This window comes from Chroicocephalus ridibundus, chromosome Z (genome assembly GCF_963924245.1).
Source record: "Chroicocephalus ridibundus chromosome Z, bChrRid1.1, whole genome shotgun sequence".
Lineage (NCBI taxonomy): Eukaryota > Metazoa > Chordata > Aves > Charadriiformes > Laridae > Chroicocephalus > Chroicocephalus ridibundus.
This window is the reverse complement of record NC_086316.1, coordinates 19,268,024-19,556,381: the sequence shown is the minus strand read 5'-3', so window position 1 is coordinate 19,556,381 and position 288,358 is coordinate 19,268,024. Positions and strand designations below refer to the sequence as shown.

Here is a 288,358-nt window from a genome sequence, read left to right as displayed (position 1 = left end):
GAAAATTAGAAGGTCTCCTTAGATAGTCTTGGTTTCAAGACAAATCAGAAAAGAAAAGGGTATACCTTACTGTTATAACTTTCCTTAGACGTTTGCTGTTGGCCAGTCTCTGAAACAGTTTACTGACTAGATGGACCCTGTCCGTCTTCTCTCAAGTCATGGTTTGGTTGGCTGACATGTGCATTTCTCTCTGCTGTATGCACCAGGGCATTTTTAGAAACTGAGAATCAGAATAACCATTTTTTTATAGAAATGAGAGAATGTAAACCAGCGGTAATGGTAGGGAAGGTCTTTGAGTCAATTTAATTGAATTTCAATGAGATTTGTATTTATTCTTTCACTGTAGCAGTGGAACCTGACATGCTTCAATTGGAGCCTAATTTATATCTGATTTCTGTTCTGAAGACTTGTCCACTTCATTTTCCTTACTACATTTTTTAATATGTTTTCCCTTTTCCTCCCGCAGGAAGCGTTCTGCAAAGCCTTCAGTCAACAAATTGAACATTGGACTCACAAGAAAGCTGAGAAGGGACTAGAGGAAATGAATAGGGAAGGGTATATACTACAGCAACAGGAATGCCATGGCATGATTTGGAGTCAACTGATGTCACTAGTGCTCTCCTTCTGTCAGTCAGTGCCAGCTGCCTGACTTCCTAATTATATATTTGGGGAAAATTTGTTTGGAAATCTTGTTTTAGATCTTAATTCTTATCTTGTCTTTTGTGATGCTGCTTAGCCAGTTGGTATGTTTCTCTGCCAAAGAGGAATGCATTTTCAAAACATTTAGGAAATTCAGCAACTGACAATAGTCAGTTCACAAAAAGGAAGCTGAAACAGAAAATGAAGTTATAAAACATGCACAAGGGCAGAGCTATTCATGGTCAACGACAACAATGATCATTTATCGGAAAACTAGGTCTGGTATTAGTCAGAGGAAGTTAGACAGTAAGATTCAGAGGTGTGTCATGTGTATGTGACTGGACTGTAAACGCCCTACCTAATGGCTATGGACCATCAGCCCACTAGCCAAAACAGATTTTTAAATGGGGAGAAAATGGTAATAGACTGCTGCTCCAAAAACTGTGACCAAAACCTGACATGCAGTGTTAACACTGGGAAGTGAACTAGGAGACTTTTGCTTTTAAGAAAGTAGGCAGATACCTCCTTTACACAGATGCAGCTTTCACCCTGGTTTTTAGTCATACTTAACCCTGTGTGAAAAGAACTGGAGAAAGGGACTACATTTACAGTAGCATGACGCTTTTCTCCTAGAAGTAAAATGTGTTGAAAGGGCATATACCTACTTGTCTGCAATTAAAAATGGTAGTCTGTCATCCTATTGCACATCAGTGCCCTTCTCATTCATCCGTTGTGCTTATAGTCAAGACTCTCGATATATAATATGTATGAACATAATAATTAGTCAGTTTTCATTCTTGCAGGAAGTAAAATGTTTAAATAGGCTAGAAGCAGGATTCTTGAAATAAATTGTATTTATGAAGACAGTAGTATTTCGGTCTCTCTGAAGATCTCCAATCTAACTACTAGAGTGCTTGTCTCATTATCAAGGTTTAACTGATACACTTTTTCTTGTGTAATAAATGCTGTCTTCCTATAGTGTTGATGTAGTTTGGGTGGTTTATGGCTAGTTTCATTTATCTGCTCTCTCTCATCTCTAGAAAACTCACCGAGCAACCAGCCACTCTAATGTACTCATTCCTTGGGGTTGTGATGTGATAATCCTCTCTGGGTGTCAAAATACTTCAGAGGATGTTGGGGTAGATGCTCAGCAGTTCATTTCTTATCATATTTTATTCACAATTAATTGTGAAGAGTGTCTTTCTTGCTGAATATTGAAAGTTAAATGTGCATGGTATTGCTGATCATCTATTTTCTTGTCTTAAAATCATGTCAGTTATAGGACATTAACTGGACTTCTGATGATATTTGGGAATGCTGAATCAGCTTTCAGTTTTATCTTCAGGCATTGAGATGTGTATCTAAAAAAAACCTCCTTGGGATAAATGACTTTTCAGATGATATTGTTTCCATCAAGTAACTTCAAGATAATTTTATAGGCATCTGTACTTCAGAACTTTATCTGGCTAACTAAAGTTATTTTTCTTTATTTTTCCAACAAAATTAATTCATTTTTCTAACTTCAACCAAAAGCTCAAAAACCTCTAAAATAAGTCCTTTCTTTCTGAGGTCTCCTGCATAAAGGAAATGTCACAACCCCAGGTCAGAAGTGAGGGCAAAAGGCAAAGGCAAGTTGAATGTCCCTGTAAATTCCCCTCTGGCACACTGAACTACCCTGTTTATATACTAAAAGAGACACTGGGAAGTTGTCATTTATTCAATTTAGCTTGGTCCGTTTTGATGGTGCAGGGTGCTGTTCTGTTGTTCTGCAGCCAGAAGAAAATGAAGAAGTCAACACATAAACTCAATGTAGTTTTCACTTATTTTACAGAAATTTTTAGCAGACTGACTTCATTTCTTCTGTTTCTGATGGATCAAAATACATCAATACACCATTTAGGTGAGATTTCTGAGTAATAGGGTACGACTTTTATTTTGAATGATGTTTTGTGTGCAAATTAACTCAACCTTTAAAATATATTTTTCATAAAGTATATCAAGCTGTACATAATCCTCTCAGGAAATCTAATGTACTAGATCCTTTTTAATGCTTCACTGCATCATGAAACAATCATGCAAGAACTTCTCTTGTGGATTGCAAAGTTTATATAGAGATATGTTACACAAACCTTCAATCTTCATAAATACGAGAAAGAATAACCACTCTTCGTCTGAATAATTTAGAATTTATTCTTTCTAGGTTGTATTTCTGTAATATTTAGAAGACCCAGAAACCCTAGTATTGGCTTTACATATGACTGAAGTGGGCAGCTGTGTGTAACAATATCCCTCAGACAATCCTGAGCCTCTCAATCCTGTCTCAAAAGCCCCCCACTCTCCAGAGCATAGTCTCCCCTTCCTCTGCACATGTACTGCCCTTTTCCTTCCTATTTTCACCGTATGTTGAAAAAAAATCCCTATTAGCTCTTCCTAGCCTTTTCATTTTTTTTGTTAGGGGTCTGGAACAGTACCCTTAATTTCAGGTATTCTTCTGTATTTCTAAAATATACAGTGCAAACACTTTATATATTAAAATCAAAAAGTACTTTGCCACTTTTCCTAGTTTTTGTAGTGTAATGAGATTACGGAAAAAAATCTGCATGAAAATCCTATTCCTTTCCACAATCTGATCTCATTGGTTCAGTCAGCCTTTGCTTTTTTGGAATCATAGAATCATAGAACCATTTAGGTTGGGAAAGACCCTTAAGATCATCAAGTCCAACAGTAAGCCTAGCACTGCCCAGTCCACCACTAAACCATGTCCCTAAGCACCACATCTACATGTCTTTTAAATACCTCCAGGATGGTGACTCAACCACTTCCCTGGGCAGTCTCTTTCGGTGCTTGATATCCCTTCCAGTGAAGAAATTTTTCCTAATGTCCAATCTAAACCTCCCCTGGCCCAACTTGAGGCCATTTCCTCTTGTCCTATCACCTGTTACTTGTGAGAAGAGAGCAACTGCCTCCTCACTACAGCCTCCTTTCAGGTAGTTGTAGTAGGTAGTTGTAGTTTACTCAATTATGATTATGACTGTTTGCAACATAATGTATATTGTGGAAATAAACTCCTACTAAGCTGATCCCATTAGTCCATCTTATAATTTTGAAAAAGGTATTTCTTCATTTGTAGTACTGTTGTCTCAAAATCTGTCTGTCAGGTCTTTAAAGGGATAGAAAGAAAGCAGCAAGTGTACTTTGTCACTGTGTAATTGTAAAGTACCAGCCTCCTGTCTTTCAAGGAGCTCGGATGGTTTCTTATTTTCTGGGGCTAAGAATGCTGCTTTTAGTAAATCTGTTCTCCAGGTCACCTTACATGCTGCAGATAGAATAAAGTAGATCTTGCTGATTTTTCTGATAGTCAGAAGCCACTCAGGTGTATCTGTCTCACAGTGAATAAAACAGCCTCTGTGATATTTCTTTTTAAAAATTGGTAGTTTTCACATGAAACAAGAACAAGATACATTCTAATTCTCTTAATTAGGAAATAGACAGTTTTCATCATAGCCAGACCAAAGGATAATCTTTACAGCAGGGATGAGGTGGAGTTTATATACTGATCCTCATTCATAGCTGCAGGCAAACTGCCCATTGGCTGTTTGATATACCTATGGTAGGAATAATGAACTAGTAGTATTTAAACTAAGTATCTGAAAATAGCAGCTTCTGCCAGGACAAAGGTAATTTTGCTGTACTGTTAAATGTTTCAGAAGATGAGAAGAAATAAGAGATGTGAGCAGATCCTTCAATCTTTCCTCTTTCTCTTTCTTTTTAAATTTAGAGGAGTAGCTGCAGAAATCATGTTCTTAAAAAAGTTTATCAGTGTTTTTTACACAGACGAGGATGGTAGCTACTGCATATTCAGTACAATGACATCAACTTTACTCTTTATGTTTTTTACATATCCTGATATAATTTTTAAGTTGCCCAAGATTTCCCCTTTTCCTCCTAGAAAGTCATAGTATGGAAATTTGGGTACCAATAAATTCTTCCTGAGAGCTTCCCACAACAATGGGTGAAGTAACTATTTGAGAGTTCTGAATTTTGGGGGTCAGAATTTCTTTTCCTTGAATGTTTTTCTTTAATGAATATTCTGGCATATATATGAAATAATTTTGAAATTAGAAGCTATGAAGACCATGAGACACACCATTTTCTGCCTTCTTACCACATGCATTTCTAGTACTTCCACCCTCCAAAGACTTTTTTCTTCAGGTTGTATAAAAGGGAATTTGTATATGCAGTTTCATAAAGAAGAGAGAGGAGCTGTAAAACTTCTCAAAACAACTTCCAAGTGTTTTTCTGCTTATATGTATGTACATTTTCAAATTATAAAGTAATGTGTCACAAAAAATATCAACATGATTCCGTAGTAGGTTGTTTAGTTGATATTTCTGCTTTCCTCATTTATTCAGTGAATAGGTATCTTCAGGGTAAATCTTCTGTTTATCCTCCAGGGGCTTGATCTGCTCATTTATATTTTATTATTACTACTTTTATGCTGAAATCTTACCAGTTCTGTAGTGGAGACAGAATTTATGCAAGTTTCCCTAATTGTTGCCTGAAGTACTTCCAAAGGGATGTAGAAAGGTCTATGGAGCCCTTACTAAAAGACAGAAATTAAATGATCATTTTTGAAGTGTACTATCTTTCCAATTTTCAATCTTAATCTCAAATATTTTTCAAAGAACAAAGTTCATTATATTATGCTCGTGAGGTTAAACATAAAAAAGTCTGGTGGTAGGTCACAATAACAAAGACTTAATTCTACTCTTTTCATGCTTAAGCGTCCACTCTCCCTTTCTACTGTGAGGATCTGCAAGATAATGAGCCATAGACTTATACCACGGGCAACAAATGGAGTACTCATTTGGGTAGCAAATATGGTTAAGCACACTTTAAGGAAAATGTGATGAATCACGTATCTTGTATTTACTGACAATATAAATGTTTCCTTGAGAGACAAAAGATTTTTTTTGTGCTGTCATTGTGTGAACCTGGCATGTAAATGACTTAAATGTTTGTTTGATTTTTTAGGCACTTATAGTACCAGCTCCAATGCAATGGTTTTAACAGTTTTCTGTGTCTCATAGTGAAATAGATAGAGCTGAATTATTTGCTGTTACTTATTGTTGTTTTGCAGTAAACAATTTTATTCTCAAAACTACTTCTCATACTTAATTTATTTATTTTTTATTTATTTTTTCAACAATTAATACTTGATAAAAAGCTTGACATGCATTCTTCTGTTACTTGATTGGGTAATATCAATTTAATCCATTTAATACATATTTTGGATTTTTATATTCAGCTGAGTAGTCTTACTTGCAGCTTCATTTTAAACAGCTTTTGTAAGAAGCAGGGGCATATGTGCACTATGTGTATCTGCAGGTGTCTAACTCCATGTCTCTTTGATTCCTACAAATTCTTTTCAAATCCATTATTCAATTTCAGCCCTGTTTTATAGAGCTGTAAAAATCAAAGACATTGTCTTCCAACAATTTCCATGAAAACTAACAACTGGGTAGAAGAATAAAATCTAAATTAGAGACTCAAACATCTTATTAAATATCAGAAAATCTAGAGAACTATGCAAAAATAATTTTAAGTAGTCTTAACTATAAATTAGTATTCGTTATATAAAATAGCTGATCCAAAAAGAGAGCAAAGTTAGTAGTTTCTTGAATTTTGCAACCTCTGCAAGTTCTGCTATGGAAATTGCATAACATACTGTTTCTTTATATTACCTCAGAGAACTCTCTAGAATATGGAATTTCAAGACTGAAAATTTCAGATGCAGAAAGCAAGCTGACAAAAAAAAAAGAAAAAAAAATTACTTTACATAAAAACACTATACAACCTTTAACTACATAATTCTTTCATTTTAAGAGAGGAACACCATTTGCAATCATCTACCATGCATGATACAAAACTAGAGGCAAGTGACTCCAAGTGACTCAGATTAATGTTTTCCTATTTGTAATATAATCATAAGATGAGACACAGAAAGGGACCATAAGCTTCATAACTTCAGTAACAGAAAAAATAATGTGGACTTCTGTGCTGAATGGACAAAGCGATGAATGCCTGTGATCCTTTACACATGCAATACATTTATCATAGATACTGATGTAACAGATATGAAAATTATTTTTCCATCTCTATCAGATATGTGATGCGACATATTTACAAAATGACAAGAAAGAGTCTGGGATGCAAAAAGTTCATAGTAGAAAGACATGAGAACAACAAGTAAAAGAAGATTATTGTGGGTGATTTCAGCAATCAGTTTTACTCTAAGGTGCAAATCTGGTAAAAGACATTAAATGTTAAAAATAGACTTTAGTATATTATTAGAATGCCTAATTATAAGAAATGACAGACAAATGAAGTCCTTGAACTAATACTCATTAGCCAGAAGGAAGCGTATTTGATACAACTTGAAGGTAAACAATCAGCATTTTTATCAACCTTGGGAACAACATGAAAGCAAAGCTGAAAATACCATTAAAAATGTAGAATCTGTAGCCCCATCTATTGGCAGACCTGAGAACGTTTCTTACTAATATGCAATAATCGCATACAGCTAAGATAAAAGAAAATAAGAGAGAAATCTGATATTTGGGCCCTGGTGAACGAGTAACCACACTGGTCCTATTCACCCCTTACTGTCTCATCAGAGGGTTCATTGGGAGTTGAGACTGCAAGTGGAGAGAAGAAACAAACGATGCTGGTATTGAATGCAGACTAAACATTCTTGCACAGAGCAGAAGAAAGCTAAACCACACACACCTTTTCCATATCTATCCTTCTAGCAGGGAGACAGAAGAAATAAGGAGAATCAGGAGCCAACAGAGAAGTTCTAGTGATTTGGAAAGCACGTGAAGTTAATATTAAGCATAGGGCTTAGTGTCAGTAACCACATATTGCAGCCTTCTCTGTTGCACCTAGGTAGAAGAAGTTTCTCTGTCCTGGCAGAATAAGATATTGATTTAAAATAAATTAGAATTTAAAACTGGTCCCTATAATTTGTAAAACACTGGAAAAAAAGGTGGCCATGGAGTAAGATTATGTTTATGTGGCATTCTGTCTTTATTCTGTGTGCTACTTTTGACAGTATGCATGATCCTGGGCCTTTTAAGCACCTCTCAACTCATGTGACCTTTTGAAGTCTGTTCAGTACCTCATAGAATCAACACCGGTACATCAAGACAGGCTGGACAGGCTGGATCGATGGGCCAAGGCCAGTTGTATGAGGTTTAATAAGGCCAAGTGCCAGGTCCTGCATTTCGGTCACAACCCCAAGCAACGCTACAGGCTTGGGGAAGAGTGGCTGGAAAGCTGCCCAGCAGAAAGGGACCTGGGGGTGCTGGTGGATGGCCAGCTTAACATGGCCCAGCAGTGTGCCCAGGTGGCCAAGAAGGCCAACAGCATTCTGGCTTGTCTCAGGAATAGCGTGTCCAGCAGGAGCAGGGAAGTGATCGTGCCTCTGTACTCGGCACTGGTGAGGCCTCACCTCGAGTCCTGCGTTCAGTTCTGGGCCCCTCTGTACAAGAGGGACATTGAAGTGCTGGAGCGTGTCCAGAGGAGAGCTACCAGGCTGGTGAGGGGTCTGGAGACCAGGTCATATGAGGAGAGGCTGAGGGAGCCGGGCATGTTTAGCTTGGAGAAGAGGAGGCTGAGGGGAGACCTCATTGCCCTCTACAACTACCTGAAAGGAGGTTGGAGAGAGGTAGGTGGTGGCCTCTTCTCCCAGGCAAATAATGACAGGACCAGAGGAAATGGTCTGAAGTTGCGGCAGGGGAGGTTTAGATTAGATATTAGGAGGAATTACTTTACTGAAAGAGTGGTCAGGCACTGGAACAGCCTGCCCAGGGAGGTGGTTGAGTCACCATCCCTAGAGGTTTTTAATAAACGTCTAGATGTGGCACTTCAGGGCATGCTCTAGTGGCAGAGATTGTAGGTTGTTTGGTTGGACTCGATGATCTCAAAGGTCCTTTCCAACCCTGAAGATTCTATGATTCTATCATCAAAATTTCTTGGGAGGTGTCAGCATTCCAACACAGATTGTTCACTGAGATTAGCATGCTTTAGTGGCATTGAGAAAGAAGTAGCCTACAGCTTGTGACCTGCTGTCCCTTCTGCTTCTTCATTTTTGAGACATTGAAAAAAAAAAAAAGCCAAAAAAAAACCCAAGCCCCAAAAAACCCAACAAAAACAACAATAAAACCCTCCCAAAACCCCAAACAAGAAAGGCTTTGCCTGTTCAGGGAATGTCAGCTGAGAGGTGAGACACTTGTGTGCAAGTCTCTCGTACAATTAATATATACAAATATACAATATATAGAAAGTGGAATAGTGTCCAGAATAAAACAACATTAACAAAATAGACTGAGTAATTCATCCCAAAATACCACCCAGTCTGATGATTACAGCCTTTTTTTTTGAGTCGACATAGAAGTGGGGTAAAGACAGGTTTCCTGTAGGTTGAGCAGCTGTCTTAATCCATAGGCAAAGTATCGTTTCCTTCCCCTGAACGTTTTTCTGACTAATGCCTAAATATGGCCTCTCATTCCCCTTTCCTTTTTACTTTGTTTTCCTGATTTTGTGTTTGTTAAAAAGTTCTAACTAGAAAGAAAGCATTTTATTCAGAATAACTGAAAATTTCACTTGCATCAAGGAGGAGTTCTTAAAACACTTTTTTTTCTGCAAGGGAAATGGAGACTGATTCATAGGATTTTGGACCAAAAGAAACTACCCCCTACCCCCACGTTTTCAGTTCATCCCTGATTATTCTCACAGGTCATTCAAAGCAGCTGTCTCAAAATCACCTGAGTTATCAAACACCATCTACATGGGATGATCTGGATGAAAAAGGATTCAGGATGGGGAAATTAACCTGACTGCGGAGAAAAAACTACGCAGCAATTGAGTCCACAGAACTGGTGAGTCCTCCAGTCAGAAAAGCCATTTGTAGAATAGGTTGTGAACAGCAGCTACTTTCAATTCTCTTACCTGTCTATTACATTACCATAACAAATGATAATGCCAGCCTACATCCTTTCACCTTGTTGCTGCTAAAAAGTACTGCACCCAAATATTCTTTTTGACCTTTATTCTCCTCCTTACTTGAAGCAGGGCTGCATAAAAATGAAAAGAAACAGGCTTGATTAGGTTCCCAACTTTTTCATGTATTGTAATGACATTTACGATTACCATAATATACTTTCTTCTTTTGAGAAAATCTAACATTTTAAAATAGGAAAATCAAACTAACTAGGGCAATGAGGAGGAAAAAAAATAAGAAATAGAGCTAAAAAGAAAGTGTACGGTAAAATGTCATGGCCTGCAGGCAAAATCTATTCAGAATCATAATTTCATTATAAAAAATGAGAAGGAGACATTCTAATGGCAATAATAGTAGACTTACTTAATGTGTGAACTTGTTCACTCACAATCAAGAAAAAAATGTCAGAAATTGCATAAAGTTAGTAACGAAACAAGCATATACACAATTCCTAATTCCAAGATTTATCACATGGAATTTGATTATTACAGAAGTTCTACAGAGAATAACAAGTGAAGATACATACAAAGAATAATTATGTGCACACAGTGATTCCACATCATGATTAGAAGCACTAACTTAAAGAAAAATACCTTGAACATAGTATACTGCACAGACATATTTTATGCACTGACAAAAACTGACATAATAAGCCTTACTCCTTAAAGAAATATTCCTTAAAGCCTAGTTCCTTAAAGAAATATTATTTAAATATGATTTGTAATGATAATAGTTTGCCGAACAATCAATTCTTTTTTTCACTTATGTTTTATTAAAGAAAACAGCAAGTCTTTAGTCATTTTCTGGAGATAAACTAAAGACCAAGTATAAAATGATAAATGGATGAATATGTAGCAAGTCAGATATCAGTAATTCTAATCACTGTCATAATACCATACCATTTTGCACTTTGTTAGAATTAGAAGTCTTCTTGTACTTAATTTTCCTGTATTGAAAAAATAGAGTGGGTGTTGGTTAGAAGAGCGGAGTTTGTAGGAGTTTGTATGGCTCTGGCCCTAGCACAACTTTCCTCAGTAAGAGCTATTAATTATATCTGAATATTTTTCAACCTCAGAATAGATATTCCCATTTCTGAGCCTTTTTTTTTTTTTTTCAGATTTCCTTTAGAATTACATCTAACTGACAGAATTGGAGTTCATTATTGTCCAGCAGAATGCTATGTTTTCTGTCTGGGTGTATTTAAGAGGATTAGATTTTTCTCTGCAAGTACTGCATTGTGTTTTCCAATATCTCGTTCAGCTTTGCACCAGAATCTCGTTTATGGGTAGTAACAGAGGTATTATATTCAATGTCATATTTCAGTCACCAGCTGTTAGATTCATTTGTCTATCTGAATATTTGTCTATCTGATTCGTTTGTCTATCTGTAAACCTCGCTTATAGTACAGATGTCTACAGCTGAGCTGGTTCCTCCAGGCTAGCTATAATCTCCCCCTGTCATTAATGTAAAGTGAAGAGAGTTTGTAAAGCCGTATGCATCTCACCATAAGGCAGACATCTAAAATCACAGGAATTATTGCTTAAAATGGCTATTTCTCTGTATTTACTGTAGATAACTTTTAAGGTGAATAGCATAGAATTACTTTAGGTATTGAAAGTCAGGCATTTTTTTGTTTCACAGACTTTAATTTGGATTTTTGCAAAATAGAGGATCTGTCCAAACATTGGACTTGTTTTTTGGTTTGTGTTTTCTTCTATGACAGTGAAGTATTTTATAACATATGGTTAAAACAATTAATTCAGCAGATTTCTCTATGGAGTCTCAACTTCTACTTATTTAATTTTCTTACTTGGCAGATTAGTGTGGATTTGTGGATGGCTAAATCAGCTTACCTTATTATTTTCTTGATTTTCTTCTACCATTTTCAGTATGGTCAGTTTCTGTTCCAGAGCCACATACATTGCCCTTGTGGTGTCTTAACCCAGAATTTTCAAAATATTCCTTTTTCAGCATTAAGATTCAACTTTGCTGCCACATTAAAGATTCACAAGCACTGTACAACTACATTTCTGAATCACACATTTCAAAGCTGTTACAAAACCTTCAGTTATTTCTTCTTTTTGTCTTTGTTTTTTGTTTTGTTTGTTTGTTTGTTTTGTGTGTGTGTGTGTGTTTGGGTTTTTTTAAGTGATAAAACTAACACCTCCTGAAAGCCATAAAGTTCTTGTACCAGGATAGAAGAGTCTTTCTTCCTGCATTATAAAATTTTTCAAATTTCTTTATTTTGTCTACTAGGCAGCCTGGTCTTCTTCCATCACCTAGAAGACATGAATAGTATCTTCAGATGCTGACCTAGAGGTCTTCAGAACAATGAAGTTCCTCTTTTCAGGAAGCATGAGAAAGACTGAAGAGGAGACATCTTTTGCCTGGGCAGTCTGGTCAGCCCAGTCATTTTAACGTCTTTTTATTTTAAAGGTAGATATATTTCACTGCTCAAGACAGAATAAAAATGTATGTGTAATCTAATGTAATGTGTAATGTAAATTGTAATCCTTAAATATTAAGTACTCTTTCAGTAATTCTGAATCTCTAGATTTCATATATCCATGTCTTCCAAAGTCCTTTCTGCTTCATTTTCCATTTAGATCATCTTTATTTGTTAATATCATTAAATGTATCCACTTAGGGCTTTTTAGCATTTTTCCCCATATTTTTAGACAGAGAACTATTTACAGATTAGTGCTTATTCATGTTTCAAGCACTGTGAAACAATACAAGTTTCCTCTAGAAAAGCTGCACACTATATAAAAATTTTCTCTTTAGGTAGAGTTAGAGTCATTTACCATGCCCTGCACTTAAATTTGGAAACCAGCCTTAGAAGGCAATACATCAAAAAACTAATACTTCTGACATTTCTAACTCTTTTCAGAAACAGTAAAAAAAAAAATCCAGTTTAAGTGTTCTCCACTGTATATAAAACTCCAGTCAATTTATTTGTACTTGGGAAAAATAAAACCATTGTGTTAGTTCCAATGAGAAACAAGCCGAGATTCTAAATGTGAGAGCAAACACAGGTATCCAAAACTTGATAATTTTGGTATGTCTTAATTAGCTGGGAAATCCTCTAGAACAATATTTAATATCACTAGCAGTTGAACTAAGATGTATGACCTCAGTAAATTGCAATGTGAGATGAAACTTTCTCAGTAAGTGAAGCTTCTGTTTAGGAATCTGTTTCTCAAAGATTCTAATTACCAAATAATTAATTTCTGGTCAGATAAATTTTGTTGTAGATATACATCACTTTACCACTTGAGACATCTGAATTTTTTAATTGACATTTTGGAAGATGTAGTTACATTAAAACAGGATATTTCATTTTCTTTTTTCTTTTTCATTACTCATTCCTTCTTCAGTTTGAAGTTCCCCTCTCTCATTGATTAAAACTATATGAAAGCCTGGTGAAAAAGAATAATTTGGATACCTTTATGTCCACGCTAAAAAGTTACAGCCAATGAGTAACAGTTCACATTGACACATAAAAAAAAGAGTGCATAGAAGAGGCAGGCATCCTACCAACTCTTTGACATGTGAGTTTCCGATCTCCTGGAACATGGAAACAATGCACATATAAGATAAAATTAATTTCAAATTTGTATGCTGTTTTGTGGTCCAGATCTTAAGAATATATCTTGATAAGATTTCAGACTGTATGCCCTGCTCCCCTGAAATGTGCATTTTTATAAACCATCCGAATGTAGCAAAATATAAGCCTAAGTAATAATTGTACTATGAAACAAAGTTCTTTTTGAGCACTGTGAATTATTTTTTGCTGCTTTTTCATATGGCATTATTTTTGTTTATTAGAGCATAAATTAAATAATTACTCCTCAGAAATTCTGATTAAGGCTTTTACTATAATCATGCTGGGCTATGACCACGAATAAAATGTTTATGCATGTCTGGAGAGATCATCCAGTGTTTCATGGCATGGTGTTCATTTATTTTGTCCTATAAAACTTTTAAAACCATTTTATCCAGTAATTTCCGGATGTATTAATTCATGATACTCTCAAATCACATTATTTTATGGCTGGTAAGTGCTGTTTATTAGTTATTGCTTACATGTGTCTAAATTGCACACTTATTTCCTGTCATGGACATAGCAGTTTGTAGCAATAGAATGCTGAAGTAAAGGGAGAATTCCCAAAGGAAAAGCATAGTCATTGAATTAAATCAGTTCACAGTAAGAATGCCTTCACCTTCTTGTTTCAGGAAGTTAAGACTGATATTATTATATCTCTACGTCATCATTTCAAAAGATGTAGTTGCAAAGCTAATGAGCTAGAACCCCAGAGACAAATTAGATGGAGGCAGGCTTTCTTTACTTCTTTCAAAGTTTATGAACGTGACATAAATGACCTATTTTAGTATAATAAGAAAAATATATCATGCAAATGTGGCGTTACAGCAGCGACAACTTGTGAATGGAATTCTAGTTACAACTTTGGGCTGGGTCCCAAACCCCTTCTTTGTTCCATCAGTTATCCATTATATTAATCCTCTCCAAGCAAACCCACTAAATTTAATTCTGAGTCTCACCAAACCCTACCTAACATGCTGAGCTGGCTTCTCAGCTCTCAGCCTCAGTAATACATTAATTACTTCTCCAGGAAGCAGTTACCTTGAAAATCCACCACCTCCTGTGCACCAAAGTTGCTAGGACTGCAGAGAAATCTACTTGCAAATACACGAAAAAGAAATTCCAAAAACAAATTCTTATCAAAGAAGTCCTAAAGCATTATTTCAAAAGAAATAATGCATACATCACAATTTCATCTTTTCCAAAGCTTTAACATGCCAAACTTTATTATTTTAGTCATACGATAGTCATAGATTCCAAATAATATTTACATTTGTAGGTATATGAGTCAATTCTAAATTTGGAGTGAGTGTCAAAAAAATAAATAAAAAACACCAGTGTTGAATAAAAAAATCCAAGGCAACATCTCTTCCACTTCAGCTTAAAGCGGCCCCTACAACCACGATAAACAGTTGGTCGGCAGACACATTGAATAGTTACAATTTTCGGGGTGGATTTTCTCACTACAAAAGTAGGTACTTGACTAGGTGACTGACACCAAGAAAACAGAACATGGTCTTTTGTCATTTGTCCTCATTTGTTCCACAAATATCTCTGGAATAGTTTCATGTTTCAAGAACACCCCTCCTTAGCAGCTGTCTTTCCCCTCAGTTTGTGTACATGGGCTTCCATCTTAAAGGTGGGCTTACCATCCCACTTCCTCATGTCCTCTCCTTGGTCATGCAGGAAGAACCAGAAAGTGACATGCAGCGTGTGCCTGGGCTCCCTTTTCCTCTCATAGGGGCACTGGGGCTCCATGGGGATCCCCTGGCAACCAAAGTGCTGCCCTAGGGAACAAGGAGGGAGAAAAGTTTTCTTCAAAATTTCAGATCCAGAAAGAAGCCAGAACTCTTCACACAGCTGGTGTATGTGAATCTAGGAAACACATTGTTGTCAAGTTCTTTGGAAGTTGATGCTGGTTTATTTGGACAACCTTCCTCCACGTGGCCCATATACACAGGCTGTCATCTGGATCTTTGGAGACCTTGTTGTCATCTAGGTCACTACAGATGACTTTCAGCACCTCTAATTCTCCCAGATACTGGATGCCTTTCTCAGCAGTAGTACACTTCCCTTGGTAATTCAAAAGGTCTTTCTTGCTTGACAGGAGCTGCCTCCAGAGGCAGGTAAATTGTTGCCTCTTTTCTAATTTCTCTGTCAATTCCCTGGTCCCTAGGAAAGGTTCCCAGCTGTTTGGCCTCCTTACATTCTAATTTCTGACTGGTGACCCCACTGTCCCAGCATTGGAGCAGCCAGGCAGCAATCTGCTCATCTGGCTGGCAGGTGTAATCTTTATGCGTGTCTTGAAGTTCTTTCAAAGTCAGGGACTGGGTAGTTTCATCCTCTTGGGTTCTCACTTCTTTCTCCCATTTCTTTGCTGAAGGACTGGCTTCCTGATTAGACTCTTCCTTCTCCCTTACTAATTGATGATATAGACCCATCAGCCTCGATGTCCACTGCTGCGTTTTCACTATTGAGGTTATTACTGTAGTTGGGGTTTGGATCCCTATCTCAGCTGTCATGTTCTCAGTTGTAGTTTGGCTCCTTGTGTCAGTCATGGCATCTTCAGAGGTGGTCTGGGTCCCTGTCTTAACTACAGTGATCTGATAGTACTGAACTGTGGCTTGATACACACAGGCCAAGCTTCAAAACTGTGGTAGAAACTGCTGTTTTTAATTGGAGTAGGCACATTACTGGTCTATCAATTGGTGCATAAATTCACAATGGTTACTTGCCTATTCAGGTGTAAAATCCCAGGCTATCGGAGGTGATAACTGCCCAGAGCACCTACACAGATACCTCTACACACCCTGCCACCCAGGGACCACCCCTCTCAGGGCGCCTTTCAGTATCACCTCTCCCCAAAGTTGTCTCCTCTTACACCACAATGACAACAGGCTCCACAAACCTGACAATAAGCTGACAGCGTTAGGAGTATTAGATGGTTGATATAAGAGTGAACAAGGACATCAGGAGCCTGCACAACAAAACCACCCACATCAATCCTGGATGAGAAGAGGAAGGTGTATTCTCTCATCTTCTCGACAACATAGCTACCACAGCACAGTAGGGGCATCAATGCGAGGGCAAAACCCATAGCCATTGTTTGTATTAACATGTTTCCAATTTTAGCAAAATAAAGACAAATGTACTCTGTGACCCGCACAGAAACCTGCCAATTCAAACTGAAAGAGGGTAGATTTAGATTGGATATTAGGAAGAAATTCTTTACTGTGAGGGTGATGAGACACTGGAACAGGTTGCCTAGGGAGGTTGTGGATGCCCCATCCCTGGAGGTGTTCAAGGCCAGGCTGGATGGGGCTTTGAGCAGCCTGGTCTAGTGGGAGGTGTCCCTGCCCATGGCAGGGGGTTGGAACTAGGTGATCTTTAAGGACCTTCCAACCTGAACCATTCTATGATTCTATGACTCTGTAATTAATAACTACTATAGCTATAGCACACCCAATTCAAAATTGCCATTGTCTCAGGCCTTACCTTGGGTGCCAAAAAAAGACTGTGGTGGGTTGACCTTGGCAGGCCACCAGGTGCCCACCAAGCTGTTTTGTTTTTCCCCCTCCTCAGCAGGACAGCGGGGAGAAAATAAGATGAAAAACACTTGTGTCAAGAAAAGGGCAATTTAACAAAGAAAAGAAAAGGTTGTGCATGGAAGGAAAGCAAAGCAGCAAGACTTATTCTCTACTTACCATCAGCAGGTGATGTCCAGCCACTTCCTGAGAAGCATGACGCCAATACAAGTAGCTGTTGCTTCAGAAGACAATTGCCTTAATAACAAATGCTCCCCCTCCCCCCTTTTCTCTTAACTTTTGTTTCTGAGATCGACACCATATGGCACAGAACACCCCTTTGGTCAGCTTGGGTCAGTTGTCCTGGCTACATCCCCTCCCAATCTCTTGCCCACCCCAAGCCTACCAGCCTTTGGGGTGCTGTGGAGACAGAATTGATGCTATGCAAGCACTGCTCAGCAATTGCCAAAACACCGGTGTGTTATCAACACTGTTTTCACTACAAATACCAAGCACAGCACTCTAAGGGCTGCTATGAGGAAACTTCATACCAGCCACTCCCAATACACTTAAAAAGTAGGGCTCCTATGAGTTGACAATTTTTCAGATCAGTTCTACAAGCTGACCTGCTTGTAGAGCCTCTTCTCAAATAACAAGTGCTCTGGCCCTGACCACATCAGAGCCTATCGCTTCAGTTATTAATGTCTTTCCTGTATTGGAGGCACAAAACTGGACGCAGTATCTAGAATTGATTAATTTCTTCCCATTTGATTGTTTCACTGGCTTTTCTAAATCCAGTGTCTTGTTCAACAGCTATTATATTTTCAAAAGTCATTACACTAAACAGTTAGAAAAGCAGGTCCTTTCAACTCTATTCCCATGCACCTAGTCATGGATCGGAACATTTTTGGCTTTATTTTTTTTTTACCCACATGGGACGACTGTTTAACCTTGTCAAATATATAAATGATTCACCAGCCTTTAGGATAAAAGTTAGCTAGCAGTTATCCTGGTCAGCTTACACCTTTTTAATGGAAATACAGCATTAATTTTCACCTAGACTTCATGGTTGTCCTCAGTGTTGCAGGATTAGAGAAAGTTAATCGTAGACATTGTCAGCCACCTCTTTCAGAGGCCATTTATTCAGATTTTCTGTTTATAGACTATGCTTAACATCCTTCTTATTTAATAAAAATCTCCAAACTACTTTTTAATCCTGACAGGTATATGTTTAATTCCAAATATAAGACACAAATACTTACTGAATAATTTTAAATTTTTTCTTTTCAATTTTGTCATTGTATTTGGTTTGGGTAGTCACATTGTGATAGTGGGGAGGATTACAGGGGTGGCTTCTGTCTGATAGAGCCAATGCCAGTTTCAAGACAGACCTGCTGCTGTCCAAGACTGAGCCCATCAGTGATGGTGGTAGCACCTCTGTGTGAACATATTTAAGAAGAGGAAAAAAACCTGTGCAGTAGCAGCCAGAGAGAGGAGTGAGAATATATGATAGGAAAAACTTTGCAGACACCAAGGTCAGTGAAGAAGGAGGGGAGGAGCTGCTCTGCCAAAGCAGAGATTCCCCTGCAGTCCCTGGAGAAGACCATGATGAGTGATCTTCCTGTCCTTGTCTTGACCCACAAGCCTTTCGTTATATTTTCTCTTCCCCTGTCCAGTTGAGGAGGGGATTGATAGAGTGGCTTTGGTGGGCAGCTGGCCTCCAGCCATGGTCAATCCACCACAGTCATCTTTATCAAAAGCATGTGTATGCCAGTGGTGTGATTAATTTTTTACCACAATATAACTTAAAATAGCCTTAATAGCAACATAGCAGCAACTACAGTCTTAGTGAACCAGAATGAGGTTTTAGACGTATTTCTTCCTTTTTATTCTTGTTGAATCATGGATGTTTGTCCACACAAAGAATTTAAGATTTCCCAGTTGTCATCTGTGATTTTCTGATTTTCTTTCCCTACTGACAAATCCTGATAATGTTTTAATGTAATTTTATTAATTCTTTATTTGAATTAGTTCTTGTGTAATATCAAACATGTGTTTTCCTTTGTGTATATGTGCAGTTTCCCTTATTCTTTGCCCATCTGGAATATAAGGAACCATGATTCCTGATCTCTAAGCAACAAGCAACTTTCAGATCAGTGAATAAATACTCATTCTGCATTGTTATAATTGTTAAATACTATTGCATACAGCAAGTTCTTGTTAGATATAATCTAGAAATTTTTAGCATTTAATAATTATTTCCTATCACCTACCTGAAACCTACAACATATTTCTCTCTAAGCTGAAGTTTCTTTTAACCATAAAGTTCTCTTAAAATTTTAAAGAGCAGGTCTGGAGTGAAATATTCAATCAATATTGTAATTGGCACAATGCTTTAAATGAATCACTTGGCATTGCTGCCACTCACTTGAACACACAAATATTCAAGATATTCAAGATGGTAAACTCATCAACACAGTTCAAAAATACGAGTTTTTAACATGACTGCATTCCTACCACTTGCAATCACCTCATTTTGTCCAAACAGACATACAAGTAGACATTCTAATATACAAGTGAGATTCAATCAACTTTTTAACTTGTCAATTATACCACATTTATTCTCAATGATGAGAGTATCCAATGCCTCTTGCTAACGTATTGAGACTCCAAGTATTGGACAGAAACAAGAAAATAACTTCTCTAAAACTTTCTTACCACATTAGCTTGATGAGCTTGCAACACCCTAAACATGTACAGCATTTAATGCTTACTCTTATATGTGTGTATACATTCACTTCTATGTACACATACATACACACATCTGCATGAAATATATACTGTCGATTGAACTCCCTCTTCAATGTTAGTGTTAAGTCCCCTCTTTCCTCCACTTGTGAATTTCAATGTTCTATAAAACCAAATTCTCAGTGTGACTCAAGCTGTGCCATCAATTTTTTTCCCGTATTCACTGCTTTCTTCTTTTTGCTGACAAAAATAGCCGTGACAAAATCACCTAGACTCTTGACTTCTTTTATGCCCTTCTAAATAAATTTTTTGAAATGTCCCATAATGTGTATATTTAATGGTATATACTGTGACCAAGCAGATTTCTCATATAGCTCAAGAAAGTTTTATGTTCTTACTGTAAGGAGACAAACACACCATTATTTTTGTGACTGTACTTTGCCTAATTCTCTAGATGTTTTTTTCTGACTACATAGTGACTACTGACATGTAATTATCTTCTTAGCATGGCTAAAGAAAAGAAATAATCCACAAAACAGTTTACAATAAATATTACCCATATTTACTTGTTGGTATTATTACCTACACTTAATTAAAAGTAATGAAAGTACTGAAACTATAATTTCTGCAAAGCATATGCTTTGTATATATTTTAATAATGGAGGAAAAGGAAAGATTTTGGGTGGATCCTGGTCTGTCAGTTCAAAGTCTTGTCAATTCAAAATAATATTAGAGAGAAAGAGATAGGAACTACTATTCACTTCTTAGTGACTTTTAATACTAGCAAGTCAGTAGTAGCAGTAGTAATAATTGTAGTTATAACAGTAGAACCAAGTCATAAGTACGTTATAATACAGACTGGAAGAGAGTGTCACTCTTATTCTTACCGTAGTCCATTATGGCAAGAACGGCACTGAGCAAAATCACACTTGCTCTGCTTTTTCCTGCCTTTCGAAATTCAGATCATTCCACATAGACATAAAAAAACCCCACCCTAAAAAACCTCAAACCCAAACAAAAAGCACAAAAGAAACCAAACCTTCCCCCTCCCCAACCAAATAACCCCAAAAAACACAACTAAGCAAAAAACCCCAACGTCAATCTGTATTATTTTAAAGTATGAAATAGTTCAGTATTATGGATTTTTCTAGATACACACAACAAGTAAGTGCTGAAGTCGTCTGTAGCTGTGAATTTTCACAGGAAGTAGTATGTAGGAGATCAGCTGAGGAGGATTTGGGGTAGGTGCTAGCAGTGTTATAAGATTTTTGAGAAAGATATTGCTGAAAGTCATTAGTGTTACAGGGCTGAAACGAATACTTCCACTCTATCACTTCTTACTTTATTACTTACTCACTGGTTTTAAATCTAAAGCCTGACAAAATCAACTGTTAATCAAATGGTTAAGACAAATGCTATTTCCATTTATTTCTGATCTAGACTTAGCAGATCCTTCATCTTAATATATCGCTTCAAAATTTCATTGCCTACTGTTATCATTCTTGTAACAAAGACCATGCACCACAAAATCCTGATTTCCATTATGATTTGTCTTTCACAATCCAATCACTGCCCAAGTTAAATAATAATAATAACAACAACAATAATAATAACAACAACAGCAACAGAAACAATAACATGGAACTGAAAGGTTAAAAATGAGAAGGTTTCTTGACAAGATAAATTTGACAGTTATAGACAACTTCTCTCCATTTCAACCATTAGGTTGAAATATAACCTAATGCTCAGTTAATCTATTCTAGACAGCACACTTGTCCTGTTTAGGTAAATTGATTTCTTTTAATATAAAGGCAGTAATGCAAACAGAAAATAATAGACAACCATAAAATACAGTGGTGACCTTCTTCTGTCAAAAATTAATGAAACAATAAATGAATATGATAAAGTATTACATTTGCTTCCAAACATAATTATGGAATAATTGTGAAATTCATGATGCCTATGTCAAAACCTGCACCTGTTTATTCTGATAAACACTAACTAGCTGTAGAAGAAGTCTCCTCTTTATTAAGCAGCATTACATACATTTGTGAAAGCACTGTTATCTTTTTCCATTTATTTTTTCTTTTATAAGTACATGAGATATGAATAATAGTTAGATTACCCACTGTTGAACCAGGTATTATTTCCACGAGGACAGAGAATGTCCTATGTTTAATGCATATTAATTTCCTTCCTGCAATATGCTTAACTTGATTGGTAACTTGAACAGAAAATCTCAGTTTAATCTTCAAGCTGTTGAAGGTTTTCTTTTTAGACTTTGCTTTGCTCTTCTCCATAAATGTAAATGCCTAAGGGACAATGCAAAGCATCATTTTTAGCTGCAGCAAAGAATAGATCCTTCTGCTATTTATTCAGTAGCATGGCTGAACTGAAAAATGAGACAGTGGTTTTAAGCCCACTAGTAAGCATTGTTTTACTTCAAATAAAATAGTAGTTTAACAAGCCATATACATAATGTTTTCATTGCTTGAGACTTTCAGTCAATCACACTCTTGAAAATTACTCTCTGAAAAAACTCTGCATTATTATTTTCAGCTAGGTAAAAAAATCGAAATCTTCAGAAAGTTAAGAAGAGGGGTTAGTGAAAAATTAGCCTTTGTATATGCACCATGGATTCTAGACAACGTAGTCTGATGCTTCTTATAAACACTTTTCTTTCTGAAAAAAACCACCACCAAAATCAAACACTAAACCAATGGAAACTCTCTGCAAACTCTAGATCAGATCTTACCATTGTTACCAACAATAAGCAGTACTTCATCTTCTATGATTCGCATTTGAACCGAATTTCAGAGGTAAGTTACTACTCATTGCAACTAACAAACCTTCTAGTGATTTAACCCTCATTACTCCCTCACCACATTCTTCGCCTTATCAGACAGGCTGTTGCTCTTTATAGTGAGTAAGGCAGTGGGGGTCTTCAGCTTGACTAATAGATTTTTATGTCTTTTCTTTTTTAAAACTAGTTAATAGATGAAGTGACCAACAATAAACTTTACAATAAAATAACAGTATATGGTAGATCTGGGGGGTTAGGACAAATGAAGTTGATTTATGGCATGATTTTTTTTTTTCAATTACTTCATAGTATCAAGTGACAAAATTGTATCCTCATTTTTCTGGTCCTTCCTTTCACCAATTTTCACAAAGAAGAAATAAATGGTGTATTGCGATCTTTCACAAGCAGCACACTCCTGTATAGGTGGTGATTTTGAGACTGTACTTTATATTGATTATAATAACGCTGTTTTCCTTGAAAAAGAATCGCAACAGAGTGTATGCTGTGATCCTCTTGTGGTCTGGCTGACAAGCTCACAGCCTCCAGACTGATTCCTGCTTTGGTCGTCTGTCACTGTCTTAATTAAGCGCGTTCAAAGTTATTTTTCTAAATAGAAGTCTGATGACAATGGCATTTTTTAAAGCAGATTACTGTGAGATTAACAGAAGATATTGAATCAGACAGTGTACAAGGGAAAAGAAGATTTGCAGGAAGCATTTCAGATTTGCCTACAAGAGAAAAAGCAACAGGCACAAAGATCGCGGTTTCTTAACACAATGGCATGTTACCAAAGACTAATGCGCTTGCCACTGGCTGCAGTCTGTATTTATTGCCTATTTTAGTAGTTATCATTTCTCATTATACCCTTGCAAGATTGTCAAATAGAATGTTTCTTTTTGTAAAAGTCTTCCTCTTTTGGAAGAATCCTATGAAAATTCTTTATCTTAAATGTTAGTTTCAGACATTTTGCATTATTTAGGCAGTGAACTTACTGAAAATCATCCTGAGAGGGTTGTGAATCATACAACAATTTCATAGAAGGCAGTTATGAAAAAGAATCTATCTCAGGCTAGAAAACTAGCAGAACTGGGGAAAAAAAACCACCCCAAACCAACCAACCAAACAAAAAAACCCAAACTCCAAAACCCCCCCAAAAACAGAATGCTCTCTCACTAGCAAAACTGCAAACTTTTATGAAGTTTTCAAAAAGGAGGACAGTCCCTTCGTAGTTAAAAATTGTTTAGCAAACACTTGGCTGCTTAAAAATGATCAAAGGAAAGCATCTTTAAGCATTTCTCACTTCAAATTCATGCCTGTCTAGAATTTATTCATAATAAAAAGAATTTCTAGGCCACAGAGATTGATTTCTCCTGATCACCCATATTATAAAAAAATCTTTAAGGATTTTTGCTATTTAAATTAAAAACACTGAAATCATGCCAACTGAGAAAAAAAGCTTGTGAGTGCAAATACTGACTCCTACTTTCATTTTAATATTTAGAGACCACACAACGGGTAACAAGATTTTTAAAAGAAATCTTTGATCAACTTACAGCAATTTATTCTGAAGTTCTGCTGTAAAAACTAGCTAAGTCATTGCTTTCTAGTATGTCACTCCACAGACTAGAAAAAAATCAATAGTCTTCTTAACACCACTTAAAAATGCAGGTTACCATGTGGAAAGCTGTCATGTAATTAAGTCTTGGTACTCAGAAAGAGAAGAGAATACTAAGTAAAATTATTAAAGATAGGTTTAATGTCAAAAAAACCCCCAAAATTTCAAGCATCTCTAATTAGCAAATGAAGACAAAAGGAAGATGGCAAAGAACACAAAACTTTTCATATAGTATTATTGATCCTTGAAGATTTTTTTATTAGTGCATATGTAAAGATGAATTATGTCATTTTTAGGCTATTTATTCACTGTCCATAGTCAGATCTAGCAACAGACCACTTCGGGTAGAGGAGAAGATTTTACCTGACAATGTAATTCTGTCTCATCATATTAAGAAAAAAGTGAGAAACAACAGAATTAAAAAAAAAAAGTAAACCAACCTCTCTATCATCTAGGTCTCCCCTAAATTTTTATTTGCAGATTAAGAAAAAAATTACTTGGAATGATCAGCAAAATAGGAACCCATTTTTTTACTTTTTGAACATATTAATACATGTTTGTCTACAGTGTTTTGCAGACAAATAAAATTTTTTCTAAAAAACTACTTACGATTTCCTCCAGAACACAACTGCTGAAGATCCTGAAAATTAACTGAACTTCAAGGCATTTCTAAATCAAAAGTAGAGTCATGCTCTGCTTAAAGTGGTTTCTAGAGGCCTTTAAATGTTTAACTAAAAATGATACAAACTCAAGATTAAAGTGTGTCATTTTGGAAAGCAACTTGTGAAAATGTGTTTTTTGGAGCTAGGAGAACACATTGCTGTAATTCAAGGGAAGTAAACAGAACACCAGGATGTGGTGTCCATCACTAAAGAGAACACCCACAACTAAAGCAGGTATAACAGAAACTAAGTTATGGGATTAATTACACAGGCTATACAAATATTTCAGAAAAATGTCCAAAATATCAGATGAAGACTTACAAAGTTAAACTGGAAAAAATACTAAAACCCAAAAACATTTCAAAAAATGAAATGAATGAGGAAAAGCATGGAACAGAGATTTTGAAAATGGCAAGATATTTATATAAACTGTCCTTTAGCCCGAAGTGTCCGCCACTTGTCTTTATTGCGCCAATTAAGGTAAAATGCAAGTACATCTCGCACTGTCCCAAAGGCTTTCCCCTATCTCTGAATTAAAATCAGCATACCTGGAATACCCCAAAGTTCTCCAGGATTGGAGAGCTGAGAGGATGAGTTTACACTGCAGAGGAATTTAAGACTTGTCTGAGGACACAAGGCAATCAGCTCAACACCATACGTTTCTGTAAAAGCAAAAGAACTTTTACTCATGAAGTTATGCCAGAAATGCCACAGAAGGCAATGGAAGAATACTCAATGGGATACAGCCTAAGTATAACCAGAAACAACTGTTGTTTTTCTCTGCATGTAGCAGTGAAGATGCAGCTTGGAATTGCTCAATCAACTGAAAGACACATCTTTTAATCTTAAGATTTTCTCATGAACAGTCATAAAGGAAAAGAGAACATTAGGATTGTTTCTGCAAAGAAACACAATGGAAAAAATTATGCTACTACATAGACATATCTTGAGTATCATTCTCCTCACTTCATAAAATATATAGAAGAACAAGAAAAGGTTCAGAGGACAACAAGAGTGATTAAATTAGTTGAGTAACTTCTATATGAAAAGCTTTAAACAACCTAAGTCACACCAGCCCAAAAAAAGGGCAACTGAGGGGAATATGTCTGACACAAAGATAATAGGGTATGATTGTTCTCTGATTTTTCTGATACAAGATCGAAAAGCACTAAATTAAGCTAACAGATAAAAGGTTCAAAACAGATAAGGTCATACAATACATAATTCAGATGCAGAAGTATTTGCTACAGGAGACCATGGGGTTTGAAATCTTACATGAGTTAAAAAATCCCTCTAGGTTCTAGTAAAATGAAGTCAAAATGTTCAAGGACTTCAAAAAGCTCTTGAGTCAAAAATCACTAGAGACTGAGAGTGGTAGTTAGCACTGGCCTCCATTGCAACCCTCTCTGTGACCCATGAAGTTTGGCTGCATTACTTCCCTTTCTTTCTTATAATTCCAGAATCTGACATCTTTTAAAAAATTTTTGTTCTGTTTCAAAATATTTTGTGAAAAACCTGTATGCATAACATAACTGACTTCAGTGGACCTGTAATATTTGATTCTAGCTGCCGTTTAAGTCACGAATGTTGTATGCTGTAAGAAAACTTAACTTACATTACCTATCACTTTTGATAAATCCTAAGAAAATGTTATTATTGAGTCAAAATTAGTTTTCAAACTCTTACATGCTACTTTGTTAATGATATCACTATTGTATTTTGGTTTATATTGCTCAGGTAGATTCCAGCAGTCACAGGACCAATCTCCTACCTGGAAAATCTAAGCTGCTAAGTTTCCAAGTTCACTAGTTTGTATTTTGTAATGAGGAAAGTGCCAGATGTCTACCAGCTTCTATAGTCACATGATTCTTCCACGTTCCTATATCAGTGCTGAAGAAAAAAATCAAACCAGCATTATGTTCTTACTTTCATTTTGCCAAAGAAGCCCTTAATAATTCACAGATTCCACCACAAATCAATTTTTTTCATCATTCATTACAATCACTGCGGCTGGGGAGCCGTCTTTCTTTAAGGGGTCCTGGTGGATGACAAGCTGAACATGAGTCATCAGCATGTCGCTGCAACAGCAAAAGCAAATCAGATCCCAGGCTGCATCTGCAGGGGCATTACTAGCAGAGGTAGAGACATGATCATCCTACTTTACTCAGTGCCAGACATGGAGTACTGTGTCCAGTTCTGGTCCTCACAGTTGAAAAAAGACGCAGACAGACTAGAGAGGGTCCAAAGGAAGGCCACAAAGACGATCAAAGGGCTGCAGAACCTGGCATATGAGGAAAGGCTGAAGCAGTTACATCTCTTTTCCCTGGAGAAGAGATGGCTCAAGGGGACCTCATCACAGTGTTCCAGTACTTAAAGAGCAGCTACAAAAAGATGGCAGCTCTCTCACCACAAGTAGCCACAGGGAGAGGACAACGGGCAATGGTTACAAGTTGCACTGGGAGAGGTTTCATCTTGTCAGAAGAAAGGATTTTTTTACAGTGAGAAAAATTTTTCTTCAGTGGAACAACCTCCCCAGAGACCTGGTGAAGTCCCTGTTGCTGGAGATTTTCAAGACTTGATTAGACAGGGTGGTAGATAATGTCATGTAGGCTCCCTTTCCCACAAAGGGTGGACTGGAAGATCTTTTGAGGTCCTTTCCAACCTAGGATCTTCTGTGATTCTATGAACCAATATTATAAAATACTTTATTAGACTTCCAGACCTGAAGTAATTGTAATTTTCTTTATTTTTTCTGCTTTTGAATTGCAAAGGAGTTGAAAACATGTGTTCCACAGCAAAAACAATGGGTAATTGTTCTGTGCTTCATGACACAAATTTCTATGTAAACTCTCACAGATTATTGCTAACATTAGACTGAGTTTGGGAATAATAACAGAGTATAAAAATTAATAAGAATTCAAAAGTAAAAGCAACCTCAAAGGGACCTAATGTACTTATCAAGCAATTAGTATAATAAGAATTAATCCTGCAATGCGTCAAGCAACCAAAGAAACAAGACTGATGAAAGAAAACAAATTTCTAACCTTGTAAATATTATTTTCAAAATAAATGATTATGTATTCTGTAAATCACATTTTGCTTATTACCTAACATAAATCCTTTACTGTCTGATGATGCATGCAAATGAAGGCAAAAAATTCTATCAAAATATTCCATCGCTGCCACTTTTTAACATGTTAATTAGAAGCTAATTGCAACCAGTCTAAGCCAAAATGTCTCCATTGTTTTGAGAAATTAAAAATGAGGTTCCAGGCTTGACTGAACTCCAGTTTCCTAAAAAGTAGGCCTGCTTCAGGGTTGTGTCTAATTTTAAACATGACAGTGTGCACTTTGAGCTTGACATGGACATAACAAGTTTCCCTGTTTTCTGTGGACGTTAGGCATAAGGTCAGTGCAAACAGATTAATTCTAAAGCGCAAGCCAAGTTCCAAGGAATACATCACTATCCATATTATTTTTCTTTTTTTTTTCTATGTGTAATTCTGGTCTTCAAATTTGTATTAGAAGAAAGAAACATTTAATAAGAATAGGGTCTGTAGTAAGATAATTAGCCCAGTCTCTTGGAACTCAGGGACAGTATATGAAATCTTGACGGAACTCCATATTTATTTGTCACGTATAAAACTAAATAAAAAATTGTTGAGTGCTCATGTCTAAAAGACAAATGTTATTTATCTTCATAATCTCTGTCGCCTACCACAGAAAAATAAGTAAATACAACTAAAAAGACAGTGAATTGCTCTATAAACTATAGATTTTGTTCTTATTTAGCATAACTGATGTATGACCTCTTTTGTGATCCACTCTTTGTCCCTTAACAACTAAAGATGTTTCTGAAAAGAGAAAGAACTCAGGAACTGATCGTAAGCATATTGTTTTAATAAAATGTAATAAAATTTAGAGAGGTTGCAGTATTCCTACTAATAACATGGCCAGTGTTTAAGTTTTATAAAATTTCTTTTGCTGCATTGCTGACCTTCTCCTTATTATCCCATCACCTGACCCCATGTCAAACTTGAAAATGAAAAGGAGTAATTTTATTTGAACTTTATGTTGTTTTTCTTTTGGTATGCTATCACTTTCATAATTTTCCTTTCATTTTATCACAAGCTCCCATTTTCTCTGTCTCAACATTCTATGACTGTTTTTGTTCATGTCATACCAAAATGCTTTCTGGGTTTCTGCTAGATGATTGCAGGAACCAAGAACTTCCCGCCTCCCAGAGAAAACTTATCCAGTTCATGAATGGGTAAAAGGATTTTCCTCTATAGTAAGAATAGCAGAAATGGATCATTTTTATTCCTTGCCATTCGCCAACTCCATATATGCAAATATATAATACAGAGAACTGCTTCCTGATGTAAAAAATACAGTGTTTCTCAGAGTGGTAGTGATGTGGGTGTGTATAAGGACAATGATTACTGGGAAGCATACAACTTTTAAAATAGAATAGGTTAAAATTCTCAAATATCTGCTGCATGAAACCACTTGACAGAAATTACAAACAAATTCACCTTCAAAAAGATTGAAAAGCAAATATTGTTAAACTGTGCTACTCCAGCATAAAACTTTGTGGGGCTTAATAACAGGCAACATCACTAAATAATAATAGTTTTTACTTTCCATAGATTTTTTTTTTAATAAGACAGAAATAAGACAAAATTTCCATCTCAGTCTACCTCGGATTTTAATTTTTTTTTTGTTTTAGTTATATCATTGATTTAAAATATTATTTTATATGTAATATGCCATTACATATTTATGCTATATAATAATATTTGTACCACAAACTAGAATTCCTTTACTTGAATTAATAGCTTTTTCACATTGTTTAGTTTCAGAATTAGTTTCAGATCTTTATGAAGATATTATATTCTAACACAGAAAAATACATGAAATTTGTTGCAGGCAAATTTCACAGTGCATTCATTACCACTGAGGCAGCGGTTTTGGAGTTATGGATACTCTTGTCTCCTTTTTTCCTGCACTTGTGCGTTTGCAGGATTCGCCCTCAGAAAAGGTAGGTCAAAAGCTCTTCTTTACCAGTTTTTTTCATTGATACTCAGAATCCACACAAAGGTTACTCCAAAGTTGTAATGCATCAGGCCAAGTTCACTACATTCTGTGCAAATGTTTCAATCAACTTCATTGGGGTTTGGATCAAGTTTTATTTACTTGTCATTGTGATTTGGATGCATCTACCTCATTGCAAAAGAACTCTGACAATTAATTTTGTCCAGTAATAACTAGCCTTTGATTAGCGTGACACAGTACACTAGCAGCTAGACAGTGAAAGACGTATTTGTTTCACAAAAAACTAGTGAACTACAAGTTAGTCGTGTCAAATTTAAGCAAGTAAAACATTTCACTTCTGCAGGCAAATTGTTAACTTTGTAAAGCATGATGCTACCGGGAAATACATAAGTAAATAAATAAATAAAGGCAGAAAATCAAAGATAGCATTTTTTTATTGTTTTGATGAGATACAGAATTATGGTTCTAAGAATTTTTTGAGAAAACTAATGAAATAAAAATTGGCAGCCAGTGTTGCCCCTTGCTGCTTTGCATCAGTCATGTCAAAATGCAATGATACTTTTTCTAATATGGATTTTGTCACCTTTTCTAAAATGCCAGCACCATTTGTTGTGCGTTGTGGTAATTTGCCTGGGAGCTGTTGTCCTACCATCAGCCATTTCTGTATTTGCCAATGTACATTTATGTTTTCACTTTTTTATGGAAAAAGATGCTTGCCATTGATGCAAGCTGACCAAAGATGTCAGATTGCATGGGGCAGCTGCATTTTCACACAAGAGCTGTGTGAGCTTTTAAACAGCAAAATTGCTCTTCATGATTCCTTTTTATGTAATACAAACTTAAAGCAGAGTAAGCTGATGGAAACAATGTCTCTAGGCAGACAAGATATTATAGTATTTATTAGTGCAAATCTCCTGAGAGATCATACTACATTCTAACGGTGGTGTAAATTAAGCTAGTCTCATCATCAGTTCTTACAGAGGAGATAAAATAAGTTAACAGCTACATCCATGTTCTAACTGCCCTCCTTGCTTCCTTTTCATTTTCCTTGAACCCCAAATACACATTGATACGTGAGTATTTGTGTCTCACACTTTCGTTTGGTATATCTTTGACAAAAATAAAAATAATAAAAAAGCTTAGCTTCTCTCTACAAAACAAATGTTCTGAACAGGAAGATCTATGTCAGTGCAAATTGCCAGTCAACAGATTTAACATTTCAGTGTCGTCTCGTGTGTGCCCAGAGCATAACAAAATTATTTAACTTCTATTTCTTAGATATCTCCTCTCAAAAAGCTGCACTCACAAGCTTTCTAGCGCATAATCAGTACTTCAGTACTTTACACCCAGCTGTGAAAGTTGTTCGTTTACCTGTCACCACTGCAAGTACACTGCCAGGCCCTTACTAGGCATCTTGAACACCCATTACGGTTTGATAATAGAAGTTCCGCTACCCCATGTTCAGAATCCACAGATTCTGAAGCATTTTTGTGAGTTCAATGCCCTAAACCAATCTGTGCATTATTTTTGCTCTGTGTGAACTCCCTAGGGATGTTGAGAGTCTAGGGACTGTTGATAAGCCTATTGAGCATAGTGCTCTACACAAAAGGCAGAGAATGCAAATAAAATTAAAAAAACAAATAAGATATCTATCCAAAAAATATCTTGAAATGTTGCATTAATTTCCTCTTGACATATATTCAGGTTCGCACTTGCTTTGCTTCTTGGTGAGAAGAAACAGAAAAGAGTTGCTACCTTTCAGTCTTTTTGTTCAGTCATGTCAATGAAATATAGGAGGAGCTGGCTAGAGTATTTTCTTGGCATATATTTCACTAGTAAAATTTTTAATTAGTTCCAGCCACACAATCCTTACCAAGGAAGGCAGGAAAGACAGCATCTCAAATAACCGGCTATAGGAAGATATTTTGAATACTTAGACACAGCTGATATTTAACATACAGTATGCTTTGAAATAATAAACATGAAGACCTTTTACTCTGTGCTCTTCTTATGCAATGACTTTCAGAGCAGAACTTGCACTTTAAATAATAAGGTTTGTGTGCATAAATCCTGAATTTCTTTGAAATGTGCCTCTAAGGAACCATTGGCCTTTTCCATGTAGCTCTGCGTCTGTAAAAGACTAGAGTCAGCCTCAGGGCCTCTCTGAATAAACAGCTTTTATTCAGCCTCCGGGACTGTGGAATGGAATAGGTGTTTTACTAAAATGCAAACAGCAGTGGCCCACTTCTCTTTACTTCAGTTTGCAAACACTAATTTATTTGAATCGATTGGCGTTGGGAGTCTTGATTTCCCCTATGCGGTTCACTTAATATGTTTTTCTGTTAAGCTTCTTATGATGGGAGCATTCGACCTGTTTCCTCCAAGAGGATAAACATGGACAGATTAATCAGAACAGCGATATCATCAGGGCTCTTTACTCACTCAGCAGCTGAGACTTCTGTACAGCTCCGTGACTTAACTCTCAGACCCATGCCTTCTCTGCTCAAGCCTTCCCAGACCTATGTGTACTGAACTGCTTTACAGTTCCACCCTTACCCAGTGAGGTACCTCAGCCCCAGTGAAACCACACAGTAATAAGAGGACAGTTAATAAGATTTTTCCATTGTACTTATTTACTAAAGTTTTCCTATTCACCCTCTTTACTATGATCACTGGCATTAAGCTACAAAAACTGCACTCTATGAAGCTATTTTTACCTTTTATATTTTTCCTTTTCTTACGTTAAGATTGGAGTTTTCATGTCTGCTAGGAACCTAATGAAACTCGGTCCTCTGTATTTTACTGTCCCTGGTCTGGAGAGTGATCTGTACTGTGTTAAGTTTTATTTTTCTAGATAAATAATACTGTGGTGAACTGATCAGTTAACAACCTTTTTTATTATTATTATTATTATTATTATTATTATTATTATTATTATTATTATTATTATTATTATTATTATTATTATTATTATTATTATTATAATGTACATGACAGTCTTACAGTCTTACACTGAAACAAGGGGGATTTCTCCCGTCTGTTCTGCAGTCTGAGGAACAGCCCTTTTTTCCTTACCGAAAAGATGAATGTCCAGAAAAGGCTGAGCCACATTTCAGGAGATTAAGCAAAGATTCTGAATTAACGTGTTTAATTTATTGAAAATATTATGTTCTCTTCCCTTATACAAAAAGCTAAATCACAATAAATGGACTGGAATAGACTAGATTTTCTCTTACGAAGTTCTACTTTTTAACTGACCCTGAAAATACAAGCAGTTCCTTTCCTGCCTATCTGCCTAAAACAGAATGTGTAAAAATACATACAGCTGTGTTATATTTTGAGTCAAGTCTTTTATTTATATGAGTTTCTGGCTTTTATGAATGGACAAGAAGACTAAAGGGCAGAATGCAGGCTATTTAGCTCTTCAGTAGACTCAGTTTATGTCTCATACTGATGACAAACATAAAATTCTCCAATTGCTTAAGTTATTTTTGGAAAGGAGAAACTCACACCCAAAGCAGTTTTGCCACAATAAGGGATGACATATATGCATTAGAAATTTCTGCACAGCTACTGAAGTTTCATCAGAGTTTCCTTTCCTTCTCTCTAAAGCACAATCTTCCAAGTAACCTTCCAGAATAAACTACTCAGGGCTAACAAATTAGTTTCCCAACTCACTATAAACAGGAAAGCTGATCCATTTAAAGCTTTCACATAATTCTAACCATTTGCACACGAACAAATGATCGGGAAAGCTTTACAGGAAAACAAAAAGGCCAAGGTCTGAGTTTTCACTTCTACTACTGATACAATTGAAGCTTTTTTAGAGCCATGAATGCGTGTTCTCAAGACTCTTGCTTGTGTTATGCATCTTCTTTGACACGAGAATTTCAGCCTCTGCAGGTTGAAGGTATAGTGCAGGTATAAAATATATTGGAAAAAATCAAAAGACATATATGCAGAGGCAGACTGAGCTTTAGATACTACCTTTACAATTAAACTAGCCTCAGTTTGTCATCCAGAGAAGATAAGCCATGTGGACTTTAGGTACCTTTTCTTGAAGAGGGCAGCACTTAATTTTACCCATATGGGGGTTACCCATACAGGAAAAAAAAAAAAGAAAAAAAAAAGAGAAGAAGAAGATACAAGCAAACTGTAATTCTGGAATTACAAGTGTCTGGCATAAAGCAAAAACTATGTACAATATGTACACTGTGCTATGGCTCTGTGTTAGAAGAACCTACACACACAAATTGTCAAGCTAATCTACTTGAAAACATTTCTGTATACCAGTCTGTGAAGTAGTTCATAAAAAAAGAATAAAAAAAAAAAAAATAAAGGACGACATCATTGGTAATTTTTAGCCCATCATTTCCTAGCCACTGTTGAGTCAGTGTGTAATCTTCAGAGCAAGTATACATTACAGCATAAGGAAACTGGAAGATTACAGTGCAATGCTTTTGCAGACTTGTTTAGATCCAGATTTTTTTAAGTCTTATGATACACTTTAATTTAAATATTTCAGTGAAAATTAGACACAACTGAAGATTTAAGAATCTGGGCCTTAATACCTCAAATACTTCCCCCCCCCGTTTTTTTTCCTTTTTCTTTTGGGGACATAGGCCTAAAATTAAATCTTCTTCTGCCATACAGGGTCATAAAGGGGGCATCAAATTGTGAATTTAATACTGTTCAGCTGTTCACAGATAATAAGATAATGGACTAGGCAAAGTGAGCATATGCCCTTGCCAGTAGTGCAAACCAAATGTGCAGATGATTCCTCATATGCCATGCCCAAGACATATGTACATGTGTGAGAGAGAAAGAGGATGGGAAATAGGTCAAAGAAGAGAGCTAGGCTAATCTTTCCCTTCATAACATGAATCATTACTACCAGGTAATTCAGTGACTCAGTTCCTGCCCTGTATTCTGTAGAACTTTAACAGCACTTCATTCACTTCTTTTTCAAAATTACCACTTTTACATGCCAATTTCCTTAGGATAAATGCTTGGGAGATGATTTACCCTGCAGAGCAAATAGTATGGAAAAATACCAAGGTTAGCTTTTCTGCTTAGTTTAAGTGCACTCCAGGATTTGAATTTGATGATGCTGCTGAGCAGATCTGGAGGGAAAGAAAAGGAGTTCGTTGCACTCTTCGGTGGGTACTGCTTCAAAAGGCATATTAAACCTAGATTCGTCTACCTCTACCTGCTGCTCAGACAGAATTTGAAGAGGTTCAGATAATTTGAAGAGAATTTGCGTCTCTTCTTAACAAACTCAGAAAACAATCCTAGTGGTCTGATTTCTTTCAGATTTCTGCTGCTTAATGTGAAAAAAGTCTTCTTGCAACTGACTTCATTTAAAGCATACACACTTTAATCCATTGTTCTCAGGGTATTTTAGTATATCTAAAGAATACGAGATATGAACACAAGCCACTAATATTCTTCAGATACACCAGAATAGCTCTTCTGTGTCAGGCCCATCATGAGAAATATTATTTTATTTACGTGTCATCATTGAAAACCTTTGAATGAATATCTTGTGACTTGTTCACTTACCTTACACAACGCAACCTCCTTTCCCATGTCATTCAGTTCAGTGTGAGCAAAGATTAAATTAGTATGGGCATTATCCTTCTTATTTACTTGGATAAAACTGTCCCATGTAGTTACACAAACATGAGTATGTGAAAATTAAGATGTTTTTCTCAGGTTCAATTTATGAAAATTTTACTTAGCCTAGTAATACCTTTCTAGAAGTTAGGAGGCAATATCGTATTCTTAATCTCTATGTCGCAGCATGGTAGACTAGATAAACTGTTTAAATGGGTTTGCTGATTTTGGGAGGACCTTTTTGCATAGATTGGCTGACATTGCAATTATGTTGCAATAGATTTTGTAAATGACTCCATTAAAAAAGATTAGACCCTGTCCCAGTAGCCTGTCATGATAATATGATTCACAGAGCTTGTAGCGTTACAGAAATATATGACAGTGCTGAGATTAACATTATGTTTGCTTAGATACCATGATGATTTACAGTGATATTCACCCTAAAAGGACTTAAAAAAGAAGTTTCAGGGCTTACAGTGATGGCATATGAGGGGGAAAAGATATTTTTTTAGCATTAACTCTGCTAACCAGGCTTCTTTTTTTTTCTTTTTTTTTTTTTTCAATTTGTACCATGATGTGCTCTTGGCCCTTTTGATTTCCCTTCTGGAAGCTGATCCTTTGAACAAGTAATTTAAAAAAAAAAAAAAAAATATTCTTTAATTCTCATATAATTGATTTAACCATGAGAGAAATAGGCTGTGCTCTTTATTCAATTGTTCTGACTGTACAAAATGTTTACTTCCTTATAACATTTGTTGTGGGCAGAAAAAATTATAAACAATGGTAAAGACTAAAGCCAGAATACTGAGTGTCTCAGATTTGATTGAAACAGTTTAATCCCCTTACAGAGCATTAGTGAAGACATTAAATAAACCTTGATGTAGAAAGCTGTTTCAATCAAATCTGTAGACGATTCTAAACGGAGCAGACTTGTAAATATCAAGGAGAAGAAAACCAAAACAAAACAAAACCAAAAACCCCCACAAACAAACAAACAAACAAACAAACAAAAACACCCAAAAAGCCTCCCACAACAAATTAGCAGAAATGAGAACCACATGCAGAAGGTCAGAAAAGTTTTAGGATATAAAAGGGAAGACAGATTTCTGGGCTATAGGAATCAGTCCCCTGATATGGAATTGATACATATAATCTGCTTAAAAAGTGTTATTCATTATTGTTATACCAGCACACTGTCCCAGGTTGTTCCAGCTTTTTATGTATCACATTCTTTTATTCTGAATTCTTATAGCTGGCAGTCAATAAGAGGGACACAGAAAATGATTCTCCGAAGGTAGTGTGGAGACAGAAAATTAGATACATTTTTATAGAAACATGAAGCCAAAGGGGCTCAATGTAACCTAAACCCCAAATTAATATTCCATACAGATCTCTTTTAATAAGTTGTTGCCACTGTTTAACCTGACGTATTAATGGGAGAATCTGAATGGTTTGGTGCATAGAAATTTATTGCCAAATCAAAAGGAGAGAAGAGCTATAGGTATGAGAAAAGCTCATTTTAAAAATAGTTAAGATACTAATCTCAGCACGAAAGCAAGAAAGTGCCAACACGAATACAAACGAATAACTTGGGAATGAACTGAATTATAGTTCAAGGATGAACAGTGAGAGCCAGAAGTCTGCACACAAAACCCAACCATGATAAATAATACTACTAAGGTAACATTCAGGAGTTAAAATAAACTTAAATTTAACTAAATAAATTAAACTTAATAAACAAAAACTTAAATTTCAAATTCAGTTTTGACTTAAAGTTTTTTGACTAAATATACTTGAGTATATTTTTATAACCTATAACACACACTGTAATAATATTTGTAGTTGAGCTTTTTTTTAATTCTGATTCTCTGTAAATGTTTTGCTTGATCTTAAGCAAATATATTGAATGAATTTAAATCAGTTAGAAATACATTTTAGAATTATTGTTGGGCTTGTTTGGCCAATGAGGTGAAAACTTAGATATTCCCAAAGCTCAAAGAAACATGTTCAGTCAATCCACCTCCCCAAGAGCTACAGTGTAGTAGCTCTTCATTCCCTATGTGTGATAAGAACTTAGATTTCCTCTGGGAAAATGGAATACGGATCTTCCTTCAGTATTTTTAATCCCAATAAGAATTTTTTTCTACTCCTGCTTTTTCACCCACAAGCACAACACATCTGTGCAACTCTGTTAAAAGATGTGTTCCCCAAAGCATAAAAATTGGAGGTATTTTTGCAAGAATAATTTCAGCTTGTAGTCTAAGTAGTGTTTTTTCAGGTTGCAAAACCCACCAGTTTGGCCATTCCGCATTTCTTGAAGATATGAATCTCAAGATATAAAGTCCTTCTTAAAACAAATAGAAACATTGTTCCTGAAGATAATATGTGAAATTTTCTTTCACATGTGGCATTTTAAACAAATGAAGCCTGGTAGATTTCACAGCTTTGGTTACTCTGTATACTCGGTAGTATCACATATTGATGACTAAGAGCATAAAAATTATGTAGGCATGTGGTTTCCTGGTTTTTACCTATCTTATTTTTTGTTCAGTTACAGTGTGCTTCCCCTCTCACCACAAAAATTAAGAAAGAGGTGCTCTTCTGAGAAAGATTGTTTACCAAAAATCACAGCAGCTAGGAGATCTGCCAGTATCATGCCCTTGAAGTCAACTCTCCAAAATATAGTGGCAGCTTTTTGTTGGAATAGCATGAACAGAAGCAGGAAAAGGTTTCAGCACAAAGTCAAAGTGTTTCCCAGACCATGGAAAGTGAGACATGCAGAAAGAAAAATCAGGTTGTGGCTGCAACCCAGGCAACACGAGGGGACTCAAAACAGCTGGCTGACAGCCAGTTGTAGATTATGGGGCCCCAAAAGTATGCCCGCCCACTCTCAGTCCTAAGAAAATCTTTTTCTCCCCATCATGATAGGGCCTGGCTGTGTGCCACTCCCCCAGCTCCAGCAGGGCCCTGTGGGGATGGGGATGGGATGGTGGACTGCAGACTGTGGTACTCAGGATGACCCATGCCCTGGCAAAGAGAAAACTGAGGTTACGCTGGGGCCCAGATGGTGTTAACTAGTGCTTCTTGCTGGACTGCACCAGTCACAGTTTCACACACCGTGCGGTTGGCAATCCCTGTTCACCTCTGTCTGGCACAAACAATTGAAGCCTGGCTTTCAAAGAGGCTCTACTCTGTCGCCCTACTGTGTCAAAAGCAAAAAAGTATGCTCAGAGTTTTAAAAGAGATTAGACATTATTTGCTGGATACTATTGGGAGAATGTCTGTAAATTCAACGATGAAACCAAAGCTGGAGTCTTTGAAAAGTTTAGTAATCCATTACTGAGCTGTTACCGCTTTTTTTTTTTGAAAGTCTATTTTGTATTATAGCAGCAAGTTGTATTATATTTTGCTCTTTTTTTTTTTTCAAAACGCTTTGCTTTTCTGTCACAAACTCTTCTGTGAGTTCAGCAGTTATCTTTTTTGAAAATGAATCAGCCTTTGATTTATTTAATGTTAATCTAAACCTGTGTCGCAGACAGAAATTGTGTAAATCTTCAGTGGATTTATTCATAATATATGCTCAGACGCGTTTTACCATCTCTTCAGACTAAATATTAATGTTTTAAATAATACCAAGCTATAAAACTATTGGAAACCAAACATAAGGAAAGTGCTGACAAGGATTTGCTGAGACAGGAGTATGTTAAATAAATAACGAGCAAAGTGTGTGAGAGAAGAATTATGTGTCACAATACCAGCTGGGAAAGAAAACTAATTCAGTACTGATGTAAGTAAAGGACAAGAACTGATGATATGTGCAATGATAAATATGAGAGCATAGCTAGTCTTCATCAGAAGGAAGCTGGTAGGGTCTCAAGTGAGCTGGGCGGCCATGGGAGGAGAAGGCCTCTGCTACTCTTGTGATCACACAGTGAGCTGGAATAACCAGCCCGACAAAGAATGTTTCCTTTTCTTTCTTGCTTGCCAAGTTATCTTTCTGCTCTTTTGGGGAGCTGAATCAAATTGTTATGTGATCAGACAAGTACCACAGAGAGGGTAAAACAAAGTGGGCAGGTAGGAGAGAAGGAAACACGTCATATGTCTTTCAGTGGAGAAGAGCTGTTGATTTAGCACAAGTCACCTTATGAAACTATACTCCTTCTCTAGGTGAGACAGAAGATGCTTGCTCTAGCATGCTCTAGGTGAATCTGCTTTAGCAGAGGGGGTGGACAAGATGATCTCTGAAGGTCCCTTCCAACCCTTACCATTCTGTGATTCTGTGATACCCTCAGAGATTTGCTCGCAAAACCTCTTCACAGAAGAGGCAGTCTACTTCTGACATGCCTAGACCAAGGAAGGGCAGGATTTGCGCAAACATTTGTGTGCTTGAATTTTAAAAATTGCAGAATTTTATTCTCTGCAGCTTTTCTCTTTTGATAGTGGAAAACAGTCATCTGGAGACAACCTGTGTCAGAAAAATACAGAACAAGCTACTACACAGTTTTCTATGAGCTTTTTTATCCCTAAGTGGAACACAGCCTTTTGTATGTATTACCAAAGATTGCTGCAAATAAAAATACAACACTGTAAATTTTAAAGACCTTGTAAATATCACCACTTCTTTTCACATTAATACAGTACTTACCAGAAGCTGGTCAAACTGGTTCGGAATATTTCAATAACAGGTTCACTCATGAAACCAGAAGCTATATGATAGCTGGATGTGTGCACTGGTCTCTGAAGAGGCTTCTATCAGCCTTTACAAACTCCAGAGCTCTTCCTGGACTAGCTTTATGTGAGGCATCCTCAGACAAGTCTTAGCTAGTAAGTCACATGGCTTGTGTTTACTTTGACTAAAAACCCAAACAAATCCAACAGTGTCCTTGACTGGCTGGAGCACAGATCTGGATCAGAGAGGTCAGAGACGTTCTACTGACCGCTATGAGCAGAGGTCAAGCTGATGAATAAGGCCTGATTGTTGCAGGGACAGAGACAAAACCCTCATTGCTGGAAAAGTAGAAAGGGCGGGTATAAAAAATGTGGAGCAAGATGAAAGGGAGAGACGAAAAATAGATTATTTTAGCTACTTTTTCAGGACTTATTCAAAATATTTTGTCATTTGCTCAATTTGATGAATGATTTGAAGCACTGTTTTGGTGTTCCCAGTTAACCTGGGATCGTAAACGTATCATAGAACAAGGATAAACAAGTATTTTTTGCTAATTGTAAACCTTCAGTGTTACTTTGCAGTAATAGTTGTCGTGTGAAAGCAGTTCTTCTATTTGATGGAGAGAGTTCTTCATGTATATCTTAGTTTCCGTCTTGTAAATTTGTAAGTATTGAAAGAGAATTTAAAAGAACTCTATTCCCAACTTGATTAGTTAAAATTATGAAACAACCTATACTGAAATGATAAATATTTCTTATAATCTTTTGTAGAAGGTAGCCATTTTTAAACAGTTTATAAAAAGTAAAAGCTTGTAAATTCTGAAGCTAAACTTATTTTCTAAGCTTTCTAAGGAGTCAAAGTTTTGTCTCTCTCTGCTAAGTTCTGTCACAATTTGTAAGTTTGGTAATTTTTTAAGAGCTGCAGGGTTGCATCAAGACCTGTAAATACTCCACAAAATGAGAATTCTACTCAGAACTAAGAAATGCATGTCTTTATAATAAAAAAACGAACATCAAAATTTCAAACGTAGCTATTGAAAAATATAGCTGTATATTTTGGAATGTTGTGCTTCCTTGGTTCAATTTTTTCCCCAAGTACCTCGTTCTGCTTGTAACCATGTCAGTAAACACAGTGCCATGTGTTACTGAATATCATCTTCTAATAATCCAAGTAAACAACCTGATGCCGGGTATCTGTCTGCCTAAAAGGTAGGATGACCCTTCTGACGCTGTTCCTTCCATACTCCCGAGTACACAACTTTGAAATGACAGATCTGCTTTTCAGTTTCTCCTTGAGAAAGCAATACATGAGCCTCCTCTAGGACTGTCTTCATTGTAGTCTCTGGATTATTTTTACCTGATTTTTAGCTGTAATATGTTGGAGTCCCCAGGGATGTGGCATTTCCAAAAGTTTTCCCTGAAAATAGTGTGAATGGCAGTGGAATATGGAGGCACAGTAATGACTTTTCAAAATAAAAAGTGTCAGTATTGGCCAAAAGGTGCCACTCCTCTGAGAAAAGATTTTAAACGAGTTTTATATGTAAACTATTTTACCTATGGTTTCTGTTTTATTCCATTCTTTATGCAAACATGCATTGGTATTTATGCCCTTGACTATTTTGCAAACTAAGTGGTGGACCTCTTGCTGCAGATTCAGTGCTTGATCTTGCAGAATCCACACAGATCAAAGAAATGCCATGTCAGATCAGATCTAGATGCTGGAAATGCACATTAACTCAAGAATTACATCTGAACTAATAATCCCCAAGTCTCAACAGGGCTCCAGAACTGTAACATCTCTGCACCATGTCTGGACATAACCTAGATTACACCTGACAGCTCAGTGCTTCTGCTTTATGTTGCCGTGTACTTTCCAGGCTAGGGTTAGGACAGATCAAGTCCATACGCCACACAAGCCCTCACTGACATTGTGTTGTTGGTTTCTCTAGGCTTCATAAATCTTTCTGACATACTCTAGGCTACAGGTCTTGTAAGGTTCTAACATAGATCCTACATTTCAAACTAGAAAAAAAAAAATCCGAATTTACCTGTCCTGTAGCCAAATTGGAATTTACTCATTTTTGCTCAGTTAAGCTTAATCTCTTTTGTTTCTATCTCTTGCTTGTGCATCTCCTTTAATGACTATCTAAATAGCACATAACCCACTAAAATGGATAGGCCTACAGAAGCAGGCATCATGTTCATTAAAATAAAACTGATACTCCCCTGTCTGTCATCACACACATTTGCAATTTTCATCAAGATTTTCATCCCATTGATGAAATTAATTCACACTTATGGTGAAGACCCCTCATCTTTTAAGGAGACAGAGGGATTTTTCCATTTTTCTACCTTTCTCACTGAGGGAAGCTGATGCAGATGTCAGTTATGACAGAAAGACATAAACTACCCATGTAACAGAATGTGTCGCTCATTTGGAAAACAGGATAACGTTGGCCTCCTAAGGCAACTGCATTCCTCACGGGTACTGGTACATAGAGACTTCCCAGTTGTGGGTGTACAGGACAGGCAATTCTTAGTAAGCTGAAGCTCAGCTGCATTTTGAGAGCCCAAATTCTCTGTTTAACACAGTGAAGAAACACACTTCTGTATTCATATTGTACTACTTCTACTGCTGGAAGCGACACTTTACAATGTATAGTTTTCTTCTGGCACTTCTATTTCATGCTGCACAATTTTATTTTCTCACAGACCACTGAAAGAAACAAAGCGTTCATTTCAGATGCTGAGTTGGTTCAATAACAATGATCAAAGAATTTTCAGTTAAACTTAGTTTTGGCAGCAAATTAACTCAGGCACAGGTTTCCTCTAGAATATTGTTGGCATCTAATTTGATACAAACCAGTGACACTCTGACTTCAACATCTGGGAAACATTTCTGATATCTGACACAGATTTCTAGAGCTGCAAAGACTGAGATGGCAAAGGGTTCCTCAATACTGGTATTCCAACATTGTGATTAAATGCCTTCAAATGTGTAATACAGCATAAAGATGTGACAAGACAGCATTCATCATCTTCCTTTTTCTCTCCCCCCTTGAAGATAACTGTGTTATCTGTAACCCTGAATCTTGCATCAGTTGCTACTTGAAGTCTCTGTAACTCTGTGTGTTTGGTCAGAATGCTTTTCTTATGCCTCATACATTACTGTCACTTATCATGTGAAAAGCTCTTGCAGAATGTGGTATATTTTATTTTGCTGCACCACTGCAGCTCAGTTGTAATTCAGAGAATATAGCCCATTTTCTTCAGGATTATGTATCTATCTATCAGATAAATGTAGCCTGCAAGTCCAACGTGATTTATGGAAAATTGTGTTTATAATGAATAGTCCTGCTAGAGAAAAATAGATTAAATTGTGCCCTAAGTTACACAAAAACCTATCAGTTTATCTCTATGGTCCTCAGTTCTACTCCAAGTATAATTTAAGATAATTTGGGGCATGATCCTTTGTATGACTCAATATCTCTGTACTGATCTCAAGTCACTGTTTACAAATGCTCATTACTTTAAAATATACTTCAGATAAAGGAAAATTACCATATAAATAACTTCCAGTCCTCATTCCTCTTCCCATTTCCTACCCACCTAGGCTTTTTCTTGTGATATTTTCATGCAAGAAATCATAGGAAGTTAAATACATTTTATTGTTATTTTTATGTGAACTGATTTTATGCAACTTGTCTAAAAGAATAGAAATAAATAATGAAATAGGCTGGTAAGGACATTCTCACTGAAGAGTCAAGTCTGCCTTCATTCCCGTCTGAGCATTGCAGTGTTTTCATATGGCAGTTTAAAAAGCGTACAATAGTATCACACCTTTTTGGCAATTTTTTCAATTTTTTTATTTACGGGACAAAAGAATTTAACATGCATGCCAGGATTTTCTCTACTTACTATTAATGTTGAAACCGTACTGACTCCAGTGAATGAAAAGAGGCTAGATAGTGTAATTAATTAAAAAATGTGGCATAGTTTAATTTGTATTGACAAAAACATACTGGTATTCTGCCAGATCAATTTCCTTTGGGATGCACCTTTTGAACCATAGTCACATTGCAACTTTCCAAATTTGGGATGTTAGGAAACAGGTGGATTCCTAGGTAGAGAATCCAGTAATGAGTAGTTTCCAAAGGATGCCTTTACTTTTTCTCCTTCCTCCCACCTCCTTCCCCACCTGCCTGGCATGGTGGCTGCAGCACACACTGTGTCTCAGCTGCGCCCCAGGACCAAGCTGAGCTATACCTTTGGGCAGTGACACAAATGTCGCATTTCCCTCTCTATCGGCCTTAGAAGCTTCACATCATTAAGCCCCTTGCCTTATGTCGGATTTGGCTAGTGGTGGCCAAGAGATCAAAAAGTGGGACATACAGGCAGACAACACAATTTCGTAGGCCTGTTTCCTCAGAGAACTAGGCAGGAAACCAAGCGAAGAGCATAAATTTCAAGTAAAATAAAATAACCTGTGGAATCATAGAACCTGTGTGCAAAAGCTCATTCAATGGAGATAAACTTTAAAGATTAGACCATGAATATGAGCAATATGTGTGTTTTTCTCTCAAGGTTTCAATAAAAAAAATAAAAATTATACTCACTTAAACCTACACAGATTAGCATGTCATTTAGAGGGCCAGACCTGTATTTTTCTGATTTACTGATAGTTGCTTTTTAATCTATGGTGTTTTAGGCAGAGATTTAACAGATGGTTTGGATTTTATCTAAGCTGTCATGGCTGGCTGCTACATTGAAAACAACCCAAAACCTGAAATAAAAACATCTGGATTAAAAAGATCAAACATTAAGTAAAATAATCTGAACTAATGCCTGTTCTGCCTAGTTTGCTGAAAAGCATAAAAATAATGGGAATGAAGGGCCTTCGATTACAGAGTCAGGACCACTGTGATAACATCTGGAAGCCAAGCTCCTCTTTCCTATGCCCTCTCCCTCCCCGTGCCACATGCCCTCCCCTCCTGGCATATAGCATATCATCTAGTACAATAAGGGAGCTATTCAGAGCTCTCAATACAATGACTAGCTTCGTTTTATTAATTTACACACATTCTGCTTGGTCCTAAAGCAAGACAGATACAACAGCATTGCTTTTACTTCATTCCTGCTAAAAATTAAATTCCAGAATTATAAGTTTTGGGTTGTATTAAGATGTAGAATAGTCTCAAAAGCAACATTCTTCACTGAAATACAGTTATTGATAGATAAGAAAGGAAAACAGATTCTCTTTCTGGCCCTTAACGTTATTTTAAAACCCATGGTATCATGATGAGGTTCATTGTCTACTTCAACAGAAAGAACTGAAACAGATACCAACATTTAGAGGAGATGAAGTGGTACTTTTCCCTGGCCTGAGAGCACCAGAACACTGGCGGAAAATGAATTTAGGTGCAGTGTTACAACTTCTTGCTATAAGGAATAATTGCATTCTACAGATACTCTAACTTTGGGATGAACATTACTCCAGGAAACATAGTGGCCACATGGAATACAAACAAAAAAAGCTTTGAGCTGAAAATATACTGTGATCAGTGCTCATTAGCCAAACAGCTGAAAAGCTGCCGTCATATTATATATTGCCAGCTAAACTGCTGCACGTTGACATCCAAAATAAATAACATAACCACTAGCAGAGCTAAAATTGAGGTGCAGAAGTTCCTTGCTCCCAAGAATAATAGTTGATGTTATATCTGTGTAAACCTCTACTTTGATAACTGCAGAATTAAAAGTCAATAAGAACACTTTCCAAAGCGTACTTATAACCTGACAGAAATGGTGTGTATTAGGATGAATCATTCATCCTTTTAACAAGTCTGATAGCTATAATATAGTGGACCAGGTGATTTATTTCTTTAAGCATTTTGCTAATAACCTCTTTTGAAGTTTTTGTGCTCTAGGAGAAAAGAAGCATTTTAAATACATGCATTTTGGTGGAATAGACCATTTCATAAAGAACACACCAAAAGGATGTGCTGAAGATTTTTTTTAAATAAGAAAGAAAAAATTCAGGTACTATAAATACGGTAGTGGTGAACTGCAATAGCTTTTTTTGACAGTTCAGATCCCAAAAGGGAGACTACGCGATGGACACTCCTTTTCCTATTTGCATCTTCATAATGGTTAAGAAATTTTTAACATGGAAAGGAATATTAAGCAAGTATTCTACGTTGCTTAATCCATCTTAAAATACAGTTCAGGAGCTGAAATCCAGGAAGCATGCCAGCACCTTATAATGAGATAACGTTCAACAAACCACTAGAAAATACTCTATGGATCACTTCTTTGAGATGATATTTCAAAAACAGTACACTGTCTGAAAACACAGGCTAATTTTCATGCGCTCACACCACAGCAACTGTATCTGCCTCTTACTACAGTGTTAATACAAAGTATCTTGGCTGCAGACTGAGCTGACAGATTTTATTATAGCTCCCTTGTACGCTTACTGCAAAGTCACCAATACATTATGCTTTCGATTTTTTTCTCTGTAGAGGGATATGATTTTACAATTCTGTTAATAATCTGTTAGAGAAATTAAGGGCTCAGAGCCAAAGAAAAAATAACCATTGTTATTACACCAAAAGATTTACGAAAGAACATAATGGGCTCTTAACATGAAATATACACTTTTTAACAGAAAGATGATGATGTTCTAGGTTAGTGAAGTAGTGCATTTAAGAAATACCTTGCAACTACACACAATATAATTTCAATATTAATGGCATTGTCAGACTGCTTAAAAACACTTCATTTAAAAAAAAAAAAGAAAAAAACACTCTTTAAACAATCTGTAAGGTATGCATTTGACTGAGCATGAGCCTTTTCGAGGTCTTTGTTAATAGCTGCCTGTGGCTTACAGGTAGTCAATACAGATTCTTGTCTGAAGTAGTCTTTTCTTACCTACTTTATTCAGGTAGGTGCAAGATGTTTTCGAATCCACTGTCATCAAAATATGACTTTCAGGTCAATGAAGTCATCTTGATTAGTCTTTTTTCTTCCTATAGCCATCAAGAAAAACGCCTATCTGAGATTTATACTGTTGAGAATTGTTGAAGGCACTTGTAACAATTTGGCAAAACAGAACACGCATGTCCTCGACCATCAAGATGGTGTATTATTTGGAGCTCTAGTCGAGTGACTCCTGCTTCCAAATCTCCCAACGACCATGGAAATGTCACTGATCCAAAATAGCAAATGTTCTTTTCTCTCACATTCAATCAAGATATGGTTTTCTAGCTGTGCTTCACTGCCAGGATATGCTAGTTTTAAAAATGGCAAAATCAGGGAGTGACTTTGAAAGTCTTCCTGAGTCAAAAACAGATTCACAAGATAGCCAGCAATCATTCAAGTGAACAGACAGACAAGAACGTATTTCTACATAGGTTTTAAATTTAAATTCTCAACCTGACTCATATGCCCAAATGTGTAGTAGGTATGCTACACTACTTACATGCTGTAATTCTGCAGCTAGTATGTAGCTATCTTGATGAAGCTGAGTAAAATGCACTCTTGATTAAAAGCTTTTCACTTGATAAAGTTCAGCAATAACCCAGGGCTCAAATTTTATTACTTTGGAGACTTTTTTTACTCAACAGGACCTGGAAAAATAAATGGCTTTTCCTTACATGGAATTGATTAGATAGAATCAAAGGGAATGGAAGAAAATAATTATTTTCTTGGTGGGTGATTTGTAAATATGCAAAAATTCCAAATTTGCATAATAAAGTAAATTTGGAAATTGACTGACAGCAACAATTATCTACTTTATGCTTGTCAAGACCTACACCAGAGAAAGATCTTGGTATTTTAATCCACATTCTAATATGACTTAATAAAATTAGTCTTGATAAAATTAGTCTCCAGATATATTCACGTAACATGAGTTATTTTGACAGTAGACTGACAAGAAGATCTGGACCAGTGAGATATTGTTCTTATTTACATTAAGGGCCTGATGTTCAACAAATCAGGGTACAGGGTTCTGTCAAATTTAAACTGTTAGCCAGAAACTCAAATGTGTATGGTTTCTTGAAGATGACACATATAGAGGGACTTGCTACTTAGGGGTGCTGTATTGCTGGAAGGCTGTTTGGAACAGCTGAAGTCAAATGACTTTTCCTCCTGTGCTAAAACACTGAGCCCTTTTAAAGGAATAAAGCAAAGAAACATTCAATGCTATAAACACAACAGAACTAAAGCCAGAAGGGTTTTACTTCGACCCCCTATTTCCTTATCCTCTTTTTATAGCTGGGTACCTGAGATTCAGAGTTTATCTTATTTAAGCTTCTATAATCAAGACAGCTGGAGTCAGTACTTCCTGAATAGCCATCTCCTGTATTGCAGGATGGTTTAAAATGCTGTTGGGGTTTTTTTTGCAGGTTAAGAAAGTAGTAGTGATCAGTGCAAGTGTCTTACAAAATCAGTGATACTGATTGCTGTTCCTCTGATACCCATCTCTCTCATTTGGCATGTAAAAATACAGCTTTAGAGTTATATACAAGAGCAATAAAACACAAGAATAATAAAATCTGGTATCTAGTTGTCTTTGTAGGAAAGCTGAATATGAGAAAGCAATTAGTACTGATTTATTTCTGAACAATAATGGCACAGCCACCTTCATAAATAAAATTCAATATATTTTGCCTTCAGTATATATGTAGCCCTACTGAGTCGAAACCAGCAGCCTACTTCTTATATGGTACATGCACTGTGAAATCAGATGTGTATCTTTAGGCCCAATATCAAACTAAACTGAGCAATATTTATTAAATTAGAAGAAGAACCAAGCCTGTAAACAAACACTGGAGTCCCACAGAGCTTTTCAATAAGAAATAAATGTGATGGTATCATCAGGTTTTTTTCTGGTGGAACTGAGATTCAAGGAAAGTTCTGTTTAGGCAAACAGGGTTGCCTTTCCCTCCTGCCTCTTTGTTAGTATTCTAAATGAAATTTATTAATTTAATTACTTTTCCCACTTGGCCATCCATCAGTGTTGCTGAAAGCAGTCTTCCAATTCTGTTTCTGGATGCTGTTACCGCTCTTCTGTTGACTTTCTTCTACGTACACACCTATGTGCATGGAGTCAAAGCCATTATAACCAGAGTATTTGAAGCCATGAACGTTTTCTTATTTGGCTTCATTTTAAACTTTTTTTTTCTTTCAAATCAACCCTAAATGAAGGCTGTTAGCAAACAGACCCACTCAACAGGGTTACCCCAAACTAAATAAAACTCACACTTTATTCAGTGAATGCTTAGTGACAGCACTGAGCCTTCATAACTATCACTTAGAGTACTTCTTTCAAGGAGGAAATTTGGACCAAGGGAAGCAAAGATGTAACAGTTATTCACATGTATTCTTTGAGACTGCCATATTCTGGACAGTCAGCCCATTCTACTGCCAGGTGCTTATAACACCCAGCGCATTTCAGGTATGTACGGTACATATGCTTTATGAGTAGACCTGTCTTCATTAGGAGGGTGGACCGCTGTGATGTAAATAAGGACCATGTGTCAAAAATGTCGCTAAAATTTAGTGCACTAGACACACCCAAAGGACTGTTTTGTATAAAAGTCTGCCTCCTAAGACCAGGCATTACTGGGCGGGAAATGCTGTGCAATCTCTTTTTCTTTCAAAAAGATTTGTTTTGTACAAAGTGAAGCTGTCTGAAAGATATTCCATCTCCTGAGAAATAAACATCTCCCTGCTGCCTGGTCACTCTTCTCAGAAAGCAAGGAAAAAAGTTGAAACCAAGTTTTCTACATCGTCTACACAGCCATAGAGGTTGTGTATTTTCTTTGCAAGAAATATTCTCTCTTATACGAAAGGAGTCTTCAAGAAAGTGAATCTATTTTCATGAAAATGTTGGGCATTGGCAAGACACTCCTTCCACCAGTATATTGTAGGGGTACCTGCAGGATCCATCCTTGGCAAATAATCTGGATAACACCACTTCATCTGTTAAGAAATGAATGTGAGCATAAAGAGTGTGTACGTGGACTGAGTATACAAAACTGAGAACGTTAAGTGACAGAATGATCATCAGCTGAATTAAACAGTAAGGAAGGAATTAGACACTTTAGACAGGAAGAAGGAATCAGCCTGAAAAGAAAAGAAGCAAGAAGATACCTAACCACAGGGAGAGATCTTGAAGTGGAAAGAGCAGCAATCAAAACTCCATGCATATATGTACCTGGATATGTCACCTCTATGCAAGGCATGCCCCCGAGTGAAGTATTTCTGTTAGAGTGCACCTCATTGTGTATTCTGGCTTATGTGGTCCCATTCTGAAAAAGCCACCTTCTATATCCTTCATTCATCCATTAAGACATACATTATTTCTCAGACTCAACCAGAGAGGTTTCTTTCTATGTCTATGGAGGACCCTAGTTACTGTATATGTCATTTTCAATAATGCCCTCATATTTATCCTTCTGAAATACTGTTAAATAATTTGCCTTTGCCTAGAGCTTTGTTTCTCCCAAATGATATATGGGTTACCCCGAGGTTCTTGGATTCCAGTATGTGAGACATAGGAAAACGCGCTCTGGACAAACTGGATGTGGATTTAGACTCACAGGAATCTTTTTTTCTTGCTTTCTTCTTTTATACTTTCAATAGCATTGGAATATTCTGTGAATATCTGGTCAGAATCACCCACATTTTCTCTGCAGGAGATTAAATGAGTAGCAGTGACATGCCTGTAGTGATACCAATATTGTATGAGGCAGATACTCCAAAGGATCATTTCTTACAAAGAATAAGATGAAAACTAGTGCACATGCAGTGGACTTAAACCAGATGTTTTGCAGTTACTTCTCAGAAGCTCCAAAGGAACTTTTCTTTAGGGAAGACACAAATCAATGATATCTTTAATGAAGGATCTAAGAAACAGTGCTGGTACTTTGAGACTCAGCTGCCAATATTCTCCTGGGGTTTTTGAAGGCTTGGGGGAGACCATTGGACACAGTTTAGAAACTAAGGCTGTGAGAGTACGTGGGGAAAAAAGAAAGGGAGACCTTCTAAGGAACTCTAGTCTAATTCAGCAGACACCACTCTTTCTGTTGGATCCTAAGGCACTCAGTAAAATAGGAGCCTGTTATCAAAGCTATTCACTAGTATATAATAGCACAGACTTCCAAGAAGCAGAATATTGATCTGGGATGGTGGTTATGGGGGAATTTGAGTAAAGACCAGTCAAGCAAATAAGTTTTCAGTCCCTGTGCTTGCTTTAAAGGATGTTACAGTACTTACATGAGACCAGCATTTTGCCATTTACAGTGAAAGTAAAATTTTCTTTATGTGTTAAAAAAATAAATTTTCATGTTAATTTCATTTGCTATTTACACTATTTTAGCAGTGTTTTAGCAATGGTAAAAATATGCCTCTTTCTGAGTGGTTTGCACATGTCATTAGCTCACAAATCACATTCCTCCAAAAAGCGTCCTTATCAAATCAATAACTATCATGGATTCCAAGGAGTAAACGTCCAGGGATTCTGTGCTTCACAGTTACACTGGGACCTCAGTTCTAACTGATATTGAGCATATTCTGTCTTCAGATGATCATGACTTATATACGAGCACTCTCTGAGAAGTACTTATTTCTGGAACTGCAGTCTCATGAAGGCTCAGTAAACACCCTTAGCATCATTTCTAGATTCGATATTGGAAATGGACAAAAACCCCTCTTTATACAGTCTAAAGGAAAATCATCCTAAATTTTGTACTCTACAAAATTATTGATTCATGAATGTTGCCTGAGGAGTACTCCTTACTGCAGTACGTATCATGCCTAATACTTGATTCCAATACTTGTTGTCATTCCATTCTTCAGTAAGATGTTAAACAAAATGAATCGCCCTTGGCGGAAAGACAATGAAGATAAATGTCAAAACTGCTTCATCCAAAACTAAAAAAAAAGTATCTAGACATGCAAGCTCTGTGCCTGAAATCTTTGTGGCTCTAAATAAAATATGATCTAAAAATTTCAAACATAGGAATTGTATTTTTGTGAAACTTCTACTCCAGCACAAAATATGTTCATATAAACATACTTCTATATAAAAAGATTAAACAACAGTGTAACAAAAACTGGCATGATGCTATCTTGGTGGCCAGCTCTTAATGGGGAAGTAGATGATTCAAAATGGTTAAGCAAATTATGCTTATTTTGGTTTAAAAAGAAAATTAAATTAAAAAAAAGGATAAATGTAAAAAAGAACCTGAGATCTGATTAATACCAAAACAAAAAACAGTAGACAGGAATTTATGTGGATAAATCTGGCCACTCGCATTAGCTGGTCCAAGTGTTCTTTGTACCTGACAACTTAAGATTTCAGCAAAATAAAATACTTTCAATGTATTTGTACTAGGGAATTAAAGATTTCAGATATCAGAATAAATGGTAGTTTAAAAAATCATAATATTTAAATCCCTAAGAGGTAAAATTTCAAAACCGATAATAATAATAAAAAAGACATCCCTCCGGTAAACTGATTGTTCCTACGAAGACAAAGTAGTACATGAACACACAGCAGGAGAACAGCAGGTGATGTCTACAGTCTTTATCCTTCTACATCTGTGTAATAAGTACATTTTTATCAAAGACATGAGTCCAGAGGGTAGAATAACAGAATGTATTACCTCTGCAGTTCATGTGTTTGAAACTTCCTATGTTCTTTATATTTCTGCCCGGAGCCCCAGTCTTTCAGTCCTTAGAGGCATCATTAAACTGCATTTCCTGTTTCAATCAAAATTAAAATATCATCCCTCAAGGATTATACCAATGCCCATTTCATACTAATGGGACTCTGAAAAGATTTTATGACACCTTTTTGCTTAGAAACGTTAACATTTAAATTACATATCCTGAATAAATGCATCTGTCCGTGTCTCTGCTTTGTCAATATGATCCCTCCAAAAGAAAAATACACCAGTTGTTAGGGTAGGTTCTAGAAAAAAGACCTATTAAATATTAATGTAAGCAAGCAGAGATGGTAAGATAGTAATATTTGTTGGAATCTAATGAATATGAGAAGCTATGAAGTTGTTACCTTCTATTTATTTGGGTAAAGTAAACTTTGTCTTTTTGGCATAACTGTGGTTTCTCATTGTAGTAAATATGACAAGGTCATAATAATAATTTTTTTTTTTTCAGTGTGTCTTGCAAAAGTCCTGGTAAAAGCCAGACTATCTTCTACCTTTACTATTTATCCTCAGTGAATCTAGCTGTAAATTACTAAATTATTTTTGAACATGACTATGAATCATTGGTCAAAACTTATTTCAGTGATCTTCTTGAATAAAGAAGGATTTATCTTATGTAGATTCAGTTAACTTAAAGTTAAGTGTCTAATTAAATCAGCTTCCCATCTGCTCATGCTTTGTGCTAGTGGAAGGATGTATGTCCAGAAGATAATTCTAATTCTTATATAATACATCTCAAATAATAAGAAAGGAGCATTATTTGTTCCCAGCCCTTTTCCCACTCACATCTCACCGAGATCCTCCCAGGAACCAATGATACTGGTTCTTCTTAATTCAGGAGCTAACCTACAAGTAGCCAAACAGACATTAATTACTTAATCTGCTGCTGACTAGGATAAAACAATACTGTCGAGGAGACAAGGTCTTATTTTTATTTAAGTAAAACCTTTTGCCTGTCTGTGGGATTTACTCATCCTGTAGGAGGGAAAAAAAAAAAAAGTGCTCTCTGGAGTTCCTTACACAGGACGCGTTCCTGTGCAACCTGCTCTAGGTGAGCCTGCTCTGTCAGGGGTGTTGGACTAGATGATCTCCAGAGGTCCCTTCCAGCCCTATGATTCTGTGATTCTGTGATTATGCTGTCCACAGAAATTAGAATTAAAGTGAGAACAAATTTTCTTTATACCTGTGGCAGGATGTGCATATTTTCACCCTGCTAGGTATCCAGATTAAGTGGAAGTGATAATCAAGTCGCAAGCAATTTAATTCTTTTCTGCCTTTCACGATGATTTTGTCCACACAGATAATCATCTACTTTCATATGCATACGGGCTGAGCGCAAATGAATTAAAAGCAAAGGCAGATAACATGTTCAAAGGGATTCTGTGCTTGCCTGCATGACAGACTATTTTGGTCTCAAATCTTCAATTAGCAGAACAGGCAATACTCAATGCTTGCAAATTTCACATTCTTTTAAACTTTCCTACAGTGTTTTGATTATAACTTTTATATATTTTATAAAATCTGACAACCAAATTTTATCTGCTTGAGTCATGCTGCTGTGTCAGGTAGCCGTTTCAGTAATATTCATGTGCTCCATAATGAGCACCACACAGCTCTCTGAAATCCTCACAAGTATGTTGAAAGCGTAACTTTCATACTTATTCTTGGGCTCCTACCCACCTGCTTTTACCATGTTACTTGTTCCCAGTTGATTACTAAGTTAGTGATATTCAAATTCCCAGCCACATGTCCCATTTGATATCCCAGCTTCTCTCCCATTAATATAAAGGTCATCTAGGGCCCTCTCCTGTGTCTGTGTTTGGACATACATCTTTCCTGTCAGATTAATGTGTGCTTCAAGACCTCCAAAGATGAAAAGCATGAAACATATTCCAATGCTTTTCTGTCCTAAGCTTTCTCCTTATATCCAGCTTGAATAGGTCTTCATGCCATTTGGCAAGTACTTCTCGTCCTCTTCAGCTCCACAGGGATGCTGCTTCCAGAAGACTGAACTGGTTGTCTTCACAAAATACATAGTTAAAGAATGCTGAGGGCAGGTAGGCAGTAAAGTAGAAGCAGAGGAGACGTGTGTTATGCAAAGGAGATCTTTGACTAAGCAGTGGCCTGGAGTGAAACAAAGGAGGTGTCTGTGGAGACTCTCCAGGTCTAGGTCAAGGAGGATGCAACACTGATGATGTTGTGATGAAAGTCTGCTACAGCCCACCTGACTAAGATGATGTCTCTGAGTCTGTCTACAGACAATAGCAGGAATCCCCTGATCACAGGCATTGGTCCATATGGAGGATTTTGACCATCTGGACATCTGCTGAAGAGGAAATACAATTCTTAAACTTACTGTAAAAGTGTCTAGAGCACACTTCTTATGATTTCCTAATTCAAATGCTAGAGGGGCCAACCAGGGAAATAGTATATTTGACTTTATTCTCGATGAGGAAGAAATGGTTATGAATGTAATCATAGATGGCAGTTTGAGTTGCAGTGACCAAGAGAAGACTGAGATTGAGATTTGGAGAAAGACTGAGAAGATAAGCCATAGACTTAGGCTCTAGACTTCAGAACAGCAGATTTTGGCTTATTTAGAAAATTGCAGGGGAAATTCCCTTGGAATTTTCTACAAGGGGCACCCAGAATGACTTTTAAAGAAAACTTAGTTGGAGCTGACTTGAAAAGAAAACTTAGTTGGAGCTCAGGAGCAAACCACACCTTCATGAAAGGAGACTAGGAATTTAAACTAAAGGCCAGAATGGCTAGGCAAAGAAACGCTAGAAGAAATCATACAGGAAATGAAAACAAGGACAGGAAACAAAGTAGGAGACTATAAAAGCATTGCTCCTGCTGTTAAAGATAAAAATCATGATGATCAAACCCTGATTAGAGCTAAGACTAGTTGGGGATATAAAAGGTAAGAAGAAGAGTTCTTACAAGTGTGATAGTATCAGAAGAGAGTTCACAGAAAAAAAGTGCTGATGAATGGCAGAGATGATTAACACATGATTTGGAAAAAGCTGAATTATTTAATGCCTTTTTCACCTCAGCCTTTGCAGGCAAAGCTTACTTTTCAACTTCTGCATGCATCAGCCTGGTTTTGGAAGGGGGTAGATAGGAGACCAACAAGTTAGGGACAACTTAAAGAAGATGGACTCACTCAAGTACACAATATCAGATCAAAATCACCTGAGGCTGAAGTGAGCACAATGCTACTATTATCTATTAAAATCACAGTAATCAAGAAAGGTCCCCAACAACTAAAAAAAAAGGCAAACATTACGTCCATCTTAAGATGAACTCCAAGGGGAACTCTAAATCAGACAGCCTTACCTTAGACACTGGAAAGATTACAGCTGGCATTCATTTGGGATTCATTCATGGAAGCCAAGGCAGCCATCAGGAACCATACACGCAGATTTACCAATGGCAAACCATGCTTCACCAACCTTAATGACTTCCATGATCACACATGGGATCAGTACTGGTGTCCCTTCATCAGGGACCTGGATGATGACACAGAATGCGAACTCAACAAATTTCTGGATGATGTTTCATTAAGAGGAGTGACTGACATAATGAATGGCAAAAATTCAAGCCAGCAGGATTTGGGAAATTTATGGATTGCACAGAGAGAAGCCTCATGAAGCTTAACAGGCAGAAGGGTCAAGCTCTGCACCTGTAGTGGAATAGCTGTCATTGATGGGGACCAACTAGGTGACCAGCAGCTAGGCTAAAAGAACTTGAGGGTGATGGTTGACAACAAGGCAAACAACATGTGCTTGCCCTTAGCTAGATGATCTTTGCAGAATACTCAGCAGACGACTACAATGATGGTAAGAGGCCTAAAGCACATGACCGACAAGGAAAGACAGAGTGAGCCGAGTTTTTAGTCTGGCAAAGTTAAAGCGAAGGGCCACAGTTGAAGTACAGTTGCAAAAATAGCAGAGCTAAACCCTTTGCAGCAGTAGCAGACAATATATAAGGGACTACATAAGGGATACTGGCCTCAAAGTAGGAGCTGGGCAGATCAGGTTGCATATATGGAAAAATTTCTTCACAGTGCAGCACTACATTAGGATATCCATAGAAAGTGTGGACACACCATCAGAGGTTACGGAGACAAAGCTTTGGTTGATCACCTCCAAAGGAAAACTGGAACAGATTATATGCAGAAATCCCTTCTAACCAGCATTTTTCTCATTCCTTAGATTCTCTGCAGACACAGCTACCCTAACTGCAAAAGTCTGAAAGTTTGAAGACAGCATTTATATATATGTTTTATATTTTACCATTTATTAATTCACATTTTGCAGGCCTCAGTTCCAGGAACCTAATATTCAGTTTGACCTTTACTGTTACTTTTCTCCATGTCAGAATTTAGTACTCTTAGCTATGGGTCTTATAATGGATTTTCAGTTCATTTGTGACTGCATCTTTCCAAAACAAATGGAATTTTCCTACTCTTTTACTAATATCTCACTTTTGCCACTCTACATTTTATCATTCTTTGTTTACTCTCTTCTCTGCGTACAATGAAAAAAAACATGAAGAAATTTTAAATCTTAATTAGAACCTTGTTTTAATGTGAGCTAAGGTCCTCTATACTGACAGAAGTAAAAATTCTTCAAACTAGAAACATATTAGTTATATAGTGGTGACTTCATTCAGTTCAATTCATTCCATTCAAAACATCACATTGTTAGTTCAAAGGGAACAAAACCATAACCAGGTATATGGAAACACTTCTGATCCATTCCCAAGATATTCTAAATTATCTTTTTCTTAGAAAAGTCAGTCTAAACAACCTACATTAAAGACAGTCCCTTTAGTTAGGTTTTGCACACAAATACCAAGTATTGACTTTTCCATAAGATAAAATGGCATAGTTGGCCCACAAAAACAGCTGACAGTGATCAAAAGCATGCATGTAAAAATGCATCTTCACAATACCCTGTCTGACATGAATGGGTCATGGTTGAGCCAAAAATGAGATTGTTTCATTTAGTAGCTCTCAAGGACTATTTTCACTTGGTTTCTCACAGGCTCTTCTGAGTCCCATAAACTTTCAGGATATGCAATGTGTTGAGTGAGAGAGTTCCACAGTTTTCCTCCACATTGCTTAAATACCCACCTTTTTGTTGTTTTTGAGCTTGCAAAGGGCTAGATTTGTTTGACCTCCCCTACCACTCCAGGCTTGATCTCTATTGTACTTCCTTTTCACACCTCTGTTTCACACCTCTTTCACACCTCTTCACACCAGAAGAATCATTCACAGCAGTGTCACTCAGACAGAATCTAATCCTACCATTTGTCTACCTTTGTCACCCATTCTCTGAAGCTCTTCCAGTTTGATTACATCCTTTTTTTTTTTTTCCAGATGAGGATCAGAACTGCACATAGTATGAAAAGAGTTAAATATAACAGCCTACCACACATCTATTGACCGATACAATGACATTCACTTCTTTTCTCTGCTCCTTTCCTAATAATTCTTAACTGCATACTTGCATTTTTGTGACCTGCTAACCACAGGACTGACATTTTCATAGAAACATTTAACTGCTAAATATCAAGCTAAGTGGAATATGTGAAATAAAAAATGGTTTTCATACTGATCAGTTTGCATTTATCTTCACTGAATTTCATCTGCCATTTTAATAACCAGTCATTCGGGCCACTCATATTTAATATCTTTAATAACTTAGTGTAATCAGCAAATTTACCAAACAACTGTTCACTACTGTTCCAGCATATTAACATATATTTTGGGAAGCATGGATCCTAGTACACGTCCCATGAAATCTCTTTCGTGGCCTCTTTCCACTGACCATAAAAAATCACCCTTTTCTCCCATATTTTAACTTTTTTTTTTTTTTTAATGAATGCAGGCACTTTCTCTTAGGCAGCTGCACTGGCTAAGCTGGAGGAAACTCCTCCGTTTCCCCTTAGCCAGTTGCAGTTCCCTGCAGTGTTTGATGACATTGACACTGTTAAATACCTTCTAGTTCTTTAAAAAAAAAGTACTACTATAGTTTCAACTGATTTGCCCAGTGCTTACTCAATGGTCTATACTCTCAAACTCCCTCAAATGCACTCTAAAATTGACAACATATTTGCAACCTCACATCTCAAAATCTATGAAAGTATTTTTAAACAACGAATTGCACACCAGAGTTACCATTTTGAGTATTTCACACCTGAGTGCCTTCAAAAATCTCAGATGTATGCCATCTGGTCTTGGTATTTTCTTCATTTTGTTTTGTACCACCTCATACTGACAAAGTATGATTTCAGATGATTTCCCCCACAGACAAAAATTCATGAACGAAAATCTACCAAAACCCTTCTATGGCAAAAGCAGAATTAAAATGTTAAGACAATTTTGTTCATAAAATTTCTTCTAAGTGCTTTTGTTTTCCTTGATTATCTTTTGGCGCTACAGATTCTCTGCCAGAATTCCTGCTGCTGTTACTGTAGAAATAGAATTTCTTAACTTCTATGCGTCTTGCAGCTATTTTTTGTTAACAAATCTCTTATGTATCTCACAATTGTTTTGATTTGCCTTGCTGTGTTTTTTCTTTTTAATTTATATTTAGTCTTCAGAAGTTTACAGTTGTTACATTTTCTTTAAAAGTCTTCAGCTATCTGAAGGATATTTTCTTGCTTTCAGCAGTCTGACACCCTGCTGCTTAACCATGCGGGCTCTCTTTTGCCCTTTCTCAAGCCTTTCTTGCCAAGCAGGATGTATTTGCTCTCTGCCTTCAATACAGTATTTTAAATGGTCTCTGTGCCATCTGCCATGATTTAACTCACGTAGTGATTCCTTTCAGATTCTTCATTACCGGAGTCCTTGTTTATAATTGCTCTTTCAGAAGTTGAGCACAACTCCGGGGAGATTTGGCTTCTGCAGCCTTGCAAGGATATTGCATCTAGAGCGAGATTCAGCTGAAGTATTTTGAACCACATCCACCTGGCTTTTGCTTCTTCTTTCATGGGATCTTCAACTATCTGGTCCATGAAAATCAGTAATTTAGTGTCAGAAGCCCTCTAAGGAAACTTACTGTAATATATGTAAATGTCACTCTTTTCAATCTAATTTTCTCTGTAAGACTCAGTCTTGTCCTTCCAACTCATTCCTACAGATTTCACCCAGTACGTGTATCATCTCAAACCACATGCTCTACTCCACCTTTTCCCCACTCTTCTGATAGACTCACATGTGATCTCAGTTTAAGTGTCAACCCTTCTTTACAATCTCCTATATTCAAAAGGTCTCCTTGGTTTCTCTTAAGGATGAACCTTCTCCTTACACTGTTTTTGCAGTTATACATGAAAATATTCCCTTTTAGCTGCTTTATAACTCGGGGAAGGTCACTGCAGAGACCCTGGTTGCTGCACCAATGCTGTTGAACCCTCACTGTGGACACTTGTTAAATAAATTATTCTTAAACCCACAAAAGGATAATGGTACTTAAAATCAGTCAGCATAAACTGACCTTTCCCTCCCAGCCACTCCATAAGTTAGATAATGTTAAGCCTACCGCTTCTTTCCCAAAATCCTTTAAATTTTACCCTAGATGCTCCGGTCTCCTTTTCTTCTGCCACAGAAGCTCAGAAGGTCCATGTTCCCTGGCTCCTTCTCACTGTTGGCTAGCAGATGGCTCTGATACCAGACAATATGTGCCACCTCATAGTTGGCAGGCATGTTCCTCTTGTACAGCTGTCCTCTGATGGGCGCTGGGTCTGCCAGATGCCTGAGTAACAGCCTCCTACCTTCAGCAGGAGCTGTGGGGCAGGGCCATGGCTGCCCTCCTCCCATCCCTCCCCAGGCAATTGACAATGTCATTGGACAGCCTTGCTCTGGACCGAGCATGTATCCCACCAGAGAAAAAAAATCTGTCCCTCAAGGATATTCATGCCGTATGACACTTGAGGCAACTGTATCAGGAGAGGGACACTTTTATAACATCATGATGAGCACGAGATTTTTGTGATCTTTTACTTCCACTTTACAAAATAGATATTTTAACATATCCCTGTTTTCTTCATGCACGATGGTGGCCCAAACCATGACATTTGTCTTTAAAAATATTCAAGTGCTGAAAGTATGTCTCATAGACACATCCAGAACTGTCAGCTTTTCATTTTACACACGTCATCATTTTAAGCACGTTGGTTGCTTCAGATTGCTCTTCAATGCCAGATAATGAAACACTGCAGTATTCTAGAACCACTTCTGCAGGCACTTCTTGTATATACAGCGCCCATAAACCTACAAAAGGACCCATCAGTCACCATAATAATGCCTTAGTTGAAAAAGTTCTGCTGGTCTTGGTCAAAATGTTTAGCCTAAAGGACTAGGCTAAACCTAGTCACAAACCACTAGTCACAAAAACCCACAAAATTTTGGTTGTTTAATGAGATAATGTAATTGTCTCCTCTGGTTTTAAACTTTATGAAAAAAATATTTCAGTGCTAATTATTTGACAACAGTTTCTGAAATCCGAGTTGAGTTTTGTTATCCTGAGTTGAAGTATTATCTCAGGGGAGCATCTGCATAGTATACTGACATTTATATCACAATATTGAATACTTACCTAAAGATTTAATTTATTTAAATCTACAAAAATCAAGAAATATGGATTTATGCCAGTGACACTGGCAGTAAAATGAGACATGTTGCATGCGAGTGCACGTGTGTGCACATGCACTGAAACTTACTTTCCAGCATGAAACCCCGGTTAATGCAGAGCTGTGAACACCAGCATGTGACTGATGAGAACCATGATTTGCAATGTCCTCTTCCAACTACTTTTGTCACTTAAATTAGGCCTACACGTTGGTATATGTGTTGGATTTTTTTTGCATTACACACATTGTGTAAAACCACTCCTGGGAGACCAGGTCATTTCTTTTCATCTTTGCTGTATTTTTTTGAAGAAAATTGTGCATTGCTTCAGGTGCTTTTTGTACAATAAAAATTAAACACACAAGCTGATCTAGAACTCAGCATAGTAGAAAAGTATTTGCAAGTAGTAACAAATTATTTCACTAGATTTTATTGGGCTATTTTCAAATATAGATGAATGCATTCTGTTCACAAAAATAAGAGCTTTTCCAAATATTATTGTTAGATAATAATGGAAGTGCTCAAATTATCATTCTGAAATTTTCTTATTGTTTCGATAATGTTGCCCCTTCTTTAAACAACTCTGAATATTAGTCTCAAAGAGTAAGCTCTCGAATTTTAAAACACAGGTTATCCAAAGAGGGAGCAAAACCAAGCCCATGCAAGTTGTATGTCCAAATATGTGATTCTAATGACACAGAAACAAAATCACAGTTAAAAGACTGTAAGCCAACCATAAGCTAAAATGTGTGGGAATAAAACACAGCCATCGTTCTTTAACAGATACAAAGGTTCCATTTATCCATTGCACCAATGGAAATTGACCACTAACTTTCTTTAAAAAAAGAGTAAAACTGTGAGATGATCCCAAGTTTTGTCAAATGAGGGAGGCTAACATTCACTTAATTAGTTCATTTTGTGATTTCCTGACAAACTGTAAAAGCTATTTATGGCTTCAGAGTCACAAACAAAGACAGAGTTCAGGTCTTTCTCCAGAAAATACAATAACATGAGCATCTTTTGCAGTAGCAGGACATGTGGCACCTACTTCAGCAGGGCTGGCATTTCATTCATCAGCAGGTAAGGGTGCGCATGCGTGCACACACACACAAACACACACGCATACACTAGTTAGTACATTAGAGCAGAGCAACACATCTTTAAAATATCTGCCCTTTACAAAGTTAACTCACAGATTAAAAAAAGGCTTGAATTTTCCATTTTTTGTTGTTGAAAGATCATTTTTCTGTTAGTGAGCACTTAATAGGTCCATAAAGCAATGAATATGAAGAAAAACCTACTCAGATACATATGACTGGATTTAAGATGAATGAATAAGTGAACTGGGAATCACATGCTTTACTTTTCTCTTAAAATTACACACAGGCTAATGGACTAAGAAAAAGGGAAAAATATATTTTTATTCAAAACAGCTCTAGCATTGAAATGTTCAATAATTTGATAACAAAACACTGCAGTAGATGGATAACAACAACTGTTCTTAACTGTAAACTGCAGATTGTTCTAAGGAACAACCTCTTATTCTGTAGCTTCTCCAATTGTTTGTGATCAAATAGTATCAACTTCATGGCCTTGTCAGTATGCTAAAACAAACAAAAAACAAACAAAAAGCCCTAACACACACACACACAAAAAAAAAAGAAACCCAAAAAACGTATAACAGTTTGAAGAAAATGAGACAGCCGTCAAAAGGTCTCTGTATAATTTTGGGAAACCACCATTATTAGAGTACATTCCTTTCATTCTTAAACATTCAAATCTTCACTTGCCAAAACTCACTGATAATAAAAAATCTATCCCATTATAATTTTAGATTTCTTTGTGTGGATATTAAAATAAACTATGTTCTGAAATTAAGAGTTAAAATACCTCCTCTTGTTTTCCATACATATTTGCCTGTATAAATATACTTAATCATTTTACAAATTACAGTATTTATATTAAAGCTTTCGGTCAGCAAATCATTACAGCTTAACATGAACAAACAATTCCTGTGTTTTGGTTCTGTCTTTAAATCATTTTTGGAGATAACGAAAACCAGCCAAAATGAGTGACTGCAAATAATATAAACAACATATTTATTTAGAAAAATAAACTGAAAATACTGCTTGTCTGTTAGATTTCTCATGAAGTATAGACAAATGGCTAGAAAAAATTTATGTCAAATACATATTACAAATGACATCTTTAACAGTAACTGGGACTATAATGTCAATGTTCAATAGGAACATTTTGGATGCGTAATTCAATAGACTAAATTTCTTGGCTGCTAGTATGATAAAAAATGGATGCTATTAAAAAAGATTATATCCCCTTTTTAAATACACCTTATCATGTTGATGCTTTTTCATATATATACATATATATATATGTATGTATATGCATGTATTTATTTAAACAGAAGAAAGGACCGTATTCCTTTCTGTGAAGAGATCCCCATAGTGAAAAAGAGCGTAAATGTTTTTCTTCAGTTCTAATTTTTTAATTCCTTTTGGAGCCCCGGCAAAATACAGCTTGTTGTGGTCAAAAATCTCCTGGGGCCATCTGTGCAAATGGTGGCGCACATCATTACCCTGAATGGACGTGACAGTGCAAATACTAGAAGTGCATTGAGATGCAATCTCTAACAGCTGAACTTCTTCAAAGTTGGGTGGAGGACAGAAGACAGCATCCTTTTAAGCAATTTAACATCACCGATGCCTTGTTCCTGTATGGCTTTGAATATGTACAAGGGATGACAGAGGTCTTCTTTCCCCACAGACAGCAACATTGCTCTGTTACAGTAAATGCATTCTTTTTCTGCTATCATGTAAGTGCTTCATTTCTCCTTTTGGCTACATATAGAAATATTTTTGGACGCTGGCTGGACCCATGAAAAACTCATTGTTTGTTACTCTGGTTGCTCAGCACAGAAGTCAAGTGTCAGGCTTGGAGTGAGCAGTTTCTGCAACGGGGCAAGACATGTACTCCTCTTTATTCTTCTTTCCCTCTAAATGGAATTTAAGGCTGTGGCTTTTGCCAGGACTCAGCATGTAGCTGTCAGATCTGAGAAAAATGAATCAATGCAGATTACACTCATGATCAGTTGTGCTCTCACTTGAAGGGCTTTTCCATTCTCCACGGAGGATTAGGTTCCTGGTTACTTCTCAGATCTGGCCTGCAAGAAGTCACAATGATGAATCCGATATGCAAGAAATTAACTGACGTGCCTCCAGATATACATATTCCTTCAAGCCTGAAGGTGCTGTTAGAAAGAAAAGAAGACAAGAATGAAGTTACACAAATGTTACTTTAAATAGACAAAGTTCATAGAAAACAAAACAGCATTTTGAATGATCATTCCATTTGTCATTTAAGCAACAGTTCAAAGAATTACAATACTTTGAAACTTGACCTTTATAGTTGTACATTATTGTTGCTACAAGCCTTGTTACTCTGCTGGGTAAATGGGTTTAACTTCAATGGTGTCTTTGGAATCACATTATGTTACACCACCTGAAAAACTGATCGTTACTATCCTAGGTCTTGGAGTATATGGGGATAATGAAATTATGATTTTTTTATCATGTTTTTTATTATTCTTTTTAAGAAGATTATCCTTCTTAACCTACATAACATAATAATTCAGCTTAACAATATGCCTTAGGGCACAAAATGAAATAAGAACTCCTGAGATCTTAAAAATAAAGAACTATACATTAAGCATTTGAAAAATCCTCTAAGAATTCAAGTCTAATTTAACCTGAGAATCTGGATTCTAATGCCTGTTCTCAAATTAAACAGAAAGTGAATTCAGCAGAAGTTTCTCATCTGACAGGTAAGTTTCCTAATCACTAAAATACTACATAAAATTTTTATTTGAGTCTTTCACCTTCCCTTTTGTGAAACTGCTTTAATTTGTATAAAACACTATGATAGTCCTACAGTCAGTGAAAGAGAATAATGCTCTAATCTAGTGTTGAGGTTCACTGACTCACTGAATTGCCTTACTTTATTTATTAGACAAGATAAAACAGCATCAAAAAGAGAGACCTTGGGATACTTACATGTTGGTAGCTAGGGCATTAGCTTGGTTAAATGATTAAAAAAAAACACCTCCTCAGAAAAAGAATGAGAACTTCCTCTTCCAGTGTTGGTAATTTACACCCAGAGCTACATACTGCAAGGTGGAAGAAAATTACTTCTTTGCCAGTAGTTTTATGAATCTAGCCCTTGTTATGCTGTTTATCATCCCTGTGAAGTCTCTCAAGATTATAATTTTGCTGTGCCTTGTAGTGCAGGCTTATGTTATGATGAAATTTGGTGTGTTGTGGCTGTACTTGTTAATTATTAAGAACGATGAACAAGGCGAACTAGCAGCACCTTTGTACTTTGGGAATCTAGTGGAAACTTTTATCAATTACCCCTCTTATCTTTTCCCCTTGGAGATCTAATCTGCGGGGGGGACCTCCCGCTTCTCCTCCAGGCTAATTACAACAGCGTTCAAGAATTTTGAATACCCTTGGGATGCTGGAACCAGCACGCTCCTACTGCTAGGTCTTTTGAATGTGTTTCAGGTCTCGATTTTGCTCAGGGTTAACCATCGGTGCGTATGCGGACACGCTATTCCAATCCCCACGACCAGCACTGCGGCTACTCCAACCCCTATGACAAGCACCATGGCTTCTTCAACCCCCATGACGAATGCTGCGGCTACTCCAAATCTACGACAAGTGCCACGGCTACTACAACTCCCGTGACAAGCGCTGTAGCTACTCCAACCCCTACGATGAGTGCTGTGGATACTCCAACCCCCACGATGGGCACTGCAGCTACTGGACCAGAGAACCAGCTTGTGCTGGTATGAGTCACGCCTATACAGAAGACAGAAGAAGCGATACACAAAAAAACCAGTTCACTTTGGGAAGGATGAGGTTGAACCAGGGTCATCATGAGAACAGAAGGAAGAACCAGAGGTAACTACCCGATCCTTATCCCTGGGTGAGATGCAAGATTTACAAAAAGATCCAGGCAAGTAAAATGTCACTTGGTTGCTCTGATGCTGAGATAATGGGGCCAGTAGCTTGGAATTAGAGGGTAGGGACGCAAAGCAGCTGGCGTCTCCTAATCAACTATTTAGGGTTTGGCTCATATTATTAATGAAAAAGATGAGTATCCTAATTATCTGTTAGCACCTTACTTTTTAGCTGACGACAGTCTTCATATCACTAGAAACACACAACCCATTTTCAGTTGTCACAGTTTCGGGCTTCAATTACATTCAATTACATTCAGGCTAATGATTTGTGTATGTTAATTCCTCACAAAAATCACACAAAAAAAGATGGTATTGCCCTTGAACTCAGATTAATGCTCATGAAACTGGATGAATATGGTACACCAAACATATATGTAAAACTAATAATAACAATAAAAAAAGAAATAATACAAATAGTATTTGTTCTCTGTCAGAAAACAGTTATTCCTCAAACTTATTTTGAATACAGCACAATACAATGCTGAGGACCTGTAGGCATAAAAATCAATACAATTTTTTTCTTTTCCTCTGGGTTGCGATTCATAACCACATTCAGTATCATGCCCACGAAACCAGTAAAAGGTGTATCAGGTATACCTAGATTCCTCTAGCATCTCTTGAATTCAGTCGTCAACCCACACAATTTAATTCATTCCCAGCCATACAACCACACAACCACACGACATCCACCTTCATTTCAACGTTCTACCAAAGAAGAAAAGCCCATCTTTTGTTTCTTTATGTCTGTGATAAAAAGCACAAATTGCACCACATCAGTAAAAAATCTGATGCACCTCTCCACATTAATAAAGAATTTGTTCAGATTAGAAGATTATGGTTAAACTTGCCCAGTGAAAAATTCGGAAGGTGGCAATGCCTGCATTAAAAACAGAGAAGCAATTGCTTTTGGCACCTCCAACAAAACCCTGTAATTACAAATCATTATTGTACACATGAAGAGGAGAGACACAGAGAATAAACAGGCCAGTCACTGAAAAAAAAGAAAGTGTCTACTAATTACAAATTCCTATCCTGAACTGTCTATTTCTTAATTCTACAGTTTTTACTATTTTGACAGCAAGGCTTTACATTCAAATCACTACATTTAATTCATCATTACAAAATCCCTTCATTGCACCACACCTTGTCAACATCCTCATAGTGAAAAATCCTGACCTTAATAGGGAGCTAGAGTTCAGACAATTTATGAGAGAATGTTTTGTTCACTCACTTCCCCTCCCTTTCTTTACTTTGTCAGCATCACTGGGTCATTCTCTTCCTTCTACAGCATCAGGATTTAGTTAAAAAAAACTGAGACTGAGAGAAACCAGTGTCATTGTTTTCCTCATTCAAAACCAGGTAACTGCTCTTCTATAATAAAAAAATAATATTTTACTTCTGTGCCAGTATTACCCAAAAAAGATTTACTCCCTTCTGTTTCCTTCTGTTTGTCACAGTTTTCTTAAAAACTGAAAGTGTATCCAGCCCAATCTACTGTGACATCCTCCTCCTCATCATTGCCACGGCCATAGTGTTGCTGAAGAGTGCTACGCAGAAAGCTGCAAATGGAAAATATTAAGGGAAAAGGCTACTGAAGGGAATCACCCTTTCACCACAGACCTATGGGATGGCTATGCATATACTGGTTAGCATAAATAGAACAGTGATTTACACATTGGGGTTGTTCAGCCTGGAGAAGAGAAGGCTCAGGGGAGACCTTATAGTGGCCTTCCAGTACCTAAGGGCTACAGGAAGGATGGGGAGGGGCTCTTTATCAGGGAGTGTAATGATAGGACACCAGGCAACGGCCTCAAACTGAAAGAGGGGAGATTCAGATGGGATATTAGGAAGAAATTCTTCATTCTGAGGGAGTTGAGGCACTGGAACAGGTTGCCCAGGGAAGCTGTGGATGCCCCATCCCCGGAAGTGTTCAAGGCCAGGCTGGATGGGGCTTTAAGCAGCCTGGTCTAGTGGGAGGTGTCCCTGCCCAGGGCAGGGGGGTTGGAACTAGATGATCTTTAAGGTCCCTTCCAACCCAAACCATTCTATGATTCTATGATTCTATGAACATAAGAAAATTATAGGAGGGGACATTTATCCAGGCTTAGCTAAATAAACAATAACATATATTTTTTAAAGATACTGAGATATGGAGATACTCAGGTTCAACTTAGAGTATTTAAAGAATAATAAATGCAGTTTGATTCTATACTGGGATGATAGGAAGACATCAAGCAAATTATATAGAAGACATTTATAAACTTTGAACTGATGAGTGCAGGGGTGACTCCCAATGGTCACAGAAAAGGATATTTTAAATGCAACTTTCTATGCTGGGTCTAGTGCCTTTTATCGGGAAAAGAGAGAAAACAACTAGGAAATGCACTTCACATTGAATTGAGAACGAGAGGTTTACTTGGTTAATACTAAGCTATATAATTTCCACATCATTTTAAGAGTCTGATAAAAGCACCTGAAAGACTAGCCTAATTAAAATCTCCATTATTTGTGCTATTTTAATACAGACTGCATAATTTGGACATATGTTGCTGCCTGTCATAAGTACAATGGCAGCCAGTGCACACACCAAGCTATTAGTTGTATTCAAGTATTTAAGAGTATAACAAATTTGCTAAGGAAAAAATAAAAATAAAAAATTCCCATAGTAATAAATCCTCCTAAATACAGTGCACATATTTCCTAGATATTGTTTAAATATTAATCACATCTGTTTCAGTTACTCAGCTTAACCTGAAAGATACGGAAATATTTAGATTCAGATATAGACTATTTTATCTATATTCTTTAGGGTTTTTACTCCTTTCAGATAATATGTATTACTATGCTAATTCCTTCAAGAGAAGAAAGAAGTACTGAAAGCGAAGGGAATGCTTTTCTATTGGATTTTTTTTTTTTTTTGGCTTGTTGCTATTGTTAAGAAATCCCCATCATGACCGCTCATGTATAGGTTTTTTTAGGTATAAATTTAAATGATGGGTTTTAGAAGACAAACAGCTTCAGTCAGAAGCCATAATATTTCAGATAAAATTTTGTATGTTTTATCATTAAAGGAATTCTGCTGAATGCAAACCCAATACTTTTACCAAGCATTTCTTTTCTCCATCAATATTTTAACTATATAAGCCAATGTTAGCATTTTTGTGTTCTGTGGTATAGCACTGTTGAGACATCTTTCTCTGTAAAAACTGAAACAACTAAATGTAAACAACACAGAATGCTAACAAATTCACCACCACACTTCTTTGTAATTCTTCCTATTTTTTTTCTCAGAAGCTTCAGACTACTTATGTGTGATTATCTCATCCTACCGTTTCAGTCTGTAAATAATTTATTTGCCAATGAGCAAACAGGAATTCCCAATTCCAATTGCTTATTGAAAATTTTTCTTTCAAAGCTTTGAAATAGATTGAAAATTGCATGAAAAATCTAAATATCTAAACTTACATATTTTCAATTTTTTCCTTTACACATTATTATGTATTTTATGTTGACAGCATCTATTAGCTTCTAGAGTAGTATTATTCTTATCACCTTGCTAACCTCTCCTAACAACACTTCCCTAATGTGATTATCAAGTCCTCTGTTGTTCCAGGTTTGATAGCTCTAGAACTGTCTCTAAGACTGGTTCTATATTATAGTTCTATAAAGATAATGGTAAATAGAAATCTGTAAATGATGTCAGAGAGTATATGAGGAAAGCATTTATTTAATGCACTTTTCCAGCTGAACTCACATTGCTTAAATAATGTAAATAAGTTCACTGCCTTTGTGTGATTGCACAACAAAACGAAGACCATCAGAATATTGGCTCTGAGAGCTACTCTAGAGTAATTTTTTTTGTAATGAAAAATTAATGACATCAGAAGCATGCAATTAATGTCAGAAGCATCATGCTTGTCAATATAACAAACTCATAAAATTTCCTATGTTTGTTACTTATGAACTGCTAGCCAAATTACTGTTGTGCCTTTCTCAATAATGTCCCAAACAGTTCAGATTTGAGAGAAGCAATTTGTGGGACTGACAACGTGAAAGTGGCCTTTTTTGTTGATAACACTAGTTTCCAACACAGCTGAAATCTAGGCAACCGAAGTTACCAGGTGATGTCTTGACACCATGGAAGTCAAGAGCCTACATTAGGGGTTGCCATGATGAAAGCCAAAAATGTCAAAACTGACTAAAAAATGCTAAAAGGGGAAAGAAGGGAATTGGAAAAAATCCTGATGATGTGTCCTGTGAAACTCTGTCAGCCTTGTTCACTGGTCAGAGGCACCTTGTCTGCTAAGAGAAGTATACATAAATATACTAGAGAAGTAAGATCTTACCTCCTCTGCATGTGCAGAAAGGATTTATAAATAAGCATTTTTAAAATTCCTCAGACATATTTTCGGCTGAGAAAATACCTACTTGTTCACCATTTTCAACCTTTAGAAACGCTTTTATCAGGTCATTTTTCTTGACATGATGTTCTTCTTTTTCATTTACCTTTTTGGTCACCCATCCACTTAGATGCTTGAAAACTGTTCTAGCAGTATCTTAAAACATATCTTAAGACAGAATTGGTTATGCAAAGTGTGTATACATTCCTAGGGAGCCTGTTTCTTTTTTCATTAGTTTTGGATATGTTATGATACATGATTCTATGATCTTTCATGAGACAACTACTCACAAAGTATTTCTGGGAGGGTGTTTTTTCTTCATTTTGACTCTGGGATACACGTTCACTAGCTTTCAGAAAAGCTATTTTCTCCAAAAATTTGCTTTGGACTACATTTTATCTTGTATTTGACTAACATGCACAGAAAAGAAATTATCGAGAAGAGGAAATCAGCTATTTTGTGCTAGAGTATGACATAAAATTCGAGCTACGTTTCATTTCAAAGGAACAAGGCATGGATCTTCCCAATGTTCATTTACAGTTAGGCTTTTGATGTAGACCTGCTTAAAAAGCAAGGCCAAGTACACTTAAATGCTTGCTTGTCAATGGCTGTAATAGAATATATATACATATATGTAAATATAAACATATATATATTTATGCATTATTTATATACGGATCGTAGACAGTATCGACAAGGCTGCAGACAGTGAGACTGCAGTCTTGTAAGGTTACATCCAAAGCTACAGTTCAAGTGGCCACTGCAGTTGTATCAACAGCAGTAGCTGAGCTACCAACGTGAAAAGAAAGTAATATGGTCCAGGGAATCCACCTATTCATTCTTACTGCACATTTTTGGTTTAAAAATATGCTTTTAAACATAAGAGCTAGATAACATGTTATACTATTTTAATCTTTCTGCCCTTATTTTTGCCCTCCTTTTCATGCTGAGTCAAAGCAAATTTCCTTAATTAGCTTGAATGCACATTTGTGTCAAATGGAGGTAGAACAAAGATTAGGAAAAGAAAGAGATGCAAAAGACAGCTAAATCACTAACAGGAGTAACTTTCTATTTCAATGATTAGTGAAAAATTAGCTAGTAACACACTTGGTCAGTTGGTTACAAAGTTCATCTATCTAGTTTCACACAGGCAATGCCATAGCAAGCAAATAATTAAACAAAAATACTAAATATGAAGTAGCTTTGCATCTGCAAACAGTTGCCAAAGAATATCACATCCAGTATCTAGTGCTGGGAAGTTTTCTGCCCATTTCTGCTGTACCTACTAACTCTTTGGTTAATCTAAGGACCTTGCCATCACTGCCTTCTTACATTCTAGTTGTTGTCAGAAACTAAAAGAGACGGAAGATCTAACAGATTAGAAAAGACACCACCACCTCATATCTCATATGTGTCAGTGTTTTTTCTGTAAAAATTCAGAATGACCGCGGTTTACTTTTAAATCAGCAATTCCTAGAGCTGACTATGTAACAGAAAACAGGATGATAATACAAATACCTGTGAAGCTATACTCACTGAAAAAAAATAATTCCTTTGAGTATATGGCATAATTACACGCCAATGGAAGAAACCTTTTATTAGTCAGTGAAAGGGACATTAGTCTCACTCAGGAAAAATGAAAGATCACACAGAATAGTTAAATGCTTTATAGGACATGCATTTGCTTTTATTTAAAAGATTTGAGTATTATGTTTCAATTTTTAGAGTTTAGAGGTTTTTGTATGATTACATGTCTTGAAGTGACGTGAACGGTTTGAAAATCATTCTCCCCAGAGTACATCTTCCAGTTGACAGGTGTAACCTTTTCTCATTCAGCCTGGAGCTAGGAAGGATGGATAAGTGACTTGGCAGAATTCCACCTGCTTATTTAAAAAAATAATAAATGTATATGGGTGAAAGGAGCCATGTAGGAGACAATGTAACTATCAATATTTCTGCTTTTTTTGACATTTACTGATCTTTCATCTATTTCAAATTACTCAAGTAATCCAGCAGCCTTGTAGCATTATGCCTACTTTGCAAGCCAAAAGGATTCAAAAGACATCATAAAATATCTGTAAATACTTTGGCGCAGCCTTTCTGCAGGTTTGCCTATTGAGGGATGAAATAATTTATGATTCTGACAACATGCTGTTCGTTAACAAGTGCTTTACAGGATTTACTTTTTCCTTCAATTGGCACAAGTATTTTGCCACAAAAGAAAAAAAATGTTTCACTGCCAGTAGAGGTATGGAAATTACTGAAACTACATTATCTTGTTCTCCCTAACCATGCCAATGTGACTAAAAGCTCTCAATGATTCATTACAATTCTGGTTAGTCAACATACCCTAATTCAAATTCTTTCTTTACAAAAGAAAAGGGTTTTCTGCGGTGGTTATGGACACTGGCAGGTTCTGTCTTTGTAGCTAGGAATTTCTGGCTGCTAGAAGTTACTGAGTAGTTCACAGCTGAATCTTGGGCAGAAGCCTACACGTGCAAGAGAGACCCTGAGGCCATGCATCAATAGGACAGCGTTTATTATAAGTCTCGGCACTTCAGCAGCCTACTGAAGACTTCCTGACCACCAGCTGCAGCCCTTTTTCATCACAAGGCACAAGAGAAAGGGTCGCATCTACTGCTTGAGACTTCATGCATTGTGAAAGAAAAATACTGAAACTTCTACACATTCATTTAGCAAGACTTAACCAGCTACTTTCTTGAGCTCTAGAGGAAATCATGGTATCAGGAATAAATTGAATGGAAACAGCACAATATATTTTAAAAATGTAATAGGACAAATTCTTAGATTGGAAGGTCAAAAAAAAACCCCAGCCATGGCTAAGCATAATTAAATTAGCTAGTGTCTTCACATGCCTTGTACTTTCAGCAACAATATGCATGAGATCAACCTGACGAGACATTTACATTGAAGATGTATGAAAGAATCTCCTATGTGTTTTCTGGGAATGTTCAAACGCAATAAATGTAAACCTTGGTAAAGAGCTCTGATTTGTGAAGTGGTACATACTCTACTAGAAGGTGCTTGCTTTCCAGACTATAAAAACAGGCATACAGGAAGCTAAAACTTTTGCAAATATACAACGGTTCAAGGCAAACTTTCATTGTAAGTGATGACAGCTTCTGTTTCAACAGCTTCTTCAAATATCTGTATATAAAACAAGAGATGCTCTTGCACATCCTCTCTTAAAACCTACTTAACAACTGTCTTATTCCCACTTACCCACCACTCCAAACATAACAAACCATATGCAACTGATGTTTAAAAGACAGAAATATCAGTTTATCAGAAATATCAGTATTATTCTTTTTCTTATGCATTCAGAATGCTGCCTTTTAATTTATTTTGAGTAAACCCAAAAATGAGCTTCCCGAATTCTTTTATATTGGTGTGACGTAACACTATATTTGAAACAAATGCATAATTTTGTGGTATCTCTGGAAAAAGGCAAAGAATACAAAGATCAGCATGTCACCTTCTCATTTTGTAGATCTACTGTGGGTCGCTTTACTTCTGTAGCCTGTTTAGCCATTTTAAGATGAATGCCCAGAAGCCTAGACTTGAATGAAACAATATTTTTTGCAAATTTAGCAATCACTGTTTTTCTCCATCCAGCTCTAATGATGTATAATGTTATATACAACTGGATGGGACAGTCAAACACAAGCTCAGCAACAAAACTTACCTCCACTTAACCTTTAAGGAACTTAATTTATCTCAGTTATTAGCACAGACATCCATACGAAAATCTACATGTGAAAAATGTAGTAAAGAACTTCTTAAAGCGCATAGCAGCATGTGGTGAGATCCAGCAGGAATAGGGGATGATTACAGAGGCAACAATCTATCCCAGTTTCAGATCTCTTTCCTTATTATAGGAAAACGTTAAAACCATAAAGCATCTCTGCTTTGACCTTTCATAATGTCCACCAAATATGCTTAAAGACTTGGCTTACAATGAACATAAAATCCCTTGGTTTTTTGGTTTTTTTTTTTCGTTGTTTGGTGGTTTTGGGTTGTTTTCAATATCAGCATTTGCAAACCTCAAGACCTTTGCCAGTGCAGACCAGCTTGCTGACTGAAAATCGCTGGCCATCTCTGCTTCAACACAAGTATCCATGCTCAGCTGGCTTCAGAGTGATTTGCTTAACAAAAAAAAAGATACTCAGGCCAACAAAAGCAGGTCAGAATTAAAATACAGCCCATTAAACTCTCCTGCAATCCAGTGCTTTGCACATTAAGCAGAAGCCTCAAATACAGTGTTCTTCTGGCTAATAAAATACCGCAAACTATTGGGCCAGCAATTCTGTGAGCTGTTCACCAAAAAGGTTAGTCATTTTGATGGATTTACTTGACGTTGAAAACAAGAATAAAGCCTCTGGAGCTATTTATCTAAATCAGTTAGTTAGATATATACAGAAACCTGCTGCAAAATCCTGATTCCAATCAGAGCCGTGATACATGCTCTGGGCTACGTGCATAATTCATGTTTGAAGCGCTGAATCTACTGTGTGTCCGCTGAGTTGTCCAAGATCCTCTTCAACGTTGTTTTCCAGGCCACATTTCAAACTAAGAGAGTTTGCAGCTCTTTAGGTAAGTCAGAGATGGTCCTCTGCATATTTGAAACATATCTTGAAGCATTTCCTCCTCTGCACAGGATGGAGGCCAAAATCACTGCTAATTCTTTTTCAAGTGGGGTGGACTTACTGTCTGTCATGAATACGCAGCACAGACACTTGGCTTTGTTTTCTGTAATCAGTGCATCCAGAAATGGTTCTCTCTTGGTGAACTAGTCAAAATTATTAGATGAAAGTACTTAATCTTGAACAAAGATTCCAAATCTTATAAAGTCTATGGTTACAGTTATATGCACAAATTTCAGATTTTCTGAATTTACTCTATTTTGTACACCATTGTTCTTTAAATCCTACGCTATAGTCTCTTAACTTCCAGTTTCTGGTGTTTGAAACCAAGTAAATTCTCACTTATGCATAATCTCAATGCCTAATACAAACCTACGTTTGCTGCTGTGACCTTACATGGGAAGGTGATCTCCTGAAAGTCATGGGAAATGACAGATGACACTGCTGTATCAAATATGACAATGGGACAAATAAAATGTATTTGGTGAAAAGCAGGCATTTGGTCACTACAACAAAACTAGGTAAAGGAATTTACACAGGGGGTTCTCAGTTGTCCTGATGGTGCAATACCTAAAATATAAGTAAATTAAGTCATCAAAACATAAATTCATTTTTTGATGAACTTTCTTGAAATTTTTTGTAGACATGAGACATAACTTTAGACATCAGTGAGCAGAGCCTGGTAAAGACAGCATGCACCTTGTGTAAAGCACTGGGTGAAGAGGCAACGTACCTGGAAGCAAAAGAGGAAGGAAAATCTGCTGAATCCATAATTTGGATAATTCCCTTGCAAATAGTTGAAAATCATCTCTGGTCCAGTCACATTGCACTTTGTTTTGATTTGGTGGGTTTGGGGTTTGTTGGGTTTTTTTGTGCAAACAATTGTGCTTTGGACAGCACAATGGAAAGGTGAAGTACTTATTGGAAATACTTAGTTAATTAAAATAACAATGAAAAATAAAATGGCTTTGTATTTCCCTTGCAAACCCAACATGAGAAGCTGGAACTTTGGCCTAATGAAACTTTCTTCTGCAGTTAATATTGAAAAATGTATTAATCCTTAATATCACTTCTTTTTAAAGTTACCTAAAAGCCTTTTGACTCTTAATGCATAAAAGAGCCTTTAATCAAGAGAGTACAAAAACTTTTAAGTGAAGAAAACTGGAACAGTTTGCTTTTATTTCCAATACTTACATTTCATAGCCACAAATGTGTCCTGGGACAATAAACTGGGATAATAAACTGAATCGTCCATATGAATAATTAGAAGTACATGCTTATTGCTTACAAAGAAATACTTAACTTCCAAAATACACTCCCTAGATAAAAAGAAGGCATCAATGTGTAAGCATCACTAAAAGCAGAGATGCTAAATTTACCTTTGTGAACTGTTTTACCTATGTCACAGTGATTTTCCTATAAGAAAAAAAAGGAAACAAAAGCCAGCAAAAAATATAACAGGCTCTTCGCATGTGGGTACATAAATCACTGCACTAATCACAACTGTAAGCCAGCGATCAGCTGAAAGCTCATTGCTGATGTAACAAAATGTTCAGGTACCAAGTCAAACCTGCAAAGTATATAATGGACAAATGACAAGATGACAGCTGACTTCTGAAAAGCCTTTTTCCACAACATCAGCCTCCATTTTGAGTGAAGTATTACCACTCCTCCCACCAACACAGAGTATGCGCTGAACGGTAAATTCCTAGCTGCACCCTCCTGCAATCTTCTATTAAAAGTCTCAGTATACCTGTGAACTTACTTTACCTCGAGAACCAAATTCTATGCTCTTTTAGGGAATGTCTAAACATATTCCAGCAGAAAGAAGGTGAAAAGGCACTCAGCTGCCTTTGTTGCTGCAATGAGCATCAGGTAACTGAGTCATCAAGAAAATATGGCTTTCCTTAAAGGGATGGGGAGGTGAGAGGGGGCAAGTTAAAGAGTCAGAAGACTTCACCCCCTCTTTATGGCTTGGGAAAAGTCAGCTTCTGGTGTGGGACCCAAGAAGGAAGGACAGGAGGTCAGAATTCGCTGAAGTTTTTGCTTCCTGTTTTTGGTATTCATGGCTGCTGAGAAAGGGGGAAAGCTGGCACAAAAAGCGACCTGGCTGGTGGTGATGTTTGCAGAAGCCGCAGCTCAGAGCCTGGAGGAGCCCTGATGTGGAACTGTGGGCAATGGGGAGGCTTTATTTGTGATGCCCCAAAACAGGGAGTGCGTCGGCAATGCAGTCATAACTGTCAGATGAACTGAAGAGGGTATGTGTTTGTGTACTCTGTCCTCTCAGTGTGCTGCTTATTGCTTTCTAAAAAATAACCACCATCCTAGCACTCACTCTCCTCTCTCGTGGCACCTTCCTCTGAAGGAGCTCTGAGGCAGCTGAAGCCATACTGCTCCGTACGGAAACACAGAACGTGCTTCAGACACAGGGGAAGCCGCGTGTTCAAAATGCCTCAGGCAGAGGAAGCATCTCAATATGGATTTCTCTTATCTAGCAAGAGGGCAAAACAAAGGCAGTCTACGAACACCATCTCCTTCTCCACCAATTCGTAAATCTAGCACATCTTTCCCATGCTTTATTTATGAGTGAAAGAAAAGCGATTGGATTTGTGTCAGCCAGAATATCTAAATGCTGAAAAGAATGACAGATTTCAGTTTTTCATTTTGGCTATACAAATAGAGAGTCCACGTTTCACTTTCAGTGTGAGTCAAAATACACTGGCTTTCCTTCCAGACTTAGAATTAAACAGGATGGATACACTGAATGAGTGAACAATTTGGGCCCTGACGGCTTTCATTGCTTGAGAAAATGCAGCCTAGCGGCCACCTCAGATACTGGCAATAGTGGAAAAGTAAAACTGCCACTTTTCCTTTTCTTTTTGATGACTTGGGCTCTAAGACCAGTATTGTGTTAGCTGTATTTCTCGTGTTTCTAATATTAACAGAATATAGCAGTGGAGCTACAGATAGCAACCAAAAAAGTGAACCTTCTATCTTGCCTGTGGGCTGAAGTCAAACTATACACTAGTTAAAAAGGAACTATCTTGCATGCAAGGATTTTCTATAGTAGAGATTAGAGGTGAATAATTCTTTCCATGTATCATCGTTCCTCCTTTACCCCATGAATAGCTCCCATAAATAGGGAAGTTCAAAAAGTGTGAACTGATTAAGAGTTAGCTGAACGCTCTACTAACTGATAAGAATGCATTGGCAGTTAAAAAAATGTGGTTTCTGCTTTGGAGGTTTTAATTGAAATACAAGTCTTCTGCTGTTCAGATAGTAATTCTTTAATAAATCTATGTGTAGAAGCAATTAGTAATAATTTCATTTTATTGTAGCTGTCAAATAGTAGCAGTACAAAAACTAAGTGGGATGGTGGTGTCTTGGATTTATTTTTTTTTCCTTTAAAAAATACACAATCAGAAAAAAGTAACATAAAAGCTTCTGGAGGCTGATCAATATGCTCTTGATCTTGATCAAGACAATACCACAAAGTTCTCCCTCAGAAAATTACAAGATTAAACAGATAAAACCCCTTCGTTTAATCGGATTTTGAAATAGTGGCCTCTTAACTGAGACGGAATTAGAAGGAAAATCCAAGGAGGTTATTTATGTTATCTGTGTTGAGGAAAATGTAATTTCTAATGCTGTATCCTGTAAGAAATAACCAGTACACTAATCATGATTAATAACACTTAAATTTCTCATTTAATTTTTCAGCAATTAAAAAAAAATATGTTTAGAAGTCCCCTAAGGTGACAAACTTATAGTAAACTTAAAATACAGCTTATATTCAGAAATCACACTTATTCATACAAATATTTGCTACCTTTCATTACTTAAAAAATTACGTGGGTACTATTTCCAAACTAAAATCAACTGAAATACTCACCGCTTGATTTAATGCTCTTACAATAGACTTATCATTTAATTTCTTCTGTGATACCTCACTAGTGCTAAACTGACGGGTTTTGATGGAAGATACAGAAGTAAAATACGTATTGAACATATAATTTGATCTTTCTTACTGCTGAATCAGTTACGCTCGATGTGGTGTATTTCAAGTTCACTTGCACCTTTCAAGTGAGACAGTAATACAGCAACTATGTGAAAGGCTGCTCCACCTATCTTTTGTTTTTTTCCACTCCAGTACCTACGATGATATCTCACACTTAAGTGGACACCTACCCACCTACAGAAGCCGTGCAACTCGGCTGGCAGAATAGCCTAGACCACAAGCGGGATACCTACATCAGCAAGAAATGAAACTACACGTAAATTGTGGACATAATCCCATGGCAGAGACAGTGATGACTTGTAGTGTCTCTTAGTTGACACCCAAGAGTGTGTCTACACCCACCACTGCTGGGTACACACACAACAGCTGGTCTGGTTGGGGTGCAACGTTCCCTGCCCCAACAGCATCCTGTATCCCACTTGCTGGTGAGCCTCAGGTCCTGCGAGGGCAGACAGACTCACAGCCAGGGTGGAGCATTTTAACTACAGTACCTGCTTTTGCTCGGAAAAATGATCTGAAAAATCCCTAGCATACAACAATGAGTAGTGGTTTGTCATTTTATTTCTTTTGGTATTTACTGAAATATTTCCACCAAGGCCTTGTTTAAGAGAGGTGAAATGTATTGTTGCCACATGATGCTTCCTACTTTGCTTTGTGAAAAATGGAAATTTTCTCTCCATGGAAATGTACATTGATACTGTTAAAACCCTGCCAATCTGTTGATCTTTTCTGCTGTTGTTCCACGACTACTTTGAGTGACCAGGAGGCACTCCAATATTTCTGACCTTTTCTTAAATAGCGATTCAGACACTGTTAAAAAACATTCATTTATAGATGGGAATTTTTTCACCTCTATTTTTTTAATCTCTCTGTATTTTAATACTCCTATAGGCATTTATGATCCTGACATTAGAATGACTTACTCTAAAGTCACATTGGGAAGGTGATAACCTCAAAACATACTGTTCCAGTTATGTAAACCATAAATTTAGGTGAAGACAAAAATATACTAAATTCTTTTCAACAAATGGAAATCTTCCTTTTTACTTTGCTAGTTATCCAGGTTCCTAGCACTCATAATAGTCAATCAGCTGTCCTCTCCTCAATTTCTTAATCATACTAATACATACCTGCTCAGTCCTTGGCTTTTATATCGTTCAGTGTCCACTGACTGTTCCAACGAAACTTCAGAGACAAGAGCATGCTCCCTATGTATTACATACGCATATCTTCCTATAGTTCTACTCACTAATGACTTAAAAAATTAAAACATACACCAGTTACACAGCCATTAATCCACCTTCTCTATTTTCTGTCATATCCTTCCTCCTGCTTATGGAATCTCAAGGATCTCGGGAAATGCAACTCAGATTCTCCTGTAAGCTCCCCTGTGTGGGGTCAGCAGCTGACTTGCACTCATAAACTTGTTTTATTTAAGCATGTAAGACCTATTACAGTTGATGAAAACACTACAGTTTTCTATAGTACGACCATTACAATATAATGAATTTACGGTGTTTCTCATAGCTCAGTTGCTCAGTTCTATCTTAAAGCAATAATAGATTCGTGGAAGAAAATTAGTGGAATATTCTGGTTTCCTTCTTTATAAAATACATGCCCTGCTGCAATTTAAATAATGGAAAGAAAAAGAGATACTGTTATATCCAAGTAACATTTCCTTAGATTTTGGAATTCATATGTATTTCAAGCTCCTAATAATATTTGAAAATATCATTTCCAAGTTTGGTTGTTTTTTGTTTTTTTTTTTTTAGTTCTAGGGCATGAAGAGAAATCTGTTTCTTTTCTTAAGTGCAAAGTTCATTAGCTGTAACAATGCAATTCTGCCTTGGTGTCACATGGCACAGCATCAATTATTACAGAAAATACATAAAACAGTGATACTCAAATCCTAATGCACAGGAGAGTTATTCATTAATTTAAAGAAGGTCATAGCAAGAAATCCCAGGTTAAATATAGAAAATAAGATGAGATTTTAATGACTATACATCATTAACCACTTTAAGGTGTATTTAAGGCCATGAAATTTTGTACTTGCTGCACAAATCGAGGGCCAGAACTTGCTAAATAATTTATTTAATAATTTATTTATAGACTATCTAAATGCAAATAACTGCAAAGGACTGAAATAGATGCTTTGATATTTAACCCAGGGTTTAGTTAAGAAATGCTTAAGTTACTTAAAATTTCAGTGTTTTAAATGTACTTATTGTACCTTCAACTAACCTACTGAGATTAACTAAAACAAGTTTCACAGTACTTTCAAGAAGTATATCTTCTTTATCCACTACTTCATTTCATTAAAATCTGTTGAAAACACAAGTAATAATTATAGTGATGAATTTTAAAGGTAATATGAAGATAATGTAAGACTTTTCAAAACAAATAGTAAAATTATTATGTTTGCTTAAGCCCTCTACGTGGATTGAGTATCAAAAGAGCCACTAGTTACCTTGAAACTTTCCAGTAATTGTGTTTTTGTTTAAACACTATGCTTTTTACTTTGCTGCTGAGATTTCTGTAAAAATTTAAACTGGTTGAAATGCCAGCAACATGTCTGAAGATAAGAATTTGTAGATCGTACAGGATTTCAGAAAGAGTACATGGGCATGCTAACATGCTTGTTGTCCTCTGTAAATGTTATAATTCGTGACCATCAGTATACCAATAGCAAAAATTATGTTTTCTTATATTTGACCTTTAATAATTCACATTTTTATAATAGTAATTTTCATAACAGATAATTTTGTTATTATTCTTCTAGTTATTTAATTCTGATCATGCCCAAAGGGCTGAAATGGGTTTGTACTTACCCCAAATGTTTACATTTTATACATCTGGTGTCACATTATGCACTGCACCACATCTTTGTTTTAAAGATGTTCTGGACTATGAACCATATGTTTCTCTGTCTGCATTAGACACACATGGAGGACAGGCGATGTGTCACATGTAACTAGGTCTCAGATGAAAAAAAAAATATTTTAAACTATTTTCTCAGTAATTAAAATTCTGGAAGTTTCTACTCTCACAGCCTTATCCATAAGAACTTAGAAAAGTGGGCTATCTGAAGTTCATCTCTGCTATAGAATTAATTCACTTCTGTGACCAGACATGCTCTTAAAATCACTCTCATTCACATCCCAAACCACTACTTACACCATTTTCTACCTGACCTGGCTTGTTCCCAAGGGAAGGAAAGCCTACGTGCTATTCCCATCCCTACTAGTGACCCTGCAATGAAAAACCCACTAACCTATTTATATGCTAACAGCTGTCCACTGTTTTTCCACCCATCCCCACAATCTCAGAAAGGCAAAAAAATCATCCTGTAACTTACTCTGAAGGAAACTGCAAGATCAGCTTCGTATTCAGGATCCGAGTGTACAGCCTGAGAGGTTACCGGGCCTCGCAGCGGTGAATGCAGCAGCCACATAAATGTTGCACAGTATTTTCACAACAATTTCTAATACATAGTATTTCAAGGCAAAATTCTCAGTTGAACGTGCCAACACAGCTTGTGGATAGAAACCTTGTGTACCTTTTAGACTGTAAGAGCCTTCACCTGCATGGATGAGCTGCAGAACCGTCTCCAGCAGCACCCATTTATCCCATCTGCCTGTTGTGGTGCCACATAAGCAGCACTGGGCAGACACCTTTGCCGGAGGACCTCTCGGACCAGACTGGATTTGTAAAGAGATTGAAGCCACCATTTGTCTATGACATCAATCGAAGGTAATGATACCCATCTGAGCACCATCTTTCCCAAAACCCAGCCTTCAGTTACAGTGAGCCACGACAGGAAAGAGACACAGTGAGGTGACCAGAATAGAGCTATTACCATAAATCATAAACATGATATCAGAATTGTTTGTAATATTACTACCAAGTTACAAAAAAGAAAGCTGTCTACAGCAAAGTGAAATCTTTGCACATTCAAAAGCATACAGCAAAGCTGCATTATGCTGGGCCAGGGTGGGAATTGGTAAGTGTTGGGAAACTAAAATATATCAGAAGACAGAAGGAGGAAAAGTCTGATTATACTGATTGTACACACAAAAATACAAGTGTAAGCCAATTACAGCAATCTTCAGGGAATCTAAAGTTAACATCATGAACAAGAATTCTTATTGCTAAATACTTCTACAGAAAGAAAATTGTTTACACATTCTCAACTAAAATTCCCAAAACACAAGATAGTATATGAAAATAAAATGTCACATCATGATTTCAGTTTTGCTTTTATAGGCAGGTATAAGGCATCAGCCAACTGAAAGTATAATCTCTGCAATGTATGTTCCATGCAAAGTAACTTCAACTAGACTATGCCAGATATTCAAGAAAAAGCAATGACTTCCAGTAAAACTGAGCACTGAGGAACATTGCTCAGTCAAAGTGAAGAATGACAGAAAGAATAAGGAAATACTTAATTTGAGTTTTGTTCCTAGATATATCTGAATTTTCCAAAGATTATTAGGATTTCACGTAGTGATGTGGTACAAAACCACTAGCTTATCCAAAAAGGGTCATTTGAAGTTCATCTACTCCTGTCTAACATGCCACAAGTTAAACCCCACAGCACAGATGCTCAGAAAATAACACGAGTACAAAATTCAAAATTATTATCCTGAAATGCCTGTGTTTTGTGACTACAGAATCCTGGAGAATCTTTACTTAATAAAAGCTGCATCTTGCAGCCTTACATATTTGGGGTTTTGCAGATACCCAAAAGAGCTTTGCAGGGCTGAGTCACTTTGCCCACCTGACATTCATGGTTGACTGTGATTCAGAAACAAGCGTTCTTGTACCTGATTTCCGTGTGAACATAGATTTCCTAGTAAAAACTGACCAGATCAGATCTGCTCAAAATAATGTGACAGTCCTTTTTTCTTTTGAAATGCATCCAGAGAAGGCACAAAGAAAAGAGAGAGAGAAGAAAGGAAGGAAGAGATAAAACCAGATTTTAAATGTTAAATGTTTCTAGTAATGAGAAAAGCAATGTTCATTTCCCTTGTGTGACTGGATTTTAACCCCAGTCTTCTATTTAGAAGACAACCATGATTCCCAATTACAAATTACTCTGACTATGGGATTTTCCCCCATTGCTTTTGCTGAAACTATGCAACTTTTGCAGAAAATAATGCATGAGTCATTGAGCAAGAGGGAGCATGACTGCAGTTAATGACTCACTATAGGTGATGTGAGGATTCTGATGAAAGAGGATTATAAACAAAGAAACACATTTTCTACTAAAACCAGACTTGCTCCCTCCTCATTTCTATCCAAAAACCGTGTTACCCAAAACGGATTTTGACAGCTACCCTAGGGCACTAAGCGGAGAAATTATAAGCAAAAATGCTCTCTCGGGATTTGAAATGGGATGCAGTTTTCAGGTGGATCTGACAGCATCTTCCTTAAACTGAATATGCTTCAAAAACCAAAGGGTCTTTCAATTTTTAATGCTAGGTTTCAGTAGAGCTCAATAATCTTCAAAAAATCACTTCTTTGTTTTTATAAATATGTTTTCCTTGGAGTCTGCCAGCACAGCAGTGCTAAGTGTTCTCTGCCTGTTCCAAAACTTCCACCCCACATGCCCAAACATCTTGCTCGGCAGCACCCTTTGCTTTTCTCCCAGGAGGCATAGTCTACCCTCATTACCTGCTGTACCTGCAGTACCTACACAATACTCAAAAACTAAAATTAAAAAAGGGACAGACAGAACAGTTACACCAGCTGTCACACAGACACATAAGATGTCCTAACACTGTCACGGCAATTTACCCCATGAGACTAAACAGGACAAAACCGCCATCAAAACAGTTGCAGGACAAAACAGTTACACCCAAATCATCCATACTGTTACCTCCTCATTTTGTATTATTCTTGACTGCTTCAACCGCTAATTTCTTGAGCATTTCCAAGACACAAGGAAGATTAGTGTTTCTTGTAAATGCCAGACTTTTTGGTTTAGAGCAATATAAGATAGCAAGTAATATTTCCCAGTTAGATACTCTCCCAGGATCTACTTATCACTAATAAACAACTAGACAGACAGACAGACAGACAGACAGACAGACAGACAGATAGATAGATAAAAGAAACATACTCTTATATATGGCAGCAATACAAAATGCCAGATAATCTTTTCCTCAGGTGTTTCTCTGGATAAGTTTTCCAGGTAACTGAACCTCTGAAAAAAGATTCGAGATTAGGGAAGCAATCAGAAACTAGGTTTCATGTCAATCAAGTTACTGCAGTAAGAGACTTGGGAAGCAATCGAGTGCTGAGATTTCACATAATTTCCACCTATTTGCGTTCATCTGTACGTGTAAAGAGCCTGAGATGCTGTCTGTAGTCATTTAATCACCACAATTCACAACCTTTCATCTAGCCTGAACATTTTATGAGCTGGCTTTGGGATTATTTTATGCACTTGTGATTTTCTCTCTCTGCAAGGCAAATGAGAGTGCAAAGTAAATGAATACTCTCATGAGAAATTATCCTACAAGATCTGCTGTTACTTCAGAAATTACAATAATTTTGATCTATAAAAAGAACACACTGCATCACTAGGTTGCTTTATCGCCTGTGATTTCAGGACAACAATGCCTGCCGGTGCTACTGGAATGCAGTGGTAGTATCTGCAAAGTAATTCGAAGTGTCCAACACTTTTGAAAAATGTTGAGTTGCTATTGAGACAAATGGACTCAGAGGTGACTAACTGAAATGTAACTTTATGTGTTCCACAAGTTTCCAACATAGGCAGAGACAAAGCCAGTTCTTTTCTTTTTCTTTTTTTTTTTTTTAAATGGACACATGATATTTCGCTCAAACCCTCTGTAGTGATATGAAAAAAATTGCACTTTATGCAACTTTTATTAGTGAACTCAAAAATTAAATATTTCTTACAGGCAAAAAACACCCTAGAAAAAAAGCATCTTTTTTTGACCCAGTTACTTCCTATGTAATACCTGTCTCACAAAAAACATATCCAGTCACTAACCTGGCACACTACTAAATGAATTCAATGGGCTAGAGTACCTACAGACAGTATGCTGTACTGATACCAACAAATACCGAAGCGACAGAAGGCACGTTCGTATGCTTTTGTGTTAAGGAATGGAAAGAAAAGCCTGATTATGCTCAAAGACATTATTATGTGATAACCCAAGGAAATAAGTGAATGTTAAATTAATACTGCTGATAGTGTCATTAACTAAAACTAATGAAAATTCTGATGATTACACTCTGCTTCAACTATAAACAACAGTGACATATGGTACAAATGATACAGCAACACAGCGTTTTCATTTCAATTCACAAAGTAATAAAATGAAGAATGTATGTGGTGGTGGGAAGACTGAAATCGACTGTGGAAAGCGTTCAGTGAGCAGCCTGAAGGGACAGACTCATATACTTAGAGCAGATACCCTTAGAGCAGGAAAAAGAATGGTGCTAAACATGACTTCACACAACACTCGGTGTTAACACAGAAAGACTAAAACACAGTCTGCAAATTTATGAGGGAAATTCAGTCTCACAGAAACATGCAGTTCATCTTCTTGCCACTTTTGAACTAATTCAAGAAAATTAAGACTAAGCCATCCAGAACCACTGCATACACGAGAGAATTCCAATATAGTTTTCTCCAGATCGATAAATCTGAAATAGCCCATGGCATACACATGCATCAATACCTACCTCTCATGGCACATTAATCTCTGAGCAAAACCAGGCTTAATACCTGTTTTAGAAAATATATATTAAAAATCTCAAACATTTCACGATTAAACTGGGCATTATTATCAGTATCTGTCCATTAGTGAAACTGTTGGATAGGCAGCAAATTTCCAAGCCAGCTTCTTCAGATCATTTTAGTTACCTCCAACCAGCTCATTGAGATAACAAAATCAGAGAAAAACTGAAGCTACAAGGAATAGGTAAATTCCAATCCAAAGTAGAGCAGACATTGATTAGACCAGGTTGTTCTGGGTCTTGTCCCAAATAAATTTTAGTATTTCCAGGGATGGATACAACACAGCATTCTAAGCTTCTGCCTCTACTACTTACCTGCTCTCAGCATAAGAGCATATCCATAACCTTTGTTTTCTGATGCTTGAACACACAGCTGTTCAAAATTCTCAAATTCTGGAAGTGTTCAAGGCCGGGCTGGATGGGGCTTTGAGCAGCCTGGTCTAGTGGGAGGTGTCTCTGCCCAGGGCAAGGCAGTTGGAACCAGATGATCTTTAAGGTCACTTCCAACCCAAACCATTCCATGATTCTATGATTCTATGATATCTGGATATCATTGTCAGTATTTACAAAATAGCAAGAATTAATCTAAAAAGGAATCTGAAACTAAGACTTTGAATGTCCACTGCCTTCTAAAAAGGGATTTTGAACATAGCATGATGGGGATTCCATATTTACTGTTTCTTTGAAGGTGTCTGCAATACACCTACCTACAGTCAACCAAGCAGTCAAGAGTTTCTCCATATATGAACGTGCTATTTTCTTGTAAAAAATACTCTTTTAGAGTAATATGATTTCAGTGTTATTTGCTGTTGAAGGATATGCAATAAAAGGAAGCCTTTTCAGAACTGAGTATCATTATTATTCACAACAGAAATCTTAATTTATTGCTATGAAAAAATGCTAAAAGCTCTTATGACATGCTTATTTTCTCCTACTCATAAAAAAAAATCTACTCTTCTACTCTTCAAAAAAAATTGGCTATGATAGTAAGTATCCTTCCTGTTCGTTTCCTTCACTGCATATGCTAAAATACTTGCATGACTCTTGAATGAACGTACGCTGTACCTGCGAGGACACATAGCTGGAAGAGACAAAACTTCCGCCTTTACTGTTAATCATGCCTGTTTTCCACCCACCGTCCATGATTTCTCTACCCACAACTCACGATGTTATTTTGCTGTTCCTTCCCCTTATTTGCTCCTTCCTCAGATTATGAATGTGAACATAATTTGCGTTTGGGAGGGTGGGGGCGAAAGCTCGAGCAGAATTAATCTTTACAAGCATAAACATCTAACATGGTACAAATATGTTTCTTTTGCGATATTATTTTCTAGCAAATTAAATCTCTTTTCCAGTAGAAACACAGATCTCTTCAGAATTCATATGACAATACAAGAAGAAAAAACTGTTAACAGCAACATTCCTTTGGAGATGTTAGTAAATTATAAAAAGGAAAATATAATAACTCTGTCAAATGCAAAATTATTTCTAGGTCTTTTAAAACAGGTTTTTGGCACAGAAAGGCTTCTAGGTACTGTAGTAAGTCCAATTTCAGGCTATTTTTGCAAAATAATAGTATCAAGTATTACAGTATCTGTATATAGTATACAGATACTATAATAGTATCAAGAAATTACATCTCTGATATGTATACAGTTTTGTAATTCCCATTTTTTGGGAATTACATTTTTTTTTATTTTTGCTATGTGCATTTGTAAACAGATCTATGCGCTGAGAATAGACACGTTAGTGTATTTTTCAAAATATGTCTGTATCCTTGAAGTTTTTCAGAGGATATAGGAATTGCATCTATAAAATGAAAATATCTAAGAAATATCTACCAGTCTGCATTACAAAGTATTATCAGTTATATGATATCTCCTTTACTGTTTCTTTTTATATGGTACGTAAATATAAAAAAACCCCAAACAATAAAATACACAGAGAAACTGTGAATATGAAGACTAAAGCTCGCTGATGGAAGTGAATTGTTTCTATGCAAAATAGTACAAGCCTTGGTAATTTACAAACCTGCATGAGGTTTAGATCAGCAATACACTGTTTACAAGCCTGAAGAATTGCATATACGACAAAAATCAGTACGGTCCTGAACCGCATATGTGAATCACTGAAAATCTACTTTGGAAAAAACAGCATTTTGATAAAGCAGTATAATAAAGTTTATGAATTTATCAAAAATGTCTTTATATTTCCAGGTGGGGTGGAACAGATATTATGTATTATTCATTCGTCCTTGGCGTTAACCAAATTTCTGCAGTTTAAGTCTATCCACTTGATCACTACAAATCTGTGTATACTCACACCTGAAAAGCCTGGCTTAATTCTGGAGAATAATTTCTTACAGACTTCCCAGAACATATTTGTCAGGAAGGAGCAGCAGGGCACCTTATGCAATTGCTGTCAGGGGCCAGACCCTAGAAGGAGCTCTACTCCACTTCCCAATGACTCTGCAGTAGATTACAAATGTGCAGCACCTTTCTACGATTCTATGAGATGCTCGCAGGCTTCCATGTTTCAAACTTAGGAACTATGCTGCAGGCTTAAAGAGTTTTCTTTAAACAGGAGAAGCTGATTTACTCTGACAACTCTGTTTAGGAAGTCTTTCTGTTTAAACAGACAATATAGTCAAAATTTCATTATGCAGATTTCAAACATGTCTCAAATATTTTTAAATATGTGTCATTTGAATGTAGTCCGTTTCAATAAATACTTAAGTTACCACTTAAGTAATTTAAAACCTTACCACCCCATTCCTCAGCTACACAATTTGTCCCCTTTCCTAATCATAAGCTGTTCCAGCAGAGCCTATAAAACAATTCATTTTCAAAAGATGGAATGGAATATATTAACAGTTCTTAAGAAGCAACGTTTTTATAACTGTGCATAGAGTTAAGATATCTGTCACAAAGAGGGCAGAATAAGGTTTATTTATGTTCTCCTGTGAATTAACCTTTTTGAAGATACTTTTTGATTTTTTTAAAGCAGTTCTTTTATTTTCTGTAAGCGTACATCTAACTAATGTCATTCATCTTTGTCTTAACACTAGAAATGTAATTTTGCATTATTTTGACCTACTGAACGTGAAATTGTGCTTAACAGCAGCATTTTATATAGGATTCACTGTTGTTCCTACGTAGAGATGGCACAGGAAACAGTTTTATGTTAAGCCTTTAAAATTTCAGAAAAAGTAGGCATAAAAAAAATATTTAAAAGCAATGTCCTTTTAAACCATTCCAGGTGAACAACTGACAGGAGGCACCTCAACTTGAGGAAAACTGCAGTAACTAACCTTCAAGAACTCAAAGAGACTTTTCCATTGTATTACAAGACCGCTAAGGAACACTTAAATGGTGGGAATGTTGAGTACAGGTCTCATGGACCAAATCATGGACCAAAATGGCTATTTGTAAAATGGTTTTGCTTACACTGGTGAAATTTGTCTGCTTCTACTGGTGCTGAATTTGTTTACAAGTTTATAATCAAGAGGTTTCGCTTTGCTACAGCCATGAAGTATTTAACATATAAAGGCAACAGGCTGAAACTTACTGCAGACTCTACAGTGGAAAGGATTTTCATGACAATCAGTCATTAAATTCTCTGTTCAAAGAGCAGTGTGTGATTAAAAAATAGCAAGGCACAGTTATCAGTGGCTTTAAACCTTGAGCAGTACTTAAAGCAGAGCAGAGTGAATATAAAATATTATTCTGGCACAGACTAGCATGTGGATTTGAAATTGCAAATATTATAAAATTAAATGATGTTTTTAGTATGATTGATGGTGGCTGAATTGCAATTCCACTTTGTTGGACATTTAACTGAAGCATGCAATATTTTGGAAAAAACCCATGAAACTATGGATTCATTTATCAGCCTCCAAGCTGGCCCACTACTTTTACATATTGCTACATAAAAATTTCCAGCAAAAAAGCTAAAACCAAAACAAACAACTCCCCTCCAATCAACTAAATTAACAACAACAAAACCTTGAAACCCCAAACCAAGTAGTAATATTATCTTTGTAATATTTTCAACTGTTTTATCATTAGGTTTCAACTACATTTAAAATATAGAATCTGTCACTCCTCTTGAGTATTTGCACTTTGCAACCATAAATCCAAAGTAAAAAAAGGAAACATTAACACTTCATGGCCCTTTCTTTCAAGTGGTAATTTAATGAAAACAAATAAAGCAATGAATGGTACCCCAAGAATAATTTCCAGAATAAAGGTTACTCTTTCTGGGAAAACAGAATGATACTTTTATTACCTTTGAACCAAACAATGGTAAAGGAAGTGCCTATGTTGAATGAAATTTGATATATCCAGTCAAAATATACCATAAAGAATTTTATACAGAAGATGTTCCTAATTTTCAGCAGTCCTGATTTTAAAGATAAAATAAATGGATATAAATTTTTAAGCAATTAAACCATAAAGGGATGGAATAGCAACTGAAAATGAACTATTCGAAGTCTTCAGGGCCTTCAGAAGTTTCATAGGTGAGGAGGACCAGGTGAGGACCCTCTCCCCAGGGTGAGTGGGACTAGTTTTCTTCAGTATCATCAGAGACAGGATAGCATGTTGCTAAGTGACACAGTAGATGCACACATTGAACATCTGGCATTTTTGGCTTTATTTCCTCTGCAAGTGCAAAAAGCAGTAGGATTTTACTGCCAGCATATTCATAGCTTTGAAAGATTCAAATCATACGTGCTATTTCACTGAATGTTGTCAGTTGTGCTATTTTAATCATGAAAATGCAATTTTCCTTATCTAATGAAAAGCAGAAAGCTCAGTTTAGCCAAATTACATTTTTGGTTATCTGGTATGTGGTTTAATGCTTAGATCAGTCCTGGAAGTAGCTTTTAAATGGTGAGAGCTAAGCAGGCATGCAGCTCCTGTTAAGTTCATAGAATGTGCTCCTGTACTTGAAGTACCATGGAATTGTTCAAGTTTCAACTTACTAGGGATTTGTGCCCTTAACGTATACACAGACAGATCTGTTACTACGTGTGAACCTCAGAATCCATACGATACTTCTGTGTAACTGGTTGTTGTCACTGTAAAGGATCCTTGAACCAACACCTCATGCTGAAGTTTCTGTCCCTACAGAAAACATCTGACATTTTTGAAAGTGCTTATCTTTTTACTAGGTTATTACAATGTGGTTTAAAGGGCAAAAGATTTGGATACAAGAAACATTGTTTTAAGTCTAATCAGAAACATCATCTAGGAAAAAACACTTCACACATTCTCACCATAGCACATAGCCTCAAATATATATGAAAGTCTTAGTCCCCATTTTGGACAATCTGGGTCATCTTGAAATAGTGATGATTTAACCAGAACAGTCCAAAATTGAAAGGTAGAGAATGAAGTCACTAAAAAAAACCAAAAAAACCAACAAAAATAGACAAGAAGTAGAATTTCTGTTGGGTGACCAGTAGTTGGTGATTTGTGTTTGGTGACAAATAATCAAGAGCTATTTGCAACAACAGCATTTGTTCTCCCTACAAAAGGGGAGAAGCTGCTAGAAGTGGAGGGGTATCATGGTTATGGAATGTATACCGTATATGAAGGCTACTATGAAACAAAGCACTCAAACTGATGTGAAAAAGACTGGACAAATAGGTCCCCGTATCTTACTATCAGACCCTCAAAATAGAATGCTATTTTAACTGATACAGAGGTTACTTATGTCTCCTTTCATGGAAGACAGTAGCCTTGGGTATATATAAAATATGTGTCTTCCTGAGCACGTGCATCTGTAAAATACATGCATTTGGGCATGAACAAAGACATGTTGTATTGCTTAGGAAATTATAGATGTGGAAATAGTGGGATTTAGCCTACAGTAACATACAGGAGGGTAGATATAGACTAGATATTAGGAATAAATCTTTTATAATGAGGCTGGTGAAACACTAGAACACGTTTGGCCAGAGAGGTGGTAGATGCGCCATCCCTGGAAACATTCAAGGTCAGGCTGGTCGGGGCTGTGAGCAACCTGGTGTAGCTGAAGACGTGCCTGCTTGTTGCAGGTGAGTTGGACTAGATGACCCTTAATTGTCTCTTCTAACCCAAACTGCTCTATGATTCTGTGACTCTAGAATTTCACTGATACGTAAAGCAAGACTTTACAGAAAGAATCAAACAGGTTTCAATATCACCAATTTACACCTCAATATGGCAGTGAATAAAAAGAACTGTTAGGGACATCAGACTTCATCTGGAAAGCACTTTTTTATCTGAAGCAGCTACTAACAGATGTCAATCTCTCTCTTCCCCTCTCTGTCTCTCTCTGCCTCCCTTTTCTTGTCCCCTTGTGTTTTTCATCAATTGCTTTGCCCAGTAGCTACTTCATAAATGCATGATTCTAAAAATTCTTTCTGACATCTGTTTCCAATTCATCTTTTTTCATGCCCTTTTCAAGCTCCATATCCTATAATCAGTACAGTGGGCCCAGTTCACCCCTGATGTAACTAATCTAGCCACTGGCTCTACGGATGGTTTTGGTCTTGTCTGTTCAGAGGGTTAATTTCTGCCTAAGCTATTTAAAATGACATTTCAATGCAATTCGCTCTTAACTGTCATGTTCTATAACATGCATCTGTACTTCTCCTATAATTTCCATTTACTCCCAGGACCATATCTATGGCTTTTATGAAACATTATCTATTTCATGCTGCACTTCTTTTATTTGAAATCCCAGCAATGCTCTTAGGTTTCCTGTGGTTATGTTAGTCAGAAAAGTTCAGAAGAAAACCTTCCCATTCAGCCACAAGGACTTCCAGGCATTGTATGAATAAAATAATAATAAAAAACCCACAACGCAGCAAATGGATGAAGATGTGGAACCAAAGCAAATGTTCCCTGCCCACTCCTTACACATTCAATAGAAAAACAACAAATGTTAAATAATTTGTCATCTCATGCCATGTGGCCTTCAGGAAAGAAATTTTGTGAAGAAGACACTTAGACATCACCTGTAAAACTAATCTAAGCTGGAATGTCAGACCATGATGATGCAGTCAGGATATTTTCTAAGTGGGCTTGCTGTTCTTGCATCCTTCTTTCACCCTTTCTTCTTCACCCCTACATCACCCTCCGGTTTCCGTTTCAGTGGGGTCCTTCCTTTCATTGCCTCTTAATCGTACTTATACATCCCCTCCAAAACGCTCCCCGTTTCAGCCCTGCAAGATCATGGTATGGCTCGGTCAATGGTCATTTGGCCAGCATAACGTCTGGTTCTTCCACCCTGTTTCTGAGCTGTAAATTAAGGTCTGGACCTTTGGAGGGCCGACCTGGGGACAACGTCCTGTTGTTCTGTGTAGTACTTGTTGCAATCAGCAGCCCCTCAACAAATGTAACCCTCAGCAAGGCCCCAGGTCCAGGCGATTGATGCTTAATAACCTTTGACAGGTATTAAAGAGACTCAAATCATAACCACCCAACAAAATGTTACATCTTAGTAAGGGCAAGAAATAGCAACGTAAGCTTGCAGTTATTTGCCATGACACTGTTAACGTACAGATATGCACACACAGAAATGCCTATAAATGTTTTTAAATTTTTCATGTTTGAAACAGTAGCAAGCTCTTCCATTCAAGTCAAGGCTTTGGCTTTTATAAATAAATTATTAAAGCAGCATTCTAAAATGATGTGCCATATTTTGAAACCTTGACCAAAGAGGCATTTTTTCCTAGTTTTTCTAATATTTTCTTAGCTACATTTAAATATTTGCAAGCATCTAAACATGGGCCTGCCATAATAGCTGGGGGAAAGAAAACACATTTAAAATTTCAACACTATGCCAAAATACTTGCTACTGAACATGTTGAAAAAGCTTTTAATGTAAAATGAATGTGGCACCTGTACAGTTTTGGCTGCCAAAAAACTCTCTGACAGTAAGCAAAGATGATGAAAAGTGAGTAGGCAAAAAAAGTCCTATTTTTTGATAACTCAAGTCACTTTAAGCTCTTGGGTTCAGAAAGACATGAATAAATAATGACGAATGACCAAAAAGTTCTCCGAAGAAAAGAGGCCAAACAAACTTTTCATTGTTGTACATCACATGAAACAGATGGTAAGTGATAAACAAGTTTCCACAGTAAATTGGATCCAAACCAAGAAGAGAAGAAGTAAAGTGAACCACTAAATCCCATGCGCCTGTGGCATATGAGCTGCTCTGTTCACCCAATAGCTGTGTTTCTTTTTTGATCTCCTCCTTGGAAAATAGGGCAGGGGAAATGTGCTTCTCATCACTCCCTCCCTGCACTCTTCCTCATCATCCCTTTGTGTCTCACTGCTGCTTGTTTTCACATGGATCCAATCTGCCCATGAATGAATTATCTGGGGCTCATGCTGCCATTTACTATCAGTCTTAAAAAAAAAAAAAGCTGTAAGGAAGACTATATTCACTACTAATCTCTCCACCCACCTATTAAGTCTACACTGGTTAGCCACAGCAACAATATAATATTGTTAACAGACTTACTTTGTACTGTAGTGTCTGCTCCATCAAATAGCAACCACACTTCACTGCAACCCAAAACCACTAGTTTTGTTTGCTTATATTTGGTGCAATTTGTGAGGTTCCTCTGCAGATATAAAAAACCCCCGAACTACCTGCTTAGCTCATGTATCACCTGATGATGGTCAGTCAGCCCTATGCTGAAAATTTTAAAGCAAATTTGACCTCAGATCCCTTATTCAGAAAGGGAAAAGGCAGCTCTAGTTTTGAGAAGCCTTTGCTATTGCACCACTAATAAGAAAAATACAGTATTTAATTTCATATTTAAGCCATACATATACTTGAAGTTTCCTGAAAAACAATTTCCTGTGCTGTGTTCCTTCTACTGAGTCCTTTTAATATTAAAAAAAAAAAAAAGAATTGAAAAGTATAACTAAGTGAAATGACAACATAAAGAAAATGCTTCTTTGATTTTTTGATTTTCTGCTCCACCATGGACCTCCATAGGCTGCAGGGGGACAACCTGCCTCACCATGGTCTTCACCTCAGGATGCAGGGGAATATTGTCTCTAGCTCCAGGAGCACCTCCTCCCCATCCTTCTTCACTGACCTTGGTGTCTGCAGGGCTGTTTTGCTCACTCCTCTCTCACAGCTCCTCTTGTGCAGCTTCTATTACCCCTTCTTCAATATGTTATCATAGAGGCACCACCAACATAGCTTTGGCCAGCAGCAGGTCCATCCTGGAGGCATCTGGAAATGGTTCTGTCTGATATGAAGACAGCTTCTGGCATTTTCTCACAGAAGCCATCCCTGCAGCCTCCACCCCCTAAAACTTGACATGTAAACCCAATACAGCGTGCGTGCATTGCTGACAGCACAGTTGCAGGACAAGGTTCCCAAGCCAAGCCATGAACAGGAAATCAAGGACAAAACAGCACCTCTATTGAATGCAGGGATAGCTGAAAAGTAGCAGACCTTGAGAAATCCATCTTGAGTGCTCCCAGACAGAGAAATCATGGGGATGCCTCCTTCCTGCTTCCCTCTCTACTCCCCTGTAAACTGCAAGTGGCAGAGTGGTGGAGCGTCACAGGGTAGAGCTGGGATGGTGGAGCAGAAAGTGGGGCAAGTACATGATGTGGAACAGGACTTTGTGCAGCCCCCAAGTGCCTAAGCAGACCTGGATGGGAAGAAACGCAGCATGTGGAGCACCATGTGCTGGAGGCAGCTCTTAGTGCACCCCTAAGGCCAAGCTTGAGTGGCCAGGAGGCAGCAGCTGAACATGCCTTGCACTCCACCTGCTGAGACACCTTGACCCAGACTAGACTTGGGCAACCGATGAACCCTCCTGGCTCTGCCAGGGCACTACCAAGCCCGTAAGGTGTGGTGGGATGATCTTGGCTGGCCACCGGGTGCCCACCAAGCCACACTATCACTCCCCTCCTCAACTAGAAATGGGGGGAGAAAACAGAATGAAAGCCTCGTCAGTCAAGGACATGGAGATCACTCACCAATTACTGTCGTGGGCAAAACACACTCAACTTGGGTAAATTAATTTATCGTCAATCCAAACCAGAGTATGATAATGGGAAATAAGGACAATATGTTACCAAAGAGGTGCTACCAACATTGCTGACAGGCTCAGCTTTGGCCAGCAGTGGGTCCGTCTTGGAGGCGGCTGGAAATGGCTCTGTCTATCATGAGGAAAGCTTCTGGCACCTTCTCACAGAAGCCACCCCTGCAGCCCTTCCCCCCACCAAAATCTTACCATGTAAACCCAATACATGTGATTACTCAGCCTATCTAAATCAGGAGCACTACAAATTTCCTAGTCCAAATCCATGTACCAACTATGACAAACTACTACCTGGCAAAAGCCAAGAGTGCAGCAGTGCCCCTCCTCTGCCTCCTATTGCCTTGCACCAGTTTCTATCCAATGAAAACGTAGGATGCGTAGGTCAAAGTTGACCACGTGTGATCTTACCAACACAACTGGGGGATCATCTTCTTCCACACCAAGGCACAAACCCACTGGTCAAATCAGGCAAGGGATGAGACTACTTACAAGTATAGGCAATTGAATCAGATCTACAGTTCATATTTTCCCAGTAAATATAGATGAGGCAGAGTGGTGCAAGGTTGGTTTATCCAATAGAAAATTTCCCGTTAAACAGAAAACGAGTACAATACCTTCATACCCATAGGACTTCACAGTATTTATCTTGTGTCCTAGAATCTTACAGCACTGTGATAAAGCTCTCTGCTTTCTACTTCAGCATTTTAAAGCTTCCATAGACAGATCAAATTTTCCTTGAAAACACACCACACAAAATACAATTGCTGAAAGCTCATGAAGTATTCACTTGAACATGATTTAAAAGATTCATTGCCTGTCTGAGAGAGAAATAATTAATCTCCTGCATGTATGGTTAATGAGTAATAGCAAAACAAACTTGTTAAAAGATATACTAGTATATACAAATGCTTTTCTAATAGTTTTCCTGCCTCAGCCTGTGAATTCAGACTATAAGACCATCACTGAAGCTTGTTAATTTGGCAGTCTTCTTTCTAGAAATCAATAACTCAGTTGTAATTTATTTACAACCTTATTTCTTCTTCCCCTTGTGACTGAATAGCATATCCTTCTACAGCTGGAGCTGAGTATGAGGAAAAAGAAGAGGCAGAAAATTAACAATGCATGTAAAATGCAGTAATACTACAAAATTTACATGTTGAGCCTTAAGTTTATATGAAGTTTTGCTTACCATATTTTCTGTTCTGCTTCAGCTTTTCCCTTCTTTAATGCTTCTTCTGCCTCAACAATGCAATTTAGGCTCTAAAAGCTGTTTTCCACATTGAAGAATTGCAAATTGTTTTAGTAGGCTTACTCTCACGTGTGAATGTGATCAGAATTGACCCCATATTATACCAAATTATAAACTACTTTGGAACAGTCTTTCATTTTCTGTACTTTTGTATTGAACACTGGCATAATTGGCCTGTATACCACAGTGACAATGTGAAACCTAAATGACAACAAAACAAAATGTAAATACATGCATTTTAAGATGCCTAACAAGATGAAGTCAATGTTAATGACTGGCCTTTGGAAGAAGACATTGCATTCTTATTTTTCTAACATGAGTTTCTCATCTCTTCCTGCCACTAAGATGTGATATACTTTTCCTCTGACATTTTCATGCACATACAAAGTAATTTACTCAACATATTGTAATAGAAGATTTTTCTAATTAATACAATACATTGCAATATCACAAGAAAGGGTTATTTCAGTGTTTATGACTGTTTTACAAATTTTGGCAAAACCCAAGTTCAAATAGTTTTCAAATAGCACAGCCAGTCTCCAAGCAGTGTATAATTACATCTCTGCAGGTTAGACATACTCTTGAAATACTACTCCTGTATTTAAAAATCAGGTCACCACAGGAAAAAAAAAAAAATTAAATCATGAGTCTCTAAAGTATTCAGGATCATATTCAGTTGTTTATACAGATTTCAGATATATAAATTGCAAATTATGAATCGTCATAGCTGTATTTTTTCATTTATCATTCAGGAGGCGTGATTACTGAAAAGCTTTAAAGAAATCTTTCACAGAGTGATATACTTTTAATTTCTGAGTAACATATTATGACTGATGTTGCAGAAGTTATTTATCATGAAAATGGGTTATTGTGAAAATTTATTACGAAAATAAATGGATCATCAAAATTTGTCCTGTTGGCCTATACAGGCATTCCTGTAGAGACTCGTAATAAATGTTATCAATCAGTTACTATCTCAATGCAGGTAAAAGCACAAAACATTCCACATAAGCTGCTGGAGAAGTCTCACAATTTCTTTTGGTGACCATGATCTTTTTTGTCAAAAACCATGGGAGCACTGAATCTTTGCCAGATGAGTCTCTCGCCCAACCTCTTCAGTAATTATTGATATTATATATGGTTACTAACAGTACAGTGAATTTGTTGTTCTGTTGATTGCTGATCTCACCTTTTTGGAGGTCAGTTTTTCACTAGTATTTCAATTGTTAGTTTCTCAGGGGGAGACAATGTGAGAATTACTGATGTATTTAAAAATGCCTTAACATGCTGTGTTACACATCATAAAGAGATAAAAAATATTGCAGATATTTCTTTCTTCCCCTCTCCTCTCCGTCCCCCCTTTCCCGTGTTGGGTTTAGATGCAAAGAACCCAGGATGAAAGATGTAAAAAAAAACCCCACAAAATACAAGACTTCCTCCTTATACTTGGTATGACAAAAAAAAAAAAAAAAATCCACCACGAAGTCCCTAGAAGAAAAAAGCTACTGCTATCTTATTATTGCAAGTATGCAGAAGAAAAAAGCTACTACTATCTTATTATTGCAAGTATGCATGGTACTATTTCTGTTGCTAAGAAACTATTTGTGTTTCATGCATATCTGCAGGGATTATGTTTTAGAAAATAAACATTCATGAGAAGCTTTTCCGTATGTATATATTACTTTACTGGTTTTATGACTTGGTGCAGAAATAAAAGTTACAAATTTCTTAGAAGTCGCATACTAGTTAATTCTTATGAAAATACACATTTTACTACAACGATTACTGAAATCACATCAAAACACAACTTAAGTTCCTATTTTGGTTATATTTTCTCCTCAGTTACACTGGTGAAGCCAACTATTTATTTGAAATATATCACGGTATGTATATACGTAAACATTTCTTCTGCAACCTTACATGCTTTTTAGATTCTAATCAAGTCAAGACGAAACCCCACATCCATGTGACGAGGTTGATTCTTTTCCTTCATTTAATGGTAAAGTCAAACAGAAGCACACAAGCTTAGATGTCTGTTTTTATTTAAAGGGTTCATTACATCTTTGCTTAACTTCATATGGACATAATCTTAGTGCTGAAATTCAAAAACATGTATTGGATGTTAAAAAAAAAAAAAAAAAAAAATCCCACTCCTGTTTCTTTTATAGACTGTCTCATTGACTGACTCACCAATTTTGGGGATAAACATTTTTTCAGCCAGCTTGGGTCACCCATCTGGTCCACTGTTTCACAGAAAAAATGTCTGCAGTTGACTTATTGTACAGATGACACAAGAATGAGCAGAAAAAGTGAGTTAGGACGGTTTTTCAAAAAACAGTGCAGGGTTAAAAGTCTACTATGCCCCACCAGCACAGGGAACTGAAGAGCATATGTTTATGGCCGCATCCACAGGCTGATTCTGAGGCTGATTCCCACACAGACAACTAGCACTTCAGCTGCCAAAGGATCTGTCACTATCATTGACATAGAGTATGTTGTTCTGCTGTGAATTCTACATACAGATAGAGAAAGACCGTTTGTTCTGAAATCATAATTTTAAAAGGTAGAGAGGCACTTCCATATATATACATAAAGGCATCCATCCCCTTCATTTCAAGTCACCACAGAGGTAGATGCAATGTATTAACACTCTGCACAATTTGTACGTAGTTGTGCCTGTTTATAAAAAACAAAGTTTGACATTTTAATTTTCCATTGCTTCTGGCATACTTAACTGCTTTTTTTTTTCATCTCTCTTCTTTGTCAAGTACAAAATTGCACCTGCTGGAAACATCAGAAAGGTATATTTTTCATCTGTCTTTTAATGAAAGGTGTATCAGTTCTTTTAATGGCTAACAGGGAGCGTTAGGGTAAATTACTTTGCCCTCCTGTAGATCTTCAAAGTGATTTCCTCAGACTTAGTGTGTCTCCTTTTTAAGGGACATCTAATTTTAATTTTAAAACTTCATAGTATGGATTACTGACTACTTTTCCAAGTAAGTTGATCCACTAGCTACATACCTCACTGTGAAGAATTTTTAGCTTATTTCTAGTCTGATTTTATTAACTTAGGCAACAGTACCTTCTGTTTTTACTATATTAATGGGCCCTCTGCTGTCAGAAACCTTATTTCCACTGAACTAATGAATAATCTTCCTTCTAAACATTTTATTTGTTAAGGTAAAACAACCCATAATCAGAAAGTTTTAACTTCCAGGAAAGCTTTTTAAATTATTTTTCCTGAATTTTTAATTTGCATTATCTTCTTTATTATAAGGAAAGGATGTTTTCCAGTAACAGCCTCACTAGATCTCAGGACTCTTAGACACTGCTTTTGCTGTTCAACTTGCTCATCAGGACTAGCAAGTCTCTAGGTGTCTCTGCTTCAACATACAGCCACTAAAGTGAGCAAGTCTAACTCAGGTGTGTGGCTTGGCCTGTACTTTACCACGCTAAGATCTTAATTCTCTATAGAGTGAATCCTCTTTCATACTCAAGCAGAAGAGCTCTGTGCTAAATACTTTCTTTGAAAGGTATTAGCAGAGAACGTTTGCCTTCTGCACATGTTTAACAACTGCCTGCTGTAGTAGCCACTCAGCCTCCATTTTTCATAGAATTATAGAATATCTCAAGTTGGAAGGGACTCATAAGGATCATCAAGTCCAACTCCCTGCTACCCACAGAACTACCTACAACTAAATCATATGACTAAAAGCATTGTTCAGATGCTCCTTGAATCTCTGACAGGCTTGGTGCCATGACTGCTTCCCTGGGGAGCCTGTTCCATTGATGAACCACCCTCTCAGTGAAGAACCTTTCGTATTACTAGCTCCAAAGCCTGCAGAGTTTTTTGCATAATAGCTAAAACGTTCCTATTTTTATTTTACTCTATTAACCTTGGTATTGTGATGGCTGTGATTTACTAATGACTTTCTCCTAGAAAGACGTGCTCTGAACTAGTAAAGACGGTACAAGATTGCAGATGTTCACTTACCGGAAGAAGTATTTCTTGATCTAACCCAAGTTACACCACCAGCTACCATACGACCACTACACAAAGACATCACTGTGGGTATACCATGACTCATGTAAGATGGCACCAATACATCTTTGAGTGATCATCTAAAAGACTCTGAAGAGGGACCATTCACACCTGTTCAGGGACATGAGCCAGGGGAACATATATACTATGTCCACAGAAGCTCATTTCTTCATTTCTTCAGGCCTCTGCACCAAACTGATCCTCCCTGCATTCTGCTATGTTTTTCAAGGTTCTTAATCACAATTTAACTGCCTCTCCTGTCATCACACATCAGGTAAAAAGTGCTGATGCGACTAAATACTTTTAGCAGCATCTAATCAAGTCCTTGCTTTGTGAGGCATGAGAATTATACAGTCCATCCTTAGGGACATGCATAGGCCAAGAGGACAGTACCACAGAACCATAGAATGGCTTGTGCTGGAAGGGACCTTTAAAGGTCATCCTGTCCAACCCCCCTGCAATGAGCAGGCACATGGTCAACTAGACCAGGTGGATCAGAAACCCATCTAACCTGACCATGAACATTTCCAAGGAAGGTGCATCTACCACCTCTCTGGGCAACCTCTTCCAGTGTTTCACCACTCTTATTGTAAAAAATTTCTTCCTTATATCTGTCCTGATTCTACGCACTTTCAGTTTAAAACCATGACCCCTTGTCCTATTGCTGCAGGTACTACTAAAATGTCTGTCCCCCTCTTTCTTGTAGCCCCCCTTTAAGTATTGAAAGGCCTTGATAAATGTTCACAGATCTTTCTCTTCTCCAGCCTGAACAACCCCAACTCTCTCAGCCTTTCCTCGTAAGAGAGGTGTTCTAGCCTTCTGATCGTCTTTGTGACCCTCCTCTGGACTCGCTCCAAAAGGTTCATGTCTCTTCTGTACTGGAGCTGGATGCAGTACTCCATTTGAGGTCTCACGAGAGCAGAGCAGAGGGGTTGGATCACCTCCCTCGACTGGCTGGCCACGCTTCTTTTGATGTAGTCCAGGATGCCATTGGCCTTCTGGGCTGAGAGCGCACATTGAGAGCTCATGTTGAGTCTTTCTCCTCGGGGCTGCCCTCAATCCATTCATCCCCCAGCCTACATTGATACAGGGGGTTGCCCTGACCCAGACGCAGGACCTTGCGCTTGGCCTTGTTGAACCTTATGAGGTTCACATGGGCCCACTTCTCGAGCTTGTCCAGGACGCTCTGAATGGCAATCCTGTCTCTAAGACATGTCAACAGCACCACTCACTTGGTGTCATCTGCAAATTCGCTGAGGGTGTACTTGATCCCACTGTCTATGCCATTGATGAAGATGACACAGACACCCAGAAACACGGACTAATTCAACTGAAATGTCACCAGGCCTACATACCTACACCACACTAAGGCTGTACAGCTGCAAAGCTGCCTGGCAGATGCACATCAACTACAAACAATCATGGATTGACAGTGAAATGAGCAACACCTATCCCCAAGGAAAAACCCAGGGAAGACAAGAGGTACCACTCCCTTTCAGCTCCTTCACCTACTTCTGTTGCACAGGGTTGACCACAATATGTATGTCTACCTCTACCATCTATCTTGCACTAAAATACAAACCTTTTTATTTTTAACACATTACTGCTGCAAAGCTAAAATAAAATGTGTATTTTTGCCAGTTGGTAAAATGTTTTTATGTTGCTTTTACTTTTTCTTACCACTTTTGACAACTATTCAGCAGCATTCATTAATCAGCTTGTCCTCCAAAGCACCTGATTTTGCCTCAGTATCAATGAAAACTGAGCTTTAAAAACATTGTATACATAGCTAAATGTAAGAAGTCTGTACTGTATCTTTTTAGTATCCTTTTATTCCTTTTGGTCCATCTAAACTAAAAATGTATTTTACCAGAGGACCGCACTCTATACAGTCCATCCAGTTTTAATACCTTCTTGTTCCTTAGTCAGCTAGTACAAAATTAGCTTGATGGCATCAGGTACTTCCTGAATCTAGACTAGTAAATTCTCTAGAGGCAGAGACTGTCATTACCCATTTCTATCAGGAGTATTATACACTTAGAGGTTAAAACTTGGAAAGTGGAGACCTTGCTGAATGAAAGAACCTCAGTATTTTTTTCCATCCATTTTAAAATAGCAGAGTTAGGACATTTTAAAAACCCGATTCCTAGTTTTCATTCAAGGGAAGTTCTAGGAATGTTTAAGCCCTATCAGTGAATATATTTTAGGGGATATTTGTTGACCATATATTTGGACATTTGGAGGATGCAAAGCTTGCTTTCCTGCATTTTACTGCTTGGCATGAGACACACGTTGAATATTACAAAAACATGGGTTTGATTTCCAGTACAAAAAGAAAACTGCAATTCCAAATCTGTACACAATATCCTGTTAACGTCCATTGGGGAAATAAGGGCTGAGCTGATACAAGAGCAGCAAGCAATCCTATGCTTCACTAAACACACATACACATGACTGTTCTTACATTTGCAGCAGTCATTCTGTAAGACTTTCTTGTCCATGACATATACTATCTGAAACAATTGTCTGGACACAAGCTAGGAGTATTTCTATTGGTATGGAATTATAGCATTTTGATAGAAGTTTTATTTCACTGCAGAACAACAGAGTTATTACAAAATTCATTGAAACAAATATACCATTTAAATTGTTTCAGGAAAGAAGTGTTTTATTTCATTTTTTTGATAGATTTACTATTATGATGTGGGATATGATATGATTATGATATGACATGATATATGATATGATATGATATGGTATGGTATGATATGATATGATATGATATGATATGATATGATATGATATGATATGATATGATATGATATGATATGGGAGGTGATTCTACCCCTGTACTGCGCTCTGGTGAGACCCCACCTGGAGTACTGCGTCCAGCTCTGGAGTCCCCAACATAAGAAGGACGTGGACCTGTTGGAACAGGTCCAGAGAAGGGCCACGAAGATGATCAGAGGGCTGGAGCACCTCTGCTATGAGGACAGGCTGAGAGAGTTGGGGTTGTTCAGCCCGGAGAAGAGAAGGCTCCATGGAGACCTTATAGCAGCCTTCCAGTACCTAAAGGTGGGCTACAGGAAAGGTGGGGAGGGACTCTTTATGAGACAGTGGAGTGACAGGATGAGGGGTAACAGTTTTAAGCTGAAAGAAGGTAGATTTAAATCAGATATTAGGAAGAAATTCTTTACTGTGAGGGTGGTGAGACACTGGAACAGGCTGCCCAGAGAAGCTGTAGATGCCCCATCCCTGGAAGTGTTCAAGGCCAGGCTGGATGGGGCTTGGAGCAGCCTGGTCTAGTGGGAGGTGTCCCTGCCCAGGGCAGGGGGGGTTGGAACTAGATGATCTTTAAGGTCCCTTCCAACCCGAATCATTCTGTAATTCTGTGATGATTCTATGAAGAGTAAATACATGATATTGTGAGAATCAACGAGGTTTTTCTTTTGCTTTGTATTATCTTCAATGAATCAGTATTTCCTAATATTGAATATTTGCAAATCTAACATTTACCAAAGTAGATGTCACTGTGGAATGTTTTTTACAAATAAGGAAGAAACTGGAACATAGAGACATACAAACAGCTTTTTATGTAATAGCAGAAAGATTCTGCAACCAATCCTTTTGCGGAATTGTGAAAAAATACACTGGATTTGTTTCAAAAGTCAGCTTCCACTGGTGTTGGCTGTAGTTCATCTTAATGACTGCTAAACACAATATTTTGTCTCACGTGGGTCTGAAGCCCAAAATTAACATTATAAAGTTGAACCAACTAATCAGGTTGAAATTGTGAAACTGAAGGAAAACCGTCATCCATGAAAATTACAGCATGTTAGTTACTCCTTGGTGACAGAAGATAATGTAATTTGTAGCTCCAGTTACAATCATCACTGTATTTGCAAAAAATGAAACCACAAATATTCTGCAGGCATTAGAGATTTATAGAAAAAGATATTATCATCATCACCACGTTCTGTTTTTCGCATGCTAATTTATACAGGAAGGAGACTGACATGCATTAATAACTTTTACTTAGCAAAGTCAAATTGAACTGTAAAGGAAATAAACACTTCTATGAAAAATTCTGCCATGGCCTCACTTGTTTCTTGCTCTTATATGCTTAAAGAGATACAAGATTAAGTTTAAAGTAATGATAACAACGCTACTTGAAGAAAAACAAACTCTGGGACTGATGTAGGCATCATCATGCAAGCACTGATGAAGAATATACTTAAACATATTTGTTCAAAGTTCCTTTTTTTGTTTTGTTTTGGTTTTTTTTCATAATTTACCTATTACTTTTCCCTTCTTATGTAAATTATTTTTTTTCATTATTGCTTGCAAGATTTCAAAAGAAGTCAGTCAAAGGATCAGGAAAACAACATAAAGGGACAGACACGAGATCAGAAAACTCTTATAAAAATATAATTTCTTATTATGAACATAATTTACAACCAACAGTGAAGCAGACTGTGCTCAGTTCCTTAAAGAGTCTTAGAATACAAATCCAATATTTCAGGATGAAAGAAAAAAGCTCTTCTCTGGAGGAAAAGAGACATCAATTTCTGGAGCTCTGCTCTTTATCTTCACCAAGCATAGCAGCAGAAAGAACCTGGTCTTACTCATTGTTCGAAGCTCTTATGTTGGCTGGCTATCGCATGCAATTTATGCTCTACTTCTTTTTCTGGATCAGACCTGACTTTTTTCTCATCTATCTATAAAAAACATTTTCACACCACAAAAGATACATAGTCCTGCAATAACAAAAACAATTCTGCAAAAAAAAGAAAGGTTCTAGTTTCTCTTCGTCATACCTGCACAAGAGATTGTCATCTATTTTCATATCTGACAGGAGACTGAATATCTCAACAACAAGAGAACTCTGCCTCAAAATTTCCAAAGATTCATCATCACAAAAGACTGGGCGACCTAAATACCATGGTCCCACCTGCTTACACCAATGAAATAATGCAGCCCATCTAACAGATACAGCGCATGGTGCAATTCCTTAACAAAATCCTCCAACTATGAAGTAACATGGGGACTTTGCCATACATGAACAAATGTGAAAAAAACCAGAAAACAGAAGCAGATTTGTACAGGTTGACAAGAGCATGGGCCGCTCTCCTGCAGCAGGATACCTGGTCACGTCCGTTTATCCCAGCAGCTCCAGTCTCAGCTAACAAAAGTGCTTTTTGACCAACATGAGGTACCTGGACCTCAAATCATTTAAGATCAGGAACACAACTCCCTAAGCTAATTAAAGAATTCACACTGAACTCTGTCTGCTTCAAAACCAATAATCAAGTTACCTGAAGGAAGTTAACAAGAGCTGTAATCTACTTCCCTTACTTTACATAACATTTTAAATAAAATATTGATTTAATAATAACAGAGGAAGACGAAGATTTGCAATCTTTTCTTGTTTCTATGTACAATGGATGATGGGATAAAAGGTATGATAAAAGCTGTAACAACTCCAGAAGACAATAGAGAAGGAAGAACAGCGACTTTCATTAGGTGTTAAAAAGATCCACAATCTTTTTGAAGATTCTTTATGTCCTTAAAAAGGTTTGTTATTGGATTTCATTCTCCTAGTGTTCCTTTCTTATAAAGGACCCATATGCTAGCTTTTATTAATCAATGTCATTATTACAAACTAAGTAATTTTCATTGTTTATTTCCATTTTCCTAAGCTCGTCCTCTTCATTAATTTGACAGAAACCATCTTCTCCTTCCATTTGCATTTGAGAAGTCTAGATCTGGACGATTCACACTTTAATATACCTTTGGGGAATCAAAACTAAGCAGCAGTCTGAAATGACAGCAAATGTTGACATAAAGCTCTGAGTACTGTTACTGGCCTTTCAATTTTTCAGGTATTAACATCTTTGCAAAACATTAAGTATAATCTCAAAGATCACATTTATGTTTCAAAGGCAGACGATTCCTGCCCGCTTCTGGTTAATCTCTTGTGTTTTCCTCAGTAAGGTGTGAAATAGGCTGCTATTGGTTTTAAAAAATGCTTCACAGAGACTGTATACCTAATTTAAATGTAAAAAACACTGCTGGCTGAATATAGTATTGCATTCTTTCTTACGCCATTTTTATTAGAAGTTTCCAGACAGTTCTGCAAAGCTTGAAATTAGTTGTTTCCCATACTTTTCAAGTTTACCTGGTTTAACCTGAATTTTATTGTTATTTCTGTAATTCTGTTTCTATTTATTCAGTTATTCATGAATTTTATTCATGTTAATTTTGTGAAAGTTATACTGATAAAAGTACCTTGCAATAGGACACAGGCCAGAGACGTGCTCATTAAAATGGAAGAACTGATTCATTGTTCACTGCATGCTTTAACAGAGACCCTGGAAAACTTTCGTGCATTAAAGAAAGCCTGGGTTAGCAAACTGCAGAAAAACAATGTATTTCCTTCACATTTGGAAAGTGCATTTCTGGACAAAAGCAGCATTTCATTTGAAAAGCTGCATCTTTTCAGCACTTTTCCCCCTTGAAAATGTACAAGGAAGGGCAGTAGTTTGTGAAAGGGTACTCAGGAGGCGTGGGGAAAGAGACAAGAAAGTGACTCTGAAAGAGAGGACAAATGTGTAAGATAGAAGAAGTTGGGTATCAAAACTGAACATGAAATGTTGAAAGTCAGATGCCCCTTAAACTTTCCAGAGCTGAGAACTGTAAACGTAACACTGCAATAAAACTGAAATTTACACATATATCAGTGCACATCCGTAGAGCACAGCATCTTATTTGGAGGTGCTGACGTATTATGAGACTCTGAGCAGCCTGGGGACAGAATCCAGAGGAGCAATATTGTGCTCCGCTACCAGAGATGAGTTTACACCAGAAAAATTGAGCCAAGTGAGGTAAGACATGTGCAGCAGACCCTCCCCTCCAAAATTATTCAGTGTTACTTTCTTAAATTTAAGATGAAACAGAAATGTTTTATGCCATGTTTGATTTGCATTATTCTATCATTTCTTGTACACAGTAGCTTTTTAAGAAGGAAATAAATATTAAACTAGCTTATAACAGTTGGTACATGACCTCCACAGTAGTGATAAAGTCAACAAGACAGCAAAAGTTTTCTTTTTAAAAGAAAAACTCTAGATACACAGTGTGGACATATCCACACATTGCTCCTGTGATTTTAAAGGTAATTTTCAATGCGTGAGCAAGGGAGGTGCTGTGGAGTCCCAGGGTGTGAGCAGAATCCACCTGACAGAAGCTTCATTTGGGGAGCAAAAATCTCGCACAACACAGAACGAGTTACTGCCTCCCGCTGCAAGCACTAGGACTTCACCTGGCAACAGCTCTCGTGAGATTAAGTATAGTCAAAAATACAAAATGTAAAGTGCAATGTGAAAAAGCACGTGAGGAGCATCTGGGGAAAGCATGGTTATGCATTTAAGGCAACTTCTTTACTTTGCAACTTTTATGCAATGAATACAACATGAAGCTTTAGACCCTAAATGTGTAGTTGCACAAAATATGATCCTTGTTTACTGCAAAGGTTTTCAAAGGGTAGTTATCGGTTAGAATTTCTGTTATGATTATTCTTATTATTTTGGTTTAAATATTATAAGTGTACTATAATGTGTATACAGGGAAACTGCTTGAAGATTAGTTTTCAGTTTAATACTTATTACTGCATGTAAATGGAAATTTAAATTAAAAATTTGTTTTGTCTAGTTTTGTCCACTTTACCATAGAGTATGTTTCACACTTCAGCTGAAAAAAGCATACTGCTTTTACATAGCACCTGCTGTCGGGCCTTTTGAGATTAATTTGGCACAACTTTTGTAAATAACAGATTTATTATCAGATTTTCTTCACTGATCAGATGTTTTTTAACTCTAGGTCCCAACAATTCTCTTTGTGAGAATAAAAGAATCTTCTTTTCATAAAATAATTAAGAACACGGAGGACTTTTTTTCAACTAGTAAGAATATTAATTGGGTTCAGCATCAGTATGTGATAACATGTAAAATATCTTGTTTTGCATGTTAATGCTCCATAATTGCACAGAGCTTTTCAACTTCAAAGCTCTTTACATGAATTAAGTGGATGTTCCTGCAGGCCTTAGGCAAAATTTTCTTTGGCTTCAAAAAGAGATTTGCACCAGACAAAAAGCTTTGTGAAAAACACAGGACTGCGCTTTGTTCCTTTAATCTACCACCATCACACGTGAGATAAAATATTACTACCATTTTGCAGATTGAGCAGTGGAAATAGGGGGGAACTGAATGGGACTACTCCTGCTCACCTAAACATTCTATACTTCGCCTTGGCTGTGGCACATTGTACAACTGAGAAACAAAATGCAAGATAATTCAGTTTCCCAAAGCCATGTCAACATACCTTTCAACTATTTCTTTACCTCCCCACCAAAGATCAAGCTGCCTGAAAGTCTGATGATTACCTCCTATTGCACTGCTCCACACACAATGTCTTTGCTCAAGCAGTCAGGCGGAGAAAAATGCATTTACTAGAATTCAGTCAAATGCTGTTTTCTGGTACTCCAATTTGCTTCGTTAAATGACATTTTAAAAGGTACTTGCTAGAAACGGGAGGTTTCCCATAACCCAGGAGCAACAGCTATTCCCTTATGTTGTGATTCTGTGATCCTATGTCAGACAGAACAAAATCTATCACAAATCGCCACTCAGTATTTTCAAACTGAACTTTCTTTTCACTGTCTTTTAAACCACGCTACAGATATAAAACTGCAACAGATGCTTACAACCTACAAGGTAAAGCATGAGTATTTTTTCAGCATCCTTTGCCATAATGACATTTTTGGGTGAGTACAAGTAAGATCAACAAGCATTCCTCTTTGTACTTACCATGTGATTTTTATGCCACTTCACTGGACACTGGGAGTAATACATTGGGTCTTTTTATTGCTCAAGTAGAAAGTGCTCATTACCTATTTATGTTTATATATAGGAAAAAAAAACAAAGAGTTGTTTCAAGTGGCATACATCACACTGTTGTTGTGGTTGATTTCCTCAGGATGGTCTTCTGGGGTTTTGGTGCAGTTTGTGGAGGCACAGTTGCAGGTCTTGGAGGAGGAAAGCTATTACTGGGACTTATCCCTAACCCTCCATTTTCCAGAGGAAACGGAGGCAGTGGAGGTGGTGGAGGCGGCAGAGGAGGGCACTGGTGCGGCAGCTTTCCCACAACGCGGGCAGGCTCACTGTGCAAGTGCACCTCCCTGTTTTTAATGTTATACCGAACATCACAGTCGGGGCAATAGCCGTGGTACTGTACTTTTTCGCTAAATCGTACCCGTTCCCTTGCTCCCGGCTGAGGACACCGCTCTTTCTCAGCTCTGTGCATCAGAGGCTGCATCGCAACTTTCTCCAAGTTACTGTTCGGTGTACAGCATATATCTCCGTTGGGGATGCGGTTGAGCCCGACTGGCAAGCCCCCGTTTCGCAGCAGGGTACCATTAGTCTTGACAGGGTTGGCCGACGGAGGCAGCCTCGGAGGCTCGTCACACTTGACGGGCGTCAGTCGCGGTGGAGGCGGGGGCGGATTCGGCTTCCGCAGCACGGTGAGGATAGCGGAGGGGTGTGCGGGCGGCTTGATGAGGGGTGCACTGCCCCGCACCTTGACTTTCTCCAAGCTGGAAGCTGTTGTGCTGCTGGAGCTGCTGTTGAGCGTGTCCGTTTTGGAACTGTCTGTCATCTCATCCTCCAGCTGCAGGTCGGACGTCAGGGTGTCAATCTGGTCAACCACCTGCACAACAGCCAGAGTGAAAACAGTGAGAAAAACTTGCCCCAGTGAAAGCATGGAAAAACAGAAGCACTCTCCACTATCAGTTCTGTCATTCCCAGGACTGAAGCATCAATTCTTTTTAAATCATTATTTCTTTTTTCTTGCCAACATAATAGAAACCAACCAACCAACCAACCAACCAACCAACCTACTACTAATAATGATAATAATAGTAATAGGGATGGCTAGTTTGCTAGCTCATCACCTCAATACAAAAAAAAATATAACTTGAAACACTCTGGAATGAAATTCTGTTTCTTTCCCTCTAGGGTTTAGTTGGTAATATCATTGTAAGTGAACTGTAATCCTTCAATATTACGCTTTGCCTTCCAGTGCAGGAGGAGACTGAATTATTTAACTTTAGCTTCTACATCACAGCTTCTGAATCCAAATCTTGTGCAGAGTACCTTTTAGCTCTGACCTTTCACACAGTCTAGATTTAAATATGCATCTCTGTACAGATGATATTATATACCTACAATCATAACTTTGGTGCACTCTTTCCTGAGAGTTTTTTAGCATAAATAAGGTACTGAGAAGCAACTGCCCTCTTGTGATAATACAACTGCATTATCTCCCTTTATGAATATTTTCCTTAAGATCTGAGATCCTCTGAAGCAATCCTGAAATAGCATTTGCTGCAAGAAAAGAGGAGAAGTATCTTGGTTTCCAAAGTTACAAGAATTTATTAACTCATGTACTTTATTCCAAGATTTCCTCTACCTCCCATATTTCTGTTTGTAGTTTCTATAGCGTTAGATCTCTTCTAGTCTTCCAGGCTTCTTCTTCTACTCAATTTTTTCTAGGACAAGCAACTGATGGTGCCTTTACTAGGTAGTGAAAATTTGTCATATGACAATTAAAAGTCCTTCCTGAAAGCTGCATTTCACTCGGTGCCTAGCTTAACAACTGTAGTTATAATCTACAGGTAACTGCAACATACACCACGGGATGTAAGTACACACTTAAAAACTGATCTTTATCCTTTACAGGATCCTTCACAGGATACACATAAAGTAATCAGTAGCTGAAATGTTATTAGCTAAGCTTGGTGTATGAATAAAAAGCTTATGCCGTTGCTTGGGGTCCTTATGTGAGATCTGTGACGTTCTGGAGGGAGAACTGGAGGGGGCACCCAAGTATATCTGAAATGAAACGAGATGCCTCCACTTGTGCCACTGAATCAATCCTTCTTATTCTTTTGAGACTTGTACTTCCTGCTTTCAATAATTCCTTCCTAATACTATTGATTTCAAAGTAAGCCTGTTGTTGAGAAATATAAGCCATATATGAACTGCAAAGAAAGTGAAAGTCATTACTGAAGGCAGTGACTCTTTATTCGGTCAAACCAGTAACTCACTTATGTGCCCAGTGGTAAACAGTAAATAATGAAAGTAAAACCACTATAGAATGAAAGAGCACTTTAGCTTCCACAGCTCATACTGTAGCTAAGAGTCGTGTAATACAAAATTCATAAAAATTCATATGCAACAATTCAGTTCAGCGCCTGCCTTCTCCTAAAAACAGCAAACACGCAGATAACCAAGATTCAAAAAGACAGCTTTCAAACATTTTTGAAAAAAATTTACAATACCTTTTCTCTCAAAGACCAAAGCAACTACTCATTTACTCACTGTTCAAAGCCCAACACTATGTTGCATTTCACTTTCTCTTTTAGCATTTTCCAATGCTAAAATTGGAAAAATGCTAAAATAAAGGATATTCCAATATAGGATAAATAATATTAAACCCTTAAAAGACAGACGTGAATTCCGCCAAATAATCGGGTTTTAAAATACTAGCCTAGAAGTCAAAAGGTATAGTTGAACTCTGGTAACTGTCAGATCCCAAACATCTCCTCCAACGTACAGCATATTACTACTCTTGGAAATTCCAGAGCAAAGGCAGATAAACCACATCTGTACTAAGACAATGCAAAATTCATAGCAAGAAGGACAGTTTACAGGAGAAAGAACTCACATTATCACCTTACTTTACATATGCAAACACGGGCAGAGAGAACTTCTCAAAATGAAACACTCAATCTAAAGGAACAAAGAAAAGACAGTTATGTTCCAGGCACTAAGCCTGAAATCCAAGCATCCCTCTGCAAGTTTAGTATGGATTTGTGCAAATATTAGGGTCTGCCTGTATATAGCTAAATATATTATTGAATGCTCTCCTGGAATCCAACACGTAATCTTCTAATAAACTGTAACAGCTACAGAATGTATTGATGCAACATAGACCAAAGAAACTTCTTGGCAAGCAAAGAAACAAAAAAAAGCTTCAGATAGCTGCAGACAGGAGAGAAAGGAAAGATATATCCTTAAGGATGCTCCACACAGGAGCACTGGATAGCTTGTGCATGTGACAGCATTGGTCTATATTACAGTATTAGATAATGCTAAGTGATAACATTTGGTTGCTTTACATTGCTCAATAAAAGCTATATTAAAAAGCCAAGAACAAAAATAGGTTTCTTTTCCAGCTGCTTTATTCCAACAAAACCTAATTTTTCTTTTCCTCTCTTTTCTACCACGACAGCCCCCCTCAAAGGGTACCTATAATCATACAGGAACTTAGAAACCACCATTGCACATGTGAGGAAAAAGCCACGGACTACTGATGTGGTTATTGCACCATCAGTTATGGATAAATCTCATGGAGATTATCCAAATAATATATTAAATCCTCCTTACCTTAATAAAATTCACTCACAACTTCCACAGAAGAAAATAAAATAACGAAAATCCATTTTAATGTTACTTTAAGATATACACAAAATTCTAATAACTTAATGTATTTTTTTTCTGCAGAACCAGTCACAAATGATGGCTTCTTTGCTTTAGGCCTTGTATGCAACAAAGATCATCCCTGTTCCATAGTGAACAAAATAAATGTAGTCCATGCAATGTAATTCTAGAGAAACAAAACCTGGTGTTTATTATTTTGAGAGAGTCACATTAAAGATGATATTCCACTGGTGCTGTGAGAATATAGCTGTAATTATGCAGCGCACGTATGTCCTAAAATGGCAGACCCTGGTGATAAGAAAATTTGTGTCCATTCAAACAGTCCTTCTGACAGCGCAAACATTTTCTCAAGAGTAACAGGAGAGTCTGTTATGAACTGTCCTTGAATTTAAATGACGACGGAGTTTAACTCTTGCCCTCTGGGCAAATGTGTAGTACACATCGGAATTATTTTGTCACCTACGAATTTGTAAAACGTAAAACCAGCACAAAATGGCTCTGACAGAACAACATAGCCTATCTGTGCAGATTCATTCCCCCCACCAGTTGTGATTCTGTTTACTGTTATTTTATTTTGCTTTTTTTGTCGCAGAAGGAAAAAATTCAAGTAAGATGAAACAGTAACATAGAACCAGTGACTAACACAGTGAAACCGATGTAGTTAAAAAAAGAAATAAAAAATAAAAGTGGGTTGAAAAAAATAGCCTCCATTTCACAACACACTTCCTGTGGAAGTAAGAGAATATTTAGAAACAAAAAAGCTGCTCTGGTTGTGCAGAATCTGTCCGTTTTTCAGTTCTAGAATAAAACAGGACTTGATTCACATGTACAAGCATGGGGGAGACATTCTTTTATAGCCTGAGGAGCTCCTTAGCCATTAAACAGATTTGAGCTCTGCAGAGATGCCCACTTCTCCCCCGCCTGAGGCTTCAAGCTCTGTAGGATCCGGTGTGACGCTCCTGAATGAATCAGGACATCAGCTCATTCCTACACCCTTTCTGGGTTGTTCACGGACAACAGTATTAGGTGTCCAGCAAGGATGGAGTTACATTTCTCTAGCTAACTCCAAAATGTTAACCAAAGTCTGTTAACATATGTACAGAGCCAAAATATTTTATTCTGAAATCTAAATCATCCAACACTTCAAATCTCTGCTTATAGTTTCACTTTATCATTAGAAATACACGTGGAGCTTTTGGATGCTTTTGTTTTGTTTTGTTTCGTTTTTTATTTTGACAACTGGGTATCTTTACCACACAATGAACAGAAAAATCAATTGCTTGCATAAAGCAAACTTAATGTAGATTTTACATTTATCCTTCACCTCCAGTTTACTGATTGCAAATTATTTTTCATTTTCTTGTCCTTTTAAATTTTTATGTAGACACTCAAGCCTTTCTTTCCAGTAATGCTCAAACTAGACAGAAGATCAACAACACCACCTGTAAAACATGTACATAAGAATTTATAATCATCACTTAGAACCAGCAATTAGTTGATGTGAATTAAATCTCATCACAACCTAAACTCAAAACAGCACCGGTATGTTTAAAAACCAACACTAGCTAACAGCAATTTACCAAATTAAAAAAAAAGAAATCAACAAAAGTAGAATTAGAGTTATAATTCAAAATTATTTTGCTTTTTCTTGTTCTTTTGAATTTTTATATAGACACTCAACACTTCGAATAGATTTGGGAAAAAAAATGTTAATTATGAACATTCTGATTAGGAAACTGACAAGCGCTCAAATGCACCACTGCCCCGAAATCCCTTAACTCAGAGGGGCTGACTAACGCCTCTTGTAAGCTGTGTCCTTGCTGAGTACCTAACTACAAGAACCGCTTCAAGGAGAAAATTCAGTGTTGTATGACTGTAGGATGATCACAGATCTTTGCTAAAGCAAATGCATACTACTGCTGTCAAGTTCTTGGCTGTCAATGCACTAACTTTCAATACTTTTATTTTTTAAACTTTTTTTTTTAAATCTCTATTTCAAAAGGTTTTCTCAAGATATCCAAACTAATAACCTGAATATTAAAAGAGTTTAGAAATATATGATTGAAAAGATGGTAGGAAGTAATCAGGGGTACTTCCGTCATACCAGCAAAATCCAAATCTTTACAGAATGCCATAGATGCTTGTGATGTTTTACAGACAAGCAAAAGAACACATTTCTCTCTGCTTCAAAAGCTTTCAGGTTTGGATTAGACACAGAAAATTAGAGCATGAGAATAAAAAGAAGCCAAAAGGAAAACGACAGATCTGTGATTAAATCTGAAATTTGTGCTTAAGTTTGGTAGATAATTTTAATCTTAATTTTCTGCTAAATAAATGCTATGAGTAGTATCCACAAAAGAAATACAGTGAAAACAACAACAAAGAAATGCTAGAAGTTCACCAAAGAGGACAAGTGGAAGGGAAAACTCCACACCCCAGAGAGGACACAAACTAAATAAAGTACCTGTGCAGGAGATGACAAACAGCCATTGGGAAGAAAAAAAGCAAAAATGAAGTAACCAAGGATTGCTTGATACTGACAGTTTGCCAGATAGTAGTTACTAAGAGCAGGCAATGAGGCCAGATCACTAGATTTTAAGATGGGAGTGAAAAATAAAATAGTGGTTGCGCTCTGGATTGAGCAATACAGCATAGAAGTTGAAGAAGCCAAAATGAATCATCGGATGAATGTTGTAAACATGATTCCTGAGAGCAAAAGAATACTGTAACGGAAGATAGGAAAGAAAAGGCAGCCATGTAAAAGCACATCTCACAGGGAGCTGACAAAACATTTGAGTTAATGGCTAAAGTTGTTGGCGCATTTGTGAGAAAGACTGCATGCAGAAAGTTGTACACATAACTTTTAAATTTATGTGGTGATGTATGATCTACTGTAACATTACATGAGGTTTTTATCCCCGCTTCACTAAGATTAAACATGAATACAATTTGTGTGACATTTGTAAGATAGAACCCTAAGTAAAACGAGACTAAAGATTATCATTTGGAGACAGCTTTCCTCCCTGTTGTCTCTGGGAGCGTTAGAGAAACTGTAAAGCTGTTAGAGAAAATGTAAAGCTCCTTGCGGTAAGCACAGGTAAGATTAAGTTACGTACTACTGAAAAAAATCTTACTGATGTGATTTTAGACTCAGAAATTCTGTGCTGCAACCACCAGTGTATGGAGAATTAATTGGTACTACCAAAGTAAGGAGGTCAAACAGACATAAACACTACCCACCTCCAATTAAAAAAAAAAAAAAAATCAGAAAAACAAAGGAACACCTTGAAGTGCAATCCAGAGATATCCTAAAATTAACCTCACCTCTCAATGCCATCCAACTCATATTAAATTGCTTAAAAATATAAAGGTAGCATAAAGTATTGCTTTTCCACTGAGGTCAAACTGTAGTCCCTGTTTAAAGTAACTGAGAATCTCATCCAAGAAAATGTCTTGTGATTATCAAAAGCAGCCTATGCTGGCCGAGTATTTCCATTGTTTAAATTGTACATATAACTTTTGCCTGGTTTTTACCTCCTCTGCAAAGGAACTTCTGTGGGTGAATATCCTAACTCTTTTAGACCAATACTCAAAACTCCTATTTCTTACTGAATGCCAGGATCTCACTATAAGAATCTAACTTGGCAAAAATAAGACTAAAGCACATGATACAGAAAGTAAGTTTCTTTTAATTCTTCATTGTATCTCTAAACTTCTCTGAAAAAAAGTTAACTACAATTAGCCACAAACACTTTTTGCAGTGCTTCTCTTTGTGTGATTACACAATACACGTCAACCAATGCGCATGTAATCTATTGGCATTTTTATTATCTCCTTACAACAAATGTTTCACCAGGTTTCTTTTTTCTCCTGTTAAAAGGCAGCAGTGGGAAAGAAGGCAGTAAGGTACTGATGTTCAATGAATATATAAAGCACTAGCTGCACTCAATCCACCAGAGACAATTGTTGTGCCTTTTTTTCAACTCTTGAATAAAGAAGCAAATTGCTTTTCAGAAGGAAAAGTAATATAGTTTTACAGATTCATATACTTTTAAGTTCGCAGAACTTCAAAATTATAATTTTTCCTAAGACGTTCATATGTTTTCCTAATATTTTCACTGATTCAAATGTTCTTCAAACTTTCATGTGGATTTATGAGTAAGATTGCTTTTTTTAAAATTACTTTCTTCTTCTGTACAGGCTAGTACCTCTCAAAAAAGCTGCATATGCAAAATGGAAATGGTACTTAGCTGTGATATTACTTCTGAGATGGAATAGTTATAATCCATATATTACTGTTCAGTACTACACCATGGCAGCATACAGCTATGAGATTCAATTTAGCAGTTTGCTGGAAGTTTTCTACAAAATGAATAATTACATACAGATATTGATTTTGATTTTAAATCAACTAAAATCAAGTCATGAGACTAGCAGAAGTTTTTCCTCTCTTACTTTGAACTAAAAAAAATTGCTGGGAAAGGAACAAAAATAGGTGGTATTGTTTAATTACAGATAAGCACAATCAAAATGTCTTAATTTCATTATTTTTGAAGCAATTCCAGAAAACTGGATAAATTTTGCACTATACATCCAAAAATTAATGGCGTGACAAGCCAGAAGAAGAACCATCTATTTATCATAAAACAGCAACAGCTCCATCACACAGAGGCTACTCTTACCTTTAAGTAAGGAACTGGCAAATATGCTATGTCAGTAGTTCTAGTACCTTATGATTGAATCTGTAATCCTACAAGAAATTTTTCACTTGCTATAATTACTACAGGAATCTTTAAGACAGGCTGCCAAACTATTTACCTTCCTGTCATCTTAGCTCTTTATTTCCCGTAGAGTTGCTAGTTCTTTGTTGGCAGAAGTGAGCATTCGATATAACTAAGGACACAAGTTTTTTCCCTGACAGGTCTTTGCCTGTAAGTCCTGAACCACCAGAGAGCTAACAACAAATGAAAGGGAGGTCCTTATTAACAGTGAGAGAGTCAGTATTTCCCTCTACATTTTAAGCTGCATAACAGCAGAATTCACCCTGTTGTCAGGTGCTTACATTACAGCTTCAGTCATCCATGCTCATATCTTTTGCATTTGCCACAGACAACTTCTCTACACTGCCTCCCCTGCCATCCCCAGTGAATATCGCTTCCAGGCTGAGGAGAAGTGGAACCAAATTTAAACTAGAAACATGTTTATAAAGTTGCATAAGCCAAAAAATTGCAAATAGAAACCAAAAGAAGAGCTGTACTAGGAGTGGTCTACTTAGCACAATATTGTGAAAAATTACAAAAAGCAGGTGCCCAGGCAAAAACACAAGAATAGAAAAGTCACACAAAAATATTTCTGCAGAATCTTATCCCAGTCTCAAACAATGTCTAACTCAAGGACTTCTTAATAGATTTTGCATTAAGTAGATCTTGACATATTTATCTGCCATGAACATGCCTATTTCTGCTTGAACCCGTATAAGCTTTTAGCGTACGTAATATCCTGCAGTTTCCCACTTTCATTATACGGATATACCACCTACTCCTCTTTCTGCTTGAGAAAAAACACAGAAGCTTTTATAGAAAAATGCTTCATGGACTTGCATAATACTTAAGCTGTAGCTATTTTGTAAAACCACAGCTATACAAGCCCTCTCAGGCTTGGAGTTTGTTTTCTGTTTTGCATCAAATACATGATAAATCTCTGTAGAACAAAGAGTAATAACCTCACACAAGGAAACAAAGACTCAAATCACTAGCTACGTCCCGCAGTCCTTTTGCCACCACTAATAAGTTATAATAAAAGTTTTACAGTGAATCCAGCAGCGTCTTTGTATCTGAAGGTGTCTGTTTATGCTAAGACATTGTCGCACAACACTATGGATGAATATGATATTTGAGTTAATACACGCTTCCAGGTGGATTCAAATTCAGCTTGCAGGACAGGACTCTTACGGCAGCACATCAGAGAGCTGTCACCCACCCTGCAGCACCAGCGAAGGGCAAGGTTAGTGTGAGACCTGCCAGCGTTAAGGTATCTAAAAGACCAACACCATCCTAAGAAAACTTACACACATCCCAACTCGATAAATAAAAGAAAAACACCCACATGCAGTTCATGCCACCAGAAAGTTTTTGCTAAAGAATATGCCAGTAGCTTCAGCAAACTAGTATTACCCTTTGGAGTACATTGTACAGCTGTTGATCCAACCTTGGTCTCTATACATAAATGAATTCAGAAATACATTATCTTCAACTACAGGCTTTACTAAACTGTACTCTGACATTTAGAAGTAGACTGAATACCAAGTTAGATCGGATGTAAATGTATAAATGGAAATTTAAGAATATGCTGGACTCTTGGGAATGCAACAAGTCCATGAAAGCTCAGTATCATCATCCTGACTTAGCATTTCAGGGAGAGGAAACTGGGAAGCCCATATACAAAATCTTAAAGGAAAAAGGCTTCTTTCCCATGAAGGAATAATAATAATAAAAATAAATAGAAAAGGCAGTAAGCTGTTCTATGTGTTCCCCTTTAAGAACTTAACGTAGCTATTGTAATTTCTCTGTCTACCCTTTTGGATGAAGTTTGCTAGGGAAGCTGCTTGGAAGATCAAGACACACGAAGGCAAGTATGTGGCAGGTATTCATAGCATGAAGAATAGTATAATTATAGTTCCTGTCACACACAAAAGAACCCTTATAAAATTATGATAAACAAACAGAAACCCTGAGAAAATAAAGCAAAAAAAACCTCAACCAAACAACCAAACAAAAATCCCTTTCTAGAAAAGCAAGTTCAAAGAATATTTGTAGCAAAAAAATTGCTGTTCTAAACTATTAACTGAAATAAGTCAGTATTCCTTATGAATGGTAACAGAATTTCACACTTGCAGTGAAATATTCACATTACCTCCTATTTGGCAATATAGGAAAGTAATTAATTTCGCAAATGTAAAGGGGATTAAATCTGTTTTTATGTCACATATACAGACACAGAGAGATGACACTTGTATTAACTCTGGTAAGGGAGTGCAGTGATTTCACACGTAACTATTACCCAGGCTGAAAGCCAAGCTGCAACTCAGACTAAACACTAAAAAAGAACTTCCACTCTGAGTTATCAGCCATGCTTTTTCTTTGCGCCCCTCTCTTGCCCATAATGACGCAGTCACCAAAACTGTGTAAGCACAGCAAATCAATCCACATACTTGAAATAACACGCAGGATGCGTAACTCTATGGGCAGCAGTTTTAACTGAGAGCTGTTCAAGAACAGATTCCAAGAGCAGCAAGTGAATCTGGCACAGCTTGTTCTGAACATCAAGAAGACGTACAACTAGAAAAAAGGGGGTTTAAGTACTGGAGAAACGAACAAGGACTACATAACAAAATATAAAGAAAGTTTAATTTCATATGACTCACAAAGAAAACTGAAACTTGACGGGAAGTCAGCAATTTTCCCCATTTTCCCTTTATTGTTATACTGATGTCAGTTACGCCTTTTTTTTTCTTTAAACTCTTTGAGTTTAGGTTTGACAGTGTAGATATAGCCTGTGTGACTATTTAAGCTCATGAAAGTAATAGAACAATTTTAATTTTCTTTCTGGGCACACTGAAACCTATTTTTTATCCTACCTCTGAAAATAGATAATGAAAGACTGTAACACAGGAGAGTGTACAACTATACAGCTACTTTATTATTTGGGTTTTTCTCCTAAATTTGCAGAATTATAAACTACATTTTTTGGAAACACGAAGATTGCAGACCTCTATTTATATGCCACTAAGATAAGAAAAGACAAAACATTGAAAAGGATGAAGCTTGACATGGTACATATGCACTCGATAACTATTTCTGCATACATAACTTTTTAATTTATTGGCACAAATCAGACAAATTGCTAATCAGCATTCAATGCTTAAATGCACACATACATGCAAGTAAAAAGGCTTCCCTGTAAAAAACTTAAAGAGAACGTGGAACCCTTGTGTACACGTTTCAGTAATACTCTCTCTCAGTGGACCTCTTTTGCCTAATATAAAAAGGCCAGAAAATACCAGAGCTATGAGCCTTTGTTGTGTCTTCTGAATCAAATGTATCTTTCAAAATCAGCATTTTAGAATCTGCAGCTTACTACTGCTTTTCTCTCACAAAACAGGTAATAAAATTGAAAATGGCTGCCTGTTGACAAAAAACAAGGAATGGTTAGTCTGTGCATTCTCATTATTTCTAGTGTTTTCTAAATAAAAGTGTTGTAAACCAGCTGAAAATGCAGTACCGTAAATTGCTGGAGATTTTTGTCCCTATATAACAAAATTTGCTATAAACATTGGTTCATAATGACTACAAATACAGTGATTTGCCTAATCATACATCGCAGTAATTTAAATGTATGATAAATATTTGCCTAAGCTCTTAACTATTAATGTGAACAGCACGTAGAAGTTCCTTAAACTATGTGCATCCCCAAGCTAGTAATGCTTACCATGGAGACGGAAAGTGCCCCTGTAGGATTAGAATAAAATGCTCCACTAATCACATAAATAGTTTCCTAGGTACACTCTTCAAATACTTTAATCACACCTATTGTGAAAAAGGAAACAACTCATAACATTATTGCTCCGAAAAAGAATTTAAAATATTTAGCACACCCAAAAGAATTTTCTGAGAAGCTGGTAAACAACTCTATTGCAATTCTTTTGTGTTAACACCAGTCTTAAGCACTAGGTATACTTCTCTGATCTTAAATAAACCACCTCACTAGGCACAATATTAACCGCCATCCTTTCTTTTCCTCTGACAGTCTAAAAGAGACTCCAGAAATAATTGTTGAACATCCTTTTGTTCTAAAACCAAAGAGAAGTTCCCCAAGAAAAGCCAGTATATCTTTTGGGAGACCACATGTTGGGCTGGTGGATTTTTTGATTGAAAGGGTTTTATTAGTGAAATACTACTCTGAGTTTAGACGGCCTCCATTATTTTAATATTTCAGCACCATTTCTGTTACAGCTCGAAAGCCACATTTAAGCCCAAATGAAATGTGCAATGAATTTGCATTAATCTGGAAGTACTAATTCCAAGCCTGTTGGACACTTATTACAACACAGTTTCAACAGAGCTGAACAGAGCTGGAGGATTTAGCTTAGTAGACACATTTCAAACCAGACCTTTTGGCTTCAAAACATGACCCAAAATTGCACAATCCATTAAGTCTGATTCTAATTAAAAGTTTGAACAAATCCAAAGTTCAAAGCGAATTTTAGATGAAGTAACAGCATCATCTGTTTTTTACAGTGAAAACAGGCAGTAGAAGGCTTTTTTCCTTCAGCTATACCTGCAGTGCTCTTTCTGTTGATGTGGCTTCATTGAAAGAAAAAGCTTCTGTTTACACAATAGGTTGAACTATCTGCCTGAATAAAAATAATGTTATTAATAATGATGATTATTATTAAAATGCTGCATAACTCCTTCAGCTGAGAGGTCTTAAAGTGGGTAAGCTGCCTTCTCCATCTTGTTCTCCCAATGAGCTGCTGGCGACATCTGGAATTAAGTGTGCTGTAGACATCGTTCCAAGAACGATGGAACAAAAAAGATGTTGTAATATTGACCGTACTGAAGGCTTCCTGGGACTCAATTTGACTTTTTCCATCTGGATGTACTGCGCAGAATACATAACAGGAGATAGTCCTTGGTGAGCTTGCACCACTAATAAATAATAGTAATGAATCAGCCAAACCCTGCTACTAGAGAGAGTAATTGCTATGAACCATGTAGGTTTGAAATGAATACTTGGTTGCCTTTTAATTATTAGTTGCTCCAAGTAAAATGACTTCTGCTCACACTGCATCACAACATATTTAAGGAATTTAATTAAAAGTCACAGAATAGTCTGTCTTAAAATTTATTGATAACTTTTTTTTCAGATTCCTTTAAATAAAAGGCTACATGAGCACAAGGGAAATATAAAAATAAGGAGTTTTATCTCATCCTTGATTCTGCATACATTATACATGTCCAAATGCTATAAAAGTTTACTGAGTCTCAGCTCTCCATGGCTTTGGCCTGAACCATATTTTTGATTCAATATGCTAATTATCTGAAGAAAGCTAACAACAATATAATCTAGTCAAAACTTTTGTTCCCTTAGGCAGATACATAAACCTGATCCCTTCAAGTCATTACTACAGTCTATATATGTTTTAAACAGTGAATAAAAGCAAACTGTAGCTAAGGCTTTTTTAAAATTAATAATATAATTTAATGATTTAGCAATAATTACAGTATTCACACCAGCATGTGACATTGCCAAGACAGCTGTTTAAAAAAATACAACATAAATAATGTTATACTTTTACATAGATGTTCACTTACTTTACAGTTAAAGATGAATTTAATCAAAAATCACTTATTTCAGAGCTTGAAAAAAAGCTTTTTAACTGCCTTCCAGTCAAAAAAATTTAATAAATGCCACCAATTAATGATGCACGGGGAGCAAAGGTGAAGGAGCAGAGTTTACAGTTAATGTCTGCAATGAGAGACACACTCTATTTGCTGAGCCTTAAAGATGCTAACAACGTCTTTAAGATATCTTTATAACATCTAACTAACATCTTTAAGATGTCTGTAAGATTTAGGAAGTCTTCTGTTTTTAAATCTAGTATTTGTACTCTTAATCACCGCAACAGAAAAAAATCAGGAAATCTGTAGCTCAGATATTTCCAGCACTTTTGAAGGAGGTAATTATTTCAGAGTGTGCCAAAACACAAAACCATGTACGTTTTTTCAAGCAACGACTACTAAATTTTTGTCCTTATAAGACCATTAGCTCATGTTTTTGGCATTATTACCTACTGTTCCAATTCTATTTCTGGTTAACATCAGGTAGCTTATAACATAAGAAAAAAGAAAGTATTTTTTTTGCTTTTGCGCAATCTGCGAAGAAGCTGGGCCTGTTATGCCTGTAATACACCTGCACTCCCAGCGCGACTGAACTCTTCAAAGAGAATTTGACCATCTCATGTGGTATGCAGTGTTGTACCCAGTACCACAACACCGTACTGTTACTGCTTGTGGTCCAGTCCCTCTCCTGTGTATTCCGTTCAGATGCCTCTGCTTCTGTGACACAGGTTTCCGTTGGGTGTAGTTTTGCTATTTTTAATGCAAGAGAGAGGCATGACTTACCAGAAGTATTAATTAAAAGCTGAAAGTGAAACTCAAGAGGTCTGTTTCCCTCAGTAGATGAACAGTTGCACTACAGCAGGAAGCTGCAGCAGTAGACTGCATTGATGCAGAGAGTAGAAAACCATTTCCAAACAGGTCTGCAAAACACAGTGGTTTGCGGGGTCGGGGAGCAACCCCCTGCCTCGGCCGTGCAGGGCAGCAAACGGCAGCCAAAATTCAGCACAGCTACCCCAAATTTCCAACCAAAGGTAAGGTCAAAATGATTCAGTCCTTGAAACAAATTGTTGAGACTTAGCCTTTGAAGCTTTTCTCTGGTTTTGGCTTCCCTACAAAGCATTTTCAATTGAGTTAGTACATTGATAAAAAAGCTACAGAATATTTATTTTAAAGTTATGCATATTAATAATTACTTCTCTGGTGACTAAGAGAATATGAGGAAAATCTGACTGAAACCTTATGGAGAGAAGAGAAATAAAGCAGTTTTCGCTGTTGGCTGAACCCTCCTTTCACACTGTCTTCTGGAATTTACAAGACATGAATACTTTTTCCTCTCCCTTTTATTTTTCCCCCTCTTTTTAAAATATATTATAGGCAAGCAGCACAACTTCTGCTCAGGTTAATTATGCAATCCTTCAAGAACTAAATCATTTCTTTGATTGCCACCCACATTACTAACCACTTTGAAGAGTCCTCACATCCTGTCCTTATAATTCCCAATCCCTTTCTGATAATTGCTGCACTTGTGGCAGCAGGAATGAAATGGTTTTGTGCCTATTATGTTGAAGTGGTCTTAGATGTAAAGTGTGGAATTTTTCCAGTGCTGCTGGTGGGATGCACAGAGAAGCACGAGGAAGACAGACCAAGTGCCTATTTCTGCTGCTATCCTATGGAGGTCATCTTGGTTTACTTTATTTCAAATAAAAATGCAGCCCTACTATTCAACAGAACATGACTGGTGAGAAGAAAAGATGTTACGTACAACAGACATTGTATACAGCTATTGCTGCATACAACATAAACAAACAGCACTGAACAAATAATCATTTTGTTTTCTGGGCTATTAGTGAAAAGAAAATTATATAGCTAAGCTTTATAGCTGTAATTCATACTTTAATACTGAGGCCTAGAATTTTAAAGCCAAGATTTGCCCTTTTAGCAAATCATATATAAGCTGTAAATGCAGATACTTGGGGTTCAGACTCATAAAACAGGCCTCATAAAAAGGCAAAGAGTTTATATGTCTAATACAAGAAAGTGCTGCAAACTCCATCAAAAACATCATCTGTGTTTGAAAAATAAAGCAATTCTGAAATGCCTAAAAAAAAGCAAGTTCTGCAAATTACTTTAAAGTTTTAAATGAAAATTATTTAAAACACTATGGAATTGTATTTAGTTTTTTAAAACGCTTAACAGAGGTTATTAGTTTTACTCAAAACAATTATATTTATTTTAAGTTAACAGTGTAAGATCTGACACATTAGGCATCTTCCTGGTAGAAGTTAAGATGTTTCTTTTGGGCTAGAAACAATGTATTAAAAATGAGAATTTGGTGAGAAAGAAAAATTAACATTAAATAACATTTAAATTTAATTTATCTTTTAGAGACTATAATTTTTTATATTTAAATTACTACTAGTTAATTATTGATAAGACATTAGTACTATGTACAAAATTCTGCTATTTAATATCTGTGTCTGATTTAATCATTTATTTCTGTGCAGCATGACTGTGACACAAGCCAGCTACCTTCTTGACAGTACTTGTCAGGAGATAAAAAAAACAAAACCTGAAAGTACAAAAAAGGATCATATTTACTTCTACTATTCATAACATCAGAACAGTTAAGACAAAAGCAGATCTGCAAAACATCACAAACACTGTTAAGTGTTTACGTTTTCCCAACTCTTCTTTTATATGCATTATTATACAAGTATTGTTAAATGTAAATATGCATATTTTACACTTGCTATAAAATATTTACAATATATCTGGTTAACCTGGTGATCAATGTATTTTGTTTGTTCTTTTCACTAGCTTAGTAACACAGAAGGGCTGAATTACGTTTTTAGACTAACAGTTATGATAGCGGCGTTTTCGCATTGATAGAACCATGATAAAAAAAAAGAGGTGTCCACTGATGATTCCTCTCCTCATGATTATAGCAGGCAGTTTTGTGGCTCTTGATTTTACATCCTTAATAATTTTTAAGTCAAAATTTCCCCCTCTTCCAGATCAAGAAGTGTAAAAACAACATGATGATATTACAAAACCGCGCCATTAAGTCATTGTACATGCTCCTATCAAATCACAGATGTTTTTAATCTCTTTTTCTGTTTGTGACAGAGAAGAAAAGTCACACTTGTTTTGAATGTAGCTGTTACCTATTCAAATAATGTGTAATCTACAGACAACTTTGAAAGAGATCACAGGAAATAGATCTGTGCCCAGTGGTTTCTGATTTCTAGCTCTGCTGTTGACATAACTGCGGTGTTAACTCAAGAAAGGTGCTTTATCTTTATGTGGCACTGTTTTTCTCCTTATCTTTAGCTCTCATCCATTTCGACTGCACACTCTGGAACAAGAGTAACATTGCTCTTGTGTGCAACCCTCCCCACAAAATATGTGCTACTTGTTACTATTATTCTTCAACACCATTTCAGAGCAGAACATTGCTGGCTAATCTTGTTGGCTAATTCTTTTTGTCTAATAGGTTCTCTCTACAGCAGGATAAATAAAACACTTATAGTCAAGTTTCAAGTGTAGAGATGTTTCAAAATCCGAATATGTCTTTCGTTAACATTTCCTTGCAATGCATGCACTAGAACATTTATTGAAAAAAACACTCCAAATTCAATTCATCTGACTATATATTGTGGAAATTATGTTTTAGATACCAGCTCTTTTAAGTAGTTGTGGAAATGACGTATTTTCAAGAGCAAGGTGTAAGTAAATGACATATTAGTCTACATAACGCTAAATGTCCCCATGGTGACTATGAACATGATGCACCACCCCTGACCACTAAGCCATGTTCACTCATAGCACTACTTGGGGTCTTAGATCTTGCTCCCATTCAAATGCTACTCACAGCTGCCTAATCTCTCAAGGAGTGATTTAAACTTTGTCACAGAACGCAAATTTCAAGAAGAAAGCAATGATAGTTATTGACAAAAAAAAAAAAAATCCAAAGTAAATACATACGTTATATGAAAGACAGGTGAAATACTACAGTGCATGAGTTGAGTTGAAGTTCACGCAGGAAGAGAGCCTATAAAACCTGTTACAAAAGATGGATATGGGGTGACAAAAAGCTACATGAAGGAACAGCAAAGCAGCAGTGACCTGTCTTAGCAGTTGAGACACGTTCTCTTTGGTACTGAAAGATAAAACTTTCTGATCAAGTTTCAGAATTTCAGGCTTCAGCTTTCATAGGGCTACCCATCTCAAAATCACCATGCTTTAATGGAAGACGACAGCAAAGTGTGAGACTGCAGAAGTCCCCATCACCAAACTTTTAATGTTTTCTATCAATCCCCCAGGCTGCTTCTGCTTTGTTAGCTTCTGGCTTGGTGCTCCAAGTTTCCATGCAGTACAAGCAAGTTAATCAGCAAATTAATAAAGGGATATAGAATTTCTGTCAAAATCACTCTGACTTTCTGAAGCTCTCATGTCTCTATACCCACTTCATTACGCATTTGCAAGGTTACCTAAATTATACACTATGAATTCTCTGGCCTTGCGTGTTCCTAGCTCTCAGAAAACTGTGAAGGCTCTCTGGTATGCGTAACTGTTAATAAACCAGGAGTAACATAAACATAATTATCCCTTGACATAATATTCTTCACAAATTCTCCATCAAGTAAGCTCTTCCTTACATGTTAACCAATACAATCTCACCCATTTAAGCACCCACAGCTATTCTCAGACATCATTCAGCTTCTGGCTCTGAGTTCCAAGATGCACTGAGACCCATATTTGGGGTAACCACTCATTGGTTACACAGCACACAGATGATGCAGCTCTAACTTAATTAGCTGTTTTTAAGTCATTATAAAAATAATACTTTTTCCCCACAAAGGACTATCATAATTTGTAGTGACCATTTTTTCCACTGAACAAAAATAAACAGCAGTATGGTGTCTCAGTGACTAGCAGAAACGATGACATGCTGCACAAACATGCATTCATTTCCAAGCAGATATTACGTCGACTATTATGAAAAATACAAATATGTTGCACCCATATATACAAACAGTCACAGCAGAAAGGTAATGAAGCAAACGAAGCATAAAAATTGCTCAGTTTATTCATAAGCTTGCATTGTGTGCACTGCCTTATGCACAGGTATATAAAGAATTCAAAATTTCTAACACCTCTGACATACAAAAATATAAATCCCAGAACCAGGATAATTTAATGTGCCGTAAAAGAAAAATGCTACAGTGCTACTTCCAAAACAAGAAAACCATTTTCTGTTTGTATTAAAAACAAATATAAAAAGGCAATTGAAAACTGGGTGCCAAGAAGCATTAGCTGTGGGATTTTTCACTTAGACCTTTAAGTAGAGCAGCTTCACTATGAAATAGGAAAATAATTAACTTTGCATCTTTGGGATAGACGTGGTTGAAAAAAAAAGATAGACTCACTACTTCAGGGACATGTAACAATACGACATTAATGTAGGCAATAGACTGAGACTGAAAAAGGACAGCCTGCAGATCTAGGTAGGCATGGTAGTACCCAATAAGCAGTGAATGTAAGACAGAGTTTTAGGTTTTTTGTTCTTTTCTTTTAATTTTTTTTTAATATATATTTTTTTAAAGAATAAAAGTGATTGAGGTAAGCAGTAAGAATGTTCGTTCTTTTGTGAGGCAGCCAATATTCAGGTCTTTCAGAAGCTTAGCAAGGACAAAGCACAGTTATGTTCAGACTATCTAATTGCAGTTTATAGGCTTCCTAAAATTATTAGGGTAAATGGAGTTAATAGGCAGAATAGAGTCCTGACAGCTAAAAGATTGAAACTTCTGAGTATTGCGACTGTAGTATGATTTCTGTAAAAAAGTACACCCACATTACAGATAATGAAATAAGGACTTAGTTCCCTTGTTAATTAAATCAATGTGTTTCTATTCGCTGACATCAGATTCTCACTCCACAGATAAAACTAGGATCCTCACAACCAATAAGTACAATCTGAAATGTTAGCAGTGTTACCTACAGAAAGAGAAAGAGAATAAAGAAAACATCAGGATGATATAAAAGAGGCAATAACAAGGGGAATCCATAAGCCAAGATGTCGGTGGAGATACACAACATGTTCATTCATGCTGACAGCTTTTACTGATGGAGTGGAAGAGAGGACTGCAGAGCATAAGAATCTGCATTTTTTTCCTCACTGTGTTGTAGTAAGGGGTGAATCCTAATTGGAAAAAACCACCAATAATACAGTTCTTTCCATTGGTACTAACAGCAGCAGAGTTACCTTTAATCCTTCTCTCTAAGGGCAGAGTTTAGATAGGAGAATCAATGAACATACAAATAAATAAATCCAAGCTGCGGGAATTAATCTTCTGAAGAATACTTATTTAAGGCAGGCTACAATTATTTGTTGTATTCATAATAAACCAGGAAAGTTTACAGAAAGCTAAACATTAGACTTTAACTTAAAAAAAACCCCTCAGCTTAGCTAGACACCCAAGTGCATGTCACTCTCAGATTAATGTGTTTACTTACAAAAAGCAGCAAGCAGTAATATCTTTATAAGACCAGCTGATGGCTGGAACAAAGCACTCTGGCTTTCAAACACACAAGATCTTTTCTAAGTAAGAAAAAAAAAAAAAAAAAAAAAAGGATTTTAGGTTTCACTTCTTTCCAGCTTGCTACCCAGTTTAACTCCTTTATACATCTACTTCCTTCTCTCAATAAAATGAAAACTTTGAAAAACAAAGAGGAAAAAAAAGCAGATTGGCTTATTCAAATTCTTTACTAAAACCAGGCACTATGCTCCAACTTTTCATTTTGTGCATTCTACCAAAATAGGAGGTGAAAATTAATTCTTGTGATCTTAGAAGTCAGGGGAGAAATCATTTCTTTTCATGATGAAAAATGAAGACATAGCTGTCTTTAATCCATGAGCTATGAAATATTTTGATCAAAGAAGCAACATTCAATGAAAATCAAATTAAATTCTATTTTCTGTTGACTCATATTGCCTTGTCAAATCTTTTGAAATATATTATTTGCAGATATTGCAACTGTCCATTACAGTACTCACTTGTATCACACTATTTTTAATCCTCCACCTTGTTTTGATTAAACATGTGAACAAAATTAAACATGGTTTTCATGGTCTTGGTATCTGACATTTCACACACCTATTTGCTCTTCAGATCTTTCACTGTTATCTTTTCTCAAACAACTTCCCTGCAGTCACGGGTCCACTACAAAATATTTAACATTTGAGCCAAAGCAAAAGTAAACCATGTTAGCTCAAAGCCTAACTGACATTTACATTGGTCAACTTTTAAAGCAGCTATAGCTAAACTGAATAAAAATCACTTCATTAATATGCAGTAATAAAAGAAAATTAACTCTTTTTCCATTGAGCTCCTGTTCTGGTTGCTGGCACAGGCTACTATGTTCATGTTCATAAAATCTGAACATGGAGATTTGCTAATTGCTACAGTTGCCAAGACATCAGTATTCCAGATTGCACCACTGTGAGGTACCAAAGCCACAGCACTGATAATGTTAAACTAGCTGTTAAAATTTTCATATTCAATAGTACCATGCACGTGCAACATCCACATAGCAAGTAAAAGTGTAAGAAAAAGTCAGATTCCTCAAAGCTTAGTAATCATCACCAGTACACAACTCTAAGAAGAAATATGCTGACTGTCCTAACGCTGCTCCATGCGTCAAAGTGACAGTAAGAAGAATACACAAGAATGCTTCTTCGCATGGAAGAGTGTAACGTACCTGCTTCTCTTGGGTGTCTGACACCTAGAAACACTGAAATTCGCGGAGTGATTGAAGGGAGAAAACTGTCATACAGTGATTACAGCCATCTGAAAGTGATGATACTACACAAATCAGCCAGTTAACCATATATCCTTATAATCTCTTTCTCACTTTTGCTAGTACATTACCAACAAGATGACAGAAGGAAGACTTTGAAGAGCAAAACTTCTGCAAGACATGTTAATCTTTAAATATAACTTAACAAAAACTCTCCTGAGGATTTAAGAATCCATTACGGTTAGAAATGGAAAAAAACTGTTCACTGCCTGAATGTAAAGTGGCTGTGAAACATACCGTGCAGCCCTCACGGACCAAAACCTCCACCTTATCTTATTCACTGCTCCTGTAGCAGCACTTGGTACATCTCTCAGGCACCACCATGGAGACCGGCACAATGCCTGACCACTCTCCCTGAGCTGCCCACCCTGCGGCCAACGGTGTAATGTTAGGCATCACGTTTCAGACCAGCTGCATGCTATAAAGTTTTGCTGGCCTAAACAGATTACCTAGACCTTGAGGACAAGTCTCCCCCGCGCTGACCTCCTCTGCCAGCAAAGCCACGGAGCAAGTTGCACCGTTCCAGCCAAAGGGAGCTGCTGTTGCCCTGCGGTCTCTGCTGCGCAGGGTGCGCAGCCATGCCTCCAGAAAAGCCTCCTCCCTTGGCCTATGCTGTAACTGCACTAGAGAAGTCTCTGCGGCCATCAAGACACCGGACATAAAGAAGGCAGGAGACTTTACTGTAGTTTTGGAGCAACTTCAGATACCAAAAAGCAATCTGCAGAAACTGAAATGTAAATAGGCAAAATCTCCAGTCTCCAAAGTTCATGCTGGATCAGCAAGAGTAACGTAATGGTTGTAGACTTTTGCCCTTGATCCTGGAAGCCCCAGCTCTGTCCACCATCCTGTGTTTTCCCTTAGTTCTCCTGAGATACCTGGGAGGTGGAACTGGTACCTCTTAACAACTGGTACCCTATCGAGGAAGAACACCATCTTCTCTTGCATCAGAACAGTGAATAAGAAGTTACTTTGTCCCTTACAATCCCATAGCTGAAACACAGAATTTGTTCTGAGGAAGGATTCTGTGAACACGGTTTTTACTAACTTCTGAATCCTAAACCTGCAGAAAAGCATCTGGCTGGCTGGAATGACAGAACTATCTATTTAAGGGTAAGAAAAAATATGGTCAGTACTGAAAATAGTAAGTAGGTTTTCTGCTCTGATTTTTTTTAATGTCCTAAAAAATTACATTGTATGGATGCCCCATCCCTGGAAGTGTTCAAGGCCAGGCTGGATGGGGCTTGGAGCAGCCTGGTCTAGTGGGAGGTGTCCCTGCCCAGGGCAGGGGGGTTGGAACTAGACGATCTTTAAGGTCCCTTCCAACCCGAACCATTCTATGGTTCTATGAAAACACAGGGTATATATATGTTTGATGAATAGTCATCAAAGAATTTGTACAACTACAATTGTGTTTAACATACAAAATAACTTTTCTTACTTTCCTGAAGAGAGAAGCAGATGTATTTCCTTTATCTTGGTTTACTGGGTTCAAATTTAATATTGTTTCTGATTTCTCTTCATCAGATATATTTGCACTAAGTACTATTTCTGATGAGATACTAATTTTTTGACTGACTACACAAACTCCACAAAAAAAAAAACCCAAACCATAAAATGTCTCTTCTTGCTTGTAATTGCTTGTCATTTTTCCTACTGCTGCATAAATTTGCTTTTTAAGTGTATACCAAGTTTAATGAGAATGTGGTGTGCTGGGAGTGATACTACATTACAGAAAGCAAGCTAGTAAATACATTTTAGGGATATTTTCTGTAGGTAGAAAAGATGGCTCTACAACATTGGCTGCACCATGTAAAAGGTTTTATGTAACACATTACTTGGATTATTTTTATACACCTTCAAGGCCCATAACGACGCCACAGAATTATGCAAGTTCACACATCATTGAAAATATTTATTTTGTCAATGTAAGTGTTTGGCTAGGTACTTTTCTTAGAGAATGAAAGAAAAATTATCAATAGAATATTGCACTTCTACTCCTAGAAATGATGGCCTAGTACTATATTGGAAAATATTATGATCTGTGTTTATTTCTCTGCAAAGCTTCTTATGCGTCAGAGAAGATTTGCATGAACAAGACTAAAGAGTACTCAGAACAGTGATTACTGTTTCCTTTGAGAATATATATCCAAAATCAAGTTTGCTTTTTAATACATTTCATTGGTCAAATAGCACTTGTGAGGTGACTAGAAGTGATTATCCTGTTTACAGAAAAAAATTATTAAAATTGCCATTCACTCTTCATGCTTGAATTATCCCAGATGATAAAAAAGTGAGGACTGCTTTGAAAAAAACAGACCAGTTGTTTACTCTGAATCCCCAAATTAAGCAATTGACATTTACAAAGAAAAGACCTGGACCTCTGGTTCAGTATGCTTGGCCCAAAAGACAACTTAATCCCCCAAGGATGAATGATCCCCCACTGATTCACAGCATACCCTATATTCCTGACTTTAACATCCTAGGAGGACATGGCAAAAGCTGCAGGGACGAACATCATCAGGACTGCCTGTACACCACAGTCTCCCAATGCAACTCCCACATCTCATATGATAACTGCAGATCCAGGCAATTCACAGGAGCATCAGGGTGCTGCCACAAGGCTCAAAACCCGTTCCACCAAATAGGCCCCATGGCTAAGGATGTGTTGACTGGCTGTCTGTCAAATCCCGGGAATTTTAACTGCTTTCAAATTCGAGAAAAGTGGGAATAAGCCATTTAGAGTATTTCATCCTATGACTGTGCTGCCTCATCTCAAAAACATTAACACATAGCATATTACTCCTGTGTATGACAAATGCACTTCACCTTAACACAGGCTTATTTTTCAATTTACACACATTATATATATATATAAAAAATTATAAACGTTCACACAGACATATATAAACACATGAAGTGTTCTGTTAATTTCATACAAGTACTAGAAAAATAATACTCTACAGAAGCATAAAATGCATATAACTATGCCAAGTAACAGAGAATGAAACATAAGCAGAAATTCAGTTGGTGATAGTGGTGGGGAACATATGGTCTCCCAGAAATTATTTTACTTCATTAATGAAAAATAAAATAAAAACCCCTCTTTTGAAGATGCAAACTCTTTTCAGAGTATAGCACATGTATAATGTGCTCAATGAGGCATCAGATTAAATCATTTGAGATCACCCAAGTTGTTTTTAGACAGGAATAGCTTCTGAAAAGTCTTTAAATTATTAAGGCACCAAACAGATCTAAGTATCTGCTTATATAAGGCACCCCAGGTCTGATGCCCAGATCTTATCTGTAAGTATCTAGGCAGTTGGACGAGCCCAACGAAAGCATAAGCAGATTTGGAGAGAACGAGGTGGTGGGAGAGCACGGGATATTGAAATGGCTGGAGCAGCAACTGCTCTGGGGAGGACAACCAGGCTTTCACATGCGCCACCTGTACCACCTGCAGAGGTTCCCCAAGCATACGCCAAGGCAGACACCACCATGAACCTAAATAATCACCAGAAAACAAAAAATCCCACTGTGCTTTTCAAATTTTAACAGAAAAGGAGGGAGTGAGGTGGGAGGAATCGGGTACTGTGAAGAGATGAGAGGAACGTGGGCAGTTCCAGCCCAGGAAACAGGAAAATGGGAACGAAAGTCCCCTGCTCTGGAGAAGAGCTAAGAAAATCAGAAAGTTTTCTGTGGATCTCTTCATACAGAAAACATTAAAAGTGTATGCAGCGAGGTCAGCCGAGAGGAATGCTTGTAAAAAGCACAGCAGATTGGGGCATTTAAAAAATAAGCTTGACAAAGCATTAACAAGATCTTATGCAGTAAAATTTTATGCAGGAACATCACAAATGACTTAATAAGCCTGATTTCCATAGGCTGAGGTCAGAGTTCAGTGTTGATTATTATATGACTACTTTTATGGTAACAGCATAAATTACTGCGATTCCATGTTTAGATCAGTACACTGAATTCACAAATAGGCATTTATTCATTCATAAGTACTTGTGATTATAAATGACCTATTTACTCAGGAAAGTTTAGGAAAAGAAGATCCAATGCATTCATCTCTAGAAATACTAAGGATATCAGTACATAAACTTTCCTATAAACACTCATCTTGCAAATCCAGAATAAAATTCCTTTGATGCTCAGAATCAATGACAGATTATTGCCCACCATGAGAAAGCTAACTCAGACTAATCTTGTATTTACTCTTGGTGTTTCTTATTGCCACTTTCCAGCTAGAATGATAGGTTACAACACCAATTTGTTAGAAAATCAGTAAGTTTTACACTAAGACATACCTCCACACAAAACTGCTTAGCATGATGTGGCAGGTCTTGTGTTAGAAGCTTGCTAAGGGTGGAATCTTCCCTTATAACTTCTCTCATATTTATTTTTCTTCTTTTTTTTATTTTTTTTTTTTTTTTTTTACCCCTAGGAACATTCAACAATGCCTGGCATCTTCCCAGAACAGGTAAAGAAAAAGATCAATAAGATGTCAACAGTTGTTATGTGATAAAAGGCACCGTGCTGCTTCTATTTTTTCTTCAGCCAGATTTTAAATCAGAATCAGAGGAACACCCCCCACCACTTTTTGTTTTGAGATGAATAAGCTCATTATTGCAGTAACTATTTTCCAAATAAACTCTAACCGTACATGTGACAGAGAACACTAAACTCCCTGAATGCTTCAGCATGACTGCACGAAGCTGAAATGCACGTTTACCCCTTTTCTGCTTTCCTTTCTTCTCCGCCTTTCTCTGTCACTGAAAAGGACATGTTAGAAATCCAGCAGGGAGGCTCCCAGCACAGGATAAGCAAATCCCCAAACCGAGTGAGCTAACAAGGTACAGAAGTCTAGCTGCAACAAGAATTTAGTTACTGGCAGCAGGAGGCCAGTGAATAAATAAAAAATGTAGTGTATTTGGACTGATGTGCTCAGTTCTGGTCCCTCATCCTACAGATGACACAGTGGAACTTGAAAAGATAGACAAAAGGGCAACAAAGGCAATGAAATGGCTTTTGCACAGAAAAAAAAAAAAAAAGGAAAACACTAAATTGACCAAGATTCTTCAGCTGGGAAAAGCAACAGCTGAAGGAAGATATATTCAAATCGTAAACTGCTATTCACCAACACCTTAGTATGACTGACTAATCTTTTTCCTGTTCACCACTACCAAGGTAAAGATTAGTCATTCACTCTCATAATGCAAAACTTAAAGAGCACTAAATGAAACTATCAAGATGCAATTTCAAGACACAGCATAACTGGAACTCTCACCTTGGCTGAAATCAGTCATTCTTTTATATTTCCTACACTCCTCTACAGTTCAGAAAATCCTTTAAAAAAGTTGAACCAGGACCTGAATGTTTTCAATAGAGTATACGTTCTCCAGCAGTAAATGGTTTCTAGGCGGGGAAAAAAAAAAAAAAAGACATGCACAGTATTATGATTTAAGGAAACTGTTAGGCTTCCCTGGTCACTTCCGATCATGCACCTTTCCCTGTTCTCTCTCCTCCAAAAGGAAGAAGCATGAGTTACAGAATAAAGCTGGGTATTTGGAGTAATTAAGGACATCTAATTAAGGACATACAAGCTAAAGCTTGATCTAAGAGTGGTAGAGTCACACAATCCTCTTATGTGGATAACTGTAAAAACTTGCAACAGGAGGGATTAATGAAACATGAAGAGGGAACGTAAATGCAGATAGCTAGGATGAATTGCAGACGAGTACCTTTCCAAGATTACATCCCTTTGGCATTTTCCAACCAAAGAAAAAAAATAAACTGCATTGTCAAGAGATAAGACGACGTTAGGACACTAACTGATTTAACTGGTGTGTCAAACAGGCCCTACCAGCAACTCCCCCTGAGCACATGCAGCCTAGAGACAGATGACCACCACGATAAATGGATATTTATCAGATGTTACAATTGAAGAATCAAATATATTTGCATGAAATTTAAAACCATCAACTGATATTCTACTTTTCTTCAGACACAATGAGATACAAGCAGCTCATCGCGATGAAGTTGTGTGCCATTTCAGTACATCTGCAGTATCAGCACAGTCAGAAAAACATAGTATATAAATACTTAAAAAAAACACCATTCAGATGCAAAAACAGCACTACTTATAGCACATTGCTTTATTTATTTTAACATCACTCATGTAAATTAAGTCACGTCTCAAGGCAATACAATTATTCTGGGTTAACAGAGAGAGGTGAGCATATGCTTTTATTTTTTTACATACTTTTGATTGACTGCCTTCAGAATAAGTTACTTCCTAGCACAAAACATACTATTTTCTTGCCTTTTTCTTTTTCTCTAATGGAAAGAAGGAAATGGAAAGAATAAAATAGTGAAAGAGTATTTTACTTAAAAAGCCAGCAAGTTGTTAAATACTGAATATCAAAATTTAAGATATACATACTTCTGTACATGCTGCCTTCAGAACGTATCTTAAATCCCTATGCACTTTCCTTTCAGGTTTCTAATTTTCCATGTCTCTCGGAAGACTTTAAATACAAAAACAGGTCTCAGAACAACTGAAAACTGGAAATCTAAATCCAAGGCACTGTGCTCATCACACTCAGACAGCTCTTATTTGATGAAGGGAAATATTTAAAAATAGAATGTCCCGGTTGAATGAAATCAAATGAGTCCAATTTCAGAACCTTTAACTCTGCATAGTACACCCTTTGCCTGAAATTCAAACAGACTTCAGACAACATCAATCTGGAGATTATTTTATGCAATGTTGTACTCTACCCCAAGGCGATGCAAACGCAGAAACCTCTACCACTGAAAAATCTCATCTCTGTGGATCTCTCATAATTAGACAAACCCAGCCCCCATATTAACCTTAAAGCATCAGCTATTTACCTGTTTCTTTCAAAGCAATACAAAATTACTTTTTCTTCTTCCATGAAGAAACTAAAACAACACACGCAGGTGCATTAACAACCATTGCTTTTATAAGGGTGGGCAAAAGCAGTGTGGCAGCTCCCTTGTGGATTCAATTCCAAGAAACAATCAACTGGTACTACTCCCTGAGTAACAACAGAATATTTGATGGAGCTCATGCATGTTAAGGAAGAGGCCTTAAAAATTTTAGCGTTGCTTGAAACAAATATCAGGTTGTAACAGTTGAGGAAAAAAACTTACTTAGAAATATTGAAAGGAAATATTGTACGAGGGCTGATTTTAAAAAGAAAACACAGGAAGGCATCCTATACAATAATTTTTTTTTGGACTTTTACCCTTTGTGATTACGTATTCCCTGTATCTAAAAATATCGACGGAAATACAGCATGCGTAATCTTGAGTTAGTATCTTGGGATTTTAATTCACACAAATCAAGCTCCAAAAGTGTTAATGAAAGCATGTTCTTGCACATATATTGCATAAGATATTTGTGGAAATCCATGTAGTTTCCCATTTAGCCAATAGTAACTACAAAGTAGGGACAGTTTCAGCTGTGAGAGGGAAGGCTGACAAGTCAGCAGCATCTTCTGCTATCTCAAACTTATGAACCATACTGAATTTACTGGATTTAATAATGCACCTGCCACACTGGAACTTACAGAAGAGTTTTAGAGATGAGCTAAGTTTTATTGTATTTCTTTCCTTGTTAGATTTTGTGACAGAAAGGATGTCAGTGCTATAATTGCTTATTTCCTAATGCATCTGAATGAAAAAGTAAAAATAGCAAAGCTGAATAGTAATGAGGAGGTGCCTAGGGAAGATCAAGGGAGCATCCACCCCGGTTTGCTCCTCTATATTTTCCTTGTGGGCATTTTTTAATGCTGGAGGTCTACAGGTTGAGGATACAAGGACCAAGGATCGTTTAGAGAGTTCGTAATGTGGCCTGGGATCATGTGGTGAGACTTTCGAGACACTACTGGAAAACTGCTATTTTATAAAACTTGATGAAACACAGGCTGATGACATGAAAAGATAAAGACATTGTAAGCATCAAGTACATTTAATCTTCTCTCCTGGGTGTCTTATACACTTTGGCTGAAAGGGCAATAATTTCCTAGACTTCATCTTACAGCTGGTGAGTTTCAATCTACCCTTTCCAGAGAACAGTAACAGTTCTATATACACGGTTTCTGTACTGCTTCTACTTCCCCTTTAGGCAGCAGAGGGGAAGAAACGTGTTCCTCCTGAAAATTTATCTATGTACCTTTGGCAAGAGGAAAAAAAGAAAATAAGTGATCTCAATTGCCGGTTCCTTTAACCCTGAATTCACATCAGCTAAGCCTAAAGATTCTTTTCACAATTGTATATTATGCCCTTACTCGCCTAACTCGTTCTGAATTAGTAAACGCTTTGCAAACTAGCTTTTGAGAAAAAAAATTATTCATCTCTATTTTAAATGCTATAATTAAGTAATACTATCTTCTGGGAAACTTCTTCATGAAAAAAAGAACAGGGGTGCCTTGGCCCCAGTGTACAGGAATTATCCCTAAAGATGATTCAGATTACAAGGCAATCAAAGTAAAAACATCCACATTTTAATTATGAAGTCCCTCTGCCTCTCATATGGAAGAAGAAACTTTAAAATATTGCATTTTAATATTTCTTTAACATGTACTTTCTTCCATGTTTGGGAAACACGCAGTGAGTATCACTGATACCCAAACTATGCCTGAAAGCAAATACCACGACAGCTTGAGGAAAAGAAACACAGCATTTAATACACTTGGAGGCTGGTATTTCAACCATCGTGGTCTGTAGCAGCAAAAACGTGACATGTTCAATAATACGAAGATCATGCTATTTGAAGTACTCAAATAAATAGAAGAGATAACTTCAAACAGTACAATCTTCGCTTAGATGGACTGACTGAATTTATGCACATCTTACTCCTTATTCACATCATGTTGATTTTAAGATAACAAATGTGATGTCTGCATGGCTGAAAGCTCCCAAGAAAGAGCTGGTCTTTCCCTATTGTCCTAGTTTGCCTGTAGCATTGCTTTCCTTATACAGCTGTGAAAGAAGGCAAGATTTTTTATTTTTTCTTTACATCTTTTAAAAAGAATGTACTTGAACTCAGGTTTCCAAAATAATACTGATTGGGAAGTAGGCTAAAGAGCCTCTCAGGAGCGCAGCCTTTTCTCAGAAGCTGGCTGTGCATTCAGAAATGTGGATATCCAAGCAAAGGGTATCAGACCAAACAGGAGTACAAAAATGGATAGCTGTAATTTTGAGTATATTAAACACTACAACCTAACTGCAAAAGCCAAGAATTCTTAGCTTACGTTAGAATCAACAGTCTTTATATGCCATTGTGAAATTACCCAATTAATTTCTCATGCATGGAAATAAAATGCCTCATGAAACCCTTTACTGAAAAGGCTTTTCTAATTTAAAAATTTCTAGTGATGTTAGCGAGCACATATATTTATAAACGGGAGCTGATAGCAATTATCATCCTTGATATAATTTATGATTTGGCATTATGTATTATTTGACCTCTACAGAGAGGTCAGCTATTCCAGTTTCTGGAATTAAACGCATGAACTTCTCATCAAATAGCATTAAAGAACTCTAATTTCTCCTCATCGCTGCAGGCTACCCTAACAAATGGATTTAGAAGAGTAGAACCTAATTTCAGCCAGATGCCACAGGAAAACATGCTGTAATATAAATTCAGATTATTTACTATTTGCTGATGTTTAATTCTACATAAGTGGGGGAGCTTATTTTCAAGCTATAGTAGATCTCCCCTCAGCTCATAGCCACGGGGCTGCTTTGCTGTGGTGGAATAACTGATATTTTCTCACATCCAGCAACCTGTTACTTAGCTACCCATCTGAGAAAGGAGCCTTTAAATTCGAAAACCTTCTTGGCCTGCACAGTAGCCAGCATTGTGACCAACAGCGCTTCTAGCTGCAGAGAAAATGAATAAAATTTAGCAACTTTTTGTGAAATCTGTGAAATTTCATATGAAGACAGAAAATGAAGAACCAGTGCATCCAACCAAGTTCACAGACTGACAAATGAAGAAAGTGCCAAAATCATAAAGAACCTAATTAATTTAGCAAAGATGCATTTACTATTGTTGCTCATGACAAAACACAAGGCTAAACATGCAGTCAAAAGGCAAATGTAAGAACATGGGAGAACACTTGAAATTTCAGGTAAATGGTCTTAAACACATCTTTCACCTTTCTTCAAACTAGTGTGAAATACCAGTATCAGTCCCAGCCTCCTAGGAGGCGAAGACCACAGGGAAGTTTTATCATCAGAGCGCCTGCAGGAGGTGTGCACTGGTGGACCATCTGTGCCACAGAGGAAGCCAGCAGCCTGGACAGCATCTGAGGTGGGAAGACAGAGATGGACCGTTTCTCTTCCAAGCCCCTGTGGCTTCGCAGGCCCGAACCTCCAAAGGAGGTATCAAAGGAGGAGCGGGCAAGTCCAAGATTATCCAGGTAGGAGTCCCACAAGAAAGCTGGCTAGAAGCTCAGTACTTCTGGCACCGGGTGGCTAAGCGACTGGAGAGCAGCTTTGCAGAGAAGGACTCGGTGGTCTTGGTGGGCACCAAGCTGACCATGACCAAGCAGTGTGTCCTTACAACAAAGAAAGCCATCAGCCTCTGGGGAGGTGATCCTTCCCCTCTACTCAGCACTGGTGACGTACATCTGGAGTTTAGGGCCCAGTGCTGGACTCCCCAGTACAAGACAGTGGGTCTTTCTGCGTGTTTTTGTTTTGTTTTGCTTAACCGTTATTGCAAAGGATTCATATCAACACGGCAGGAGATGCTGCCTGGTTGAAGAGTAACTTGGCAAGTGATGAAATTCTAAGTGTTTCAGCTGTAAGAATACAAGATTGTTAAAAAATAATTCTGTTAAAAGCTTCATTCTTCTAAATCAAGTTTAAATATTACTATTAACAGTAAATGTTCAAGAAGCAGTGCTGGTAAATGCAAGCGTTCCCATGTAAGCTTCGGCTGAAGGTCCTGTGCTGCAGTACTGCTAGAAGCAACATGTCCCATGTCATTATATGTACATCCTTTCTTTACATACATTGCAGTAGGGTGAAAGCGACCTAGATCCAGTGTGCCATTTCACACATGATCCTAACCAGCTCTGATACTGAATATCAGAGAGGAAAACTCAGGAGGAAAGGTCAGTAAAGATAGCTGGAGACAAGCCTAGGCTTCATTTATACGATAGTGAGAAGAGACGAAGTTACCAGCAGAAAGGCTGGCAAGGTTTAGGCATGGCTGACTGAGTCTCGCTACATCAGACTCATCAGGCACATCAGACAAATACGGTATTATGGCAGTGCCTTCCTCTCTGAACAACTGAGAGGAGAACACTCACAGCATTTTGTACAAATAGACAGTATCTGAAAGATCTTTTAATGTCATAACAAAAATCAATGAATCTCACCTAATTTTATGCAAATGTCACTTTTCTACACACCCACTGTTGACTGGCAATGGAGGAAGGTTCTTGAGTTGAATATAGCCTTAGCCAGCACAGCTGTTATATATCAATTTAGAATTCATTGAATTTGGATAAAATTTGGGTTATAATTTTGGATAAAAATGACATCATTGCCAGATCAGACATATCACACCCTCTAGATTCAATAGGTGTTTCAAGTTAATCTGACAGGCATCTCTGGAGTGCTGAAGTACTCAGCATCTAAAGTCAATCGTAAACCTAATCACTCCTTAACCAACCAAAACTGCCAAAAATCATCCTGATGGACTGGAAGGAGCTTAAGGCTTAAATTGCCTAGAAAATTTTCAGTATTGGACTATACATTTCTTGGACTTAACCCAATTTCTAAAATGTTGTTTATTTTTTACATTTTTTTTACACAATGGCTAGATTCTTCTTCATTACAAAGAAAAGCTAGTTTCATTTAAGACCATTATGCAGAACCCAAGAGACAATGAATCCATAGTGGCGTCCAGAAATACTGGAAGAGGTCTAAATTTTGTTATGGACACAAATCTGACTGCAACATTCCTTTCTACCTAATGAATAAAGTTAAAAAAAAAACAACAAACCTGCAAATTTTCTCTCACATCAATGCTATTTCAGTTAGGTTAATGACAAGACACTGTACAAAGCAACTGGAGATGAGACTTGATCTCTCTTTTTTAAATTTTACTCATTTGTCGTCTGTTGTCTGGCACAGAAACGTAATGTAGCCTCTAAGTAAATTTAAGCATTAATATGAAGGCTGTAAATAATCTCTCAGCCCTGTGGATTGAAAGTCTATGTATATGTTCAACATTAAAGAAAAAACATCTCTGGGAGTCTGGGAGAATAATTGTAGACTCACATTTTAAGATGACTACAGCATCTTCTTCAACTGCATGCTTGTGCTGCTGTTCCTCAAAATGATCACATTCTCTCAATACTGAAATTTAATTCTTTACCATTTTATTTCCACAGCATAGGAACTCCAACATGCCTGGAATATATCCACAAGTTTTTAACACGACCAATATCCTTATAAGCAGATAATATAAAAACATCTTTCAGACATACTCTCTTCCCGTGAGTATGGTCGAATTTTGTCCTTATCAGAAAGCATTCAACTGGATTCCTATGATACAAGTTCTTTGAAAGACTATCTTAATAACCCTAACTGAAAATCAACAGCCATAGAAAAAATCCATTGTTTCAGTTACTAGCCCAGTTTAATAAAAAAAAATGTTAACTTTTTTTTTAAAGAGAGAGGAGGAACATGGATTCTACAGGCTGAATTAAAAAGCCTCACCAAGGCTATTGCCTCATGAAAAAATTAAAATGGCCTATGAATCACAGAACCTATAAGCCATTTTAGTACCTAAATATACACCTATAAGTACTGAAAAGTTTTACTAGAAGTTGTCCAACTATCTTTGTTAAAGATCCTCACCATGGATCAATTAAAAATAAATTTTAAGTAAACTAAATTTTAAATTGAAGTTACTACTTGTTTGAGGTTGATTACGACATCCCTTAGGTTTTTCACTCCAATAAATGAGGTTTTAGAAGTCTGTAAGTATCCCCTGGTCTCTGGGGCCCTGCTCCAGTGTCTGGCCATCTTTGCTGTAAAATTTCTTCTCCTAACACTTGATCAGAATTTCTCTCCTTGTAATTTGCCTGTTTTCCCTGATCCTTTTGTTATGCGTGTCTGAGAAGAGTCTGGCTCTACTGTCTTTGAAACCTCTCGTTAGGTACCAGAAGACATTCACAAGGCACGCCCTGCTCACCCCTTCGCCTTCCCCGCAGGACAAAGGCGCACGGTTCCCCCCGTCCCTCCTCACCCCCCCGCGCAATCACCTGGGGAGCCTTCTGGGCTCTGTCCAGTTTGTCAACGTCTTTCTCATATTTGGGCACGTAAACTGGACACAGGAAGCCCAGACACACACGGCGGTGCTACTAACCATTTCTAGCTTCTACTGTTTCATACTGCTGAAAAATCAGATTCCCTTCAGATACCTGGCTATCACTGGAACCCAGCATTAAATTTAAAAAAACAGTTACAACTGATGTATGTTACCAGGACTAATTTGATAGAGTGGGAGAGGAGACTGGGAATGACACCAGTCGCTGATTTTGAGAAAAATAAATCATGTATATAAAGGAGTGATAAATACAAAAACTCTTCCTCAAGGAACAGCCTGCCGAAGTGAATTTATCAACATAGCATTTGTCAAGGAAAAAAAGAACAACAGTAAATACCAAGTGCAGGAGAACCAATGTGATTTACAGAGGCAGTCAGCTTTAGCCTCTGTCAGGTACAAGAGACGTGATTGCGAGAGCAGAATTCCTACGGCTTCGACCTGCTTTCGGGAGCAGAGACCCCAGAGAGCGCTGCTGACCAAACAGAATACCTTTAGATGTATTATGAAGCCAAAAAACATTTCAAACGCTCAGTAGCTTTCATGGTTTTACTAGATATTGTTTCTAACGTGTTTTGCCAGCATTTGGGATATATGATTCAAATGCTGTACAACTACCCAACAATCCTTTAATTGCCACATGCTCAGTACCTTCGAGCACACCACAATACCGTAAACAACAGGTGGAGTTTAGGCGATGTTTTAAGAAATACTGCAGCTTGGAAAGACATACAGTGAGGTTCACCTATACAACAAATAATCTCAAGAGCAAAGAATGAACTTTCTCTGCATAGTCTGCACCTGGACAAGGGGATACAGTGCACCCTCAGCAAGTTCACTGATGACACAAAGCTGCGGGGGTTGGCTGACACAGTGGAAGGCTGTGCCGCCATACAGACAGACCTCGACTGGCTGGAGAGTTGGGCAGAGAGGAACCTTATGAAATTCAACAAGGGCAGGTGTAGGGTGCTGCACCTGGGGAGGAATAACCCCATGCACCAGTACAGGTTGGGGGCTGAGCTGCTGGAGAGCAGCTCTGTGGAAAGAGACCTGGGAGTCCTGGTGGACAACAGGATGACCATGAGCCAGCAATGTGACCTTGTGGCCAAAAAGGCCAACAGCATCCTGGGGTTCATCAAGAAGACTGTGGCAAGCAAATTGAGGGAGGTCACCCCCCCTCTCCTCTGCCCTGGTGAGGCCGCATCTGGAGTACTGTGTCCAGTTCTGGGCTCCCCGCTTCAAAGGGGACAGGGAACTGCTGGAGAGGGTACAGCAAAGGGCTACCAAGATGATGAGGGGACTGGAACATCTCTCTTAGGAGGAAAGGCTGAGGGACTTGGGTCTTTTCAGTCTGGAAAAAAGACGGCTGAGGGGGGACCTTATCAACGCTTATAAACACTTAAAGGGTGGGTGTCAGGAGGATGGGGCCAGGCTCTTTTCAGTGGTGCCCAGTGACAGGACAAGAGGTAACTGGCACAAACTTGAACATAGGTAGTTCCATCTAAACATGAGGAGGAACGTCTTTCCTGTGAGGGTGGCAGAGCACTGGAACAGGCTGCCCAGAGAGGTGGAGGAGCGTCTGTCTCTGGAGACATTCAAAAACCCCCTGGACGCGTTCCTGTGCCACCTGCTCTGGGTGAGCCTGCTCTGGCAGGGGGGCTGGACTAGATGATCTCCAGAGGTCCCTTCCAACCCTATGATTCTATGATAGCTACAACAACTCAAAGCAATAATCAATGGGCAGCGGAGACACAAAAGGATTTCACAAAGACAAATTCCTGGATAGGAATGACACATCAGTACACTGGTATTCTATTCACGGTTTTTTAGTAATATTATTTATGTTTCATTTTTCAAAATTGTTTCTTGGTTTTTGTTTGTTTGTTTTTACAATAGTATGATTTTCTGGGTTCAGTACATTCTGGAGATTTTCAGACACTAAGCTATTAACAATTCACATCAATAATGTATTGAGTAATTAAGAAATATCTTTCTGATACACTGGTTCATGTTCTATAATTTACAGTGAAATCTGTCTGAGAAGTTCATACTTATTACTGGAATTTCAAAGTACAGTCTTGTACTGTCATAGACAAAGCACTTCTACCAGCATGGCAACATCCACCTGTGCTTCATTTTGCACTTAAAAGAAGTTCTTCAGGATAGAAATAAATCTTTTATTTCAAGAAGCCAAAGGTTGCTGGGTGCAGGAAGTGTTGAAAATTTCTAAATGTTTAAAATGAATCAGTTACAATCTTAAACAGTTAGCACTGTTGACATACCAAAAAAAAACCCACCACAAACCCCAAACACTAAAAAAACCAACCAAACCACAAAACCTCAGTGGAAGAGTATTTTCATTACATTTTAAATATGAATGCATACAAGTCACTGACGGCTCCTCCATTTGTGACCTTTGAGATTTTTCAAAAAAAAATAAAAGGGATTCTTCCGCTTCTCATTCTACTGCCTGCATGTCTTTCAAACATTTAATATTTACAGCAAAAAAGTACTACTGTTAAGCATTCAAATAATTCATAGTTTTGAATAGATCGGCTTCAATATGCCCCCTGAGAGTTAGTCTAAATTTCTTTTTCCTGACTGCCAGACACATTTTGTAAGGTCTCTAGCCATTTATGTTCCTAGGAAAAGAAAAAAAAAGATAGGTTGAAACAGCATATGGTTTTCAGACAGATTCTATTAATACAGCTTCACAGGATGCTGGTATGCAGCACAAAATTGGCTAATTTCAGTAAAACGCAGAATGCAGCAGGTCAGCAACAAAAAATTCTGTGTTCAAAATAAGAATTTTTACATATAAAACTCAAGCAAATACTGCAATATAAAATGACTGTGAATGGGGTAGGATACAAAATTATTAACTGAGATACACTTCTTCCCTTATGCTTTCCACTAGAAATATGCTCTGTCCTTTCTCTCTTTCTTTAGTCAGAGTCTCTCACAAAAGGTCAGGTTCTCCCATGCCAATGTGATTCTCTGATTCGGTAACTACCGTCCTGAAATGCACGTGCTTCATTTTCAGCTGATATAAGCCAGAATGTGAAATGCAGAGTTTAAAAGGTAATCAGCCTTCCAAAACTCTCTGGCTTTTCATGGCAACTAGAATATTAATCCCATTTTAGCCTTCGATAGTCTTTCTTGGTAGATGCTGATTTCAGCGCAGAACGTTTATGGTCGCCTTGGCCTCTTCATGTTTTGGCACTTCTGATTTATCATTTTCTGTTATTCCCAATTTTCTGATATTGAGACACTCAAGAAAAAAGACTTATGTCATGAGTATATAAAACCTGCAGGATAGACTCTTAAAATTTATTTCAGTATTACTGAGGGATCTGGTACTTCCACTGAATTCTCTTAAACCTCTAATCCAGCATTCCCTAATTTTGAGACCTATCACAGTTATCCCTACCACTCAGAATAGTCTGTACACAATGGTACTTAAGTTTAAATTACCTTTAAAGATATTTAGGAAAACCATTACACATATTCTCACATCATTTAAATAGCTGATTTTTATTTAATATGTGGTTTCCAAACCTTTCTAACCAATTTCTGTCACATTTATCTGAAACTTTGGATAATTAACAATGACAGAAAAATGTAAGACAATACACAGGAATTCCTGAGGAAGGCTAGGAGCTACCAGTCTTTAACTTCAGAAGCAGTATTTGGTCTTACAGCAAGACTAGCAAGGCTTTTTATTACCTGAACTTAGACAAGGAACCATTAAATGTTATTACTGTCTGCTTTCCTTGAAATAAATTGCGTATTTATAGCCAGCACCTCAGAAACCTAAACATTATTTATCTAATCATGCAGAAAATGTTAGCTTCAGTGTTATTCTTTTTCTGTAAGTGTTCTCCAACACTGTCCCCATATTAATATTTTAAGAAAGTGTTCATAAATAAAAGAAACCCTTTTAAAATAAATATGTTGTGTTCTGTTTCCTGTTTTTATTGAAGAAAACCATGAGTCAAAGCAGCAAAACCCTTAACACTGCTGTCTCAAAAGCAATGAGAAGTCAGAACAAAGGAGTTCAGTCTGTAGAAATTCATGACGAATCGTCTGCCAGACTTTCAGAATTCATCCCATTTTTACAGGAAGGAGTCAAGAGACTTTAGGCTTCCCTCCACAAGCAGAACACTTATGGAGAACAACATTTCTGCATTTCACTAATGTAATTTGTTTTCTATATGAGATTCTTCAAACCCATACTCAAGGTCCTGTGCCCCCCATAAAAGAATCCATGTATTTTTTGGACAAAAGAAGACTATTCCGTAATTGTCTTCTTGTATAGCTCTCTAACTTGTCTGGGGAGACAAACTAAGACGCAATTCACAGGGCATCAGCTAGCCTAAAGAATACAAACACAGGAAAACTCAGGGTTCTGGGTTAGAATTTTTCAGATATGAGAGGTGTGAGTTTTATTTTCAAGTGGTACCAACTGTGTTGTATAAGTACGTCTGCCCCATTTACACTTGGGCTAAAATGTGACTCCTTTAAAGCAGGCTGGTTAGCTGGTTCTCATCTGTAGCAAAGAAAAAACACATGGGTCACTTTCCCTTGATCCCCTACCCATGGCAATAAGCTTTTTCTCATGCTATCTGTTAGCTGATCCACTGTTACCCTGTAAATACAGGTTTAATGTACTATTGAACTCAAAGTTGTCCCATAATAACAGAGCTCCTCCCAAACCAGACATGCCCTATTTTAGTGAAAGCATGGAAGGCTTTCAGAAAATGGTAATTTTAAAAATATGCCTTATCTGATCTAGGACACTCTCTTTCAATTACTGTGTTCATTTGAGAATTGCCAGAACAAGAGGTAACGGGCACAGACTTGAGCATAGGAAGTTCCACCTAAACATGAGGAGGAACGTCTTTCCTGTGAGGGTGGCAGAGCACTGGAACAGGCTGCCCAGAGAGGTGGTGGAGTCTCCGTCTCTGGAGACATTCCAAACCCCCCTGGACGCGTTCCTGTGCCACCTGCTCTAGGTGACCCTGCTCTGGCAGGGGGGCTGGACTAGATGATCTCCAGAGGTCCCTTCCAACCCTATGATCCTATGATTCTATGATTCTGGTCTTAGAATATGAGAATTCTGAGAATTCATTCTGGTCTTCTCCATGAAAAAAAGGAGGGAACCAAACATAGGGCTAGAGATGCAGCAGGAGGAAAACAATTTACAACTTCTGTATGTCGCAGACGGTGAAATAAGATTCAAGTTTTATCACATCTGAGGGAGTCCTGGTTATGAAGGATTGGTAGGGAAAAAAAACCCAAACAAAACAGCAACATCCTGAGAGTTTGTAATCAGCATCAAGAAAACAAATGAAATCTATTGCTTGAAAAAGTCACAATTTCAAGAGTACACAAGCATATAAAAAATGGGAAACAGTATTCTATGAAGCACTGTTTTTGTTCTTGTGATACCATTATCTACTCTAAAGTTCAGGGATCCTTTCAAAAAGCTGTTTTTGCTATTTTACACCTAATTAACTTAGCAAAAGAAGCATACAAGATTTCACAGCTACTCAACAGGAATTTCCGGCTCATTCCTATGCCACCTCTAATCTCTTCTTTCCAAGGCCTCTGGTTCTCCTTCCCCACAGAGTTATAATAGCATCTATATATTTCAGTACATAAAGAGAAATTAAGCCTACAGTTACACAAGACACACTTAAGATTACTTTCACCAGAGACCTAGTAATTTAATTTTGGTCTAAGACACTTGTGAAAAGACTGCAGCTGAAAATAAATTACAAAAAAAAAAACCCAAACACAAGGAAGATTAAGATGTTGAAAGTCACCATGAATGAAGACATACACATAAACCCATCATCAATACTTTTAATCCCTCTAGTGTATTAAAAAGATAGGGCTACTTAGGATTAGAAAATGTAGGGCTAATGTAACACTTGAGGGTTTGCTGACGACTGCAAGGCTTTCTCTGTGCCATCTGCACACAGTACAAAAGACTCTTACTGCAGGACATAACTCTTCTTAAAACTGCAGAAACGCTGATCACATATTCAACTTTTCAACATGGCAGGAAACACTTCTGTTCTGGATCCATTTTCTATAAATAAGAGCACCCATAATGATCACACTTGGACTCATTTGCAGTTTCAGACATACTAAAGAGGAAAAACAAAGAAATTCCACGAAGTTCTAACATTAAGCTTCAATTATAAGAGCGGACACAGCATGACAAAATAACATGTAAATGCAATCTTCACCTACATTTTTCTAGCAGTAAGACTCCCAATGTTGTCATATCTAAGGTCCAGCAGACATGGACCGGTCACAAGAGCTATGATTTTGTCTGCATAACTACCGTTTTTTTCTGAATCTTGTTCTAAAGCTAGCTTGAAAGCTAGCGATGTACTCCCCACACTCTGCTGTCCTGCCTTCAAGCATTTCTAGTCGCTCTGTGTTCAGTTTTCTATTCTTTGTTCTGCCTTTGTCTTGGTGCCCTGCTTTTGAGCCAATATTAATAAGGCTTTTTAGATCTACTTCTTTTTATATCAATTGGGGGTGGGGGGGTTGCTTCCTGTTTAATAAAAACATAACTTTGATGATGCATATCTCCTCTGTCTATTGCCTTTGAAGTTGGGTTGCAAGCTGGAAAATGGCAGAGACAGTTTTTCAGCCCTTCTCTTATTACCCTACCTCCATCATGTTTTTCAATTGCTTCACAGTTGGCTTTCATACTAATTTAAAAGATCTCCTGACTGCTAAGAATTCTTCAGGACTGTTATACAACAAATTACTCATCATATGAAATATGCATTGCATATGCTTTGTATTGTCGCTCTGTAGCCTTGTGACTACAGCACCACCATTGCTAGTAATAGATTTCATACTGACTCTGAAAGGCCTTGGGACTTGTCAGGCTTTGTCTGAGTATGTCTTGGCTTGCGTAGAGATTTGTTTTAGCTGGTTTAGCTGTAAAAGTCTACAGTCTATTTTGTTTTACTTTTAATTATCTTTGCATGATCACGTGGTATAACCCTAATTTTTATCTAGCTGGTAGTAACAAGTGGATGGACTGCACAGAATTACGTACTTATGACCCTGTCATAATGATGTCACATGCAAAAAAAAAAAGCATGGTGTGACAACAGCAGCCTCAAAAGCAGGGACACAGTATGAAGTGCAGAGGAGTATGCGCACTATATGGTAAGAGGGGGTAGAGGATGACAATGGAGATCCTATGGCTATAACCAACTCCCTCGCCAACAGTTAATGGCATTGAAAAGCTTGTAACTGGGAAAAGCATTTTTTTAGGGACAGTAAAAGGAACAAAGCACAACTACACAACATACAGAAAACCCACCACATATATCAAATCCCAATGTAAAGTGAAGTTACAGATCAATGAAAATAAGAGGGAGGAAGAAGATACCAACAACATCATGCTTCCCTCAGCAAAGAGGAGGAAGAAACCTGCACTGTCAACACCATACCCCTCCTGGCACATGACAAGCCTGCCGACAGCTTGCTTATGCCATCACCACCCACCCAAAACTGAAGCCAACTACCTTAGGGACCTCCCACTGCCTGGTGATAAAACTTGAGCATAACACCAAAGAACGGGGCAGACAGGAGGAAGAGATTTTATAAGGATTTTAACAGTATTGTTAAGAAGAATACATGTCAACTGTGCTGGCCTGCTACAGACCTCAAAGTTTATTTCTCCTACTACACTGCAGACTCAGTTTTGTTGATTTTGAATGGACTAACTGCAAAGACAACGGGTTTTGAAGAGTTTGTGTGAAGTCATTCTCTTGATATCTGGTTCCAAAATCTTTAAACTGGGGAAGAACTTTGTACGGTTTGTGAAAGATGTAAATTAGTTAGGCTTTAAATAAAACTGGCAGCTGGACAGGTAAGCTACCATATAAAATTTAACCACAATTCAGGTTCTCAGGTGCAACGCTAGAGCAGATACACTACTGCTCTTAGCCAGTCTTGCTGAAACTCTCCCCAAATTGTTGCATTGTGTGTGGGAGAAGAGAGGGCCTGGCTGAAAATTAATTTTGAGGCTGTCAATCACAATATTAAATGCTAGCTTGTCAACGCCAAGTTTAAGGCTGTATTTTGTAAAAGGTTTTCACTAATCATCTGACAGCTGCAGAACTAAGGAAGAGGCCCTTTGCCAGCTAAGAACTACCCTGCAGTTACAATCTAAACATAAGTGTGATCCTTCAGAAAGGAAAAGATTATGCAAAAAAGCATGGTCTGGCATACTGGGTCTGGGATATTTTCCTATTCAAAATACATCTAAAAGATGGTGGAGCAAATCCTTGCCAGAAAAGGTAGCAAGACAGCCTTTTGCTAGTGTGTAAGACGTAGTATCAATCACTAACAAAGAAGGGACTCACTCAGAATGACTACTACCCAGCCAAAGGCTATACAGCCATACAAAATGAATACTCCCATAAACAACCAGCAATTGAGTCCCACTGATAGACTAGATAACTGCAATAATAATACCAAGAAACTATCTGGGTCACATATCCCACCAACTGATGGGCCCAAAGCTGCTTGGAAACACAGAAAAACAGTAACAGTTGAAGTAGGTCTCCCTCCCTCACCATAGAAATCCGGCAGCGATTGCACCTTTCAAACACTGGTTTCCATCTGTGCATTTCAAATGTCTCCAAAAGGTGGTCAAGAGTTTGCAGATAACACCTACCTGCGTAGAAGGCAAGCAAACTTACCTCCAGTGTACCACTACAGGCAGTCTAAAACAACTTTCTCTTTAAGAAGCAAAGAATAGTCCTAGTGAAAAGGCTGGGAGCATCCTCTGGAGAATCAAAATAGGTCACTTTCTTTCCTATGTATATCTCAGGCTGTAATTCAGAGGTTGTAGGGCAGGCCCCTGCAGGTAGGAATAATGACTGTGAATATGAGCCAGTACGACCGCTGCCAGTCTTGAAATCAGGGACATAAAACCGTGTAGGGGCTAAAATACGGTGCAATAAGCATTATTCTTCATCAGCGCAGGTGCAAGAGACCAGGTATGCGCAGGAAAGCACGTTACAAGACAGAGATGCAGAGGTGAGGCGGCGGCAGCAGCTTGTCACCGAGAACAGAACAACCTGCTCATGTGAAATTCCAGAATTTATGGGGACACAAACACTGTTACAAAACATGCTCCCCCCCCAGCATGAGGGAGAACTGAAGCTAAACACTTTTATCACTGTTCATTAAGAAGCTGAGCAAAACTGCACTTAAGTGTAAGAAAAATGAAAAATCCCATCATCTCTCCTTCAGGGTATTCTTCCCCGCCGTTACTGCTGCAACTGCAGCTCGCATGGATGTACCCAATCCAGCTTAAAGTAAAGTTGCTAACAAGGTCTCCACGGTAACACACAGCTCAGCCTTTGCAAACCATCTCCATGGTTAATAAATCAGTTACATAAAACTTGGGTTGGTTTTGCACCTGCACTGCTCTGCGCTGGTATAGCAACGCTGCTTACAGAGACCAAACTAAAGCTCGAGCAAGACAAGAAGCTTTTTAGACGCCTACTAGAATAAAACAGAGAATTTAGATGGTGTTGCATTTTAAACCGTAAGGAAACAACTCGTATTTTTTGCATTACTTTTTTTTTTTTTTTTTTTTGGTGATGCCATGCAGCTCTGCTGTCCTGTGAAACTAGTGAGGCTGTGGGAAAGAACGAGGTCTTGCCTCACTCTGTGTTTTTCCACTGCTTGCAGATCGTACCAGAAAGCAATCCAAGACTGGCGTACGCTGTCAAGTTATTCAGACTGTCATTTCCAGCTTAAACTTCCTTCCTCTGTATCATACATGCAGTAACCAGATGCCGCAGATGTGGTAGCCTCACATGCTACCAGACCACCCAGTTCCCTGCTGCACCTCCCACATCTTGGGCATTTGCCAGCTCTCCTAACCTTCCCCTTAACCCTCTGAGCCCTTGTACAACAGAAACCGTCGCCTGGCTCCAGCAGTAAGCTTCAGCTTCACCTGGAGAATAAGGTCACAGAAAAAGCTTCACTGTCCTGGAAGCTTTGCTGCACTCAGAGGACAAAAGATGTGTTTTTCCCAGATACAGACACGTTGTAACTGCGGTTCCTCTCTCCTTGTGTCATTTGCTTAACACACGTTCTTCTCACGTGAGCCAACACATCAGTCTCCTGTATCAGCTAGAAAAAATGTGAGTGTTGTACCTTTGATAAGCATCTGAACGTATTACAGACAAACAATAATGTTTTATGGTATTTTACACAGACACAGACCCTCTTGTAAAAAAAGAGCTATTTAATTTTTATGCAACAAGCAGCTAAATCGTAATTCCAAAATCACTTTAGAACACAGTATTTTCCAAATAAGAATTGTAACAGTTACACTGGAAATACCACTTGAAAAAGGCTGGTTTGGCTCCCCGCAGAAGAGTGCGTGTGCTGCAGACACACAGAAACAGCCCCCACTTTAAAGATGGTCTATACCTGAATGACAAGAGGGTCACAGAAAGCATACATAATTTTCTAAGGAGAAACTACTTGTGGGATTGTTGTTTTTTTTTACACTGAAGAGCTACATTTCTTGCCTTTTTGTCTAGCAAAAGCAGTACAAATTGCTTCAATCTCACATGAGATTAATTCAGTCTTCCACAATTTCTTCAGGCAATTTACATTAAACATTATTACCGCACGTGCCTATTATCAATTATGGCTACTTTTTTAAGGTAATATGATGGAACCTACAGTGAAAGAACAGAGATTAGAAAGCAATCAGTACATCCACAGCTTGTCAGTTAGCTGGTCTTTAGAAAATCATTAATCCAAAATTATTCTGACTTTCACATTTCACCTTCACATAGAAAACTATGACTTTGGAGAAGAAAACCCCAAAATATTAGTTATTAAATACATAACAAGTTGACAGCACTGTGGATTAGTACAACTTAAGAACCTTTGAAGGAAATTTATAGAACATACCAAAAAGGCTGAAAACAATTTTCAAAACTGAACTGTCTGTCTAGATAAATCTATTCTTTTTTATTTTTTTTTTGTAGGAAGCAGGCATGCTTATTGTTTTATACAATAAACATTACTCATTAACATTGTCAACAACAGTGCTTGGTTTCAGAGCTGAATGAAATCTGGAATTTTCCCTTTTTCTGAAATCAGAATTGTGAAAAAGTTTTCAGTCCATCTCAGAAAAACTACAGTTTCTTCTAGTTTCTTGGAAACTAATTTATGTATTTTTGTAAGACTATCAAGCTGTTTTAGTTCAACAGTTCAAATACAAGACAGAGTAAAGGTATGAAGCTGAAAAACTGGAGCCAGACTTCTTAACTACCTGGCTGAGAGCCTAGAAACTCTTCAGCTTAATTGTAAGCTTTTTGGTCTGATCCTAACAGTCCACAGGCTAAGAATGCAAACTGCTACAGCAGAAGTTATCAGACAGCTATTACTCAGGTACCACCACCGACATTAAATTGTCAACCGTGCTGGTGCCAGCTCCCACCTTGTGTTAAAATAACTTCTGAGGCATTATGTGTCAATTGGGATACAAGGATACTGGTTGTACAGAAAACCGTTTTCCATCTGGAAAACCTACGGTCTACTTCTGTGGTTATATTTTCAACTCAAGGGTGAAACAGTTGCATATAAAATAAGTATTTTAACAACCAACTGGATCCTTACTTTAAAAGATCAATTAGCCATGAAACATCAGACTTGTGCAGCTGAATATATGTATAATCATGCAGTTGCATTAATGACTTCTGTACAGGTGTAAGGACTCTGAGGTGTTTGAAGCCCAGACCGTAATTCCTTATTCTGGGTTGGTTTGGGGGATTTTTCATCCTTGACATAAAACATCAGCAATTTCACCTTCAAAAAATTCTCAGCATGAACTGAAGTGACAAAACAAAGAATATAACAGCTGGCTTGGTAAGTAGTAGTTACTGCCAAAAATGGTGGACAACCATATATAACCCACAATTTGTTTCTGCTGAGAAAAGTCTGACACTGGTGTCTTGACTCTCATGAATTATAACTTAATCTTTCTTGACTAGAAATAAATAATACAGCAACATACAGCTGTCTATGGCACTTTGCTGTATTTTCTTTTCTTCCCCTTCTGTAAGGCTGCCACTGCAAACATGCTGTTAGTAGCAAACAAGCGGCAGTAAACAGGAACCCGAGGAACACGGAAGAATGAAGAACTGTATTTTCTAGCAGGAGTACATGAATCCCAGATCACTGTAGGTGGGTACGTTCGATCTGCTGAGTTGGTTGAACCTTACGGTATGGTGAGGGCAGTGCTTTATAGCACGCTAGAAACCTGCTACCTGGGTAATTTAGGCAGTGTGACAGTAACAGATGAGATTATTAGCATGTCTGGAAATCCATACAGAAGGACGGAGCACATTCAAGAGCATGTTCATGCTTTTGCATGCTCAATACCCAAATCTCTGGACTGAAGAGAAGAAAAAGAGCACCGTCCAGCAGTGACTTGCAGCCAGCCCAGCAAGTGGGGAGATGTCACAGAAAAGGCTTTTCTGGGGCCACAGATAGAACACTCTGGACTGCGGGACTTGGCTTTAACCATTTAATGACACCTTTTCAAAAAGAACATGGCAGTGCACAATGCACATCCAGCATCTTCCTGGAAATTTTTGATACATGAGACTGAAAATAAAAGTTAGAATTGCTTTGTGAGATTTAGCTCTAAATAAAAGGGAAGAGCTGGTCAAAATGTAAATGGCAGCTCACAGAACAGGGAACATGTTTCTTAGGAAAAGAAATAACGTCATATGAGAAACCTGACTGAACTTTGAAACTAGATCTGTTTAGAGCCAGAAGTTAGACTGAATGACCTCCACAGGCCTTTCAGATCTTTTTTCTTTGTTTCGGGTTGGTTTTGGTTTGTTTGTTTGTTTGTTTTGGGGGGGGAGTTAAGCATAAAGACAATCATCTTCAGCAAATAAGCTTCTATGAACTCAAAGAATTGATAAGCAAGATCTCATGGGAAAAACGGATTAAAGAAAAAAATATTCTAATTTCTTAAACAATATAAAAGATACAAGCACAATCTATCCCAATGCAAGCAAGCAATTTATAAAGGGAAATCAAATGGACTAGAACATGATCCTTTTATTCAGCTGAAACTCAAAAAATCCCTGTTAAAATGTGAAAAATAGAGCAAATGATTATGTATAAGTATGAAAGCTATAGCAAAAGAAGTATATGGGTAAAATCACACAGGCCAAAGATTAAAAAAAAAATTAAATTAAAAAATCCACAACTGTAGGATACAGTAAATAGAATGAGAAATTAATTCCTGGAGAACACTAACATATGGACCAAGGAAATACTTTATTTATTAGTCAGTAGCAAAAGAAATTAGAAACATGTGACCCTGAGAAAGCTAGCATACTTCATTCTTAATAAATTTAATTAAATAAACAGAAAAAAAAGAACATCCGAGGAGTAAGAATCCAATTTAGACTAGCTAGAGAGTCTGCAGTCTACTCAGCTGAACTAAAGTTTTCTGAGTTACCTGAGCATGATGGAAAATCACTCTAGAACATTTAAGGAATTGCCTGAACTAATGACATAGCCATTTAATGACTGTCTTGAAAATTTGTGATCCAAGATGACTAGAAGAGCACAAAAAGAATACCTACCTTTAAAAATGTACAGAACAGCAATCCAAGGAATTACTGAAACCCCTCCAACTCCCAAAAAAGTACTGGAAGAAACAGTCAAACCAACTACTTGTAAACACAGACAAATCAACAGGGAGATTAGTAATAGCCAGTGCTGGCTTGTCAAGAGCAAGCTATGTCAAAACAAATCTAATTTGATTCCGTGACACAGTACCAGGAATAATGGATAGGAAAGACACAAGGATGCAATAACTCTTGGCTTTTCCCTTATGTGTCATCCTCCTAAACTAGTTAGGAAAACACAGGCTGCAACAGATACAGCTAAGTTTTATTTCTTTTTTCCCCACATGTGCCTATTTGGGACTCGACTAATAAAGGAACACAAAAATATTTTTTCATTAACCAAGGAAGAGGGAGACTAGGATATTTTTGGAAAAGAAATATACAGAAAATGTCTACTGCATGGCACTGCGACATGTGTTGCAAAACACCCAGTGGTACAGTTGTTCTGCATGATTTTTGCCTGCACAATGCATCAAGGTCATGAATACCCACTTGATACTGACCCTGTAAGCCCCTGAGTTACGTCTATGGTCTTCTCCCCAGTATTCCAGGTCTTCAGTGCAGGCCTCCCATTTCAGAGGCTGGAGCCCAAAGTAAGAGGCATAAGACATGAAGGTTTCTCCGTGTCAGAAATACCGCCACAATCCTACTGCCTTAAAAAAATCCTCCCCACTCACCCCTGCTGCCCCACAAGCTGAAATGCAGGATAAGCTTGAATACCAGACAGACCTGGGAAAACGATCATTAGCATTTTTACTAATAACTTAGAGAAAGGGAGAATATCCTTTTTAAGTTCGCAGACACTGACAACTTGGCTATTTTGTAGAAGAGGATTCAAACCACAAGCTTGAGACCTGATCTGAAATAGACAGGATGCAAGCCAATGACATGCTGCCTCTAGATAAGAATACACTCAGCTGGACAAATACAAGATGGGGAAGAACCAGCTCAATCTGAAGAAAGGATCTTGGATCCACAGTAAATCATATATTAGTCATCAAAGCATTTTTTTACAAAATGCAACCAAAAAAACACAAACCTCTCCAAAATTCCCAACATATCAGAAAGAGGTTACAACAAAAAGTGTCGCCACTAACAATGCACAAGATTTCATCAAAGCTACAGCAGCTCAATGGATTCAACTTTTTGAAAAATTCTTTCCCAGTTTCTAATGCTAGCCAGGTTACCAATGCCTTTAAAAAACTACTTGTCACCAGTTCTTGAAGCTCCACCTTCATAGGACAAACCCCACAAGTACCCACCCCACCCCCAAAACCTCTGCCTTCAGCAATTATAATACATTGAAGTGGACAGGAGATTCAGCAAAAGAATAAATACTTGTATTTCACAGAAGGTGACACTGGAGCAAAACCAGGACTGAATGTAGTGCACAGCTACTAGAAAATTTATGCAGAAATATGGTGTCTCTTTATCTATGAAAAGTACATACAATTTTTTAAATTTCCGTTTCCACAGTAAGACACAGAAGATGCATCTGGCAATCCCCAGATGTTTACAGAAACAGCTACCTTCAGCTACCTCACAGCCTAACCAACTTTTAGGTGCAACAAGCGTTCACCAGTGCTTAAAGACACTACACCATTAAACTGCTACAAGAAATTTTGACATATAGCCATGCTGTATCAAAGAAAAAATTTCTCTCCGCTGCATAGTCACTATATCTGATACACAGTAAGTCAGACCAACTAAAATAGTTCCCTAAGACATCTTGTCCTAGGATATTTTGTCTTCTGCTGAGATTACCTTACCCTGGTAGACAGATTAAAGAGTTAAAACAATTTCTGTACTAATCTTCGGAAATTCTTGTTTCCTGAAAACACCTCAGGGACACTTGAACCCTGTTGCAAATTTCAAGCCAAGAGAAATATTAACATTTTATCTTATCTGACCTTGTTAACTGCAGATTGACATTGTCTATATGCAGAGAGCTCTAGAAGATTTGCTGAAAAAAAATAAATCTCAAAACAATCTAGGAGACTCTTGGCTAAATTCAGAGACACCAGATGTGAGGCAGGGCAGATGGGTAGAAAGAGCTTACTTAGAGGGTCACAGGATGTACAGCATCACAGCGGCACAGCTGAAAGAGTTCGCAATGAAAAGGTGGAAGTGTGTTGCACGGACTGAAACAGTAAAATAAAACCTAATTTTCATTTGGCTGACTTTGTTTTCGTTTGAAACAGAAGGGGACAGGAGCCTCCCTTCGAGCATGGGAGTGCCATGAGCTGCTGTGTAGCTGGCATACTCCCACAGTGTCAAAAAACACCGCCTGAGTCATATTATGCTCAGTGCAGACAATGGTTTAGCAGACGTAGTGAACAATTTTTGTAATTTTTGCCACCGAGTAGCCTCACACAGAGCGCAATCACCGTGCTTTGTCCAACGCTCCTGCACACACAGAGCAGCAAAGGGGACTGATGCCAGCATTGATTAATATATTCCAGAAGCAGGTCTGTGCTGGGGGGCTCCTCCTCACAGAAGTCAAGGTGAGCTGCAGAGGCCACACCTGAAACGCAACTTTCTGCTCTTGATGCTAATGTTGTGCTTACTAATTCTGCAGAAAGTAGGGCATAATGCTTTTGGTGCTGCTATATCCCTGTTCCAAATCCAGAATAGGAAAGGAGATACCTGAGATTTTGTAGATAAGAAACTGATTTTGTTTAGGCATTTGCATGAGCTGTAATTTTGTTTGAATATAAGAAGGGAATGGATGTAAAAGTACATTCTCATGTCAACACCTCACAAACAGAACACTGTTGCCTTGCATGTCTGTATACACAACCTCCACAATGCAATTATCAGAATACTACATTTTCAAAGCCAGGGAAGATTGACATCCTTACAAAAAAACCACACCCATGTAACTTCTGAGATTGTTAGAGGGAAAAAGAAATATTTCCAGATCAGAGGCAGAGCTATCAAAATTAAAAACTAAAATAAGACTTATTTAAACAATTTTTAAAATGTCTATATGATTATTTTTTCTAAGCCTCACGTAATCAGTAACTACATGCTGTCTCAAATAATTGCGTTTAATGTGGAGTACCCTTTTTCATCTGTGTCTTTTCTTGATTTGTGACCTTTTTTAACTAACAAGATGGGAAAAACACATGAAGATTTAATGATAAAAAGAGACTTGATCCTTTCATAGACTGAAGTCAGCTCCTGTGATTTTGCATTACACATCTGCTAAAGAAAACATTTTTTTTAAATCACTGAAAAATAAAACAAGCACACGTTTGGAGGGGTCAAAATGAAGCAGCTACTGGAGATACATCCTTCTGTTTTGGCTGTCTGCATACTACATGTTATGTTAAAAGAGTTAATAACATGAACAGTTAACAGTAGTCTAACAACAAACCATAAATTGTTTAGGTTGGAAAAGACGTTTAAGATTGAGTCCAACCGCTAACCTAACACTGCCAAGTCCGCCACTAAACCATGTCCCTCAGCACCACGCCTACCCGTCTTTTACATACCTCCAGGGATGGTGACTCAACCACTCCTCTGGGCAGCCTGTTCCAATGTTTGATAACCCTTTCGGTGAAGAAATTTCTCCTAATATCCAATCCAAACCTCCGCTGGTGCAACTTGAGGCCATTTACTCTTGTTCCGTCACGTGTTACTTGGCAGAAGAGGCCAACCCCTACCTCGCTACAACCTCCTTTCAGGTGGTTGTAGAGAGCCATAAGATCTCCCCTCAGCCTCCTTTTCTCCAGGCTAAACAACCACAGTTCCCTGAGCAGCTCCTCATAGGACTTGTGTTCTGGACCCTTCACCACCTTTATTAAAGCAACATAGCAAAAATGAAGGAAAAATCTGGCATTCCATCTTAGAAAAGAAACAGGGCACTTCTACATCAGCAGTAAAATTTCAAAAGTGGGATGAGTGTCAGAATAGAACCTAATTCAGAAGAACGTGTCTTGCATTTCATTACCTCTGAAAGCTGCATGACTGACAGATCCAGAAACAATATTGTATTTCTGCCCAATACAAGTTTGACGCTGACAGAAGATGTGCCCTAGAAATTTCACTGCTAATCTACTTCAGTCGTACCTATGGAGAGGCCAATTCAGTCTTTAATCTGCAATTCTTTGGTATCTTCATTAAAATTGCCAGACGGGGAACAAATTTTTACCAAAAAGGGACCAAACTCTCAAATACAGCCATCTGTCCAAAATAAACCGAGCAAAAATCATTAGGCTGTTTCACTGTCATGGTTTAACCTCAGATGGCAACTAGGAGCACACAGCCGCTTTCTCACTCCACCCAGTTGGGATGGGGGAGAAAATCAGAAAAGTGAGAAAAAACTTGTGGATTGAGATAAAGACAGCTTAATAGGTAAAGCAAAAGCCGCACATATAAGCGAAGCAAAACAAGGAATTCATTCACTGCTCCCCATGGGCAGGCAGGTGTTCAGCCATCTCCAGGAAAGCCGGGCTCCATCACACGTAATAGTTACTTGGGAAGACAAATGCAGTAACTCCAAACTTGTCCCCTCTTCCCCCAGCTTTATGTACTGATGGTATGGAATATCCCTTTGGTCAGTTGGGGTCAGCTGTCCCAGCTGTGTCTCCTTACAACTTTTTGTGCACCCCCAGCCTCCTCGCTGGTGGGGCGGTGTGAGGAGCAGAAAAGGCTTTGACTGCTTAGCAACAACCAGAAACATCAGTGCGCTACCAACACTATTCTCATCCCAAATCCAAAACACGGCACTACACCAGCTGCTAGCAAGAAAATCAACCCCATCCCACCTGAAACCATGACACACTAAAGCTCAAGATAACAATTTCCAATCTTTATTAATCTAGATGTCATCCAAACTACCAATCCTTCACGCTGAATGATCAATCACTAACCCCAGTAATATTGTAATCTTTATCTCACCATTTTCTTTATGTTTTTCTGCTGCATATTTTTTTTTGTTTTCTATGACTCTCTTTCCTACCAGTCTTGCATAGTCCCAGTGCAGCACACTGAAAAATAGAAAAAGCAATCCGAACGTTCGAGAACAGTTTTCCAATGTTGCTGCAAGATGTCCCTGCAAAGAAAGCTGGAGCGAAGAAGTGCTCCATACATCAAAGAAGTAAAGAAAAAGTAATCAGTTTAAAACACAGCAAAGAGGACTCCATTAAGAAAACCTTTGTAACAGTAAGGACAGTGGAGCACTGGACCGCATCAACCAGGAATTTTGTGTAATCTCCATCATTTGAGATTAGAAGATACTATTTTGTTCCAGCCTTAGAGCACAGAAATGGGAAAGGATCATCTCTTAATTTCCTTTTTGATTTCAGGATTGGGAAGCTACATTATTTAATTACTTAGGCAGAATGGATCTGAGAAAATCAGTTTAGAGTAGCAGAAAGCTCTTTTTTTTAAAAAAAAAAAAAGAGAAAATTGAAAAAGCCTACAATTTTGCATCTTGCTACCTATGCTATGCATTTTAACACTTTGTGGGTATGTGTGTGACTGCAAGTGTTATAACAAGTGTATCTTACAAACTTGAGCACATCTAGTTTTGGTAAATACAGTTTGACATTGATAATACACATATCTGCAACATCTTAAAGTACTAAGAACTAAGAAAAAGAAGAACAGTAACAGATACTTATCTTTAACAATACGAAAAGAAATGCTTTGCTGTTTCAATGATCCTTAAACATCAACAAGACACACAGCTCTCTGTCTGTAATCTTGTCTATTCCTAGCACTGGAGTCGTGCAGATTAGTCTCAACTGTTTGCCCTGTAATCCTGCAGACTCAAATGGGACACGTATCTCCTGATCTACCAATGTTCCACCTACTCTCCCCCCGCAGCATTTCCCATCAACGTGCCCGGATTCCCCAGTACCGTTTGGGGGTTTTGCACAGGCTGTTGCTCAGCACCCGACAGCAAGCTGCCTCCCCACCAACTAGCGCTGGCTCAGTGGCCAAGGGAGAGTGGCGATTCCAACCAAGAATGGAACAAACGTCTCATCAGATGCTGGTCAGCTATCTGCGCTAAGAAATTTTACACCAAGTGTGCACAGAAGCAGACAGCACAGAAAATATCTGCAATAGCCGAGAGGTAACACCAAATGGAGGCTAAAGCCTGCTGCGGTTTCCCTTGGCTGCAGCCTTTCCATTCTTTCCTCCTTTCACTGTGTTCCAAAATAAAACCTCCCACCAGCAGAAAGCAATTATCACTGTTATTTTTAGACACCACCTCCCATACACTTCCTGACATTTTCTATAACAAAGTGATGCCTCTGCTGTTCATGAAAGGAAGCACTCACACCAGGAAGGAGCTGGACACCCAACCTGTGATCAGAGGCAAGATTAAAACACATGCAGCGTCAAAACCATTTTCTCCTGCACAAGTTCAGCTGCCCTGTCCCGCCTGTTGATTGCTGCAGTCCCTGGTTAAATGCACCTAAATCTCCTGAATTGTTACACAAGGAGCTTATGTACTCAGGTCTGTGGTTTCTTCTGTGCTGCAGCATCTTCTGTCTGCACTGTGTAGCGGTGCAGAACGCAGAGATCCTGAGGCTCCTTGCACACGTACAAGCCCTGCTTCTTCACACGACATGACAAAAGCTGAGATCAAGGCTTACACTTCAGCAACAGTCAGATGAACAAAAATAAATTGTTGCCAGACCTCATACAGCAAACCATGGTGAGCGCAGGTCTCTACATCTGTGACATCTTTAATGGCTATATCCTTAACTCATTGAAGTTGCATCTATACCACATCTGCAAAGACAAATGCTCGCGTGCATTGGCAGAACATCTCAAGAGACAATAAAATGTAAAGAACAACTTAACATTTTCATTTTAAAATCGCAAACAGTGGAATGTGTTTAGATGGTCATACCACCAAATAGAAAAGAGAAAAAAAAAAAAAAAGAAGAAAAATTGAGAGGTTTATAGCCAGTATCAACTTCATTGTCAAAATTAACTGAGACGCCTTTTCAAATCATAGTCTGTGGCACCATTTTTTCCCTTCCGTCATCAGTCAAATGACAGATAATACCAATGCTCTTTGAACAGAACCGTGTTAATCAAAAGGTTGATCAAGAGTAACAAAGAACAACAGAAGAGAATCATGACATCATGCCTACAGAGAGAAATATGCATTAGTGTACATAAACCTCTCTCCCCGTCAAATTCAGAATCTCAAATTATTTATTTTTAAAGGTAGAAATCAAATATTAAGCATCTTCCATCTTCCAAATATTAAGTATGTTCTATCTATGAGAACAGAAGCCTAAATTCTAAATAATGTTTTCCCTTTAAGTTTTACTGTAATAGAATTTGACTCATCTTGACTATCAGTGTTAACTTGAGCAAGATATGAAACATTTTTATTTCCTTATCTTTAAATCTTATTCAATACAGAGACCACTACGATGCCCATAGCTGTTTAAGTGTTTACTGATCAGGGACAATTTGCTCACTCAGGTTGAAGTGAGGCAATGACACACAGCAGTTTTCCTCCTGTGCTAAAAATAAAAAGCCAAACCCCTTCCCTCCCGGCTTGAGCAAGCAGCTTTTCTCCTCAGCTTTCTTCCCTTCTCAGCCAAGCTTCCTGCAGCTGTTTCAATCTCCTTTAGCCAGTCTAGCAGGAAGAGTAAATAAGTCTGCTGGTACAGATAACTAACAATATTGTTCCAGCTAAAGCCACACCTCAGGTGCACGCATGCACTATATGCCTTTTTTCCTAGATGTTCCAGTTTTAGAACTAGGAAGGGCTTTAATGAAGCACTAGCAAATGCCTTGACACTGACATTCTCCTTTCCCTTTAATATTTATTCTTCACAATTTATATTCTTAAAAGTACTGTGCACCCGAACACAGAGTCTGGAAGCTGGCAAGAAGGGATACAAAAGACCTACAGTGTTTGAAATGGCTGTCAAATGTCGATAAACTCACTTATTCCACAAATTGTGCCCATTATCACACTCCAGCAGTTGATAAAGATTAGAAATTTCTTCCCTTCGTTAACTTTGTGAAAGTTGCTAGCTTGGTTTCCAGGACTGGGGAGGGAGGGGAAGGATTAAACATTTTCTTTTTACTGAACTTAGAGTTTTCAGCAAATGCAAAAAAGAAATATCCATTACAATGACTTTGCATGACAAAGAAAATTAAGGTTTCCAAGAGAAAGGGACTGTCTCAGAGAAAACAGGTAGGCCTTCCCAGAGAAAACAGAGAGACCTTAGTGAATAGTGTTAAATGATGGAAACACTTTTGTTTCACTTGTTCAAAATTAAAATTCCATGTATGAAACGGGTGTCCTGAATTTCCATCACAGACTTGATTTGCCTATAGATACTGGCCATTTGCTGGCAAAAATGACATCTCTAAGGATAAAATCAAAACTAAGTAGGATACCCTAGCAAAAATCTAAAAAACAGCCCAAGAAAATTTATTTCTAACTTGCTGATATAATTTATGACTTACACTAGTATCATCTCCTCCACATCATGATTATTTCTGACTGCCCTTTGCTAGTGTCCTGTTTTGGCGTGTGTTCACGGAAGAACTGCGTTTTCCCCAGTTCTCAAACCCAACCGTGCTGCCCGTGACCACCTGATGGAGCTGCCGTTCAGCTGATTCTCTGCTAGGGATGCAGGATCGGCTTGGGTTTGGCCAGAAACTCAACATGCCTGTTTTCTCCATATTTCACTCTTGTAGGAGGAAGAGACCTTGAATGAGACAGGGCTCCCATAAGTTTGTAAAATTCTTCAACGCTCTTCTGCTATATAGAAAGGGCAGTGGCCAATTTTCATGGAAAACTGCATTTCATACCTGCGGCAATGATTGCTAACCTCAGCTCAACATTCATAACTCATTAGGAAAATGTAATGCACTAATTTCTCTTTTAAAAACACTCAATCTTCTACATAGATATACCTGTAAAAGAATAACATGGAGAAATTAGCCCAGTTATTAGTAATAAATGCCTTGCTACTGCAGCTGAATTCCTATCAGTTGTCTTCCAAATGAATTGCAGTTCTTTAAATATAGCAAGCACATTGCCTCCTTACAATATCAGTGTATTATTTTTAAAATTCCAAATAATTTTCAATCAGAAAATTTGGAAATTTACTCTTTTATGCCACAATATTTCTTTTTAAAAAACCCTTTGATTTGCAGGCTCTTAGGAACAGGAGTAATAGACTGGCAGAATTAAATAAATTGATTGAGTTTACTTTAATGCCATCTGTACTTGCACTAAAAAACAGAATTGCCTTGAGAGAGCAGCAATTAAAAAAAACCTATATTAAACTCATGGAAATCAGTTAAAGGTGGAAAGATACAACATGGTGACATTTCTTTAAACGTTCATTGCATTTCTTCACTGACAAACGCAAAATACGCATTCATTTATTCAAACAAAAAAGGTTCTCCACTTTTACTTAGTTCTTTTCTTAAAACAGCAGTTCACGCTTTAACCATTTTAAAACAACCATTTTACACATTTTATGAGGAATTCAAGTTTGCAAAAACAAATCAAGCGGTTTTGTTTGTTTGTTTGTTCGCTTCAGAACATCTACATCATTAGTCCTAAATGCCATCAACAAAGTTAGTTAATAATCTCTCAAATGGAAATTGCCCTTTAAATGGGGCAATGGGTAAATCAAAATGATAGTTTCACTCCGCTGGTGTATTTGTCCTCAATAAATACAACATAAAATTCACTACCTCTGTTCCCTCTAGGTGCTGCTCAACAGGAATTCTTCCCTTCAAGCATTATGGTCTTACATATCACTTTTACTGCCTTTCAGTCAGCCCTCCCTGAAGCTGGAGAGATCTGTTCATCCATTGTCCAGATCTGCTGGAGAGATGAACTCACTGTCATTACCAGCAAGTTCACGGAGTGGAACAACAGCCCGAGACCCTACTCCATCGCAGCAAACTCCCCACAAACTCCCCAATCTCTATTAAACGTAAATCCACTGCACTGTTAGCTCTCATGTGATGACAGTCCATTTTCCAGCTTCATGTCCACCAGTTGAGCGGATGAAAAAAACCAGCTTTCCCCACTAGTTAAAATACAGCAGCTCTGCCTGGTAGCCCCACGGTCTGCGCTGTGTGGGACCGCCAAGTAAGTCACCAGGACAGACACAGTTACCATATAATGTGGGTTCTTTAAGTCTTGCAATCTATTCAATTTATGAAGCTGAAACATATACTTTCTCATTTTAGAGGTGGAGGGTGGGGGGGAAAAAGCAAGCTTATTTTAGACTGATCATGCTTGACATAGTTTCCAATTTGGTCAAAAGGAGTCAGAACCCAACCTTAGTCCCAACCCTAACTCGTGAGTTTTGTCCTCTTCTGAAGTTTCATTAGGATGGAGAGTTGCTTATTGGCCTTCAATCCAGTTCTGCAGACTCATGTGCAGGAAAATCCGTTATTTAAAACCCGCCTCCCACAAACTATGTTTCCTTCTTGCCAGCAGTGCTTTGTGTCTGTAAGGCCATGCCCTGTTGTTACACGAGACAGAACAAGTCATCTTTCCCATTGCCTGCGCTTCACAAATAATACTAAGTGGAGCCTAAGAGAAGAAGGACACTCACCACTACTAAGATTCACATCTGCAGGCTGGGATTAGGATCTACAACTACCTAAGCTGCACACTGAGAATGACAAGTTTTTGGAAGATGTGCAGTACCTCTACGCCTGGCTGCAGCTGTGAATTTTAGAGCCCAGATCCTGGGCCTAATTTTGTTTCTGTTTCTGAGATGTGTTATACCCTACATACATCAAGACTCTTGAAATCAGGAAATGAATAATTCTGTGTTTGGTGCTCATGCATTTCATTTCTGCTAGCCTCCTTTTAATTATGCCCATCACCTATCTGCTGGCAATGACCTATCTGAAAGTGCAATCTAGATGGGTATAAACAGCAATCAGCTAACACGGTATTGCATTACACGCTCTACATCTTCTGGCAGCGATATTTGCCAGTCAAGAAAACCTTAAATCATCAACTTTCTTGTTTCTGAGAAGTATGACATCTGTTAGAGCATCTGTTCATACTAGGACTCTATCAGTTAAGCATGTGGAAGCTGAAAAGGTTCTCAAAGCAATTTATGTTGCTTTACATCCTCTCCTGGGCAATGGGTTGGTTCTCCTATCCAAAAACAAATTCTCTGTGGTGAAATGATTAAGTCCTTGACCAGGGAAGATGGGGTTGAGTTAAATTACTGTGGGCTTTTGGATCTGCTTTCCCAGTCCCTTGTATATTATGTGGACACAGTAACTTTGTTATGACTTCACTAGGCTCTGAGTTGAACAGGATATTTGAATTCCTGGGTTCTAGGCATGCATTTCTCAGCTCTTGCACTCCTGGTGCTGCTACTCACTTCTGGGAACCCCACAGAATCGAAAAAAATCAGTAAGCCTGTCTGCCATTCAGAGCAGAATTTGCACCGTTCAGGGGAGTTTGTCTATTTCATTGGAAGGAGACGGCTACGAGCAGAACTGAGACGTGAAATCTAGCTAAATCCTGTCTTTGCAACACAGTCATCTTGCCTACGTCACCAAAAACTCAAGAACAGCCTCATGACTTCACTGAGCTTCGGATCAGTCACCTTACCTTTATTTCCCCAAAACCAAAATACAGGTACCTATTTCATACAACAGAAATTGCTGTGGAAATAAGTAAACTGATAAGTACTTTCTTACCAAGGGTGAGGTAAGTAGCAATTTAAGTTATTAATTCAGCAACACAAATCATCTTAACACCACTCAGGGATCTTCACGAGAAAAATCTGGAAGTGTAACAATATTCTGTCAGTTCAGATACTCATAAAAGAATTGGAAGATGCTGATTCTTTTCCCTTCCCCACCATATACACTCAACAGCCAGAGCAGGCTGTCCCATGCATGTAGGTGTCCTTCCCAGGGGTAACGGCTCCAGGAGCAGCGTGCACCCTGCTCCCACTCTGCTGAGGAACTGAAACCCGGCCAGCATGCTCACCGTGACCTCGAAAACCAGAAGTATTCCTAAATCACACTGTTTAGACATATATGTACATACTGATCAAGATGCTGACCTAGATGCCAATTCACAGCAAAACTCATGCTCAACCAGCTACAGACAACAATATCTACACCACATCTGAAAATTCACAGATGTTTTTTTCAGGCACTGAAGCTATTGAGATGCCCAGGTTCTAGAAGTCATGTGAAACCACAGAATCAGCAGATGCCCATAAAACACGCAAACCAGTTTTGCCTTTTATGGCTTCAGATGGTGGCATATAAAACACTGAAATGCCTACCTCCAACTCATTTATATCAAGCAGCTTCCTACTTTCCCATAGCTAGTGAATATATATTACAGAGGTTTAGTCAAAACCTCCCACTATATCTTCTCTAAATCTTTGTGTCTACTATACCAAAATATTTCTCAGGCTTTGCTGTCTGTGACAGATGCTCTTCAGATTTCAGTCATGAAGTTTCTTGTTTTATAAGGATCACAAAACTTTGCTGAAAGTACGTGATGAAGCTAAGTCCATAAACAGAGATTTAATCAATCCATCTGATTTTAAGTGGTTTTTTTCTTTAAACTGTCCAAGGAACTCAAGTCTTAAGATTGAAATAGTCAGAACATTGCCTTAAAAAAGCCACATATGCTAACGCAAGCCTGACATTTTCAAAAAACTCAGCAACTATCTCCTACTCTATCACTTATAAGTATCTTTTGAATTTTGTATCTGCAAGAGATGATGAGCACAAATGGCAGGACTTAGATAATTTTTCTTCCAAACCACACCTGTAATCAGTTACATAGATGTTGATACATTATACAACTTAAAAGTGCCATCTGCTAATTACAGGAGTAAATGCTATGGTTTACATTTAAACCACGTGCCTTTAACACCTAGCTTCTGTAAAGTTACAGGGATCACAAATATTAACACAAGTTACACTTTCACACAGTCCTCCCCTCATTTTGTTGTGCTTAAGTACTGCAACAGTTTGTGACAGTCTTAAGAGGGGTCTGCCAATTATTTTTGTTAGTCTATTAATCAATATAAAAGCTTTATTTCTTACAAAATAGAATACATTTCTTAATAGATCATATGCACTTATTTAATGGTTGCAAATACCTAAGGAATTCTTTATCTGGTTTGGTTTTCTTTCAGTTACTTACAGAGGCTTTGCTTATAGACAGAAATTTTTAATCATTCCGTAAAACTTTTTCCCCCATGGACACAAAACAGAGGCTTAGCAGAAACGGACAAAATAAAATCTATCTGCAGAGCACTTACATGACGGTTAAACTACTAAATTCCTTCATACCAGTGTGTACAATATCTTGGGGAACCTTAAACCATGGATTACTGGCATAACGGACTACACCAGCCTGTGTCAATTCCTACTTATGTTGCTTTAATCAGGATTACCAACACAGGAAAAGCATCAGAGCTTCAAAATACCCAGTATGTTCTATTTCGTAAATGAAATATTTTCATAAGTGGTAATACTGCAATGTGGTATGAACACACTTTATGCATCACTGTCCCCCTCCAAACTGAGTATAAATGACCCATATGAACAGCTGTTGCTATAAATACGTATATTTAACAATTTTAAGATACATTATGATTTGTTTTACTTCAAGCAGTCACAAACATGAAAATTACCTGAAAATTACTCAAGAACAGCCTTCTCCAGTTTACAGAAACAAATTTAAATTATCTTTTACTATATAAAAAAACCCCCAATACTTCAACTTCCTGGTTTTAAATTCATAATAAAGTTAAAAAATATGGAAATACTGAAGTGGAATTGAATATGAACGTGGAACATGGAAATACTGGAACTAGTTTATAAATGTGTAACTCAGTTGTGCGTTGCCTTCGAACAAATGACAAGCAGACCAGACACACCGATCTGCACTTAAATAATGTTGCATTTTTTACAATATCTGGAAATGCTAACACAAGATGAGACAGGTGACTGCATTGCATATAAAATTATATTCAAATATACATTCGTGTTTCTTTACTGTGAGTCACAGGAACATTCAGAATAGTGCACCACTTCGATCTTAATGTCAATAAAAGAAATAACAAAAGGTAGTTTGGGAAGGTGGTTCTGGCAGCCTAAATTTAGAAATATCCTCTGCACACTAAATTGTTCAAAATTTCAACTTTACCTGTGGAAACTAAATCAAAACTAGGGAATCTGTCATGGCTGTAAAGCCTCTGTTCAACAGAAGAAAAATGAAACCATCAGAATTTGCCACTACTGTAACACTACATTCCAATTTTTTACTTTTAAGCTTTGCATTTAATTTATACTTTGAATCCAGCTCCACCAAGGGTTCTGTTACCTGTTTAATTAATGACTCTAAAAAACTTTGAACATAGAAAAATCTAAAGTAATGAGTGTTATGAGCCTCCTGGAACTACAGAAGAGGTAGTCACCTTCCACCAGAATAAACACCTCAATAATTTAAATATATTAGTATTTAATATTCAGAGGAAAGATATTAATATTCAGAAGAAACATCACAAAAACCATGATGTCTTAAAGATTAAAATGAACAACAAAGACAGCAAAGGCTATCTTAGCATTTTTATTGCTAGCTTTTGAAGCACAGAAATAGTAACTTCTCAACTGCCTCTTATGGGTTTCATAGTTTACCAAGATATTTTATTTAGCGACTCTTGGCACTAGAGAGAGTTTAAAAAAAAAAGTGCATTTGGCCCATCAGCGGGTCTGGCTCCCTATCAAATCTCTGCTACAGCAACTCTGCAAGTTTCTTCTGTGCTTTTTTTTTTGTCACTAAGCTCTCTGATACTGGTACTGCACCTTTCTGATTAACCAGCTGTAAATCAGAGCATCCAAAGCAGAAATCACAACCCAGCTACAGAAAATAGAGGATCTTGAATAATCACAAAAGGGAAAAATTGAAGGGAAGTCACACAAATTGGCACAAAAGGCCTGCAAAGTTGCAAGATTGCCAAATCTGAGTTCTTTATTTTCTTTCAATAACTCAATCTGTGTGGAAGCTTTCTAGTGACAACCCCCCAAAACTCCAGCAGACCTCAGAGACTCCTATGGAAATAATGATCTTGGACAAAAGGACTGTATTTAGGATATGTGATTTTCACTATGATAATTTTTCTTATCAGCTAGAGATAATGCTGTGCTGGTAAATAATGTATTATATCTAATGCTTAAATCCATTGCTTTTAGCAGCTGAAATGTAAATCTTCAGTGGACCTCTAGGGAAGACTGTTCTTCAGCAATGGCTTGGATTTGAAGCTTTAACCAGTAGACAGTGAAGGCCAGCCTCATCTTGGGATGTATGCACAGAATGCCCAGTAAATTAAAGGACTGGATTTCCCCACCTCTACTTAGCACTCATTAGACCACATCTTGATATCGTGTCCAGTTTGGGGCCTCCCACCATGAGAAAAACATCCATAAACCACAGTAAGCTCAGTAGAGGTCCACCAACATGGTCACGGCTGTAGCACTCACCCTGTGAGGAGAGGCTGGAGGACCAGGGCTGGTTCAGCCTGAAGGAGGGGCAGCTCCAGGGGCGCCTAACAGCAGCCCCCAGTGCCTTTGAGGGGCTGCCAGGGAGCTGGGCTCTTCTCAGTGGGGCATGGTAAGAGGGTGAAGGACGGCAGAGGTGAGGACAACCTGTAAAGAAATCTCTTCCAAGGAGAGGCGCGCGGTGGCACAGGCTGCCTGGTGGCTGTGCAGGCTCCCTCCCTCCCTGAACAGCTTGGTGTGACCCCATGGCTGACCCTCCTGGGATCCCAAGATCCCAAGCTCCCTGCCCATGGGTTATTGCCCCGCAAAAGGCAATCAGACGGGTCTGCAGGTGAGAGGCAGAGGCACCTGGGCACAGCCAGGGGTTGCAGCAGGGACAGGCAGCACCCAGAGTTGCTTCACAGACTTCACAGGTTTTAAAAACATGCAAGAGCCCAGAAGTGGATTCCCTGACAAGCCTATGAAGTGGCCAATGTGAGATGCTTAGCTCAACATCGGCATAACAATTAAAACTTACATTTGTGATTTCACTGCTAATAAAATATACAAAAAAGATTTAATGTCTATAACATTACCCTTCCACAGTGCATTGCAGTTGCCACACTTGATCATACTATTTTACCTAATACTCTGCTCTCAGACGCAGGTTTTGAAGAACTCCAGACAAACAGAAGAGGAAAATCCTGTCTTTACAGCACATCAATTTTTCAGAGTACCCCACAGTCTTCAGTCTATTACATGAATCATAGAAACTGATAAACCTAGTTGTTTTAAACTTCAGCAACTAGTCGCATGGGTTAATACTGAAAATAAAATACGCATCCATAGATCGCTTCTCAGTGACCCACTGTGGCAGCGGCTGTTACAGACCGAGAGTGCACATAAATAATTCTGTTCCATAATAATTTCACTTCTTTATACAACAGAAGAAAAAGGAGCCATTCATTTTCATAAGCATTTACAATTTGAATGCTTACCCAAATCCTGGTATTTTTTCATTTATTTGTAATCTCCACTTTCATATGCAGTAAATCTCACCATGCAGTAGCCATTGTAATCTATCTTACCCAATCCTATTAAGACTGTTATTTTTTCCCTTTAAAAAGCAGCCTAAAATTGGACACGGTGTTCCAAATTAATGATTTCTAACACATCACTTTCACATTTTTTAGTTTCAAACTTCCTCTTAACGCATCTCAGAATTCTACTTGCATTGTCAACTCCTGTTGCTAGATGTAGTTAATGCTCAGATCAAGCTGTGATGTTTTCACTGCGGGGAACAGTGACCCTGTAACTATTGCAATTATATCATCAGTATCATCACAGAGAACGATGCACGCACAGAAGTGGCTGTCAATGCAGAAAGAAACACCTTTGTTGAATACATTTAACACATTAGGAGCAGTTAGCAATAGCCTCGTTTTGGTAATATAAACACTGGATTTTCGTTGTTGCCAGACTATGTTTTTCCTTTAGAGTACTGGCCACATAAACACTGGTAGGAACTGGTACAGGACAGGCTAGGACTGGCTGTGAGAAAACCCTTCCCCAGGAGAACAGATAAGTGGTGGCACAGGTTTCCTGGGGGCTGTGCATCCTTGGGGGTTTCTCAGGCCCCAGCAGGACGAAACCCTGAGCAGTCTGGTCTGACCCTATGGCTGACCCTGCTCCGAGCAACTGCTTGCACCAGGCACCTCCCAAGCTTGTTCCCCAATGGAGTTGTGCTGTATTTGTGAATCCTGTTTCAGTGCTGGCAAGAGGGAGAAGCTTCCTTTGACATCTTTTCATGCCTTGAGGAGTAGGACAAACAACTGCATCAACGACATCCCTTACAAATACTGGATTTCCACTCTATACCGTGATGCCCAGGCTGTTTTTATTTTACCCATTTAATAAAAACTTATCACTGTGGCACTGAAGTACTATTCCAGTTTACAAAATAGTACACCACCTCTGACAGCATGACCCCATTCCTTCAAATTAAAATAAAATAAAATAAAATAAAATAAAATAAAATAAAATAAAATAAAATAAAATAAAATAAAATAAAATAAAATAATAAAATAAAACTCAGGCACATTCTGTGAGTACATGAAGAGATTTGTCTAGGTGGAAGAGTTCTCCTGTGGTACTCAACTGAGTTTAGAGCTTCCAGTGCCTCAGAAATCTCTGCACTGCACTCCATTTTGCAATACAACAATGTGCTAATGTCAAGAAAGACCTGATTGTGCACCATTGCTCTCCTCAAATCAGCTCTACTTACATACACTTCAGATTACATATAATATGTCACAACATGCTTCAAAAATTAAAGAAAAAAAAGTCTTATAATGCTATTGACTTGGTCTTGAGATAATTTATAGAATGTCTTTGTAGACATGTAGAAAAGGAAAAAAAATACACAAACGTAAAGGGGATTCTACAAAAAAGACTGATCTATTTTCATCAAGTATTGCGCCAAAAATATCTTCAGAAAGGCTGTTGGCTAAATGGAAGTCACCAAGTACTAAAAAGAACAGAATACAGCAGTTAGAAAGGAAACATACAAGACATTTGAATTATGATTAACCCTGGCATGATGTTAATTAATTATCATATAAACATATGCTTAACATTTTGCCTTTTTTATGTAAACATCAGCTTTCAAAGTGTATGCCTTTCTCCCTGTATTTGCAGCAAAGCTTCCACTTTTAATACAAGTTTTCATTCTTCTTGAACTTACGTTTTCCAAAGGTCACAACTCCCTGTTATCAAATAGAGAGAGAACTTACATTACACTTTGCAGAGAAGAAAAATAAGGGAACCAGCACTGGTGTGCTGTTAATTCTCAAAACATTTCAGTTTCAAATACCTTCTTTTATATCCAGTTTAAGCACAGACAGGTTGACAGCGACCTCCTGCCTTTCACCTAAACCAAAATCAATATTTTAAAAATTCTGTCATTCATGTTAACTGTTGTTTTTTTTTTTTAAAGTGCAAAGCAAGTGACAGAGCAAGCACTTTATTCACTCTTCTGAGACGTCTGCATGAACCTACGTGACAGAAATTCCCTGGCTGATCCAACTCTGAGAAGCCAAAGGTTTATAGTCGTGTAATGCATTCTACTACGGCTACGCATTAGTAACTTTTTTCTATTACAATTATATTGTGTTAGTATTTTGAACCTCACAGCCTGCATATACAGCCCGTAAGTTGCATAAATATACTCCGCTTTTCCTGTTGGGTTTTAGGTGCTTAGGAAGTGCACAGTCAACGTAGTTTATAGAATCACAGAATAATAGAATGTGTTGGGTTGGAAGGGACCTTTAAAGGTCATCTAGTCCAAGCCCCCTGCAATGTGCAGGGACATCTTCAACTAGATCAATTACACTGCCTCAGTGTAATTACAAATAAATTATTTGCACAAGTTTCATTCTGACAAGAACAAGAAAACCAACAAGCTAGGGAAATAGTATTACTTCAGGCAGAACTTAGTGCCTTATGCATATGTGTGCATACAATTATATGACATGATATAAAGATTTTACCTGAATAAATTTGATGTGGAAGATTTTATATAAATACAAAATTTATCAATGAGTAACACAGGCTAAGCATTTACCTAATTGTTTTGTCGTATAGCATCTCTGAGACAAAGTCTTGTAAATTTGTACTAATTGTTTTATAAGTCAATACCATGTCTACGTATATGGAGTAATTATACAAACGATAAATTCCATACACATTACATGGGCAATTCTGCTCCCTGAGGCTTGGTTTATCATTATTTTTAGGTAATAAGTGCAAACCATACTTTTTTGTATTTAGAGTAAATATGGAAAAGTAATTAACGATAGAATTTAGGAACTCTACGACTGATAAATGAGGAACGTCTGCTCTGCAAACTACACCTGTAAGTCTGTCTGCTGAGCTAGGTTGTGTAACTGCTGTGCTACCGTATATGCCACCACTGCTGTCCCAGATAAAAATAGGTATATTTGCGAGTGGACAAGAACTTTTTTCTGCAGAAAGTCCTCATTTTAATACACATATTGAACACAAGCCATTAAAGTAAGAGAATCACTCTCAGATGTGAAAAGATATCTGATTCACCTCCTTAATAAATCGGGGGGGGGAGGGGATATATATATTAATATTCTTCTAAATTGATATTGGTCTTGGCAAAGGTATCGTTTCGAGAAAAGGTGAAATTGAGTAGTATCTATTTTAAAAATTATTTTAGTAAATCACAATCGAAACAAAACACTGGGTAAAGCAGGTCATCTAAATCCTTACTATAATTTTCAGGCTAGCCTGACATGACCCACTTTCTGTCCCTAAATCAATCTCATGCTCAAGCTGTGGCATGGGTAATCCATTCAGATATCTGCCTGAGCATACCAAAGAGGTTATAAAGGGAACCGTCTGGGGAAAGACAAATTGTCAAATGAAGATTTAAACTACAATAAATGATGTAAGGGTTAAAGGAAATGAGATTATGAACAAGAAGACCATTAGCAAAACCAGTATCTGCTGAAGACAATAAATGAGGAAGTTGCAAAATACTATACCTGTTCATTTTTAATTTCTTTGTCTTTTACCACTGCTAAGTGGAACAATGTTCACAATGTGGATCTTTATGAAACAGCAATCCATCTCTCAGCAAGATGAATCAACAGGAAGGAAATGTATTGTAGAAGAGATGTCTAAAAAGATGGGACAGGTAGGTGTGAGATCGCCCACACAGCACGTTTGTATTTCACTTCCTTTTGCCACAAATAGTGAGCCTGGATCAAGCACCATACAGGCATGCCTGAATTAGGGTGCACTCCCACCAGATCTATCATTTTCTCAACTCCTACCTAACTCAGTAGGTTAAGTGCTTTCAGTCCCAGTAAACTATGCTTCAGTGCAGTACAGAGAATGCAAGATATGGCTATGTTGAACCAAAGACTGCAACATTTTTCTTAAATCAGCGGTGTCAAAGAGATCCACCCTACAGAGCCACTACATCTTGTTTGGAAAATTCCCAGAAGGCTCAGAAGCAGGCCAACAAGATGCGCGAAGTGGTGCAGCATCACGCAGCTCTATCTGCTTTGGCTTGGACTTGGTTTGACCTTGTTCCTGTGGCACCTGCATCACAGTTAACATGTTCTAAGAGACTCAGCTTTTCCAAATCTCTAGTGCCACATGAGCCAACCTGAAAGAAACCAGAAGTAAAAATAAAATGCAAGTATCGGTAAAAATGTTGCATGTGGTTTGACGTGGAGCAGACTCATTACAGAAAAGCCTGGTTCAGGCAGGAAGTTCTGCTCTCTCTCCGTAATTTCTTTCATCCATTGCTGGGTCTGAATATCTTCATGGGTTAAGGTTGTGGAAGCTGTGTCAAGAATCCAGCAATTTGCACATACTGGAATGTGCACCAAGTGTTCCAGTCACATCCTCACTTCCCCTGCCTTTTATTTTATTTTAAGATAAAAAGATATATAAATCCATCAGAGAACAGGACTCCGAGGTCTGAGGTAGTCAATCCCAGCTTAAACTTAAACAAAAAAGCCCACATAAAAAGGATTTAAAAATAAGTTTCGTATCAACAAAATGACATTCATCATGGAGCAATTTTATTTTGTCAGCTTTGAATGTATTATATGTAATCTAATTTTAGATTTGCAACAGAGTGGGTCTTTTCACTTCAAGAGGCATTCACATCTTGGAAAGCAAATTAAGTTATGTTTGTTTGCCAAGCTTCCCACTGTCTTGCCTTATAAAAAACAAATGGGACTGAATACTTCACTAAAAAGGCTTGATACTTTGTCTTTTCACACAAATACTCCAGCAAAATGTTTTTGTTTACAGATTTTTCTAAAGAATGTAACATGCCAAACGAGACATGAAAAGTAAGAAACAGTAATGAAATAAATTCACAAATATATCTGCTGAGTAAGATGGGTGGTAGGTACTGGAATCTATCTGCAAAGTTGGATCTGTATTATGGGTGTCAAACAAACCCTGAACAGAGAGAATTTAGAATATTTTGCAAATGGCATTTTGGTTTGCCCATTTATATTACAAAACCATTAAAGTGAAACCATATTATCTTTCCAGAAGAAAGAAACAGTACTTTAGTTATTTACAGATCTCATCTCCTATTAAAAAAAAAGAAAAAACGTGCAATTACGAAGTCTGTACCCATTTTAGAGCTAGGAGAGAGAAAAAAAAGCTGCCTGAAGAAGCAAAGCAGAGTATGAGGGAAGTAAATTACAACAATGAATGCTACTTATGGTTACCTTCTAATAAAGATACGCAGGTTATGAAAAAAACACAAAGTAAGTCAAAAAATTGTTTAATAACCTACAGTCTGAATACCAGCCTCCTCCCTCCTGACTTCCCATCTTGAAATAGAGAAAAATGGAAGGGGAAATACTGCATTGCTTACAATGGGTGGTGCAGAATGAATGACACTGCCACCACAGACAAGTCCCAGGGCTTCCCACAAAAAAATTTCCTCTAGAATGTGCACTGCTATAGAACAGTAAAATAGTTTCCTCTTTCCTCCCCGCCTCTTAAAAATTCACTGTAACCTTTCCCACTTATACTTGCACTAACTTTTCACTGTTTAACACAGCTCTAGTGATGCTATATATAGAGCTAGTTAATGTTGTTTCTAGATCCAACTGAAATCTGAAAATGGCTGTAAATTATCCATATCAATAAAATATCCAAATCATCCATTTTTGTATGACAAGAGGAAAAGGGTCAGTCATCAAAAATCTCATTAGCTCTGCTAAATGACACGACAACTGCTTTACTCCCGAGAGTGTGCAGACCATTCTTGCGCATACCCAGACAATGATGTACGACCATTCAGCAGCTCCCCTCCACGAACAAGTTGTGGAAGGAAGACGCATCAACCTCTCACACAGCCTCTTCCGTGTTAGAATTCACATGGATTGTCATGACTTTAAACTTGCATTAGCATATATACCGACAGTTTACTAGTCTGCGGAAGAGCTTTTCTGCACCAAAATGTTAATGACCCAGTGTTGAAAGTGTTACAAATAATGATTTAATAAGCTCCCAGGTTTGACAGTCCTAGTGTCCTCCTTGCCAGATGATTAAAATCTACCAAATTTCACCTCGTTTATTTAATTTGCAAGACAGAAGATTGAAATTGTGGGGTTTTTTTAACACGATAGTCTTTTACAATAAACTTTTAAAATAAGACAAAAAGAGGACAAAGGAAAACTTTAGTATCTAATTGGAATGTATAATAGTTTTTTCTAAAGTAGAATTTTGCTCTCATACCACGAACCAAAATGTTTATTTCCCCACTGAGTCACAGCGTAAAGGATGCTCTAAGCAACTGACTTGCTACCAAAAAGGAAGTTTCGTTACTTTTGTGATGCGTTTTTTCGGTGTATCGGTTTTACATGGCAACGTTTTGGTAGCAGGGGGGGCTGCAGAGGTGGCTTCTGTGAGCAGACAGCAGAAGGTGCCCCCAAGTCAGACACAGCCAGTTCCAGCTGGCTCCACGACAGACCCGCTACCAGCCAAAGCTGAGCCCATCAGCAACACTGATAGCACCTCTGTGATTACGTATTTAAGAAGGGGTAAAAAACACCATGCAAGAGCAGCTGGGAGGGAAGAGTAAGAAAATGTCAGCCCTGCGGACACCAGGGTTGGTGAAGGAGGGGGAGGAGGTGCTCCAGATGCTGGAGCAGAGATTCTACAGCAGTTCAAGAAGACGACCAGGTGAAGCAGCTTGTCCCCTTGCGGCCCGTGGAGGATCACACCAGAGCAGATATCCACCCTGCAACTCATGGAAGGCAACGTAACAGAACAGGTGGATGTGCCCTAAAGGAAACTGTGACCCCGTGGAGAGCCCATGCAGGAGCAGGTTTTCTGGAAGGACCTGTGACCCCACAGGGGACCCATGCTGGAGCAGTCTGTACCTGAAGGAGCACAGCCCATGGAAACGACACATACTGGAGCAGTTCTTGAAGAACTGTATCCCGTGGGAGTGACACCACATTGGAGCAGAGGAAAAGTGTGAGGAGGAAGGAACAGCAGAGACAAAGTGTTATGAACTGAGCACAACCCCCATTCGCCACTCACAGACAGCAGGTAGAAGAGTTGGGCGTGAAGTTGAGCCTGGGAAGACAGGGCAGGTGAAAGGTGGTTTTAGTTTTTATTTTGTTTTTATTGCTCACTATCATACTCTGTTACGCCAGTTAAGTAACAAACTGGCAACAAATTAAATTAATTTTCCACAGGACAAGCCTGTTTTGCCCATGATGGTAATTGCTGTGTGATCTCCCTGTCCTTATCTCGATCCACAAACCTTTTGTTGTATTTTCTCCACCTGTTCTGTTGAGAAGGGGAAGTGATAGAGCTGCTTGATGGGCACCTAACAGACAGCTAAGGCCAAGCCACCACAGTCAGGGATTAAAAATGTCTTTTCATTTAGGACGACCCTCTGTTAAGACACTTCTTGTTTCATCTTCAACATGCAGCCAACTGGCAAGTGGGAGATTAGTCCCTACATTAAGCCATTACCATCACCCAGGCCCAAAGAGCCTTGGGACCAATGGAGCCCCGCAGTTCTTCCTTCTAGCATGAACTCTACAAAAAGAAGAAGGATTTGCTCACAGACTATATTGACTTCAGAACACTTCTGAACTTTAAATATCTGTGAATTTTAGATTGTATTGACCCATGCTCCAAGAAAAGAATAGGGAAGGGAGGGAGTAAAAGGTTACTTTATCTAGGTTCCATAGTTTTATGTCTTTTGACATCTAGTTAAGGTAAATGTCATTCGCTGAAGTAAGATGAGCAAGTTTATTTTGTTTTTGGTTTTTTTTAAATAACAAAAAGGGTTTGCTAAAATGTCATGAGAATGATGATGATGTAAAAGCAACTCAATGAAAGCCATCTCAAGTTTTCTAAACCTTAAAAGAAAATACCCCACAACAAAACCAGTCTCCAGGCATTCAGGCATTAAAAACCGTTTTTTTTCTCAATACCTTTGGTGAAATACACCAGGTCACTAGCCCTAAAATGCTTATTAACCTAAGAACAAACAACTTCTTTTCCAAAATTACTATTAACATTTCTATCTCAGAAACTACCACCATCACGTATCATTAAAAAAACGAAGGCAAATCATGCATAGCTAGCTTTGAGAAATACTGAGCATCTGGAAGATGCCTCCATTTTGCTTAATAGGAAACTGAAGGTATTCAGCATCCTTGACATAAGGTCAAGGGAAGGAAATGAAGAAATAAAAACAATGTTCAGAGAATAAATCCTTTTTAATTATTGCTGCCATCCTTTTCCTCTCTAACCTTCTAAATCAAGCACTGAACATCTGCAATACTTTGTAAAGAGATTAAATAGTAAGGCATACATGGATAACACAGACAGATGTCCTTCAGTTTGTATCTGCTAACCTGCCTCTAGTCATATCTGTGAAAGAGAAATATATGCGTAAGCACATTTTCCTTCACCATCATCCTGCTTGCACATACTCTACAAGGTATGAATTAAAGAATCAGTGGTATCATCTGGAATTTTTGTCATTTTCATTCTACTTCAGTTGCTAAAAGGATCAACCCACCCCCCAAAAAAACAGCACTCCATGAATGAGAACACACTCCTCACTGGTTTATAACTCATCATTAGAGCTAAGCAAGAAGAGGTGGTTGCCAGGATTTCCACGCAAACCTCTATGAAGAGCAGCAGTTTTGGGTAAACTCTCAAATGAAGCGCTCTGGCAGGCCCAGGGAGCAAACTGAAGGCTAAGCAGAACCTACTTATGTGCATGTTTGGTGCTGTTTGGAGTATTTCTGCCAAAACCACTTACACTGTGAGGATGGAAAACTACAATGCTTGCAGTTGTGTTGAGAAAAGGGCAGGCTGCCCAGGAGACCATGACATATGTTGTGCAAGGTCTGTCTGCTCTTTTATTTGGTTTGCAAGGCAGAAATTCCACACAGGAAGCCCCCTGTGAAACTTCCTACAGATCGGGTATGCCATCGCACCCTTTCCAAATGAACAAATTCCACTAGGGCTGTTGAAGGGCACTGCCAAGATAAGCAGGTAAGAGGCAGAGGACAGCCTCAGGAACACCAGCCTGACCCAATATCATCTTCTCCAACAGTAGGCATGCAGTTCCCTATGTATGGGACAACATAATTCCTGGAAAACCTCAATACTATTTTTATGAACATCAGGTCACGCTTTACTGAACATCAGTAAAGCTTAGACAAGACACATGAGATGCAGAAGAAATATGTTTTACAGCTGCCTACCTCAGTGAGTCCCACAAGGAGAGCAGGAAAACATAGCCAGGACTTACAGCCAATGCTCTCTGGAAGACCGCAGCTTTGTCTTTGGGGATGACACAAAGTATCTCAAATTGATTCCTTTTTCTCCTCTCAAAAAACAGTCTGTTTCTTTAGGCCTCATTACTCACCTTGTATACTCCATGTTTGGAAATCCTGCTCTTGGAGCGCTAAGGACATATGCATAAGGATCTCTGCCTCAAGATAAATGGTTTTAACTATCATAATAATTTATCTTTTATTGAGTAATGGAGAAATATAGCATTTTTCAGACTTCCATTTTTTAATATATTTAAATGAAATTTAGCACAGAAAAAATTAATGACATTTTAACAGAAAAAGGGAACTCAGTAACCACCAACAGGTTCCCATAATCTCGTTACAGGACCTTGCAACTGATAGGACTCAATATACCAGAGATGGATCCATGAATCCCATGAAGAAAAAAAAATAATGTTACTCAGCACTGTCAGTCACGCAAAAAAAAAAAGAAAAAAGTTTCATTCAAGAAATTGTTTAAGCGCTCCAAAGAGATCTTGCATTTCTCAAATTGCCCAACTGATATGCAGACATGAAAGAAAACAAGGATGGAAATAAGGAAGTGGTAAGCCTAAGATGGTAGTTTAAATGAATAAGACAGGTAGCTTCTATGAGTATTTATCTACATTGTCTGAAAATAAATTACATACTTGCAGATGGTGCCTAAACTGAGCTTTCAAACACTACCTATTACAATATTAAAATTGCCAAATCACTCCAGCAAGCTGAAAAGTATTTCCTGAACAAATGTTTCTTCTCCACTTGCAAGGAAGATGGGAGGAAGGGTAATTGAGGAAACAACAGATGCCAGCCATGTGATAACATGTATTAACTCTAGAAAAGGAAAGGGAGGCTTACCTCTGCAAAAAACACTTGGACCAGTAAAACCACTACAGTTGTTTTCAAAGCTGTGTTTGCATTTTAGTCATGTTCTTCCATTTACCCTTTCTTTTTCTATCCCCGCCTTAAGCTAGATGAAACCTTTGGGGGAAAAAAAAAACATTTTCCACACATATATTTTGCACAGAGCCAAAACACAATCTGAAAAAGAACAATCACACTTCAAAATACTTGAAAAATAAATATTTCTAGGTGACACATTTTTACAGGTTTATGTTTTTTAATAGGGTTTTTAAAGGTATTTTTCTTCAGGAGTCACTGGTTTGACATGTTGCTGATGCGTATTTCACAGAACTAAATTAAGCTGGCTACAGCCACGCTGAGAAGTCATAGGGAGCTCAGAAAGGAATGTGTTCATAAGGGTGAAGAGCAACTGCCTGAACTCTCTGAGCTGCCAACTACCAAACAAGCAGCAACACAGTCAAAATAAAACATATCTTCCAGCTGCAAAAAAAAACCACCCAAAACTCTACTAATACTGGAAATACAAACAAATCAGTGGGATTTTTTCAGCATGCTCTGATACATCCACAGTGGGAAACTTCTCTCCAGGCTTCTAATAAGCAATGAAAAAATATACCCACGTGACATTGGTACGAAATTTGTTTCATCTTCCCAATTGAAAAGTTATTGACAGTAACACCTTATACCTAAATTTCGAGGTACATTTTCCATCTCATTTGCAGAAGACTGGCTAAACATTAGCCCAAATGCATCCTGATTTATTTATACAGTTCAGTAAGATTTCCAGAGCTGACATTCAACACTTCCAGTATGTAAGTCAAAGGACCCGTCTGTAAAATCAGCCTGAGATTTACCCTTAATAACTCTGAACCTATTTAAAGCTTCAAGGCAATTATTAGCCAATAATGCACTAGAACTCCTTAAAAAATGGTAGGCAGCTGGCAGCTTTCACTAACAAAAGAAATGCTTACAGAACAAGAATCAAATCCATTGAAAGAGGTGACTGACTCTTAATTTTTCCCGATGAGTCACATGCCTTTTAGGATATTAACTCACTTTGAATTATTTGAGAAAGGATTACAAAATAATATTAAGGCAATTTCTTTTAATTCCCCTAACTAGTAAATAACACATTTAAATTACAGTATAGAAAGGAAATTGAACTGAAAAATATTTCTAATATAGGCACTTTTTGTAAGACGTGTCTTAAGTTTCCTGCTGTTCCTCCTCTGTAATTCAATGGCAACTAAGAAATATTATGCGATTATACACTTTACAGTTAAATATATAATTGGAAAATGCTGGTGAGTGATATGTAATAAAAATCATTTTTCTTTTTAAATTCATGCTAGCAAAGTTCAAGCACATTAATTTTTTAAAATATAAAAAAAACCCCAACAAACCCACAACAACAAAAAAAAAACCACGCACAAAATTTCATTTTCGATATTAACTTCTCTCAGGATCCAATGACCACAAGTGCTAATGCAATCACAGAATGACAGAATGGTTTGGGCTGGAAGGGACCTCTAGAGGTCATCTGGACCAAAACTGCTGCTCATTTGTCCCTTGTGTCCATTGTCTCTTGGAAGGAAGAGAAATTTTACACATTCACACTGTATGATACACAAAATAAGATCATATGCCAGAAATATAATCGTGCTGGTTACTGAATTCATGCTATGTCTCTTTAGGTCTCCTTTCCAGCAGTTTGCTTTTTTCATGCTTGAATACTAAGGACAAGGGCACAGGCTATATTTTGAAACATGAAAACAGATGTCATAGGGTTGTGACTGCATTTCAGCTTCTCTCCTTAAACACTTGGGAGGCCTTGAAAGCTCCAAATTTGTCTCCAGTATAATTAGTATTCAGATAAACTCACCAAGTTAAATACAGAATTCAACTCAATATAGACACCAGTTAGCAATCCTTTTATCACTGTCTTCTCATCTTGCCATACAAGAGCATTGTACAACCTCAGTAAACTAATTATGCTCCTCAGTGTATTTACATGCTAAAATATGTATAAAATGATCAAACACTTCTATTTGACTATAGAGAATATATTCTGAGTTGTGCTTTTTTTTTTTTTTGACTTCCACAAAGTTTATGAGCAGAACAGCCATAAGAACAGAAACTTAGAAAATTAATAATAAAAAATAAAAATTCAATGCTAATAACACAGTCTTGAAAGGTTAGGCTACTGCAAATGAGTGCTTCCAACCTTCAAATTACTGCAAGTGAACACTCAGACTACAACAGCATTTAAAATCTACAGCCTTCACAGTTATTTTGCTAATTATTAGCCTTCCTTCCCTATTAAGAGATTAATTGCCCCCCTAAAGAGTCAAAGCAATATCCTCTTTCTTTTTTCCCTCCTTTGCCTGATCACTAGAAAACCACCTCCAAATCCAGGATCTTATTTAAAAGTTTACTACTTGCCATGTTTCTGTTGGACAGCTTTTTTTCTTTAAGTGGAAAGGGAGTAAGAGGAGAAGAAAGAAGCCATTCTTAAAAGCATGCATTTTTCTTGCTCTGCCCTTAACACCGGTTTTCTCTGCATCAGCTTCCAGGAACTCACTTTTGTTTTCTCAGCTTTTTTCCGATGACAAATCATGTTGTGATAAGTCATATCGGGCTGCATCAGTCATGCAGCAAACACTCTGAAATGCTGAAAAACACTTTTCCCCTCAAAGCCATACTTACAGTACTAAAGAAATTAAAAGAAATTTCATAGGAAAAAATTATGCCCGCATGGTCTAGAAAAAAAAAGGTACAGAATTAATGGCCAGTTTAATCCCTACACTAATTCTAGTTATTCACTGGAGCTCAGCATAATTCATTTCTGATGCTTGTCCAAGAAGGAAATTTCAGTTTGGTTTTTTTGTTTTCTTTTGTTTTTTTAAAGCCTTCAGATAAAGAGGACGTGCCTCAAAACCGATCTGCAAAAGGCAACAGATTTGAGCAACAAATCTGTGCATACACAGAAGTGAACCCAGCAGACAATTTTCCTGAAATAGCGCATACAACCTGATACACACCTGGAAAGGAAGAAAGGAGAAGAATTACGGGGCCTTGCACCTACAGAAAACTTAGATGATGCAATACTCATTCCCGTGACACACGACACTATCACAGCTGCATGTTCTCCCCTTGCCCCATCGGATCAGGTCCACTCTGACAACTTCATCCAAAGGCACGGCTTTGAAAATCTTAAAGCTATCCTGACTGAAGCTGCTCAGTTCCTCTTCCTCCAGAAAACCTCTTCACAGCTGCTGGAATTGTTTATTGGCAAGGCGGGGGGCTTCTGATATCAGTGGCCATAAAACCTGGAGTGTGGCACTACACTAGAAGAGGAACTGATGAGATCAGTGCAAAAATGTGCCAGTTGCCCTAACATATGGGATATCTTTACCTCTGAATAAGGAGCCGAAAAAATCCTACCAAACCAATGAAGAAACCAGACCCCCAAAATTCACAACAAAGCTCAAAAAGTAGATTTTTCCAGCAGTGCATTTGAATACACTTACTCCCAGCTCTTTACACCCTTCAGGTCTCTGCAGCAAATGTATTACTGCAATGATACCAGCTCGAAATCTTGAAATTCTCAGTATTCACCCACTATGTCAGGAATGCCAGCATTTAACACTAGGGTTGGAGATTTTAAGAAAACCAAGTAACAGGAACCACGAAGCATGGTATTGCAGTGGGAGCTGGTAAACTGGGGGAATCTGACAGCGCAGCAGTGCTGGAACGGAGCTGGCATGCTTGGGGTTGGCTTTGAGAGAGGAGAAACTACTCACAAGTTTGTGTAGTTTATAGTCTTGTGGTGGGTGGGTAAACAGTGGGGGGACAAAAAAAAAAAAAGGGGCAGTGATGTCATCTGTCCACCAGGACTTCTGGCTTCACTAGAGAAGGCTGTAATTAATTGGGAGCAGGTGAGTCATCCGTACCGCTTCTAGCATCCAGTTCTTGCTGTGTTGCAATCACTTGTTCTTAGAGACAGGTTCTGCTGCCGCTGACAAATACAGGCTTCCATTCCTCGAGACAGTGATTACTGATGGAGAAAGGGGAACTGGACACGAAGGTAGTTATTCCATGATCTATAATATCCATGTATTGTGCCGGGCACTCTTACTCATACACCCTGCTGAACAGTTTTCATAATCATTACAGGCCAAAAAATATTGTTATGCTCTAATGGTAGAATTTTTATGGAAAACATCAGTGAGTGCTGAGGGAGAGAGTAGTCACCAGCAACCGTACAGATAATTGTGACATCCTTTTCCCAAGCCTTGAGAAAGATAAACTTGCCTCATTCTGAACTATCCAGAATGTTGTTGCAAAGATGACTAACCTAACAAGTCCTTTCGAAAGAGGCTCCTCTCCACAGGAATACATTTTCAAGCATTACCTGTTTTGTTTTCCCTTCCCCATCCTCCACTGTATGCCATCACTCAGCCTTGTAGCAGGAACAGCAATAGCAGAGTATCCATGATTAACCCACAGCATTAAACTTTCAAGTGAGAATCTATTAACTTTCTCCAATGATATCCCACAGAGGTAGGGGAGATACTTCTGCAGAAAACCATTATCTCCCTTCTATCTCCTCATACAAAATATGTGAAAACCCATAGCTGAACTAATCATATTGATTAATACTGTTTTACTGTGTTTCCAGTTAAAACTCACTCATTGTTTTTTGCCTTATCCTTACACCGCCAACCACTGGGAATATTCTTCTATGGTATCTGGTACAATATGGTCCCAATACATAACCCAATTATATAAATCCTCCTGAATCACAAAGTACTTGTGGAAGCAACCTGTGGATTTCTTTCCCTTCACCAACCAGCTACTGCCTGAGTCTATTACACTTTCCAGCCTGAGGTATTTTGTTCTAAGCAGCAATGTAAATACTTGCACAAAACTTAGGAAGCCTGGTGGCAGGCTATGGTTGCCCCTGAAGCAAAATTAGGCAGCTGTGTACAGACTCACTCAGCTGCTGTTTTCAGTCTTGCTTTTTCCCTCATGAACTAAAATATTTCACATCTAGAACTTAAAAAGGCCAAGTCCATTTCACTTTATTCTCTTCAACCCACCCAGTCCCTGCAATACTTCATTACTTCAGAATGACGCTTTCCCCCAAGGACATGCTGTAGCATCCACCTGCTCACAAGATAAACACATTCAAAAGGAACTTCTTTCCTGTGAGGGTGGCAGAGCACTGGAACAGGCTGCCCAGAGAGGTGGTGGAGTCTCCAACTCTGGAGACATTCCAAACCCCCCTGGACGCGTTCCTGTGCAACCTGCTCTGGGTGAGCCTGCTCTGGCAGGGGAGCTGGACTAGATGATCTCCAGAGGTCCCCTCCAACTCCCACCGTTCTGTGATTCTGATTCAGTGAATAGAAAAACAGCATTTTTGTTCAACATAAAATACTTTGTGCATATTTCTGAAGTGAAAGGACTCAAGGAATCATACATAAAGGTTTATAATTGCCACTTCTTGTCTATTTCTGAAATTTCTGCATTGTACTTTTTTGTCTGTGCCTTAGCTGTAAGTTCTCCCCGCCTCTACTGCCCCAATACTCATCCCTTACAATACCAATATTAGGGGTCTCTAAAATCCTTCAATTAACAATCAAATTCACTTTGGGTCACAAAAATAATTTTAAAATCACCTTCTTGGAAACAAGGGTGACATGACTGATTTTGTATTGCTTCTCTTTCCTTTATTGTAAGCTGTCAGCTCTTTTCTTATAAAGACTTTGAAAATGATACTGTTCAGGATATTCACTTTAACAGCTTGCTATTATCAGACCTGTTAAAATAGTACAGTTAATTAATTTTAAAATAGTTAAAATTTTGTACTAACAAACACAATCTTCCATTTCTGGAGACTGGATTACATTTCAGAACCATCAGGATAAGCTTCATGGCCTAACGAAGTCCCTTAGCTCCCAGGGTAGGTGCTATCACAATGCATTGACAATTCACTGCTCTTACCGAGTATCAGAACCACAAATTGCTCCTGCAAGGAAACTTGAAATGTCCCTCTGAAGGTGCAACAAAGCATTCACCCAAACCTACCCCTTAGCTATGGCAACCTAAAACCAAATGCCCTCTTGGACTTGAAACTGGCGTAACAATTAAGATGTCTAACGCACTATGAATTTATTATTTTTTTTTAAAGAAGTGAAAGCATTGCTAAAATTTTAATCAACAAACCATTTATCATTAAATTTCAAGAAAGAAACTATTTGGGGAAAAATGATTAAGTTTGCTATAACAATGCTCTAATAATACAGTTGAAGGGGGCAGGGAAAAAAAATTAAATCACAGCAAGAAGGAACCTGTCGGGTATCAGCATAGCAGGCTGATCACACATCAGACTTGTGCAATTCACCTGGCCTGTGAAGGACCTCATGTTGAAGCAAGTGGATGTGCCCCGAAGGAGGCTCTGACCCAGTGGAGATCCCATGTCAGAGCAGGCTCCTGGTAGGAGCTGTGGCCAATGGAGAGGAACCCACGCAGGAGCAGGTTTTCTGGCAGAACCGGTAAGCCATGGGGGACCCATGCTGAAGCAGTCTGCTTGTGAAGGACTGTATCCCATGGTGAGGACCCAATCTGGAGCAGTTCTTGAAAAACTGCAGCCCATGGGAAGGACCCTACGCTGGAGCAGGGTAAGAACATGAGGAGTAAGGAGCAGCAGAGATGATGCGTTAGGAACTGCCTGCAAGCCCCATGCCCCATCCACCTGCACTGCTTGGGGGGAGGTGGTGGAACTGTCAGGAGTGAAATTGAGCTTGGAAGAAGGGAGAGGTGAGGGGAAGGTGTTTTAGGTTTTGCCTTTGTTTCTCACCATCCTACTCTGTATTTAATTGGAAAAAAATTAAATTAATTTCCCCAAGTCAAGTCTGTTTTGCCTGGGACAGTAATTGCTGAGTGATCTCCCTGTCTTCATCTAGACCCACAATCTCTTTCGTCTTATTTTCTCCCTTGTCCTGGTGAGGAGGGGGAGTGATAGAGCAGCTGGGTGGGGGTCTGGCAGCCACCCAAGGTCAATCCACCAAAGCTTGTTTTCTTTTGCTGACAAGTATGTTTGCTGTCATCATAACAATTATATCTAAAAGAAACTCCACAGAAAAACATTTTAATAGCATTCTTAGCATATTAAGGTTTCTAGAATAAATTATTGTGTTTTCAATGGGAAAATATTTTATAAAGCATGGACTCAAGCAATTTTAGTATTTCTTTAAAACCGAACCGGCATGAAAAAAATCAGAAACCTCTAAAGCCATTGCAATTCTCTTATCTCAGGCAAGAGCCAAAAAAGAGTAAGAATAAAATCTAAATCATGCAGGATGTTAAGTGGTCACTAGAGACAAACTTATTCAGCATCTAATGAGATAAAATTAGGAAGATTAAATCTAATTAAGGGTCTCTTAAAGAACAGTCCACAAGTAAATACCTCTTTAGAAAACTTCTGGTTATCATCAAAACCAAACAGAGAAACACAGATTTTGAACCATCAAAGATGGCTTCTGACTGTAAAACAGTATTACATTTTTAATTATTTTGTCCCCAAATTGCTTGAAATTATAATTTAAAAAAATACAAAGCAGATTTGTACCTAATAAATTTACACTAGTACAGAAAAGGAGAATGTAGTCTCTCTATCAGCAGAAACCCAGCCTATTCTAGAACCAGCATTAGGCTTTCCTTAGACTTAGCACCACCTATTTAGCCTTTGGTCTAGTCAGTGGGGGTAGTAGGGTCTAGTCAGCTTTTACAAACTTAGATTTCAGAAACTGCGTCAATTACTGAAACATACCCACTGTCCTTACTTTGATTTTGCCTATAAGCTTAAAATTGTACGCGTGACAAACCGCAGCATTTTACCACTGTAAGAAATCACTCCTGCTAAGAACCATGAGCTATTTCATATCTCCATTTGAATTAAGAATGCCTTTGAACCCAGCTTCAAATGAACAACAGTCTAATTTCTGAAACAGTGAGGGCTATGGTACACAATTAAGACCCTTCTGCATGTGCGATGTTTCTTGCCATAGATGAGATGCCATACTTTCTGCACACCCATCACAAAATCCTTGGTGTACTAATGGCAAATCAACATCTAAAGTCTTAAATAAGGACGTCAATATAGCAAATTTCCTGGTGTACTCCTGCTCCCCACACACTGCAAGAGAAGTGGTAGAACAGTGGCCTCAGCAGATCTGATAACGTACAGCAGGATGGCTCTAACATTTAATGAAGTCCATGAATCGAGAGCCTGGAACTGAAGGAAGTGCCTTGGACTACATCCAGCTGCGGACAATGATGGCACAGTCATACGGTCATTCTGATGAATGAATTTCTACATATATCAGCATTCTGCAATATTCTGTTACTGAATTACGAGTTATGAGAAAAGATAATCCCATTATTGCTCTCTGTGCTAGCCATGTAGCCCAACAGCCAGACCTTAATGGGAGTTCTGGATTAAGTTATTGTAAGATGTAGAGTGACTTGTAAGGAGTGTCATTTCTTGTCCTCAATGTTACTCGGATTTCTTGCGTCTGCCTGTTTTGATGGGTGCTGGTTATTTCCTGCTCCATGTTTCATGTTTGCCCAGTCTTAGAAAATGGCATTTTTTAGATTTAAACACCTTCCCAGCAGTCTTGCGCAGGTTACTCCCATCATGTGCTTGAACCATCTGTAGTAGTTTCTACCACTAGGAGATGAGGGAACCAGTCAACTTAGTTACACCCAACGCTGAGGGTAACTTCACACAGACATGTTTCTGACATCTGCCATCTATTCCAACTGCTAAGAGCATTCTCCTTTCCCTGGAAGCCTCTTCTCCCAGTGCCACTTCTCTCCCTTCTCATCTATTCATATGTCTGTGCCTGCATAAAATACTAACTTATAAAACAAATAAAATGCTTCAATACAAGCTGTTTAAAATATCCTCACTCTGGAGAAGAGTTCAGAAAGTGCAACAAATCTTGTAACTTGCAGTTTTATTTAAGTTTCAGTACAACAACAAGATTTTTCATCATGATTAAGATCATAAGGAGCTGCAATTTTAAACCCCTTGAAATGTGTGACTGAATGCCATATGAAGTATTCTAAGCAAAGTTTGTGATACTGACTATTCCATTACCAAGTCGCAAGGACAGTGGAAAGAGATGGCTTGGAAGGGAAAGGTGATTTTGGGAGGGGTAAGAGTGATTTTAATTTATTTACTTATTTATTTTTAAGTGACAGGCATAAAGAAGCGAGAAAGAAGCAGTGGAGAGCAATTAATGCAAATCAACTGATGGCTCTAGAGAAGAGAATGAGCATATACTACATTATAAACACATTATCCACACACAAACACTAGAAAGATGTTTTTAATGGATCTCTAGGCAAACATTGCTTCAACCAGGTTTAGCAATTGTTGATGTTTAAATTATTTTTTAAATTAAAACACAGGTTTCTTACTCTATAATCATCATTTCCTATCAGGATGTAATAATTTCAACCTATACACCCAAAGTTATAAATCACATGTAATACAACAAACAGTAAGAAAAAAATCCTTATGAATAACAGTGCAAATTGAACAATAGCTCTCCCATTTTCATTTTTCTTCTTTATTTTAACTAGTGGTTAGATAATTATTCCAGTAAAAGCTTCAAGAAAAAAACTATGAAAAAATTTTGTCCAAATTCTGGTAATATTTCAAACAGGATCAGGCTTGTCCGAGGCGTATTTTAGAGCCAAACGCAGGACAAGAGTGAATGTAGGACCCACACACACCTGAGTGAACTCTGCCTCAGTCCCAGCAGAGCGGGTGGTTTGGGGCACACTGTCCTTACTTGCCCACTGCCCACCAAAACACTCTTGTTTTTACATATCGCTATTACCTTGAGGACGTTCTCATAAACTACCAGAATTTGACCAACACAAACCCTCATTCCCTTTTTAAATCTGCAGGTCTTGTCCTTCAAAGAATCCCCTACAGTTGAAGACCTGGTATTTTGCCCTGTAGTCGATGGGAAATACTGAAGCCACAGTGAGGTTTGCAGCCAAAAACATTAGTGTTCAGCCTCACTCATTACCACAGAGAAGACACTGCATATTGGTTGATGAATTATTATGAAATATGAGTGTTATATTAAAATCCCAATGAACTGTAACAGACTCTTGACAGAAGGGTAACGTACGATGATGCCAATACCGTTTCAGTCCAACTGCAATGACTCACTCATCTTTTAACATGATTTAAAGTTTATCATCTTACATGGATCTTGTCTTTCTGAGACCATTCATACAGCAATTTCTTCTTCTCGTTTTGAGCACAACATGAACACATAATGAGAGAATGAGCCATACAAGTAAATCCGGGAAACCTTTGGAAAAAGACACTGGCAAATTTAGTGCATTAAATTCCAGCACTCTTGTATATTTATTCAGCACGGTCATGAAGCTTCATTCCAAAAGCTCTGAGTACAGTGGACAGTCCCTACAGATGTGTCTGTTCAGTAACGCACTGTGTAGAAACACGATGCATTTGAACAAGACAAAGCAATGTGTTAATGTGTTATTTGTATAAACTCTCTGTTCAGTGAGGGAGTAGGTTCTAAATGGTATCATTTAAAAAGCAGACAGGGATGGTATAAAGCTACAGAATACAATCTTGCACGTGCTGTAATGCTACCATTTATCTGGAAGACAGATCTGATGGATGCTGTAAGAGCAAACTTTCAAGCTCCTGGAAGAAAAAAAAATTGCAATAATTATCCATAAAAGCTTAGTGGAAAATTTTCTTCCATTGGTTCTATTAAAAAGTAATTAGCGCCTGTGCAACTGCCAAAAATTGGCAATTAACATTGCTACATAGAAGAACACTGGCACTTAATCTGGTTAGTGTTCTCAAGGAACCCGCTAATGCACTAATGCTATCTGTCTATCCATCTATCTTAGGTACTTACATGGCCCCTATTACCATAATATATAGGCATTTTACAATCTTCAGTGCAGTTATTTTTACAACACCCAAGTGAGGTCAGGGAAATACAGTCAAACCAAGTGCACAGACATGAAGCTGAGTTTAGGCTATAATGTTACACAGCATTTCATTTTCAAAATCCTTTGTCAGGAGATATTTCCAGGTGCACTATACTTGTAATAAAACCTACAACTAGGTCAACCAAGGAAAAATAATTAACTTCAGGGTTTCATTTCAAATATAAAATAGATTTCAGATGTTAAAATGGCTTTCAAAAAGACTTTACTGCAGCCCAAGTTTAAAGCGTGAACCAGGGCTTGTTTGTTGCAACGATAATCCCCAATTCCCACTGAATTTAAAACTAATTCTCATTCAGCTATTGAAACTGCAAAGGTGGTCTTCCTAGCACCTGAACAGGTGCAGATTCAATGGAAGGACAGCAACTCTTTATCAAGAAAGTTGACAAATATGCCAGACCTTCAACACTGCTGCAGTGATCATCTAGACAGGTGACTTGAAGATCTGAAAGAAATCACGTCAAGAAAAGACAAACCAAAACACAAAAAAAACCCAGATAAGACAGAGACCGTACTTGTACACGGATGTACATAAAGAACAGGCAGCAGTATACTCAAATAAAAATTATGCTAAACTCTTTTTTGCTTAAAATCTTTAACCTAAAAACACACAAGCTATATATAAAAATCAACAAAAGACCAGTATCAACTTCTTTCAGTTTCAACTGCTGATTTAGGCATAATTTTAGCTACATGTAACCTAGCAATTTGTCACCTCTAAATATAACAAAAACCTCAAAAAAGTTCCCCTCTCCTGCCTCTCCAAGTTGTGATGAGCCTTTCAACATATGTGAAACTAAATACATCACTGACTTTGGGTTTATGCTGCAACACAATTCAGGAATGAAAAACATTTTCGAGTGGTAGCTGAACAGTGTCTTCCCTAATGCCGTGTTATGCCAGAAGCTGTATTGCCTTCATAATAAGAAATAAAATGCTGACAATATCCAGTGAAAAAAATGAGGGAACACCAGAGATAGAAAGAGTGAGTGTTGTAAAAGATTCATATCTTCATTTTCAGTGTCCTTTTACTACATAAAAAGTACACTACAAAAAAGTTAAATGTGCCATGGAAACAAAGTAGAGTGTATTACATAGTTCACCTATGGGAAGAATTTCCTTCTTGCAATAGGCTTAGTTTTTTTATGGATTTCAATTTACAATTTTAAAAAGCATCTACCCTAGTTCCTTGATGGCTTTGCTTCATTAAAATTCCAGTGAAAAAATGTAACCAGTCTGTTTTCACAGTACATATTATAATGAAGAGCAAGCAAATTCCACTTTCTTCTTTTTGGTTTCTTTTTTTCTTTAAAAAAAAAAAACCCAAACAACAGACAACAACAACTTTCTTATGAAAGTTAGGGGATAAAAGATTCTCTTTGAGTGCCACAGTATCTCTAAAGGTGATTATTGATCAAGCTAACACAGTAAAAAGAGTGCACATTTCTTCAAAAGCATAACTAATTTTTTAATGAAAATAATTTAGATTATCTTTGAGCAATGAGATAAAACAGGACTGAAATTTAAACCAGAAGATCTATATAAATTTAGACTGAAGGAGAGAAAATAATATCTCATATCACTTAATTTAAATTTAAAATTAATGTTTACAGTTGCTTTAATCAATCATAAGAAAAAATATTTCCATAGACTGATTAGATTCCACAGATCCTGAAATACCTTTTAAATAGCTAGATGCTTATACCTGACACCTTTGTGATCAGTGAGCACTACATGAGCACTAGAAGATCCTGCTGCAAATGGCTCTGCAAAAGAGATTCTGAGAAAAACAGAATCATTAAAATAACAAGGCTGAAATCTCCTCCCAAAACCACTTAACTTTTTGGGGGCATTTTCTCCTTTAATGCATGCAAATTTCAATAGCACTTCAGCTGAAAACAGTTAACAGATAGACACGCTATTACACTTCATAATTCAGTTAGTTAATTTCAGCTAGCTGTTGATTCATTTTGCATAAACCATCTCCGAACTTACCATTTTTAGTGGCCTCATTTCAGTCAGGGATCTGGTTTTAGATGTTCATTTCAATGTATATGATTCAGTTTTCCTAGATTACATAAATTACCACAAACTTTGCACCCTTTTAGTGTCCTTTCTACCAAAATCTAAAGCTTAAAAATTAGGGTAAAAATTAGGGTCACTGGGACAAAATAGCCCCTACAACTTTAGTTGGAGCCCCTAGCAAATATACTTTACGGTCCAGACTTGGATTATACAGTATTTTTAACTTAAGTCCCACCTGACTGAATGGAAAAGGTCAAGCTGGCCTGAGACTAGACCAATTTCATTTGGTAAAAGAGCCCTGGACTACTGTGTTGGAAGGTACAGAAGCAACAGAGACTTTTAAAAAAAAGGCAGGGGGCTGGGAGCAGAGATGATCCAGTAGCTAATTCAATAAATGAGTTTCAAATATACCCTGATTCTACCCCTGCCTCTGCCACACAGCTTGGCAATACTGTAGGAAATCACTGCCGTCAAAATTAACCTACCATGCAGATGTATATTCCTTATTTTCTGAACTGAAATACTCATCTCTGATTTGCCAAAGATAAACCTATTACAGCTGAAGTCAGTGGAGCTATAAAGTCCTTAATACACTGAAAAATGAGGTTTCTACTGGTTTGTATTTGGCACCCTCCAGTCTTGTATCTGTGAACTGGAGATACTCCCTCACCTCGTAAATGTATTATGAAAGTAAATTCATTAAACATTTATGAGACTTTCCAGGACCATAATGACGCTTATCACAGAAAAGCCCAATAGGAAATTAATTCTTCATTCAGAAAAGCTCTGAATATCATGCTATGTATAACGCATGGGCTACCGCACCAAATAATTACAACGACATAGTATCACACAGCTAATTATATAGCAAGCATGAACCATCACAACATGATCTAAGCAAGGCAGAGTCTCACGTAAAACAGTTATGGGAATGACACTGAAAACTGCATCAAAACCAATAAGGAAAACATTTTAAGAACAGACACCCTAAGTTTACATTGCATCTCCTAGTTTAAAAGCAATCTAAAACAGATCAACTCTATCATTTGGCACCATACTGATAGTTGAGTCATGTAGATCATTATGACTACTGGTACACAAAGAAAAAAGATAATTGACAAGACATGATATGAAGGATCTGAGAGAGCAATGGACCTTTCACTAGAGGGTTTCACACATTTCCAGATCAAGGTTTGAGAGAGTCCAAGATCCTGGGATCCTTTTCACTCAGCGCTCTGAAGAAAAAGGACCTCAGTACACGGATTCTCTCAAAACTCTCAAACTTGACATCTTCTTCCCAGAGCATATCTCTGATCACAGCCTTATCATCATAACAGTTTTTCATTTACAGTCATTTTCCCATCTCCCTCTGCCAACCCTTCCTTATGCAAAGGTAAATTGTACATGCAGTTTATGTGCATCGCAGCATCCTCACCCCAGTTTACCTTCGACCTATTATTTAACCTTCTCCTTTCGCTTCAGGCGTGCATCTCTCCACCAAGTTAGGTCAGCAGAGTGGCATGGTTTACTCAGGGAAGGAGGAAAAAAAAATAAATCCTCCTCCCTCACAAGTTGGAAGTCCTGGACTCAGACTTGCTATAGCAGCTCAGATGGGGCATCTACATTCACTGGTCATGTCGTACAGGCTTCCATGATAAAAAAGAAACAACAACAAACGATAGCAAAGGCTAGCAAAGGCTAGACTCCTTTGCAAAAGTAAAGAAAGGAAAGGGGGAAAAAAGCTTTCAAGCATGAAGACGGAAAGCATGACAGCTGAGGGGAGACCTTACCGCTCTCTACAACTACGTGAAAGGAGGTTGTAGCCAGGTGGGGCTTGGTCTCTTCTCCCAGGTAACAGGCAATAGGACAAGAGGAAACAGCCTCAAGTCATGCTGGAGGAGGTTTAGACAGGATAGCAGGAAAAATTTTGATGCTGAAAGGGTTATTATGCATTGGAACAGGCTGCCCAGGGAAGTGGCTGAGTCACCATACCTGAAGGTATTTAAAAGATGGGTAGACGTAGTGCTTAGAGATGTAGTTTAGTGATGGGTTTTGTCAGAGTTAGGTTGTTGGTTGGACTAGATGGTCTGAAAGGTCTCTTCCGACCTAGGCAATTCTATGATTTTATGATTCTGTGATCAAAACAATGAACTTTTCCCATGCTTATTGCTCTGAAGCAGATCAACCACTTAGTCTAAAATAAAGCTTTAAAAAAAAATAATGCCAGCATGATGCAGAACTCAGCACTGAAATTCTCTGTCTGAACTATCTGGCATTAACAAAAAAGTTACAAATAACTGAAGATGGTATTTTATAATGGGAAGCACCTGGCAAGACAGTGATGTGTTACACAATCTGTAAATTATTTTTGTCTGCAAAGCAAAACAAAGCAAAATTAAATGAATAAAACCAAGTAAACTCTTCAGAATGGCATTTTGTGCCTTTGAAAATGTACCCAGCCATTTTGGACAGTGCTCCTTTTACATTAATATATAGCGTGCTATAGCAAATTTGTCCTCCAGACATTATTTTACTTCACTGATTGAGTAGGTTTGTAACAACATGCAAAGACAAATGCTTAATGTCACTCCTTCATAAAAGAACACCACTTAAATTGCTGTCTTCAGCTACTATTGCTCTTGCTTTTAATTGGGTATCTTGATACAACATTTCCCAGAGCCTGAAAAAACAGGCTACTAACTGGAGAGCAGGGAGGAGGAAAAATCCGCTAGGTAGGACTCTCCAGTTCCAATGAGGTGTTACTCCTTGGCCACGGTTTCACAAAAGATGAAACCTAACCCTCAAGGAAGACTGGAAACATTCAGAAAGTTCACTCCACCGCTGAGAGAATCAGTGAGTTTGCACAAGACAAAACAGGCCAGCATACCTAAGGTAGTTTATTAGAAGCATCACTTTGTCTTAGAACAAGGACAGAATTTAATGATGTAAATAGCCTTCATTTCCTGTAAAATGAAATAACAGAGAAGAAGAGGAAAAGATATTTCAAAGTATGTGTTTGGGAAATAATCGTGTTTGGGAAAAAATTGAGAAAACAGACAGATACAAAAAAAAAGAACCACAACATATGCTTTCTGAATCAAGCACAATACAAAAATACTATGATTTTCTAACATCCAAGGAAAAAAAAATCCCAAGAAAAATGGAAACATGCTTAAGTCTATAAATAACAACCGGAGACTGCCACTGTGGAAAAAGTCACAGTGGACATACTCCTTCATGCAAGTAAGAGCTGCAATTTAAGGTGACTAAGAGGAAGCTTTTCTAGGAGGTGGGAAAAAAGGACAGAATAAATTTCAGGGAAAATTCCTCCTGAGGTTGTATTCCTGACATTTCAGATTTCCTTGCCAGACTGCACAGACATTACTCAGACTCTGAAGACCAACAACAGTTTCCTTCACTGCGTCTTGTCTTTTTCAGCTCTTGTCTTTGCAGTCTCAAATTCTGTCATTTAAATTATTGTAACAATAATTTAGTAACACTACAGTGGTGTAACCATTGTTTCACAAAAATGTTTGGTAACTATTAGCCTTTGAACCTATCGGGCAAACTAAACCCACAGAATCTACTTCATTGTCCAGTAAACTACTCATTTGCTGGCACTTGCACTTCCCATCTCCTCCTAACTCAAGGATGTCCAACAATACGTGCAACTTTGCTATCATTAATGGTCATACACAAGTATCCCTAAGGGTGAAACCAGAAACATCCTTTTCAGATAGTCACTATTTCAGCAGGAGATTATACCATTTCAGACCTTTCAGGCCCTGTAGAAACAGCAATCATGGGAATAACCCTGCCTATAATGACAGCAGATTAACAAACTTAGTTTAAAATAAATAAATAAATAAACAAACAGACAGACCTAGGTCTTGAATTTGAAAAAGACAGATGTTGAGAAAATACAAGGGCCTTACTAACAAGACTAACTAAGCTCATGAATCTGGATACAGAGGAGTACAATTTATTCAAGTAAAAGTACAAAACCAATCAGAAGTATCATAGCCCTTCACTTCCAAAACTCATTTGGTAAGAAATTACCCCCAAAAGCACACAGAAATAAACAATCCACCAAAACTTCATGAAACTAAGAATTGTAAGGAAGAATTTATTGTTAAAGAGATAATTAACAACCTGAATTAGACTTTGCAACTGCAAGTATTGAAAGATTCTTGAAATTTGCTAAAGAAAAGTAAGGAATATGGTTGCCAGTATACTTTAAAGGCAGGCGGCCTTCAAATTTGAATTTGTATTAGCTTACAAGAGTGCTGGTTGAACTATTTGGCTTTTATTCCTACACTGAATGTCAGTTATGCCTATCCAGCAGCAACACGGACAATGGAAATTAAACTCCAAGCATCAGAGACAGAAATAAAAGCCCAGAAACTCAATGTGCTGAGGTGAGCAGCGTGGGATGAGCTCAGCTGGGCTGCTACAGAAATGCTAGCAGAGTTATCTCCAGGGCCAGTAGCAAGACTTTTTAATCTTGACAGTCAAATGAGATACCAAGTGGTGGAGAAAAAGTATTATATTACTTTTATATTTATATTTAAATGGAAGAATGGCAGTTACAGGCTGATAAATCTAAAATGAAATCCCTTAACTTTGGAATGCCTATGAGAAAGAAATAAAGACAGTAAATAAAACTGGCTAAGCTATGATAATCAAACTGCATAAAAATGGCCATACTGGATGAGATCAAGCCTCTATTTAGCCTATCATCTTGTTTCCGACACTGATCAAAAACAGATGCTGAAGAGCACAATAAGTAGTCTCTTTAAGCACTCTCCAGGCTACAGCCACCTGTGGCCTGGGGTTTTCCCTGAGACGTGTGCTTCATTCTATACATTTAGTTGGCTTCTAGGGTTTTCTGTGCATTCAGAGAGCTCCCTCTCATTAATTTTGTCCACTATCATCTTCAACGCCTGAAAACTCATATTCTCCATGAAGTATAGCAGCAAGATATTCCACAACTTAAGTACATACTATTTGAAAACCCACCTCCAGGTGGATTGCTGATGACTTTATAGTTTACTGGTTTTCTAGATACACAGACAGCAGTAGTTTGGGTCAGGAGGAAAAAGCAATGAAACTCCTTAACCAGACTTTGGCTATTGTCATACAATATTTTTATTAATTACCCTGTCAAAAATGTTGTAAATGCTCTGAGGAAATCTGCTGATCCAGCAGAGCTAGGAGGCAATACACAGGGGATGAAATAAATCTCACAGACACTTAGAAACGGAATAAAATTCCCATTGCGCAATATGCAAGATCATAACCATGAGAACAAACTAAATAGCTTTGTGCTACAGACTGGAAGTTCATTAATTCATAGACCTATGCGGAAAAGACCCCCTGTGTACAAGGTGATCACAGCATGGCTGTCAGCTGCCAATCTGACACAAAAATGGAAATGCAACTTCAGGATGCAGCGAAAGGGATAGTTCCAGCTCCCTGTTTCATCAAATGGAGAGTCTATTAAATTAATAAAGGAAGTGAGACTTTCTTTACTCATGTACCAATACAAGTACAGGTAAGGGAGATATTCAAGAGCTACCTTAGCTGAGTGGCAAAACTAGCAAAATAAGCCTGAGTGTTTAAAAAAAAAAAATTAAAAAATAAATTTAAACTCTTCTGAGTTGTTACATCAATTGTTATAAAAAAATATTCCAATGGGAACAGTAGGAAGAAGAGATAAACAAAAGAAATTGATAGATTTAAATTATGTTTATATAATTTATATATATTTATATTTAAAATTGATTTAAATTTAAAATTTATATATTTAAAATGGAGCTAGATAAACTCACAAAGAAACATGTGATCTGCCTCCAAGAGAAAGGTCTTGGATTCAGAGACATAGTTTGCGCTTTCCAGTCATCTATTCTTCAATAAAACATAGACCACCACACAGAGAAGTCATGACATTTCAGATAATATAAACTGAGCTTAAGGCTGGAATGTCTTTTACTCCAGTTTCATCTTCCTTTTCTAACTTAAAAAACTGTCAGGCAAAGGTTTTTTTCCCCACCATCTGCCTTTCTTTTTCTTCCTTTCTTTCTTCCTGAATTTTCTCCAAGTTCTTCATTCTATGTCAACAGTTCCAGCACCTGTGACATCCTGAGGTTTTGCCAAGAATTAAAAAAATTCACAAATAATTCTTATTCCTACTTTCTGTAGTTAAGATTTTCTTCACACTTCTAGTGAAAATTACCAATCTTGTTACACAAGGCAAGGATGAGCAGAAAAGGACAAGAGCAGTCTGCAAATTAAGATGATAACACTGTGTCAGCATTCATCCAGGACATATTCCTCGGAGAATAACAACGCAGAACCTTTCTAAAACGCAAACTGTTAAATTCTTGCTGCATTTAATGCAACGTGTTTGCCTTCTCATTTAGGAAAGTAGATTATTCATTTTCAAGACTTCCTTCCTGATAACACACACGGCAATGATAGAGCGGCCCACACCGCTATCTCATCCTGCAAATACTTCTACTTAGCCTGTGAGTCTCTACAGAGCTTTTACAGTTTCATTATTCCTCAGATGTGGTTCAGAAAACACTAAGGTAATTTGTTCCCCTTTGATGTCCTTAAAGAAAATCACTACTTCAGATAAATCTCCTTCTATAGAGCTAGAAACAGGATGTGCTTCCTAAAACAAAGGAGGATGCCTCGTGTATTATCTGCAATCACTTCCACTAGAGGACACACATGCATGAACAGAGAAAATTATGTCATGTCTATGTCACAGGGGACAAGTTCTGCAAGTAGTCTAGCCACAACAACACAGTGCTCTGTGTATGTTAATTTAGCATACATATATTTTGCATCTCAAATAAATGCCATACAAAAACCAGAAGCAGAAGGAAATCAAAGATAAGGGTACCGCTAAGGGAAAAAGACTTCGTGATAAACCTTTTCCTAATCTTACTACTACTAAAATTTTAAGAAAATTTTATTGTCACTGTTCATTTCTTTGCCTGTTTGGATTTTTTGCCTAGATTAAACAGGTTCCATTCACGAAAGCATTGTACTATAATCCCTATGTCTGTACTACATGGCAGTCTGCAGTAGGAAGCACGTGAAGACTCCCAAGAACATCTCCTTCACTGGAAGAAAACTTTACAGACACAGATACTTGCTACTGTTCTATGTCAGAAGAAAGCAAGGTACTGACATCTTGTCCTCTAGCCATACAGGCTAGAGTCTAAGTCTAACACAGTCTAACACAAAGTTCCTCAATGAAAAATTGTAATGAAGTGCCGCAAGACTACAGCTACTGTATAAATAGCAAGGAAACAATTTAATCTGTTCAAAATAGATATTTAATTACCATAAAAGGCACTTGATCAAGATTTAATTGCAGTATATTAGCATTTATGTAACAGACAACTTTGTGTCATTAGGTACAAGAAACCATGCATGGAAGGAAGACATATCATAGCTGTAATTCACAATGATAACAATGATGCCTCATTCTTGATTAATAAATTAAGCTGAGAAATAATAGATGAACATGTGAGAAGTACAGGCATGTACAAAACATGCAGCTATGAAAACAAGAACTTGATCTTTAGAAAATTAAGGCTCAATAATGTTTCAAATTCCCTCTGAGCCTTGCCACTCTTTCAAAAGATAGCTATAAAAGAAACAAAAAATCATTTGAAAAGCTGTCACATAATCCCAGGACATTAATGCTATATCATGAGATGTCGTTGTCAGAAGTGGGGAAAACTAAATGCTGCACATTTAGCAAAAGATCCACAAGATCTACAGAAATGTAAGTCCTTCCTTCTTTTCATAATAGATTATTACTAACTACACCTGACTCCACAACACAAAGCATGAAGTCAAGGTTGTTCACATTTTTCACAAATAAGTTGTCCAGACGGTTATTTATTAACTTTTTCTTTTAGAATTTTATTTTATGCTCTTGTTTGACTAAAATCTGTTAAACATTCAATCTCAGAAATAATTTCTATTCTAAAACAGATGTAAGTTTGCATCAGGCTACCAAATTACGGAGAAAATAACTGACTATGTACATCTAATATTCTGTTCAAAGTATTATAAAAGTGGTCCCTGTTTCTAAGATGTACACTTTGATGTACACTTATCTTTGACTTTGATAGAACTGATTTTTTTTTTTTAATTCATAAGAAACTCGAATTAGAGATTCACAATGCTAGCTTAGTGTTCATCTCCTAGAAATAGTATACAGCAGTCATTCATTAAGATGCCATCAGGTTTTCTACTAGGATGCTACCTGTAATACTTACAGTCTTGCAACAAAAACTCAGAGAAGACTGACTAGTGAACACATTTTAAACGTCCTTTTAAGGACTTTTACGATTTTAGAACACATTTTTAGAGATTTTTAAAAGACATTTCCATCAGCTGCCTAACATTAAATGTAAAATTCCTATGTATGTCTAGCTTTAATCAATCTTAGACTGTAATTCCTCAGTATGCAATGAACTTAAACCTTAGATAAAAGAACTGGAACCTCTTCAATGCAATTCATACACATTACTGTCTATACAAGTGCCGGGGTTCTAATTTCTCCTGAAATGAAGAACATGAATCACGTGTGTCGGACACCAACTTCACACACACATCTCAAACCTCCAGAATGACTGGCACCGCTTAAGGACAACAAGACAAGCTAACACAAGATGGCACAGCTCTATCAAAGTCAAATTAAGTTTATTCAGTCTACACTCCCCTAGAAATAGGTGGAAAAATGCCATTCAAGCCACTGTTCTAATTGTATTACAGTGTCCTCAGTTTTAGTTTACCCTTCAAACTTTCCTCAAAGACAAAACTTGAGTATTTTCAGTTTTTCTGCCTTGTTACTGTTTTAATTGGAAGAAAGAAACAGACCTATCTAAGTCTGTACTAAAAAGAAAGTTTTCACTCCTCTACAGTAGATTTTTTTTCCTAGTTCAGCATCTTCAGCACCTGAAGTACTATGACTTTTTGTTGTGCAACCCGTCGCATCCATCCATCCACCCATCCATCCATCCAACCATCCAACCATCCACCCCTACTTTAAAGATTACGATGTGTAACAATATGCTGGCTTGGGGGTTGGGGTTTTTTTGTGCAGCTATGTTGTCTCATATTTCTTAGTGGTACACTGTATTTTCCATGATACTCATCAAGTCAATTTAAAGTCTCAGCTTAGTCAAACACCTTAATGGTTACACTGTATCACATCAGCAAAGGCTCTGCATGTGAAGATTTAAAGCAGCTAATGAAAATAATTAACTGAAGTGTTTGCACATGATTTAAAGTACTTAAATCCAACCATTCAAATTTTATGATTTTTTCTAATAGAATCAAATAACCACCATCTGAAAAACAAGCACATGCAAATCAACTGTCAACACGTAACAACAAAACCTAAGAACCACAACCTCCTCATCCTCTTGCCTCAGCATAAACCTCCCAGTTTGGTCAAATACCAGTTTTCTGTAAGCCTTAAAGGTTCACCAGAGCAGCTGTACTTTGACTGAAAGAAATAAAAGTTATTACTTCAGGAGAGGTATGTATGCTTGTATGGTAGCATAGCCTTAATAAATTACACAACAGACACTGTGTCCATACATGGGACATTTCTTTTTCCAAACGCCACAGTTTTACCGATCCTTAAAACAGCCCCATAAAATTACCTATAAGCAATGAAAGTCAAATAAGCCTAGACTGTACCACTCCAGCTATCACAGATAAAACTCAGTAGCATTAGCAGAGACTACCCGCTGTCATAGACTCATCCCATTCAAATGGTCTCTGCAATCATCTGTAAAAACACCTACAGAATAAAGTACACTCCAGTCGGTAACTGAAAATAATTTATTTAAGAAAGAAGCACTGTAGTATTTTGAGAAAAGATGGAGTGAATTTTAAATATTCTGGATGCTGAACCGGAAAGCTGGAAAACAATGTTAACTTAACCTATCATGGACTTTAAACAAAAAGCTTTTGCTTGTAATAACAACCCAGGTAACTCTGGAATCCAAACACCACAGCTTTCAGTTGCTATACCAGATTGGAAACTGAGCTAGAAAAACATACTAACAATGCTTCCAGATCCTACATAGGAGAATCTCCTGTTGGCATGCAAAATATGCATGAGGAGAACAACTGTGTTACTAAGATGAATGCCAGAGTCACCTGAAATTCTTAAGACCAATCTTAAAACGTTGCTGTTGACTTTCCGGAGTCAACATTCAAGAATGGAGAGACAAGCATTCTCTTTTAACAATCAGATGTCCTTTTGATAGCCACTAGCAGAGAGGTAGTTAAAGTTGCCGAAGCACCAGAAGCTGTTATGACAGAAAAGAGGAAAAGGGCTAGAAAAAGAAAACAAAAAGCCTCACAGAAATGGAGGGATCAGTATGATGCAACAGCAGATGACAAATCAAAGTGGAAACTGACATTTGCAGAGGTTGGAACAGAGGGGCAAACTTGATCTGAATGTTTCACAAAATTAATTTGAATAATTACATTGGGTTTGCCAGGACAATTTCATTAGGAGGTGAAGAAAAGGATGTACCACAGTTCCATGGAGAGATGTTACAGAAGAGTGGCATTCCTGTGCAAGCAGAAGAAACTGCAGCCCTCCCTTCCCATCATCCCTAATGCCACATCCAGTGCCTGCACTCACTTACGAACACCAGCTCCACACCCTTGCTGTATGCATCCATTATACTCATATAGGGAGTTATACTGCAAATCTGTTACTTATTCTTCTGTCTGAAAGTAAGTGACATCCAGATTCAGATCACAGGCAGTGAGAAGTTCATAACCATTTATTACTGCAACTTTAATGAAAAAGTAGATAATGCGTTTTTCAGCTGATTTGAAAATTTCAGATAAAGAAATATTTATTGAGGGAAGCTAATGTTTGCAACATAGCATTTTTACTGAATATATACCTGATTTTTTGCTGCCACTTCTAGAGTACTGTGCGCAGTTCTGGGCTCCCCAGTGCAAGACAGATACTAACATACTGGAGCTAATCCAGAAAAAGTTTGGGAAGATGACTAAGGGGTTGGAGCATCTGTTATATGAGGAGCCGCTGAGAGAACTGGGATTGTTTAGCCTGGAAAGGAGAAGGCTCAGTGCAATCTTATCCCAATGTGTATAAATACGAAGACAGACGCTTCTCAGTGGTGCTAAACTAGAGAACAGGCAACAGGCACTAACTGAAATACAGGAAATTCTACTTAAACAAAAGACAAAACATTTTTACTGTAAGGGTGATTCAACGTTGCAATAGGCAGTTCAAAAAGGTTGTGGAGTCACCATCCTTGATGATATTCAAGAACAAGATCCTAAGCAACCTGCTCTGGCAGACACTTAAATGAGTTGGACAATTTCCAGGGGTCCTTTTCATCCTCAACCAGCCTGTGATTCTATATTTAAAATAAATATATTTGTTCCAAATATTTGTCCCATAACTACTGAACTTTCAGCAGTTAAATTAGCTGGACAATTACTCTCTCATTAGTATGTGCCCTGACAAGAATTCAGAGAACTAACACTGAAAAAGTGTTCTTTTAGCCCAGTTTCATCAAAAAGACAAGAAAAAGCTGAAGGCATACCAGAAAAAAAAAAGAAGAGAATCTCAATCACAAAGCATGCAAAGGCAGAGTTATACTTGGGGTTTGTTACGTCACAGTAAAGAAGAAACATAACGACCTTGATTTTTCACATTTTCACATTAATTTTATACAGAAAGGACACACTTACATGGGTATAAACCAAAGAATTGTAACAGAGAAGCAAGTGCAAACTGTTCATTTGTTAATATTTTCAGTTTGCTTGTTTATAAAATCTGCATCTTTCAGGCCACATAAGCTGCCTGCTTTAACACAGTGCCATCTCCAGTAAAATATAAAATGTTGTTAGATACCAAAATTTTGCATACTTTAAGCACTTACCTCACTTTCTGCAGTTGGATGGAAAGCCCAAATCTAGTTTTTGGTTCCCCATCGAAGTCCTGGAGCCCCATGCTGATGGTCTTACTTTAAACAAATACTAAACTTCTTACACTATTTTCAGAAGTATTAAATTATCATCTTCTCCTACTTACAACACAAATTATTACAGTGCAAGTAAGAATTTCTTACTCTGCTTCTACCTTGAAGGTGTTCACTGAAAGAACTGTAAACAGACCACAACAAACAGAAGAATATAATACCATCATGGGTGAGAGACTAAAATAATTACTGCAGATCTAACAAGAAAGATTTAAGGAGAAAAACCTGAAAGTGTTTTAAAATTGCAGGATTTTTCAGATTACTGAGAAATAATCTGCAATGAAATCTGGAAATGACTCAACATCAGTGCTCTCAGTCTTCATAATGCAATGTGGCACATGCTGCATAAGACAACGGATGAGTTTGTTAACCTTTAAAGACACAGGAACATACTATAATTTTTGCAAAAGCAACAACTGACGGTACTACTCCTGTTTGCAGGCAATCGCTCCTCACTGCTCCCATCAGCTGTAGTACAACAGTTCTAAACCAAAGCGAGTGCTCAGCCACCAAGCCCTCCCACCCCAGACATTCAACACACACACACACGACCTGACACAGGGAAGCTGTACTGAGGGGATTTTCTCAGCCCTTCCACAGTGAAAGCAGGCTCTGCTTTTCTTCTTCCCCCGTGTACAATAAGAAAGGGCATTCTGAAGCATTGCAGGTAGCTGCAGCAAGAATGACCAGAGTTAATGATGTGCAGACCTGGACATGAGCTGCGACAGAAGGAGGCATGTACAGGCTGAAGCCCGTACCATACATTCATGGCTAACATGGTAAAGATCCAGTAAAACAGAAAACATGCACCCTACATTGAAATTTGAACGAAACGCTACCTCAGTAATGTACGTTAAGAAAACAACATACATTAGCTGCTATAAAAAATAGGCACCACCAAACCACAAACAAAAAAACAACTAGAACACCAAACCAAAACAAAAAGCCTGACTACTGATAGAATAAAACAAAGCCCTATCTATGTAAAGGTAATTAAGCTAGTGTTAACCTGCATGGGTGAATGTCACCCACAGGTTACGTGGCAAGGACAGCCGTCCATACGCAAACTCGACCCCTTCACTCTGTCTGCCTCACAGCAACAACCTCTACTGAATTAAAAAAAATGGGGACATCTGGGGAGGATACACATGAGCTACCTAGGAGGTCACTGACCATTCTGTTCACCTGCCTCTCAAATAACAGTTATAATACGCAGAGACTACTATAAGCCACCAATACTTTGCAGCCTTAAAAGAAATGAAAACTAGAGAGGATAGTGATGCTCTTCATTGAGATACTCTTTAAAACTCGGGGACAACATTTGCACCTCTCCTGCACCTCCCCCAAGAGGATTATTAATTAGTTGTGTACAAATTGACTGTGAGTACTAATTTGGATGGAGGTTTTGGACTGGAAGTGGGAAGGCTATTCCAAAATTTTGTCCAATGTGAGTAATGGGAACAGAAGCATTGCTTCATTTGCAGAGGAAACTGGTAAAAATCTGCAAAACTTCAATGACAGTGCTCAACCAAGTCATTGTTTTTGTATGACACATTTATACCTACACATGGCAGCAACCGATTTCTCTGAATTCTGAAGTTTTAATAAAAATGAAGCAGCCTAAATCTAACTTCTGTCACCCCTGAACTTACTTTTGGTCCTACTGAAGTCAATGGAAAAATCTGACTGCAACAGATTGAATTTCGTGCCTCACTACTTTTGTTTTCTGTATCACGGTCAGAAGTGCACAGACTGTATGAAGTCCAAACTTTAGCACAAAAATACGTATTTGCACTGTGGTACTGTTTTTATTTGAAAACTGAATTTATATATGCTCTATTTAGCTCATGGTTGCACAATACACATTACTATCAGGAGCTTAGTATTGCATAAAAGGAATGAAGTAGCTGACATGAGTGTTTACAAAAACAAAATAGCTAGCATAAATTGACAGTGTGCCTCCCTCTGTCAAGCCTCTTGATATGAACAAGCAATGTTCTACATGTACACTAGTTATTCTTCTCATTGTGTTACACAATACAATTAGTAACTCTTGGTAGCTTTGGTTACAAATCAGTTGTGGAGCAACCTTAACTTGTCGTATATCAGCATTTAAGATGTTCCTGGAAACCTTAACACATGGCTGTTTTTTTAAGGTTCACAGTTCCCTTTTAGCTCAATTAGCTTTGTTGACACTACCAGCGTAAGAATTTTATCTTAATGCATTTGCACTTTTTTGTTGTGTGTAACTGTAAAAATGCTTCACAGACCACAAGAAATAAAAGGAAAGGAAAATTATGATTCAGTTACCTGTAATGACTATTTATGGCCTTATCTGGACCCCTGGGCACATCAGAATACAGCTGCTGTGCAGTGTACATACACTGTACTGCTCTTACATAATGGATCATACTCTGCACTTACAATAAACATCCAGGAGGCAGAGTTCATGATTGCATTTGTCATTAAGGACTGCAATAAGAAATCAGAAAAAAAAAAAAAGCCTGCTGCCGGAGAGATTAGCAAGTTTTGGAATGGGCAATGCCATTAGTCATACAATGCCTTGGTCCTGGTGACTGAACCGGACCACAATCCCAGGTACAGTAATAAAAATCACAAGAAAGCTTCAGTCCCTCTCACGTCTCACTGACCAGATCTGCATACGCAGAGAGTGCCTCCACTGAAGCGAGACTCCAGGAGGGCCAGCATCCAGAAGCCATGCATAAGAAGGGCATCTGCATTTACTGGATTCCTAACAGTAGGAACAACTATGCTCAAAAACCTCCTCCTTCGACTGCCACTATCTAGCAAAAGGAGCAGCAAGCCCTTGACATCTAGAGAGAGACCAAAAAGGAGAAGAGGCAGGGATCAGCAGGAGAATAAGGAACGGATTAAAATGTTTTGTTATTGTTCTGCTTACCTTTAGGTTTCTACATAGTATATTATACACCTGTGCTGTAATACCTCCTCCACCTCGCCTTCATGCAGCAATATGAACCCAAAACATTTTTTGTATTTGTTTGTATTGCTGCCTGCACATCAGAGATACTGATAACACAATTGATTGCTGCTGCTCTAATCCTCTTGGTGGATACAAACTGCAGCTCCCTAGTTTCTGGACTAACTGGCAACAACCTGAAGCGCCTTCCTGCCACCTGGATCATTACCTGAACACAAAAACAAAAACGGAATGGAAAACGTTATTGTTGTAATTGTAATATGCTCCTGCAGGCCTGATCCAGAACTGAAGACCATGGAATACACGACCACCCTCCATTTAAAAGAATGACGACTGGCATGGTAACAGAATCAGGTCATCTACTCCATAACAAACTTTGTCGTGATGTTTGGGGTGGGGGCGGGGGGGGTTGGCATTTGATGGTTCCATCATCCTTTAGAAAACATTACATGTTAAGTCACGCCCAAATTTTATAGATGACATCTTCATGGCAAATAAACACGTCAGCTAGATGAGGGAGGATTATTCATTCATTCTGTCAGCAAGACATTTTTGCAGGATTTGAAGCAGAGGAGGTAGACTCGGAAAGACTGGAAATTTACTGATGCATGTGCCTATGGGGGCTTCTGCTCCTCCTGTACCTCCATTTTGGATTATTCTAAACACTGGCGATAGCTACACAGCTGCTTCCTTTCGATAAAAAGTTGAAACATACTTAGCCAATTAAAAGCTATGCAAATGTTTCACACATAACTTCCAGGAATTTGTTCCGCATGATGAATTTTTATTAGTACAAAAAAGTATTTATCAAATGATTTAGTTAAGTATTTCCTTAATGTAAACAAGTGCAAGGCTACAGAAATGTGCAACATTATCATAAAATGTGAAACAGGGAAGTCTTAAAAATTATAATATCAATATTAAGACGATGCAGATCTCTGTGCCCTGCTGTCCACAGGTGTGCATGCACACCCCCTACCATCCTGTCTGAAGTCATCAGAAAATTAGGGCTACCTCATGCATTTTAGAATCAAAATATTTTAATTACCACATGTGTTCTGGTTTCCAGTAGTGTTCATCACCTCATTATTTATGTACCAGACAGATAAATATCATCTGCAAAGCAAGACTTAATAATAAACATCTTTCTAGAGGGACTCCAGAGAAAAAGGTCTTTTATCCAATCCTCTGGAGGAGAATCAAAGCTTAAGGCTTCACCAACTTTATTTTGAAATAGCCTGGACTAAAGAAACAGACAGTGTTGCTCAATCCTCTGGCACCCCTTTGATTTTTCTTTGGAATATTCATCAAATAACAGCCACTCAACCCATTTTAAATCCATTAATTTCTTCCAGCATGAAACACATCCTACTGTCGGTACACACCCACCCCGTTGTTTCTTTTTAGCAAGGAGACAAAAGTGGCCAAGTCTCTCCTAAATTAACTGCACCCAAGAGAGGATTAGCCATACATGAGCTCAGACTCTGGACCTAGCACCACTCCATCCTAACACGTCTCCCAGTCACCCCCCTTCTCCATCCTTAGTCTTTTGTGGTTACATTCACCTAACCAGACCAGACCAATAAATAAGAGACAAAAAAAGAGACAGATGTTCCACTTCTGAGACACGGTAACTCCTACTCCTAACAGTACTTGTTTTCATCCACATGATTTGGTCATGTGTTTTTACAGAAAATTTATAACCTCCATGGTTTGTGCATCTGGATTTAACACCCCATCCTCTTCCCACTTCTCCCTTCCCCTCTTTTGAATACAGAAAATGCTGAAGTATCAATTAGAAAAAGCATTGGAACAAAGGGCAGAGGCAAATACATTAATGTAAGTGAACTATAACAAGCTAAATATAACAAGACATACAAGTCTTGTACAGCCATACTCCGTACTGCTATAGAACAGTTCACTTCGAAGCAATGAAACCATCTTTCAACTTGACAGTACTTTGAACATAAAATCTTACACAAGAAGACTGAAAGACGCTAGGAGAGGACAACCAGTCTATCCCAATACCTGAAGTGCTACATTAAGTACAATCTAATAAATAAATCATTTATACTTAAGGGTAACAAATAGGTAGACATAAATAGAAAAAAAAAAGTGTTCTACAAATGCTGTATTTTCAATACCAAAACTAAATATTACTGTAGCTGCACAAAAAAAAAGCCCTCATACCCTAGCACTGTAGCAGAATTTTAGTCTTTTTTAACATAACAGTAATAAAACGAATGAAAACCTGTTTTCAGGTACTATATTCCTAATTAAAAAAAAAAAAAAGAGGAACAAACGACAGGAAAGGTTATAGCAAACACCCAGTGAAAATAAAAGGGGAGCCAAAACATTTCCAGAAAAACACAATTCATAGTGAAAATGGAAAGCGCAAACTTACATCCTCTAGTTTATTACTTTGCCTGGTCCTACAGCAAGGAACCACAAATGAAGTACAAGTATATTCCTGTGTGTAATACACTGAAACTGACTATAGAACAACCTCCTACGTGCTTTAATGAAAGAACCGTCAATGCTTTCTAACATTCCCTCTATGAAAGTGACTGATCACTAGCTTACAATATCATCAATTAAATCATTTGCACATAAAAAGGTATACATTGCAGATGCGTCAATAGATCTTGTACAGATTTAGTCCATAGACGGACAACTGGAGGTACCCAGATGGCAAACTTCTGCGGACTTTTCAAAATAAATGTCATACAAAGTGTATTTAACACATAATGATAATATTGCAAAGTGTGTTTAACACATAATGATAATACCGCAAGCAAGCAGACAATTGCATATGCAACCCTTGTTTGTCAGAGTATCGCAGGTATCATGTCTGTAAGACATATTTAGAGAAAAGCATTACTCAAAAGCTCATGTGTGGTTACGAACAAGATTTGACTATCCTTTTTACAAAAAATACTTTTATTTTCTCAAAATGGATGCTCTTGGCAATCCTTCCACCCTTCAACAGGTACACAGTACTTAACAGAGTTACCGCACCATTTCTCTACAACTTCCCTTTTACATTTCACTCTAGTTGGCAAAAGGAGTTCCACACAAGCCATTTCCCCATCAAGCAGAGGTAAATCCAGCTCTCTTTCATAGATGCAGTCAACCAGAACAGGCAAGTTTGCTTAGCTAAAACATGCCACAGTAAATGATGACATACGACCTCCACCTACAGTGATCTTGTTTGCTCACTAAAGGAAAGCTAGGACTGATTATGTGCAGAGAATGATTTACATTCATGGGACAGATATGAGTACATCCTCTCCAGGTCCTGAAAATGTGCTTCTGCAGCAACAGAAGCCAGTTTGCTCTATCAGTCTTTAAAACGTTGAAAGAACTGCCCTACAAATAATGTTTATTTCCACTTCAAAATACCTCAAAAAATTAGAAAGCAGGGACAGCAGCACATTAAGGAAAAGAGAAACCATAGATATATTTTCAAAAAAGGAGAAATCTGGAATTGCGGGTGAGAAAGAAGTCTAACAGCTGTGATTAGTGAGCCGTGTGTTTATACATCTTTCAAGATTATACGAAGCACCGGGTGAATTTCAGACTGCCTCAGATGGCAAAAGTCTGTTGAATGAAACTTGTTGACAATGTTGTTAAAATAGAAAACTAATATTTGATAGCAAAAAAACACAGCCTGTTATAAATGTCAAATACAGGATTACAAAGCAATGCACAGAGATTCTGGACTTGAATTTCAGTGCATAATCCAACCATCTGTCGACCAGTTGTGTAGCAAAAGCAAGATAACGTCGAAATCTCCAAAAGGACAGCCAAATTCTCTTCCTTCAGCGTTTCCCTGCTGATGAACATGCCGGCGGTAATCGCACTCTGCCTGCAGATTAACCGAGGGCAGACGACACTCGCCATCGGCAAAAGAAAGATTGCGAAGGCAATCCTGCCAGATAGACGAGATAAACAGGGCGCTCAGCTCTCGGGGAGGCTGCCTGCAGAGGCAGGAGCAGACTTCGCCGCGCCGGTACTGCCGAGCCGGGCAGCGACCCTTCCGCCGGGGCGGTGGGTGCGCGGGGTCCGGGACCCTCCCCAGCCCTCACCGGCCGGGAGATCCGCGACGGGATGCTGCCTGGGGGTGAATATGGGGCTGCCGTGCAGCCGAAAAGTTAAACCCGCTGGAGCGGGAGTGGAGCCGCTCCTGACACCTCTCCCACCGTCGGGATGCCGGCCCGGCATCGGGCAGGGCTGCGGGTCCCGCAGCTCTCCCAAACACTCTCCTCTCCTCCCGCAGGAGAGGCACCCCCGGCCTCCCAGGAAAAAAAAAAAAAACACCTCCGAAGGGGGCGCCGAGGTGGGAAGTCCCCGGGAAGAGCCGCCTCGCAGCCTGGGGGAGCCCGACGGGCGCCGGTGGCGCACCGCGGCCAGGACACGGGGCTCCAGCCGCGCCGCCCCGTCCCGTTCCCGATCGCCGGGCGCCGCGGCGAGGCACAGCCGCCCGCCCCGGGGCACGGCCGGGGGCTCGCCCCGTGCCCAAGCCCGGACACCAGTTGCTCGACCCGCCGTGAAGAAGTGGTTAAAGGAGCCCGGGGGCGTCAGCAGAGCCCCGGGGGGAGCGGGCCGAGGGGTGCTCGCCCCACACGGGGCAGAGCGAGGGTCCGCCCGCGCAGCCCTCCGCTTCTCACCTCCTTAAGTTCCTTGGCCACGTCTTTCAGATCCCCCAGCACTAATTCCAAATCCTCCACGATGATCTTGATCTGCTCCTTCACCTTGGCTTTGGAGGCTGCCGGCGGCCCCTCAGACGGCGACGAGGAGGAGGATGCGGTCCCCTTGGACTGGGCGGACATCCTTCGGGGCAGCCCGGCACGGCCAGTGGGGCCAGCAGGTCAGGCGAGCGCGGCGGCCGCCGGCCGCCCGGCCCCGTCCCTCCGGCTCCCGGAGCTGCCGCAGCCGCTGCCGCCGCCGCCGCCGCCGACGCCGCCGCCGCCGCCTGCCCGCCCGCGCATCCCGCGCCGGGGGCGCCGAGCCGCGCCGCGCTCCGCCGGGCGGCCGCGCTGTGCAGCTGCCATCGGCTCTCGGGAGCGGCGCGGGGGCCCGGCTGCAGCCCGCCGTGCGCCGCGCCTGCGCCTCGCCCCGCCCGCCCCGACTCCGGCTCCAGCTCCGGCTCCGGCTCCGGCCGGGGAGAGGGGCCGGGGGAGGAGCGCCCGCCGCCCGCGGCATCGCCCCCGCCCGCGCTCCCCGGGGGGCGGGGGAGGCCGGGCGGCTCCTCTGGAAGAGCAGCATCCCCCTCCTCGTCCCTGCCCGGCAGACCTGGGGGGGTGCAAGGGGAAGGGGAGAGGGCACGGCGCGGTGTCACCCCGGAGTGTCGTGTGTGTCCCCACCCCAGCCTCGGTGGTCGCCGCGCACGGGGGCTGGTGGCACCACCTCTGCCGGAGAGAAATATTTACCCGCCAAAACAGCGCCCGAAAAAAAGGGAAGCGGCTCGTCGCGGCTGGCTCGCTGCGAAATTCCTGTCGAAGGAAACATCAATGATGCCCGTTTCTGGTGGGGAAAAAAGTGATAATTGGGAGGTGACACTCGCACACCTCTGCACTGTAAGGTAACCGTTCTGGCTCCTCTGGGGTGCAGCACGCTCCTGTTGGACTCTGCTGCTGTAAGGAGGCTGTGGGAAGGACGGTGTTGCGTTAATGGCACTGAACTGGTAAAAGGCAGTTAGAGCCTTTACCCACCCCTATACTGCCCGGCAAACGCACGGTGATCAGCCGACCCTGTCCGAGTCGGGAAGCAGAGGTTGTGCGTCTCATCAGATAGAAATAAAATTGCACAGGAGCCAGAATAGCTCTTAGGAATATGCTACCAGGCTCTTTCTCTGAAGTCCAGGCCAGTGCTGCTTTTGAACTCACAGCCTTATTCAGAGATCGGACCTGCGGGGCAAAAGGAAGAGGTTTCTAGGTACCGCTCACCTCTGGTGGTGTTTCATCTCACTGCAAAAAGGTGGCACGTTCAGGTAAAAGGGATTGGTTTGGGTATTTCTACCTCCCACTCGCTATGAACAGCAAGAAGAGGGCACGCAGCCAAGCCCCGCTTCGAGGATCGCCCTGCATGGCTGCAACTGACTTTTGATGCTGTAAATGCTTCTGAGAGTTTTGGCAGCCTGAGATGTTTTAACCTAGCTAAAGCAGGAGGGGACAAGCAGAAACCTTGCCCAGAGCGGTGTGTCTGCACGGGGTAAAAATCTGACTTGGTGACAAGCAGTTGTCTCTGGGAATGGTGTGGGACTGGGATATGAATAGACAGGGGCTGACAGCACCTCTTACGGTCTTGGGTTAGGTGTAATTAACTTCCCACTTTTTACCACTACGCAACCTGCTGTGTTTGGCTGAAATAACCTGTTAGTGGGAATATATTGTTGTTGGGTTTTTTTATTCCCCCAAGTGTCTCACAGACCTTGTAAACAATTTCAAGGAGGCCACGTTGAAGAAAATCCCATGTCTTTCCTCTTGACTTTCCTCAAGTCTCATGGTAGATTTTTTTTCATCTCACCAAAGCAAAAGCCCTTCCAACATTGACTTTTAAAAGTATTCCAGCTGGTTATTTTTGCTTAACAGTTTCTGTATGAGCAACATCATCATATGATTTTTGAAGCAGGCTAAGTAATACAGTCTGAATTTCCCAACTGCAGTCACCACTAAATTAGGAAGAAAGCAACCCACAAGTTGTTGAGTAAGTTTTAATTAATATGTTCGAATACCATCCCTCCAAGGCATTGTGTGAACAGAAAAAAAGAAAACATTTATGAAGAGCTATCAGTGAAATTATCCATGCAGAAGCCAGCACATATCCAGTTTAGAATTAAAAAAAAGTCTATTTTCTGTCAGAAGTTAAGGATACTGTATAACATAAATAAGTAAGGGATAGTTTCTACTACGTTTTTGTAGAAATCATCAACATTGTCACAAAATTAATACCAGATTTGCTACAGACTCTCCAAATTTTGTCTGGCCTAATTGAGCATTCATGATTAGACATATTTTTCCTACACAATTGCTTATTTTTTCTTCTTTCTGTATAAAGCCTTGGCACCTCTCACTGATAAATTTTACTTTAAGGAGGAAAAATCGATTCCTGTTCTATCTCATCAGGACAGGACTTTACCCATCATCCTGTGATTATCCAGTTTCCTTAATCCTGTGACCATGTTTGATAATTTCCCAAATTTTTGAAGATATAAATTGTCTTCACCAATCCTTCCACGTTTGTGGTGAAACTTCTAAAAGCTATGCAGGATTAAGTATGGCACATGTATTTTATTTTTATTCTAATTTAAATTATAATCAATGTTTTATATTAATAATATTATATATTTATAGTATAATTTTTGTACATTATAGATACATCAGGTTCATCTGATGTATCTATAAGCAATATCTATTGCTTATTCCTGAAAAAAACTGACAGCTCTTCTAAGTCCTGAGTAAAGTTCATTGTCCTATTGGTCTTGAAAGCAATTTTATACCTCTAAAAAATTTGCTATACCTTGCTAAACGATGTCTCAGTTAACTAGCAGGCAGTGTCCCATAGCAAAGTTATTTACTAGTTGTTCTGTTTCTTTTGTTTCTGTCTTCTGTCTTCTGTCTCTGTCTCTATTTACCAGTTTATTCTTTTTGAAGTCTTTCTGTGTATACCTTTACCAAACCTGAAGTGACCAACCAGGGCAAAGATGAGTAACTTCATACTGTAAATCTGACCCCTGTAGGCCATTAAGAAGATACAGAAGATGCACAAGAAACCTCCCCAGAAATCTTGGGGGAGAAAGTTATTTCGGAAGTGAAAGCTTAAGACCTTCAAAGTGCAGTTCACTGATCTTCCACTAACGCTTTTTAATCCAGAAAAAGAAGCACCCAAACAAAAACAAAACACACATTAAATGAATACTTAGTGAAGTAATGTGGCACTCAACCATACCATTGCCAGCTGTGATCTCATTAGAGCTCACAAGTTGAGTAAGGATTGGCCTGATCAGTAATTGGAAAGGACATCTCGCAGTAAAATCTCTCAAGATGCTGCAAAATTTTGTTTTGGTGATTCAGTAGATGGCACTTTTCCTTTTGGAAAAAAATATCCTATATCTCAGCCCAGTGTTACAAATAGAATGAACTGAACACACACACACGCAAAGCAGCGATTTTATCATGCTGTTTTATTTATGCTATTTTTTTTTAATGTGTGGAGTCACAAAGAGAGTTGGAAACTATGCAGGAAATCATAAGTAATCATAAAATGTACTTGAATCACAGAAATAATTTTTCATGAGAATCAGCCAGACCAGTCATATCAGAAATACAGAAATTTAAATTTAGTAACATCTCTCTTATTAAAAAAAAAAAAAAAAAAAAAAAACCAAAAAAACCCAAACAAAAACACAACCAAAAAAACCCACCAAGAAAAGCCCCAGATGCTTACCTACCTGGGAGGGGCTGATACAGTACTATGAAACTTTCATACCTATTCTTATATGAGAATAGAAACCAAATGAGCACTTTACAAATTATATATGTAGAACTACATCCCACTTTCTCCAAGTCATTAGTATTTCAGACAGATTAATTAAAAATTAATTTGTGGTTGCCTGTTGAAGGTATTTTTTTTAGGATTTGTGTTATTTATCAAAGGTAAAAGTTGAACAAAGTCATCTAGGTAAAAAAAAAAATCTGAATGTTTTTTATTTATTTTCAAAATTTTTAAACTCTCCAAACAAAATTAAAGAATTTGCAAAGGAAAAAGATACCTAGCTGAACTGACTAATTTGGGGAATGATAAAAAACCTCTTCTGAATTTCTCTCTAAAGGAAATATTCCACATACAAGACAGGGAAGCACAGAAACAGTAAACGTGTCTTTTTCATCCAAAAATGAAATTGTGGAAGAAAGCTTAATTCAATTGCCACAGGCTTGCATATTGGACATGTGCTAGTTAAAATAGCCATTGAAATCTTCAAAATTGATCGTAAGTAAAATTAAATCAATGGGTTAAGCTACAGTACAATGGCACTAACATACATTCCAGGTACTTGTTAAACACAGGTTTTCATCTTTTATCTTTTCTGTCCTAAAAGAATAGTGGGTTAATCTCTTTCCAAAATGCTCCCATATTTAACTGAATATGGTGTTCTTTTCTTAATTCTTAAACAATTCTTTAACAGTTGTGCTGAGGAAGTCACTCTGGCTGTGTATGCTCCTAACTATAGAGTTGGTGTTCATTTGGAAAGAGGCTGAAAGACTCTTCAGTTAAAGGGAAAAATTAAAAACACTTTCTGAAGTGTGGTATAATTAAATTCCATTATGTTCTTTCACTTCTTTAAAAACAACAAGTTATTCCCTTAAAAAGAAACACAGGATCTCAAAAAATAAACTACCTACTTCTGAATTAAATTATCTCATTTCCAGACGGTAACTAGCAGACATAATGGATGTCGGGATTAAGGCAAAGTCACTTTTTGCAGCAAGTTCTTGTCTGTCTTCTCCAACCTTTTTCTTCTTGATACTGATTTAAAATTAGGCATACCATATGTATGAAACTAGTTATATTGTGCTTTCAATCAAATGCACAATCCGCGCATATTTCTCATAAAGATTTACATACTGGTAAAGACGGTACAGAGCTGATTATTTGTAGAGCAGAACTCTAAGTGTGGAGCTAAGCTTTTAAGAAAGTGAATAGACAGCTTAGAGTATGTTTTTCTCCTTTAGAAGTAAAAGTAAAGAAGAGTTTTATGGAATCCAAATCTGTTTTCATTGCATGTTGTTCGTCATGTGTCTGTTCAGGATGGCCATAAAAGTTATTTATCTGGCAAATCCTTTGTTGAGTGATGTTGTGGAGAGACATTACTTAGTTATTTTGTCCTAACTTAAAAAATATATGCAAGAATTTCTCTATTAAATATGAATAAAATGTCTCCCATGCATAACTCATGTTCAGTTCCATCAATCTGCTCAGGATGGAGTGTCACATTAGTTAACACAGTTCAAAGAAAAATCTGTATAATGGCTCTGTATTGGAATGCCAACTCCCAAGATTTATTACTGCTTCACAGGGTAATAAGAAATACTACCAAGCTGGAAGATAAACTTGCTGAAACTAAGTCCTCTTTGAACCACTTGTGTTCTATTAGGCTTCTTTGGTGAGCTGTAAAACAACTGTAGCAAATGAACCATCCTCTATCTGGGATATTCCCCAGGCACGAAATTGCAGTGGGCTTTTTTCTGTCAGATTTTAACAAGTGATATTTCTCCAAAAATGTCAAAAGCTATGAAAAGTACACAAGAGAAAGCAATTAAATTATTTATTTTCTGCACACTAGTCCCTCAAAACCTAGAGAAAGAAACAGAGCATCTTCCTAAAAAAATATGAGTATCAGTTATATCTGTGACTTGTTTTAATTCAAGAAAGATTCAGTTTTCAGTGTAAAATTCACCACAATACAGCCTATGGATTTACTAAGACAGGATAATAAAACCAAATTCAGTCAGAATACAAGTACACGGAAGTGATGTGATATTATGAACTTTGACCAAGTTATGTGAACTTTGTCCATTTATATTATACAATGGCTTCTAACATTGCATAAATAATTTCCTGTGCAATGCTTTGACTCGACAATGGACAATGACCCACTGGCTAGGCAAGCAAAAAAAAAATCTATTAATTTAATGTGGGAGAATAAGAAAACTGAACTATATGCATACGCATCCTTGAAAGATGCAGAAATGTATTCGCTTTTACAGCAAACACGCAGTTCAGTGTCCACTCTTGGTGGAGAGAATAAACTAAAATGGCTGTCTTAATGCAAATTGATAGAACATTATATATGACAAAAAATAAATAGGGAATGGGTCAGGGAAGGAAAAACATGATTATACAGTGCTAATTGCATCTCTCTTGCAAATATCCATCAACATGTTTTTAAAGTATAGGAATAATGGGAGATAATTGGGTTTTTTTTCTCCGTTGAATATGTTCTCCATAATTGCTTGGAAAGAGCAGAAGTTTCTTTCTTTTCAAAACTGAAAAGCAAACAGGTGGTAAGACTGAAAGGAGGATGGTGACCGAATATGTTTCTGCAGTAATCCTGAAGCAATAGTTTGTATTAGTCATTTCTTATGCTTGTTTTTCAAACTCAGTTACTGGAAGTTACATAATTCATCTAATTTTACCAAGATTACTTTTTTTGTTTACTGGTTAACTGTCAGCTAACAAATTGGTGCCTTTTTTTTCCCTAAGGAGCTATTGGTTGGTGTCAGATGCGAAGTATTTCCTGTGGAGGAATATCCCTTTACTGTTGGCATTCACCTCAGTAGTATGTTATTGCAAACATCTGGAGCACACAAGAAAAACAGTCTAGATTCTTTCCTAAAGCACCTCAATCAGAATAGTCTGAGCAAGAGAACTGCCAGATTAAATGAGCAACCCAAACATGGAAAATAACTAGAGAGCAGTAGCAAGAATACAAAGGTAAAAAATGCAATTCTTGCAGGCCTACAGTGGATTTATACAGCCTCTATCTCAAAGCCTGCTCCAGCTACTGCAATTAAAAAACTATTTTTTCTGTGTCATACACTGTAAAGCAAAGGTGAACATTAGCACGTTCAAGGCTTTCATTTTAGATTGATGAACGTATCGACAGACAATGAATCTCTGCCACTTCCTCCCCTACTCCCCAGATTCAAATTATGTTAAAAGCCATGGTACAAACTTAGAGAAAGAAGCCAGAAACATAAACGGGAAGAATCCATTACTCACTGATGGACATACGACTGGATTGTGTGAGTGCCAAGTAGTCCCTTGAGGTACTGACTGTGCTCCAAGTGATGGCGTGAGAACACACTGGTCTGTCCATGACTTGCTGAACTGGGCCCATAACATTACAGACCCAAGCACCCAGGGGCACCAGTCAGAATCTTCCAAACTGTAGAAAAATATTCCCATATTCCACTCCTAAATTCAGGTAATTATAATTGAAAATATGCGATCTCTTCATTATTCAGTGTTCACTAATTATTATGTAACGTTAATGTCTTCTATTATTAATTTGGACATCATTGCTTTTCCACTATGCTTTTTTATTATTTTAAACAATATTTTCTATGAAACCACCTCCTTGCAAATTCCCACAATTTACCTGGAATCAGTCACATCATTTCTAGCAGTCTGTCAGGACCTATGACCTGTCTTTAAAACGTCAGTTGCACAGTGACTCATTCCAGTTTGTGCATTTCATCTAATGCTTCTTTGAGAAGTGATGCCAGGTATTTTCAAGGAAGTAATATTTTCAGTGGATATCCAAATGTCTCATCCACCAGTCATTCAAAGTGGGTGTTCTTGCTTACCTCAGCTTTGAATTTGTTCTGGAGAATTTGCAGTTCTGTGCAGCTGTGGAGGGAAAACTCGCAACTTCCCTTCTCCCTAGGTAAGAACTATTACTAACAGAAATCTTCAGAATCAAGTGCGTGCCATTTGCTTCCTTGGTAATTACCACCATTCCATTTTTAGCTGCTTGTTCAGAAAAAGGAGCTCTAGAGCCTATGCACTCTGGACAGTAATCCCAGCTGAAAGGTACAAAACCAACATAGCGATAGATCTTTATTTTTTTCATGACCTTGAATGTCTCTTTTCTTTCAAAACAGTGGAATAGTTTCTGATCTTTTTAGCAAGCATCAGGAAAAATTAGTAGCACTCAGGTGACAGCAAAAAGAAGTTCTCCCTTACTCTTTTTTATGATTTCTTTGTTTTTATTTTTTAACAAGATGTAATGTTGTAAAAGCTTAGGAACAGAATACAGATCAGACTGAATTTTTCCATTCTAATACCGGCTGTTTTTTTGACAAGCCAGGCCATTAAATACTTTATTAAGTAGGTAACATATAAGGAGAAAACGAGGCCAGTTCTACTTTCAGAAAAGCTCCCATAATTAAACTTATAACTAACATGCTTGACTTATATTACCTGAAGGCTTGACCCACAGTATACAAGCCTCCTTTAAAAAGTGAGACAGTTTGGTCTAAACATCTGTAAATTTGTTTTGTGGCACCTCTTCAGTATATCCAATCTTATCTTTTAGCAGAAATACATAACTTCTATCTAAGAAAGTCGGATCACAAGAAAACTCTGTATCTTAGTTTCCCTGGGATGTGCTGTTATTTTTATGCTACTGTCATTTGGTTCTGTGGTAATTCAATACCAGACACAGGCCACTCTGCTAGAAGGAGCTTATGCCTTACCCAACACACATGCGCTTCTGTTCCTGAGGTCTCAACCTATAGTGCCACTCTAAAATTATATTGCTGAATACTTCTATCTAGCCAATAACTATACCTAAATTACTTTTGGTACAGGTGTCAAGTACCATATTTAGTAAATTGCCATATGAATCTCCTGTATTGATTTTTTTTAGCTTTGAAAAATGCTAAATTTAATTAGCATTGAATATTCTTGCTTTAGAAGATCTTACATAGAATAACTCTACTCTGAAAAGAACTTTAAAAAGTGTTAGCACAGTGAATGAAAAGACATTCCCACATATCATTTACAGTCTGAAAGGTGGGAAAATCCAATTTTTTGTCCCTTGCTTTAAAATATGCATTATTTTGTATAGGAACAGCAAACCTAGGGTGCTCTGATATCCAGAGATTACTAAAGGAAAAATTTTCTTTTGCTCTTGCTATTGCTCAGGCACTTAACATTTGAAGATACCTTATTTGCATGGTTAGCACCATTTTGAAGTTTCTTTAACTCAGATTTCACATAGAGATAAAACAGGAAAGATCTGAAGGCTTAATATAAACATGTTCATTTGTTTGTCTCTGATAATTTCCATTCTTTTTTCTGCTCTTGAAAAATAATGCATCACTAGTGTGCCTGACAAACCCAACAAGCCCCATTTAGTATAATTTACCTTTGTAAATTTGGGACTTCAACAACCTTGTCAGTAGTTGAATTAAAAAAACAATCAACCAATCAACCAAACAACAAAGGAAGAGTTACAAAGGATTCTAGAAAATTCTTAAAACTTCTTAAAACTCTATTCAATTTTGCAGATTGTTTGGAGTGAAGTGTTGATTAAAGTTTCCATAAATACTTTACAGCACTAACCTTCTACTTTGGAAGATGCTTAAACTAGAGGCACCGAAAGCAAATACAATCCTAAACCTATGTAATCTGATAAAATGGAAAATCAAGCCACCAGTTCAGCTGTTTTATAGCTAGTTTGGCCTGCCTTAGCCTACTACTGAAAGCATCTCATCTTTCTTGGTGAAGTTCAAGGGAGTTGTCTTCTTGCTTTAACAGGCTCCGGAATCTATAATCCCATTCCTGAATTTCCATGTGATTATGCCTTTTCTTAATTTCACATGTAAATCCAAGTTTTACAGAAATTGCTGGATTTATTACTTGCATTTGTCATTCTGGGATCCAAACATTTAGTGCTTTCTTAATGATTTGCTACTGTACAAAGCAAGTAATCTAAATTCAGAGGAGAGATTCCTTTAAAAAGATTGGGTTTATATCCTCAATCCTGTTTGCATAGGAGCCAAAGGGTGACCTGAGGTCTCAAGGTCCATCAGATGAACCATCCTTTCTCCAGATTTGTAGAAGGGGCATACTTAGATACTGCTTTGTTCTCACAGAGCACCCCCAAGTCAAGACAGAAGTCCTTTGACTGTTGTGCAGGTTATGTAAGGAAGTTAATTCATCTATGTAATTTCAATCAGTAGGGAGAGAAACAGAAACTTGTGACTTTTGCCTTGTTTGAGATTTTTGACATTTGATTCTGTTTTCTGCAGCAGGAAGGATGCAATTATTCTGGATGTTTATTGAAGTGGGGAAAAATGCATCCCCACTTCCAGAATCCTCTCCAATGATCAATTATTCTAAAGTGTTGAAGTTTTTATCAAACCTCGCCTTTTATGTGATGTCTTTTGAAGTTGGTAGACTTTCTGATTACTTAGAGTCTGTTGATGCAGTACAGCAGATTATTAAAGATGAAATATTTTTAGCGTGCCACAGATTCTAAATCCTTGCACTCACCAAGCTAAGAAGTAAAAGGTGAGTATAAGCTATAGAATAATCAGAGGTAAACATAAAAAAATAATCTCTTTGATTTGGCATTGTCTTTTACAGGACTTCATACACATACGGATACAAAAGCAAGAATCACAAATAATGGTACAAAAAGGTTCTGTGCAGAATTAACTGCCGTGGCTTGCTTATGTATCGTTTGGAGTAAGGTGACTCAGCTTTGTTTTTCTGCAGCACTGCCAAATCAAGCCTTAGAAGGCTTGGTAACTCAGTTTCTGTTTACTTTTTATCTTATAAAAGATAAACATGATAAGCCATGAGATTCAGAGTTTTAAGTTCTTGTATTTACTGTTGCTTTTACTTAGTATTTGTTAACATATTTACTACCATAGCTGTGTTTTAGCCATTGGACTACTCCTTGTTTCTGTGGCTATCAGACACCAGATTTTCCACTCCTAGCAAGAAATTCTGATCTATACGATCAAACTCACGCAAGCTGTGAATGCCTATTTAACTAAGGTTTACAAACTGGAAACTGGTATTTAGAAATCCCAGTTTAGAAATTTAGAAAGTTTCAAGACAGCCTAAACACTGCTCAGTCCTCCAGTCTACTGAAAAGTGCACTTTGGACTTGTGAGTAGGCCTTCTCACACAGAAACCATGTGCTGAATCCACTGAGACAGAGGATCTGCTCTAGTATTCAGTGAGGCATAAGGCTGTCTTAGACCACCAGAAAAAAGAAGGGACATAGTAGTCCGCTGTTGCTACATGCATTTACATGCTACGTGTCTGTTGGCCTCAGGAGGTGTGCTGTGCTCGAAGGCAGGGCTCGAGCAGGAAGCAGTTGCCTAATGATACCAATTCCACCGTCTGGTGTGAGGCTTCTGAGCATCCTTAAGAACAGATATTTAGATTCCTAGTTTTTGCAAGTACAGATCTTTGAGACTCAACAGACCCACATTTGGCTGGCACCTGGCAAAAGGAAATATATATTATTATATGTGGAAATAAGTGGAAGTGAATATTTACATTCTTGTTAATCTATTTTCCCTTAGCTTCAGTGGTTAAAATTTCTGAAATGTTGGATTTAAAAATTGCAACCTTTGCAAAAGCCCAAAATTTGTTTTTCCACAACACATCAGAAGGGTAAAACTAACCTGTCTTATGATGGTCTAGCCCAACTCACATCCCCTGTTAGTGGGTGAACAATCCAGTGCTTGGTGAATTTGTCTTTTAAAGACCTGGCTTCTCTTAAATTCATGCAAGGAGGAAGCATCTTTCAAAAATTATTTAATTCTTAAAACTTGATAATGAGAAATGGAGCTGTATGAAACTAAAAAGATAGTCTGTTTTTTTGTCATTTGTCAAACATTTCAGATACTATTGCCATACTCTGATAGGTTCAAAAGTTGAGAGGAACAGTCTCTAAAGTGAGAAGAAAGTCTGCCAGTCCAATCAGTATTCTTAAATATTTGGTTGACACTCAATACTAAGTGATAGGAACCATATGAGGACCTAAACACATAGACATCACTTTTGGCTAAGACCAGACTCACTTCCATTCTTAAATTTCTGTTTCTCTTAGATACAAAATGGTGAGTTGAGGGTAAAAAGTGTTGGCTCAATTGTGTAGCAAGATGGGATACTTGGAACTTTCAATATCCTGGCACATAATTCTTTGGAATATGTCCAAAGTACTCGTGTTTTATTCCAGCTGGCATGTAGCATACTCCTGCCACAGTCAAGACCTGAAAAGGTTTACTCAGTAAGTGTATAAAGTTTTCTTGCATCAGACACAGGGTCACTTTTTGTTTAGCTCTTAGGACAGTACTACTGTCTTCCAAAATTATTTTATTTATCCATTTTTTTTCCTTTTGACTTGATTCTCATTCAGAATTTTCAGTCCTTAAGAAGAATAATAAGCCTTGAGGTTGCGTGTGTCCACATTGTAATAATTTTTGAGACTTTTTATACATTATTGTGTAAGGGAGAACAGAGGATGGTCCGAGTGAGACACAATGGAAAACTACTAGTTGAACCAAACCCAGTATACATGCCGAGAAAAAGGACCTCAGTACTGTTGCTGCAAAGACTATGTGTGTATCCATGAGATCTTCAAAGAAGAAGGTAACAGGAAAGGAGTACAACAATGTAGTCAGGTATCAGACAGCTGCTGCTAGCAAAGCTGGATCATGAGTCTGGTGAGGCTCGCTGCATGCACTGGCCACGCGTGCAGCAATGCTAGCCTGTACTTTTCCACTCAATCCAGTGCAGGATATAGGGGGGTGTGTCTCGGGCTGGAGGGAGGGAGAGACGTGAGCGCACTTTGAAGATAAACAGGGGATGCCCTGAAGTGCTGTGCCTGCCTCCCTCTGCCGTACCGATGTGTCTCCTCGTTATCCTGCTGCTCGGCAGTGCTACTACGGTCTACTGGGTTGGTAAGACTCTTTCAAGTAACTTTTTTTCTCTGTAGCAAGGTTTCACAATAAAGCAGAGTTAACCTTTTTTTTTAATTTGTATGGGCTCCAGTTTGTACATTGGAATCTCTCCAAAAAAGAACCTGTTACAATTATCTTTGGTTGAGATGAGGTAACACATGGAGAAAAAAATCAAGATTGATCACAGGTATAAATTTTAATCTACACTAAAATTGAATTCATACAACCGCAATGACTAAGCTATAATCTTTAAAAACTCTATTGAATAAAAGCATATACTTTAAATCAAAATTATTGGCAATCTATGAATATGTTATATCAAATATAGAATAACATACAGAACAGTCCTTTGACGATGAGGAGCAGGTCATTGCCCTTCTCTGCAGGACATGAAATCATACTAATATCTCCTCCTTATGACCTTATGAATCTTGATTTTTTTTCTGCCCAATGTCACGTCTTCCTTCCCTGATTCCTTAGGATATTTCCATATGAGGCAAAAAAGTGTTAATCTGAATTTAGTCAGGAAGACTTTATGGTCTTCAACATCTTGAGTGAGTTCTCTGAACACTCGTAGCCAAAATATGCAACAGCTCACCATGTCTAGCAATGTTTTAAATCCTAATAGTCCTGCATTGCTCTTTGATAGGCAGACACAATGGCATACCTTCTTGAGTGGTTCTCCAGCATATGGTAGCTCCTATTTGTTATTTTCGTGGGACACAGCCCTGTCCTTAGTATTTCCTTTCGGTTAGCCCGTAGCTCTTCTGGGAGCATGGTTATATGTTTTTTCTCTGTGAAACACAGAAGAATCCCCCTGCAATTCACAGTGACTTCTGGTCTCCCTTCCACAGAGATATCTTGTATTTAATGTCACAATGCTCAAACTTTTGTTGCTTCACATTTTTCTCAGGAGTTAGACATATGTTTAGCAGCATTATTGGGTAGGTCTATTCTGTCACAAGGGAGAAAGATAGAAGCTGAGGAGAAGCAACCATTATCAGAATAGTTTTCTGACCTGTGCTGTGTCTCACTACCCATATCAAAGGGTACTCAGATGAAAACAGATCAGGAATGTCTTTGGAATCTGTCTTGATGGAGCAAAGTTGCCTTAAAGTCCGTAGAGGTGAAACCCCATTAAGGCATTAAAATATATCAGATGAGCTGTTGACTGTCATGTACATGCAAGTTTCAGGTCTGCTGTTAGATTATCAGAAGGGCTTCAGAAAACAGCTGTTGTTGCACATTTGTCTGATTTCCCAATGTTAAAGTTGATTGGACACTCCACTGTTGGACATATCTGGAAATTTCTGACTTGATGTTGTAGTCCTCAAGCTTTCTTCCATTTCAAACCACAGAATCTCTCATGGATAAATTTGTGGGTGAAACAGACAGTAAACTTTATGCCCTGAAGATACAGGCCAAGTGTACTGCAGGTGGGGAATTGGTGATGCACTGTACGTACAATATATTCAACATTTCTCAGTTGACCTGTTACAAGCATTTACTTCATTTTTCTACATCATGCACATGTTAAAGATCCTCAGTAACGTGCCAGTATAGACAGAAACACTAGGGCTGCCCGTTTTTGGTCTCCTCCTTTTTTAGACACGAGCTGTAGACTGGCTGCAAATCAGAGAAAATGTTCTGTTTCTGGTAGCTCGTTCCCATCTGCCATCTTGTTTCAGGTTTCATTAATTCTTTCCCACAATAATTATTGTTGTGTGCTATTAATGATTGTAATATTGTCACTTAGATTATACTTGCAGTCTGGTACGGATGTTCACATACTACTGCTCTCTTACAAGCAAGCATTAATAGCAAATATTAAATAATCTTATCTCCCTTGTTCTCTTTTTGGCAGGACTGCAGAGCTTGTACAATCCTTATAACATTGTTGGCCTGTTCTTCTATAAGAGATGTATCAGTCACAGTGTTATGGTACCTAATTTGGTTGATGTTTTGGGCAAGCCCAACAATGCTCCAGCAAGGCACAACAGTCACAAGATGTGAGTTGCATCACTGGGAGGGACAGACCCATAATCTCCAGGAGTCTAGCGACAGATGAGCTGCCAAAGGAGTTCTTCCAACTGCAGTTTGTGCCTGTCCAGACAGGGGTGGCATAACAAATTGTATGTACTGTTGTGCCGGTGGACACTACATACCACTGATCTTTGAAACCTATGGAAATCAGTCTTTTCTGTTAAAACTGTCTGAACACTTAGAATAATTACATTTGTTATCTAGAGAGAAAATCCAGGACTGAGAATCACACATGCGTAGTGATAAAAGCATTTATTTGCAGAGAAGCCTCCACCACTCATTTCTCATCTTAGAAATATTTTTCTTAACCAGACAGGACTTGAACAGAGATCTCATCTTTTACACACTCAATTGCCCTAGCCGTTAAGTTACACACAAATGATTTAAGCAAGTGTTTTTAACCCATACCCAAGATTTAAAGACACAAAAACTAATAAAACTGAGTTAACAGGTAAAGTAAAGGTTATTTTGTGAACATGTTACATGTAGCGTGTGTGCATTGAGCAGAGTGATGGGTATTACGAAAAGACAGAAGTGAAGATACACTTTAATTACTAGTGGTTCTCAACCTTTCTAAAGACATTCTTGTTTTCAACAAGTGCAAGAATATATAGTTCTTCCTAAGATGGTGCATTTATCTTTTTAGTTTTTAGACATATCCTTGGTTTTTGCCCTCTGACAGCTCTTTAACAGGTTAGGCTGGTGCCTGAGGTTTTTTTTTTCAATTCTTGCCAGGAAAAGAAGATAGAATTTGGCTACTGTGGGGAGAGCCAGTAAGCACATCAAGTTGCAGGTTAAAAAGCTGGCTTAGTTGACCTCCGTGGCCATGGATAAAGTGGCAGTAAGTGCCAGCAGCCAGGGAGTGTGCTTGCAACCCAGATGAGAAGATCTGGAGGCACGTACTGTATCCTCATTCTGTGTTTCTGCAAACAGCAGCTGGAAGGTTGCAGGTGCACCCTGGGGGCCTCCCGTGAAGATCTGTCAGGATACTGTGGCACTTTGGGGCTTGAAGGAGGAGAATTTGCCGCAGGCTCTGATGTGAGTGCTGAGGAGGGCAGGGAAAAAGACGCTATTATGAGCTCCGACAGAGTTGCTTTGTGAAAGCAAGTACTGCCATTTCTGGAGCTGCAAGTGGCTGTGGTTCACTTTAAAGTAAGAGGAGAGACCAAATCCCTCTTTCCTGTCACTAATGTCCTCCATTCACTACCACACTGATTTTGGACAAGGAATTCTCCCTGTGCTGTTTATATCACACAAAATTAGACCCATTTCAGCTAGGGATTTGAGAACATAACTGCTGTAAACTCTTTAGAAACCCAGCACAAGGATCATTCACATTCACTCAAGAAATTGAAAGACCTGGCTTCCAACACCTGCCCCAGAAGGACAGGTTGGGTTTAAGCATCCTCAGGCAGAGAGACAGTTTGAATGAAAGAGGCTTCTCATATCTCTGCGTGAATGAAAGTGGGATAAGCATCTTGCTTGTATGCCTTTCTTCGAAAAGAGTTCAGATTTTGAATTCCTGTTTGAGAGAAGTGTAGGCTGGAGCAAATCGCTGAATTAATAGAGAGAAGTACAGATGAAGACTAAACGCCTCCCTATTTAGCAAATGAACTGTTGAGTACCAGCCTCACAAATGCTTCCCTGTGCCTAAATATTGAATGGGGATTTTGAACCACCAGTGGTTTCTATGGCAGAGTTAGGAGCCTTCCATTAATTTTTTGCCATGCTGAGGTTAAATTGGTTTTGCAGACCTCCTGAACTTCCAATTGATACTTAAACAAGCTTTTGTTTAGATAAAACCTTGCTTTTTATGTCTAGAATCTTGATTGCAGACAGCTATATCACCAAACACTGTACTTACAGAAGTGAAATATTTACTAAGCAGATTTAAACAGATTATCTCAAATATAAGGTTAAATTAAAAATGTGTTAAAAAAATAATACTGCAAGCATTAGTAAGTTTTTACATTAATACTTGTAATACAGTAATACAATAGCTGTGTCATGCCATAAATACAAATTGAAGAAATATTTTTAATTCTTGAATTAACAAGGCAAGATCTTTTACATTTGAAAGTCACAGGTTATCTACTTCCTTAAGTTAAAGTATTTTAAGCAATATTATGTAAAATATTTATGTTAGTTGAATTAAACTTCAAGAAACTGAATGTATTCTTTGTAAACACATATTACTAGCACATATATTTCAATAAACAAGGAATGAATCCTCTTGTCACAAAACAGTGAGTTCCAACAACTCCAGCTTTCCTAAATCACACTTACAATGATTGAAGCCATCTAATTTGCACAAAAGAGCAGTGGAAAATTAATTTAAGAACACATTTGGTTTCACATATGTTTGCAATAAAACTGTTGTTTTAAATGACTTAATTAGAACAGTTTGTCGTACTTACTGGAAACTAGCATAATGGCATTGTTGCGACCACAAAAGTCAGAGAGGGAGTGAAAGGACTGGGAGCAGAAGGAAGAGAGCAAGTGTTTTAAAATTCCCGAAGAGTTTAACAGTTCCAGAAAACAACCAGCCCCCAACTCCAGTCACACATCCCTGTGTGTGAACACACATATGTGTCTTCTTAAGGGTAGAACTGAGATTTGTTTTCTGCAATGTATTTCATCCTCACTAAATCTGGTTTAAGCTATGCTGTGTATCTCACAGCGGCATCACACAGAACAAAAGGAAAACATACCGCCACGGCCTTGGCTTTTCCGTCACGGGATTTTCCACTTGGAGCTTTAGTTACCAACAGCGTTCCCCAGAATTCCTTCCAAGACTATGGAAGGACGGTTGGTGGAAACACCACAGCATAACAACCATCAGTAGTGATGCTCAGCAAAAGTAACTGGAATTCAAATGAAAGTCATTTACTGTGACAATTTCTGATGTCCCCAGAGCAGGTTTCTCCTTTCAGCCCTGTTTGAATCCAAGCTCTGACCTGCAGGCACTCTGCACTCAGGTTCCTCACTAGCCAGCAGCTCACCTGCTGCTTTTAAAAACTTGCCAGACATAATTTTCTTTCCCCTCTCGCTTCATCTCTCAGAAATGCTTCATCTCATAAGTTCCTGTTTCATATAACTTTCCATAGTATCAGCATTGATCTGGCCACACCGCAGAGCCCAGCTTCTTTAGACAGACCCACTTAGATGTTCACCTTCCATTATAGCTTTCCCTCCTCTTTTAGACTAACTCTAGAATATGAATATTATTTGACTCAACTTATGAACAAGTAAAATGCGTTCATATTTACCTTGCTCTCACACAGACTGAAGGGATACATTTCACTAGCTAGTTTTTCAGTAGTCACAGCTCCCACCTTCCCAGACCACTATTACTGGCTTTTGTCAAGACTGATCTCTTCAAACATGCTGTCACATCAGTGGCATCACATATTGGTGTTTGTCAATATTCAAATTTGTCAATTGTCAAATATTCATGTTTGTTTTCACAGTGCATTGTGTTCCTCAGAAATATAATACTATGAGCACAATATGGAAGTTTAATCACACTGATGAACAGGCATCCAAATAATGGATGTACCTCAAGGCCTTTTAAACATCAAGGGATAATACACGGTTACATGTGTTACTGGGCCAGTTTTAAAAGATATTTAGATATTCAAAAAACAAATCGATGACTCAAGAAATACTCGTATACATTGAGAAGAAGAATTAACATTGCAGGAAATGAAAGTTAGAGATGTCAGTATCTTTTAGAATCTCAGTAAGTACTTGAATGCTAGAGATGAATGAAAAACGGAAATTTCTTCCCATTGGAAGTTTCGTTATAAAGAAATACCCCACAACTCAAGAGAATTCAAACCCATTAATTTCTTTGTTGTTTTCTTGAATTCATCCTTTAGTACCAGAAATCAAAAGCAGATTCTGTCCCTTTTTCCCATTCCAATTTTAGTATCTTTGAAGTAGGTTCATAATCTGTTTGTCTTAAGACCTCTTCAGTGTCACACCAGTTAGTCAGGTAGGCAGATTGAGAGCTGGGAGAAAGCAAAGACTTGCTTATCACAAAGAATAAAATTCTCAATGCTTCCCTACTAGACATATTTTCTCTCCTTCCGCTGTAAATGGAAATAAAAAAAGAAAGAGTGAAACCTTTCTTGGGACAGGCTACAAATTGACAGAAAATTCACATTCAAATACAAGTTGCTTCCCTTATGCCTCAATAGTGGAAATTTAATGTTTTGGGACTTCATACAGCTTAACATTACCCCCTAACTTTAGGTTTTGCAGTTTTCCTATATCTTACAAATGCTTATTGTAATCCCTGTTTTGATTTTTTTTTCTTTAAGTGTAATACAAAATAACATACGAAAGTCAACAATCTGGAGCCACACATATCATTATGATTAATAAAATCCACACACTTGAAATGAAATAGAAAAAAAATCAAATTAGGAAAAGAATATCAACAGCCAATATCAACATCTGTCTCCCTCCTCTCCTTTTTTATCAGAAACTGAAGCTTTTGTGATCCTGTCTGCCATAGATACTGACTGAAAAAATGGGAAGGTTTTTTGCATAGTCCCCAGAATCAGCATTGAGTTTGAATCACAGACGGAGTGAAATAGAGCGCTCTTGTCTCTGTCTTAGTTACATATGTCTTTGCTCAAACAGAAATTACAGTTACCGAGTCTGTAGTATGGCTTTTTTCCCATCAGCACAGTCTTTAGAATTAAACACTCCTGTGCTGAGGAGAGACTGTTGTACTGTTCCTTCCTTTCTTCTCCCCTTTAGTCTAAATTCCATTAAAAAAATCTTTCTGAAGCTAGAAGGTTACTTTGATTTTTATAGCCTCTAGAGAGAGAAGGAATTATATTAGAATTTAAGCAATGGAGAGCACTGGCAAGATTAAATCTAATCTAAAAGGAAGAGGCTCAGGAGAAAAATACTTACAATGTAAAAAAAAACAAAACAAAACCCCAAACCATCCATCACCAACAATTTTCAGGATAAAGTTTGAATTCTTGCATTCTCAAAAGCAGCCGTGCTTTCAAGAGACTGCCCATTTTTTGTCTTTAAGGAATCTCTGTGACTCCAAATGAAGTATTCGTTTCTCTGTTTCTGCTTTGGAGTAGAAAACACACGACTTCTGTTCAATTGCTGGGTATGAAAAAGGCAAACAGCAGCAGTCTGTTAGGGAAGAGATGATGTCAAATGGAAATCAGTGGTCATTTATTCTTGAGCCTGAGCACTAGGGAATTTATAGAATGGGGAAGAAAAATAAGGTTGTTTATTTGTCAACAGGTTGTATAATCTGTCTGCCTTTGTTATTTTTCTTAACACATCTACCCGTGTTGCTGCAAGCGTTTCAAGCAGTGGGGTTGGGTAAAGAGATTAACTTTTCTGAGAAAGTATTTATACTCAGCTTAATGTGCATTTCAAACTTGTGAATCTTTGGCAAGACACTAATGATTACTCAGCAAGTAGTCTGGTAGAATTAGTGAATAATTACACTAATACAGATTGTTCGTACAGTTGGAGAATAAACTGTCTATTTTATTGCCCCAGAATCATATGCACATATTGACTAGGCTGGGAAAATTTTAATCTTTCCAAGTCTGATACTTTTTACTTGATGCTGACCTAAAAGACAGTATATTAGCATGCTGTCTTTGCACATAAGCTAGGTAAGCTTCAGCAGTGCAATAAATGCCATGACCATGAAATAGAGAGGAGGCTTCACTGATCTGAAGGATGTTGGTCCTTTCTCCTTGTGTAATATGCTGTCTTTGATATTCACGGTTGTTAAAAAGAGATGAAAACATGACGTGGTAGTAACACTCCAGTGTGAGTACACTCCAGCGTTAGTAACACTCCAGCCTAGCCAAATAATAAACTAATATCAATAAAAAGAAACTTTTCTAATTTTGACAGACATGTCACATGGAAATGCTCAAAGCTGTGGATAGATTCTATCCACCTCAAATATAAAAGAATATTTTAAAGTTATTACGTAATAACATGTTGACCCTGTTCTTTTACTATTGCATGCTATTAGACAGACTGAAATAGACATTGAAATATACATTGAAATATACTAGGAAATGCATCTTAATGCAGAATAATAATATTTAAATTGGAAAAAATCCTTGGGGGACTTTCATTTATAGTGTTTTGGGTGGGGGTTTTTTGGCCAAAAAAAAAGTTTTGAAGTGTGGAAATTGCAGAGATAGGCCATGGGACTGGATTTTTATCTCTCTTCAAAATGGCCTCTGAATTAGCTTTTTTTTAATTTTTTTTTTTCTTCCTGTAGAATACTTGAATATACCATTGGCTTTTAGCCAGGAAGCTCTGATCCTCTAGGAAAGTGTCTAGGCACCTGTTGCTGAAATGGATGGTAAGCTGCAAGTCACTTCTGACTGAGCATGGGAACAGGACAAGCGCAATTCATTATGATCATCTGTGGTGAGCTAAAAACAAACTTAGCATCTTAGTAAAATAATACACAAGGCACCAAATTAATCTTAGGTCAATAAATATTCTGCAGAGGAATTACAACCTTACAGTAGTGGTAGTAGACTACTTCTTGCTTGTGTATAGTTTTTGTTAACTATTTTGTTTCCAGACAGAACAAGAAAAAAAAAAAACACGGAGAGGGAGTTCTAGAATAAAGATATTTTTGACAGACAGCTGCAGCTACCCATAATGAAATCTTCTGTATACACTGGAGAGAGATAAATCTGTTTGGAGCAGAGTGAAATTCAAAACATTTTTTCTAAGCTTACAGACATGATTGACTTCTTTCCACATATTAACAGAAAGCAGAAAAAAGCTGTAAAAGTAAACCAGATTTTGTTTTCTTATGTAAGAATATGAAAAAACTGCTTTCTAGACAACGTCAAATCAAGCAATATTTTACAGGAAATTGTACTTTTCCACATATAATGATCCAGACTCCACTGCCACCAAGACTATTGAAACTTTACATTTAAACATGATAAAAATGGTAATTAGGCTATCGTACAGTGATTTTTTTTAATAATATACAAAGAAGTAACCACTCTCCTCCAGACTGAAACTGAAGAGAACTTCACCTCTGATTCTTCATTTAGCTTGTGTTTTCTGCCTTCCTGGTTGGAAAATTTTAGCCTTCACAGCCCACAGCATGGAAAGTGCTATGGAAATATGAAATATTACAGCTCTGCAATGTTTAAAAAAAGATTTATCAGGGTTATGAATCAGATCCAGCACCTGTTTTCATCATTGGTGATATATTTCAGTTATATGATTGAGTTATTGCAAGCAGCACCATGTAGCATACAAATGTTTCTTTGACGGATTGGATAAAACTAACAGACAGTTACAGGGTAAAGATGTTATCCCAACCAATAGGCTGATGAAGGTTTTATGTAAAGTGCAATACTCTATTAGAGAAAGCATCTGGCACTGTCTTCCAGAAAACACCAGAAGATCTCCTGTGAAAGATTTTTTTCTGGTGAAAAATGATGGCTTAATTGAAAATAGTAAGTTTGACAGGGAAAATGCTGGATCACATTTTGGAAAAAAAAAGCCATGTTATGACTATTTTCCTAATATTACATGAAGCCACTATCGAATGGTTAGTAATTGACTATCTAGGGCAGATGAGTCCCCTGACTTGCCCTAAAATATGTGATTTTAGGGGTAGTCACATCATCCATGAGAGAGAACTGATGAGAAAGACATTATGCAAAGCATTGTGGTAGTTTCCCTCAGGTCAGACATGCAATTTGTCTTCACATGGCAGTGAAGATTTTTCGAAGAAAAGCAAAGGCATAGTATCTCAGCTGTTAGTGACAAATAGTTCCAGTTCAACCGCAGAGATATGAGTCAGGACTGAGAACACACTGTGCTATGTCCTGTGGGTGAAAACATGTAGCGACATTGTCAAAGTTCTCACACGCCCAGACACAGTAGAGAAATCTTTCACCACAAAGACAGATTGCTCAGGATCCCTATTTGTAAAGTATTCTGAACATATTCTGCCTTAATTTCAGTGTTTCTGTGCAAATGTTGTACTTACAACAGCACAGTGGGTATTCATCCCAGACGCAACAGATCTGAACACAAGAAATCAGGGAATCAAAGACATAGAGAGCCAGCTGTACTTATATCAGTTAGCAATAGAGTTACAGTGGTTTACTTACTTTAGCATGTAATATTTGATGGAACTAATTTGTCTCATTTAACCCCTGGCAGAAGTCACAGGAATCCACGTCACAGGAAATCCACTTTATTGTCAACTGCTGTATCAAGCAGGCATCTAAACAGTTGTAATCTAGGCAGTTTAGCTCCATCCCTTCACAGATCAGGTTCAACCTGGCAGGACTCAATATGCTGCAAGCGTACACTCCAGGCACCTGCTTTGCGCTAGCTTATAGTACAGCTGCACTGGAGCAAGACTCGGGGCCAGAAAGCTGATTTTTCCTTTCCCACATTTGAAGTCAGATTTCGAGTAAGCCTGCAGTTCTGTGAACCCTACACGAAAACAGAGTCAGAGATTTACAGCACAGACCGTGTGAGTGCTCATAACCTACTGCGCTTACCCCATGTTATTAATGTCCCTTCCAGGCTGCAAAGGAGAAATAAGTGCGCAATGCAGAATTCCGGTCCAGGGCACAGACCTGCGCTGCTGGTCCCTGCCCTGTGAGCTTGAGCTGCATCGTGGGAGCCTGTGTTTCTAGGACATTCACTGAACGTGAAGTCCCTTTTTCATGACAGGACACAACCTGCTATGCTTTTCAAAATGTATGTAAACCTTGGCTTAGCCTTGGGATTGAGCACAGGAATACAACCAAAAAAACTAACAAAACCAGAAAAAGTTTTGAAGTATTTTGAGACTTATGTGTGCCTTCTACTCCTAGTACAAAAGTCTTCTAAATCACTCTGTGAGAAGCAAAAAAGATTTTTCTGTCAGTTAAACATAATTCTTCCACCCTGCGTATCAAATGATCACCACTTAAAGTGACGTGTTTGAGGGATTTAAGACGATATAGATTGCTTATCAATCAGATTACTTTATAGACTAGATTTTTTTTTTATTTTATCACACTATCCAGATTATGAAAACATAAAAACTGTGCTTATTTAATAGTTGCTCTAAAAAAAGAAGATCTCTTAAGTAAAACATGATTCAGTGCATGAAACTATATGGATTTAATTGTCTTTTTAAATCAGGAGATGACAGACTTGGTGAATGTCTATTCTGGGGATAATGCAACGTATCTTGCAGTTTGGTAGACTTGCATAAGATACAGCTATAACATTATTTGTTTGGAAAAAGTCCGAGTACATTTGAAGGGATTGCAATCCTTGCATATCAAAGCTTTTATTTGCCTTTCTGGAGGATGTTTACAGGGGAAGAAAAGAGAAATAGTTTCCCGTGTAAGTCAAACAGAAGCGAATGTGCAGATATGAAGTGGCAGTTTGTCTTTAGTCATAGTAAGAAAAAGTTGAAATTGAAAAGCTTGGTGCTCTGCATAGAATTACACATAACATGTTAACTAGCTTCTTCCTTTCATAATCCAAAAGTCGTTCAGCTGCAATGACATTTGGCAGGTAAACATACTCGTGTTTGGTTTCCATAAAAATGTCTCGAATTCACTGAGTTTTTCCAAAATGCATTATAATATCTCTCAGACACATGTGGTCTAAAAGGTGCATGTGAAAGCTACATACATCAGTATCATTAGTCATGGGAGTCATTAAACAAACAAACGCACAAACAAATCAACTTCTGGGATTTGACTGTGAACCATTTAGGAGTAAACGATCATTTCAATCATATTAGGAGAGTGTTCAGAATATACTGGGATAGTTATACTGGAAAAACTTGAAAACTGAGAACACGTGAAAATTAAATCTGGAAAACACAAACTGGTAGAGGGCATAGTTTCTGAATAGCAAGGTATTCAGAATTGGAGTAATATCCTTAAGAAAGCTTAATTAACTGCCTGAACGTATAACATTTCTAGAGCATACTCTGTAGGCACAAAACTAAATTATGCAAACTGTTTTAACAGATTACTTAATCCAAAGGGGAAGAAGAAGTCACACGGCACAAGCTGCAGCACAACTTTAGCTGTGCCAGAAGTCCTCACACATGTGAGGATTACATTTAGTAATCAGCAATCAGTAATTTAATAATTAGTAATAATTACTTACTGAATTTACATTTAGGAAGTCCAGTATTGTCAGATCACATGATGAAAAGGAGATTTTTGTTACAGACTGCTTTAGGCAGGCTGCTTGTTTATATGCAAGTATCTAACAATAATTGGCCAATAAATAGGAACTAGAAATACATATTTTCATTCCCTGATTGTGCAGGATCAGCAAAATGTCTTGCTCTGTACTGAGAAAGGTTCCTACTGCCCCTCAGCTGTGAAAGGATTTGCCAGGAATTGTCCACAGTCCTCTCTGGTGCAATCTTCAGGTACCACAACCAAACACTGACCAAAGACAAGTCCACTAATATCTAGTTCAGACGTTTGAGAAGATTTTTTTCAAATAATAAAAATTCTATTGCTTCGGTTTTAATGTTGCAGATTGTTTTCCTTGGCATCCCCATTAGCCAATTGACTGTACTGATCAAACAATCCTGATTTTAAATACATCCAATTGCTTTATCCTGTTATTTGTGAAAGAAAACAACACTAAGAAATCTACCGTTTCTTTGTCTCTTCTGCTGGATTTTCCATAGCTATTTTACTAGTCAATTTTTACTTCCCTGCCTATTTTAGTTTCCTTCTGCTCACTGCAAATATGCTTTACTTTACTCAAAGAAATCTTTATAGTTGGTTGAAATATCCCTGGTAATTCTACACTCACTGCTTCCTTTTGACTTTTTTATAACTCCCTATGCTTTCCCTTTCCAGATTGTTTGTGTTACTTAAAAGCCGCCTGCTTATTGCTTATACTAACTTTTTATATCCTCTAACCACATTGGCCTCTGTTTCCCCATTTCCTGTTTAAGTTTGAAAAGAATTAATTTCTACTATAACCTCTACAAAAGTATTTCTGTATTTTCCAGTGTTCTGGTGGTAACTTCACAGACATTAAAGAATTTAACAGTTAGTGTTCTTGGCATGAAAAAAATCTCCCCCCACCCTCCCCCCCAAGTATATATTCACTGTAATAAATCTATAAATCTTATGTTTATATGTCTTGATCATTCTGGTCACAACATCTAGTAGATGCTCTTGGAACTCAAATTCAATAAATAATTTTAGATTATTAATTGGGATTGGAAGAATACAAAACTGGTATCATTTGGGAAATTGGACAATGTATCTAAATAAACAACCCCAAATAATGTTTTTACTTCCTTTGGTAACAATGAAATTATCACAATAGTAGACACTTTTCAGTTGTCCTCAACTCTAAGAATTTCAATAGATTCACTATCATTACTCCAACTTTTAAAATGTGGGGTTTTGTTTGCACTATTTTTCTTAACCTGCTATTTGTCCATGTGTATCTAAAGTTAAATGTTACTTAAAGAAATTACAAGAGGAAAATATTCAAGGGGCCTCTGCATGCTGGCAATCTGCCAAGACCATGTGGATTATATATGCTTGCTGTGAGTCCCGGCTGTGGAGTCAGTGGTGGTCTTTGACTCTCTGAGGCAGCCAATTACCAGTGACCGCTCACTAGGTCCACATATATGGAGTCAGAACGTTGTCGTAGCTTTTAGCTTAGTAAAACCTTTTTCACACCTATTTTACCGGTGTCAGGCTTAAACCCTCAAGTGTGGAAGATGCTATATTTTAAGGATCAAAAGAGACATGAGTTTAGTTTCCTGATGAAATTGTCACACATTCTGTATCTTATTGTTTAAAAAGAAAACCTATGCCAGTATTCTCATTACTGTTAGGTTACTCTTACCTCTCTGTTCTTTGCATGGATGTGTGTTGTGAAAGCAGTTTTTAGATTGATCTTAATTTATTGGGGGATTCAGGGGCCTTTTGGGTGCTGTAGTTCACATGTTACTGGTTTCTGACATTCATTTAACATAAGTAATAGGTTTCATTTTAAATTAAAATTTGAGTCATCATTGTTGGGATATTTTAAAACTCCAGTAAATTATTTAGACAGAAGATATGACCGCTGCAGAGCATCCTGAGTGTTTGTTTCAGTGAAACAAATTCACTTTGTTTCAGTGAATTTCACTTCAGTTCAGGGGCCAAAGAAAGGCCACTGCCCCCAGATTGCTATGCCATTATTGCCTTACACAGAGGGTTTGGGAAATTTAAATCTTCCAGTTCAGTTTATTGCTGGACAATTTGGGCAAATGCTTTTAGTAGTGCTGTGGAGCAGGCACCATCACCGTAAGACATCAGTGTATGTCGTACCACTCCTACAAAAAGCTGGAATTCCTCATGTTTCTGAAAGCTGAGCACAGGCACAGTTAATCCACAGCATCTGTTAAGAAAGAGGGAAAGATGAGCAAATATGTACAGCCACTTTTCCGCAGCCACTTTTCCACTTTTCAAAACTCAAAACCAGAAAACCAGAGACATAAATATGAGTCTTGACAAAAACACTCTGAGTACACCCTCCATGCATAAACACATTACTAATACTAGAAAATTAAAATCAGCCACTGTGAGATGACAACTCTGAGACATTCTGAGATGACATTCTGAAAGAAGCGGCTTTGATGGAAAAATAAATTTACATATATGATAAATATGCTACAGTGCCACATGGATGCCTTTGCATGATAAAGCTTCAATTATTATATTAATAAAGATGCATCTTTAACGAGTAGATGCTCCTATTCTGATTGCACAGTGGCAAAAAGTTTACTGCGTATCTTTGGTTTTCTTTATTTGAAACAACAGCTGCAGTAATTTCAATGGTTTTCTTTGGTTTGGAGCAATAGTGTCACAAAACCCAATTAATTATGTATTAAATTCTCCATGGTAAGCAAGAAGCACTTGTTCTGTGAATTTGGACAATAACTTAAACACATAACTATGCATGATGTTTATTGTGCATGTCGTGAACTGCTACTTGGATAAATCCAATTCTAGAAGCAAAACTTTACCCCTGTTTCTGAATGAAATGATTCAGATTAAAAAAGAGGATGAATTGGAACTCCAGCAATAGTTTGGTGCTTCTCCAGCCCTTCAGAGCTTTCAGTCTGTCCTTCCATTCCAAGAAATAACAAAACAAAGATGCTAGCTGTGAAAATTAAATGGATTATATTCTAGACCAAGGCACTGTTTTAAAAACAAACAAAAAAATTCCACCTCTCCCTAGTAACCAAAAAAAAAAAAACCCGAAAGAAATGCAAGCAGAGGCCATTGCAGAGAGAAGGTCAACAAACATCCTAAAATGAAAAGAGGAAAGCCAAGGAGGCAGGGTTGGAGACTGACAATCATCACATAACAATGGGGTCCTAATTAGAATCATAGAATCATTTAGGTTGGAAAAGACCCTTGGGATCATTGAGTCCAACCATAAATCCAAACCTTCAGAGATAAAGTAATCTTGGGAGAAATACACATAATTCTGTATTCTCTCTAGAAATAATAGCATCTGCACGTATTTTGAGAACAGTACAGATGCCACAGATTCATCCCGTCATAGCATCAGATTAGCGTCATTATCAGTGAGGCTGTGACACTGTAACATGTGGACCCTACTCCTGGCATACAGATCAACACTCTGTTGTGGAGTAACAACAGAGCATCAGTGGCAAAAACTTTTTTGTACCTAGTTGTCAACACCTAGCTGGAACACCTCTGAAACATCCTCTTTCAGATAGCTTTGGCATGTATTCAGGGTAAAAGATGTCACCTGCTTGAAAAAGAAATCTCTCAGTCATTGACTAAAAGGCTTGTAAAACAGTATTCCTCAGAGGATGACTCTCCCACGTGGCAAAAAAACCTGAGGGTTGAAGAAAAGTTTTTAGTTAGGGGCAGCTTCCTTTTAATCAAAACTCATCTCCCTGTCTCATTAAACTTGTCAGTATTGAAAAGCTCAGCAATCCGCTTAGTTCTAAACAACCTCTAATTTTTCATTAAGGGAGCTGTCAGAAATGACCATAATCCTTAATTTGTGAAAATGTGCTTTAGTTCTCTCCAACTTATCCACATAGTCGGCCAGACTTCTGTTCTCCAAAATTACAGCAATAAAACATATCATTATGAACAGATACAAAATTCTCCAGGTCTGATGCATGAACATCTGCTGTTTGCAACCTAGCTGAAAGTCCTCTGCTCTCTGCTCAATGACAGTGAAGCTGTGCTTCCTGGGCCTCCTGTTATTGGTGTCCAAAACTAAGAGGGGCGTGTAGATGTGTGTGTTATTAGCAGCAGGGTTTAGATGAGATTAACTAAAACAAATGAATACCAAAAAAACCTCCAAATCCCACAACCCTCCCATTTTCCTCAAATAGTGCTTCCATTTCTTGTTATAGAGGAAGTTTATGAGATTTCACCCTGGAGTAAATTACCATGCTGTCACAAATATAATCTCAATATCTGGATGAGAACAAAAAAGAAAATGACAATTTATTTTTTATAAAAAGCTGCATATATTTTTGTCCCTCATGAAATAAGATATCACAAGCTAAAAAGAAAGAATCACCTACTATTATTTTTTGAACTGTTATGTAAATAGAACAGTTAACAGAGAAGAATAGGATAAAAATATTAAGAAGGCATCCAGATTAGTAAAAAGATGTTTCTGTGCACATGAAGAATTCTTTATAAATTGTATTTTCTCAAAAGAACACAAGATTGCCTTCATATGGAATCAAATCAGTGAACTGGAAATCTTTACCTTAAAAGATTTAACCTTTAATGAAGCCTGCTGTTCTGCGTTCTCTACTCAACGTGCTGGATGACCCCGCTCTTTAAATAGTCAGAGCGCTTACTAGGCAGTTCAGAAGGAAAGCCACGCAATCTTAATACAACGCACAACAGCCATGGTGTCAGTCTTATCCCATGCTAGGAATCTGGGAGAGGAAGAAGATAAAAAATAAAACCCATGAGTATCAGTTTATGCATATCAAAGGCCAGGCTTGGGTAGCTGTAAGGGAACTGTGCATTATTCTTAGAATAATCACCCAGAAAACTATTTGCTCTAGTAATTACTTTGTATTTTCAAAGCTCTTGAGAAGTAGAAGATTTGGCGCTTAGAAAACTGTGGAAACATTTCAAGAGTTCAAACTAGCATCAAAAGAAATGTGACCCCATTCGGATACTTTCCCTCTTTTCTGTCTTCAAAAAGGATAGATAAAAATGCTTATATAATCTCTTCCCTGTAACTCTGAACCCTGTACACATGTTATATCAGACCTAAGTAAATAAATCCCAGATTAAGGTAAGTCTTATAAGTATCAATCAGGTACTAAAGTTAGAGTAGATCCACCTAAGTATTCATCCAGTGAGTTTTATTCCAAGATGAAGTAAACCAGCCAGTGGTTAAATCTGCAGTGATGATGTTGTTCAATTACCATAGCTGGATATGATCAAATGCCAGTGATCAGAAAAGTCAAGGCTAGATATGGCATCTCGCAATTTCCATTTCAGAATGGATTTCCTTTAGGGTGAGACTCAGCAATTGCTAGGTTAATTGCATAAGACAGAGTAGGTTGTTTCTTTTCCTGTTAGCTTGTGAAGATTCTTAAACCAAATCTTAATTCAAGGCTATTTTGCAGATCCTTAGCCTTCACATTTCTAGATTCCTTACTGAAACAGTATCTTCCAGAAAGGAAATATAGGAGCTGGAATACTTTTCCAATCTTTGGGAATATTCTCAAAGACTGCATCTTTAAGGAGTTTTATGAGAATTTATTCTTAAGCTAACTGGTTAACTTCTGGGATAATCACAAGTCTGAAACGTATAAAACTTTCAAATTGCCTGTGTGCCAGACAAAAGGCTCATAGCTAAACAAAACCAGAAAGCTAAGTTCAAATCCCCATAAAATGGGTCAAGTTTACAGTGCTGTAATGCAAAGGATAATGAGTCCCATTTGAAAAAAAATCGTGACTAAATTGCTCACTTTTAAGACAATGTATATGAACTGAAGTGCTGTGGTGATGATAACAAAGTAATGGCCTGTACGGGATCCTGAAAGTGAGTTTTCAGGGGAAAGGGAAGGTTTATGACCAGCTTGCTGGTACTCCGCAATGATTTCATATTGGAAAAATCTCGGACATGATTGTTTAGCAAATTAGAAACACATGGCTAGATAGGAATGTTGCTATCCCATTTTCCAGAGGACACATGCACCTCTAGTGCCAAGCAGGTATCCAGCCCTGCAGGGTCAAAATTGAACATAAACCAAAAATTCTAGGTTACCTTGATAAATGAGAGATAAATCACACAATCATCAGTAAATGTAGAAGATATAAGCAAAGGTTTCATTTGTCAGTTTTACATACACCTGGAAGAAGTAACTAGGTCCTTCCTTAACCATTCTCACCTGAAGTTGAGAATCTAACCCCTACCGCCCCCTCCCCGCACACATTTATACATGACAGAGTATAAATCTTAGTGTTCAGTAATATAAGAATCATCTTATATTTCTAAAATAAGGATGCACAAACATCTCCTGAAACACTGGAAGAAAATACGTGACTTTGTCTAGGGTCTTGCTGTAGTCTGAGGTAAAAATGACTGGAAACTAGCACACAGAGCAAGGCTATTTTGTTTTGCACCATCACATTTTCAGACACTTGCCTCCAGGATGCATGGATTTCTTTTTAGAGCTCTTGTCTTTGACTTGCGGCACACATATTTTTAACTGCACTGCTCTACAAATACAGTTAGATTCGTTGTGCTACAATATAGTGCCAGAGTGGTGTAATTAAGTACATTCTTCCACTTGCAAATGCTTCAAAGTCAAGACAGAAGTATCAGTAATGTAACGTTCTTGGAACTGAATAATGGGGGAAAAGCCAAACAAGGCACCATATTACAGGGGCTGTGATTTTGAATTCATAAATATTCAGGTTTTCCTGGGCTCATTGTTTTTCCTCATCTGTATCAGTGTAACCTGTTAATTTGAAGTGGGACTTAATGTGCATAGTGAAATAGGAGAAGCTCATTTACATAAATAACAGTCAACTAAAGAGAAAGAATACATTATTTTCTCAAAACAGGGAATTATTAGAAAAAGAAAATGAATACATTTATTCCTAGAACAAGAAAATCTGCATTCTTACAAAAACAATCTTCAGAATATTCTTTCAAAGGACGCTGTTGTTACAAATATTGTTTGTATTTTGGTAGCACTGTGGAGGTTTCAACTGTTGTCTGGTAATTTTATGACTTTCATAATGTAGCATAGTGTTATGAGGGGTTAATTGAATGGCTTTTTGCTGTTAGCATTCCCAAAGGGTGCACTGGAGATGAGAGAAAGGAGAGGTGTGCTAGAAAGAGGGATGATAGGAACTGATACTATGAGCCAAGTGAAAGTGAGAATCCATGAAAGTCATAGTTGATGAAAATGGAAAGGGAAAATAGGAATTACAGATTTTGGGGCTCAAAAGTTAAGAAGCAGATAACACTAGCAAAATAGTCATAGATTACAGGGTGAAAACAGAAAGCTAAAAAATTACTTCTTGTAGCAGAATTCTGACTCATATAAGCAAAGACACAGAAAAAGATGCTGCAGAAACCGAAACAATATGATAAAAGTCTGGAGGAGAGTTTTAGCCATATGGCTACTAGGGAAAGAAATATCCATAACACCCACATCATAAGTTATTATACTCACAAAACCATCAGGATTTTAACCACATTCCAGATTTGAAAATTTAGAAATTGAAGAGGAATGTGGCAACGACATCGCAGATTTGAGTGATAGGCTAGATGGTAGTACTGTCAATGCCAATCAAGAAATAGAGCAAGTGAGAGAGACAAATAGAGGTTTTAGATTAGATAAGAAGAGAGAGGAGAAGAGAAGCTGATCTGCAAGTTGTTGTCATAGAGATATTCACTAAATTCAGGTTTACAGTTTAGATCAAATTTAGAGAGAAAAATTACAGGAATTGCCTGAAGAACCATTTAATTGCTCTGTGATGCTGCACAGGTACAAGGAACAGCTATAACGACTGAAGACGAATCAGTAGATGACAGGGTACTGTAAGGCAACAAAGGACAAGATCTTACAAGGAAAAGCACAGGTGATTTTGGTTGAAGATTAACAGTAGTTTTGAAACTTGTCAAAAAGGAAGAGTGTTAATAAAAACCAAGTCAAGGGAACTCAAAAAAACCCACAGGGAGCTAAACTGAACAAGTTCTAAAGTGGAGATGGGAAACTTGACAAAGATATAAGTGAGCGTTTTAAACTAGCTGATAGATGATGAGAAAGAAGTAAGGTAATTAGGCTATTGTTGTATATTATTTGTACAACATCATTTGTACAAAACTGTTAATATTAGCAATGAGGTTCCTTTTCATAAGAGTTAAAACACGTTAAGTATCACATAGCATACCAAGTAACAATTGCCACTAAAAATATGCTACTATAGCTGAGCACTCAGAGTTGCAAAAACATTTGGTATGACACTATCCCAGGTGAAATGAGTAAATTTAGTGAAAAAAGTAAGGACATACTCTCTAAATATACAGGTGTACTCTATTACTTTTTTTTTTTTTTTGTAGACTACTTTATTCTGGGAACATTTTGAGAGCATTTATACTCAGTATGAAAAAATTCCATGAGGTTCAAGGTCAGTGCTATGAAAATCTAATACAATGTAAGAGAAAACGTCAGGAGATAATTATAATGTAATCCTTTCCAATACTCCAGCTTAAAGTCACTGACAGTGATTCCAATCTAGAAATCTGTCCGTTCCAAAGCCTGTGCAGTATTGCCTTGACAATGAGTTCTTAATAACCTACCTGAATTAACGTACAAAGGACATTAATTGTCATGTCCCTATGTGTTGACACATCTCTGAAATACTTGGCTCCATGTTCAGCAGCAGACAAAGAAACATCCAGAAAATACTCTGTATCACTGGCAAGGGTAAGGAGAACAAGACGGAGCACATCATTTTGCTCTATAGAAGACCTTCCTGCACCAACGTTTTAAGTACTCTGTGCAGTTCTGATTTCTGCATCTGTCAGGAAGGACATAGGGCAACTGAGAATGTACAGACAGAAAACCAAAATGATCAGAGGAGGGAACAGCTGCCTTGTGAGCTGAGACTGAAAATACTGGGATTCTTCATTTAAGGCGAAGTGTGATGTGGAATATGACCAAGGTTTATAAAATCATGAAAGCAGATAGAGTGAGCGACATTCGCTGAATTCTACAATAACTAAAGTTCAGTCATTGAAACTAGAAGTAAAGCAGTTTAAAACAGTTAACAGAAAGTACCTTTCTAACAGCACCTAACTAACTTCCGGAGTTTATTCCTAAATAAAGTTGTAGAGGAAGTATCACTGGATTTAATCAGGCGTTAGATAAGCTCATGGCAAATAAGCTATAAGAGATAGGCAGGGATGTACCTTCCAACATCCATAATGCAATAGCTGTAGACATTGGCAGAGGCAAGTACCATGGGCCATGGAAAATGGCCTGGGTTGAGAGGTCTTGCACCTCCCACTGCCACTGGCCATCTGAATCACTGTACTTACCCAGAGGGGCATGTCTATAATGTTTTTCTTTTTAAACAGAGTTTCCTTAGAAAGGAAACCCTTGTCAAACTGTGTGTCAAACACACACACACACAGATGGTATCACTGAAATCTACAAACTGACAGATTTTTGTAGTGCTAGCTAGGCTTTCCGTACAACTGCAATGTCTTTTCTTTCTGACATGGTGAGTATCAAAAATACCTATACCTAATCCTTTGACATCTCTGATTAACACCAGCATTAGCATAACCTGACTCATCCTTTCTGAACTCTCTCTTCTTCCTCTTGGCTTGTTTTCTAGTGTTTTTATTTATGGTGGGAGTATGCAAAATGACATTAGCAGAATAGGCCTTTGTTAAGCTCACCTTCTGTTACAAACGCATTCCACAGCTCTTATCGCACAAAAATGTAATCATCAGCACTACTTAGAAATAGACTGCCACATCATTTCTGATTACTTTAGCACACAATTCCCTTAGTAAACAAAAATGGAAGCAATCATTCCTGAAAGATTTTGAATCTTAACCAATGAAGGTACTCAGATAAGGGTTGTTTTCTGTTGAGGTTTTGTACTTATTCTTTCATGAGGTATTTCTATCTGTTGTAGTTTGGCTTTGGTTTTTTGAGCTGGACAGCAGAACACAATTTGAACACTTGTTTTAAGGAATTTCTTTCCAGCATCTATTTATTCCCCCTTACCTTATTGCTGATAATTTTTTCCAAGGATTCGATAGATCAGTTTTCACAATCTTCTTTTCCAGTGATTCAGAAACTATGGTGGTCAAGGCCATAAATCAGGCCATAAACTATACTGAAATTGTACATTTTTATATGCTTATCTACATATAAATACCTATAATTTTATTTTTATATTATGTAAAAATGAAAACATTCACTCTTGATATCTGTAAGTTTATGCTGAAAATTCTTAGCAGATAGTGGTTGTGTTCAACCTAAACTGATAAAGGCAGTAATGCTTTATTTGAATAAGTTTTCTTTAAAAAAATTGTAGATATAGAAAGAAGAAATGAAAGGAACTAAAACACTGTCATATGAAGTGCTATAGTTTTAAATGCTTAAAAAAATAATTTTTTCATGTTTAAATCTTTTAAATTACACAGAGTATTAAATCACATACAGCACTCTTTCCCTGCTTTTGGTGCTGTCCATGTGAGGGGCAAATCTCTGCAGAGGTCTGTAGAAAAGCATGAGTAAAAGGAGGAAAGATTTGCAGCTTTCTGAATTTTAGAACAAATGCCATCTGGACTAAATTGTGAATCCAGCAGCAGTACTTCAGTTCAGCCCAACACTCAGGGAAAAGTCTGAGTGGAATTGTGGTTACAGAGAGGAAAGCTATTGACCCATCACTAATTTGTATGCTTTAGTTGTCCGCTATTATGCTTTAGGACAGTCTCTTCAACAGGTTACAGCACATTTGAATAAGGTGGTGCAAAACACTTGTCTCATTGGAAATCAGGTCCCAGCTTTCAACAAATAGCATGTGTCCGTTTGGCTTTTGGTTTTGGGCAGAGAGAATAGTTCAGTATGCGTGGTGCTGTGTGGATTGCATCAGCTTTTTATTGCATTTATTTGACTATATTTTGGATCTGCTTGGATGTTGCCACCATCTCTTAAAAATTTCACTTTTATACAGACTGACCTTACTACTTGTTACACCATAGCCTGACCTTCCCAAACAAAGTATGAAGCCAAACCTTTCTGGGCCCTAAATAATAGCTGTCCTCTTCCTCTCGCTTACCATCTGCTGGTTTTGGACACAATGCAGTAAGTCATACTTCCAGCAGTTCACACGTGCTTCCACCGTCGATCCTGGCCATAGTAAATTTTTCCTGTGGTTTCAGAAATTACCTAATGAAACATCCAACGATAATAGGCCACATACATTCACCGTCTTTACTTAATATAAATATCTGTTAATTTTAAGGTAAACTTTTTAACGAAAATCATCTGTGTATATTCAGTTGTTGCTTATTGCAACATCAGTTTTGATTGTTCCTGATTTGTAAAATGCAGTGGTGGCCTAAACAAGAAAAATAATACTCTTTTAAGAGGGAAACAATCTGAATAATTCAGATGAAAATGTAGATTCTTGCTGATTATTTCTTATGCCAAGAACGAATCTCAGCTATTTACGAACATGAATCAAGCAAAATGTACCTCATGGTTCTGATTTTTCTTCTTTGCCAATTGGAAAAGAACATACTTCACAGGAGTTACTGAAACTGTATTTCCATTAAAAATTTAAACTACAGCAATTCCCAGAGAATGGCTAATAAACTAAAATTTATGGATCTCACTATGATCTTATCATTCTTTTTGCCATATAACAAGTTCTGCTCTTAATTACAGCAAACAAACTATTGCAATCAGATGTCACACATTGCAACTGGGATTTCACTCACATTGCTCTGTGTATAATGACAGCAGTAGTTGATCCAAAAAGAAGTATTGTTGGTAAGACAAAGACAATACTTTTGAAGGTATTCGTTATGCCTCTGGGCACCCAAACATCTTTAAAAATCTGTATTCTATAATAATTTATTGCTGTGGAACTGATTGAATTGACTCCCTGATACCAATCAGTAATAAAACTTGACAAGGCACCTAGGCAGGCTTTGACTAACTGCATGTTTCATTACCCACTTCCTGTGGGAAAGTAGCCTTTTTTTGACTGAAAATTAGAAGGATTTGGAGCAGGAACAATGTTTAGAGATTGCTTGAGGTCTCAGAGGTATACTTTAGGATTCTACCCAAAATGTAGCCACCTACTAAAGTTTCACTTAGCAATTGCCTAGCAGTAGAAGTGCCTAAGCTCAGTAAAAACCTGTTTCTGGTCCTTGGGGCTATTCCTCCCTGGGGACAGGACTTCGTTGAACCTCTTCAGACTTCTGTCTGATGCCTTCTCCAGCTTGCCAATGTTTTTCTGAACAGCAGGATGACAGTCAGATCTATCATCCCAATTTCTTATTGTTACGAACTTGCTTAGGGTACACTTTGCCCCATCATCTAGATCATTAACGAAGATGCTGGCCAATACTACATACCACAAATTTTACAGAAAGCCAAAAAAGGAAAAAAGTGTCAGGGCCCAGAGAGCACCAACAGGCTTCACCAGCCCTGACAGCCTCCCCTTGGCATCCCCTGACCCTGCCCATAGCCTGGAACCCCCTCTCAGCCTCCCCTCCTGGTTCTGTCAGACCATGCCCCAGTGCCACCACAGAAGGGCTGGTCTCCATCTCCCCACAGCCCTGCCCTGCTCAGACATGGGCCCTGCTGAGCCAGTCCAGACCGACAGGTTGATGTCCTAGCATGGCCTTTGGCTGTCCCTGTCTCCATGGCCCTGCTTGACAGTCACAGGCTGTGTCTGACCGTGGTTCCCCTCCTGACCCCCACCAATCTGACATCTCATCCATCCCTGTCACCATGTCCCTGCCCAGCCATCACCAAATCTGGTCATAGCTTTGCCATTATAGGCTGACTCCCAGCTTGACCTCACAGCTGCTTCATGACAATAGTATTGCATTATGATATGAACTCTTGGTTGGATCTGGCCACAACCTCCACGTCTGTCCTGCTGGCCTTGCTCAGGTCCTCAACTCCCTGTCCTCTCAGTGAGCAGCCCCCACTCTTGGTGCTTCCTGGCAAAACCATGAACTAGTTTTGCAGGCAGTTTCCTTCCTAATACTGCTAGAATAAGCAAACTTAATCCATATATAATTTATACATGGGGGGATGCTGCAGCACTTTCTGCTGGTGCACTCAGCCTATGGGGAGAGAGATTCACGATTTAATACTTGATTTAAATGGTCATATTTCATTCAAACCAAACCCAATTACTTCCACCATAAGATTTTTTTTAAAAGTGCCATTCTTGTGTCAGATTTCCACTTGGAAGACTCAGGTCTTTTCAGAGGACTGTTCAAAAATAGGTCAGGTTTTTATATTTCAAAGACCTTATTGTTTCTCAGAAATACTCTAAATGTATTTAGGCTTTAAAAATCAGTGAAAGGCAAAGATCAAATAACAGGAAGAAATAGTTAGGAAAGGATTTAGAGTGGAAATTGATAAGCAATTTCATTTAAAATAGTAATTATTGCTCTGCTGGACTAATGGGGGCAAAATCTCCATTTGATTCCAAGGGGTTTAGTTGATGATTCTTTTAACTGATACTCTTCTTCCCTCCTATTTTTTTCACCCAAAAAAATTTCCAGAGGTGCTACTATTAAAAAGATTAGCAGATCAGCTATGGCAAAATAGCAATTTTATATCTTCATGGTGACAAAGGATATGGAAGAGGTTCTTGATATCTTCTTTGACTTTGTCTCTTCTGGTAAGACCAACCTTTGGGAATCCAGGGTTCCTAAGCTGAGAAGGAAAATCTGGAGCGAGGAGGGCTTACCCTCACTGGACAAGGTTAGAGAACATTCAAAGAAATTGCATATACTTAGGTCCTTGGGACTTGATGTAATTGTAAATAATTGTATTGTAAATAACTGGCTGGGTGGTTAAACAGCATTTTGTTTGGTTACTAATTGTAGGAATGCTGCATGTTTATTTCCAAAGACATACACGGCAATATCAACAGGGGATTCAAGAGCTTTCTTGACCTTCAAGAACTCAGTGAAGACTTCTTGAAACACTTTTTCAAGTGGAGAATAACAGTCATATTGTCAGGTTTGTACCTCTGTGAAAATTTCTTGAAAAATTAGGGAGTTCTGTTTATTTAAATTCCACACTGATCATATCAAAGAAATAAATACTAAACTACTAGTAAAATACTCTGACTCACCTACATCAAAATAAGTATGTAAAAAATATTTTTAGACTGCAAAGTCAAATAATTTTAAACAAATCAAAGCAAGTATATTATTTCCTAATGCAAAAATGCTGGCCTTTTACACATCAAGACTGTACTCTGAATGATGTAGAAGTCCCTTAGGAAAAGAAGACTATATGATGATGTAACTAATCGCAGTTTCATAGTGTATACGTGCAAAAGAAAAGAAAAAATTAGAGTGGGCGAAAAAGTGAGGCTGCATAGCAAACATAGCTTTGACTTGTTTGACTTTTTATATTTAATATCATGAATTGTTATGTTTGTAAGAAGTTATATTTATTATACACATATATAGTGAAAAAGGGGTTGTCTAAGTACAGTCCTCTCCTACATCCATCATCACAGTTTGACTTCAAACCTTCAGCAACAAAACACAGACTCCTACCACTTTTAGTATTCAATAACTCTACATAATTATGAACTTACAGACACACTTACACGAAGCATATTTATTTTCTCCTCCCCTCTCAGTAGAATATTACTGTAAAAATACATATCTCTTCAACTGGTAGTAATTTTTCAAAGTCAGCCATTAGAATTTCATGCTGTGTTAATTGTTCCAAATAAGAGGTAGAAAATCATGAAGTGTAGTTTGCTGTCACTCCGTACTTATAAAATGTAGCTATCATTGGTAAAATTTGCATTGATCACTACGTATGAGGAAAGCAGATTCTAATTTATTCTAACTATAATTCAGGGTTTATGCTGGACAATAATTTCCAATACACACTGGAAAACTTAATTTTAATTGTGTTTAAAGTTTACTAAAAGAATTGATCATGAGATAGAATTGTAAATTATACTGGCTCATCCATTAGTTTCATACAATTGGATTTTCTTAATTAAAGTGGTCTCAGTGATGATTGCTGGCTGACAATAGAAGCAACATGCTTCAAGAGAAACATTTCCTGTCCCTTTTTAAAGGCAGTAGAAGAAATTGCTTAGTTCTAAAAGAATTTAATTCTTTGATTCAGAACCTTGAATAGACAGAAAACTGGAAGACATATAATCAGGATATAAATACAAGATGGAACGAAACTGCTTTTTATAAAAATAGATTTACCTGTGATTTATGTTGATTCCTAGCAAATATAAAGCTACTCTTATGGGCTCTCAGGAAAAAGACAGTGGGACATTTGCTAATAACTTCTGTATCATTAGGGTAAGGATTACAATGTCTGTTGAAATTTGCAAGAAAACAAGAACATCGTAAAGCATCTTTTTTGGTGGAATATCCACAAAGAAATGTAAACACAAAGAATAGGTGACAAGAGAACATCTGTACTGACCACTTAGAAAGGAAAAGTGTGTGCAGTGGCTATTGGTAGTGCTTTGCTTTGAGTTACAAAGCTGTGTAGAGTACTTAAATCATTTTTTCAAACATATGCCCAGCTTTGGCCATGTTATCTCCAATGGACTGTGGTATACTCAGTAATGCTTATCTACTCCATGTTGAACTATATTAATGCTAAGTCCATGTCATTGCCGAGAACATTGATTTACAGGAAGCAGCAGAGGGAAATTCTGCTGCCACATTACAAAGAGAAAGGAAGTGTCCTGGTTTCAGCTGGGACAGAATTAATTTCTTTCTTGTGGTTGTTGTGGTTCAGATTTGGTATGAAAGGAAGGTCAATAATGCATATTATTTTAGTTGTTGCCAGGCGATGTTTATAGTTTTCAAGGACTTTTTTCATCTTCCCATAGACGCTGAGAAGAAGCCTAGACAGAACGATGGAATGGACAATGGAATATTCCATACCACAGACATCACGCTCAGTGTATAAATGGGGATATCTGTGGGGTGGGTATTCGCAATCACTGCTTGGGATGGTGCCAGTTCAGGTGGTGAGAGTGACTTGTGTCACTATTACTGTTATTATTATTATTATTTCCCTTTTCTAATAGTTTTCTATTAAACACTTTGTTTCAACCCATGAGGTTTTTTTTTCCTTTCCCCTCCTTTTCTCCCTCTTCTCCCTACCCTTCTTTGTGGGGGGGCAAAGGAGGGGTGAGTGAGCGGCTGCGTAGTCCTAACTGCTGGCTGTGGTTAAATCGAGACAGGAGCTACACATCCTTCAATGAGTTGTTTGACAAGAGGATCCTCTTGATCTACGAGGTTCATCAGCTGGGTCTACACTGACATTTATTATAATCTCTGAACGATTGCACCACTAGTCTAAGCAGCAATAACAGGAAGCTGGCAGCTGACCCACAGCAGCACTAATCCTCCCCCCACAAGTACAACAGCATCAGCTGTGGTATAAAAACAGACCATTTCGCTCAGACTCTTTTGCTGGTAATTAGGGCCAGTGCCCTAATTAAAAGTTGTGCAGTAACAATTGCAATAAAGGGAGGCAATACGAAGATTTTAGTCATGAATAACTGGCTAAGAATCTGCATTTCACAAGGACTCTAATCATGCAATTTCTATTGCATGAGGAGGTCAGCATGTTTGTATCCTTCATTCTCACAAGGCTCTGCTAGAGGTTTTCTCCCTGCATGTGCCGAAGATATTTGTATCCCACAAAAGATCTCATTCATATCCTATGTCTTTGCTTCATTTTGCTCTTTTGAGCAAAATGCTCATTTGAGAGCATTTCAAACAAAGAAGACAAAATAAAGAAAGAGGCAATTACATTGTTGCAGAATCCCTAATAGGAACTGCCTTAAAGTCCTGGCATTCAAAAACTGGAATAACTTTCAGAACTGAAATGTTAAACCCATCTTGACATACAGTGGTGTGAAGTGTTCCTTCAAATAGCTGAAAACAGCTTTTGCTCATTAATTTACTAGGGTACTAGGCAGCATTAAAGTTTTGCTACCTTGCTAAATTTATTGTTTCTACACACGTAATATTCCTATTGCAGGTCTGGCCTTAATTACAGAAGGGATTTTTCTTCAGTGGGACATTCCACTCTAAAACTGATACGTTAATTGCTCTGCACGAAGCTTGGAGTCACAAACAACGATTCCTGTAGAGTGATCAAAATAATGAACAACAATTTACTTAGCACTTATTTTTATGTTCTACTTCTACTTTTACTTGTACTTATTTTTATCTTCTACTTCTGTTTTATAACTTAATTGTCACTGAATCTGCTTGGTTGATATTATTTATCCACCCTTTCACCAGGGAGAATTTAGGTTAAAAAGAGCTATATCTATACTATTCCGCTGTTGTGTGAGTTTTCATGCACATCTAGGACCTGGTGATGCAATTTAAAGGAATGGGTTTTAGAGCATATGCATATCTACTGTCTGAACAAGCAGATTATTGCGCTGGTCAAAGAGGAACCAGTATAATCACTGCATAGCCTTGTACACTAAGGTGCAAGAGAAAACACCTTAAATCTAAATAAACAACATTATTAAATGTTAACTAATGGAAATTGGTTTGATTTATAATTCATTTTCTGTTTTTGTGCACAGTTCTTAATGATTACCATGTTTATTGTGATAATACTGCCATGCTCATGACCAAGAAGGATTTGCAATACTTTTCCATAAAACGTAAACCATATCAAACACTGTCTTTTCCTCAAAGGAAATCACAGGTCTTAAAGAGAAGGAGCACAATGAAATAGGAGAGTGTAATATGGTCTGCAACGCTGGCAGGTTTGCAGGACAAATTATCTGATTGAACAAAAGAGTAAAGAATTAAGAATGCCTGTCGTTTCTCAAGACTTGGTGGATTTGCTGATAGACTGCAACACAGTCCTGTACCTGTACAGAAATTGCAATGGAGTCTTTTACATTTTCTAGTATATATAAAATGTCACTTTCACCACTACCCTCCACTATGTTAGAATAAATTTTTGTTCCCAAATCAAACCTCTTTGTTAAGGGAATGCCTTGCAATATATTCATAAGGATGAAGCCTGTATTTTTAAAGTACACAACAAAAACCAACTGAACAAACAGAAACAAAGGAAATAAATGCTACCATTAGGAACCAAAATTGGGTGGGTACCTAATGTGTCCAGGACCTACATTGAATGCTGTACAGTAAATGTCATGGTCTCATGTTCAATTAAATGCATGGAAGCTCTTCTAATACTTGCAACCAAATGAGGTCCAAGGCACTGTGTAGCTGTGTACTCAGATGCAATAATCGTTTACCCATTTACTTGGGTTTTCTCTTTTTGTATTGGTTTAGGAAAACCACTCTTGAACAATTTTAATTTTTTTATGTTCCATGAAATAAAAAGGATTATTTGCCAGCAATTAAAAGAGTAGTATGAAATAGTATCACACAAGAGGCTCTGGTCCACTGTTAACAGCCCCAGCACTCTCTTACACCAGGGACAATCCCACTACTTCACTTCATCACTTCACCTTGTGAAATTGTGTGGTAGCATCTGGTTCCAAGTGAGTAAGAATTATTAATTTGTCATTTGTAAATTTGACACTGTTGCTTTAATGAAAAGAGGGCTAATACCATACAAGCACTCTCCTGTTTTTAACACGGCTTTTGGTGAACTAATGTAGTTAGTTTGTGAGAAGATAATGTTGTAATTTCTGCGAGCTTCAGTGTTTAGCCATCTACATTCTTTTCATCTAGATTCTGATGTACTAAGCAGGAATGTTAAAATATTTGATAGAAATAATCTTGAATGCCACTGGAAATAAATGGTTTGAAAAGACTGCAAAAACAGAGAAAGAAAGCGTAGGTAAGGAATAAAGGAAAGAATGAAATAGATTCTTTGGCAGTTCTTTGTTTTCAAAGGGCCATGAAGACTTACAATGTAAGGTTGTTGCGTGAAACGGGGCCAAGCGGTTTTGGCAGAAGATAAACCCCCTTGCGTTCTAACACTCCTCACCGAGGTGGGAGGCTAGGTGCGGCTAGGTTTAAATTCTGAGTGATGCCCAATTCAGCACTATCAGTCCAATCGCGTTTAATGTGTATTAAACTATTACGATTTGGATACACTAATAGTGGACTGCACCTTCAGTCTAGTCGTACTCCTGAACTAGCACGGCCTCTCTCAAGTTTTGGTCGCGTTCAGTGAGAAAGCGAAACGGCTAGCTACTTAAACAGTGCAGTTTATTTAAACAACAGATATACAGGTTCTTTTGGATTGCCGGTGATAAATACACTGTCTGCAAAGCACGTGCAAATAAAGATATTGCTAAGTATACAAACGCGCGACAAAATTATAAACGATACAGCCTGGCTATAAATGTAGGGTAGAGATTCTCTAGAGAAATTTCTAAGTCCCCGAGAAAGCGCTCGGTGTAATCGAAGTCTTACCCAAAGGCGTCCCTATGGGGGGGAAGAGAGGCTCAGCCCGTCGACTGATCCCGGAAATCAGCGGTGGAATTCTTCGCGATGGTGTCTTCCCTGACATCCCCTCTCTCTTGGGCTATTTTTATATTATTTTTTTATCTTCAAAGTGGAGTTTGAGTGACTTTAGTCATACATACTTTTATTATGATTAATGTATTCAAGGAGGAGTGTTCACACCTCGGGGGCGGATAGCCTCCGGGATGGAGGTGTGTTTTGGTACATTGTGGTGAGCAAAGTTCGCACAAAAGGACAGCATTTCATCAACATTTGACGAAATGTTGGCTCGGGTAGCGTGTAGGCCGCTTATCAGTTCCGTAGTACCATCTTGTCCCCATATCTGCTATTCGTCACAAGGGAAGGCCACGGAACAAGCGTGTTCCGTTCCATCCCTCGTGTAGTTTCGCAAACAACCTTGTACAGGGAATCACAGATGCTGCATTCTTCGTGTGCTAGCTGCGGCTGTATTCTACTCAGAAGCCTCTCGATTTTATGACTTTCCTTAATGTGTGAACAATGCTGTATTTTTGTATTCTTGGCCAATTTAGTAATTATTCCACAAAGGTGCATAGAAAGTAAGGTCTTTAAGAGTGTGCTCCACTGCTCAAATCATAACTGGGCTATATTGATCCCGTACAGAGCATCAGCTAGCGAACACGAAGAATTCATTGGTCATGTCAGTGTTTTATATAACTCTGCAAAGTCCCATTCATGTGTGTGAAGAACAGGACAGCCAATTTCAAGGATGTCTTCTTTCCCAAACAGCAGAAAAAAATTCATTTTCATGAACTGCAGGTACATGTACACAGGCACGTCTGGACAAGATTCTGTTGATTCCAACTGCAAAGATTCAGAGTAAATCAACTTATTACTGTGGTCTTTGACCACTGCAAAGAATCTCTTGTATCCTGTCACATTTTTCTGGAATCCGTTTTGTTGTTTTTTTCCTTCCACATACTTTGGACTGTTGTTCTCTTTCTAGGAGCTAGAATTTTCTATCTCATGAAGAAGGAACCGCTGACTTAATTATTTGTCAATGACAAAGTAAATTAAGACTGGAGGAGGCTGCAGGATGACCTTGCTTTCCTTTGACCCAGCCTCCCACTTACTGCAAAATTTATTTGGAAAAGCTAGACTTTCTGGTTTCCCAACATGGAAAGAAGTACAAAACACTGTCTGAGGCTTTTGGAATTGATGGGTAGCTGTAAAATTCTCGGGTCATTAGTTAAACCTGATACTTACGAAGCAGACCCTTTGGATCCCTGTTTGGATCTAAATAAGTTGTTCCAGCATGTAAAAACTATGAATTTATGTTGCATCTTACATCATGGGCCATGATTTGCCTTCACAATATAGAAGAAATGAAATCTTATCTTCTATCCACAGTGATCACCTCCAAGGATGCATATTCCTGGCTGCATGCTACTATCCACTCTAACTCAAAAATAAACATAGACAAGATTATGTCTCCAGAAGCAGTGCTGCCAGTAGCTGCATAATCATAGTCATCAAAGGGACAACCAGAAGGATAAATTCTACTAGAAATGTGAGGATAGGAGAGAAATAGAGCAGTTTGGCTTGTAGCAAACAGGCAAGCAGGAACATATAAATTTCCAGGGGGGAATATCTGAAGGGTCTCAGCATGATGAGATGGATATATGAATGGTCCAGGAAGTCCTGAGATTGTTGGTTACTAAAAGCATATGATGGGAGAAATATCACACTATATACTCCCAATTTTTATATTCTGTCCTGAGGCATAAGTGACTGTCAGGGACAGAATGCTTGGCTAAGAAGATTTTTGGTATGAAAATGAAAGATCATATATTACTGTCTTCCTTTTGCTCACAGATCAGGCTATTATACCTTGGTACCAGAATAGATATGAGGCACTGTTATATTTACTTTACATGGCTCAGTTTGAACGAAGCAGTGTGCGCAGCTAGTGGTCACTGATGTGGAATCAAATCCTAAGCTGAATGAAATTGTAAGGCCAAGTGTTTTTCTGTGTGCACCCGTTACAAACCACAGTCAGTCATATATTTGGCTTTATTCCTAATGCAGCTGCTATGAACAGTTTGCAAGTGACCAGGGTTCTGGTGAAAAAAAAACCTTGGGGCCAATTCAAGAGAAAAATATCCAGCTTTATTCTGCATTTTCATAAATATTTACAGAATATGCCTGGTGTGAAATTGTGTGTTCAATGTATGTAGATTTCTTTTCTAACGGCCTCTTTTGGGTGTAAAGCACAGCAATAAAATAATAAATACTCAAAGCCAAAATTAAATGGTCACACACAAATACCATTCTCAACTTTTCTTTGCTGCTGTGGGCCAAATTCTATTGTCAGCTACACTAATACAAGCCTGAATAAAATTGTCAGTTTTAGTATACTTATGTGGGTATTTACCCATAGAATACTGCATACACATACCACACAGAATTCACCTCCTTATTTATTGTAATGCAGGAAAAGTATTTTTTTTTCTTCTTGACAATATGACCACTAATTCAGGTTAAGGCTTTTTCTCATAGAACGCAAATATAACGTTATCTACACAGATAAGAAAAACAAGAAAAACATTAATTGTATTTTTTTATTTGACCATCATCTAAGAGGTGGAAAAACAGTTTTATAGGTGGTCATTTCATTCCTTGAAAATTCAGAAGTGAAGTGGCCTTCAGTTATTACAAATCAGAGTAGATAGGAAGAATAGAAAGATCGGGTGACAGTTCTGTACAGAAAAGGTCAAAAAGTTGATTTGTCCAGGCCTTTTTGAAATCTGTAACATTTGACAGTCCTCAAAGACTCCGAAAAGGCAGATAGAGCAGGGTTGGGAATATTAGAAGTGTGTTGTTAAAAATAGGGCAGAATAGAAAAACTGTATATACACAGAATTATGCATATATGCTGCAACTTTTTATGCATCTGTAGCTTATGCATATCTCCTGTTCATGTTGTTTGTACATCCTTCTCAATAGTTGCATTGTGACAGTGCAAAAGAAACATGCTGAACCGTGGGGCAAAAAACCCTCTTGCTTTATATTTGTCTAAGTGACCACCAGCCCTTGTCAAATCACTTGCTATTCATACTAGACAGTAAAAAAGATCAGAATGTTCTTTTTTTTGTCTTTTTTTTTTTTTTTTTTTTTTTTTTACCAAAAAACAAGGACAAGTTTGGGCTCATACCAGTTCTCTACATTGTTGTGTTATACAGCGTTGTGTTTTATAGCCTGTCAGTTACATCAGCTGGCTTAGTCTGACAAATAAGGTATATATAAGCACAATATGGAGAGTGACAGACATGCCATCTACTGAATGGCAGGCAAGGCCCCTACTGTCCTAATTGCAAAGAGTTAGAGAAATGTCATGATTTTATCTTTAAAAAGGCTGGAAGTGCTCCTTCCCTATGTTAGATCACAGGAGTTTACGCAAAATGAACCTCTTCTTAAACTCCAAGCATCTGTTTATAATTTTTTTAGTTGTTTTGTTTGCATTCCTGTAAACAGAATAAAACCATTTCAAGATGTCTCTTTAAGCATCAGGCCAAATTCATTTTAAAAGCCAGTGGCACTGACCAAACAAATTCATCAGAGATGTACTTGGGCTTGTCTAACATGTCAGGGAAGAACAAGAAAGGCTTTGGAGGTGATGAAGAACATTTCTGAGGCTCTTATGTTAGGAAAAGTTTTTATCTTTTTTGAGAAAGAATAAGTTACCCAATACACATTTAAATAGCTAAACATCATACAAGTGGAAAGGCAGCAGACCAAAAAACAGTATGCAAACATACAGACATATTTCATTATAATTTTCAGTGACTGTCTTATCTTAAAGTCATGATGAAGTTAGGGGAACAATGCTGTATATTTGAATAAATTCATTACATTTTTACATAACTACAAACTTTTTTCAATGGACTTAATAGGACATTATTACAGCTACTAAGTTCTACGTGTCTTACTACAAAAACAAAAGGAAGCATGAGTGTATTGTGTGCACATGCTAATAATGAAATGAAAAATTTAAATATACATAATTAATACAATATATTTGTGTATGTATGGATTATCCTGAGAAAACCTTGAGTGGCAGAATTTACAATACCAAGCTAAAGAAAAGTATTTCTCAGCCTGCTTCTCCTTATTGTTTTATAATAAAGAAGTCAGAATCTTCCCATATCACTCAGCATGACCTATTAGCCTTCGGGCTGGGAGAAACTGGTGATACTTTGTTGTTTTTGAAGATTATTTTCTAATGAACAACTTAACATTGAGAGAGGCAGAGCTGTAAATGCATTACATCTGATGAAATTCAGATGGTCCGCGGGTATATCAGAAGAGGCATATGCAAGGATAGGTGTGGAAAGATATCCTCATTCAAAGTGTTTAACTCCACATTAGGACTAATTGGCCTGATATACCACTGAAAGCAGAAGTAGAAAATGTTGCTAAACTAATGTGAAAGCAGATTGAGGAACAGGGTTTTATATACTTTTTCTGATTCTGACAAAAATTCTAGGTTTTGACAGGCTCCATCAATAATGCTTGGAACTAGTCCTCTTTCTACAAGGTTAGCAGATGCAAATAAGGTATCTTGGAAAATAAAAAATAGCTAAAAGGCACATAAACTGTATTCAGCTTGATTTTTTTATCTATTGCATTGACATTCTCAATTTTGTAGTAAAAGTTGAATACTGAAATTAGTACAATGTTGTGCTAGTACCAGTACCATAAATGATGAGGTATTGGCACATGCCAAAATCCACGACCTTCAGTAGTTAACACTTGTGCACTCAGTAACTCAGTATGTCATTTGTTTATTTACTCCTGGGTAATTTAAAAATGGGGGGAAAGCAGGGAATGGCACTTTTTTTTCTGTTGCAACCGAGTTTATGGTGATTAATGTGACGTGAAATGAAAGATAATCCTTAGTAGTCGCTAAGAAAGAGATATTGTTGCATGCTAAAGGATCTCACTCACTATTTCATAAGAGAAGCTCCCAGGATGAGTTACTTCTGTCTTGTGCATTGGCAAGTAGGCATCTCATCATTCAGACTCTTTTGCATTTTTTAGTCGGGAGTAAAATTGCCATAGGGATACTAAGTTTCCTCTAATTCTATAACAGTATACTTTGTGAAGTATCAAAACACAGAAAAACTAAGAACAAACAATACCGCTCAATTCTCAATTGCTTTCTTGACAAAAACAGACTTAAAAAAACACCGTACCTACAGAGTAGTCTTGTACAACGATTAGAAAATCACCAACTAATTCTGATACTTCCTATAGTTTTGTAGGCTATATGATTGTGGGTTCCTTTTGATTGATGTGTAGGAATAAAAATGATGCAAAATAACATTATTTTTATTAGCATTTTTGGTCAGGCTATTCATGCAAAGCAGCATTTATTATTCATTCAGTGTTGCCAAAGTTTAATCCTAACTGGTTTGTGCCTCTATAATGTATGTACTAATTGACAATGCAGAGTCAGGGATCAGCAGAAAGAATTGTAAATTAATTAAAAAAGACTCCATGGGAATATTCACTTAATGGTGGTAAAATTCATTTTCAGCTATATTCAATGTTATCTGAATAATTACAAAGTAATAATTTTGGAGAGGAAGTTGTTCTTATATTATGGTCTGTTAAACTGATAATACATTGAGAATCTGTCTTCTAAGTGGCTTATTTTATGGTGCAGTGAACTGTTGATTCTAGAAGGCTTAAAGCTGACCCAGAATTAATCATCTTGGAACAACTGCAGGGTTATGAATCCAACATTACTAATTAAAATGAAGTATTTTCTTTACTTTTGTATTTGCTACTAGTGGCAGAGATCCTACCTCCTTTTCACTTCTGAATGGCTAAATAAAGTTTTACTAGGTCTCCTGTAGTCTGCTTTAAAAAACAATTATGTCCTTCAGTTGAAAAGAAAGGAAAAAAAAGAGTAAAGCAAATATTTCAAAATATCCTAAACAATCCTCTAAAAAAAGGCATATTTCTTTGCCCCCTTATGCAGGATGTGTATTGACTCTTACTCCTGCCTGAAGTCATGTTTAGATCATGCATCTGCAAAAGATGGACCAGAACTTGACACTTTTTTATGACTTTGCCAAATTGTGGTAGAATTTGTACTCTAGTGGAAATGTATTCCTAAACTGTGGAAACAGAGCAACTACTTCTATGTGAGGTTTCTGAAAAGTTAATCCACACCATGGAAATGTGTTTTGAAAGTTTCCAAGTTTTTTTTTTTTTTTGCAAACGCATTTGTTTTTTAAACTTTGCACAAGGAACCGTGTTGAAGATGAAGGGGTTATCAGAGTCTTCTCTCCTTCCCTACCGCCCCCAGCTTTTCTTCCAGTGCTTGTTTGTCTGAAATGCTTGCAACACTTGAAAGAGATTAGCAGCTGAGGGGGCTTTCTCCAGTCCTGCATTTGCTTAGTTTGTTTCCTTGACTGATTTCTGTAACTGTTGCTTCATAATATAAGGATGAGTGAAGTTATCATACCCTTCCCACCTTTAACTGAACTACCACAATTTCCCTCTCTCTTCTGCCGTATTCATTAAAAAAAAAAAAAAAAAAAAAAGAAGAAGAAAAAGGCATTTTTCTTTTTCTTTACAATTTGACTAATATTTTTCTGTATAAATTCTGCCAGTCCACCCATACAATGTATATGGTTTTATTAAAAACTATGTATCCAAGGATGTTACTATGGAGATGCAACAAATTCTTGGTTGCATGTGCAAGCTAATAACGCAGGCCCTCGAGGGTAAAAAATTTTCAAATCCTTTATTCACAGTAGCATAAGCACTAGCATCAAGACATTTCGGGGCAAATCAACACCAATATTTGACACATGAAAAGAAAACTACATGCTACTGAGGTGGAAGATTTTTGACAAATGACTCTCCAGTTTTGTAGTCTATATTACCATGACAGGTTCGGTGACACTCGTTCAGCTTTATGTATTCACAAACAGGATTACACACTCAAAGTAAAAGAAATAAAACGTAAAAGATAAAGGACAGGAATATTTAGTTACTGCAGTATTTATATAAATAAAAAATATAAATAAGTATATATCAGATTTTTTATTCACAATAGACAAGAAAACATTGTCTTGCGATGCAGAAAAATGGTAGAAATTACAAACATCCAGGTGGAAATTACAATTTACGTATACAAATCTATGCAGTTCTGCCATCTTTCCACCTTTCCCACCCCAGAGCTTAAGAGTCTGCTAGACGAGGACTAAAAGCAGCACCACACAAGCACAGAGGCTGTAGTCCTTGCTCTGACTGCAGTACACAAGAGGAAACAAGGAAGATTTACAAGATATCCTGAGGAGCAGGGGAGGATAACGCAGAGCTTTTCTGCTTTGTCTTGGATTCATAGCATTCCCAGCAGGACTATTTTTCAAACTCTCTGTAGAAGAAACACCCTCAAATAAGGGGTGGCTGTTGGGTTTACATTTGGACAGTCTGCTATTTCAAGTTGTTGTGTGCTGAATCTACCCAGAAACAACTGTGTAAGCCCACCCATGCTGCTTGTGTAGTGGGCCATATTTTCTGCTGGCAGAAAATCCATTGCCTTCAATAGTGAAAGGTGTTGTATACAAATCTATCTTATATTGACAGTTTAAATAAAAAAAAAAAAAGGTTATTTACTTGAGATGAGGAGGTTTCAATACAAATCCAGAGAGAGACAGAGATTCTATTTTAAGATAAGTGTACTAGAAATATCAATCAAAAGGAAAAAAAAATCAACGAAGTTGCTTCTAAATAATTATCCTGCACTTGACAGGATGAGTGAGAGACTGCTTAAGCTGCAACCTGAGAACCTTAATAAATCACTTACTCTATATACCCTACAATGTTAGACCTTCTTATGCAGTCTATAAAGCTAATGTTTAGTATAGATGACACTGCAAGCATACATGTGCAGATACAATTCACAGCTCAGAGATGAAAAAATAAACATTATTTACTCACTTTCATAATTTCACAAGAACTGTTAGTGCTTTAGTTTCAGTCTGGTGTTAAACCCTGAAATTAAAAGAACTCTTAAAATTCTAAAAGGGCTTTGACAGACAGCCTGCATAGTGATCCATAAGGTATGGATTAGGTCACAAGTAGTCAATGATCCTGCTCTACATTTCAGAGGCATTGGCTTCTCAGTCAATGCAGACCAAATACAAAGATCAGATTGTTCGGTTAGTTTCTTTGAACAATTCTTTTCACAGTGCTCCACTAGTTTCATGTGCTTTGCCGTTCGAGCTCTGCACTCTCATGCTAGGTGAATGCTCTTGGTGCATTCTCTTCTTCCACCACAGGACTTTTATGAACAAAGCTGAAAAGCATCTCAAAAAATGTAAGGTAAAATATTAGCTGCCTCACTATCATCTCTGCATAGATTACAGTGACAGAGGAAGGAAGGGGTCATGGACAAGGAGTCCTATTTATAGACACATGAAATCATTTGATTTTGCCTACAGAAAACATGAATTTCAGAAGATGTCCATGTGGTGCGGTGGCTTTGTGAGCAGTTAACTCTATAACTGGAAGCAGACTTAACCAGGTCATCAGAAAAATTGGTTCTGCTGAGGAGTTCTAATTATTAATCTAGACAGATTTCTGCATTGGCATTATTTCATTGCTTCTGGGATCTGAGCTACTATTTGGACATAGAAAAAGTAAGAGCCTTTTCTCAGACATCTTTGTCTCTAAATTTGAGAGACATGGGTTTAACGGATGGATCACTCAGTGGATAAGGAATTGCCTCAATGGCTGCACCCAAGGAGCTGCAGCCAACGGTTCGATGTCCAAATGGAGACCAGCAACAAGTGGCATTCCTTGGGGGTATTGGGTCTGGTGCTGTTTAATACCTTTGTTGGTGACATGGACAGTGGGATTGAGTGAACCCTCGGCACGTTTGCCAACACCAAGCTGTGTGGTGTGGTCAACACACTGGAGGGCAGGGATGCCATTCAGAGGGATATTGAAAAGTGTCAAAATATCATATCAAAAGTCTTGAGAAGTGAGCCTGTGCAAACGTCATGAAACTCAACAAGGCCAAATGCAAGGTCCTGCACCTGGGTCACGGCAATCCCAGGCACAAATACAGGCTGGGCAGAGAATGGATTGAGAGCAGCTCTGAGGAGAAGGGCTTGGGGGTGCTTGTGGACGAGAAGCTCAACATGAGCAGGCAATGTGCGCTTGCAGCCCAAAAAGCCAACCGCATCCTGGGCTGCATCAAAACAAGCATGGCCAGCAGCTCAAGGGAGAAGATTCTGCCCCTCTATTGCACTCTGGTGAGACCCCACCTGGAGTATCGTGCCCAGCTCTGGCGTCCTCAGCACAAGAAGGACATGGACCTGTTGGAACTGGTCCAGCGGAGGGCCACAAAGGTGATCAGAGGGCTGGAGCACCTCTGCTATGAGGACAGGCTGAGAGAATTGGCGTTGTTCTGCCTGGAAAAGAGAAGGCTCCAGGGAGACCTTATAGCAGCCTTCTAGTACCTAAAGATGAGCATAGTGTTGATATGAGAGAACTGAAATGAAGTAAAAATGGAAGAATAAGGACTTAGCTGAAAGTTTTGATTAGTACATATGGAATAGTCACTGAATGTTAAATCAGTGGCATCTACAGTAAAGGCAGAGTTTGTGTGGGGCAGAACCTACTAAATGTGACTTTTCCCTGTGTTCCAGTCTGGTTACAAAAAGAAAAGTACTCAAGGTCTAAAGGTCAGACCTCAGGAAAATTTTAAAGTCCTCTTGTCATCTTTACATACCTTGTCATCTTTACACAACCTTCCTCTTACAACTAGAAGTAGTAAATACAGTAAAACCAAGGGCTATAAAAGCTGTGCTGCCAAGGGAATTCTCTAGTAACTTTAAGCAGTTTTCATAAACTACCAGGTTTTCAATCAAGAATTCACAGATTATGAAGAAGAGGATTCCATTGAACCTGTTTAACTTCTAAGTCCATGCTTTCTAGCCTTTTATTCTGCAATTGCATTCTCAGGGCATATGGATTTTCTGGAATATCACTGTCAGGGTTATTGTGGGAACATATTAAAAGGAACATTAGAAGAAAAAAGGGAAAGGAAGAAACTCGTCATAAAATATCTCTAAAATGATTGGGGCTTTTTTTGGGTTTGCTGTTGGTTTGTAGTTTTTTATTTTTATGCTGGACAGATGGCATTCTAAGGTGTATGCCTGTGACAAAGAGAGGAAAAAAAAATTGAGACAAATTCTCAGTCAAACCAATCCATTGAGGAAAAGGCCTGTCTACCACGACACAATTACAATCTAAAGGATTTGCAAAATTAACTTGAATAACAAACTTGGAATTGTATTTGCCTATGAATTGGCTAAAAATAATAGGATTTTCATATGGGATCAATAAGTTTGCCATGCATGTTCTCTGTTTTTAGTGTATGTCCTCCATGGGGGAGCAAGAGATCCAGAAAGCAGCCAGTAAAACACACTGCAGCAGCAGAATGATATTCTGTTATTGTTGTTGGTATGAAAACTAAACTAAAAAGAGAGGCATTTCTATGCAGAATATGGAATATTACAGGCAATTATCATTTTTTAAAATCTCCTTTAGTAGATATTTCAGAGATATGTACTTGACAAATCACTTTTAATCTTTTTAGACAATTTAATGGGGACTTGGAAGACTAACCTAATCTTCCCTTACAATGGTTGTCTGGGTAACAAACAACAGTTTTATGCTTCTTGGCAACAGATCCTTTCACACTTGTGTGAAAGGCTCTACAAGAATGAGCTAGTTAATACCATATGATATTGATTATTTTCTAGATGAAGTTTTCTCAGAAAAAAAGTCCTTTGGGTTTTTTCTGTCAAGGAGCACAGACTGGAGGTTTTTAAAATTCTGCAGGCAAATCCACAATATTGCTACTTTCCTTTCCTTTCAGATACGAGAAGATTCTAAATATCTAAGTTCTGCTAGTAAAGTTACCCAAGCACCTGCTTGGACCATCCTGGGGGGTTTCTGAGAGGTATGCGCTTGTTGATATCACAGTATGGTGCCCAAGGCCAAATAATCTTGATAAAGGATTCAGTGTTCTGTATGTTTTTCTTCAGTCCATTTATGCAGCATACTCATAGATTCATAGAATCACAGAATGGTTTGGGTTGGAAGGGACCTTAAAGATCATGTAGTTCCAACCCCCCTGCCATGGGCAGGGACACCTCCCACTAGACCAGGTTGCTCAAAGCCCCATCCAGCCTGGCCTTGAACACCTCCAGGGATGGGGCATCTACAACTTCCCTGGGCAACTTGTTCCAGTGCCTCACCACCCTCACAATAAAGAATTTCTTCCTGATATCCAATCTAAATCTTCCCTCCTTCAGTTTGAAACCGTTACCCCGTGTCCTATCATTACACTGCCTGATAAAGAGTCCCTCTCCGTCTTTCCTGTAGGCCCCCTTTAGGTACTGGAAGGCTGCTATAAGGTCTCCCTGGAGCCTTCTTTTTCCAGGCAGAACAACGCCAATTCTCTCAGCCTGTCCTCATAGCAGAGGTGCTCCAGCCCTCTGATCACCTTTGTGGCCCTCCGCTGGACCAGTTCCAACAGGTCCATGTCCTTCTTGTGCTGAAGACTCCAGAGCTGGGCACAGTACTCCAGGTGGGGTCTCACCAGAGTGCAATAGAGGGGCAGAATCTTCTCCCTTGAGCTGCTGGCCATGCTTGTTTTGATGCAGCCCAGGATGCGGTTGGCTTTTTGGGCTGCAAGCGCACATTGCCTGCTCATGTTGAGCTTCTCGTCCACAAGCACCCCCAAGCCCTTCTCCTCAGAGCTGCTCTCAATCCATTCTCAGCCCAGCCTGTATTTGTGCCTGGGATTGCCGTGACCCAGATGCAGGACATTGCATTTGGCCTGGTTGAACTTCATGAGGTTCGCACTCCTTAGATTGTATCACCCATCTACAAACCTAGAGTGTTGTGCCCCTATTTTTCCAATAGCATCATGGTTAAGATAGCTACCTAAGATGGAAGAGAAACACCAAAGTTCAAATCAGTCCTTCTATCTTCTGAAGACCATTGCATCACCTTCTCCCACCTTTTAAGAGACCGTCTCTCTCAACTGTTCCATTCAGAAAAGTTCCATTTTGTATAAAATACCTAGGCAGTCAGGTGATGCTACAGGGATATAGTGGCATTTTTTAAATTATGGTCTATCTGTGAGCCTTATGGTTATTCTCATGCCATCTCTTTCTTTGGTCTGACTAACATTTCACTGTTCACGTTGATTACTCTGTATTATTCTTTAAAAGTCATGAAACTAGAAAATCCTAGAAACCTTAATTAACGGAGGAGGAAACTACAACTGAAAATTTAAGTCTGTCTCCTAGAATACTATGTAGTAATCAGAGTTTAGGCGAGTCACTGGAGCCTCAGATCCTCATATGTGGGAAGGTGTTAAAAAAATTAGGTGATACAACATAGAATAATAGAGTGCTGTGTAAGTTTAGCATATCCCATTGAACTGATTTCCCCCTTATTTGGAATACAAATCTCAAGAAGCATGAGGACCCAGTATCAATTAAGCAATAAATGAAACCAAAGAGACATACCTGAATTGGAAGATTTTTTTTCAAATGGTTGTATGTTTAATATATAACAAAAACACAAATGTGTCCTGACTTATATCCTGGCTCAAAATAGCTTTTATTGACATTCAAAACAGCAGGGTAGACACCCCCCCGCCCCCCCGAAAACAAATAACCAAAACCCAAAAATACCAACAAAGGTCATTAAAAAAATTTAGGAATGCATGGTGGAAAACTCAGACTATATAAATAATAATGGAAAATATACAGAGATGTCTGTGGAAAACCTTCACATTTTTAATGTTTCAAAAATGATGAAAGTATATTAAAATAAAAAATGGCAGTTTGTCCACTTTAACTGAGCAGCTGAGTCACTTCTTCATAAGACTTCTTCTTCTAGTCTTCCTCTATGAATTCTTTGGTTCATCATGTCTCTGCCAAGTACCAATGGAGGTAGGTAGCACCACTCTCCCAGTTATGCAGATCAACTAAGAGAGAGTTGATGCTGCCCCCGTCACCATCACCTAGAAGCAAGGTGCCTTTATTTCTCTTTATTACTGGTTACAGGAGATTGAACATGCCTAGTATAAATTATTTCTACCCCTTATGATTTCTCCTTTACATAGGGTGGGTTAGACAGTTCCATTCATATACTGTAACTGTGCAGTGCACAATACCCCAGAGCCCCTCAGCAGTATGTTGAACCTTGTGCACAGGCATAGGAAGGAAGGAGGATTCCAGTCTCACCGTTTCCTTTTACTTGGAAGTCCCAGCTACAACGAGCGTCTTCTAGCTGTGACACTATGGTGTCATGTAGAATTAGATTGTCATTCACGTGCTTGACCACAAGGGCATTAATCGTAAATGAGATGACTCATGTTGATCAGCTTCCCTGGAATAAGGCTAAAAATAGCGCCACCGGTATTATAGTGTTAACAAGCTGATGCAACAACAGCTCTCTGAAATTATTGCACCTGCTAAAATAGCTAACAATATTTTGTAAGAGGAAGTGAAAATATCTTAAAAAGTGGTACGAACTGAAAAAGAGGGCTCTTAACTCATGCATTGCAATAGTTTTCCCAATGGAAATACCAGGAAAACCATTTAAGTGCAAAGACAAACCATTCAGGTGTGTAACTTAAAAGTGGAATTTCGTATACGTTTTGTATACCTTATATTATATGCAGCTGTTATTGGTAGGTAGCTATTTTAGAAAGAGTTAATAATAAAGGAGAAGCTACTCCTTTTGCTGTGCATTTTTAAAGTGAACTACTTGGTGTTTGGACACAATTTTTTTTTTCCCAGCAAATTATAGAGGACAAGAACAAATAGAATTTTCTTTTGATCTTTAACTAGTTTAATAATACCAGGGCAGGCTGTGAGCTGCTTAAACCTGGGAATGTGGAAACAGGTAGAGGTTTGACCTCGTTACCTAACAGGAGAGAATCAGATGTATTTTAAAAATGTCTCTACAGGGTGAATAGTTCCTTGACAGAAGCAAACAATGTATTTCAAATGCTGCACGGTCAGCCAAACTCACGTGACCAATTTAGGGTCTCCATTTCTACTTTTTATCATGAGGAACTCCCACAGTAGCCATTGTATTGTGCCTATAGCCCAGGAATGCCTGTATGACCGGAGACTGTTATTTTCAGATTAAAGGATTCTCAGTCTGAGCTGCTGGGACTTGAAGGAAAATTCTTCCTTCTGACTGCCAACGCTGTGAAAATGGGAACTAAATGGATTGTGGATGCCTACATTTCCTGGATGAAATGTGTTTCTAACTAGAAACTAGATCTTCTGGAAAAAAATACTCTCTGTACTGTGATTAAAAAAGACTAAAGGGGGGGAAAGCTTATCAATAAATGAAACAAAATTCGAGTTTTACATTTTCAAAAATCAAAATGATGATTTGTGAAAATCAGTTCAGTCAGCTTCTTCTTATTTTTAATAATGCTCATTTCTACCACTTAGAAAATGTATCTGAGACATTTCACATTAACTATTGATTTTATTCTCAAAAAGTATGATTTCTTGTTCTGTTGTTGAGAAAGTGCTGTTCCACCAGACATTAGAAACATGGAAGACACACCTGTTTTGAACAATTTTAATAGACTGTTTCTGTAGACAGTGTGAAGATAAAGACACCTTCACAAGGAAATTCAAACTGCCCGCTCTGTTTCTGTTAGGATGGGATTATTTCTCTCTCTCCCTCCCCCCTTTTCTCTCTTCCTCTTACTCTCTCCATTCCCCCCTTTGCTCTGTTGACTTTACAGCGATACAGGCAACTAGCTTGAAAGATTTGTATCTTTCCATGGTTGAAGTAAAATGCAAAAATTCCCATGTTCTGAGTTTAGCCAGAGTTATCTGCCTGCTAGTTAATCATACTGCTATTTGTGTATGGACAGCAGTCTAGATACTCTGTTGATTTCAAGTACAAAAATATATAGAATTTCGAAATAGCCACTTGCAAGACTGTCTAAATGTTTAAGCAAAGAGAGGTTGATGCTTGAAAGTCACAAGTCACTTAGCTATTTTTGAAAAATTATCCTCTGTTTCAAGAAAGAAAAAGTAGCAAAGATTTATCCTAAGGATAAGCTTTTAAATGGATAGCAACATAATCCAAATAGTCTTATATTTTGTGAAAAACACATTGTGTTCCAGAGATGACATTTATATGGCAAAATGTAGTTTGAAACAACATTTTATGACCATGTTGTAAATCCTTGGAAGAGGAGAGGTCTCCAAGGAGAAAAAGAGCTCTCACACAACAATGGCACAAGCAGAATTGGCGGTCATTTTCTCTAGTCTTAGTGAACATCTGGAACTCATATGTTTATTGTTGAAAACTGCCAAGATCTAAGGCCAGAAAGTAGGAGTGGTTTGACTTCTATTAGAGAAGAATAGAACAACTATTAGAGAAACATAATCAAGTAACACAGCAATGAAGAGTTCTACATAATTTATAAACATGATTTGTTTTCGTTTGAACAACTGTTCATTATGCTAACTCAGTCTAACTACCAACATTGAACCCTTGATTATATGACAAGAAATGTTGGATATACTCAAGTATCACTCATCATGAGCAATACCATTAGAAGATATCATTAGCAGATTTTATAAATAAGGTATATGTTTTTTATTTATGCCATAAAACATTAAGAATATTAAATACATAAAAAAAACCCATTGTATAAGATTGTCTTGTATAATATAGGAAAAAAAGGCATAAAGTTAAGTAATATTTCCGTATTAAAGATTATCTCCTTAGAAGAAATGTCCACTAAGGAATACAATATATGAGCAAGGTTTACCCTCCTCATTAAGACTGCTCTACTTTCCTCTGCCACATTGTTGGTATGGCAATTTAGAAATTGTAAGCAGCTTTAAACTACAAACAACCTCTTCAAATAATCTGACTTGCGCGATAGGGGTGGTCCTAAAACAGTTCTCAACTTAGAAGCAGAAAAAAACATCTCTAAAGACTGCCTTCACATGTTCTCAGCTGTTTTCTTGCCAAAGTTCTGTTATGGGACTGAAATGCTTAATTATAGTAGACATGAGATAAAGATACAGTGTCTGGGTTATAATCTGTTCTGAAGTTTGAACCTAGTGTTTTTATTTGGCCTCATCTCTGTATTACACTCTTAGAATCACAAGGAGGAAAGAGTTTGCTGAAAGAAATTAAATAACTAAGCAAATTATCTAAAAAGTAGGTACAGCGTTCTATGCTGATGATATATTCTCAATTTCTGAAAACTTCATGTTTGCTTATCTCAGAAACTGTCTAAAAAATCTAGGAAACTAACAGACTGGATTACAGGCTGTGAAAAAACAAATTTATGGTTGTGTTTCTGCTTTGAGATAAGCAGGTGTCTTGGATCCTGTGGCCTTCTCACAGCACTCTGCACAGAAACAGGACACATTAATGCTGAAATTTTACGTGAGTTTTCAGGGTGACCACAGGTGTGATATTGACAAAGAAAAAAATACAGACGAAGTCAGGCAAATAATTCCTAATGCCTTATTTACCAATGTGTGCTTTGGGGAGGGCTTTCATGTGCTAATTGAAACAGAGGCACATACATATGTTTTCAGGGATACTGTTTTTCCTCACACTTGCGCGAAGTTTTGCCAGCAAGTAATTTCATTTATTTCAATAAATACGGTTTATAGTTTCAAAAATTATAAGTGAGTTGGATTCATGCAGCTAAAGAACAAAACAGAAGTAGTGGTGTCATATAACCTCACCTATATATTTCAGGGTAAAAAAACCCACAAAACCAACAAAAAAAACCTTCTTCTGCTATGAAAGGCTTTGTTTCTGAATGTCTATGTATTGCTTTTCCTAATTTGGGGGAAAAATTAAAAGAGCTAACTTATTCCTGATTTGAAATGTATATGCCAAGATTAAGTTTGGAGCAAAGAATTTATTATAAGTTTCCAATCTTCAAAATAGGAGGGGACTCTAAAGGAAAAAATCAATGTTACCACAACAATGGTACAAAACAGAATCATCAGCATTTTACAATACTGAACATCTGGCAATCATGTGTTTACTTCTGGGCCAGTAGGGAAGAACACATATTATTGTATCCAGCTATTTATTTTTTTCTCATTAAATGAATTACTCCTCACTTACTCAAAACAGAAAAAAACCCAACCTGGTAAGTCCAAATGACGAGGTTAAAATGGAGTATTTCCTTTGGAAAAAGCCAATCCTGACTTAAAGATTTCAAGTAGTGATGAATTTACACCTTGCCTTCGTGGTCCTTTCTGCCTTTTTCATTTCTCCCCACCCTAAAGAGAGCCCAGAATTTATAGCTTCAAGCAGATACACACTCTGTCCCAGAGGAGGACTGTAAAACTATAATCATGTGTCAAGATACAACTCATACCATCAGGTGTACGCTGCAGTCCTGCAGACTCTCTTTCCTTTGCTGAGGCTTCCAGGCATAAGAAGGAACCTTTCACAGCTGTTTCAACAGTTAGCTGAGAGTTTCTGTTACTCTTAAAAATAATTACTGTAATTTGTTCATGGTGCTCAGATGTCTTGTCCCAAAATCAGAGCTCCACAGAAACAGAATAAAAACTGTTCAAATAAGCAGAATATACAACTAAACGAGAATGATAATGATATGCAGAAGGAACAGACATTCACATTATTTCTAGAAACTGAAAATGTTAATCAGATTTAGTAATAGCCTCAAGCAAAGCAGATTTTAGAGGGAAGAAAAAAGCATACTATTGGGTTTCTTATAATTAAATGCTATTTCTAATGATATCTGGGGTAGTTGGAGGCACACATCTACCAGGGCATTATTTGAAAATAGTAAAGAATACGCGTAAAGAATAAAGTATGTGTTTTGCAAAATTATTATACAAAATGAGGTTGTTTCTTTGCTTAGAGTCTTCTAGAGAATAATTTAATAGAAAAGTATGCAGTTAGTCTTCATTCACTTTCTCTGCTGTGATTCCAAAGAGTATAATAGAATTATGTCTGATTAATAGTTGTATAAAAGTTAGCTGTTATTTGGTATGTATTTTGCAGTGCCGTAAATGCAAGCGACTAAAGTTGAAACCAAGCCTGGGTGAAGGAAGCACTGCAATCAATGCCTGTGCAGGGCTTTTCCTTTCCTTGCTACGACTGGGAATGACCTCTCCAAATGGTGCTCAAGGAGTTCAAGGAATTCAACTTCTGAGTTAAATTCCCCCTGGGGAGGGGAAAGAGGAGAAGGAAGTAGCAGCAAAAAGCACGGAGCCTGAGAGCAAGATAAATGAAGTGAAGATGCATTCCACAGGGCTAAGTCACAGCCACACACGTTTCATTTTTCCAATGTGTGACTACGTGAGCTAGAGGGGAAGGCTGGAGTGGGAAGAAAGATGGTGGGCTTAGGGATTGCAGGTAGTCAAAAACTACAGGGGCATTTTGGGCCATCACAGCTGTGGTGCTTTCTATTGTCAGATGATGATGGCATATTCTGAAGGTTGGTCAGAGGTGGATGTCAAGGGAAGAACCAGTACTCTGAGTAGTTTTTGTACTGTACTGTTTACTCCACAGAGCTAGTAAAACTGTGTCCAAAACTCCCAACACTTTAGTGGAAATGTGCTGAGACTATTAGGACGGGGCAGTTTCTGTGGTAAAAACATACATTATTTTTTAACAATAAAACTCCAATGTGATCTCATAATTCACATGTCAAGAGATTAACATTGGTTGAATACAAGGTAGATGCTGATGCAGTTAATGAAACCAGAATTAATGAAAAAGCAAGGCTTATTTCTTCCTGTGTGGCTATCCAGATCACAGCCATGTCAATCACTTGTTGAGTCCACAATTTGAAACTCTCTGTCAAGAATTTTAAGAGTCTATCCTGCAGTGCATGTCCTTTCCTCTAGCATGTACTGAAAATAGGGACGATGCTACAGGTATCCACTCTCTCGCACCCAGCGTGACAACACAGGGGACAAGAAGGACATTTTTTCGGAGACCTAGATAAACTCATTAGATCAACACAAATATCAAACAGATCAACTTCATGGGAAATTGACTAAATGGAGGCTCAGCAACTAATTGTGTATTACTGTGTATCCTTCAGCTAGAGAGAGAATCAAAACAGCCTGCTACTTAATAAATATTCAAAGCATCAAACTGTAAAATTAATAATTCCTCCTAACAAAGGCACAAAAACATCGGCTATATCTAAGATTCACTTAACGGCATGTTGTTGAGTATGTGATACTTCAGCAGCATAAGATAAAGGGCTGGGAGCGTGGATGGAATGGATACTGGCAGGACTGCTTCTGATCTATTATGAACTATTGGTACAGAGACAAAAGAACCTTTTTTGATCAACAACCAAATACAGTCAAATAACTCAAACTAAGGCACTCAGCAGAAGAAGCCATAGGAGTTCACCTTTGCAAACAATGTTATGACTAACGTTATAAAAATTGATTTGGCATCTTGTCATTTGTAGTGATAGAGAATGAATCACTGTGATAATCTATAAAACTACCCTTGTACTGATTAAAAACAAAACAAAACAAAACACAAACAACCAAGTGAGATGAATAATAACATTTTTAAAGGAAAATCACTTCTGCATTCTCATACTGTTCTCCTAACAGAATAATAAACTATGGGATGTCCTTTCCTTGACAAAGTTAGCTATGCAGTCAAAATCTGAAATGACCCAATTTCGATAATATACTGGCAGAACTGTTTCAATATATACTAAAAAGCTTCCTGTGTCTCTTTAATAAAGTCTCAGAAGTTAAAGATGCCATTATTCTCATCTATAAAAAAAAGGCAGAAGAGATTTCTACAGTATATTGCCAGTCATCAACTGTAACTTCAGACCCAAAGGAGGTACAGGTGAAATTATACTTAGCACTCTTCAACTGTGAGAGAAGTAAGGTAGACGGTTTGTTGTGTTCTCTCTCTCCAGTAATCTGTGAGACACATTTACAGCTGTCAGTAGACTTCAATTTTGTTAGCTACTTTGAAGTTTTGTGTCTGACAAAAATATACTGATACCATAACATCTGTTAATAAGACTGTTCCATGATGGTCTGTTTGACAGAGTCAGTTAGGACCATCTCCTGACCAATTCTTATCCCATTGCCTTTATCAAAGAAATAAGCAAACAAAAAACCCTAGAACTCAGTATCATTCTGTCCTGCAGCCATGCAACTCCCAAATAAAGCAAAAAGCTTGATCTAGATACATTTTTCGTAATGTGGAAATTGCCTAAACTTAATGGGCGTTGAATCTCTCAGAAAACCTTTTTAGACAACTGTGAGGTGCTGTGTGGTAAACGTTTTGCCCTTGAGGCTCAAACAGTCACTGATTGTTGGCTTTAGAAACCATGTTGGTAAAGACATAGGGAGTCATTATGAACAATCGGAAAACACTGAAGTGATAGATGTGGCTTCACCAGGTAAAGTTTAAACAGGAATTTACAGTCAAAAGCTATCAATTTTGTCATCTTAGTGATACGTCAGATGACAGCCTTTTGTACAAGTGCCTTACAAAATGCACTACCAGATACAGCACATCTTTGCGCTGATTAACAGGTCGTTTGGAAAGAACAAAGCAGAAAACTTCCAACTAAATAAAACATCTGCATAGTGGCAGCAATATTTAGTTTTCTATACGGGTGCAAAACATTGCCTTGCTATTGATGATATATACAGCTTTTAAATGGGTTTCATCTGCACCATCTCTGTGCCATATTGTGCATGATATAGCAGAATAACATTTATAACAGTAAAGTTTTGGAACACACTGATCTTTCAGGGAGTAAAGCGACAATCATCACAGAACGGCTGTGCTGGGATGACCATGTATCTAGAATGGAAGACATCAAAATGCCGTTGCAGATGCTGAATAGTGAGCCATAGGAATGGCTGAGGTATATATACAGGGAAACTCAGGAGACAAACCTTGAGCAATATGAATTTCATGTCAGTAGTTAACATTTACTGTCAACACAAAAATCACGCCAATACACAGTAGTCTGAATGTGAGAGTATTGGTTTGAAAAGCTCTGTTCACCCAATGCATGAACAGGTTCCAAAACAGCAATGCAATTAGCAGGAGGATGCTCCAGTCTATATAGGAAGTTCCTTCATCAAGTTTTCTATCAAAACACCTGCACAGAAAGCACTTTTCTTCTTCTGTGCCAAAGCACTACTCCTAAATCCTAACTAAAACCTAGTTTACAAGTTTTTAATATCTTATTCTATGTGGTGTCAAGGTTCCATCCGAAATGTAACTAACTACTCTTACTCTTATCAGTTTCTATGGGAATTAAATTCTCTAAGCACATAGTTAGTTTCAGGTCCTTAGAGAGCTAAGGTCTTATTTTCTAGATGTTGCGAGTACACCAAAGTTAGCCACAAGCCTTTTAAAAATAAATGATTGAACATGCCCTGCAGGCCTTTGGAGAGCAAGAGTAATTATTGAACACAAATCACTTTTTGTTTTGCTCTTAAAAGATATACGATGTTTTAATAAAGTATTTCCAAATTATGGGAAGTATACTGCCTCAAAGGGAAGGTATCATTAAACACAGCCTTTTTTTAAACTTATCATGTTTTCATCTGGGTTCATTAGAAAACATGTTGGCACAGAAGCTGCAGTCTTTGACTGATCATGTTTTCCTTTTAATAAATTGTGATCTCCACAGAACACTTTGCTTGTTATGCTATCCTGTTAAGAGCTAGATCTCTAATTCTTTATAAATCACGTAAATTCAAGTATGTACAGAGTGCTATTGATGTTAGTTAAAGGCTCATTTGCTGTCATTTGGAAAAAGAGAGACTGTTAACTGTTAATGTCAGCTCCTTATGTGAACAAAAATGTTCTGGTATCATGGAAGAGAAAGAGATCTCATGTGAAACTCTGACCTGGAAATAGGCTAGTATCATAAAGCATCAAGCAATATTGTATATTCTTTGAAGAGAAGGGTACAGCGCATCATCATATAAGAAGATGCTATGTTGCTGACTGATCCAGTCCATTGCAATGACAACCATCTGGGCAAAGAAAATCTCCTCTGCTAGAGCTTGCAAAATAGATACGCATTTGCCTTAAATCTAGAAGCCTTTACTAAGTGGGCACAGTTTCTATATCTAGAAGTGAACCCCAAATCAAGCCCACAAATCTGAACACTTACAAACGTTTGGAAAGAAAACTCATGTTCCTAATTTAGACTCAGATTCTAGTTTCACACCTGGATTTTTTATTTAGGAAATTTCAATGAATAATATTTTTGTATATATAAGGAATTTTCAAAAAGCCAACCTTTGTGACTTGAGGCTCTTTTAACAGAGCCAGATATTCATGTTCCACAAACCCTTACCAAAAGGAGAAAATTATTCACTTTCATGTGACTGTATTGAAAAAAAGGAAAGATTTACTCTTTCATAAGGCCCATAATAATGCTAATAAAGCTAGAGACTCAAGCATATTTAAGGTTCAAATCCTTCACAAGGGTTCATGTTTGTCGTATTGCAACTCACCATTTTAAAAAGAAAACCAAGCAAACGAAAATGCTATTATGAATTCTCCAAACAAGCTAAATTAGTTTCCATGGCAAAAATGAATCTCATGATGATTGGTACAGCACTGATGAGGTTACTACAGTGTAAAGTAGAACATGCTGATTTCAAAAGGCTTTTATAATCCCCTTGATAATGCAATATAACGTCCAAATAACCACCACTGAAGCATGAGTTAAAGACTAAAATGCAAAAGGTTCAGCATGAAACTTCTGGAAATTACTATAGAGGTCTTAAATTCAGTTGTTTATCCAAACTTTCCTGAAGCAGACAGACACCTTCTCTTACACAAATTCTGGTCTCTTCACTCTTTTAGGAATATAACCTAAAATGTATGCAACCAGTCCAAACAAGCTATTTGTCTGCTGCATTTTTGTTTTAGGAGAGATACCTTCAAAGAGGAGAACTGTGCTGAACCAAAACTGAAAAGTTGGTTTACGTATATACAGACACTAAAGGAACCCAGGCTTTTCTTATTTGTGTGGATGTGGGAGATTCATTCCTTTGTTTGTTTGCTACACTTTTTCCTCACTATGACATCTGATTTTACTTTGAGACAGCAAGTTTTAAACCTTTCAGCATTTCCATAGGTATTTTCTCAGAGGAAGATAGAAAGGGAAGATGACAGGCCATCTGTTGGTCCGTGTTCATTTTTAGTTAGTACTACTTTTATTGAATGTGATGATAGTTTATGGAACACCCAAAATATGAAGACTACTTTTCTTTCTACCACTGCAACTTCTTTTACAGGGCATACGCATTACAAAAATAGACCTATACGTTCTGAGATTTTGTCTTCCTCTCAAGTGATCTGAATTTTGTTCACTAGTAACTGCAGATGAGGCACTTTAATCAGTTTCATCCCAAACAAGTTCAATTTCCAGGACTCAAAACTGCAGGTATAGGAATTTGGGGCATAAGTGATGAAAGTTAGAAACTCATTACTCTGTAATATTCTACACAAAACACTATT

At 37.8% G+C, this 288,358-nt stretch overlaps 1 protein-coding gene across 1 annotated transcript; it reads right to left on the bottom strand.

Annotated features, from left to right (window-relative positions):
• Positions 1–61,679: 61,679 nt before the first annotated feature.
• Positions 61,680–220,404, bottom strand: PRR16 (proline rich 16). The gene is made up of 3 exons (XM_063321153.1): positions 220,097–220,404; positions 111,488–112,385; positions 61,680–64,638 (listed from the first exon to the last, which is right to left on the bottom strand). Exons 1-2 carry the CDS (start codon positions 220,256–220,258, stop codon positions 111,627–111,629), a joined length of 921 nt encoding a protein of 306 aa, XP_063177223.1. The 5' UTR covers positions 220,259–220,404; the 3' UTR covers positions 61,680–64,638; positions 111,488–111,626.
• Between the last annotated feature and the right edge of the window lie 67,954 nt (positions 220,405–288,358).

Bases quoted from the DNA above. Each gene is read 5' to 3' on its own strand.
- PRR16 (XM_063321153.1), bottom strand. From the start codon at position 220,258: ATGTCCGCCCAGTCCAAGGGGACCGCATCCTCCTCCTCGTCGCCGTCT. The intron at 112,386-220,096 runs GTGAGAAGCGGA...GCTGTTGTGCAG, and splicing joins TGGCCAAGGAACTTAAGGAG to GTGGTTGACCAGATTGACAC.